This window comes from Delphinus delphis, chromosome 12, assembly GCF_949987515.2.
Source record: "Delphinus delphis chromosome 12, mDelDel1.2, whole genome shotgun sequence".
NCBI lineage: Eukaryota > Metazoa > Chordata > Mammalia > Artiodactyla > Delphinidae > Delphinus > Delphinus delphis.
Genome location: NC_082694.2, coordinates 45,034,237 through 45,297,467, shown reverse-complemented (window position 1 = coordinate 45,297,467; position 263,231 = coordinate 45,034,237). Strand labels below are relative to the sequence as shown.

The following is a 263,231-nucleotide window of genomic DNA, read 5'->3' as shown; positions in this document are numbered from 1 at the left end:
TGTATGAGAGTCTCTAGGTTCATCCATGTCTCTACAAATGACCCAATTTCTTTCCTTTTTATGGCTGAGTAATATTCCATTGTGTATATATATATATACCAAAACTTCCTTATCCATTCATCTGTCGACGGGCATTTAGGTTGCTTCCATGACCTGGCTATTGTAAATAGTGCTACAATGAATATTGGGGTGCATGTGTCTTTTTTTTTTTTTTTTTTTGCATGTGTCTTTTTGAATTATGGTTTTCTCTGGGTATATGCCCAGTAGTGGGATTACTGTGTCATATGGTACTTCTATTTTTAGTTTTTTAAGGAACCCCCATACTGTTCTCCATAGTGGCTGTATCAATTTACATTCCCACCAACAGTGCAAGAGGGTTCCCTTTTCTCCACACCTTCTCCAGCATTTGTTGTTTGTAGATTTTCTGATGATGCCCATTTTAACTGGTGTGAGGTGATACCTCATTGTAGTTTTGATTTGTATTTCTCTTATAATTAGTGATGCTGAGGAGCTTTTCATGTGCTTCTTTGCCATCTGTATGTCTTCTTTGGAGAAATGTCCATTTAGGTCTTCTGCCCATTTTTGGATTGGGTTGTTTGTTTTCTTAATATTGAGCTGCATGAGCAGTTTATATATTTTGGAGATTAATCCTTTGTCCATTGATTCATTTACAAATATTTTCTCCGATTCAGAGGGTTGTCTTATCATCTTGTTTGTAGTTGCCTTTGCTTTGCAAAAGGTTTTAAGCTTTATTAGGTCCCATTTGTTTATTTTTGTTTTTATTTCCATTACTCTAGGAGGTGGATCAAAAAAGATCTTGATGTGACTTATGTCGAAGAGTGTTCTTCCTATGTTTTCCTCTAAGGGTTTTATAGTGCCTGGTCTCACATTTAGGTCTCTAATCCATTTTGACTTTATTTTTGTGTATGGTGTTAGGGAGCATTCTAATTTCATTCTTTTTCATGTAGCTGCCCAGTTTTCCCAGCACCACTTACTGAAGAGGCTGTCTTTTCTCCATTATATATCTTTGTTTCCTTTGGCATAGATTAGTTGACCATAGGTGTGTGGTTTTATCTCTGGGCTTTCTATCCTGTTCCATTGATCTATGTTTCTGTTTTTGTGCCAGTACCATATTGTCTTGACTACTATAGCTTTATAGTATAGTCTGAAGTCAGGGAGTTGATTCCTCCAGCTCCGTTTTTTTCCCTCAAGACCGTTTTGGCTATTCGGGGTCTTTTGTGTCTCCATACAAATTTTAAGATTTTTTTGTTCTAGTTCTGTAAAAGATGCCATTGGTAATTTGATAGGGATTTCATTGAATCTCTAGATTGCTTTGGGTAGTATAGTCATTTTCACAATATTGATTATTCCAATCCAAGAACATGGTATATCTCTCCATCTCTTTGTGTCACTTGTGATTTCTTTCATCAGTGTCCTATAGTTTTCTGAGTACCGGTCTTTTACCTCTTTAGGTAGGTTTATTCCTAGGTATTTTATTCTTTTTGTTGCAAAATAGGAGTGTTTCCTTAATTTCATTTTCAGATTTTTCATCATTAGTGTATAGGAATGCAAGAGATTTCTGTGCATTAATTTTGTGTCCTGCAACTTTACCAAATTCATTGATTAGCTCTAGTAGTTTTCTGGTGGCATCTTTAGGACTCTCTGTGTATAGTATCATGTCATCTGCAAACAGTGACCTTTTTACTTCTTCTTTTCCAATTTGTATTCGTTTTATTTCTTTTTCTTCTCTGATTGCCGTGGCTAGGACTTCCAAAACTATGTTGAATAAGAGTGGCGAGAGTGGACATCCTTGTCTGTTCCTGATCTTAGAGGAAATGCTTTCAGTTTTTCACCATTGAGAATAATGTTTCCTGTGGGTTTGTCATATATGGCCTTTATTATGTTGAGGTAGATGCCCTCTATGCCTACTTTCTGGAGAGTTTTTCTCATAAATGGGTGTTGAATTTTGTCAAAAGCTTTGTCTGCATCTATTGAGATGATCATATAGTTTTTCTTCTTCAGTTTGTTAATATGGTGTATCACATTGATTGATTTGCATATATTGAAGAATCCTTGCATCTCTGGGATAAATCCCACTTGATCATGGTGTATGATCCTTTTAATGTGTTGTTGGATATTGTTTGCTAGTATTTTGTTGAGAATTTTTACATCTATGTTCATCAGTGATATTGATCTGTAATTTTCTTTTTTTGTGGTATCTCTGTTTGGTTTTGGTATCAGGGTGATGGTGGCCTCAGAGAATGAGTTTGGGAGTGTTCCTTCCTCTGCATTTTTTGGAAGATATTGAGAAGAATGTGTGTTAGCTCTTCAGAATTCACCTGTGAAGCAATCTGGTCCTGGACTTTTTTTTGTTGGAAGATTTTAAATCACAGTTTCAATTTCATTACTTGTGATTGGTCCTCTCCCTCTTTTTCTTGTTGAGTTTGGCTAATGGTTCATCAATTTTGTTTATCTTCTCAAAGAACAAGCTTTTAGTTTTATTGATCTTTGCTATTGTTTTCTTTGTTTCTATTTCATTTATTTCTGCTCTGATCTTTATGATTTCTTTCCTTCTGCTAACTTTGTGTTTTGTTTGTTTTTCTTTCTCTACTTCCTTTAGGTGTAAGGTTAGATTGTTTGAGATTTTTCTTGTTTCTTGATGTAGGTTTGTATTGCTATAAACTTCCCACTTAGAACTGCTTTTGTTGCATCCCATAGGTTTTGGATCGTCGTGTTTTCATTGTCATTTGTCTCTAGGTATTTTTTGATTTCCTCTTTGATTTCTTCAGTGATCTCTTGGTTATTTAGCAACGTATTGTTTAGCCTCCATGTGTTTCTGTTTTTTATGTTTTTGTTCCTGTAATTGATTTCTAATCTCATAGCTCTGTGGTCAGAAAAGATGCTTGGTATGATTTCAATTTTTTTAAATTTACTGAGGCTTGATTTGTGACCCAAGAAGTGATCTATCCTGGAGAATGTTCTATGTGCACTTGAGAAGAAAGTGTAATCTGCTGTTTGTTTATGGAATGTCCTATAAATATCAATTTAGTCTATCTGGTCTATTGTGTCATTTAAATCGTGTGTTTCCTTATTTATTTTCTGTTTGGATGATCTGTCAATTGGTGTAAGTGAGGTTTTAAAGTCCCCAACTATTACTGTGTTACTGTCGATTTCCTCTTTTATAGCTGTTAACAGTTGCCTTATGTATTGAGGTGCTCCTATGTTGGGTACACATATATTTACAATTGTTATATCTTCTTCTTGGATTGATCCCCTGATCATTATGTAGTGACCTTCCTTGTCTCTTGTAACATTCTTTATTTTTAAAGTCTATTTTATCTGACACGAGTATTGCTACTCCAGGTTTCTTTTGATTTCCATTTGCATGGAATATCTTTTTCCATCCCCTCACTTTCAGTCTGTATGTGTCCCTAGGTCTGATGTGGGTCTCTTGTAGACAGCATATATATGGGTCTTGTTTTTGTATCCATTCAGCGAGCCTGTGTCTTTTGGTTGGAGCATTTAATCCATTTACATTTAAGGTAGTTATCGATATGTATGTTCCTATTACCATTTTGTTAATTGTTTGGGGTTTGTTTTTGTCAGTCCTTTTCTTCCCTTGTGTTTCCCACTTAGAGAAGTTCCTTTAGCATTTGTTGTAGAGCTGGTTTGGTGGTGCTGAATCCTCTTAGTTTTTGCTTGTCTATAAAGCTTTTGATTTCTCCATCGAATCTGAATGAGATCCTTGCCGAGTAGAGTAATCTTGGTTGTAGGTTCTTCCCTTTCATCACTTTAAATTTGTCATGCCACTCCTTTCTGGCTTGTAGAGTTTCTGCTGAGAAATCAGCTGTTAACCTTATGGGAGTTCCCTTGTATGTTATTTGTTGTATTTCCCTTGCTGCTTTCAGTAATTTTTCTTTGTCTTTAATTTTTGCCAATTTGATTACTATGTGTCTCAGTGTGTTTCTCCTTGGTTTATCCTGTATGGGACTCTCTGCGCTTCCTTGACTTGGGTGACTATTTCCTTTCTCATGTTAGTGAAGTTTTCGACTATAATCTCTTCAGATATTTTCTCGGGTCCTTTCTCTCTCTCTTCTCCTTCTAGGACCTCTATAATGTGAATGTTATTGCATTTAATGTTGTCCCAGAGGTCCCTTATGCTGTCTTCATTTATTTTCATTCGTTTTTCTTTATTCTGTTCACAGCAGTGAACTCCACCATTCTGTCTTCCAGCTCACTTATCCATACTTCTGCCTCAGTTATTCTGCTATTGCTTCCTTCTAGTGTAGTTTTCATTTCAGTTATTGTATTGTTCATCTCTGTTTGTTTGTTCTTTAATTTTTCTAGGTGTTTGTTAAATATTTCTTGCATCTTCTCCATCTTTACCTCCATTCTTTTTCCGAGGTCCTGCACCATCTTCACTATTATTATTCTGAATTCTTTTTCTGGAAGGTTGCCTATCTCCACTTCATTTAGTTGTTTTTCTGGGGTTTTACCTTGTTCCTTCATCCAGTATATAGCCCTCTGCCTTTTCATCTTGTCTATCTTTCTGTGAATGTGGTTTTTGCTCCACTAGCTACAGGATTGTAGTTCTTCTTGCTTCTGCTGTCTGCCCTCTGGTGGATGAGGCTATCTAAGAGGCTTGTGCAAGTTTCCTGATGGGAGGGACTGGTGGTGGGTCTATGTACACGATTTTTTTTTTTTTTTTGCGGTATGCGAGCCCCTCACTGTTGTGGCCTCTCCCGTTGCGGAGCACAGGCTCTGGATGCGCAGGCTCGGCGGCCATGGCTCACGGGCCCAGCTGCTCCGTGGCATGTGGGATCTTCCCGGACTGGGGCACGAACCAGTGTCCCCTGCATCGGCAGGCAGACTCTCAACCACTGCGCCACCAGGGAAGCCCCAATGTGTACACGAATACACGAATTTTAAAGCTGCTGATATCTTAATTACAAGTGCATTTTAACAACCCTGCATTTTTTAACTCCCCTGCCACCATGATTACTCATTTTTGACATAATACTTTACATCTTTTTCTTTTGTGTATCCATTAACTACTTATTGTGGATAAAGTTGTATGTGGTTGTATGTGGTTTACTTACTACTTCTACTGGATATTTGCCTTTACCAGTGAGAAATAAAAAGAAGGAAGAAGTAAAACTGTGTGTTTACAGATGACATGATCTTGTATGTAGATAATCCAAAGGAATCTATAAATAACTGTTAGAGCTAATGAACAAGTTCAGCAAGTTTGTAGGATACAAATGTAATATACAGAAATCAACTATATTTCTGTACACTAGCAATGAGCAATCAAAAAGTAATTTTAGAAAAATAAATCCATTTACAATAAAATCAAAAAAGAATACTTAGGAATGGAAATAACAAAAGAAGCACAAAATTTGTACTCTGAAAACTATAAAACATTGTTGAAAAGAATTAAAGAAGACCTAAATACATGAAAAGACATCCATGTTCATAGATCAGAAGATTTAATATTGTTAAAATGGCAGTACTTTACAAATGGATCTAGAAATCCAATCCAATCCCTTTCAAAATCCCTGCTGTTTGTTAAAAATGATAATTGAAGTTGATCCTAAAGTTCATGTAGTAATGCAATGGATCAAAACAATCTTGAAAAAGGACAAAGTTGAAGCATTCACATTTTCTGGTTTCTAGACTTACTACAAAGCTACATTAATCAAGAGAGTGGGGTACTGGCAAAAGGCTAGACATATAGATCAATGGAATGAAATTGAGATTTTATAAATAAACTCTTACATTTATGGTTGATTGAATTTTAAAAATTAATTAATTAATTAATTTTGGCTGTTCCAGGTCTTAGTTGTGGCATGTGGGACGTTCTTTGTTGCATGCAGGATCTTTAGTTGTGGCATGCAGACTTCTTAGTTGTGGCATGCAAACTCTTAGTTGTCACATGTAGGGTTCTTAGTTGTGACATGCATGCAGGATCTAGTTCCCTGACCAGGGGTCGAACTCAGACCCCCTGCGTTAGGAGCGTGGAGTCTTACCCACTGGACCACCTGGGAAGTCCCTAAGGTTGGTTGAATTTTGAGAAGTCTCCCAAGATAATTCCATGGAGAAAGAATATTCTTTTTAACAAATGATGCTGGGACAATTAGATATTGACATACCTCACACCATATACACAAATTAATCCAAAATGGATCAAAGACCTAACTATCACAGCAAAAAGTATAAAACTCTTAGAATAAAATAAACAAGTGTGAAAATTTATGACATTGGAATAGGCAGTGGTTTCTTAGATATGACAACAAAAGCATAAGCAAGAAATTTTAAAGAATACATTGGATTTCATAAAAATTAAAAACATTTGTGCTTCAAAAGACTACATCAAGAAATTGTAAAGACAACTTTTGGATTGGGAGAAAAATTTTGTAAACCTTATGTCTGATAAGGAATTTGTATTTAGTATATGTAAAGAACTTTTACAACTCAAAAATAAAAAGAAAAATAACCCAAATAAAAGTGGGCAAAAGATCATAATAGACATTTGTGTAAAGTAGTTGTACAGATGGCCAATAAACACATGAAAAGCTGCTTGATGTCATTAGCTATCAAGAAAACGAAAATCAAAACCACAGTGGGATCCAATTTAACACCCACTAGGATGACTATAATCAAAATGACTGTCAATAACAATTGCTGGTGTGGATGTGGAGAAATTGGAACCCTCATACATAGCCAGTGGGAATGTAAAATGGTACAACTATATCTATATCTGTATTAGTCAGGATTTTCCAAAGAAACAGAACCAATGGAATGTGTATATCTCTCTATATTTATTATTAAGAATTGGCTCACATGATTACAGAGTCTGGAAAATCCAAAACCTACAGGGATGGGCAGAAATTGCTGTCCAAGTCTGAAGGTCTCTGCTATATAATTCCCTCTTGTTTGGAGAGGTCAGTCTTTTGTTCCACCCAGGCCTTCAACTGACTGGATGAGGCCCACCCACATTATGGAGGGTAATCTGCTTTACTCAAAGTCCATCAATTTAAATTTGAATCTCATCCAAAAAATACCCCCATAGAAACATCCAGAGTAATATTTGACCATATATTTCAGCATCATGGCTCAGTCAAGTTGACACATAAATGTTTCACAAAGGCCTATTTTTTCCCAGTTTCTCCTTGGTCCAAGAGACTGGATAACTTTAGGGAATGGCATTATTAATTTGCCTAAAAAGCACTTCTATATATAGCTTGCTGTGCACAATAAAAGTACCATGGACAGTATGAGCCTGACAGACTAATTAGGCTATTAATAGAGTTAATAATGGGGTGAAAAAAATAATTCCTAGTAACAAACTGACATAATATCTACCTCTAGAAGTTTTCTTTTTCCTAAACTTCTGACACAACTATAGGTTTTAAAATGTTATTCATGTTGACATTTCTTTTTAGTAACATTTATATTTTGTGAGTTCCTTGTAGCAGATAGTGTGAGTTTTACACTTTTAAAAGTGTTTTGATTTTAGATTTAACATTGCTTCTTCAACATTCACTAGAACCCAGAAATGAAAATGTTCCCATCTGCAAAATTATACATTTGAACACAAGTTAAAGAGAGGACTAGAAGCTAGGTCTCCTGGCGCTCAGTCCCATGCTCTATTTAAATGATCTACCTAACCAGTAGTGTACTTAAAAGATCAAAAATGACTTTCATACCTCAGAGATATCATGGGTTTGGTTCCAGACAACTGTATTAAAGTGAATATTGCAATAAAGCAAGTCACACAAATTTTTTGGTTTCCTAATGCATATAAAAGTTATGTTTACACTATATTGTAGTATATTAAGTGTGCAATAGACATGCCTAAAAAAATACATGCATTAAATAAAAAATACATTATTGCTAAAAAATGCTAACTATCATCTAAGCCTTCAGCAAGTTGTAGTAGTAACATCGAAGATTGTTGATCACAGATCACTGTAACAAATATAATAATAATGAAAAAGTTAGAAATATTGTGAGAATTACCAAAATGTGACACAAAGAAATGAAGTGAGCACATGCTGTTGGAAAAATGGTGCCAATAGATTTACTCAATTCAGGGCTGCCACCAACCTTCAATTTGCAAAAAAAATGCATTATCTGAAAAGTGCTATAAAATGAGGTATGCCTTATATTGAATATAGAAAATATTAATTAGTCAAGAAATTTAGTAGATTTTTAGGTAGAAACTCAATTGGAGGATTTAAATTAAATTAAATTTTATTTATTATTTAAAAAAATTTTACAATATTATTTTATTTCTAAATTATACAATATTTCATTAATTTTATTAAGATTGTATTGTTTTATAAACATACTTAAATTTTATTTTTTATAATTTACAACAGATCCCTAGTAGCAGCACCCCATGCTTGTCTTTTGTAAAGCAATTTCCCAATTTTTTTTTTTTTTTTTTTTTGCGATACGTGGGCCTGTCACTGTTGTGGCCTCTGCCGTTTCGGAGCAGAGCACAGGCTCTGGACGCGCAGATTCAGCGGCCACGGCTCACGGGCCCAGCCGCTCCGCGGCATGTGGGATCTTCCCAGACCGGGGCACGAACCCATGTCCCCTGCATCGGCAGGCGAACTCTCAACCACTGTGCCACCAGGGAAGCCGCAATTTCCCAATTTTTGAGTTCTTAATGTTAATTTGTACTACAGGGAACTGAAATATGTATTCAGGTATCTTTTTTCCAGGATGGTTATCATGCAATATATTTTTGACACCTTGTATTTCAGAGAATATCAATGTGAAGATTTCAAATACATTTAATTTAATTTTTCAGAGCCAGCAGGAAAAAGACCAGATTTCCTTGGAGAAGGGACTTTGAAGAACTGGTGGGCCTGGAGATGGGCAAGGAGAGAGAGAAAGAGGGTACATCAGGCATCTGGCTAGGCCTGGAGTGGAGGTGGGGCACAGACCAGGATCTCTTACAAGTGATCAAATATGGCTTCCATGAAGTGTGAGTAAGTAAGCAGAGGGTAAGTAAGATAGTGCTTAGCAGTTGCCTATACTGAGTCTTGAAATTTCTCTTAGTAATTTCGCCTTTGTGAGCATGAAGATTTAACTATTTCTGATTAACTCTAAACCTGAACCTTCATTTTCATGGTCTTCAATTTAAGTGTTATTTGGAAATAAAACAGTATTTGAAGACACACTGACTAAAAGTGAAGGGATGGAAAAAGATGTTCCATGCAAATGGAAACCAAAAGTAAGCTAGGGTAGTTATACTCATATCAGACAAAATAGACTTTATTTATTTATTTTAAAATACATTTATTTATATATTTTAAAATAAATTTATTATTTATTTATTTCAAATAAGTCTATTCATTTATTTAAATTTTATTTATTTATTTATTTTTGGCTGCATTGAGTCTTCGTTGCGGTGCATGGGCTCCTCATTGTGGTGGCTTCTCTTGTTTGTGGAGCATGGGCTCTAGGCTTGTGGGCTTCAGTAGTTGCAGCTTGTGGGCTCAGTAGTTGTGGCTCATGGGCTCTAGAGCGCAGGCTCAGTAGTTGTGGCGCATGGGCTTAGTTGCTCCGTGGCATGTGGGATCTTCCTGGACCAGGGCTCGAACCCGTGTCCCCTGCATTGGCAGGTGGATTCTTAACCACTGTGCCACCAGGGAAGCCCCTATTTATTTATTTTTAAACAAACCTATTTATTTATTTTTAAATAAATCTATTTATTTTTAAATAAGTCTATTTATCTATTTTTAAATAAATTTATTTGTTTATTTATTTTTGGCTTTATTGGGTCTTCATTGCTGTGCGTGGGCTTTCTCTAGCTGTGATGAGTGGGGAGCTACTCTTCACTGTGGTGTGCGGGCTTCTCATTGCGGTGGCTTCTCTTGTTGCGGAGCATGGGCTCTAGGCACATGGGCTTCAGTAGCTGTGGCACACGGGCTCAGTAGTTGTGGTTTACAGGCTCTAGGGAGCCCGCTTAGAAGTTGCGGTGCATGGGCTTAGTTGCTCTGTGGCATGTTGGATCTTCCAGACCAGAGCTAAAACCTGTGTCCCCTGCATTGGCAGGTGGATTCTTAACCACTGCGCCACCAGATAAGTCCCAAAATAGACTTTAAAACAAAGACTGTAATAAGAAAAAAGAGCATTACATAATCGTAAAGGGATCAATTCAATAAGAGGATGTAACATTTGTAAATATTTTTGCACCCAATATGGTAGCTCTAAATATATAAAGCAAATATTAACAAACCTAAAGGGAGAAATAGATAGCAATAGAATAATAGTAGGGAACTTTAATATCCCACTCATATCAATAGATACATCATCTAGACAGAATAGCAATAGGAAACATCAGCCTTAAACAACTCACTAGATCATATGAACTTAACAGATATGTACAGAACATTCCATCCAAAAGCAACAGAATAAACATTTTTCTCATGTGCATGGAACATTCAGGAGATCATATTTTGGCCTCAAAACAAGTCTTAACAAATTTATGTAGACTGAAATCATATGAAGCATCTTTTCTTATCACTATAATATGAAACTAGAAATCAACTACAAGAAGAAAACTAGAAAATTCACAAATATGTGGGGATTAAACAGCATGCTACTGAATAACCAATGGGTCAATAAAGAAATCAAAAGAGAAATTTAAAATTACCTTGGGACAAATGAAAATGGAAGGACAACATACCAAAGTTCATGGGATGCAGCAAAAGCAGTTCTAAGAGGGAAGTTCACAGCAATAAACACCTACATCAAGAAATAAGAAAGTTCTCTGAACAACCTAACTTTATACCCAAAGAACTAGAAAAAGAAGAACAAATGAAGTCCAAAGTTAGAGGAAGGAAGGAAATAACAAAAATCAGATCAGAAATAAATGAAATACAAGAAGTCCCCTACGTACGAACCTGCAAGGTGCAAACTTTCAAAGATGTAAACATGTGTTTGCATGTACAATCATGTAAGTTAGTTTGAGTGTCTGGTGTACATTGTCATGTGTGTTCATCCTCTACAAATGGTTGTGCTTTTGTGTACTTTACACAGTACTGTAGTACAGTATCTTTATTTCAAGCCCAGATGTCCAGAAGCAAGCGTAAATGCAGCAGTGATGTAGCTGGTACTGCTAAGAAGCGCCAAGCGATAACAATTGAAAGAAAAGTGAATATAACTGAGAGAGTGGAGCAAGGTGAAAAGATGGTAGACATCGCTTGTTCTTATAAAGTGAATCTTTCAACCATTGGCACGATTCTAAAGAACAAGGACAAAGATCATGGAACATGTGAAGTCTCCTGTGCCAATGATGTAGACAATAATATTGAAGAAGCCTGGAAAAGTGATGGAGGAGATGGAGAAATTTCTCAGGTTTTGGATCAGGATGAGGATCAGCATCAGCATCAAGACCTGCTCAGCTTAATGCTGACTCAAGAGAAAGCTAAAAGGCTTTATGAAGACTTAAATAAGAAACATGGCGAAAAATCAGAGGGCGCATCTTTTAATGCCATCCGTGGCTGGTTTCATCGGTTCCAGGCTAGAGCCAACCTTCACAACGTAAAAGTAAGTGGCGAGGCAGTGAGTACAGATACAGTAGCTGCCTGGGAATTTCGTGAAACACTTTGAGAAATTATTGATGAAGGCACGTATTTACCCGAGCAGGTTTTTACTGTGGATGAGACAGGACTGTACTGGAGGAGGATGCCAGACCAAAGTTATATCAGTAAGGAGGAGAACTTGATGCCAGCCTATAAAGCAGCAAAGGATAGGCTAACTCTGTAGTTTGGTGGCAATGCTTCCGGCGATATGAAGCTGAAGCCTCAGTTTATCATTCAGAGAACCCAAGAGCCCTTAGAAACATAGTCAAGAGCTCTTTTCCTGAAAGTAACCCCAAAGCCTGGGTTACACAGGCCATTTTCCAGGACTGTTTTTTCCACCACTTTATCCCGGAGGTAGAGAAATATTGCTTGGAGAGGGACATCCCATTCAACATTCTTTTGCTGTTCGACAGTACTCCAGGCCACCCCCATTCATGGACGACTTTCATCCCAACACCAAAATGGTGCATCTGTCACCAAAACTACATCGCTCATGCAACCTATGGACTAGGGAGTTATAGCAACTTTGAAGAAATATTATTTTTTTAACATCTTTATTGGAGTATAATTGCTTCACAATGGTGTGTTAGTTTCTGTTGTATGACAAAGTGAATCAGATATATGTGTCTAAATATCCCCATATCTCCTACCTCTTGTGTCACCCTCCCACCCTCCCTATCCCATCCCTCTAGGTGGTCACAAAGCACCGAGCTGACCTCTGTGCTATGAGGCTGCTTCCCACTAGCTATCTATTTTACATTTGATACTGTATATATGTCCATGACACTCTCTCACTTCGTCCCAACTTACCCTTCCCCCTCCCCATGTTCTTAAGTTCACTCTCTACGTCTGCATCTTTATTCCTGTCCTGCCCCTAGGTTCTTCAGAACAATTTTTTTTCTTTTTTAAGATTCCATATATATGTGTTTGCATTCGGTATTTGTTTTTCTCTTTCTGACTTACTTCACTCTGTATGACAGACTCTAGGTCCATCCACCTTACTACAAATAATTCAATTTCGTTTCATTTTATGGCTTAGTAATATTCCATTGTATATATGTGCCACGTCTTCTTTATCCATTCATCTGTCGATGGACACTTAGGTTGCTTCCATGTACTGGCTAGTGTAAATAGGACTGCAGTGAATGTTGTGGTACATGACTGTTATTGAATTATGGTTTCCTCAGGGTATATGCCCAGTAGTGGGATTGCTGGGTCGTATGGTAGTTCTAGTTTTAGTTTTTTAAGGAACCTCCATACTATTCTCCATAGTGGCTTTATCAATTTACATTCCCACCAACAGTGCAAGAGGGTTCCCTTTTCTACACACCCTCTCCAGCATTTTTTGTTTCTAGATTTTTTGATGATGGCCATTCTGACTGGTGTGAGGTGATACCTCATTGTAGTTTTCATTTGCATTTCTCTAATGATTAGTGACATTGAGCATCCTTTCATGTGTTTATTGGCAATCTGTATATCTTCTTTGGAGAAATGTCTATTTAGGTCTTCTGCCCATTTTGGGGTTGGGTTCCTTGTTTTTTCGATAGTGAGCTGCATGAGCTGCTTGTATATTTTGGAGATTAATCCTTCGTCAGTTGCTTCATTTGCAAATATTGTCTCCCATTCTGAGCATTGTCTTTTGGTCTTGTTTATGCTTTCCTTTGCTGTGCAAAAGCTTTGAAGTTTCATTAGGTCCAATTTGTTTATTTTTGCTTTTATTTCCCTTTCTCTAGGAGGTGGGTCAAAAAGGATCTTGCTGTGATTTATGTAATAGAGTGTTTTGCCTATGTTTTCCTCGAAGGGGTTTATAGTGTCTGGCCTTACATTTATGTCTTTAATCCACTTTGAGTTTTTTCTTGTGTATGGTGTTAGGGAGTGTTCTAATTTCATTCTTTTACATGTAGCTGTCCAGTTTTCCCAGCACCACTTATTGAAGAGGCTGTCTTTTCTCCATTGTATATTCTTGCCTCCTTTATCAAAGATAAGGTGACCATATGTACATGTGTTTATCTCTGGGCTTTCCGTTTTTCTTTCTCAAGATTGCTTTGGCTATTCAGGGTCTTTTGTGTTTCCATACAAATTGTGAAATTTTTTGTTCAAACTCTGTGAAAAATGCCACTGGTAGTTTGATAGGGATTGCATTGAATCTGTAGATTGCTTTGGGTAGTATAGTCATTTCCACAATGTTGATGCTTCCAATCCAAGAACATGGTATATCTCTCCATCTATTTGTATCATCTTTAATTTCTTTCATCAGTGTCTTATAGTTTTCTGCATACAGGTGTTTTGTCTCCCTAGTAGGTTAGTAGGTTTATTCCTAGGTATTTTATTCTTTTTATTGCAGTGGTAAATGGGAATGTTTCCTTAATTTCTCTTCCAGATTTTTCATCATTAGTGTATAGAAATGCAAGAGATTTCTGTGCATTAATTTTATATCCTGCAACTTTAGCACATTCATTGATTAGCTCTAGTAGTTTTCTGGAGGCATCTTTAGGATTCTCTATGTGTAGTATCATGTCATCTGAAAACAGAGACAGTTTTACTTCTTCTTTTCCAATTAGGATTCCTTTATTTCTTTTTATTCTCTGATTGTTGTGGCTAAAACTTCCAAAAATATGTTGAATAACAGTGGTGAGAGTGGGCAACGTTGTCTTTTTCCTGATTTTAGTGGAAATGGTTTCAGTTTTTCACAATTGATAATGATGTTGGCTGTGGGTTTGTCATATATGGCCTTTATTATGTTGAGGAAAGTTCCTTCTATGCCTTCTTTCTAGAGGGTTTTTATAATAAATGTGTGTTGAATTTTGTCAGAAGCTTTTTCTGCATCTATTGAGATGATCATATGTTTTTTCTCCAATTTGTTTATATTGTTTATCACATTGACTGATTTGTGTATATTGAACAATACTTTATCCTGGGATAAACGCCAGTTGATCATGGTGTATGATCCTTTTAATGTGCTGTTGGATTCTGTTTGCTAGCATTTCATTGAGGATTTTTGCATCTATGTTCATCAGTGATATTGGCCTGTAGTTTTCTTTTTTTGTGACATCTTTGTCTGCTTTTGGTATCAGGGTGATGGTGGCCTCATAAAATGAGTTTGGGCGTGTTCGTCCCTGTGCTATATTTTGGAAGAGTTTGAGAAGAATAGGTGTTAGATCTTCTCTAAATGTTTGATAGAATTCGCCTGTGAAGCCCTCTGGTCTTGGGCTTTTGTTTGTTGGGAGATTTTTAATCACAGTTTCAATTTTGGTGCTTGTGATTGGTCTGTTTATATTTTCTATTTCTTCCTGGTTCGGTCTCGGAAGGTTGTGCTTTTCTAAGAATTTGTCCATTTCTTCCAGGTTGCCCAGTTTATTGGCATATAGTTGCTTGTAGTAATCTCCCATGATCCTTTGTATTTCTGCAGTGTCAGTTGTTACTTCTCCTTTTTCGTTTCTAATTCTATTGATTTGAGTCTTCTCCCTTTTTTCTTGATGAGTCTGGCTAAAGGTTTACCAATTTTGTTTATCTTCTCAAAGAACCACCTTTTAGTTTTATTGATCTTTGCTATCGTTTCCTTCATTTCTTTTTCATTTATTTCTGATCTGAACTTTATGATTTCTTTCCTTCTGCTAACTTTGGGATTTTTTTGTTCTTCTTTCTCTAATTGCTTTAGGTGTAGGTTTAGGTTGTTTATTTGAGATTTTTCTTGTTTCTTGAGGTAGGATTGGGTTGCTATAAATTTCTCTCTTAGAACTGCTTTTGCTGCATCCTGTAGGTTTTGGGTTGTCATGTTTTCATTGTCATTTGTTTCTAGGTATTTTTTGATTTCCTCTTTGATTTCTTCAGTGATCTCTTGATTATTTAGTAGTGTATTGTTTAGCCGCCATGTGTTTGTACTTTTTACAGATTTTTTCCTGTAATTGATACCTAGTCTTATAGCATTGTGGTCAGAAAAGATACTTGATATGATTTCAATTTTCTTAGACTTACCAAGGCTTGATTTGTGACCCAAGTTATGATCTATCCTGGAGAATGTTCCATGAGCACTTAAGAAGGAAGTGTATTCTGTTGTTTTTGAATGGAATGTCCTATAAACATCAATTTAGTCCATCTTGTTTAATTTATCATTTAAAGATTGTGTTTCCTTATTTATTTTCATTTTGCCTGCTCTGTTCACTGGTGAAAGTGGGGTGTTAAAGTCCTCTACTATTGTTGTGTTACTGTCGATTTCTGCTTTCATGGCTGTTAGCATTTGCCCTATATATTGAGGTGCTCCTATGTTGGGTGCATAAGTATTTACAATTGTTATATCTTCTTCTTGAATTGATCCCTTGATCTTTATGTAGTGTCCTTCTTTGTCTCTTGTAACAGTCTTTATTTTAAAGTCTATTTTGTCTGATATGAGAATTGCTACTCCAGCTTTCTTTTGATTTCCATTTGCATGGAATATCTTTTTCCATCCCCTCACTTTCAGTCTGTATATGTCCCTAGGTCTGAAGTGGGTTTCTTGTAGACAGCATATATATGGGTCTTGTTTTTGTATCCATTCAGCCAGTCTATGTCTTTTGGTTGGATGATTAATCCATTTACATTTAAGGTAATTATCGATATGTATGTTCCTATTACCATTTTCTTAATTGTTTTGGGTTTGTTATTGTAGGTCTTTTCCTTCTCTTGTGTTTCCTGCCTTTAGCATTTGTTGTAAAGCTGGTTTGGTGGTGCCGGATTCTCTTAGCTTTTGCTTGTCTGTAAAGATTTTAATATCTCCATCAAATCTGAATGAGATCCTTGCTGGGTAGGGTAATCTTGGTTGTAGGTTTTTCCCTTTCATCAGTTTAAATTTGTTCTGCCACTCCCTTTTGCCTTGCAGAGTTTCTGCTGAGAAATCAGCTGTTAACCTTATGGTGATTCCCTTGTGTGTTATTTGTTGCTTTCCCTTGCTCCTTTTAATATTTTTTCTCTGTATTTAATTTTTGATAGTTTGATTAATATGTGTCTTGGTGTGTTTCTCCTTGGATTTGTCCTGGCTGGGACTCTCTGCACTTCCTGGAGTTGTTTGACTATTTCCTTTCCTTAGGGAAGTTTTCAACTATAATCTCTTCAAATATTTTCTCTGACCCTTTCTTTTTCTCTTCTTCTTCGGGGACCCCTATAATTCAAATGTTGGTGCATTGAATGCTCTCCCAGAGGTCTCTGAGACTGTCCTCAATTCTTCACATTCCTTTTTCTTTATTCTGCTCTGTGGTAGTTATTCCCACTATTTTATCTTCCAGGTCACTTATCCGTTCTTCTGCCTCAGTTATTCTGCTATATTCCTTCTAGAGAATTTTTAATTTCATTTATTGTGTTGTTCATCATTGTTTGTTTGCTCTTTAGTTCTTCTAGGTCCTTGTTAAATGTTTCTTGTATTTTCTCCATTCTATTTCCAAAATTTTGGATCATCTTTGCTATCATTACTCTGAATTCTTTTTCAGATAGACTGCCTATTTCCTCATCACTTGTTTAGTCTGGCGGATTTTTACCTTACTCCTTCATCTGCTGTGTATTTCTCTGTCTTCTCATTTTGCTTAAGTTACTGTGTTTGGGGTCTTAGTTTCCCAGGCTGCTGTTCATAGTTCCTGTTATTTTTGGTGTCTGCCCCCAGTGGGTAAGGTTGGTTCAGTGCATTGTGTAGTCTTCCCCCTGGAGGGAACTGGTGCCTGTGTTCTGGTGGATGATGCTGTATCTTGTCTTTCTGGTGGGCAAGACTGTGTCCTGTGGTGTGTTTTGGGGTGTCTGTGAACTTATTATGATTTTTGGCACCTCTCTGCTAATGGGTGGGGTTGTGTTCCTGTCTTGCTAGTTGTTTGGTATGAGGTGTCCAGCACTGTAGCTTGCTGGTCGTTGAGTGGAACTGGGTCTCAGCATTTAGAGGGAGATCTCTGGGAGACCTTTTGCCATTTGATATTACAGGGGCCAGGAGGTCTCTGGTGGTCCAATGTCCTGAATTCAGCTCTCCCACCCAAGAGGTTCAGGCCTGACACCCGGCCAGAATACCAAGACCCTGTTAACCACATGGCTCAGAAGAAAAGAGAGAAAAATTAAAAAGAAAGAAAAATAAATAAATAAAATAAAGTTATTAAAATAAAAAACATTATTAAAAAATTAAAAGTAATAAAAAATAAAGGAAAAGAAAGAGAGAAGAGAGCAACCAAACCAATAAACAAATCCACCTATTATAACAAGCAGTAAAAACTGTACTGGAAAACAAAACAAAACAAAGAAGTGGACAGAAAGAACCCTAGGACAGATGGTAAAAGCAAAGCTTTTGGGAAGTCTGAGGTCTTCTGCCAACTTTCAGTAAGTGTTCTGTAGGAGTTGTTCCACTTGTAGATGTATTTTTGAAATATTTTGGGGGAAGAAGGTGATCTCCACATCTTACTCCTCCACCATCTTGAAGGTCCTCCAAGAAATATTATTTACATCACACTTTTTGTCAGGCAGTAAAGGCGAGTGACAAATCAGGAACAGCCTTGTGACAATTTTGGAAGGACTGTAATATCTACAAGGCCATAAAAACATTGATTCTGCTTGGAGTGAGGTTACAGCCATCACCATGAATGGGGTTTGGAAGAAACTTTTCCTGAAGTTTGTTCACGATTTTTGTGGATTTGAGAAGGTGGATGAAGAGTCCAAAGAGGTCTTCAGCAACTTAGTGACCCTCAGCAAGAAGCTGGGACTAGGTCTGCAAGAGGATGGCTTTATTGAACTCCATGCTGTGTAACATGAGGAGCTTACTAATGAAGACCTGATGGAATTGGAGGACCAGAGAAAGGACAAAGAGAGTGAAGAAGAAGAAGAAGTAACTGAAGAACCGAAGAGAGTCACGACACAGGAAATGGCAAGGGAATTTTCTTTATTTGAGGAGGCACTGTTAGTCTTTGAGGCCCAGTACCTGAATGTGGAATGGTACACAAAGGTTGCAGCAGCCATTCAGAATGCAATCCAGTGCTACCGTGTCATCTATGATGGGAAAAAAAGAGCTACTACCCAGACATCACTGGATCATTTTTTCAAGAAGGTAAACAGAATTGAATCCAGCAAGGAACCAGAACCTGTGCCATCAACTTTAGGTGTGAGTGAAATTGCAGCTTGCCTTCCATCTCCCATTGCTGACAATCCTTCAGCTCTACCATCTCCCAAGTCCTCTCCCTCTTTTAGTCAGTAAGTCTTCTTGCCTGTTGACTCAAATGCCAACCCCTGTATGCCAGCTCCTGTACTGTACCACTGTACTTTTCAATGTACTGTACTGTAAGATTAAAAATATTTTCTTTATTTTTTTGTTTTTTATGTATTATTTGTGTGAAAAGTATGATAAACCTATTACAGTACAGTACTATATAGCCAGTTATCTTAGTTGGGTACCTAGGCTAATTTTGTTGGACTTACAAAGAAATTGGACTTACAAATGCACCTTTGGAATGAAACACGTTCATTTATAGGCGACTTACTGTAGAGACTGAAAAGACAATAGAAAAGATTAATGAAAGCAACAGCTGGTTCTTTGAAAAGATAAACAAAATTGACAAGCCTTTAGCTAGACTCATCAAGAAAAAAGAGAGAGGACTCAAATAAATAAAATCAGAAATGAAAGATGAGACATTACAACTGGTAACAAAGAAATACAAAGTATTATAAGTGACTACTATGAACAATTATACACCAACAAATTCGACAACCTAGAAGAAGTGGATAAATTTCTAGAAACATACAACCTTCCAAGACTGAATCATGAAGAAATAGAAAATCTGAATAGCTTGATTACTAGGATGATTTTGAATCAGTAATCAAAAACTTCCCAAAAAACAAAAGTCCAGGACCAGACAGCTTAACAGATGAATTCTACGAAACATTCAAAGAAGAATTAATACCAATCCTTCTCAAACTCTTCCAAAACACAGAAGATGAGGGAACTCTTCCAAACTCATTTTATGAGACCAGCATTGCCTTAATACCAAAACCAGACAAGGACACCACAAGAAAAGGAAAATACAGGCCAATATCCCTGATGAACATAGATGCGAAAATTCTCAACAAAATTTTAGCAAACCAAATTCAACAATACATTAAAAGGATCATACACCATAATCAAGTGAAATTTATTCCATGGATGCAAGGATGGTCTAGTATCCATAAATCAATTAATGTGATACACCACATTAATAAAAGGAAGGATAAAAATGATCATCAATATATTCAGAAAAAGCATTTAACAAAATTCAACATCGATGTATGATAAAAACTCTCAACAAACTGGTTATAGAGGCAACGTATAGAGGCAACACAATATAGGCCATATATGGTAAGCCCACAGATAACATCATACTCAACAGTGAAAAGCTGAAAGCTTTTCCTCTAAGATCAGGAACAAGACAAGGATGCCCACCTTGCACTTCCATTCAACATAGTGTTGGAAGTCTGAGCCACAGCACTGAGGAGGAAAAAGTTATAAAAAGCATTCAAATTGGAAGGGAAGAAGTAAAACTGTCACTATTTGCAAATGACTTGATATTATATATAAAAAACCATAAAGACTACACCAAAAACCTGTGGGAACAAATGAAGGAATTCAGTAAAGTTGCAGGATACAAAATCAGTATAAAAAATCAGTTTTGCTTCTATACATTAATAATGAACTATTAGAAAAAGGAATTAAGAAAACAATTTTATTTACAATTGCATCAAAACAGAATAAAATACCTAGGGATAAATTTAACCAGGGGTATGAAAAACCTGCACACTGAAAACTATGACATTGATGAAAGAAATAGAACCAACAATCCTAAAATTTGTATGGTACCACAAAAGATCTTGAATAACTAAAGCAATCTTGAGAAAGGAGAACAAACCTGGAGGCATGATGCTACTTTATTTCAAACTATATTACAAAGCTATAGTAATCAAAACAGATATTACTGGTATCAAAAACAGACACATAGATCAATAAAACAGAATAGAGAACCCAAAAATAAACCATGCATGTATGGTCAATTGATTTACAAAAAAGGAACTAAGAATATACAGTGGGGAAAGGACAGCCTCTTCAAGAAATGGTGTTGGGAAAACTGGACAACCACATGCAAAAGAATGAAAGTAGACTACTATATGACACCATACACAAAAATTAACTCTTACAGACTTGAACGTAAGACATAAAACTCTTAAAAGAAAACATAAGCAGTAAGTTCCTTGACATCAGTATTGGTGATGATTTTTTGGATCTGACTTCAAAAGCAAAGGCAACAAAGCAAAAATAAACAAGTGGGAGTACATCAAACTGAAAAGCTTCTACACAGCAAAGGAAATCATTAATAAAATGAAAAGGCAACCTATGGAATGAGAGAAAATATTTGCAAATCATATATCTGATAAGGGTTAATATCCAAAATATATAAAGAACTCATACAACTCAACATCAACAAAACAAAACAAAACAAAAACAATATGAGTAAAAAAATGGGCAGAGGATCTGAGCAGACATTTTTCCAAAGAAGACATACCAACAAGTATATGAAAAATGCTCACAACATCATTAATCGTCAAAGACATGCAAAGCAAAACCACAATGAGATATCACCTCATACCTGTTAGAATGGCTATCATCAAAAAGACAAGGAATAACAGGTGTTGGTGAGGATGTGGAGAAAAAGGAACACTTGCACCCTATTGGTGGGAACGTGAATTGGTGCAGCCATTATGGAAAACACTATGGAGGTTCCTCATGACCCAGCAATTTCATTTCCGGGTATTTGTCCGAAGAAAGCAAAACTACTAATTTGAAAAGATAGGTGCACTCCAGTGTTCATTGTAGCATTTACAACAGCCAAGATACAGAAGCAACCTAAGTGTCCCTTGATAGATGAATGGATAAAGAAGATGTGGTTTATATATACAATTGAATACTATTCAGATGTAAAAAAAGAATGAAATCTCGCCATTTACGACAACATGGATGAATCTAGAGGGTATTATGCTAAGTGAAATAAGTCAGACAGAAAAAGACAAATACCATATGATCTCACTTATATGCGGAATATAAAACAAACAAACAAGCTCATAGGTACAGGGAACAGATTGGTGGTTGCCTGAAGCAGGAAGTGCGGAATGGGTAAAATGGGTGAAAAGGGGGTGGTCAGAGGGTACAAACTTCCAGTTATAAAATACATGTCATGGGGATTTAATGTACAATATGATGCCTATAGTTAATAATATTGTATTGCATGTTTGAAAGTTGCTAAGAGAGTAGATGTTTAAAAGCCCTCATCAGAAGAAGAAAAACAAATTTTTAACTATGTATGGGGACAGATGTTAATTGGACTTATTGTAGTGATCATTTTGTGATATATACTAATATCATCTCATTATGTTACATACCTGAAACTAATATAATGTTATATGTTAATCAGACCTCAATCAAAACAAAACAAAACAAACCTGTATTTAATTTTATTAAGCACACACACATATATATAAATTAAGTTTTCAATAACACAACCTATCCTCACTTGCAGTTACATCTTTTTTTTGGCCGCCCAATGAGTATCTGTGCAATGAATGAATACAGAGGCTAAATGCAAAGCTAGGGATGGAGAATAAACCATTCTCAGTGCATGGAGCATGACTGATGGAAGTGGGCAAATAGTTACCAACAATTGCAAAACCAACCAATACAAGGAAGAGGGCTTCTGAGTAGAGGAAATGGCAGTTACACAGAGAAATGGCTTGTGAACTGAGTGTCAGAGTGTCCAGCAAAATGATCCTACAAGGCAAGCAGCCCTTTAAGGCACCTACAAAGTATAGAACAGGGGAATGATCGGAATAGAAAATTGGTTTATGTTCTGAGTAAACTAAGGCTCAGAAAGATTATGACTTGCCCAGGGTGTCAGGTAAATTAGCAGAGCTGGGAATAGAAACCAAGTCTTCTATCTCCTGGACTAATGTTCTTTCCATTGTACCACTTTACCTTCTTTAGAGACTAAGAGACGAAGTCATGAAATGCTAGACTCGGACTGTGTTCTATGCAAATCCCTCTTAGCCTACTGAAGTAGCAACTGTTGTGTTTTCTGTCTGATCTCTGACTTGGGGAAGTATGATCTCGACAAGAGAGCTGAGTGCTGATAGTAACACAGCAGGTCAAAGTGCATGCTTGTATCTGCTTCCTATTTATCACCTAGCTTGGAAGTAATCACTAATAACAATCCCTGGTTGAAAGTGAAAATTCAAGTATATACTTTAGGCCAATGCCTGTCATCTACTTTCTCAGTAAGAATCAATAGCTTCCTTAAATATATATATATATCCATACATAAATTTTTTTAACTTCTGTAGCTTTATTACCATCTGTACCAATCATCAGAAGCTATTCTCATACTATCTTGGATCATTTCTTCTGTTGCCATCTTGAACAGATATTTATTTATTTTAGCTATTTAAACATTTTCTACTTTAAAATTTTCATTAGTTTAAGAAATCTCAACAAGTGTTTTAAGTCATGATGTCAGAAACTGCATTTTGTGTCCCACTCCATGATGAGTATGCAGTTAGGCATGTGTTGTGTGTTTATTGAATAAGCGGAGACTTAAAAGTGGAATTTATTGAAGTTTCTAAATTCATTTTGTAGTAGTATTAGAATCAGATATCCCAAATCCAATTTTTTTAAATGAAGAGTCTGCTTCAATTAAGAGGATCCAGGAAGTATCTATTTCTTATTCATCTTTGTCATCCTGATATCTGACACTTGACACAGAATTGAGTCCATGGTATGTTCTAGGGAGATGGTTGTTGAATAAATGAATAAGCATCTTACCCTTCTCATATCTTCTCTCCACTGGACATGTATCATCTCCTCAGCATCATTTTTACCTTCACTGTGCACCAGCCAGAAGTTTTTGACAGGGGATTGACCCCGTTGCTATAATTCCATCCACCTTACTACACTGAGTTGTTCAGGTAATCCAATCCTAAGCCAATTTGATTCAGGAAGGGGCAAGTAACCAATTCAGGCTAATGAATGGGGGCCTCTGTTTCAGAAGGTTTCTCATTCTTTTGAGAGAACAGTGGAAAGTCAGCTGTCACTTTCCTTCTGAATAGAGTAGAATACAGAGGAAGCTTGGAACTCCTACAGCCATGTCATCACCATGAAGGAAGCAAGCATTAAGATGAAGCTGACATCATAGATGTCAAAGCAGAGGGATGGAATAAAAGAAAATCCTTGATGACATTGTTGAGTCTATATCAAGTGATACCCATCAAACTATCCTTGTATCTGGACCAGGCAGATCCAGGTCTAGGTTTGGAGTGGCTTGAAGCTTATACAATTTTGAGAGTTCTCTTGAAGAAAAGGAATACAAGATTACACATGCAGAATTAGGTACAAATGTGAATATTTAATTAGAATGAGAAAAGAAATCACACCAATCACAAATGTTGAAAAGCTGACAAATATCACAAATATTCCCAAATCTAAAAGAACAATATTTTTGTCTTATTACCTGTCTGACACACCTCTATGGAACTTTTTCCTCCTACTTTTTAGGATCCACTTTCTTTGATATCCTTTTCATAAGACAATGTGCTCTTCCTAAGACAATTGCATTAGAGATATTTTGTAATCTTGGGGAGAATCCAGTGTTGATCAAAATTGGTTTTGTTTTGTTTCAATAACTTAAAAGAGTTTATTTTGGTTTTATACCATATATATATTTTTGGCCATGCCCAGCTTGCGGGATCTCAGTTCCCTGACCAGGGATTGAACCTGGACCATGGCAGTGAAAGTCCAAAATCCTAACCACTAGGCCACCAGGGAACTCCCTATACCATATTTGTAATGACACACAAATTGTGCAGGTTTGTCAAATTTGGGAATCTCTCTATCACATTTCATACATGATTTATAAGATTTCAGGACATTGCAAGTTTTCTTGAGCAACGATACTCTTAAATTGTAAATCTCAAAGTGTAAAACTTAGTGCACTTTGAGTTGATCACATATAATTTCCAGTTGTCCTCAATGTCCTCTTTGTAGTGGCAGATTATGAATTTTATCTTATCCTCATTGATATCAGAATCTTGGGGGGCTTGCATATGTGTGGCTTCCCTCACTTCTGTTTATAGTACTGCTCTGGTTTGGGCCCTGTAAGCACAGGGATTCTGATCAATTCTTTCTCAAATGATTCCCATCAAAAAGAAAAAAAAAAGCCTGGCATGGCACCTTTTAAATTATATATGCTGCATCATCAAGTATATACCTGACAGGAGAGGGTTTCTGTCTTGACTAGCTATCTGCTTACGCTTTCATTCCTCTGATTGTCTGATCAACGAGGTGGTTCCCCTGTCATGAGTCAGCTCAGTTGTTCATTCATCAGTGCTGGATTGACTGGCCACTCACTGTCTGCTGACTGGTGGTTGCCTGCTATCAGCTGGGGCAACAGGGATGATTAGGACCGTGTCTGTCATCTTCCAGGAAGCTTGCTTGGGCTTCTTCATGGGGCAGTCTCATTTCCAAGAGCCATAAGAGAGAGCAAGCTCTAATGCACAAGCAGTTTTCAAGTCTGCTTTCTTCTCGGATAGGACCACAAGAGCCTCACAAACCCTTTCCAATACTTGAGCCCTGCTCTGCTGCAGCCTGAAGCTGTTCTCCCTGAGTCCTAACCCCAATCCAAAAGGTGCATTACAGTAACTAGGTGGAGGGATATGAATTTAAAGGATCTCTAATGATGGAGCCAAAGTTGCAAATATAAATCAGTTTTCAGTCAGAATACATGATTTACACACATATACTTTTTTTTTTACAAATTTATTTATTTATGGCTTCATTGGGTCTTCGTTGCTGCATGTGGGCTTCTCATTGGTGACTTCTCTTGTTGCGAAGCATGGGCTCTAGGTGTGCAGGCTTCAGTAGTTGTGGCACGTGGGCTCAGTAGTTGTGGCTCGCGGACTCTAGAGCTCGGGCTCAGTAGTTGTGGCTCACGGGCTTAGTTGCTCCGTGGCATGTGGGATCGTCCCGGACCAGGGCTCGAACCTGTGTCCCCTGCATTGGCAGGCAGATTCTTAACCACTATCCTACCAAGGAAGCCCTACACTTCTTTATTTAAACCATTTTTCAAATTGAAGTTTAGTTAATTTACAGTGTTGATTTAGTTTCAGGTGTACAGCAAAGTGATTCAGTTATACATATATATATTCTTTTTCAGATTCTTTTCCATTATAAATTACTATAATATATTGAATATATTTCCCATGCTATATAGTAGGTCCTTGTTGTTTATCTGTTTTGTACATAGTAATGTGTATGTGTTAATCTCAAACTCCTTATTTATCTACCTCCTCTCTCCCGCTATCTATCCTCTTTGGTAACCATAGTTTGTTTTCTATGTCTGTGAGTCTATTTCTGTTTTGTAAATAAGTTCATTTGTATCATTCTTTTAGATTCCACATTTAAGTGATATCGTATAATATTTGTCTTTCTCCATCTGACTTACTTCACTTAGTATGATAATCTCTAGGTCCATCCATGTTGCTGCAAATGGCATTACTTCATTCTTTTTTATGGCTGAGTAATATTCCATTATATATATATATATATATATATATATATATATATATATATATATATATATACACACACACACACACACCACATCTTCTTTATGCATTCATATGTTGATGGGCATTTAGGTTGCTTCCATCTCTTGGCTATTGTAAATAGTGCTGCTATGAACATTGGGGTGCATGTATCTTTTCAAATTAGAGTTTTCTCTGGATATACACCCAGGAGTAGGATTGCAGGATCATATGGTAACTCTATTTTTGGTTTTTAAGGAAACTTCATACTGTTCTCCATAGTGCTGAACCAATTTACATTCCCACCAACAGTTTAGGAGGGTTCCCTTTACTCCTCACCCTCTCCAGCATTTATCATTTGTAGAGGTTTTTTTTTTTTAATTAATTAAGTTATTTTTTGGCTGCATTGGGTTTTTGTTGCTGTGCATTGGCATTCCCTAGTTGCGGCAAGCAGGGGCTACTCTTCAATGCGGTGCACAGGCTTCTCATTGCGGTGGCTTCTCTTGTTGTGGAGCACAAGCTTTAGGTGCACAGGCTTCAGTAGTTGTGGCTCGTGGGCTCTAGAGCACAGGCTCAGTAGTTGTGGCACATGGGCTTAGTTGTTCCACGGCATGTGGGATTTTCCCGGACCAGGGCTCGAACCCATAATCCCTGCACTGGCAGGTGGATTCTTAACCACTGCACCATCAGGAAAGTCCTATTTGTAGAGTTTTTAATGATGGCCATTCTGACTGGTGTGAGGTGATACCTCATTGTAGTTTTGATTTACATTTCTCTAATAATTAGTGATATTGAGCATTGTTTCATGTGCTTGTTGGCCATCAGTATGTCTTATTTGGAAAAAATTCTATTTAGATCTTCTGCCCATTTTTTGATTGGGTTGTTTACTTTTTTGATATTAAGCTATATGGGCTGTTTGTATATTTTGGAAATTAATCCCTTGTTGGAAGCATTGTTGGCAAATATTTTCTCCTAGTGCGTAGGTTGTCTTTTTATTTTATTTAATTTATTTTTTTATGTTTTTGCGGTATGCGGACCTCTCACTGTTGCGGCCTCTCCCATTGCAGAGCACAGGCTCCAGATGTGCAGGCTCAGTGGCCATGGCTCACGGGCCCAGCCGCTCTGCGGCATGTGGGATCTTCCTGGACCGGGGCACGAACCCGTGTCCCCTGCACCAGCAGGCAGACTCTCCACTGCACCACCAGGGAAGCCCTGTCTTTTTATTTTGTTTATGGTTTCCTTTGCTGTACAAAAGCTTTTAAACTTAATTAGGTCCCATTTGTTTATTTTTGTTTTTATTTCCATTCCTTTAGGAGGGAGATCCAAAAAAAAAATATTGCTGCAATTTATGTCAATGAGTGTTCTGCCTATATTTTCCTCTAGGAGTTTTATAGTATCTGGTCTTACATTTAGATCTTTAATCCATTTTGAGTTTATTTTTGTGTGTGGTGTTAGAGAATATTCTAATTTCATTCTTTTACATGTAGCTGTCCAGTTTTCCCAGCACCACTTATTGAAGGAGCTGTCTTTCTTTTCTCCATTGTATATTCTTGCCTCCTTTGTTGTAGATTAATTGACCACAAGTGTGTGGGTTTATTTCTGGGCTTTCTATTCTATTCCACTGATCTATATGCCTGTTTTTGTGCCAACACCATACTATTTTGATTACGGTAGCCTTGTAGTAAAGCCTAAAGTCAGAGAATGTGATTCCTCCAGCTTTGTTCTTTCTCAAGATTGTTTTGGCAGTTATGGGTCTTTTGCATTTCCATACAAATTTTACAAATTTTTGTTCTAGTTCTATGGAAAATGCCATTGGTAATTTGATAAGGATTGCACTGAATTGGTAGATTGCCTTGGGTAGTATGGTCACTTTAACAATATTGATTCTCCCAATCCAAGAATACAATATATCTTTTCATCTGTTTGTGTTGTCTTCAGTTTCTTTCATCAATGTCTTATACGTTTTAGAGTACAGGTATTTTGCCTCCTTAGGTAGGTTTATTCCTAGATATTTTATTCTTTTTGATGCGATGGTAAATGGGATTGTTTCTTTCATTTCTCTTTCTGATCTTTCATTTTTAGTGTATATAAATGCAAGATTTCTCTGTATTAATTTTGTATACAGCAACTTTACCAAATTCACTGGTAAATTCAGTCATTTACTGAGGAGCTCTAGTAATTTTTTGGTAGCATCTTCAGGATTTTTCTATGTATAGCATCATGTCATCTTCAAACAGTGACAGTTATACTTCTTCTTTTCCAATTTGGATTACTTTTATTTCTTTTTCTTCTCTGATTGCTGTGGCTAGGACTTCCAGAACTATGTTGAATAAAAGTGGTGAGAGTGGGCATTCTTTTTTTTTTTCTTCTTATTTATTTATTTTTAATTTTTGAATTTTATTTTACATACTTTTTTATACAGAGTGGCCATTCTTGTTCCAGTTCTTAGAGGAAATACTTTCAGCTTTTCACCATTGAGTATGATGTTAGCTGTGGGTTTGTCGTATATGGCCTTTATTATGTTGAGGTATGTTCCCTATATGCCCACTTTCTGTAGAGTTTTTATCATAAATGGATGTTGAATTTTATCAAAGGCTTTTTCTGTATTTATTGAGATAATCTTATGGTTTTTATTCTTCAATTTGTTAATGTGGTGTATCACCTTGATTGATTTGCAGATATTGAAAAATCCTTGCACCCCTGGAATAAATCCCATTTGATCATGGTGTATGATCCTTTTAATGTATTGTTGGAATCAGTTTGCTAGTATCTTGTTGAGGATTTTTGTATCTATGTTCATCAGTGATATTGGGCTGTAGTTCTCTTTTTTTGTGACATCGTTTTCTGGCTTTCATATCAGGGTGATGGTGGCCTCTTAGAATGAGTTTGGAAGTGTTCCTTCCTCTGCAACTATTTGGAATAGTTTGAGAAGGATAGGTGTTAACTGTTCTCTGAATGTTTGATAGAATTCACCTGTGAAGTCATCTGGTCCTGGACTTTTGTTTGTTGGAAATTTTTAAATTACTGATTCAATTTCAGTACTGGTAATTGGTCTGTTCGTATTTTCTATTGCTTCCTGGTTCAGTCTTGGGAGATTATACCTTTTTAGGAATTTGTCCATTTCTTCTAGGTTGTCCATTTTATTGGCGTATAGTTGCTCATAGTAGTCTCTTATGATCCTTTGTATTTCTGTGGTGTCAGTTGTAACTTCTCCTTTTTTATTCCTGATTTTATTGATTTGGGCCCTCTCCCTTTTTGATGAGTCTAGCTAAAGGTTTATCAATTTTGTTTATCTTTTCAAAGAAGCAGCTGTTAGTTTCATTGATCTTTTCTATTGTTTTTTAGTCTCTATTTCATTTATTTCTGTTCTGATCTTTATGATTTATTTCCTTCTGCTAACTTTGGGTTTTGTTTGTTCTTTCTCTAGTTGCTTTAGGTGTAAGATTAGGTTGTTTATTTGAGATTTTTCTGTTTCCTGAGATAAACTCTTATCACTATGAACTTCCCTCGTTTTTATTTTTTGGCTGTGCTGCGTGGCTTGTGGGATCTCAGTTCCCTGACCAGAGATTGAACCTGGGCCCTCAGCGGTGAAAGCACAGAGTCCTAACCACTGGACTGCCAGGGAATTCCCTATAAGCTTCCCTCTTAGAACTCCTTTAGCTGTGTCCCATAGGTTTTGGATTGTCATGTTTTCATTTTCATTTGTCTCTAGGTATTTTTTAATTTCCTGTTGATTTCTTCAGTTATCCATTGGTTGTTTAGTAGCATATTGTTTCACCTTTCTAGGTGAAATGTGCACTTGATGAATAAAGCTCTGCTACTGTGAAAAATACAAGAATTGTTTATATGCCAGCATCCTTAAAAGCCTGGAGAATATATCCATTTAAGGACTATCTATCCAAGGATTAGATCAAATCTTAATATTTGGTTTAGCTCTAATTTTATAAATAATGCAGATTTGACTTCCTTCTTATGGGTTGCTGGAAGTACAAGTAACAGTCACAATCATTTAAGAGAGAAGATTAATTACTCCTAACCATTTAATTGTATTAATTCCTAGGAAAGTAATACTACAAGAGTCAGCCAAAATGGGCTTCAGCTTCCAGGGCCTTCGCCACAGAGTCAGTTGCTTGCCTTGCACTGCCCTCTTCCTGTCATCTCTGTATACCTTGAGGGGTGGTATTCAGAGAATCCCTCATTGAGAAAATTTAAATATAGACAGTATATTTGATGATACTATTAAATTTATGTCAGTTTTCTTAGATGTGATCATGCTATTGTGATTATGTAAGTGAATGTTCTTATTCTTAGATGAGGCATGGGGAATATTTAGGGGTGAAATTTTCTGATGTGTGCAACTTGCTTTCAAAAAAACATAAATGGAGGGGGGCGGGGAAGAGAGAGAGAATGGCAGGGGGCAGGGGAGACAGGCAAATGCCGGAAAAGTTAACAATGATTTGATCTCAGTGAAGAATGCATGGCTATTAATTGTACTACTCTTTGCATTTTTTGGACAGTTTGAAAAATTTCAAAATAAGTGTTGTGAAAAAAATTATAAAAAGAATATGTAGTCCCTGACCTCTGGTGACTCTAGAAGTTTCTTTGAATTACTTCTCTATATTCTTCAGAACTGGAAGACTGACACTCATAAAGGCCTTTACACCAGGCATCTAGTGATCCAGCATTAGTTAGTTCAGGCATTGTACTTCTAAAAACTGGAAAATAAAGGGGCAAGAGAGTCAGCGATAGACAGGACTCTGGGTAGCAGAGGGGGATCCTGGGAAGGCTTTCATAGGTTCACTGGTCTCACAGGTGGACGTGGGAGGTGATGTTTAAGCACAAAGAATTATCCAAAGACGTAAGCTGTTTAGGAGGTTAATATATTTCTCTTTTCTATATTTTGCTGCATCATTAATTATCACTTTGGTCTGAGAACCCAATCTGTCTTCCTGGTTTCAAAGAGCAACTTGTCACATCTAAAAGCAGGAAGTGCCATCCTAGGAGTTTCTGATAGGAGAGACAGGGAGTGTGTGTGTGTGCATGCACGTGCGCACATGTGTGCACATGCATGAACATTTGTCAGACATTTGAAACAAGTGGACACTGCTTCAAGGGAGTGGGTGAAATCACTGTTTCCTAAACTATGTTTCCATTTTTTTTAAAAAGGATTTTTTGATCAAATAAGTTTGGAAACACTGCATATTATATTATCTTTTTCAGATTCAAAGCGCATTAGTTTATTAAAGATTCTAAGAAGAATTTAGTACAAGATTTTCCAAACTCACCAGGATATCTATATAACATTATGCTACAGGCACAATTATGCAAGTAGGAGAGCAACTGAAAACAATAATACAGTAATGTTTTCTAAGAAATTCTATTCTTTTAAATAAAAATCTAGAAATAATCATCTTCTTAGAAGCAGGCTTTGTACAGACTACATTATGTAAAGTACAGAAAGGAATGGCCATTTAGAGTTCTGGGAGCCAATGCGACTCTTCAACGAAAGTGAGGCATTTAAAAATAATGATATATCTGACTTAAGAATGCACACTTGTGCACATTTCAAGACACACATATTTTAGAAGTCAAAGTATATCTCTTTTATTTTCCATTGCTAAATATTCCTAATCTTACTGGCATTGACATGTTAATTTCATTCTTTAACACTTTTCTTTCTGCTATTTTCTCCCACTCCGTTATTGCTCCCAACTTTCCCTTTTTCAATGTAAGAATTTAATCTTACTAGTAATGTCACTTTAATATGTTCATGAAATCACCTAATAATTCAGCATTTTTTTCCCACTGAATTGAACTATCAAATGTTTGTACATCCATTCATCATTGCTTATTAACCTTGAATAGAACCACGTGATGGGAAATGTCAGGAATTTTCTTGGCATTCAAACCTATTTACGCTCTGCTCTCACCTTGCTTTGCCCCCATATTTCCTGCTATTCTTCTCCATGAACCTCTTTTGCACTCAAACTGGGCTACTTGGCATTCTTAAAAATGCAGTATTTTCTCCCTTTCTGCCTTTGCTAATGCAATTTTCTCCTGTTTGGAGTGTTCTTCCTCTTCCTCTTTGCCCTTTGCCCTTTGCCCTACCTACTCTTGCATCTTAAGGATCTTTCTCAACCTCCGCCATCTCCTCTTCTGTGTTGTCCTGGACCAGCCCAGTGTGCAAGTACTTCTTCCTCTGACTCTTGTGGAATCTACCAGCCTGTATCACTCAGGAGACATTCACTTGTTAACTTTTTGTGTGTATTTGCATGATTTCACCATCTAGATTTCAATATTTTGAAGGTAGGGGTTCTATTTTAGACATCTTGGTCTCCCTAACATTGCCTTGGACATAATGAGCACTGACATAATTTGCTGATTAATTTTAAATTGATTTTTATATTTTAAAATAGGCAGGCAAATTGTACTAATGTTTCTCAAAAGGTAACACCCAGAAGAGGCTGTCTGGAATTACTGAAAATACAAGTGTTATCATATACCCTGATTAAAATTTTCAGAGTAATTCAAAGGCATATTTATTGGATGAATGAATGAAAAAAGCAAACACTGAATATTGATTTAGTACATTTGTAATAGAACTATATTGGAGGATGGGGGAAAGAATGTGTGCATCAGTGTGGGGGACACAGAAAGAAAGCAGTATCTTTATCCTCCATAGTAGTGGGAAGTTAATGTTTAATTTCTAAAATGCAAAAATGTCAACAAAATAGCAGTGTAAATATATTATTTAGGATAATGAAGGTAAATAACAGAAGAGATAAAAAAGTGCACAAAATGGTTGCCTCTGTAGACCCTTATCTTTTTCCTTTAAACCTCCCTGGGAGTACATTTCAGGCTCCTGGTTTTAAATAGATACATTTCCAATTCTGGATCTCTTAGTTTTTCTTTCTTTCTATACCTTTAGGATGTGTCCAGCTTAAAACTTAAGTGTAAACAGCTTACAAGTTAATGATTTAAAAACTGAGCTCACCTCTCTCCCTTCTGTCATCCTGACAGTCTCCTACAGCTTCTGTATCACTCCCAAGGGCATCATTTGTTGTTCCTTTCCCATCTTTCTCTAGTCATTCAACATATATTTATTGAATGCCTACCATATTTCAGCCACTGTGCTAGACCTTGGACAGTAAGTAGTAGATGAGTGAGCCCTCGTTGACTGCATGATTCTTTCTCCAGTGTTCCTTCAGTGTGCCTGTTTTGTTTCAATTTTTGCGTCTCTTCCCTAAAACAGATTCACAGCTATTGATTCATTGTTCAGGAAGAACATTTAGAATTGTGCATTCTCAGGCTATGAACATAAAATCTTGGCAGTTATCTTGAGGTCAGGCTAGGGAATATGGGTCAGTCAGCACACATCAGTTAACACTATTGGGAAACAATGCGAAGTATATGCTCAGCCACTGATGGTGGGTCAGATGCATCATGCCCTGAACAACATTTGTATATTTCATTCATTCATTTGACAATTTTTGATTATCTACTGTTTCTAAGAACTGTGAAAGTAATACAATGCATTGGGATCACAACCGAATATAGTACAAAACCATTGCAATTTAAAAAATATATTTCAGCCAGTTGTGTGTGTAAGGCAAATAAGCAAACATAATGTCATAAGAGTCTTAATAAAGGTATGGAAGAATTGCAGTGTGACCATGGGGCGAGAAGCAGCCAATCCTACCTATCAGGAAGGGTCAAAGGTGGAGTGAAGTAAATCTCCAAAGAGAAGTAGAGTCTGCCAGGAGACACGCGGGACAAGAGGTAGAATGGGCAAAGGCATGAGGCATGAAGGGAGCTTGTTACCTTTGAGCAGCTACAAGTGACGAGCAGGTGCAGAGGGGAATGGAAGAGGAGTGAGTGGAGAAGTAGGAAAGAGCCAATTTGTGAAAAACCTTTACACTGAAAGAGTTTTAAGCAGGGAAATGGCATACTTCTTAAAAGATGTGGTGTAATGTGGATGGGAGGAGTGTGGGGGAGATTGGAGAAAGGAAGAGCAATTGGGAGGTTTTTGTAATAGTCCAGGTGAGAAATGATGAGCCCCTGAATAAGGATAGCGACTGTAGGGAGGGAGAATGAGGGTGAATTTAGAAGCTATTTAGGCGGTAGAATTTACAGAACTTGGTAGATTTAGAGGGTGAAGGAGGTAGAAGACCCGGAGATGAACCTAGTTTCCAGCACAGGAGCTTGATAGATGAAGGACAAAGAACGTGTGTATGAATGAAGCAAAAAAATCAGTTTAGTTTTGAAGATGTTGAACTTGCTGTGCTGAGGAATAGTGGGTTAGAGCTGTCTTACAGGCACTTGTTAAGTATGTGAGTTGTGAAGGAGAGAAGAGGAGGGAAAGGAACCACATCCCGGCAGGATTAATGGATGCCGATCATCAGGAGAGGATGAGATCTCAGCCTTGTTGTGGGGCAGAGAAGAGTATGTTTGGTACCCAGCTTATCTATCAGAGCATCGCTTCTTTCTCACCTGCCCAATTTTGACGGTAATGGACAAGTTTGCCAACCTAACCTGAGGAGGGCTTGGTAACCACAGACTTAGACTCCTCAGGAATGGAGATTAGGGTTCCCCCACCCCCACCCCAGCTAAGCCACCTAGACCAGCAGATGTGCTAGTTGAGGGTGAAGGGAATCTGAAATTGGTAGTAGAGGAGGGAAATAGTGAGTCTCAGATGTAGATTTGAGAGCATGTGCAGAGCAAGGGCTGTAATTTGGCTCACCAATGTTCTTGTAAGGTTCTCCAAACAAAGGAACCAAACAGAAATCTGGGGGGTTAATTCCAAATAGGGTGAATCTACTGTAAGAAGTAAGTGGATCTGAGCCATGTAGGGGGTGACCTGTGGTGGATGCCGTGGTGCTCTCCTCAGATTCCCATGCCAGGACTGACGCTCATTCTCCACATGTCAGAAGTATTGGCTGCTGGCAACTTATCTCCAAGTCCTTTTTCTGGAATTGATCTCAGCTGAGGAGAAGTACCTTGTCTAATTTTATGTTCCCCAACTTGTGTCCAATGACAGGTTGATTGTCAATGGTGGGGTACAAAGGCCCAGCCCTCTTGTCTCAATTCATGACAACTATGAAGGGCTTTCCCAGCCACAGAGCTCTGGGGATGGGCTGAGGCTTCTGTTGCAATTGCACAGGAGGTCACCTCCTCCTGCAGCTCAATCCTGCTGCTTTCACTCCTCCAGGGTTGTCCCTAAAGCCCCTGCCAACAAATCTCTGTCTCAGAGTCAAGTGTCCTAACCTAAGACATTAGGGCAATTCAGATGGCTAAGTCCTCCGCTTTTATGGGAGACAGCAGAGAACACCTAAAGGTGATAAGATCGATGCATGGAGGTGTAAACGTATTATCTAGAGTTACACAAAACAACCACCAGAAGAGCTAAAAATGAAAATGATGAAAAAGTATTGTCCTTATAAAGTGACTGGGGATTGATTAGGTGGGAGACTTTCTTTTCCTCCTAAGATTTTCTGAAGTACCTGATTTAATATCATTTGCTAAGAGTACTTTGATTCAAATCTAACTTTAACATAGAAGAAGACTCTTAGAAACAACTAACTATGGAGAGGTAGTGAAGGTAACGTTTGTATTTGGAGAATGTGACCTAGAGTTCAGACGCTGTCTGATGTAGGTCACTTATTCTTTCAGATCCCTAGCTTTCTCATCTGGTAAGTGGAAATAATAATGATATTGAAATAAAAAAACACTCAAGTGGTGACCTGGATGGGAGGGAAATCCAAAAGGGAGGGGATATATGTATCCATAGGGCTGGTTCACTTTGCTGTGCAGCAGGAGCTAGCACAACATTGTAAAGCAACTATACCCCAATAAAAAATAAAAATAAATAAATAAAAACCACTCAAGGTTATTGTAAATATGAATAAAATAATGAAAGTAAAAATGTTTAGTAAAGCTATAAAGAGCCATATTATATGAAGACAATAAAATGCATGTTAGAGTTACTAGAGATGTACAAGAAAACACAAAAAAAGCAGCTAATTCTAGCTGTGGATGAAGAAGACCTCATGAAAGCTGCTCACTTGAAGTTGGCCTGAAGAATAAAGGAGAATTTTGATAGGTAGGGAAGGAGGGAGATTTTTGTTTTAATTTTTAAAGTAATCTCTTTCAATTCTTTTTATCAAAGTAATCCATGGGTATAATTAAACAACCACAATTCAGAAGGGTTTATAATCTTCACCTTTTCCAAGTCTGTTCAAATGTTAAATTTTCAATGAGACCTTTCTGACCCTGTTATTTAAAACTGCAGTGCAGCCCTGGCCCCACTCCTGGTCCTTCTTACCCTGCTTTATTCTTTCCTCATAGCACTAATTCACTTCTAACATATCAAAATTTATTTATTATGTCTATGTCTATGTTTTATTGTCTCTTTTCCCTGACTGGAATGTGAGCCCCACTAAAAAAGAAATTTTGATCTGTTCTGTTCATATCCCCAAAGTACCTAAACAGTGCCTCACATTGTAGGGACTCAACAAATATTCATTAAATAAATGAAAAATATAAAACAGTCTTGACAGCACCACTGCTCCCCAAGCCCCATGCCACAATGCAGAGGCATCTGCTGTTTTAAAAAAATAAAACAAAAACAAAACAGTCTATTTTTTAAAATTTTTCAAACATACATAAAAGAAAGTATGGTACAGTGAACCCCATGAACCCAGCTTTTACAATTATCACCCTTTGGCCAGTCTTGTTTCTCTATTCCCCCTATATTTTAAGGGTAGGATGGATAGGCACTAAAGTATTTTAAAAGCAAATCCCAAACATCACGTCATTTTACCTAGAAACACTTCACTATGCTTCTAACTGCAAAAGATATTTTAAAATCTAATGTACATGCCAGTATCATACGTAACAAAATTAACAGTTTCTTATATCATCGTTTTCTATCCAGCTGATAATCAAATTTTTCTGATTGTTTCAAAAGTGTCCTAATAGGGATCCCAAATGAAGTCTCTACATTGAAGTCGATTGTTTTGTTTCCTAAGTGTGATTTACTCTGTAACTCACGTTTTCCCCCATGCCATTGATTTATTAGAGAATCTAGGTCAGCCATCTTGTAGAATGTCCTATATTCTGGACCTGACTGATTGCTTCCTCGTGGTGTCCTTTTAACTTGTTCTCCAGAGGTAACTACTTTTAGCAGTTTCTGTTTTTAGTTCTTTTTGTGATTACCTTGATATCTCTACACGTGTTGTTTCTTTTTTTTTTTTCTTCTTTCTTTTTTTTTTGCGGTACGCGGGCCTCTCACTGTTGTGGCCTCTCCCGTTGCGGAGCACAGGCTCCGGACACGCAGGCTCAGCGGCCATGGCTCACGGGCCCAGCCGCTCCGCGGCATGTGGGATCTTCCCGGACCGGGGCACGAACCCGTGTCCCCTGCATCGGCAGGCGGACTCTCAACCACTGCGCCACCAGGGAAGCCCTCTTTCTTTCTTTCTTTCTTTCTTCCTTTCTTTCTTTTTCATTAATAAACTTTATTTCTCAGAGCAGTTTTAGGTCAACAGAAAAGGTGAGAAAGTATAGAGAGCTCCCATCCACACCTCTGCGCCCACACAGCTTCTCCTATTATTAATGTCTTACACTGGTGTGGTACCTTTGTGGTTACAATAGATTAATGAATATTGATACATTATTATTAACTAAAGTCCATAGTTTATATCAGGGTTCACTCTTTGTATTATACAGGTCTATGGGTTTTGACAAATGTATAATGTCATGTTTTCACCATTATAGCATCATACAGAATAGTTCATTGCCGTAAAAATACCTTAGTTTCTACTTATTCATCTCTTTCTCCCTCCTCCAACTATGTGTAATTTTTAAGGCTTTTCAGGTCTATAGTCAAATTACTCTACAAAATGTTTGTATTCAAACACTAGCAGTGTGTGAGAATCCCTATTTTGGCAGATTATCAATAAAATTGGGTGTTACTATTTTCAATTTTAGGGTAATTGATATCTCATTTTTTTAGGGCAAATACAAGTAAGATATCATTGTGTTAGGACTCTTGCCTACAATGACAGAGAATTAATACAAGCGGGCTTAGGCAAAATACGAGATTTATTGCCTCATTCATCAGGATGTTGGCCTCAGGGTTGACTTGATTCAGGAACTCAGTTGATGTCAGAGAATGTGCCATCCTCATTGCTCTCCTATTACACACGGGCTTTTTCTAAAGAGTGAGATGTTGTTACAGGCAGCTCTGGGCTTACATCATTTCAGTCCAGGAGGTCTGGAGGAAAGAGAAATCTTTGTTCTCTTTGATTTAATTTTACAATAATCAGAGCTTATTTGATCTCCTTGATAGAAACCCAGCTTAAGTTGATTAAAGCAAAACATGTGAATATGTTGCCTCATGTAACTGAAAAGTCTAGGAAAGAGTGCTGCTTTCAGGAACAACTAGATCCAGGGACTCAGGCAATGCCATTAGGACTTGCTGTTTATCTCTCATCCCACTCTCTTTGTTGGCTTCATTCTCAGCAAACTTTCTCTGCCTGTTGAAAAAATGGTTCAGGCTTAAATGACTCAGAAGTCTCATGACTCTCAAAGACAGTACAGGTGTCCCTTGGTATCCAAGGAGGATTAGTTCCAGGACTCCCTGCAGGTAGCAAAATTGACGATATTCAAGTCCCTTATATAAAATGGTGCAGTATCGGCATATAATCTATGTGCCTCCTCCGGTGTATTTAAATCATCTCTAGATTACTTACAATACCTATTATAATGTAAATGCTGTGTAAATAGTTGCCTGCCTGCAGGAAATTCAAGTTTTGCTTTTTGGAACATCCTGGAATTTTTTTCTCCCAAATATCTGTGATCCACAGTTGGTTGAATCCCTGGGTGTGGAACTCAGTTGCTGAGGGCCGACTGTAGGCCGACTGTAGCTCATGTTTGATGTTTGAAGCAAAGATTCTAATGAAGACTTTGGTTGGCCTAGCTTGGATATTGTGTTCATCCCTGAGCCAATCATGGTGATGGGGGACGAGATAATCCGATCAGTTAGGACTGAGTCGTGTGTCACCCAGGCACAAGAACAGAGGAAGATATTAGCTCCAACAACAAAACCACAAGGACTCACAAGGGAGGCAGAGGATTTGTAAAAGAGAAAAAGGGAGGGTGGATGATACACCAACAGAAAGAACAGATGTCTATTACACGTGTCATCAGCTCTCCCAGAACCACAGAGTTGGGATTTAGGAGAATGATGTTTCATATCAAAAAAGGGGAGAAGGAATAATGCATAGATAAAAAGTGACAGATATCCACCAAATCATAGTTTTAAATTTGTATTCACTAATAAACTTTAGTTCATATATTTGTTGGCCATTTGTACTTGTTCTTTTATGAGTTTCCTGACCGTTTTGCTGTGAAGGCAGCACTTTTATCTCACTGATTTGCAGGAGTTCCTAACATACTGATGTTAAGCCTTTCCATTTATACATGCTGTGAATATTTCCCCCAGTTCATCATTTGTTTCTTAATTCTGTTATGTACCTTTTTACACAAATAAACAATTAAAAATTGCATATGGATCCACGCAATGGTTATTGTACTTTTTATTCATCCTAATTCCAGCACTAAATAGTTCTGTGACTTACTCTGATTTAGCTTCTGTGGCCCAGTTTCCTCATCTGTAAAATGAGCACTAACTTTTCTTCCTTTACTTATAACACTGTATGACTATCAAATAGCATTAATTTATTTCAAAGTATAGATCTCAACATAGTGGATATGAAATATAAGAGAACAACCCTCTGAGTCTATGCTGGCAGAGGATATTTAATGGTATCCCATAGGAAGTACCACGAGTGGTCCATTTACAGCTTGAAGTTACTCCTCTTGCCAGATAGAGCAGAATAAACTCTCTCCCCTTTCCCTAGCCAGCCAGGGCATGCAGCAGGCAGAGGAAGTGCTTTCAGCTACAGAGAACACAGATGCCAGAGCCTGCAGGTTAGAGAGAGAGTTACAGGGCTACAGGGCTAAGCTGAACAGACCAAGGCTGGCTCCAGATGGAACAAGAAAGCAGGTAGCAAGTCTTTCCTGAGTATAACTGTGGGGACAGTCCCTATTTGTGGTAAAGACTTGGCAGTAAAAATGAACTTTGAGCAGTTCCAAACATACAGATTAAGAACTCTCTGCAAGTAGAATTAGGATTCTGATACAAGATGCATCCTCACCCAGTCTGCTGTGGGACAAGAGTAGCTTGATGCATGGATGAGGATCAGCAGAGTCTTGGAGAACAGAATCAGGACTTGATGGGAAAGAAACTATTCCTTTGATCATAATGACCAAGAGTTTTCATACATTCCTTCATGAGGAAGAACTGGAAATTGTTATCAGATTCCCCTACTATATACCTTTGGTAGTTTATCACATATCTTTATTTTTAAATTAATGTATAGTAAAATATAGATACCACAAAAGGTGAGCTTAGTCATGCATGTTCCGTAAGTTTTTTTGTCATCTTTGTATAGAACTTTTCCATATATTGTCATAGAGAGATTTCTGAAGTGGTAGATTCTGGGGCCTGAGTGACAAACCAGAGAAACAGTTTCCTGTGCAGGCCACTGTGGCTTATTTTAGTTTGAGTATGTTGCACTTTATGAAAATCACTTTGAAAAGGAGAAACATTACATAAACACCATTTATCACAATCCCTTAGATCTGTGGTTCACAACCCTGGCTAAACATAAGAACTGTCTGTGGGGTTTTTAAGAAAATGCTGAAGTCTGGCCCAACCCCACATTAATTAAATTAAAATCTCTGGAGGTGGTAGAAAACGTTCCTCAAGTGATTATAACGTGCAGCTAGATTAAAAGGGCTGATAGGGCATTGCATAAAATGTGAGCTCTTAAAGTCAGGTATTAGAGAATATTTGCATACACAGTGTAATACGCCAAACTGAGGCATAATGCAAGCATTCCCTTCCGAAATAATTCAATGATTATTTCAGTGAACAATTCAAGCATTCCCTTCCGAAACCACACAATTCTTGGTATATTATCTAGTTGTCTCTGGAAGAATGTTTTTTCTCTATTCAGATATTTTTGAACGTTATTTTTTAAAATTCAGGTATCTTGCAGGTGTTGAGATGGTCTGAATTGACAATGGGGGTGAATAGAGGGCATTTTATAAGAGGGAAAAGTCATATGGAACTTGGATATATCCAATGAGATTTTATACTTTTTTAATTTTTTCTTACTTTCCCCAGGTTTGCGTTAAATTTATAATAATGCTCGTTTGCCTCTCCCTCTCTCTGTTGTACTTAACTGGCAAAACTCCAACTCTGGGCATATTTATTTATGCCTACACCTGTACATGTGAGAGCTTAAGTTTTGATTCTCTCAGAAGCAGACATTGAAATGAGGATTTGGGTTAAAAGAGTTTATTTGGGAAGTATAGATTATACTAGTTGAGAAATGGGGAAGTAACAAAGGAGGGAACACATCCAGTAGAAGATGTACTATTAAGCCAGCTACCCCAGTAGTTTCCATGGGGAAACTCTGGGGAACAGTGCAAAACACACACCTCAGAATTGTCTTACTTTGGCCTTCATTCAGCATCTCCTGAGAATCATTATTTGAAGCACTTTGGGCCTGTTGTGAGCCCAGGCAGTAGAGGTTTTGAAAGTTCTGGAATAAATAATTCTTAAGCACAGGGTTAGAGATTCTAACTGTTAGGAGTAGGCTAAGGCATATTGAAAGTCCAAGGGATAGGATGGCATTGTTGGTGGGGGGTGGAAGGAATCACACTGCTGAGCAGATTGGCATCAACAGAAATTCATCATTTTCCAACCTCAGATAAACATTTCACATAGCTGGTAATCCCACAATATTTTTCTCATAAGCTATACTCCTACTTAAAAAAAATCAATGTCTGATAACTGCCGTATCTGGATTACTTGTGGGTCTGTTTCTATTGTCGGTTTTTCTCTTGCTTTTCTGTCTTTTGGTCCTATTTCCTGATGATGAAATAAAATTTATATTTTAAGCAGGACAAGAAAATTCAAACATAAAGTTCTCTCTGTCTGTCTGTTTGGACCTCCTTCCTCTCTCCCTAGTGTGCAATGTGTATCTGAATTATACAGTAACCAAACCTCCTCAAAGATGGGAGTTCCTGGGCTTCCCTGGTGGCGCAGTGGTTGAGAGTCCGCCTGCCGATGCAGGGGACACGGGTTCGTGCCCCGGTCCAGGAAGATCCCGCATGCCATGGAGCGGCTGGGCCCGTGCACCATGGCCGCTGAGCCTGCGCATCCGGAGCCTGTGCTCCGCAATGGGAGAGGCCACAACAGTGAGAGGCCCGCATACCGCAAAAAAAAAAAAAAAAAAAAGATGGGAGTTCCTGCTCGATCATAAAGATACATTTTTTTCCCCCTTTCTTCTGACACTAGCAATGTAACTTCTTAAAAGATTGATTATTTCCCAAGTCTGTAGGGGTCATGGTGGCTTGCTGCTCTCTTTTTTTGTGCTTACCTGGACTATATATCTTTGGTGAACTTTAAGTAAGAGGTCAGTATGTCATTTTGATGTTTGAGCCTTTGTCTCAAAAATGTGTATGACCGTGCCTTCGATTTCTAATAGCTGGAACAGTTGTCAGAGCTGAGAGTCTGTCTCCTGGGTTATAATCCTCAGTTTTGCTCAAATAAAATCTTTTTTTATTCTTAACTTGATGGTTAATCAAATTTTCACCAAGACTAGCATGCCTGGTATTATTTTTAACTCCGATTTTTAAAAATTTGTTTGTTTATTTATTTATTTACTTATTTATATAGAGTCTGGTTGATGCTATCTTCCCCTAAAAGGATTTAACTTCCGTTTTGTCAGCAGTTAGAGTGGGGCCAGATCATATTGATGCTCTTGGGGATGGAGATAACTTTAGGCTGTTACAGGCTTTGTGAGAGTTGGTCTACTTTTACTTGCCCTTATTCCTAGAGTGTCTTAAGGAGTAGCCACAGAAATCTGGAGAGTTTATCAAGGCCCGTCTTCCTTGGTGGGCCCTAAACTATAATTTTTCTCTGCTCAGTACATGAAATCACCAAAAGCTCTGCTCATCATTTTAGCAGATGATTTCTGCTTGGTTTCTTGCCTTCTCACCATTGCACAGCTTGAGACCTGGTAAATGGCCTAAGGGCAAAAGCCACATCAAATGTAGGGCTCACTTCTCAAGTGTTGTCTGCGTTTGTTTCCCTGAAGTCTAATTTTTGTTTTCCTGGATCTGTGGGACTGCTGAGAGCTCTACTTTGCCATATCTGCTACAAGCTAGCAGTGGTTTTCATGGATTTTATTTTTTCCTTGAGGAGTTAGGCAAGGTCATCAGCTTAGAGAAGGAAGGACAATAAAGGAGGTGAGAGTGTTGAGGTAACTGAAGACAATGAAATACAGGCACTTGTTTATTGCACTTCACTTTATCTCACTTTGCAAATACTGTGTTTTTACAAATTGAAGTTTTGTGGCACCCAGGTGTTGAGCAAGTCTACTGGTGCCATTTTTCCAACACCATTATTATTTTTTTCTTCCAGTTTTATTGTGATACAATTGACATGCAGCACTGTATAAGTTTAAGGTGTACAGCATAATGATTTGACTTACGACTTGCACAATGAAATGATCACCGCAGTAAGTTTAGTGAACATCCATTATCTCATGTAGATACAACATGAAAAACATAGAGGGCTTCCCTGGTGGTGCAGTGGTTAAGAATCCACCTGCCAATGCAGGGGACATGGGCTCGAGACCTGGTCTGGGAAGATCCTACATGCTGCGGAGCAACTAAACCCATGCGCCACAACTACTAAGCCTGCACTCTAGAGCCTACAAGCCACAACTACTGAAGTCTGCACTGTACAGCCTGTGAGCCACAACTATTGAGCCCATGTGACACAACTACTGAAGCCCACGTGCCTAGAGCCCGTTGCTCTGCAACAAGAGAAGCCACCGCAATGAGAAGCCTGCACACCACAACTAGAGATAGCCCTCGCGCAGCAATGAAGACCCAATGCAGCCAAAAATAAATAAATTAATTAATTAATTTAAAAAAAACATTTTTTCCTTGTGATGAGAACTCCTAGTATTTACTCTCTTAATAATTTTCATATATAATGCATAGCAGTGTTAATTATATTTATCATGTTGTACATTACATCCCTAGTACTTATCCTATAACTGGAAGTTTATACCTTTTGACTACTTGCTTCCAATTCCCCTCTCCCCACCCCCCACATCTGGTAACCACAAATCTGATCTCTTTTTCTATGAGTTTGTTTGTTTGTTTGTTTTTGAAGTATAACTGACCTACCACACTATGTTAGTTCCTGGTACACAGCATAGTGATTCAATATTTCTATACATTTCAAAATGATCACCATGGTAAGTCTAGTTACCATCTGTTACCACACAATGATATTACTTAAGTTTTGAATATATTCCCCACACTGCACATTTCATACCTGTGATTCATTTATCTTGTAACTGAAAGGTTGTACCTCATAATCTCCCTCACCTATTTTTCTCCTCCCCTGCCCCCAGCAAACCACCTGTTTGTTCTCTGTACCTGTGATTTTGTTTCTGTTTAGTTATATTTGTCTATTTGTTTTGTTTCTTAGATTCTACATATAAGTGAAATCATAAAGTATTTGCCTTTGCCTGACATTTCACTTAACATAATACTCTCTAGGTCCATCCATGTTGTTGCAAATGTCAAGATTTTGTTCTTTTTTATGGCTGAGTAATATTCCATTGCATATTTATACCAGATCTTCTTTATCCATTCATCTGTTGATGGGCACTTAGGTTGCTTCCATATCTTGGCTGTTGTAAATAGTGCTGCAATGAACACGGGAGTGCATATATCTTTTTGAATCAGTGTTTTCATTTTCTTTGAATAAATACCCAGGGGTGGAATTGCTGGATTGTATGGTAGTTCTATTTTTAATTTTTCAAGGAGTTCATTTACATTTAAAGTAATATTTGATAGGTATTTATTCCGTTCTTCTTCTTTTGCTCTCTTCCCTTGTGATTTGATGACTATCTTTAGTGTTATGTTTGGATTCTTCTCTCTTTTTTGTGTGTGTATCTATTATTTTTGGTTTGTGGTTACCACAAGGTTTATATATAGCAATCTATATACATATGTGATTATTTTAAGTTGCTGATCTCTTAAATTCAAATGTATTTTAACAACCCTGAATTTTTACTACCCCCCACCATGATTACTGTTTTTAACATCATATTTTACATTCTTTTGTTTTGTGTATCCCTTAACTCTTTATTGTGGATATAGATAATTTTACTACTTTTGTCTTTTAACCTTCCTACTAGCTTTATTAAGTGGTTAATCTACTGCCTTTGTTGTATATTTGCCTTTAAAAATGAGATTTTACCTTTTGTAATTTTCGTATTTCTAGTTGTGACCTTTTCTTTTTCACATAGAGAAATCTGTTTAACATTTCTTGTAAAGCTGGTTTTGTGGTGCTAAACTCTTTTAGCTTTTGCTTGTCTGTAAAACTTGTGATCTCTCCTTCAAATCTCAATGAAAGCCTTGCCAGGTAGCATAATCTTGGTTGTAGGTTGTTTCCCTTTCATCATTTTAAATGTTTCATGCCACTCTCTTTTGTCTTGCAGAGTTTCTGCTGGTTGATCACTTTATGGGAGTTCCTTTGGGCATAGCCTTTTGCTTTTCCCTTGCTGCTTTTAATATTCTCTCTTTATCTTTAATGTTTGCCTTCTTAATTACAATGTGTCTTGATGTGGTCCTCTTTGGGTTGATCCTGTTTAGGACTCTCTTGCTTCCTGCGCCTGGATGTCTGTTTCCTTTCTCAGGTTAGGGAAGGTTTTCAGCTATTATGTATTCAGATATGTTCTCTGCCCCTTTCTCTCTCTTTTCTCCTTTTGAGACCTCTATAATGTAAACATTAGTGTGCTTGTTGTTTGTCCCAAAGTTCTCTTAAACTGACTTTATTTTTTTCTAATTCTTTTTTCTGGTCAGCTTGAGTGATTTCCACTACTCTGTCTTCCAGTTCACTGAGAGATTCCTCTGTATCACCTAATCTACTGTTGAGTCCTTCTAGTTTTTATTATTATTATTACTATTTTTTTTTGTGGTACGCAGGCCTCTCACTGTTGTGGCCTCTCCTGTTGCGGAGCACAGGCTCCGGACGCGCAGGCTCAGCGGCCATGGCTCACAGGCCCAGCTGCTCCGCGGCATGTGGGATCTTCCCGGACCGGGGCACGAACCTGTGTCCCCTGCATCGGCAGGCGGACTCTCAACCACTGCGCCACCAGGGAAGCCCAAAGCATATATATATATATATATATATATATATATATATATATATTTATTTGTATACTCTGGGAAACCAAAAAATTTGTGTGACTCAGTTTATTGCGATATTCACCTTACTGCAGTAGTCTGGAGTCCACACTATCTCTGAGGTATGCCTGTAGTCTTCAGAGAAAGTGAGAGAAGACTTTTGCTTCAGGTTAGCTTGTATCAGACCAAACACCAGCTGAGGATAGCTACCAAAACTGGGTAAAAGCCAAACCAAACCAAATATCCAGATATTTGAAGAATTGGAAAGGAGCTAAAGCATCCAGGACTTTATGTGACAAGATCTTGGGAGAGAATGGAAATGCACTGAAGTGAGCCAAACAGTTTACGCTGATGTTTCCCACTTTGGGAAATTTTCTGACTTGTAGTATGGGGCATAGAGCCTGAGCACCCTTCCCTGGCTTCCCACTATACTCAGAACAGAGACCAGCCTCTTTACCATGGCTTACGTAGCCCGGCACATATGCTTTATTCTTGCCTGGACTGACAGCCCTATTTAATGCCACCTTCCCCCTTTTTAATAATACTTCACCACAATGGCCTTTCAATTCTTCCTACTTGGGAAGCTCAGGCATTCTCCATCGTATCCCCTCTGCCTGGATTAAATTCTCCCACTTCCTTCCTAGCTCATTCCTTATACATTTTTCAGGTATTGCTTCTTCAGAGACCTTCCATGACAATCTCTCTATGCCCTATCCCACCCTGTCTCTGAATTAGAGACCACCTTCTCCCCAGCACCAACACATAGCACACAGTAAGCACTTGAGAGATACTTATTGAATGAGTGAATGAAAGACTACTTGAATGTAGTGTGGCATAGTGGAAACAACTCTGAATTTTACCTCAGAAGGTCAGATTCTAGATGGGGTCTCTTCCTGGGTGATCTTGGGCAGTCCCTTCAATGTTCTGAGGCTATTTCCTTGCCTCTGAAATACAGATGGCACCTGGCCTACATAATTCACAGGATTACTGTAAACATCAAACTGGAGTTCGTATAATTGTAAAATGCTACTGCAAATGTGAGTTAGTATACTATTCAGGAAATCACATATATTCAATCAGCAAAATATGTTTTAAGTGCTGAATTATTGACACTTTACTACATTCATCATCATTATCAACCTTTTTAAGACAAGATTTTATAAATGGTAGTGAAAAGTAAATAATTCTATATATTTATATAACAAGATGTCTCTGAAACACGTGATTTTTAAACAAGGTTAACTTTAAAGGATGCAGTAGATGAGTATACTGTAAACCATAACACTTAGTAGGAGTTCAACCAGCATTTACTGGATGACTTTTCTTGTAACTTCTGCTTTTCCTATACTATCCATATCTGATAGTAATTCACGGTCAAGATACTTTCATACTTAAGTAATCTGTTGAGTGAAGAGCCCTAACAAAACTTAAAAGGCTTATTATTTAAGGGTTTAGCACACACCTCAAAGGATTCTAGAAATGTGACACTGAAATGAAAGAGAACTTAGGTGGCACTAACAACACTCCTGGAAGATTGGAATAGCAGTCACATCCACATGACCTGCATTGCCTTGGATAGTTGGTAGGTGGCAGCAACAGACCAGAAATTATAGTTCATTTAACCAATCAGGGCATTGGAAGGTTTTTTTTTTAAATTAATTAATACACTTATTTATTTATTTTTGGCTGCGTTGGGTCTTCATTGCTGCGCGCTGGCTTTCTCTAGTTGCGGCAAGCGTGGTCTACTCTTTGTTGCAGTGCGTGGTCTTCTCATTGCCATGGCTTCTCTTGTTGCGGAGCACAGGCTCTAGGTGCACAGGCTTCAGTAATTGTGGCTTGCAGGCTCAGCAGTTGTGGCTCACGGGCTTCAGTAGTTGTGGTTCACGGCTCTAGAGTGCAAGCTCAGTAGTTGTGGCACACGGGCTTAGTCACTCTGCGGCATGTGGGATCTTCCCGGACCAGGGCTCGAACCCCTGTCCCCTGCATTGGCAGGCAGATTCTTAACCACTGCGCCACAAGGGAAGTCCCTTGGCTTGCTTTTTCTTACAGTCTTTATGCCTTCTGTTTGTAAGCACTGAAAAAAAATATTTTTTTTTGGCTGCACATTGCAGCTTGAGGGATCTTAGTTCCCCGACCAGGGATTGAACCTGGGCCTACAGCAGTCAAAGTGCGGAGTCCTAGCCACTGGACTGCCAGGGAATTCCCAGCACTGAAAATTTTAATGCTCCTTTATTGACAAGAGGAGGATGGCATATTTGAACTTTCATTCTGCTTAAACTTTGACCTACCCCTATTGTGAAGATTTTGCTCCCAGACATTGCATTTGGTCAAGGTTCAGTTACAAAAAAAACCCACCACCACCACCAACAAAAAAAACCCTTCTGGACAGTTAAAACAGAAATAGATTTAACACTGGGTATTAAATAGCTTATGGAGTTGTTGGGAGGACTAGTGAAAGAAAGAATCTCTGGGTCAGTGGTTCTCAACCTTAGCTTTGTGTCCCAAGCATCTGGGTTGTTCTTAAGAATATAGATTCTGGGGCTTCCCTGGTGGCGCAGTGGTTGAGAGTCCACCTGCCGATGCAGGGGACGCGGGTTCGTGCCCCGGTCCGGGAGGATCCCACATGCCGCGGAGCGGCTGGGCCCATGAGCCATGGCTGCTGAGCCTGCGCGTCCGGAGCCTGTGCTCCGCAACGGGAGAGGCCACAACAGTGAGAGGCCCGCGTACCGCTAAATAAATAAAAAAGAATATAGATTCTGGAATCCACTGCAGACATATTGAATCAAAACCTCAGGGCATGTGTATGTGTAGAATTAATAAGGTCCCCTGGTGATTTTAATATGTAGCCAGTGTTGAGAACCACTTTGAGGCTGAGGTTTCAGGATCAATTTCAAGCAGAACTGGGCTACCAAGGGAGCTAATGATTCTTCTGCAATCAGGAAACCATGTACTGAATTGGGAAACTGCTGGCTTTAAAACTATGTCTTTCCTGCCACCGTCAGGAAGCTGCCATGTTCTGGAAACTGCCACATCCTGGACGCTGCTACTCCAGAACCCGGTACATGACACTAATTAGTAAAATGCACGTCCTGCACCCTGCCTCTCAGTGCCAAGAGGCCGCAGTCATAGTGACCTCAGTTAATGCCACAGAAAAACTAAGCTCCTCCATTGTGCCTGTCATGGAACCAGCAGCAGAGGGCTCCGGCCTCAGTCACGCCCTCCCTCCACATTTAGCATGGTGTTTCTGATGGTGGATCCTCTATAACAGAAGGAATCCTAATTGCAAGGATGTAGCTTTAAACTTTCCAGCTCTACAGAATAGGAAAGCAAGCTAGAAGGAGATTGGAATGGATGTTGTATACCCATTCTGTGATCTAGCAAAGGCATCATGAAGTAGATGAGTTGTTTTAAATACTGGAGAAGCCTTGATGTCACACAAGCCCAGATCTAAGGGTAAATGTAATTCATACCTTTCAGGGAATAAGTGTGTGCGTGTGCATGTGCGTGTGCGTGTGCATGTGCGTGTGCATGTGTGTAGGTATGTACACTAAGGAGGAATCGGAAGGGATGTCTTCCCCTGACAGGCTCCTTGCTTCCATAGGAAAAGCAGACCTGAGACTGGCTCAACTCTGTAAGTCTGTGCTTGGGAGGGGTTAGGAGGGGAAGGGCATACGTTGCCTAATTTTTTGAGTTAGTGTCTGTTCCTTTCTCCTCTTCTCTATGTTGGAGCTATAGCACAGAGCCTGGGCACATTCTGTTTAAAACTTGGCTTTGCTATTTGTTGCCTTTGTGATGTGTCCAAGCAGCAGTATCTCTCATTTTGTCCCCTCTTTAGCTAATCTTAACTTTATCCTTCCCTCATCAAGACCTCTAGATGCATATTTCATGTTTTCTAAAGCACACAGTGCTAAGCATAATATTTTCCCATAGTTTCCTCGCTTCTGGATGTATTGTCATTCATTTTATATATTTTCTTCTTTTGGAAATGAACTATGTTTCCATAACACATTCTTTTCATTAATTGAGGTATAATTATATTTAATTATTTATTTGTGCTTCTTTATCCAGTTAAGATTTGCTTTAATGCTTTGAAAATCAACTGTTTAATCCTCTCTTAATGTGAGCATGACTTACAAGTTCACTAAAAATTTAAATCATGTCCCACATACTGAAATAGTTTAAAAATATTTTAAAATTAATAATGCTGTTCATGCACTACAGTGAGAAATTATTTTGAAATGTTATTATGTGAATATATAACAGGATATTAAAATGGACTTTTGAAAAGCAAACTTTTTATTTTAGGACAGTTTTAAATTTATGAAAGAATTATGAGGGACTTCCCTCGTGGTCCAGTGGGTAAGACTCCACATGCCCAATGCAGGGGGCCCAGGTTCAATCCCTGGTGGGGGAACTAGATCCCACATGCGTGCCGCAACTAAGAGCCTGCATGCTGCAACAAAAGATCTTACATGCTGCAACTAAAACATGCCGCAACTATTATGAAGCTAGTACAGAGAGTTTCTGTATATCCTACACTCAGTTTCCCCTATTATTAATGTCTTACATTAGTATGGTACATCATTTGTCACAGTTAATGAACGAACACTGAAACCTTACTATTAACTAAAGTTCATACTTTATTCAGATTTCATCAGTTTTTACCTAGTCCTTTTTCTGTTCCAGAATCCCATCCAGAATACACATTACATTTGGTCATCATGTCTCCTTTGGCTCCTCTTGGTTGTTTCTCAGGACATCCTTGTTTTTCTTGACCTTAATAGTTTTGAGTATTATTGGTCACATATTTTGCTGAATGAAATGGACCCTTTCATTTTAAATTTTATTTTAAAACTTTACATAAAAATTTCAAACATACACAAAATTAGAGAATAGTATAATGAATCCCCATGTACCCCTGATGCAGCTTCAATAACTATCTCCAATTTACTAAGCTTGTTCTATCTACACTGTCATACTCCCAACCCTGAGGGTTTTAAAGCAAGTCCCAAATATAACTTCATAGCATATAACTTCATAGCATAGCACACATATATTTCAGTACATACCTCTAACAGGTAAGGCCATTTTAAAAAATACACCCCCAATGAATAATCACACAACAAATTTAAAGATAATTCTGTAATATTTAATAGTCAACCTGTGGTCAAATTTCCCCAGTGGTCTCACAAATGTCTTGAACTTATAAATTCAAATCAGGATCCAAATGAGGTTTATATTGAATTCTGTTGATTTGAAAAATGGGACTTCTGTCTCAGTTTTAGCTGAGACCTGAGACTCAAAACAAATCAATAGTTATACCCACATTACAATCTGGGACGCTAAACTAGCTATGTTGTCCAAAACGGGTGTTTAAAACTGGTTTTAAAATCCTGAGCCCAACACCCTCCTCAGGCTCAAGAGGATTTCTTTGCGGAAAGTTGAGGGGAGCTGTGGCTTTTCCCTCTTTGCCCCTCTCCCACCATGGGAGAGAGAAACAGGGTGTTTTCCCTTCACTGCATGCCTAGTGAGAGGGTCTTTAAAAGAACCACTTTGGGAGCTTGGCTTTTACTCCTTGAAGCTAGAAGGGACTGGTATTTGACCCAGACCCGCGGCAAGTAAAAAGGACAGGCTGTGGCTGGAGATACCTGAATAAAGTCTACCAAGTGGAGCAGAAAGACGTGGCTGAATTCAGAGCAAACTGTGACTTCTATCAGTGGTAGGGCAGAAATATGAGTACCAACAATTAGATGTGATGGGAAGGAGGGATCTGGTCTTGTGGTCATTTTAAAAGAAATCCCTCCCATGCAGCCTTCTACCTGGGGGCTAGTCTCTCAGAGGAAACAGGTTTTTAATTTCAACCAGCAGTAACACAAAGCCAAAGTTATTGCTCAGGTTTCAAAATTAAAACTTTTCACCTAATTTAATCATGTATGTGAAGAGCTTGCTTACATCTGTTTGCATCAAAAGCCAAATAATCATATACTTATACAGTGTTGGTAATTACATGTTTAAATTGGTACAGCCCTTGGAAAAATGATTTGGTAATGTGTATCAGAAACAATACACACTTGTACCCTTTGATTTGGTATTCTAAATTCTACCCTAAATGATTTTTAAATATGGGAAAGAAGCTATATGAAGGAATATTTCCTTCACAATATTTTTTATGGTAGTGAAAAATTAGAGGCGACCTGAGTATGTAACAACAGGGACTTATTAGTAGGTAAACTTATGGTTATACCTACTTAATAGAGTATCATGAAATTACTAAAATATTCATTACAAAAAACTATAACATGGAAAAAGAAAGAATAAAAGTTGAATTTATACAATGATATTAACTACTTAAAACATATATATAAGAGAATACACAAAAAAGATAAAAGTTGTGTTAGGGTTATGGATTCTTCTATTTTTAAAAATTTCTCTAATTATGCACAAATGTTTTTGTTTAAAATTAGCTGAAGCATTAGCAACAACTGCTTAAAATTTTTAGTCTTAGAATCACATATATTGGCAATTCATGCTGAAATGGTACATAAAAATTTGTTTGCTAATTTCAGCTGTTGGCAGACACAGTCAATTTTTTAGCTAAGCAAATGTCAACTGTTGCCATTGCGCTTCTAAAATTACAATAAAGCTACATAATAACTGGCAGGAGTACTCTTGGGTAAATGTGGAGAAAAATCAAAGATTGATTAAAAAAAGGAAAATGTCAACCTTCCCAGTCAGTGACAAGATCTTTGATAGGCAGGGACAGGACCCAGTTTGAGATCTTACTTCTTGGAAGGCACAGTACTAGTGGGGAAGACAGTAAATAATTAGGATGAAATCTGGTAAGCACTTGCACAGGCAACTGAACAGGATATGGGAAGATCTGGGAACTGGAATAGGTATTCCAAATAAAGTAGATCCAAGAGCAAAGATTTTTTTAAAGTCAGGGTGTGTTCAGAGAGCTGAATAACTCAAAGTGTCTTGACAATAGGTTACCTATAACCTATAGGATGGGTAGAAGCAGGTAATAAGAGGTTAGTGGAGGCTGAAGACCCTCAGTTTTATTTGGAATGCAGTGTAGAGACTTTGAAGTCACTGAAAAGAATGACATAAGATCTATGTTGATTCTAGGGTCTGCATGCAGTGAACTGGAAGGGAGATGAGAGGAAGATGTAAGTTGTGAGGATTCTGCAATAAACCAGGATCTTCATTACATAAAATTACCGGATTAGCGCTTCCAGAATATATTTTACTGTAAATGATTTAACCACATTCCAAGCAAGTTTTAGATGATTTTTGGTGCTAATAGAATTGGCACATAATATTGAATCAGATTGCAGAGGATTATTTTAATTATATGGCCAGATGCAGAGAAATATGTAAAGATCTCGAAGCCAACAAATATGTTGAGAAAGGCAAATTCTCACAAGTAAAAGGATTTCGATTTCTAGAAGGCAGCAGGTTATCAATAGCTGTATACAGATTCTCTGGAGTTGTGGGTTGCTTTAACACTTCATAACAGCTCACCAGGAAGTAGTATTTTCTAAAGTATAAACTGCTTTAACCTTCTAGGCAATTGGGGGCATTGCTGAACAATGATCAAGATCATAAAAAAGCTATACGAGTTCACAGCAGACAAGATTTTTTGTTTCCATTAAAGTTCCTTGTTCCAGAATATATCACAATCCATTTAGAATATGGATTCAGGCCTAAAGCTTTTCTGACTCAATAGAAAAGAGGATGCAGATGTCACCTTAAGAACGGCTCAAAATCGCCTGACAGATTTGGCAGTTACCTAAACGTTTAATAAAAATTTACTCACTAACCAAATACTCTCAGTCACCGAGCTAGCAGGTCTTTCATTTCAAAAGAATCATTTTGGGGGTACCAAACTATTGACATCTGGGCCAAGCCTCCGCTTTTATTTAAATACAAACACTGGCAAAGAAGCGCAGCGGTTCGTTAAATCGCAGGGACTCGTAGCTGGCATCCCTCCCGGGAAGCGAGTCTGGTTCCACCACGGGGAAGGGGCAGGGAAAGGAGACCTCGGGCGCCAGGGACCTAGCGGGCTCTTTCTTCCAGGCGTCCCGGGCTGCCCTCACTACCAGTCCCCGCCGTCTCATTTGCCGCCTTCCGACGCGTGACCCCGGCGCGCTCGCGTCCCCGGCCGGTGACAGGCGCGAGGTGCGCCGAGCGGTCCCATGTGCGCCCTCCCTCTCGCGGCCGCTGCAGTCACCGCGCCCCGAATCCAGCTCCAGCTCCTCTGCCGAGGCCTCGCCGCCGCCATGTCTACCGCCAGGCCACTCAAATCCGTGGACTACGAAGTGTTCGGGAGAGTGCAGGGTAGGGGACCCCCTTACAGTGGGAGATCAAAGAGGTGTTGGGGAGGAAGAGTAGAAAGCTTCGGCAAGCACACCCCACCTTAAGGACGCCCTGCCCTGTAGCGGCTAGGACTTCCGCTCGGCCATGACACAGCAGCCATGGGTGGGAAGGAGGCGAAGGGCGCATGCGCAGAAGAGCTGGGGTGGGCGGGATGGGGGCGAGGGAGGAGAGCGGAGCCGGGGAAAGACTGGGAGAAGGAGGAACAGCCGGGCGCGGGGAGTGGGCCACTTAAGGGGGTCCGCGGAGTGCAGACTGAGAGGACAAAATGAAGTGGGGGAAGGAAAGAAGAGAGGGTCTTTGAACTAGTGGTCCCCGTTACTCACCACTGAACTACAGCGCTTGAGTTTAGGATGGACACCTAAGATGGTGTTTGAGGGTTCTCTTTGTAGGAGATTATACTTTTTTTTTTCCTGTATAGCTCCTGAAAGAATTATTAAGTTGTTATCTAATTTTTGTCTCATTATAAGTTTAAATCGTTGTAGAGGATGTCATGTCTGGCTTATTGTAACTATCGTTATTTCTAACTTAAAATGTTAAATCACTGAAATTTATCCAGTGGAATATAAATATGGTAGTGATTTACTATTTGCCATCATTCATTCAAAGCAAAGCTTTTTAACAGTGGGAAATTTTGCATCATACCTTTTCCTCTTTGAATTTGATTTCCGTTCCATTTTCCCCACAGAATTTTATCCTATTGTTATGCTTGAGCAGTTTCTAATTGGTCACCTACCAGACTTCTCTGCAATATGTATGTGCATATGTATGTGTATATATATACACACATACATATATTTTCTTAATTTCCTTTGACCATAAAGCTCTATTTATTTTTTTTTCTTTTGGCTTGAGTTACTATTGTGACTATTATTAGAATACACTTGATGAAAATAATATAAATACATTTAAAAGTGTGATAAACATTATTAAAATTTAAAAGGTAAATTTGTTTTGGAAATTTATTTCTTACAGGGAAAGCTGGAGGTTTCATGGAACATTGATTAAAGGGTTGAGTTATCTTTGTATTTTGGTATTCTAGAGGTTTTTACACTTTGGGGCAGTGTACCAGGATAAGAAAAAGGATGGGTGAGTGTATGCCTTTTGTAAAGAAATAGCTCTTTCTTTCAAAGGGTAACTGTGGGAAGGGAGGTAGGAAAGGAGAATCATGGCGTATTACAGGTGTCTCCTCAGACAAGTCAGTTTTAGGGGAAAAAAAAATATGGAAGTTCTAGATACAGAAATTGATTACTTAAAATTATTCATGCTTTGTACCCTTTAGAATGTCTTCGGTACACCCAGGGGTATGGTATTCTAGATTGAAAACTACCCCCAAAAGTCATTGAAACATGTATATAAAAATGAAAATGGTGGCAAAGATCATTTGACAAACTATTTGGTCTACTGGACAGAGACGGGAGTAGTTAAGGAGCGTGTGTGTGCACATGTGTGATGTTTACTGAGGGTGTACCATGTGCTGAGCATCCTACTATTATTTACTTAATCTTCATCACAATTTTGTAAGATATATGTCTTAGTACTGTTTTAACAATGATAAAATAGGTAGAGTGTCAGTAACTTGGACAAGCCGTTAGTCGACAAATGGGATTTGATCCTGCATCTCTCTAACTCTAAAACCTGCACTTTCCCATTAGATGAGGTTTTCTGATAACACATAATGTATTTCTATTAATTTTAGCTATGTAATTGCCATTAGATGAGGTTTTCTGATAACACATAATGTATTTCTATTAATTTTAGCTATGTAATTGCACTTTGTCCATATGGTGGTCACATGGTGTATGAAGATCAATTTGGGGCAACAGTATACATAATAGGAAAGAGAAATGTACGCTATATAAACAGTGGGGTTTAAAAATCAGCTTTAGGGGAATAACTGTTGTTTACAGTATGTTAAATGGAAGAGAGTACATGCATACTATTGATTTATCAAGGCCTAGTATGTGGGACAAATTCACAATCACATATTTGCACACATATACATCAACATTTGCTGAGAATCTAGGATGTGCCAAACTCTGTACTCATTTAATCGTCAACCCTATGACCTCAACCATTTTCCTCATTTAACAAATGGAGAATTTAAGGCATAGTGAAGTAACTTTCCCGTTACAGAGTGAGTTAAGTGGTGGCGCTGGGATTTGAACCTTGACAGTTTTATACCAGGGCCCATGCTCTTAATCAGTATATCCTACTGATCCTCCTCTCAATACCTTTTCCACCTTTATTTTGCCTTCCTCCGAACCTATGAACCGAACACATACATACACTGATGCAGGGCATTTGGACCTGGCCATCTATACACCATTCCAGATGATTCTGAGGATGTTTTTATGGTCTTTTAGGCTCCAAGGAAGTTTGACCTTGTCAGTAGGCAGTCAGCACATTCAAAACTGCAGCCTCTGACTCTCCCTCTGTTGCTTGCTGGCACTATCACCGTTGCTGTATATCAGTCTGCGTCTCTCTGTGTCTCACAGAACTGCTCACAATTTTTTAGTGGATTACCTAAGAAATAAATACAAACCACTAGCTTTTTGTCTGAGTCATAATGATAGTGTAGAAATAATTAACAATAAATGATAAAAAATTTTAATTTTATTTTAATAATGTAAAATGGAGAATGATTAAAGGGATCTTTAAAAGTGTGGAATAATAAAATCTTAGTGAATACTCACTTGTTAGAAATAACGGCTATGAAGGTAAATTTACAATGGAGGAAGCTATAATTAGGAACATTGAATATGGACAAGATATAGATTGATAAATAAAATTGTCATTAAAATATTTAAATGAAAAATATTCTTAATGAAAATTGCTTCAATGATATAAAAATTAATTTGGAAAATGATTTAACTGTCTTGTTCTGATGGAAAATTGATCAGTGAATTGAATTAGCTTGACGGAGCTTATGACAGAAAATATTTTCTAACCAAAAAACGGGGTATGCTGTTATATTTGTATTTAGAATGTTTGAATTTAAATCATCCTTGGTGCCATAATGGTAGTCAAAATGTTCTAGGGGTCAGATATACTCTGCCTTGTTCTCCAATACACACACCCTAATTTGCAAACAGATTGCATTTCAAGAACTAGTTTATAAATTGGTTGTTTGGAATTCAGGAAAATACATTTATAGAAATAATATTACAAATAGTGGATTTATTTCTCAGACCCTTCTGCAAAGTCCACTCATAGAGCTATAGGCTTGTTGACAGAAATAATCAATAAACAATCTATAATTGGAATAGAAAAGAGTTTTATTTCAGCCAAACTGAGGACTGTAGCTGGGGAGACAGTCTCTCAGGTAATTCTGAGGAACTGCTCTGGAGAAGCATGGTTTCCAGCACAGTTTTATATCTTCTCAGAACAAAGAACATCTAACAAATCAGCGATTCATTCCTTCAAGGTTTCAAAAAAACAGATCAGCATGTACACAGGGAGCCAGTATGTCCTTGGCACCTGGGAAGAGAGTCCTATCATCAAAGAAGTACCAGCATTGGCATCCCAGAAAGGGAGGCATTTAATCTTTATTTTTAACACGGACATTCTTTACTTCTGATTAAGGTGCCCTTTTCTTTAACAGTTAAAGCAGATGTACAGTGTTTGATAAGCCACAAACAGGCTGTTTTAGTTAGCATAAAAGTCAAGTTAATTCCTGGATAAGCCAGAATGACTTTCCCATCCCTCAATATGTGAACATTTCTTCCATCAGGCTGCTGCTGCTCTCCATTGCTGCTTCCTTCCCTCTATTTTTTTTAATAATTTTTTTGTTTGTTTTAGTACAGTTTTAGAATTATAGAAAAGTTAGAAAGATACTATAGAGAGTTCCTGTATACTCCACATCCGGTTTCCCCTACTGTAAACATCTTACATTAGTATGGTACATTTGTCACAACTGGTGAGCCAATATTGATACATTATTTTTAACTAAAGTCCATACTTTATTCAGATTTCCTTAGTTTTTACCTAAAGTCCTCTTCTGTTCAGGATTCGTCTAGGCTATCATATTACATTGAGTCATCTTGTCCCCTTAGACTCCTTTACACTGTGATAGTTTCTCAAACTTGCCTTGTTTTCCATGACCTTGGCTGTTTGGAGGAGTACTTTGATGCTAGGTACCTTGTAGAATGCTCCCATACTGGTATTGGTCTGGTATTTTTGTTGTAAGACTGAGGTTGTGGGTTATCAGGAAGAAGACCACAGAGGTACAGTGCCATTCCCACCAGCATATCAAGGGTACATGACTTATCACTGTTGAGGTTAACCTTGATCACCTGGCTGAGATAGTGTTTGTCCACTGTTAAGTTACTCTTTTTTTCCCCTCCCTTTCCATCCTCTACTTTATCTCCATATTCTCAAGAAGCTCCATGTTTTTTTTTCCCACCAACTTCTGTTACATTACGGGCTTTGGGATGAGGGATAGGGGAGTAGGGGACTGACCTCCTGGGTTTTTAGAGCATTTGTAACTATGGCATGGCTTATAATGTTCCTATAAATGTTTAATTACAATTACATCAAGAATAATCTGAAATTTTGAAAGAGAAATTGATTAAGCTGTGTATAGATGCTCTACCACCTCTCAGGTAAATACTGACAACACTTGTAGAAATGGACTGTGGCAATCTGTTGGTTTACCTGTGCGTTAGAAATTTAACAGTTTGTTTTTGATGGGATTGACTCAGATTTAGAATGGGAGTAACTTATTAGACTACAGAAATAAATAGCGATTTTCTTTAAGATTGCTTAAAATGAAAATTAGGATAATTACTAAATAGCTTTGTCAGACACCACATAATTTAGGTGTATACATTTTTCCTTACATAGACAGGTAAGTGGAAAGTTATGTATTAGAGGTTGAAAATTTTAGTACATTAAAGTCAAGAAATACGATTAACTCTAATTCCCTTTCTCATCTTTCTTCCTATAGCATTTCATTTGTAGTTCTGTTCTACTTCTTGTTTTTACTTCTCCAAATCCATCCTCCCTTTTTAAAAAAAATATTTATTTATTTATTTGGTTATACCGGGTCTCAGTTGTGGCACGTGGGATCTTTAGTTGTGGCATGTGGGATCTTTAGTTGTGGCATGTGGGATCTAGTTCCCTGGCCAGAGATCGAACCTGGGCCCCCTGCATTGGAAGCATGCAGTCTTGCCCACTGGACCACCAGGGAAGTCCCTCTCCTTTCAAATATAGTTATTTGTGTACACCTATCTGTGTCTCTCACTAGACAATAAGGACAGTATTGGGTGGGCCAAAAATGCCTTCGGTTTTTTAAGTAAAAATAAAAGACACATTTTTAAAATTTTTCACCAAGAACTTTATTGAACAAAGTATTCACCCTTTTGTTCCACTACCTTCTGCCATTTTTCAGGCAACTTCATGATTCCATCTTCCTAAAACTTTTTATCTTTTTGAGCAAAGAACTATTCCAGGTACCTTTTACAGTCTTCCAGGGAATTGAAATTTTTTCCATTAAGAGAATTTTATAAAGACTGAAATAAAGGGAAATCTGAAAGTGCAATGTCTGGTGAATACGGTGGATGAATCAGAACTTCCCAGCCAAGCTGTAAAGTTTTTGCTTGGTCGTCAAAGAAACATGCGGTCTTGCATTATCCTGATGGAAGATTATGCGTTTTCTGTTATAATTCTGGACACTTTTCGTCAGGTGCCACTTTCAGTTGGTCTAATTGGGAGCAGTACTTGTTGGAATTAATCGTTTCGTTTTCCAGAAGGAGCTCATGTTAGAGGACTCCCTTCCAATCCCACCATATACACAACATCACCTTCTTTGGATGAAGACCGGCCTTTGGTGTGGTTGGTGGTGGTTCATTTCGCTTGCCCCACGATCTCTTCCATTCCACATTGTTGTACAGTATCCACTTTTCATCGCCTGTCACAATTTGTTTTAAAAATGGAATGTTTTCATTACATTTAAGTAGAGAATCGCATGTGATTCTCAAGAAGGTTTTGAGGTTTGCCAGGTTTGCCTGCCATGTCAAGAAGGTTTTTTTCGCTTAACTTATGTGGAACCCAAACATCAAAGCGAATCACATAACCAAGCTGGGGCAAATGATTTTCAGTGCTTGATTTGGATATTTTGAGTGTGTCGGCTATCTCCCGCGTGGTATAACATTGATTGTTCTCAATTATTGTTTCAATTTGATCGCTATCAACTTCAACTGGTCTACAGGACTGTGGAGCATCGTCCTGCAAGAAATCTCCAGCACGAAACTTCGCAAACCACTTTTGACACGTTCGATCTGTCACAGCACCTTCTCCACACACCACACAAATCTTTTTCGGCATTTCAGTTGCGTTTTTACCTTTCTTGAAATAATAAAGCATAATATGCTAAAAATGTTGCTTTTTTTCTTTCATCTCCAATATTAAAATGGGTACACAAAAATTCACGAATTTTGATGTCTTTTTTTAAATGCTCACTGATATGACAAATGTCACATACAATCTAACAAAATTGTTTTGAATGAAGTTAAAGACAGCTAAGTGCTACTAGAGCCATCTTATGCAAAAAACTGAACTAACCTTTTGGCCCACCCAATATTTTAAAGGTTAAGCTAGCTTGTTTTTATATCCCCTACAGGCTGTGCTTCTGGTGGGAACTTCCAAAGTATCTCAAATTAAATTCAAGTGTTTGGGATAGTTGGCTTAGAGAAGAAACAGTAGTATATTTGCTGTTTCGACTATTTGAAAGATGCCATGGTGTGTGGCTCCAGGGGACAGATCCTGGATGGATGTTGGAAGGTTAAAGTGAGGCAGAATTTTATTCCATAGAAGGAAGGACTTTCTAACAATTAACGATGTTTAAAGTCATTAAGGGCTGCTTTGTAAGGTAGTGATTTGATGACATCCTGCATTCAAAATTGACACATGCAGTTTGATCCCAGGATGAAGGATTACAGGTTAATATGAAAATTTGATTTTACATGAAAGGATCCTGATGTTTAGAATTCATCATATGGTTTCTTTAAACATCAATACTTCTTTGTAGATTTAAAGTATGATTTGCTTTGCAAATATTCACCTCAGAGTTTCTCCCTGACACATCTTTTCACAAAGCAAGGTCCAGTTGCAGCTGACTGAGCCTTGATTGAGTGGCATATTTTGTTTGAGTCTCATAACTGAAGCGGCTGATGTCTGTCCCAGTTTCCAGAGCAGTGTGTCTGTAAAAAAAACTGCATGTGTCATATCAGCTTCCCTTCTCTTTAGCAAGCAGGGTGAAAGCAGTGTAGAGAGGCCACGGAAGCCCATGGAAGCAACTTCTCCAGTACAGGCCCTGTCCTGAGAGTGCTCAGTTCCAGTCAGTGCTACTCAACTGCAGAAAATCTGTGTTCACATTCACTTTGTTTGCTATATGGACCTCCCTCTGTTGCACAGAATGCTTCAGACTAGGGATGGGGACTCTCAGAAAGACTGAGAAAATTCCAGAGCTTTGAACAGTTAATTCCTGCATGGTTCACTGCGTCACAAAGTTAATGGGCTGGAGGTCCTGACAACTCTTGATACACATTCCTTCTAAGGCTTTAAAATATGGGTTGTGGTTGAGGGACCCAGTAAACAACACCCGTCTTCATTATGTGAGTTATTGACAAGTAAGACAATGAGTAAAGCAGAGTTTGGGGGATGTGTCTCAATCTTCGTAATAATCTGTACTGCAGAATTAAACACACCAACCCAGGCACCAGCAGGGCTCCCTCAACAGAACAGAAGGGATGATTCCTTTGAATAACTAGTTCCCAGAAGGAAGAAGAGGAAGCACCTGGACTGTGTATGTTTCTCCTCCCAAACTTAACCATTAGATAAGTCACTGCATGTCCCCAAGGAGTTAGGAACAGGTAGAGAGTGGCCAGGAGTGACACACTAGTGGATATTTCTCCCCGTTAAAGGAACTATCACATGGGCAAAGAAACTTTCTCTCCCAGAAATAAACAGTGACATCTAGAGGGAGCTCAACTATTTAGTTCTGGTTGTAGTACTTCAAGATGATCTGCAGAGCAGAGTTTTTTGGTGTGGAATGATAGGAGAAGTCAGGGATGTTGTATGGAGAGCAAATTGGGGAATGACTGTCCTTGTTCTACAGACAGAGAGAGGAAGGATGACGTCACAGTCCTGTTTCCTTTTTTGTGTGTGTGACATAAAAAAAATTGAGATCTAATTCACATAGTATTAAATTCACTCTTGTAACGTATTCAAACATACTAAATATAGTGTTTTTTACTGTATTCACAATGTTTTGCAGCTATCATCACTAATTTAGAATATTTCCATCACCCCAAAAAGAATCCCTGCCCCACAGTTCCCTTTATCAGTCATTCCCCATCCCCTACTTCCCCCATCCCTCAGGGATGTCGCTGCCAAGGTCTCTGTGATTTCCTTGGACTTTCCTTCATGGTTTCAAGATGGCTGCTATCGCTCCAATCATTACATTCACCCTACAGTCAGGAAGAGAGAGGGAACAAGGAGGAAACCCCTGGCTGAGACAGCCCCTGTCAAAGAGCTTTCTTGAAAGCTTCAACCAGTGATTTGGCTGAACCACTTGACATGGACCACCCCTTATAAGGAAGATCGATAAATATAGAAGAGCATGTTGCTGCCTCAAGTAAAATCAGAATTCTGTTAGAAAAGCAGAAGGGGAAAACGGATTTTGTGTAGGCAACTAACAGTGTCTGTCGCAGATATTCATATGTTAAATACATTTAACAGCATAGTAATTACATTTGGTAGTCTTTCCCAAGTAGTGATGCAAAAGGACATACTACAGAAAGACTTTGATCTCCCTGGTCTCAGTCTCAAGATATTTGGTTTATAGCCAAGACAACCTAAATTTCTGTTAAGTACATATTGAATCTTTCACATATGATTTATCTCAGTCTTATTTTTTTTTCCATTTATCACTGCTTAAAGCAATGGGCAACACTTGTATTATCTACCCAATTTGTCGAGCAGTATGAACTTAGCCTAAAATTAAGTCTCTTAAACTTAAAGGACAATCCTTTAGTTATACTGTTTTAAGATCTGTTTAATAAATGTGTGTGTGCCCTTACCATTCATAGTTACAAATACAGCCGCCATGTCCTGCTCTAGTCTTCTATCCCAAGTCCTCTAAGTTCTGTAAGACAACCAGTTTAACCATTTCTTTTTTCAGTTCTTATGGTTGTTAAGCCATTATTTATAAACAACATGCTCATATTAATATTTCCTGACTTGTCAACCTAGGCATTATGTAGTGACTTCTTGCTACCCTTTTTAGTATATGGTATATTATATATAAACACACACACACATACACACATCAAACTATATATTATCATTTAGATAAAGCAGTAAAGTTCTGCTAGAATCAACACAGAAGTCTTATGATTCTTTCCAGCTTTGAGTGCAGTAAATTTATCATCATCACTTTGAAATTAAACTTAAACTCTAATCAGTATGGTTGCATGTATATTTACAATGTTAATAATGAATTACTGCAGGACAGTAAAACAGTTCACTTAAATACTTATCAGCTGGTTTTTCCTTCACTCATTTATTCAACAACTATGTGCCAAGCTCTGGTCTAGGTGCTGGGGACACAGTGTTGAACAAGACAGAAAAAAAAAACACAAATAAATACCTAGTAATATCATATGGTAATCGGTTATGCATATCCAGGAAACATATAAGGATGCAGTGCTGTTTTAGATAAATTGGTCAGGGACTATTTCTCTATGGAGATGACATTGGTGCAGAGACATGAATGATGAGAAGGAGCCAGCAATGAGAAGATCAGGGGGAAGAGCAGTTCAGACAGAGGGAATAGTAAATGCAAAGGCCATGAGGCAGGAATATGCTTGGCATGTTGAGGGACACAAAGGAGAAAAATTTGGCTGGAATGGAATGAGCAGACAGGAGTCCTAAGAGATGAGACAGAGCATTAGAAAGGGGCCTGGAGGCTGTGGTAACCAGAACGTATTTTATTTTGAGTGTGATAGGGAGCCACCAGAGGGTTTTAAGCTGGGAAAGGAAGTGATTTGATTTTACTTAAGGAAAGAAAACCACCTTGGCTGCTTTATGGAGACTAGACTGTAGGAGGGCAGAACTAGACATAGGGAGACTAGTGAAGGGGGCCATTGCTGTGGATTAGTTGAGAGATTATGATAACTTGGACTAGGGTGTAAAAACATTTTTACCCATTTTTCTAGAAACAGTTGAAATAGAATTAAACTATTTTTTAGCAAGTCTTGAAAATGAAGTTTGGGGCTAGAAATTGGTAAAATGAGTGCAATGACATGGTTTTGAATATTTAACTATGCGTGGTATCCAAATAGGTCATGATCCTGATTTGGGGACTTTGCACATGCTCTTCCATCTTTAATGTTATTCCATTCTCATCATACTAATTTTTGCTCATCACTGAAGTATCAATGTCCCGTTTTCAATAAGCCTGCCCTAAAACTACCCAAGACTGGGTGGGTCATTTGTTTGTCCTGTGAACTCCCACTTGCATCCTGGTTTATACATCTTTCAACTCATAATTGTTCTATGTTTTATTTATTTTTAAAGTTCTATTTATTATTCTTTTTTCTTTTTTCCCCAGTTTTATTGAGATATAATTGCCATACAGTACTATATAAGTTGAAGGTGTACAGCATGATTTGACTTACATCATGAAATGATTATCACAATAAGTTTAGTGACTATCCATCATCTCATATAGATACAAAATAAAAGAAAAAGGAATAAATATTTTTCCTTGTGATGAGAACTCTTATGAGTTACTCTCTTCACAACTTTCATATGTAACATAAGCATAAGTTAATTTTATTTATCATGTTGCACATCACATCCCTAGTACTTATTGATCTTATAACTGGAAGTTTGTACCTGTTGTCTTCTACATTTTAATTGCCATTTTACTTGTCTATCTTCCTCACTATACTGTAAGCTCCTAGATGGCAGGACTGTCTTATTTACTCATCTCATTCTCTGCAGAATTAGACAATGAATATTTGTTAAGTGAATAATCAGAATGTCTAAAAGTGTGCTTATTTTTTAAAAAAATATTTATTTATATATTTGGTTGCACCAGGCCTTAGTTGCAGCATGTGGGCTCCTTAGTTGTGGCATGCGAACTCTTAGTTGCTGCATGCATGTGGGACCTAGTTCACTGACCAGGGATTGAACCCAGGCCCCCTGCATAGGGAGTGCAGAGTCTTATCCACTGCACCACCAGGGAAGTCCCTAGTGTGCTTATTAAATATATGAATTGTGAGGCTTCCCTGTTGGCACAGTGGTTGAGAGTCCGCCTGCCGATGCAGGGCACACGGGTTCGTGCCCCGGTCCGGGAAGATAGCACATGCCGTGGAGCGGCTGGGCCCGTGAGCCATGGCCGCTGAGCCTGCGCGGCCGGAGCCTGTGCTCCGCATCGGGAGAGGCCACAGCAGTGAGAGGCCCGCCTACCGCAAAAAAATATCTATATATATATATATCTATATATATCTATATATATATAGATATATATGAGTTGCCTGATTCTTAGATTATGTCTGTGTGAAAAGAACATTTCATTAGCAGACTGGAGTAGGTAATTTCCTTAACCCTGCAATGTATTGGATAACTCTTTTAAAAATTCCTCAAATCCTGTCACCTTAAGCAAATGGCCTTTTTGTCATCAGTAAATAGATGGTGGAAGGGCTGCTGGGAATTCATAAATGTTGAAAGGATGTTGCTCTTCACCGGGGTTGGAGTGGGGTGGAGTATGGTGGAGTGGGCAGCTTGTTGTTAACCGCCCTTTCTGGCAGCTCCGGTGTTTCTGGCAGTAAGTAGTAAGGGTGGAGGGAGCAACCTAAGTGACAGGCTGCCTGCTCTGCTCCAGCACCAAATCCAGTTAGAGTGCAGGACAGGGTTTTTTGTCTTTTCATTGTCCATGGTTTCTTTCAAGTAGCGCTGTTGACTTGTAAAATAGCTGAGGCAATATTGACATGCAAGTACATGATTTATTACCAACACGAATTTGAACAGCATGAATGAGAAATGCATCAGACCTGCAGTACCCTACAAGATTGGAGTTTTCCCCTTTGCGATGCAATTCTTCACCTGAAATATAAATCCTTTTCAAACCTTTCCCAGACCTTCCTTTAAGGTGGAGCCAACCATTGATTCTAAACTTTAGCGGGCATAAAAATCACCTGGAGAGCGTGTTAAAATTGGATTCCAAGATGCAACCTGCAGAGTTTCTGATTCTTTAGTGCTGGGGAGGAGCTTGACAATTTGATTTTCTAAAAACCTCTCAGGTGATGCTGGTGCCTCTGGTTCATGGACCGGTCTGAATAGGAAAGAGCTGGACTATATGTTTCCAATTTCTGTTTACTTCAGTTGCATGTGCTTTCTTTTCTTAATGCTAACATCATTTGGGGCTGTTCACTGTTGAGAAACTCAGAGGGGAATATGCACAATAGGCCTGGACCCAAACTTTCAACTCTGCTTAGTCAGTGTCTTCTGGGATCCCCTCACTCCAGGAAAAAATGACTGCACACTTCTCCACAGTTCTGCCTGTTTTGTCTCTTCTACATGGTCTGGTTAACCTGAAGTTTCTCTTGAATTTTCTGCCCATTCCTTTTATATCTACTGACTCATGTCTTTCCCTCCATCTATATAACAGATTACCTTTCTGGTTCTTCTTCAGATCAATACTCCTCACTCATCCTTCCCTCACATTTATAGGTATCTTTTTTTTTTTTTTCTGGTGCGCGGGCCTCTCACTGTTGTGGCCTCTCCTGTTGCAGAGCACAGGCTCCGGACGCGCAGGCTCAGTGGCCATGGCTCACGGGCCCAGCCGCTCTGCGGCATGTGGGATCTTCCCGGACCGGGACACGAACCCATGTCCCCTGCATTGGCAGGCGGACTCTCAACCACTGCGCCACCAGGGAAGCCCTATAGGTATCTTTTAAAATATTTTTTATAGCCCCATAAGAATTTCACTTGTGATACTATCCTGTCTTTTTTGCTCCACTACTCTTTTTTTCTTCGTATTCATTTGGTACCACAATACACTACCCTCAGGAAACAAATGATACTCCTTGTTATTACAAATCTGCTTACAAAACTACATAAAATTACCCAAGTCACGGATCTTGTCTTCTGTATCCTCTTAATCAGACTCAATTGCTGTTTGGAGAAGCAATATCTTTTGACCTCTCTGAGATTGATTTGATCTATCCCCTGTGATTTGCCTATTTTTTTTCTAATTTTTAAAAATTGAGGTATAATTTACATTCGGTAATATTCACCCTTTTTAGTATACAGTTCAATGAGTTTTGATAAATGCATACAGTCATGTAACCACCACCACTACCAGCACAACTGAGACATAAAACAGTCCAATCACCCCAAAAATTTCCCTCATGCTCCTTTTCAGCGCCCCACTCCTTCCCACTCCCGCCCTTGGCAATCACAGATCAGTTTTCTGTCCCTGTAGTTTTGCCTTTTCCAGAAAGTGGAATTAAAATAGTAATGTTTTATTACATTTAAACTTGAATTTAGTACTTGTATTTAAAGAAGACATTCTATTTATTTATTTAATTTATTTATTTTTGGCTGCGTTTGGTCTTCGTTGCTGCACATGGGCTTTCTCTAGTTGCGGCGAGCAGGGGCTACTCTTCGTTGCAGTGTGCGGGCTTCTCATTGCCATGGCTTTTCTTGTTGCAGAGCACGGGCTGTAGGCACATGGGCTTCAGTAGTTGTGGCACGCGGGCTTCAGTAGTTGTGGCTCACGGGCTCTAGAGTGCAGGCTCAGTAGTTGTGGTGTACGGGCTTAGTTGCTCCGTGGCAAGTGGGATCTTTCCAGATCAGGGCTTGAACCCGTGTCCCCTGCATTGGCAGGTGGACTTTTAACCACTGTGCCACCAGGGAAGCCCCTAAAGAAGACATTCTAAAAGCTGAGGGTGGGTAAGTTTTATGCCAGCACACTCAACTGTTCTTGTAGTAATTATTTTGTTTTATTTAGCATTTTAAAATAGAAGGAATATGCAGTTTGGCGTTTCATTATACTTTGGTTTCAGAATATTATTCTTTTTCTTCAAAAATAACCTTCCTTTTTCTCTTTTTGTTTTAAAAGAAAAGAATTTTTAAAAAACACTTTCTGAATGCATTCAGATATTAAAGGTTTTGTTCATTTCATTTACTTACTATTTAATAAACTAGATGAAAGCTAAGTCAGGAAATATATACTTTTTTTAAAGGTAGACAACCTGACATTTCTTTTCATCTTTCTCTTATACAGGTGTTTGCTTCAGGATGGTAAGTCACCAATCTGTTTATTATTTTTTGCCATCTCCCTCCCACCCCCACTGTTATTTAGTCACAGAGACAGAGCAGTTATCTACTTAGTGCTAATCTATTGCTAATTTCCTGTCCTTGACAGTGAATGAAGAAATATTTGTATTTCTTTCAAGTTACTGGTTGAGATTTTTATTAAGGATGTCTTTTAAAAGTAGTCTATTAAAAACATTACAACCTTCCTGGTTTTCCGTTAATATTTCTATGAATTTCGAAAGTACCTCTCTTGGGGTGATCCAATTAAACATTTTGATTAGGTATATTTAATACACAGTATGGGGTCTTCCACTTGTTCTGGATGGAAGAATCTCTCCAGTCAACGGTACATATCTTGAATTGCAAAATGAGAAAAGCCCATTGTTGCACAAGGAAGTGGTTCCTAGGTTTTTAAAGTTAAAACCCCTTGCTGCCTTTTAGATATTTATTTTAAAATATTTATTTTAAAATACTTTTAAAATATCAATTTTTAAAATATAGTACTCCTTTCTTAAAGTTAAACGTGGCATGTATTCTCACCTACTGTTTGAGCTGGGAATCACTAGCTAGGTCTCTGTTCCTAACCTCTAAGGGTTCTAACAGGTTCCCACAAGTCAAGTCTCTGCCTTTTGAGATAGTCGCATCCCCTGGAGTTCAGATTGTCTCCTTTTTCGCTGCTATCTGTGAAGGTGTGACATTTTCAGAACCCAGCCCTTCCAGCAATCCTAGCTATAATCATCTTGGTTTGCACTGCTTCATTTAGTTGGGGACGTGGAGTGTAGAGCTCTTGGTCACCCTGGGCTCCAAACAGGAGAAGAGCATGTTTCTAAAAAATGCTGGTATTCTGGCTCCACAAGAATTTTAGTGTGATGTAGTTAAAGTAATACAAAATAAAAATGTTTCTAGGTTTGCATGTGCTGGTAGCATAATTGAATTTGGAATCAGGAAAAGGAATTTTAAAAAACTATTACGAATAATAGGAGAAATAAATTTACTCATAGGCAATTATAACAATTGCGTGGCAAGTCCAGAGTCAACAGAGAACACTGGAATCTTTTAATCCAATTCTTTATGTTGATCATAACTGGATATTTTTGCTCAGTGATTAAGAATCTTGGAGTGATCATCATTTGAAACCCAGATTGACAGTGTAATTTAGCATTAGCCAGTTGTGAGGGCAATGCAACTGAGCTTTATGGATTCCAAAACACATCATGGAAATTCTTTTCTGAAATAATTCCCACCATCAGTTTATTTTCTCATAACGTGCTTGTCTTTACTGAATGTGGAATTTAGCACACACACAAAAAATACCATTTAAACGAAAGTTTTTGTAAATATAGGTATTACTATGGGTCAACTACACAATCTTTGGCATAGACTATATTTTAAAGTAATCAGCTTTTTTGTGACCATACCTTTTTGAATGTTAGAATCAAGTATGTTGTAAATTCAGACCTTTGATGTTGGACTTCGTCTCTCTTGTTTTCTCCTGAAACCAGTACACCGAAGATGAGGCAAGGAAAATAGGGGTGGTTGGCTGGGTGAAGAATACCAGCAAAGGCACTGTGACAGGCCAAGTGCAAGGCCCCGAAGATAAAGTCAATTCCATGTAAGTAATAAGACTAATAACACACTCATGCAACTTATGAACTTATTTCAATGTTTGGTTGTACAATAAGAATAGAATTGATGGACCAAATTTAGTTTGTAGATTATCACTAAACCAACATGCTTTTAGGCAGACCAGCAAAGAAATTTTCAGAGTTGAGAGTGGAATTTCTACGTCTAGGAATGGATTTCCCGCTTGGGCAGGCCCTCAGAAAGAGCAGTAGCATCACTCTCCAATCTGTATGAAATGGGTTCTGTTCAGTCTCCTCTAATATGAGGGAAACATCCAGGGTCAAGTGTTTCTCATCAGAAGTGGTTGTGACAGAAGCATAGTGCTTTAGGATGGTTCTTGAAGTTCTTAAAGAGCCTGCAAGGCAAAAAGTTGCCATTTCCTTTGTATTGTTTAAGTATCTTATTTATCTAATTGTAATTTTATTTTTACTGTCAATGAAAGTGTGTTTGATGAGCTGTATAGTTACCATGATATGAGTCCTTGCAGTGCAAAGGAGATCAGATTCAGTTGTAGGGAAAAAAGTGCCTTGTGTACACAGTGTCATTTTCAAAGACATTATCTTTTCAGCTTCCTAATTGCCACTGCTCTCTGTAGTCTTATTTTTTAAATAAAAATTGCCCCTATTTATCGAGCATTTGCAACATGTTAGGTAATGTGCTAAACACTTTACATGGATTGTCTCATTTAATCTTCACAACATGTCTTACGAGGTAGCTACTCATTAATACCCAATTTACTTTATTATTTGCAATTTATCTTTGTTTTCTTTACTTAATGTTTTCAGATTTCAAGAGCAATACTTTTTTACTTGTTGTAATAAGTGAAGTAATAAAACATAGAGAGGTATAAAAGCAAAGTTAGTAATCGGCCCCTCCTTTCTACTTCCTTCCCCTTTATGTAACCTGAGCCAGTGGCTTTGTGAATCCTATCCAAAGCTTTCTTTTTCACTTAAAAATACTTAATTGTACGTTTAAAATTAGGGTTTTGCATGCTTTTACTGAAATAGAATACTTCGTGCATATTTTTCTGTAACTAGTATTTTTTACTTTATGGCTGTTCAACAATCAAGAAATATATAAGTACCAATTCCTTATTTTTTCTAATTTCTTTATGTATAGGTACATATTTGCATTTGTGCATAAACCATACCGCAACCTGAAGAGTGGGGTCCAAAATTCAATTTCATAAAATGTGGGGTAACAGTTAATGGAAAAATTATCTTTTTCAGTAGAATGGTCACAAAATGCACAAATGAGAGGACTGTGAGCAACATTATACAGAACTAATAGTTCAGTGGATGAGAAAATGCCAGATGACTATGATATAGTTTGAGATTGGGGACCACATGGAGGATGGACGCTCATGCCAATCATGTTATACCCTAATCCATGTTGTAGCAAGTTTTTGATTAATTTCCTTAACATAATCATATCATAAATTCTGCCCATTTTTCCTTTCCAACCCCTGCACACCCTTCTTCCCTGCCATGCTGCCAGTCATCTGTGTTAGCAACCTGTGTGTGTTTCCTTCCATGTTTGTCTCCATGTTTGCCTTTACACAACACACACACACACACACACACGCTTGGGTGTACATATATTTGGGGGTTTTGTTCAATGTTTGCTTTTTAAAAATGGGATTGTGGTGTATGCACCTCTCTGCATCTCACTTTTATTTTATTTTATTTTTTTTAAATATAAATTTATTTATTTATTTATTTTTGGCTGTGTTGGGTCTTCGTTGCTGCGAGCAGGCTTTCGCTAGACCACTTTCACTGTGGCAGGCGGGGGCTACTGTTTGTTGCGGTGCGTGGTCTTCTCATTGCTGTGGCTTCTCTTGCTGTGGAGCACGGGTTCTAGGCATGTGTGCTCTGTAGTTGTGGCTCGTGGGCTTAGGTGCTCTGCAACATGTGGGATCTTCCAGACCAGGGCTCGAACCCGTGTCCCCTGCATTGGCAGACGGATTCTTAACCACTGCACCACCAGGGAAGTCCCTGCATTTCATTTTATCATTCAAAAATACATCCAGGAAAATCCCTCCAAGTCAAATGGTGTAACACTAATTCATTCTTTCTAATGGCTGCTTAATATTCTACAGTATAGATGTACCATTATTTATTACCTTATTGCTGGGAACTCATTTTGTTACTTTTTATTTTTTTCCACAATAAGAGCAATGATGCAATAAACATTTTATTGGTGATTTTATTTTTATGAGATAGATTTCTAGGAGTGTGATTTTGTTGGTTGAAGTGTCTTGCATACTTTTAATTTAAAAATATTTGCCTGACTGCTTTTCAGAACAGCTGTAAACAATTACATTTTTTTCTATTCATCCTGTTGGCAGTTGGTACTGTTGCACTCTCATTTTTCTTTTATCTGATTTGGTGTAGAGTGAGATATTATTTTTTTTTACTGTAGTTTGCATTTCTCTAATTGATAGTTAGTTGGAGCATCTTCATGCTATGTGGATTTGTTCTCATGGATTCCCTTTTCACATCCTTTACCAATTTTCTCACTGGATTGCTTGCCTCTTGCCAATTTTTAACAGCACTTTGTATACTGGTGATGACTACTAACTCATTATCTGTTATCTCTTTTCCAAGTATTCCCCAAATCTATCATTTGCCTATTAGTTTTGTTTATGGTAGCTTTTACAACATAAATTGTTTTTCATTTTTATAAACTTAGATATGGCTATCTTTTCTTTCTGGTTAAAAAACAGATTGTGTGTTGTTTCCTAGCTTTCCTTCTAACTTTTTGATGCTTTATTTATTACATTAGGCATCTACTCCATCTGGAATTTGTTTCTTATTTATAATATGAGATTGGAGACTATTTCCTACCAGATGGATAGGGAGTTGTGCCAGCACCATTTATTAAATAGTCACTCTTTCCCCATTGAATTGAGATATGTTTTTGTCAGTATATTAAAATCTCATATAAACTGGATTTTATTTCTGGCTTTTCTGTTCTGGTCCACTGATTGATATATCTATTCCTATACTAATACTCCATATTGATTTAACTACAGTGGCTTTATAGTATATTTTCTTTCATTATTCTTTTTCATTCACTTTTTTGCTTTCTTGGGCATTTATTTTCTCTCTAAACTTTAAGATAATTTTATCTATTTAATTGGAATAATATATTTTTTTAACTTCCCTAATTGTCTTACAAATATGTTTTTTTAAAAAAGAAAACTTTCTTTTTTAAAACAGTTTTAGAGTTACAGAAGAATTGTGACAATAGTACAGAGGGTTTCCGTATACTCCTCACCCTTTCCCCATTAACATTTTACATTAGTATGATACATATGTTACAATTAATGAACCAGTATTGATGTACTGGGTATTAAGTAAAGTCCATAGTTTGTTCAGATTTCCTCAGCTTTTACCTAATGTCTCTTTTCTCTTTTAGGAGCCCATATTTTAGTTGCTTTTTAATTGCACATTTTTATGACATAAGAGAATTGTTATTAAATCTTTCCATCTAAGAATATGGATATCTTTTCATTTGTTCAGATTTTAAAAATTATCCTTCAATGTGATTTTCTGGTTATCACCATCTAAGTTTTGTGCTTTTCTTGCAGAGTTTATTCCTAAGTATTTGCCTTAGTCAGTTTGGCTTCAGTAACAAAGCACCGTATAGACTGGGTGGTTTATAAACAACAGAAATTCTCAGAGTTATGGAGGATGGAAGTGCAAGATCAGGGTGCAAGCATGGTCAGGTTCTGGTGAGGGCCCTCTTCTGGGTTGCAGACTGTTGACTTCTCATTGTATTCTCCTATGGCACAAAGAGAGCTAGTTAGCTCTCTGGCCTGTTCTTATAAGGACACTAATCTCATTCATGAGAGTTCTATCCTCATGACCTAATTACCTCTCAAACACTCCACCTCCAAATACCATCACATTGGAGATGAAGTATCAAGCTATAAATTTGGGGAGGACCCAAACATTCATTCCGTAACAATATTTTATTGCTTTTTTTCACAATTATGTATGGAATATTTTTCCATTTTTGTTTCCGGGTATTTATGCTAGAATAAGGAAAGCCTAATGATGTTTGTATATTTATCTTATAGAGTTACCTTATCAAATATTCTCATTAATTGTACTAGATTTGATTGTTGTTTTTTTTGTAAACTATAGTCTATTAGATTTCCTAAGTATACAATTCTGTAGTTAGCCAAAATAGTGTCTCTTTTATCCAGTGTTTATTTCATTTGCTAGACCTCCTCACAGCAATGTTGAATAGTAATAGCCATAGCAAACATTCCTGTCTGGTTTCTGATTTTATTTGAAATGGCTTTATTTTTTCACCATGATGATGAAGAATGATGTTTGCTGTTGATTTTTGGTAAATAAACTTCATTACATTGAATTTCACTCTTGAATTCCTTGAATTAAGCTCTAGTTGGTCACAGTGTGTTATTCTCTTGAGTCATTGCTGAATACTGCTTCCCAATGTTTTATTTAGAAATTTTGCATCTGTACTTATACGTGAGATTATGGTTTCCTTTTTTTGGGGGGGGAGGGTTGTTACTGTATCAGGTTTTGGTGTTAAAAGTTCTGCTGGTTCATGAAATGTATTAGGAAGTTTCCCTTTTCATTCATTCTGGAATAATTTAAATAATACTGGGATTACTGTTCTTAGGTTAGCTGAAATAAGTTATGAAATCACTTGGTCTTGGTGCTTTCTTAATGATAGGCCTTTAATCGCCTTTCCAATCTGGTCTATTGTAATTGGTGTATTTGGGTTTGCCACTTGTTCCCAGATTCATTTATATTTTGCTAGGAAATTATCCAATTCTTTTTTGAAATTATCTACTTGTCCTAGGGTTTCAAATTTGTGGTTATAGATTTTATAGTTTTTAAAATCTCTTCTGTATCTGTGTTTATATCTCCTTTGAAAATTCCTAATCTTATATAGTTTTATTCTCTCCTCATTTTTCCTTAATCAGTCTCGGAAGAAATTTATCTATTTTATTGGTATATCTTAAAAGGCAGCTTTTGGATTTATTGATCATTTCTACTTTTTTGGTTTTCCATTCCTTAATTTCAACTTTTATCTTTATTAATTCCCTCTTTTTTATTTCTTTGCTGCTTGGTCTCTAAGTCTTCAACATGAGTGATAGTTGCCTTTAATTTTAGCCTTTTTACATTAAAGATGGTAATTTGGCATTTACCCTAAACACATCTTTTGAGTTCTTCCATAGGTTTTGGTAAAAAGTCTTCTTTTCATTGCTTTCTGGAGAGTTTGTATTTTCATGTTTTATTTCCTCTTTGAGCAAATATCCAATGGTATTCTGTGTATGTGTTTTTTAAGCTTCCAGTGGTTATGTTTTTTTAGTCACCTTTTATTACTTATTTCTATTTCTATTTAATGATGATCAGAGAATGGGGCCTAGAAGATCTCTACTTTGAAAAAATTGTTAAACCTTTCTGATGATGTGATTTATTTTGGCTAGATCAATTAGGATGGGTGATCCAATTAGGATGCTTTAGGTTGCAAGAAATAGAATATCTGTTAAAAGTAGCTTAATGAAGCGGCTGATTTTTCTCACTTTCCAAAAAACTGGGGCAGGTAGTTCCAGGGTTGGTCCAGTTGCTCCATTATATTAGGGTTCTGGGGTCAGTTTCTCTGGGACCCTCCTGACCTATCTGTTCTGCTTGCCTGCAAGTCCTTCACACCCTCACAGGGTCAATTCAAAGCAGGAAGAATGTGAGACTTTTTCCCTTCTCTTCTAAGAGAGGAAATTCTTAAAAGACCCTGGCAGATTGCTCTACAGGTTCCATTGGACAGAGCAAGGTCACAAGCCTATGCCCTGGCTTCAAGTGATATTAGGGAAGTATCTGGCATTTTTAGCTTTCCTTCTAACAAGTGGGATTTGGCATCAAGAAGGAAGAGAGAGAGAGGAATGGATGTTAGGGAGACACCCAATGATGTTTGCTGTAAAAGAGACCTGAAAGGAACATATGTTCTCTTTCTGAGGCATATGAGATTTCATCTCTCTCTCTCTCTCTCTCTCTCTCTCTCTATCTATCTATCTATCTACCTATCTGTCTTTGAATGTGTTGATTATGTTATTCCATTCCAGTATTTTTTGACAACTAAATCCATTTAATTATGAAAGAGGTGTATTTTGTTTTTGTTTTTTGGGTTTTTTTTGGCCATGCCGCACCACACCCAGCTTGTGGGATTTTAGTTCCCCGACCAGGGACTGAACCCAGACCCTCGGCAGGGAAAGCGTGGAGTCCAAACCACTGGACCGCCAGGGAATTCCCATGAAAGAGGTGTATTGAAGTCTTTCTGTATAACTGTATTTTCATCGTTATCATTGCAGTTTAATTTTTCTTTACATTTCTTGCTATTGTGTTGTTTGATACTACAGATATGACTTGTGTCATCTTCATAAACAGTGTCTTTTTTCATTACATAGTGTTTGTCTTTATACATTTTAATGCTTTTAAATCTAATTTATACCTTGCTACTCCCTCTTTCTTTTAAATTTACATTTCATTGGTATTTCTATGTTTACCTTTATATTTTTATCCACTCTTGATCATTTTAAGGGTGCTTTTAATAAACAACATAGAGCTATGTTTTGTTGTTTAACACATTTTGAAAGTTCTTCTCTTTTAATGTCAGAGTTCACTCTTTTCAAATTTAGTATAATAATTGGTTTGTACACAAACTTGGTTTCTTCATATTTAGTATAATAGTAGTTTGTAACAATTTTATTCTTCTATGTTACTTTACTATTATTACTTTTAGTTTTAATCATCAATACACTTTTTTTATAGTGAACTACAACACATATATAGAAAAATGCATAAGATATTAATGTGCAGGTTGATGAATTAGTATAAAGCAAAGATCTTTCTCCTGCAGTATCACCTTGGATCAAATGTCCATGGATCATATGCATGGGTCTGTTTTTCTGGATTCTCTGTTCTGTTTCATTGGTCTGTTTGTCTATCCTTGCACCACTACCATGCCATGTTAATTATTTTAGCTTTATCATAAGTCCTGGCATCCGGTAGACAAGTTATTCTAACTCTTTGTCAAGGTTGTGTTGGCCATTCCAGTACCTTCCATTACCAAGTAGATTTTAGATCAAGTTGTCAAGTTCCACGAAACAACCTGTTGACTTTTGACTGGGATTGCACTGAATGTAAAGATAAATTTAGGGAGAATTTATGTTATAAATGTGATAAATCTCTCATTTATTTTGTTCTTCTTGAACTCTCTCAATAGTATATTATAATTTTCTGCATAAAAGTCTTGCATATTTCCTCCCGAGGTATTTGATAGTTTTGATGCTATTATAAATGCTATCTTCTTAAGCATTTTTCCTGTTTATTGCTAATATATAGAAAATCAATTGAGTTTTGTGTATTGCCTTATTTCCAGTGACTTTGCTAGACTGACTTGTTGATTCTAATAATTTACATGAAGAATCTTTTGAATTTATTGTTTTGAATATTATCTGAGGATAATGAGAGTTTTATTTTTTCCTTTCCTATTCTTTCACCTTTTATTTCTTTTCCTTGCTTCACTACACTGATTAGGACTTTAAGTATTTAAATATTGTGCAGAGGTAGTAGTAATAATTGGCATCCATGTCTTGTTACTGATCTCAAACTTTCAACATTTTACTTTTAAATAGTATACTTGGTAAAAGTTTTTTTGTAGGTACTATTTATCAGATTATTAAAATTTCCTTCTACTTTTAAAATCACAAATGGATACTGCATCCTAACAAATACTTTTTCTATATCAATTAATATGATGATATGATTTTTCTCCTTTATTCTGTTATTGGGACAAATTATATTGATTGATATTCTAATATAATCAGTACTATATTCCTGAAATAAACTCAAATTAGTCATGACTGATTTTCCTTTTTATATATTGCTGGATATTGTTTGCTCACATTTCGTTTAAGATTCTCACATGTATGTTCACATGAGAGATGGGTCTGTAATTTTCCTTTCTTATAATGTCAAAGTTAAGTTATGTTTGTCTAGAATTTTTATAATATTGATATTATTCTGTAAATAGTAGAATTCATCACCAATTAATTCTGGGCCTGGAGTTTTCTTTGTCCCAATGTTTTAAATTACAGATTGAATTCCTTTAACACTTATAAGACTTTTCATATTTCCTTTTCCTTTTGTCAATTTTGGTAAGTTGTATTTAAAAAAAATTGTCCATATTTTCTAAATTTCCAATCTATCGGCATAAAATCTTATTATCTTTTTAATATTGCAGTATGAATTGTGCTGTTGACCTTTAATTTCTGACATTAGTTGTCTGGGCTTTTTTGTTTGTTTTTTTTCTCCCTAGGCCTTTATCAGTCAATATTCTTAGTCTTTCAAAGAATCAACCTCTGCCTTTGTTGATCCTTTCTATATATGATGTTTCCTGTTTCATTAATTTTGTTGTTATAATTTTGCTGCAATTATTTTCTTCCTTCAATTTTCTTAGTTAGTTTGTTGCTCTTTTTTCTAACTTTTTGAGATGGATGCTTAGTGAATTGATTTTTTAGCCTTTCTTTTTAAAATATATAGCATTTTTAAAGCCATTTTAAAAGCCAATTTGCTTTCTAAGCACTGTTTTATCTGTATCTCATAAGTTTTTATATACAGTTTAAAAAATTTTTTCAAGATATATTCTAATTTTCAGTGTAATTTTCTGTTTGACCTATCAATTATGTAGAAATATATTTATTAGTTTCTAAATATATCTAGCTTTCCTAGGTATCTTTTTGTTATTGATTTCTACCTAATTACCTTATAATCAGAGAACATCCTGTATATAATTTCAATCCTTTGAAGTTTGTTGAGACTGTTTTTATGGCCCAGTATATGATCATTTTTATAAAACTTCTCTATGCCTTACAAAGAATGTATATTCTGTAATCATTGGATATAGAGTTCTGTATGTTCATTAAATCAAATTTGCCATATCATATTATGTAAAACCCATACTGGGTTTGTTTTTGACTGCTTGTCCAGTTATGATTGTGGACTTGCTTCTTTTATTCTGGTAGATTTGTCAATTTTTTTCTATATATCTTTTGAGTCCATGTTATTTTTTTTTTTTTATTTTAAAATTTTTTTTGTGGTACGCGGGCCTCTCACCATTGTGGCCTCTCCCGTTGTGGAGCACAGGCTCCGGACACGCAGGCTCAGTGGCCATGGCTCATGGGCCCAGCCACTCTGCGGCATGTGGGATCTTCCCGGACCGGGGCACGAACCCGCGTCCCCTGCATCGGCAGGTGGACTCTCAACCACTGCGCCACCAGGGAAGCCCTTGAGTCCATGTTATTTGATGCATGCAAATTTAGACCTGTTGTAGTCTCCTGGTGACTTAAGCCTTCTATCATTGTAAAGTGTTTCTCTCTATCTTTAATAATGCTTTTTGTCTTAAAGTTACTTTATCTGATATTAATAGAGTTATACAAGCTTAATTCATGAATGTGTTTGAATAATTTCCCGTTGTTTCATTTTCAATGTTTCTTTCTCATTATGTTTTATATGTGTCCATTTTAAACAGCATATAGTTGGTTTTTTTTCTTTATGTAGTCATATAACCTTTGTTTTCAAATTAGACTGTTTAGTTCATTTAAGCTTAATGGAATTACTGGTATATTTAGAATTAAATTTATATCTTACTGTGTTCTTTCCACTTGTTTTATCAGTTCTATGTTTCCTCTTTCTAGCCTTCATTCGGATTGAATATTTTTTATTATTCTTTTTTTCTCTATTAGTTTAAAAGTTGTATATTCTTTTATTCTCTTACTAATGCTTTTCCTGGAGATACAACATACAACCATAACATATCAAAATTTGATATTAATTTAGGCCTTTATTCTTTTTTCCAACAATGCAAGATCTATAGCACCTTTTAAGGCCATTTATCTCCCTATTTACTTAGATGCTATAGTGGTGTATTTTAATGATCTATTTTAAAGTTCATAAGACATTATTTTTAAAAGTCAGTATTTGGCGGGTTTCCTATAGATTTGCCATTTTTGTTGCTCTTTTCCCTCCTAAATTCTCTGGGCTTCTGTGTAGGAATATTTCCATTCTGCCAAAAGAATGTTCTTTAGTATTTTCTTTAATTTGGGCCTGCTGGTGATGTGTTACCTGAGAACTGTGTTTCAGTTTTTGTCTCTGTGTGTTTTTATTTTACCTTCATTCTTGAAAAATATCTTTGTTGTGAGTAGAATTCTAACATGCCACTTATTTTTTTCAGTTCCTTATGGATACCATGAGAGTGTCTGGCATCCATTGCTTTGTTTGAAGCTGGCTGTTGGTTTTACTCTTTGCTTCTTTAAAGTAACTTAGCTGCATTTAAGACAGCAACGATAGTAAAATTGCCAGTTTATGATTTGCAATAATAAATATAACATTAAGCCTGTCAGGTTTAGGTGATTTTCTCCAGTAATATTTAGTTCTCTGGGTACAGATGCAGAGAAGGCAGGAGGTAGGGTTCATTCCAGAGCTGGTTGTTGCCAGCTACAAAAAGCAGAAGTGATAGAGCAGGGGCTTACGGATATTTACAAGGGTGTGAATAGAATGATGAATCCCGGAATCTAGTTTGGACAAGAAGAGAAATGAACTGGGAGGTAATTGACGGGCAGTGAGAAATGATTGCCTTATTCAGTTTTGGATCTAAGCATATGGAACAGCTGTCAGTACTGTTTTCTTGCACAATGCAATCCTAGAATCAGTGGAATCAGTATAAAGGAAGGGATGAAATGGGGGATGTGAAACATCCCTGATGTTGCTTAACCCACTGTGACTGATGATCCAGGGTAGATGGGCTCTTTCAAAAACTGACTTTTTCTGTGTCCAGTGGTTCTATAACTTAATCGGAGCATTGCTAAGTGGAAATTCCTCCAGGCGTTTGAAAGATTACTGAAATTTTGCCCATTTCTATGTTGTCATGATTTTCTTTCTTTCTTTCTTTCTTTTTTTTTTACTGCTTTTTACTATGGGATAGTCAAACATATACAGGACAATGAACCAACCCCACGTGTCTATTACCCAGTTTCAAAAACAATATCTGACAATCTTGTTTCACATATTCCTCCAACTTTTCTTTTGTTTTTGTTATTGTTAGACTTCTTGACGCAGATTTCCTGCATCATATTATTCACTGGTAGGTTACCTTGAAAGGTACGAAACAGCCAATGTTGGACAAAATTTTGAGCTATAAAACAGTAATTTCATATTGTTCAATCTAATACTTTACTATTTTTCTCTAAAAGAAACTCTATATACTTATCAATCTATTTTTCTAACCCCCACAGAAGATCTACCTCCAAATGTCAAAGTGCATCTCATAACCTATCAGTTATACTTTTCCCTGGAAGCTTGTCTTCCTCCCAGTCTGGGTCTAGACCTGATGAACAGCATTCATTCTGGTGTTTAGCCTCTTGCCCCTTTCCTGGAGCAGGTTTCTGTTTCCTCAATTACATGTTTTCATTCCCTTGATTTAGTCCCTTATTTTGTTGACACAATTCTCTGTAAGCTTCCCCCAAAAAGGTGCCTGAGAGACAAAAAGTTTCTATCCTTCATCTGCCTGCCTTCATCTGTCCTCATACTTGATTGTTGGAGCTGTAAAATTTTATGCCGAAAATTATCTTCCACTCAGGACTTTGAAGGCATAATTCCATGACTTGCTTTGCTGTTGAGAGATTTGATGTCATTCTCATACAAAGGTTTGGGAGCTATACCTGTTTGTTCCTCTCAGAAAGCTTTTTAGATGTTCAGTTTCTCCCTCTTTTTCTGCATTTTCAAAATCATCTGCCTTCATGCATGTTTTAATTTCACTTTAGATGTTGGGGTCTTGGAGGAGGAGAATTAATGTCTTCCTTTGACAATTTCTTTCTCTCTCTCTTCTTGGCTCTCCTCTTTTGAAATTTCTATGTCACCCTGATTGTCTAATTTTCAACTTTTCTCACCTAGTCCTCAAACTTTATTTTCTGGGAAATTGCCTCAACTTCATCTTCCAACCTTCCTTTAATTTTGTTTGTTTCTGCTGCAATATTTTGATTATTTCTACTTCATAGCACCTTGTTCTTATTCATTTTTTTCCCATATTTCTCTGAGGATAATGTGTTTTTCTTTTTGCTGTTTTCTTCTGCTTTTTGTGTTGTTTTTGTTTCCTCTAAGTTTTTTTTTTTCCTTTCACCCCTCCTTGCCTTTTCTTTTTTTCTGTTTGCTTTGCTTCTCTCTTTCATACCCAGGCTTTCCCTACAATCATATTTTCAGTGACTTACTCATAAATATGAACAGACAGCCAAGAATAAACAGCAATAAACAGACTTTTAAGGAAATTTTCCAACATGTAATAGTAAACTTGTTGGCTTGAGGAATGGTGGTGACTGATGGAGAGCTGGCTTTTTGTTGGGGAAGCTCCAAATGCTAAATCTGTAGGTCTTGTCTTCTGCAGTCCTTGGTGCCTCCAAATCCTGAGTCTACTGTGGGTTCCATGAGGTGAGCTGACTTGCATCTCATTGTTTTTGCTTCTGCAAGTACTTGGGTTGTAGCATCCTTTGTTTTTCTGTGTAGTTACTCCTCCATCTGCTTTCCTTCTAATTTGTTGAAATCTCTTGTTCATATTATAGTTTTGTATCCAGTAGGAATGTTTTCAGCTGCAGGTTAGTAGAAAACCATACTGAAAATGAATATGACAAATAGGAGTTCATTTTTCTCAGTAACAAGAAGTCTGGAGGTAGATGGTTACTGGCCTTGGTTAAGTAGCTCAGTGATATGAGTGCCAATGTCTCTGTGATTCTCTTGGCCTTTCCCTGATGGCCAAAATAATGAAAAGTGCAGCTGCACATAATATCCACTATTAAGTCAGGAAGAAGGCAGGAAAGGGTAAGGATTGTGTTGCATTTCCTGAACTTCCCAAAACAGATATCTCCTTATGTTTCACTGGCTCCTATAGAGTCATGTAGTTGCTCCTTGCTGCAAAGAAAACTGAGATATCAGTTTGACATATTGATGCCCTGAACAAAATTGGTGTTCTCTTGGCCAGGAAGAAGGGCAGGGGAATGGGTACTAGGTAGTTAATGAATGATGTCTGTTATATATTTCATATTCTGATGCTATCATTTGAATGGGGTTTCAGGTAAAAGGAAATGAACCTGCCATGTTTAATGGCACTGTAAAGATTAAGTGAGAAAATCCATGTGAAGCACTCAGCACAGTGTGTGGAACATAATGAATAATCAATAAACATTCCCTATCATGAGATGACCTAGGGTGTTCCATCTTTGCACATGTTGTTTTAGTGGCAGTTAGACTGTCCAGGTGAATGTGCCACTAGGCTCTTAGATATATGGGGCATCCCTGCAGTGAAACCGGGCTAGAGAAACAAATTTGGTTGTCATCAGTATGTGGATAGTGTTTGAAATCACATACATGGATGAGATTACCCAGGGAGAGCTTTTGTGATGACAAGCAAGCAGGAAGCAGACACCATGAGATTGTAAGTCAAACTCAACAAACATTATGAATTGGGATGTCATTACAAATAAAAATATTTATACTTTAAAGAATGAATTTATTCCTCTAGTATCTACTATGTACAATATACTGTTTAAGGTACTGAATTATCAAAAAAATTAAACTACGCTAAGTTACAGAAATGGGTTGTAAAGTCAGACCAAATGTGGTGCATTTATAGCTCTATAGATATGGACTTTTTTCTTCTAGTTATTAAAAACATTTTTTTTAGGATTCTATGACAATAAGTCATGGAAATTAGAGCTAAATTTCTTTAAAAACATGGATGTGGTTTCTTCCCAAGTTACTGAAATGTGGAATACAACAAGGAACATCATTTAGAGGTTGCCTGGCTATGACTGTAGCAGCCATGCTCTGTTCTTGCTAACAAGCCAGCAGCATCAAAGGACACACTGCAGATGTGTGTATGTTTTCTTCCCCTTTTGTGCTTCATTTTCTCTGAAAAAATAACTGATGGTTTTCTTTTGTAATTTGCAGTATATGATTCCAATTGTAGAGGTAAGTTCTGCCAACATTTTTTGATGTGTAGGAACCATTTTGAATTTATTGTTTTATTAAGCCTACTTTTATTTTCAAAATGAAACAAAAATATTTTCTATTTCTTGGTAATCATTTTAAATTAATGTATAGAGTTATGACACTGGGAATAAACCATTGGCTATATCTACACACAATATATTTTTCTTAAAGACTAAATGGTAATTTTGTCAAAACAAAACCCCCAGAAAACTAAAAACATTTGTATTTGGAGACAGTGAGCCAAATTCTAAAATTAAAATTCCATCTTGATTACTACATATTTTGAAAACCATATGTCATGTATCTGTACTCTGCACTTCAAAGGATAGTTATTGGACTGGAGTATGTATACAACAGGATGATCAGTTGGTCGCATAGTCTGGAAAACTATGTCATAACAGGAGGAATGCTTGAAGGCGTGGGGGATATTTAGACTGGAGAGAGTACTACTTGAGGGAATCATGATTGTTTACTTCAAGTATTTGAAGGGCTGATACATGTCAAAGGATAAATGTTCTCTTGTTTCAGAAGGCAATATTTTGTTTATAGCAATGGGTGAATTTGCTTATTTCAGTGCCCCCGACAAAGAATTTTCCTGTAAAGGTGTCTAATGTATCTAAAGGAATTTTATAAATAACTGGGAGGGGTCTATATCAGCGGTTGGCATACTGTGGCTTTCTGGCCAGACCTGGCCTACTTCCTGTTTTGTAAATAAAGGTTTATTGGAGCACAGTCATGCCCATTTGTTCCTGTTTTGTCTGCTGTTGCTTTTGAGCTACAATGGCAGAGTATTTGCAACAGAGACTGGATGGGCACAAAATCTAAACTGTTTACTGTCTGGCCTTTTACAGAAAAAATTTTCAGACTTCTGGTGTAGATAACAGTCAAAGGTGTTATAGACTATCTGACTCATTGGATAGTAAGTTAGTATAGGTGACCTCATAGATCCTGTCCATAAGATTCTATGGCTCTATACAGAGACAATATATATTTACTTAAAATGTGTTCATGGTCTGAGTCAGAAGTAGAATAGATGTATTCACCAACATAGTTGTATTTATCTCTTCCAAAGATAGCATTTGTATGAAATGTGAAATTTTAACAGCATTTTGCTTTACCTATGAAATGCCATTGTTTTAAATTTCCAGCTGTTACAGTAGTGGATTGGAATGAAGTAATGGATTTCATGAATAATTAGGTAGTGTCTTATTCAAAGTTATTTAATATTTGTAAAAATAAGTTTTCTCTGACAGACCATTAGTGGCATGAATTTCTGTTACCAGACTTGTTAGTTTTTCCTAACTTTTTCATCTGAGAATCTCAAAGCACTTTGCTAATATTTTTATACCTTATTCATTGAAGTCCTTCATACACAAATAGTGTTATTAAGAAAGTTCCGTTAGATGTTCTATTTGTGTGTATGTATGTGTGTGTGTGTGCATGTATGTTTTCCACTGGATGTTTTATGGAAATAGAGAAGACTTGGACAGTTTTCAGGAGAACAAAAATTCATTGAGGAGATGTAATTTTGGAAAAAAGTTTAGTATAACCTATTTGACGTAAATTACTCTAATGGAAAACTAGAAACTGAAAAATATCTATAGTAGAGTCGGAGATCTAATATCAGGTTTTAGACCTCAAATTCTAAGTCATTCAAAGTGAGAGAGTGGCATGGTCATATATACACTACCAAATGTAAAATAGATAGCTAGTGGGAAGCAGCTGCATAGCACAGGGAGATCAGCTAGGTGCTTTGTGACCACCTAGAGGGGTGGGATAGGGAGGGGGGGAGGGAGGGAGACACAAGAGGGAAGAGATATGGGAACATATGTATATGTATAACTGATTCACTTTGTTATAAAGCAGAAACTAACACACCATTGTAAAGCAATTATACTCCAATAAAAAAAAAATTCTAAGTCATTTATTTTCTTTTGGAATATAACATCTTTATTAAAAGTACTTAAATGCATGACTTTTGCTTTAAAGTTTACATTTTAAATATTTTAATTTAGTTAATCCTATTTAATAAAGTAAATGCATAATGCAACACATTTTTAAAAAAACTAATGGACTTTATTTTTTAGAGTGGTTTTAGATTTACAGAAAAATTGCGCAGAAAGTACAGAGTTCCCATATATCTGTCCCCAGCTCATTTCCTCTATTATTAATATCTTGCATGAGTGTGATACATTTGCTGCAGTTGATGAGCCAATATTGATCACTATTATTAACTAAAGCCCATAGTTTACATAGTTTACATTAGGGTTCATACTTCCACTGTCCCCCAAATCCCTTGTGCTCCATCTATTCATCCCTCCCTCCCTCTCCCATAACCCCTGGCAACTACTAATGTTTTTATTGTCTCCATAGTTTTGCCTTTTTCAGGATGTCATATAGCTGGAATCATACAGTATATAGCCTTTTCAGATAGGCTTCCTTCATTTAGAAATACGCCTTCAAGATTCCTCCATGTCTGTCCATGACTTCATAGTTTATTTCTTTTCTGTGTGTGTGTGCGTGTGCGTGTGTGTGTGATTTTGGAATTTATTTCAAAAACAGATTTTGGTTAGATGATAATTGTATAGTTTTAGTTTAAAAAGTTACAGGAACTTTTTTTAACATTTTTTTTTAAAGACTTTGCTATTTTTAGAACAATTTTAGGTTTATAATAAAATTGAGAGGAAGGCATAGAAATTTTCCTGCCTCCACACATGCATTGCCTCCCCCATTATCAACATCACTCACCAGAGTGGTATATATATATATATTTTTTTTACCAAGGGTGAACCTACATTGACACATCACAATTGTCCAAAGTCCATAGTGTACCTTGGGGCTCACTCTTGGTGTTGTACATTCTCTGGGTTTTGCTCATTTCTTTTAATTGCTGAGTAATAGTCCATTGTATAGTTATATTGCAGTTGGTTTATCCATTAACCTGTTGAAGAAGGTGCTTCCAAGTTTTATTTTTATTTATTTTAAAGTTAATCTACAATTTTAAAATGTGAACATAAAATATTTTTGAAAATATATCTCATATTTCCAAAATGAAACTCATTTCAGTCACCTCACTACAAAATAAATGTGGTAATTTTTTTTTTAGTTTGCAAAAGGTTTACATGGGTGTTCCAAAAATTCAAATGATACAGAATTGTATGGAGTAAGAGAGGTAACCCCTGCCTTTCCTCCTAATACCGCAGTCCTCCACATCTTTTTCCCTATGTGTATAAAAACGTGTATATATGTTAAAAAATTCATATAGCATAATATGGTATCTTTCATTGTAAAAAAAAACCCAACTATATATACCCATATAATTACATTTATCTCTATCATTTATAAAGATGGGATGATGCTGCACATATTGTTCTGAAACTTAAAAAAATTCCACAGTACTATGTATTGTCAATATATTTTCATGGCAGTAAATGTTCTTTTAAATCACTGCAGAGTATTCCATTGTATAGATAAATCATAATTTATTTAATCACTCATCTATTATTGGCCATTCAGGTCATTGCAGCTTTTTGCTATTATGAATCTCGTTACATGAGCATTCTTGTACATATGAATATGTATATATTTTTCATTTATTCCACACTTATTTATTTGGAACCTATTCTGTGTGCCAGGCACAGTCCAGTGCTGGGATTCAGCAGTGAGCCAGAGATGATGTTCAATTTCTTGTGTGGGGCTTCCCACAAAAAACACTAAATAAACTGGATATTTTCAGATAGTGGTAAATGCCATGAAGGGAGTGGTGGTTTTTTTACTTTAGATGGACTGGTCAGGGAAGAGCTTTCCAGGGAGGTGACATCTGAGCTGAGGGCTGCTTGGTGAAAAAGAGGCTGCCAGTGCCCTGAATCTGGGTGGAGGGAACAGCATGCAGGATGGAGAGCAGGCAATAAGAGTGCGTGTGTGCAGGGAACCTAAAAACAACTAACTGAAATCAGTCCACTTTTTATTACCATCATGTGCCACAATTCAGACCAATAAAATACTGCTCCCTGCTGCCGCCTCCACCATGACTCTGACATTAAGTGTTTGCTTTGCCCAGTATTTTTGAAGTGTTGATTCCTGGACATGAGTTAAAGGCTATGTGCATTTTAAATTTAAACTTGGTGATTCACTTTTAATTATAAAATCTATGAAGTATTTTTCAAATAAATGCTGAGTAAAATAAGGACTCATGGATGAAGTTTTGTTCTCCTTTGTAATTTGTAAGCAAGCAATTGGACTGATTTAGATAATTTAAGTGAATCAAGTCAATTATAAAAAAATTAAGAAATGGGGCTTCCCTGTTGGCGCAGTTGTTGAGAGTCCGCCTGCCGATGCAGGGGACACGGGTTCATGCCCCGGTCCGGGGGGATCCCACGTGCTGCGGAGCGGTTGGGCCTGTGAGCCATGGCCGCTGGGCCTGCGTGTCCAGAGCCTGTGCTCCGCAACGGGAGAGGCCTGCGTACCGCAAAAAAAAAAAAAAAAAAAAAAAAAAAAAAAATTAAGAAATGGAAATTAAATAACCCACAACCTGCTGCTTAAAATCAAATATGGATAATATTTCAATGCATAATAGAACTATTTCTGCCTCTCTTTTTTGCTGGGGTGATAACATCAAGCTCCTTGTGATTTTAAAAAATACTTAAAAATCAGGAAATTGTAGAGCTGACAGGCTCATCAAAGGTCACCTAATATTTTAACCCCCATAAGGCTCTAATGGAGCAAGCATCTCATCCAATCATGTAAAGCAGCATACTGAGTGGGTGGCGGGACTCAATTGCAGAACTGGGCCTCAAAAACAGTCATGAATTAGCCCCCTTATTGGATTAAATAGTTATAATAACCTATCATGATAATTTTTTCATTCGGTGAATATTTATTAGGTGTCTTTCCACATCCCTTCGCTAGATGCTGGGGGTACAAAGATGATTAAAGGTATTGTGAAAAGTCCAAACAGTCTAAGTGAGGGAAAAGGAAACAGGTGAATTCAGCATAGGATGGGAGGAACAAGGGTGGAGGCTGGGAATGGAGAGCTGGGCTGCACAGTGGAAGGTGCTCCCTCCTGCTTTGGGGAGCAGGCCAGGCCTTGCCTCTCTTTCTGGGCTCTTCTGCTGCTCTCCCTCTCATGGGCCTTTCAGTCCCCTCGCCACACCGTGCACTTCCTCTCTGAGGACTCTTGCGGAAGCTCTCCCCTCTGCCTGCTTTATCTGCAGTCCTCTCCCAACTCACCTGTTATCCCCTCTCACCATATGCTCTGCTTCTTCAAGTCACTTAGCACAGCTGTGTTGAAGAATTACTTGCTTATTATCTCCCACCTCCCTCCCCAGAGATTGCTATCAGCTGTAAGCAAGGGTATAAAGCGAGTGGCTCAAACGAGGGGGGGGGGGTTTGTTCTTCTCAGATGTAAAGGAGCCTGGAGGTCAGTGGATGTTGCGCTTGGCCAGCTGATCCTCAACGTCAGGACCTGGGTCTGTGGGATTTACTTGTTCTTTCCTTCGTGGCTGTAAAAGGACTGCTCCAACTTCCAACATTGCGACTACACTCAGAGCTGGAGGAAGGAATGGCTCTGGGTCTGTTCCCTTTTATCTGGGAAGCAAACTTTCCCACAAGCCTGCAGCACACTTCCATGTATATGCCATTGGCCATCTCTAGCTGAATCAGCATTCCCAGCCACTGGTAAGGAAGGTGAGTGTTTTGTGTTCTTTTATGAGATGGTCAGCCACCTAACTGAGGTAACCTCACTGAAGCTCAGGAAAAAAAAGCTTACTATGCTCACAGGTCCTAGAGACAGAAGGCATGGCATGCCATGCCGGGTCAAGGGGACAACACCAGGGGAGTCAGGATGGAGTGAGGGGAAGGGTTAGGCCAGAGCCTTTGTTGGGGTGTCTGTGGGGAAGGTAAGGCAAGGCAGGGCAGTGAACAGTTTAGGATTGGCTAGTAGGAATTATTCTGGAGGGCTTTGGACTATAGGGGTGGTCCCCAGTTGCCTAGAATCTGGCCCTGGGAAATTTAAAGGAGAGGACAGTTGCCTCCTGGGATGCAGGGCCCCATGAAGGAGGTAGGGCTCTGGATTGGTTAGTTTGCATATTAAAGGCAGGCTCAGGGCTGAGCTCTTTGCTGTCTCTAAGAATTGACAAGTGCCCAGGAAGGGCAGTCTCTCTCCAGCTAGAAAGGCTTTTTAAGATGTCAAACCCTCATAATATATAGAAAATAAAAATATGTATTATACAGTGAGGAGGGTAATGGTGGTGGGTTCACTGCTCAACAATGCCTACCACACATCTCAAGACTCCTGAAGGGAAGGGGTTGTCCTGTTTGTCCTTGAATTGCCCAATTGAGGCTGGGAAGGAGGCTTGGGGTCAAACTGTGAAAAGCCTTGCGTGTCATGTTAGTTGGTCTTGTCTTCTGTCAGTGTTGGGGAGTCACTGAAAAGTTTTAGGCCAGTAGTAGCACAGGATTTTGGGGGTTAGGATATTAACTTGGTAGCGTGGGCTAAGAACTAGAGGAAGAGAGCTTGGAATCAGGGAGACTAATTAAAAATGCCATACTGTGATTTGATAAAGTAGAGGGAAAATAATACAAGGAATTCAGAAAATCTAATTTTGAGGTCACCATCTAGAACAGTGATTCTCAAAGTATGACTCTGGACCAGTAGCATCAGCATTACTGGCAACTTGTTGGAAATGCAAATTCTTGGGCCCTTACGGAATCAGAAGCCCTGGGGGTGAGTCCAGCAATCTGTGTTTTAACAAGACTTCCAGGTGACTCTGAAGTACCTAAAGCTTAAGAACCACTAACTAGAATAATAGGCTTGGGGGTGGAAGAGAGCTAGGTGAGTCACTGATCCAAAGAAACCTATCTGCATATTAGAATCACCTGGGGAGCTTTTTCATGGCAACTAGGTTGGGCCCCCTAGTAGAACAACTAAATCGCAATCTCTGGGGTTGGGACCCAGGCATCAATTGCTTTCTATTGCTCCCAGATGTTTCCAATGTGCAATCAGGGCTGAGAACAACTGATCTTATTTAACCCTCATTGATGAGACAGCTCAGAGCTGGAAGGTGAGTTGCTCAAGTTCATACAGCAAGTTCAGGTAAGAATCCATTTTTTAAGCTTCTCCTTGATGCTTTAGACACTATCCCAACTTTTAAATAATTTGCTTTAAGACAATGGCTTCTAGATCATCCACAGTAACAAATATTACTGCCAAACTTTTAGAAGAAACATAGGTTACAGCATTATTAAGAACTCAGTTCTTTAGTTAACAATATTTCACACTTCAGAAAGTTATCCTTTTTATAAAGATTTCATAAAAATAGATATTTTCACCATAAGCAAAAAAGAGTATAGATAAGATATGGGTAAATAGTGCTCTGTTATTTGTATTTGTGTGTGTTAAGTAATAACACTTTCTTCCAACTCTAGGTGGAGCTCTTTGGTTTATACATACATATATTGTTTTATTTATAATTTTGAGAGTCTTAGTTTTAAAAAAGGAGGTATTTGAGATATTTTTAATTTAAAAGTTTATAAGACATTCGCAACATTGCTCTGCTTTCCTTTTCTTCTTGTTTTAGAGTCATAGATCTAAAAACTCATTTTTATTTCACTGCTTGACCAAAGAATCCAAATCCAGGCCTCAGAGAGTCATTTTCAAAACCATCTTAAATCTGTATTGTTTTCCCATAGTCGTTAACGAATGGAGTATGTTTCCTAGAGCTTTTGTTTTTTATAAGTCTCAGTGTTGAAATAGAATTTCTATAAGATGGGCTTCCTTTTCTGAATAATGTCAGTAAGAAAAAATCTGGGGGATAACATAGCTGTTGCTATAGTAATTTCTTCAACTATATTTACCCCATTGTGTACAAAGGAATGTTAACAGCTACCTTCCTGTAACATAAATGAAACATTTTGCTGCCACTTCTTTTGCTCTTTCCTCTTTGCTATCTCAGTATTCTCCCTTCTACTGGGAGTGCACTTGAAGCAAAGTTCCTAGAATATGCCTCATGTTAGTTTTAGGTGATGTGAGCCAGTGGTTGTGGTTCCCGGACCAGCAGCATCACCATTGGCATCACCTGGAAGTTGGTTAGAAATGCAGATTCTGGGGTCCCACCCCAGGCCTACTGAGTGAGAAACCTTGGGGGTGGGGTCCCGCAAGTGTCGAACCACTGGTATATGCTATTTTGAAAGGAGAGAAATCCTATAGTCACTGGCGCCTACATAAAAAAAAAACAAACCAAAAAACTCCTGTGCCATAATCTGTGCCCATTTTGGGGTTGCTCAAGGCTCTTAAAATCACCTAGGGACTTTGTTAAAAGGCAGAATTCTCATTCAGTAAGTTTGAGGTGGAGCCTGATACTCTGCATTTCTAACCCAAGCTCCCAAGTGATGTAGGTTTTGCTTATCCATGGAGCACATCTGGAGTATGGAGGATATTGACCAGACACATAGCACGTGTTAAGACCATACTCATGCCCACATATCAAAGTTACCTATGATTTCTGAGTATATATTTTTGGTTTAGTATATCTAAGGTCAATGAGTTTTTCCTTTTTAATCACGGTGGAAAGAGACAATTTCTGGAATATAGTGCTCATTTGTCTATAAAGTGACTCACCCTTATTAAGTGCTACAAGAGGGTTTGTTTGCCAGGTACTGTCTCTGAGGCCCTCTACTGTGTCAGAAGCAGGCACACTTGAGGAGTGCGTTAGTTTTTAATTGAGAAACTTATTCATGGCATGATGAAGCTAGAAAGAAAGTCCTGAAGTTAGGTGATGTTTTCAGACAAAAAGAAGTGGTTCACAAATGTTTGGAATCATTCATTTATGTTTTTTTTTTATTGACGTGCAGTTGAATTACAATGTTGTATTACTGCTGTACAGCAAAGTAACTCAGTTATACATATATATATATACATTCTTTTTCATAGCCTTTTCCATTATGGTTTATCACAAGATATTGAATATAGTTTCCTGTGCTGTACAGTACGACCTCGTTTTTTATCCATTCTGCATATACCAGTTTGCATCTGCTAATCCCAACCTCCCAATCTAACCCCTCTCACACCCCTCACCCCCTCGGCAACCATCATTCTCTTCTCTGTCCCTGTGGAATCATTGAGTGCTCCATATTTATTTAGCACCTGCCATGTGAAGCATTGTGCTAGGCACTTTGGGAAATTTAAAAAAAAGTCCTTAACACTGAGATTCTAATCTACTCAAGGAAACAAAACCTATGCCTGTGGAAGTTAATTACCAGTATAGAGAGCATGCTGTCCAATGGTAAAGAAGTGTGGTAGAACCTCAGGAGACCAAAAGATAGTTATTGGCTGAGGAGGTTAAAACTATGGAGTCTGATTTGGACTTTGGGGTGGGTAGAATTTAGATATTCAGAGCAGAGTGAAGGAGAGGACTCCATAAAAGACAGGGTGGTAGGGCCAGGATGCAACTTCCAGAAGTGAACCACATGGGAATACAGGAATAGTTCAGACTACATGGAGTTTAGACTTTCTTTCTGGGAGAGATTTTAAAAGTGAGCTGGAGCCAGATTATTTAGGATTTAACTGCCAGGTTTATGAGTTTAGACTTAACCCCTTGTGCAGCAAGGAGACATTGAAGACTTTGAGGTGTGTGTGTGTGTGTGTGTGAGAGAGAGAGAGAGAGAGAGAGAGAGAGAGAGAGAGAGAATGACCCAATCATAACGATGATTTAGAAAGAGTCATTAGTGGAATGTGCCGGGTTAATTGAGATGACAGACTGGAGGCAGAAATCCTTGTTGGAAGGCCATTGGCTTGGGTGCCCTTGGCAGTATGCATGAGAGAACAATGCAGAAAATAAGAGATTTGGCAAAGGGGCAATATAAACTGAAAATATCAATGGATTAAAGAGAAGTTAAGATGATTTGCTCAATATAAATGGAAACTAGGGGCTTTGCGACTATGTTTATTCTTTTGAAGTGCCCCTTGGGACAAACAGCCTTACTTTCCAACTAACAATCTTGGAGACACCGTATAGAAAAATTGGGTTAAATGGTTTTGCCTTTTTAATGGTTTGAAATTTATATACTTCACTCACATCTTTTTGGTTTTTTATCTCCCTATATGGTCCTCTGCGTTATTTTCTGCAATCAACAATATGTTTTGAATACCGCTAGTCATCACAAATTCCAAAGCTGGAATAGCATTGTTAGAAGTACTATCAAAATAATCATCCTAAAACTTGAGATCTAGAAGGGACCTGAGAAGTTATCTAGAATCATACACATGTACAAACTCTATCTCTCACATACTCTTACACTTCAGAGACAACAAAAGTTTTCTAGGACTTGAGGCAGAAGGAAACTACACTTAAAGGCAATGCCAAGTATCACCATGCCCTGTACATGATAAGACGGTTTGGAGCTGTGTCACATGATCACCAGTGCCTCAGGCAAGAGAGGAGGGTTGGTACCAGGAGAGCACTCTGAACAAAAGCGTTTCCCTCCTACTCTGCCCCATGGGAAAGCTGATGCACCTTGGACGCTGGATGAAGAAATCTTCTGGCAGGATATCCGGGTGGCTCTTTATCGACACTTACTGGCCATTTTGCAAAAGATTATAGCTCCCCAAATCCTTGGAACACATGTAAGAGCACTGAGTCTGAACTACCCAGCCTAAATTGTTATAGAAAACACAGTGTCTTAATATGCCAAAACACACTCACATGACCCTCTCTCCTGAGATGTTTGCCGCTTTACATTCCAGTTTAGACAGTCATCTGGCAAAAGTGCAGCCTGGTCCATTGGTCCAGTGATGCCTCATTGTTGATGCTCTTATCTGGGGACAGCCTCAATTATTGACATCATGCTGTTTGGTTGGCCAGGCAAAGAGACCCAAGGTATGTATATTCCATGTGGCCATGGTGTTGCCTTAGAGCATCCAAAGGACTGTAAGTCTTCAATACGTCAGTTGATGCATAGATTATTGCCTGTAGCCTGTAGGAAAGAATTCATTTATTCCATGAACATTGTGAAGTATCTGCTATATGTCAGGTAGAGTGCTGAGAACCGTGTACACAGAGATGAGTAATACAGTCTCTGCCTTCCATAACAATGGAAACTTAAATCAAGATTCTACAACAATTTGGCTTTTGTAGTCCCACCTCCCATACCACTCCCTCTCCTACCCTATTTGCACATTTACCACCCCAGTGCCCATGGTAATAGTGCCTATGGCAATATCTTCTGACAAAGCTGACAGATGCAGCTCATAAGCAGGGAGAGCAGCAGCCCCTCTTAAAAAAAAAACAAAAACTTTTGTTTTCTTAATGCTTCCAACATTTCCATTTGCTCTAGCTGTCACAAAAGCTAGATGGTAATCCTTACGTCCCTTCTTCATTACTACATCTATTGACCTGTGACCTTCTGCTTCCAGCTCTTGTTGAACACTGGATATATTTTTATGTATCACCACTCATTTCTTTACCAGTTCTTGTTACATTTTTGGATCTTGATTCAGCTATCTAACACACTCATTGTTTCTCCCAGATCATCAACTGAGAAATATTATAAATATCCTTTCTATATAATTGTCCAAATAATTATGACAATGTCGAACAGGGCAGGGCTCAGTAGCATGAGTTAGAAACTTCCCACCGCTTTCACATATATAGACATATTTGCACAGATAAAATGTCCGAAAGAATTAAATCATTATATTATAAAATTTTTCAAATGCATAGAAAAGTAAGGGAAGAGCACAGTGAACATCTACATCTAGATCTTACACTTGTAATATTTTTCCATATTTCTGTCACAAAAATAGACTGATTTCTTCTTCCCTAATTGGGACAAACCAGCTGTAAAAGACATTTGAGGTACTGATAGGGGACATTCGAATATGGCTTACGTATTAAAGAATATTAAGGAATTAGTGCTAAATTTGTTAGGTATGACAGTAACATCATGGTTATGTAGGAAAATGTCTTTATTTTTCAAAGCTGTGCTCTGAAATACTCGGGTGAAAAGTCACGATGTCCGTAATCTTATTTATAGTACTTAAGACTGGCATGAAAATCCAATGGGAAGAGAGTTGGGTAGGAGATATATAAAGAGTCAGAATAATGGCTTAATGGTCGTTGTCAGTCTATACCGATGAAATTGTTTTGAGTCTAGAATATTTTGATAAGTTCTAAATAAGAAACCAACTTAAAAAAATTACCATATAATGTGCAAAAAAGAAATCCTCATCCTGTTCCTGGGCCCCATGCCATCCCAGAACCTCACTCCATCCCATTTCTCCACTGCTGGTGTTATTGTGATTTATAATAAAAATTGTTTCTATATTTTGGTGTAGATTGCTCAAAACTGTTCTGTCAAAATGTTCACTTTGCCCCTTGGCTCCATCAGAACACGCCCCAGACAAAACCACTGTGTCAAATCTCCTACATCAGAATGTCCGTTAAAGGAAAAAAGCAAGACAGATGGTGATTTGGGGACCATAAAAAGTAATTGTATATTATCAAGGGAAGAGTTATTAATATAATTTTAGACACATTACTAGGATAATATTTAGACAGGTATAGAAGTCAACTATTGTTATATATTGGCTGAGTTATTTAAAAATATGTATATGGTAATCATTGAATTAAAGTAAGAGAAACTCAAGTTAATAAAGAGGAAGAGCTATGAAAATGAATATAAAGTATCTCTTGGCAAAGTATAAAATGGATAAGACACTACTAATGTAGAGGATGATTATTATAGGTAATACGTTAACTCTAGTCTGGGTGTGTCTATTAGAAATAAACTTTTATGTATTGCCATTTTGTGGATTAGCTAAGGATGATAAAGGCAAACTTTGTATTGCATACCAGAACCATAAATGCCATATAAAATGGTCAGCCAAGGTGACCAACATTGGTAAGATAAGCCAAAAGCTCTGTTTTTGGCAGCAGTTTCCATTCCTTTAAATTTGATTTGTAAAACTTGATTTTGCTGCTGAAGAGCCAAATAGGAATGTTACAGAATTTTTTTTTAACCTAAACTATTTTAGATGGTATTCTTTCTAAAGTATATTACACTCATCCCTTACTTTTTCTCCTTCTAATTGGAAGCTATTTAACAAAAGTTAACCTTCTCCTGATGATGATTTCTGTCTATACTTTCAGCAGTGAATCTCCCAGGGCCAGTTTACATGTGTAGCGCCATTTGTGCCAACACTAAAGGGCCACTGTGTCCTTGTGTCCCTGAATGTCATTCTTCTCTACTTTGTTTGGTGGGTCTGCCTGGTTTTTATCTGCTTCTGTGACTTTGGGGCCTGCCCATGAGAGCCTTCCACTTGCCAGCCCCAAAACCCCTACTTTAATGTCTAATCTATGGGCTTTACTGACATACATACACATATACTCCCCTTTCTTTGGCCCTCACATTAGAATACTCACTAAACTGTAGGAATTTAAGACCAGTAGGAATTTAAGACCAGCTATTATCTATCAGCTATACCCATGTTACCCTAGACATCTTGGACAAACAGCTCACAGAAAAGGTCCACAAAAATTATTAGGTTTTTTTCCCTAAATAAAAATATTGTCTTCTGTTTTTATGTTAATTTTGTTTTTTAAACAAAATAATATCTGCACATGCTTAAAAAGTCTAATAGTGCTAATATATATATATATATATATACACACACATATATATATATATTTTTTTTTGCGGTACGCGGACCTCTCACTGTTGTGGCCTCTCCCGTTGCGGAGCACAGGCTCTGGACACATGGCTCACGGGCCTAGCCGCTCTGCGGCATGTGGGATCTTCCCGGACCGGGGCACGAACCTGTGTCCCCTGCATCAGCAGGCGGACTCTCAACCACTGCACCACCAGGGAAGCCCGCTAAAATAGATTTTTTTAAAAAAAGGCAGGCACCCCTTTCCAACCCACCTCATCTCATTCCTCAATCACTGTTTTAGTGATTTCTTTGGGCATTCCTCCCAATTTCAAAATAATATACTCAAACTGGTATGTCTTAAACCATTAATTTTAGCTATTATCTATCGACTTTCTATTATGATAGGTGAAGTCATAACTCTTATAGTACTTATACCACATATTCCTTCCCTCATTTCCCCAGTATGGTTACATCTGACTTTTAGTTAAATGAATCAGCAGTCGGTTTTTATATTCTTAGCACTTTGTGTTCACCACTAAGCGAGGCAGTGTATTCCCCAAGAACATGACACTTACCAAGCTGCCCTTGCAGGTGCCTGTGACTTGCCTCCCCCTTCTCAGATTCTCTTAAAGCTTGGAAGTTGGGTGCAGCTGTTCATCTTCCTCCTCAGAAGACCCTGGCTCTAATCGTTCATTTCTCCTTTTAGAATTTGGTGATAATAATACTTGGTTGTCAACTCTGGGTACTAGGAAAACTTTTATTCCCAAATCCCTTTAAACTTTATTAAAACATTTTGTCGGAATAGACACAATCTCTTAGATGGTTGGAAGCATGTTCATATCTCTGGCTAGACTGTGAAGAGTCTTGAGAGCAGGGATTGTGAATGTGGCTTCACAAAAAGGAGGGAGGTTGAGAAAGAAAGGTTAGAATTTGGACAGGCAAAAAGAAGGAGAATATGCTTTATACTCTTGGTCTCCTGACCTATATATCTGAAGCCCTGGAGCTTCTGGAATGGAATGTAGTTAGGGAGTCAAAGGTGGGAGGAGGGTTCTCAGGGCTAACCTTTAACTGCCCCTCTTCTATAGCTTAATCATGGGGGGAGTGTTGGGAGCATGACAGGCTGAGCATATGATTTTTGAGGCTCCTGAATTGATCGTAGATTCCCAGTTTCCTGATGGTCTTCTTTCATGTCTGCTCTGTCTAGCCCCAAATATGGACATTTTCCTTTCATACAACTACTTAGGACTTTATATATGAGCTCAATTTTCAATCACATGCTCCTTCCTCGTACTGAAGATACTGAGTGGAATACAATGATGTTACAGAAGAATGACTTTACTGTTGTCTCTCTACTAAGTTTTAATTCCTAGTGACTGAAATTACTTTTATTTATTAAGTAAATTTAGGTGCCAGGAAATTATTATTTGCACAATTTCAGCAGACTATGGTGGCATTTATGGTTGTATAAGGCTTACAATGTGTTGTTGGTTGCAAAATGCGCTATCAACCTGTTTGAGAGCAACCCTGGCAATTTCTTTGTTCATGAAGGTCAATTTTCACTAATGAAAGAATCACAAACACAATTAACTGGGGAATTTAATTTTATTTCATATAAGAGAGGTTTTTTTACCCCTTAAATTAAGTAGGTCTAAGCTTCTTTGGAAGTTGTACTTGTCAGTTCTAGTTTTGGTTTCTTAGGAAATAAGTTAAAAACAGCTTTTTAAACCTTACTACATTTCTTTCTCCCCTTTTGAGAGGCTTGGTTTTCTTTAAAAAGGTACTGACTTCTTTGCTTGTACTAACAGGATTATCGATTTTAAACATTCATATTCCCGCCAACCATAGTCATTAAATATATATATAAATGCTCACAAAGGGAGAGCAGAAAAGTCAGGTGCTTTATGTAAAGCTTTTGAAGTTGCTCAGAGTGATCACGTGTTATTATTTGTGAACACATTTGTAACAACTGAAGTGACGGCCTGGGTTGAATTTCCTTCATGTCCCCGGATCATCGACCACACAACAGTGTGTATAACCCATGACAGTGAATGAGTGTGGAGACAAAGCTAGCTTCCCCACCCGGAGAAGGAGCAGTGTGAGAATGCGAGGAGGGGAGGGGGGGCGGGAATTGAACCGCGGTGATCTCTCAGCTCCTATGTCTCTAGTTTGTAGCTCATGGACCTGGCATGTTGCAAGGTTTATGTGTTACTTTGATTTCCACTCACTTACTCATATCTGTTTTGTTTTTTTTTTTTTTTTTTTGCGGTACGTGGGCCTCTCACTGTTGTGGCCTCTCCCATTGCGGAGCACAGGCTCCGGACGCGCAGGCTCAGCGGCCATGGCTCACGGGCCCAGCCGCTCCGTGGCATGTGGGATCTTCCCGGACCGGGGCACGAACCTGTGTCCCCTGCATCGGCAGGAGGACTCTCAACCACTGCGCCACCAGGGAAGCCCCTACTCATATCTTTTTTCAGATGCTTCAGAGATGAAAAGTGGGAGGAGAGATGGGAATTTTGCAGATAATTTGCTACCTCTTCTGGAGGTGTGAACTGAGGGAAATGGTAGAATCTCTGAGCCTGTCTGCCCTTTTGACACGGTCTTTTACATTGACCAAGTGGTTATGAACGACTCTTCAACTGCTGTCCCCACATTCCAGGGAGATTCTTATTGTCACTGACAATCTTTAGAAACAAGGGGAGCACATGAACTCTTGTATCACTCTTCCCTTGTTGTCCATACACCTGTCCCACTGGCCATCTTTTCACTTCCCTAATACTTAAAGCTTGAGGAGTCTCCGTCTTCACGTGGCTGTCTTCTTGTCATTCCGTTCCCCACTCAAATATCACTTCCTCAGAGAGGACCTTGTTGGACTCCATCTCAGTAGACCTGGTGTCAGTCCCTATCACATCATCCTTATTTTCCATAGCACTCACTGCCGTTGGGTATTTCTGTGTGTGTTTGTTCTCTGTCTCTCTCCAGAAACTAAGCTCATATGAGAACTGAGCCTATATCCTGACTTGCTCAGTGGTATATCCCATCAAGAGGAGAGGTTCAGCAAACTTCTTTTCTATAAAGGAGCAGATAGCAAATAGTTTAGGCTTCATGGGCCTAATAGTCTCATTCACAATTATTCAATTCTATCATCATAGTATAAACGCAGCCATAGATGATGCGTAAACTAATGAATGAAGCTGTGTTCCAATAAAGCTTTATTCATGGGGGCTTCCCTGGTGGGGCAGTGGTTGGGAGTCCGTCTGCCGATGAGGGGGACGCGGGTTTGTGCCCCGGTCTGGGAGGATCCCACATGCTGCGGAGCGGCTGGGCCCGTGGGCCACGGCCGCAGGGCCTGCGCGTCCGGAGCCTGTACTCCACAGCGGGAGAGGCCACAGCAGTGAGAGGCCCGCGTACCGCAAAAAAAAACAAAAAACAAAACTTTATTCATGGATGCTGAAATCTGAATTTCACATAACTTTTCCATGTCATGAACATTATTCCTTTTTCCTGACAGTTTTAATACATCAAAAACTGTGCTTAGCTGTGGGCTGTACAAAAACAGATGGCTGGCCAGATTTGGGCTGTAGCTCGTGGACTCCTGATGAGGAACACTGATTAGCCAGCAGTTACTACCAGCTGGTAATGAATTAACTAATAGAGTGAAAGAGAGGAATTATTATATGAAGAAATCAATATATTTACTCCTAAAAATAGAATGTGACAATATTCTTGAATCAGTAGATTGTTCCGAAAGGATAAGAATAATATCCTCTTTTGATGTCCCCTGTATTTGGCCTGGCTAGCGGAGTGCATGTTGCAAAATGAGCCTAAGCCAGTTTAGACATGCGTGACTCGTAGGTTCTTTTTGGTGAATAATAATAGCTATCAAGGAAGTGGTGTGTTTAGCTACTCTGTCACAGACTTGCTATCAGGTAATAATAAAAGCAGGTTTCAAGCAAAATTCAGGGACACAAAAGGCAATTATTAACCAAACATTTATTAGCAAGTGGCCCAAAGCAGTTCATTCAAACTTTCTGAAAACTCAGAGGAATCCTGCTGCTCTGTGGGATTCTTTTAAGTGCTTACACTGTATCTTGTATGCAAAACTCACTGAAGAAAGGCATGCCATCATGCAGTCAGAACTCCTCTGAAACCAGTAGCTAACTATGGGACCGATTAAAGAATCAAACCCCTAATGTTGTCTCTAATAGTACATGTTATGATTTGCTGGATTCTTATGTTTGTACAAGGATTGAAGGGTGTTTCTAAGTCATTCAAGCCGATCCACATATGTTGAATACTTTTAATTTCACCAGTGATAATATATATTTTGAACATAGGTTGACTAATAACTCACTAATTCACCAATAAAATCCCATTAATAAAATACCCTAATAGTTAGCAGAGTGTCATTTATTGATCTGAATGGTAGAAAGATTTGTAGAAGCTGCCCCTGGAATGTTGCCTGTTTTATGTAATGCCGGCTGTTCACTCTGCATTGTGATTCTTTATAGCAAGTTACCTGACCAACCCCAGCATTAAAAGTTAAACTAACCGGCTTGTACTTAACATCACACTAATAACACTGAAGTTATTAACAGACAATGTGTAACAGTAGCCTCTGACTTAAGCCCTTAATCCATGCTGTGGAATGTGTAGCCAAGGGCACCAACCTTCTCTCATATGTATCTGCAACACAGTGGGAATTATAAGAATTACAAGGGAAGAGAAAGTTTTGTTCTAAATCTTCTAGGAGTGTACAGATTACCAAAGAGCCAACACCTCTTACTTCCTTTTCTTTTTTTTTTTTTTACTGTAAATTTACTGATTATCAAATTAATATATTGTGATAGATTGCCAGTTGTCTCCTAATATATTTTAGAACATTTGGAACAACATAAAAGTATTAAAAAACCCAAAAAACAAAGCAGGAAAATAACTCAACCATCAGCCGTTAGTAACTGCTACCTTAGTGGACATTCCCTCCTGCCCCGCCCTCCCCACCCCAGCACACACACTCGCTTGGGGATGATGCACTCAGTCACTGAGTGCTGGCAGTGTAGCTGCTAATGGCTCTGCCTGATCTCGGATGACCTTGGCCTGCAGCGGCTTGAAGCAGGATTTCGGTTCCTCGGCCAGAGATTGAAGTGAGGCTGTGGCAGTGAGAGCACTGAATCCTAGCCACTAGACCACCAGGGACCAGTGGCCAGTGACAAGGCCCTGGCCCATCAGCTTTGTAGAAATAAATTTCCACAAGGAGAAAGTAGTGAAACCAGTAAAGTGTTTATTAGGAGGAAAAAGAGTACGTGTAAATAAACTCACACGGGCTGGCTCAGAGAGAGAGTCATGCCCTCATCGTAGTTTGAATCACTTATATGGGGCATTTCTTCTGAGTTTCCTTTGGGCAGTCATCTTGCTTTGCCTGGTTCTGAGTCCGTATTTGGTTTATCTCAGGGTCCTCCCATGTGTGTGCATGCATCTCTTAGCCAAGATGGATTCCAGTGAAGAGGCCTATGGGTAGGTTGACATGACTCCCTTTTTACCTCCAAGGAGCCTCTCTGCACGTGTATAGTTGGGAAGGTCTTGACCTCGAGAATGAGAAATATGTGGTCTCTTATCTGGGAAGGACTCATCTCCTCTTTATCTTGGAGTATCTGTCCAGAGGGGACAAACTCCAGATGCTCAGCCTAGGGCCCATCTGTCTCCTGCCTCATACCCAGGCATTGCCCTTGGCCTCATGGGGCAGCCTGCATTCAATAACTGGTTGTTCAGGGACTACCAAAGCCCTTCTTACTTCAATTCGGACAACTCTGAAGGGCCATCCCAGTTTCAGAGCTCCTTGTAGGAATGGCCAAGGCCTCTGTTATAACCGCATTAAAGTTTAACCTCTTCCTCTGCCCAACCTGCTTCTCTTCCACTCACAGCCACCGTTTCCAGGAGCACTCCACAACAGACTTCCCACATGCAAATCTTAGTCTGTTTTTTTTTAATGAATTCTTTAGTATTGTACACAATTCATATTTTCACGTTCATTTATACATTAACATGTTCAAAAGCTATTTTTTTTAAAACCTTTGTTGGAGCATCGTTGCTTTACATTGTTGTGTTAGTTTCTACTGTATAACAAAGTGAATCAGCTATACATATACATGTATCCCCATAGCCCCTCCTGCTTGCGTCTCCCTCTCACCCTCCCTATCCCACCCCTCTAGGTGGTCACAAAGCACCGAGCTGATCTCCCTGTGCTATGTGGCTGCTTCCCGCTAGCTATCTATTTTACATTTGGTAGTGTATATATGTCCATGCCACTCTCTCACTTCTTCCTAGCTTACCCTTCCCCCTCCCTGTGTCCTCAAGTCCATCTCTATGTCTGCGTCTCTATTCCTCTTCTGCCCCATGTTCTTCAGAAGCTTTTTTTTAGATTCTATATATATGTGTTAGCATACGGTATTTGTTATTCTCTTTCTGACTTCACTCTGAATGACAGACTCTAGGTCCATCCACCTCACTACAAATAACTCAGTTTCGTTTCTTTTTATGGCTGAGTAATATTCCATTGTATATATGTGCCACATCTTCTTTATCCGTTCATCTGTTGATAGACACTTAGGTTGCTTCCATGTCCTGACTATTGTAAATAGTGCTGCAGTGAACATTGTGGTACATGACTCTTTTTGAATTATGGTTTTCTCAGGGTATATGCCCAGTAGTGGGATTGCTGGGTCATATGGTAGTTCTATTTTTAGTATTTTAAGGAAACTCCATACTGTTCTCCATAGTGGCTGTATCACTTTACATTCCCACCAACGGTGCAAGAAGGTTCCCTTTTCTCCACACCCTCTCCAGCATTTATTGTTTGTACATTTTTGATGATGGCCATTCTTACTGGTGTGAGGTGATACATCGTTGTAGTTTTGATTTGCATTTCTCTAATAATTAGTGATGTTGAGCATCCTTTCATGTGTTTGTTGGCAATCTGTATCTCTTCTTTGGAGAAATGTCTATTTAGCTCTTCCACCCATTTTTTGATTGGGTTGTTTGTTTTTTGATATTGAACTTCATAAGCTGTTTGTGTATTTTGGAGATTAATCCCTTGTCAGTTGCTTCATTTGCAACTATTTTCTCCCATTCTGAGGGTTCTCTTTTCGTTTTGTTTATGGTTTCCTTTGCTGTGCAAAGGCTTTTAAGTTTAATTAGGTCCCATTTGTTTATTTTTGTTTTTATTTTCATTTCTCTAGGTGGTGGATCGAAAAAGATCTTGCTGTGATTTATGTCAGAGTGTTCTGCCTATGTTTTCCTCTAAGAGTTTTATGGTGTCTGGCCTTACATTTAGGTCTTTTATCCATTTTGAGTTTATTTTTGTGTGTGGTGTTAGGGAGTTTTAATTTCATTCTTTTACATGTAGTTGTCCAGTCTTTCCAGCACCACTTCTTGAAGAGACTGTCTTTTCTGCATTGTATATTCTTGCCGCCTTTGTCATAGATTAGGTGGCCATATGTGCATGGATTTACCTCTGGGCTTTCTATCCTGTTCCATTGATATTTCTGTTTTTGTGCCAGTACCATACTGTTTTGATTACTGTTACTTTGTAGTATAGTCTGAAGTCAGGGAGCCTGATTCCTCCAGCTCCATTCTTCTTTCTCAAGATTGCTTTTGCTATTGGGGGTCTTTTGTGTTGCCACACAAAGTGTAAAATTTTTTGTTCTAATTCTGTGAAAAATGCCCTTGGTAATTTGATAGTGATTGCATTGAATCTGTAGATTGCTTTGGGTAGTATAGTCATTTTCACAATATTGATTCTTCCAATGCAAGAACATGGTATATCTCTCCATCTGTTTGTATCATCTTTGATTTTTTTTTTAATTGGGGTATAGTTGTTTTCCAATGTTGTGTTAGCTTCTACTGTACAGCAAAGTGAAGTAAAGTTCCCTGTGCTGTATAGCAGGTTCTCATTAGTTATATCATCTTTGATTTCTTTCATCAGTATTGTATAGTTTTCTGAGTACAGGTCTTTTGCCTTCTTAGGTAGGTTTATTCCTAGGTATTTTATTCTTTTTGATGTGACAGTAAATGGGATTGTTTCCTTAATCTCTCTTTCTGATCTTTCATTGCTAGTGTATAGGAAGAGAGAAGTGTTTTTCAACCATCAACTTGGCAAAGATTAAAAAATACCATCACAACGTTGTGACTATTCTAAATGCCACTGAATTCTTCACTTTAAAATGGTTGACTTTATGTTATGTGAAATTCAACTAAACTTTGAAAGGGCGAAAAAAAGAATGATAATATCTAGTGTGGGAAGTATATGGGGAAATAGCCAGTCTCAGCCACTACAGTTTGTATTAAGAATTGGTATAAAAATTTCTGGAAGACAAACTAGCAGTATGTAGCAAAAAACCTTGAAAGTGTTTGTACCCTTTCTTTTCACTCTGTAATGCCACTTATAGGAATATATATCTAGGAAATAATTAGATGTGCTTAGATTTATGTACAAGCAAGTCATTTTTAATGGTGAAAATTACAATTAATTATAGTGTTCAGTCACAGAGAATTGGTTAAATTATTATATACATATAATGAAATGTTCATTCATTAAAAATCATATAACCAAGTAATATTTTTGAGATGCTACACTATGGAAGGAGGACGAAGGAACTGTTTAAATTTCAAATTATTTTTTAATCCATGGGGAAACATCTTAAAAGTCAGTCTTTGTTTCTGAATTCCAAAACCTCCTCTTTGTTTCTGGAGGAAAATGCGGCAGTCTGAGTGTATAGTTTTATTATAAGCCAAAATATAGGAGGGCTCTTGATCTGATGTACGCGTTCTTCCTGTCCCAAGGAAGGAAGGAAGCCTTTTAGGTCAGTCTGGGTACAAACAGCAGCAGGAGTTCAGACTGGAAAGTGTCTGTATTGCCCTCTTGTTAAAAATGTCAAAGAAGACGTGGGGTTTCTGAAAGCATAGGAGTGGTACTTGACTTCCCTGACCCAGTCCACACGGCTTCGGGGCACAGAGCGGTGTTGCTGGAGGGAGATGTCTGGGTGCATGGCTGGAGATGTGCCTTGCGGGGGCCTACAGCCTGTGCACACAGTGCTGGATGGTGGCTGTCTACAAAAAAGCTGAGGGAATAAGTAACAGAAAGAGACCTGAGGAGGGATGAGGAAGCTGTAGACCAGAAACAAAAAACAAGGTCCAAGGACTGGCATGTGCCCACCTAGTCCTGAAAGCAGCTGCTCTATAACAGGCAGTACTGCCTGGTGCCTGGTGAGCCAGAGGGTCAAGGGGCATCTCAGTGGAGGCTGGTGAGGACCCAGAGGGTCACACCTGGAGAAGAGACTTTCCACCCCTATCACCAGGATAGGACAAGCTCTCCCTTGCACTCAGATGCCATGTTGGGGGAAAAAGGAATGGAAAGGGTGCTTTTTGGAAGGGAAAAACACAGTCCTGATAGTCTGAACCTTAAAATGATAGCAATTACCTAAAACACTTAAAAATATTTTGAAAATATTTAAATGCCTCTTTTCAAAATGTTACTTACTTTAAAAAGTAACATTTCCCCCCCACCCTTTCTAGGGATGGGAGCTGTAAAGCAAGATGTGGTCTGGTACAGAAACTCAATAAAGTTATATATTTTTTCCATATCAGTTTGTATATTTTGATCTCATTGAAACCATAGTTTAAAAATGTTTAAGGAAACTAGAAGGTGCTCATTATATTTAAAAAGCAAGCAGTGAGATATAATGGGATTCTAATTTTCTAGAAAATAATATTTTCTATTATATACATAAACATTTAAACACATCAAAAAGCCTGGAAAGATGTACAGTTAAATATTAATAGTATTTCTGGATATAGAATTATTTTATGTGGTAATTTTCATATTTATAAGATGAACATATATTTCTTCTTAGAAAGAAATTATTTTTAAAAAACAAAGTGTAGAGCCTTGTTCACAAGTGTGGTCCATGGACAGCAGTGTCTGTATCACCTGGGATCATGTAAGAAATGCAGATTTTGGGGCCCCACTCTGACCTCCTGAATCAGCATCTTCATTTTAACCTGCTCCTTAGCCAGTATTTCCTATACAAGCAACACCGGCTCCTTTATTACAGTTACTTGCTCAGGTCACAACCTTGGTCATCCATGACTCCTCTGTTTCTTTGTCTTCCCATCACTAAATTCTCTTCTACTTTCAAAATATATCCAGAATCATCCCCCCACCATTTATCTTCTGGGACCATTGCAGAGCCGTCAGACTTGGCTTCTGCTTTTATCTGTGTCCCCAATAGTCTATCCTCTGCACAGCAGCCAAAGGGATCCTTTTGAGACACAAATTGGGTCTTGATTCTCCTCTGCTCAGAATAGTTCAGTGACTGCCCATCTCACTCAGAATAAAACCCAAAGTCCTTACCGTGTGTTTCAAGGCCCATGTAAGCTGGCCCCCTTCTCCACGGTACCATCATCTCTCTGATCTGATCTTCTGTTCCTGTCTCCCTTGCTCCACCCACTGCAGCCACAGTGGGCCCTCCTTGCTGTTTCTTGAGTATCCCAAGCACAGGCACTACCACTTAGGGTCTTTGCCCCTGTTGTTACCTGAGAGGCAGTAGAGCATAATGGTGGTGGTTAAGAGCAGGACTTTGGAGCCAAGCCCAATTCACCTCTGCTGTTTACTAGCTGTGTGACTTACACAAGTTACCTTAACTCTCTGAGCCTCAGTTTCCTCATCTGTAAAATGGGGATCATAATAGTATCTACACGCAGTTGTTAAGAGAATTAAATGAGTTTACCTGTAAAGCAGTTAGAATACTGACTGGCACAGGAGAAAGTGCTTCATGACTATTAACCATTATTATTCCCGCAGGTATGCAAATGACTCACTCCCTCATTTTATTAACATCTCTGCTCAAATGTGCCCTAGTTGAAGACTTCTCTGAATACCCTCCCTCCCCGCCATATCTCTCTGTCGGAATCTACTTCATTTTTCTTAGCACTAATCAATGTCTGAACATGTTTGTTAATTTGTTTGGTATTGATCTCTACCCACTAGAATGTGGGTTTCAATGAGAGCTGGCTATTGTTCTGGTTAATAGTGTCTGGCATGTGCAATTAAAGATATAAGACCTTAAATCTGTCAAATCTTGTTTGTATTTGAATCGAAGATTCCCAAATTTAAATCCAAGAACTAATCCTTGGAGAAATGAGACAAATTAGGATATACACTCACAGAATAAATAAATATGGCCTCCCTATAAATCAGTATAGGGAGGCCAGCTATTCTTGCTTGGGAAAGAACATTTTTTCTTAATCTGAAAGCATGTTTTTCCTCTTAGAGTGTCAAAATATTCTTTCTTTAATTAAATGCTTTAGATGCTAGATTATAGTTTAAAAATTTCCCTATTATTCCTATTTTTATGCTCTATTTTAAAATACTCCAATTATCCCTGTTTTAAATTTTAAAAAATTTGAACTATAAAAAGTTGTCAAACTTATGGTGCTTTTCAAAATTTTAAAAATATTGCCACTCTGTGAAATCCAAAAATCTGAGAATGGCTCAAAATAAAAATGTAGATAACATATCCAATTTTATTGATACAGAGTTCTAACTCCAGCAAAAACCTGGGAAGTTGTTTTATTAATCAAAAAACCTTGGTGCCATTTTATCCATTGTATTTTGCTGTTATTTAAAAAAAGAGGATTGGAATATTTTTTAAATGAAAGAAGAAATCTGGGTGTCAATTACTATGCCTTATTGTGAATAAAAGTATTAGGGATATGACTTAGGCATGAAACAAAAAATCTTCGCCATAAGCTACACTTGGCTTCAGGTTAAAAGACTTGGTTTTAGTTATTTTAAGAGCTATTGAGGTCTTTGCTGTCCTTAAAAGAAGGAAAAGTGTCTACATTCTCTGTTTATCAAATAATGCACACTTAAGCTTGACTATAACATAGAAGATAATAGCAGTATAGAAATAATAGGTACCATTTGCTGAATGCTTATGTATCCATTATAACATTAATATATTTATTATCTCATTTAATTCCAAGACTAGTTTTATAAAATGGTGATTATTAAACTTTAACTGTTGAGGAAACGGAAGTTTAGGGACAGTGAAGGAAATTGTTGAGACAGACATCATTTATAGATGGTAGGGCTGGGATGAGCTCCCAGGGCGGACTCTACCATGGGTCTGAATCATGTACATAATTCCTGAACTGGCACACACTTATCCCACACTGATAAGTGCTCAAAGAAAAAATGAAACTTTGTTTTCTCTTTGCTTTCTTTCAGGTGTGTTCTTGTTTTGCTTAAAAGGTCAAATTTTCATTTAATAATAATTATGTGGATTTAAACTAATGATAAAAATCAACCTTATATTTTTTAGCCTACAATATTGTCTGGAATGTAGCCTGGAATGATTGACAACTATTATCACACAAATACCACATTCTAGTGGAATAATGGCAGCAATTTGTGTGTTTTGTAATTAGGATATTATTGTCTTTGTATTTGCAAGTGATAAGCAATAATATATTAGAAAGTAGTTGACATTATGAATTGGGAGAAAATAGAAACATTCCCATTTTTGATTAAAGTTTGCTTTAAAATTATACAGTAAAATAATTCATTCATTTGGTTTTATTGGTACTTTGTTCAAAAAGATTTAAAAACCAGAGTTTTAAATAGGCATGATGTATGAATCCTCAAGACTGAAATCCTTCACCCCATCAGCATTTTCCTTGGGGAATGCTGTAAAATGGTGAAAAGACTTCCTGGACCCAATTCCAAAATGTATGTATGGAGGCTTCCCCACACCAACAAGCAATTCTCTGATGCCAGCAGAGTGTCTGAGAATTCAGCTCAATTCTGACACTATCTACTGGGATAGAATCAGGTTCCACAGGTAAAGGGCTCAGTCCCACAAGATCACCCTCCATTCCAGAGGCCAGTTGCAAGCCCAGGTTAGTACCTGTGCTTCTAACTGACTGGCTACAAACTGGAGGTTCCATTGATCTCCTCCAACTCAGTATGCCAATTGCAAGTCCAGGTTGTTACCAGTACTTCTGACCGACTAGCTATGAAACAGAGGTTCCCATGACCCCCTCCTCAGGTTTGATTTACTTTCCAGAAGGGCTCTCAGAACTCAGGAAAATCTGTTTACTCAATACATTACTGATTTATTATAAAAGGATATTAAAGGATACAAATCAATAGCCAGATGAAGAGATACACAGGGTGGGGGTCTCAAACAATGGCGATTCTGTCCTCATGGAGCTTGGGGCTGGGCATGGATGCACATGGAAGTGTTCTGGTTCCCCCACGTGGAAGCACTCTGAAAAAGGGCCAGAAAACTGTCCTTTTGAGTTTTTATGGAGGATTCATTATATAATCATGATTGGCTAAACTGTTAGGCAATGGTGATCAATTCAACCTCAAGCCCCTTTCCCCTCCTTGGATATCAGGGGATAGGACTGAAAGTTCCAACCCTCAAATCACGTGGTTAAGTCTCCTAGCAACCAGCTCCCACCCTGGGGGTGGGATCCAAAAGTTACCTTCATTAACATAAACCCAATTGTGATGGATGCTCCCATTGCTCTTATAGATCAGAAAATTCCTGGGGTTTTGGGAGTTGTGAGCCAGAAACTATGTATGAACACCAAATATATCTGAGAAATATGTTTTGGTCATCTGAATGACCAAATATATATATTTCTTATAAATCACAATATTGCAAATGGGTTTTAGTCAATTCTACAAGAAGGCATCAACAATTAGAAATGAAAAAAATTAACAGCACATTTTTATTGAGTTAAAGCTTTTGTTCAACCTAGCTTTTTATCCATGAGGCATGCTATTCAAATCTAAAAGCATTGATTGATATTTTCTTTTATCAGGAAGTTCATATAATATTATATGAGCACATAGTAAGTACAAATCATATTTGTAGAGTAGTAAGTACCATCAATATTAAAGAAACATTAAAGATTTAGTTTCTCAGCATTTAACTTAGTTTTTTCTTTCTATATCTTATCTATTTACAAGTTCTAACATTTTTTTCCTTCTTTTCTGTTGCTTTGTAACATTAAAATCAATTTCTAAGTGTAATTTTTGATATCCCTAGGTAGATATGAAAACTATTGAGGAATGAATTATCTTCTTCTTTTATACACCTTTACACCCAATTAAAGTGCTACCCATGCAGTGGATGGTCATTCAACTATGATGTTACTTAAAGTATAAATATTCAGTTGGTATCACTAGTGAAAACTCTAGGAGCCATTTTAGGATGTTTTGCTTTCTGGTAATGAATATTCAAGTGGAAGCAGGAAAAGTGAACCACATGCATTTGCCTGTTTTGGGGACCTCACCAAACTAAATCAGACTAGAGACCTCAGAACTCAGTGGCTAAACTATATCACTCTCTTCTTTTTATTTAAGTTTTCAGTGGCAGGTTTTTATCTTCACAAACAATGTGTGCATCGTCCTACAAGTTGGCATTTCTCTTCTGTTAGCCTTATTGGTTCCTCTGGGAATGTTGCTATTGTCAGGGGTGGAGTGTTAGGTTCTATAGTGCTTCTAACATATATCTTCTTGACATTTAGTCATCTTTCATGACTGGGGTTCACAGATTTAATTTCTTGAGTAAGTGTTAGGAATAAGTTTAGCCGTATGCTACATAAAACCCAAGTAATGGGCTTCCCTGGTGGTGCAGTGGTTGAGAGTCCACCTGCCGATGCAGGGGACACGGGTTCACGCCCGGTCCAGGAAGATCCCACATGCCATGGAGCGGCTAGGCCTGTGAGCCATGGCCATTGAGCCTGCACATCCGGAGCCTGTACTCTGCAACGGGAGAGGTCACAACAGTGAGAGGCCCGTGTACCGCAAAAAAAAAAACAAAAAAAAAAAAGAAGAAGAAGAAAAAAACACCCAAGTAATATTGGCTGAAAGAAATATTGCCTGTTTTTCTCTTATGTAAGAGAAGTCCTGAGAATGCAGTTAAGGCTCACATGGCAGTTCTCTAGTCACAAGGATCCAGACTCCATCTTCCACGTCTCCTCATAGTTGCACGGTGGCATCCACAGCTCCAGCTTTAGCATCCACAGTCCAGGCAGCAAGACGGAAGAAAGAAAAAAGGCAAAAGGGTGTGCTTCCCGGCTGGGTCAACTGCCTTAAAAGCGATTTCTTAGGAGCCCCATTCAGTGACTTGTGCCTCATTAGCCACAGGACAGATGGTAAATAAATTCTTTTAGCTGGGCATACTGCTGTGTCAATTAAAACTTGGGTTCTTTTACTACAGAAAAAGGGCTGAATGTGTATTATATGGGCATCTAGAAACTTCTGCCACACCTTGATATTTAACCCATTTTATTTTTAAGATTTGTCCTTTTTCTCCAACTGAGCCATGTTTCATATGGTTGTGTTTTTATGGTCAACATAAACAGACATTTTGTCAATTGTGTCTTGACATAACCTTTTGAAATAATCACGTCAGAAGAAGAAACTTATTTTTTAAAAAGCTTTGATTAATAACATTAAATAAACATTAAGCTCCTATCGTAATCAGGATATTGTACTAGACAAGCTTTCTCAACCATGGCACTATTGCATTTGGACAAGATAATTCTTTATTGTGGGGAGCTGTCCCTTGCTGTAGGAGGTTCAGCAGCATCCCTGTAGCCACTGCCAGTTGTGACAACCAAAGTTGTCTCCACACATTGCCACATGTCACCCGGGAGACAGTCAACCCCACTGAGAACCACTTTGCTGGAGGATAACCCCACATTTAATTGAATTGCCTGTTCGGTTTCCTGTAAAAGTATATCCCTGAGATTAAGTGTTACTTTAAGTGCCACTCACTCTCAGTGTTATGAACACAGTATTTGTTGAATTTTTATTGTGTGCCAGACACTGTGATGAGAACTTTACATATGTTACCTGATTTAATCCTTATAACAGCACTGCATTAGGAGAAAGTACTAATGATATTAGGTAGTATTATTGCCCTCATGTTAGAGATGGGAAAATGAGGCTTAAAGGTTATTTTAGCTGAATTCCCCTGAGAGCAGAGTCTGTGACCCAGGCTTGAGGGCCATTTATCTGGGACGTGATGGCAGGAAGCAGAGTGATGCAGAAGGGGGAGTGAAACAGGGAAGGAAGAAAAGTCAGTGAAGGGTTGATGCTGAGCCGGGATCTGTTACCACAGGGCCACGGGCACTATACCTCTGAGGACCCTCTGAAGAGCCATGAAGAATGCATCTCTGAATAATATCCCTCTCCTCACTCCATAGGTTGGGAAGAAGCTGGGAAACTTCTCCACTGACTCTCCCATTGGTTTTCCCCAGGGGGATTGAACCCCCTTCCCTTAACTGATAAAAGTGGTGAACAATGTTCACAAAGACCCAGCCACTTTTCCCATGGGGAGGATTAGTTTTCTATCCCTATGCAACAAATTACTACAAAAATTAATGTCTTAAAACAGCACCCATTTATTAATTCAGTGTTGTGGTCATATGTCTGACATGGTGTTGGGCTGCACCCTGCAGGCCTGTAAGTCCCGTACTTGCCCAGCCTTAAGACTGAAGTAAAAGCCTGGAATCAGTGACAGAGACATCAATAGTTTAATGGGTGGGGGAGCTGACATGCCTGAAGCAAGGTCCTGGAGCACTGTGAGCTACAGATGGTGGGCAGGACATGGGTCAGCAGGTGGAGGGAGGAGGTTACCAGTTATAGGGGGAATTGACATCATCAGGTTGGCTCATCAGTTACCAGGGAAACCAGAGGACCACACTCCCCAACACCCCTTTGATAAGCTATCATAGGTGAGATGTTCTCATCTAAAGATTAGAACGATCACTAGCTGGGGTTGGGGGTAAGTATGTAGGCACTTACTGATTAGGCTCTATGATTAAGAAGGAAGGTCAGTCATGTGAGTAGGGTGTAGGTGGAGTAGGGACTGGTTGAGCAGGGGATGTACAGAGAGCAAGAGAACAGCCATCTTGGGTGGCCTGATCATACACATGGCATTGCTGGGTTCTCTGCTCAGGGTAAGACTAAGCTGAAAACAAGGTGTTGACTGGACTGAGTTCTCATCAGAAGGCACTGGGGAAAAACCCACCTCCAAGCAGTTTCAAGTTGTTGGCAGAATTCAGTTTCCTGTGGTTGTAGGACTGGGGTTTCCACTTACTTGCTGGCTGTTTTCTGGGGGTAACTCTTTACTCCTAGGAGCCATGTGGTCCCCTCCATCTTTTTTTTTTTTTTTTTTTTTTTTGCGGTATGCGGGCTTCTCATTGTTGTGGCCTCTTCCATTGCAGAGCACAGGCTCCAGACGCGCAGGCTTAGCGGCCATGGCTCACGGGCCCAACCGCTCCACGGCATGTGGGGTCTTCCCAGACCGGGGCACGAACCCACGTCCCCTGCATTGGCAGGCGGACTCTCAACCACTGCGCCACCAGGGAAGCCCAGTCCCCTCCATCTTTAAGCCAGCAACCATGCATTGAATCCATTTTGTGCTTCAAATCTCTGACTTCCTCTTCTGCCATTTACAGAGAACAATTCAATGGTTTTTAGTATATTCACAAGATTGTACAACCATTATCTAATTCCAGAATATTTTCTTCACCCCATAAAGAAACCTTATATCCATTAGCAGTCACTCCCCCTTCCCTTGTACCCTCAACTCCTAGCAACCACTAACCTGCTTTCTGTCTCTATGGAATTGACTGTTCATATAAATGTTATCTTATAATATGTGGTCCTTTGGGACTGGCTTCTTTCACTTAGCATGTTTTCCAAGATTTATCCATGTTGTGGCATGTATCATTAACACTTCATTCTTTTTTATGGCTGAATAATATTCCATCCTATAAATATACCACATCTTGTTTATCCATTCATCACTGCTTGGACATTTAGATCACTTCTACTTTTTGGCTATATGAATAATAATGATTCATATTCACAGTTTTGTGTGGACATGTTTTTAGTTCTCTTGGGTATACTCCTAGGATTAGAATTGCTGTGTCCTTTGGTAACTCTATGTTGAACTTTTTGAGGAGTAGCAAGACTATTTCCCAAAGTGACCGCACCATTTTACAAAGCAGTGTATGAGATTTTTTTCTCCACATCCTCACCAATGCTTGTTATTGTATTTTTTTATTATATCAATAGCATCCTAGTGGGTATGTAGTGATATCTCATTGTGGTTTTGATTTGCATTTCCCTGATAGCTAATGATGTTGCACATTTTTCATGTGTTTATTAGCCATTTATATATACGCTTAGGAGAAATTTCTGTCCAAATCCTTTGACTATTTTTAAAATATTTGGGTTATTTGTCTATTTAATTGCTGAGTTGTTAGAGTTCTTTTTACATTCCACATACTAAACCCCTATCAGATATAGAATTTGCAAATATTTTCTCCCTTTCTATGGATTCCTTTCATTTTCTTGATGGTGTCTTTGTTGCACAGCAGTCTTTTAATTTGATGATGTTCATGTTTCTTTTGCTGCTCATGTGCTTGTTGTCATACATAAGAAATCTTGCTTAATCCAAAGTCATGAAAATTTACACCTATTTTTCCCTGAGTTTATATGTTAAGTTCTTATATTTAGGTCTTTAATTCATTGTGAGTTAATTTTTACATATGGTGTAAGGTTAGGGGTCCAACTTCATCCTTTTGCACTTAGATATCAGTTTGTCCCAGCACCATTTGTTAAAGAGACTATTCTTTCCTCATTAAATAATCTTGATACCTATGTAGAAAATCAAACCATAGATACATAGGCATATTTATGAACTTTCAATTCTATTCCATTGATCCATATATTTGTTCGTATGCCAGTACCACACAGTCTTGATTACTGGTTATAGTAAGTTTTGAAATCGGAAACTGTGAGTCTTCCAACTTTAGTCTTCTTTTTCAAGATATATTTGGCTATTTGTAGTTCCTTGCAATTCTGTATGAGTTTTAGGACCAGCTTGTCCATTTCTGCAAAAAAGAAAGTTGGAATTTTAATAGGGATTTCACTGAAACTGTATATCAATTTGAGAGTATTGACATCTTAACAATATTGTCTTGGAATTCATAAACATGGGATTTCTTTTCATTGATTTAGTTAGGTCTTCTTTAATTTCTTTCAACAATGTTTTGTAGTTTTGCACTTCTTTTGTTAAATTTATTCCGAAGTATTTTATTCCTTTTGATTCTGTTGTTAATAGAATTGTCTTCTTAATTTTGTTTTCAGATTCTTTCATTGCCAAGTATATAGAAATACAGTTGATTTTTGGATTTGATCTTACATCCTGCAACCTTGCTGAACCCATTTATTTGTTCTGATAGTTTTTTAGTGGATTTCTTATTGTCTATATACAGGATCATGTCATCTGCAAACAGAGATAGTTGTACTTCTTCCTTTCCAATCTGGGTGCCTTTTATTTCTATTTCGTGCATAATTGCCCTGGCTAGACCCTCCAGTACAAGGTTGAATAGAAGTAGTGAGGGCAGACATCTTGTCTTGTTCCTGATCTTAGGGGGAAGTCTTTCACCATTAAGTATAATGTTGGCTGTGGGTTTCTTGTAAATGTCTTTCATAAGGTTGAGAAAGTTCCTTTTTATTCCTAGTTTGTTGAGTGGTTTTTAGTCATGAAAGGGTGCAATATTTTGTCAAATGTTTTCTTTGCATCTGTTGAACTGGTCAGATGGTTGGCTTTTCCTTCTTTCTATTAATATGTATTAATTTTTTTATATGTTGAACATAGAGTATTCTTCCAATACTTTTTTCTTCATAAAAGGGTAAAAGAATGATTTGTTTTACAAGTCATTATAAGTCTGAAAATTTTCATTTCAGTTATGGATGATATCTTGCCTGGACATAAGGTTCTTGGAATACAGTTCTGTTTTCTTTAAAGTCTGTATACATCTTTCAGGTTCCGATGTGGTATAAGAAAGATTCAGTGGCAGTCTGTTTATTTTACCTTTGTAAGTACTCTTTTCTTGCTCTCTATGACTTGATTTTTACTCTCAAAGTTCAAAAACTTCATCATAATTTGTCAATTGTGTGTTCCCCCCTCCCCCCCACCCACCCATTATAACTGCCTGGCATTTGGTGAACTCCTTCAATCTGAAAATTCAATAATTTCTTCAGCACAGAAATTTTCCTATGTGATCATTGCTTCTTTTCTCTTTTTCTGAATGTCCTAGTATTTGCATATTAGACTTTCTGGATCTGTCTTACATGCCTCATATTTTTACCAATAATTTACATTTGTTTGTAATTTTTGCTTTATGATATGATAGTTCCTTTATTTCATTTTCCAGTTTTGGAAATTGGTTTGGTTTCCATTTTTTTAATTTAATTCCATTAAAAAAAATTTTTAATTTGGTTTCCATTTTTTTTCCCTCTTCTGGAATTTTAACCCCAGGTTTCATGTTTCTTTTAGCTCCTCCTCACCAAAATTTTTGTGGTTATTCTCTATGTGTAACATTCTCTGAAACATTCTTATTACCTTGTTATTGTTTCTTCCATTTACTTAGCATTTGTAGAAGGTGACTGTTCTGTCCATTCAGGTTTTCCTAGTTTGAACTGCTGCATAGTCCGTTAGATGTCTATGAAGTTTCTTTGCTTTCTTAGGTCAGGGGAGTGTGTTCTCCCAAACACCTGTAGAGGTGGTAGTGGGTGAAGTCTGTCGGGCCATAGTGGATATTGCCAATAACCTGCAGGAGCTGAGCTCAAAAACTGTGAGACAGCATCTGGGTGTAGAGAGGCTATTTTAGTCAAAGGCAAGATGAAGAACCAGAGGAAACTAGTCAGCGTTGAAGAGGTAACACCCAGTGAGAAGAAGACAGGCCATGTGAGGATCAGAAACCTGTTCTTGACAGGGAGGCCTGCTGTTTTTTATTGTCCTTGGTTTCTCACAAAACCTTTGTGTATCCTCTTATGATACCAGTTATGTATCTCCTTTTCCTACCCACTCCTACCATACACCCACGCTCCCCCCCTTTCTTGAGGTGGCTTGTGTTGATTTCTCTTCCCAGACCAGGCAGCAGTCACACCACTGTGGCTGTGAGATGCTTTCGTCTTCACACAGGGCTCGGGAGATGGTGGAGATCCATCTCTTCAACATTCTTTCTGTAGTGACTTAGACTTATCTCACCAGCTATCTCCTTTAGTAATCTCTTCCAAACAATTCCATTCCTTTCCTAAATCCCTTTTCTGAAATTCTCCTTCAGTTCCTGAAGTTTAACTCTCTTCTTAGAGCCTTTTATCTGTACAGATTTACTAAAGTATCTCACGTAATTGGGTCAGGGATACTCCTCTGCAGCTAATTTTGCATCTTTCACGTGATACAGTCTTTTCTTTAGGGTTAAATATGTATCAGTAATTATGAGTAATGTGCTAATCAAACAGAAATTCCCTTTTCGAGTATATTTTCTAGATATTTATGGTTATATTCTCTTTTACTAATTCATGTATTTACTGTTCTAATTTACTTCTTTATACTTGCCAGATTTTTGTTAAGTTCCCTCTCCTTGAAGGTATTTGGCTTTTAAGTTTGGGACCTTGGGCTCAAGATGTCATTGTAACTTATTTGCTTGCAAATATTTTTCTTAAATATTTATGATGGATAACATTGTGAATTAGAGGCACATGTCATGAACTGCAATTTAGATCTGTTATTTATTGTCATTGCTGGCTATGCTTAGAGAATGACTTTGAATTCTTTTCCTATTCACTGAAAAAGTTTTTTTTTTCAAGTCTTGTGATGTTTCTAAAATGTTTATATCCCAAACATGTTATTATATGTTTTCATTTAATTAGGTTGTCTGTCACTTTCCTAAAGGTATAATTAGTAAATTCTATCTCTATTGTTTTTGATTCAAAACTAATCTACTAAAAGGCACTTTGAAAACAGGATAATTTATCCTCCGTGCTTTGACAGACCTAAGACTTGTAGTTTTCACAAATGACATCCTTTATTTATATCAGGTGCCTATTAGTGTTATATAAATTCTCCATGATATTGGTGTCTCTTTGTTTCCTGAAACAGGTGTACCAATCCATTGAGTCCTTTTTGTGATCTTTTCCATAATTATAGAGTACGTGAAATTCAGTTACTCCAAAATATAATTTGGAAATGCAAACTAAATGTTCCCCGGTAGGGGGTGCAATCTGTTTTAAACTCTTAATATGTGTAATAAAAGCTATAAACCATAGGGGGAACATTCGTAGGCTTTCTCCACGTTAACTCAGGTTATTTGAAAACCTTGTATATTTTATGATAGCCAATGTTTTCCTCAAGTTATAAAATTTGCATAATGTTAGGATAAATGCAGTAAACTTACTCTTATGGTTTTGGGCATTCTTTGGGCAGCGTTCTTCAGAGAAGCAGAATCAATAGTATGTGTATATAGTATATTAATATATATATATGCACACAATACACATACACACACCATATATTGATATCCATATGTATATATGGATATGGAAAGAGAGAAAGAGTTTTATTATTGTGGGAGCTGGCAAATCTGAAATGTGTAGGGCAGGCTGGCTGACTGGAAATATCTAAGTTACAGGCTGGAGACAGAATTCCTTCTCTCGGAAACTTTAGTCTTTTCTTTTAAGGCCTTTAACTAATCAGATGAGGCTCACCCACATTATGGAGGATAATCTGCTTTACTTAAAGTCAACTGATTATAAATGTTAATCAAATCTAAAAAATAACTTCACAGCAACATTTAATCTAGTGTTTAACCAAACAACTGAGCACCGTAGTCTAGCCATGTTGACACATAAAATTAATCATCACTGACATCTTGCATACATTTTTGTCAGTGCAGGTATGAATCACGATTAAAGATAATGGTAGCTAGATTTTCTGGGGTAGCTTGGAGTCAATATTTAGTACAACTCTGCAGTAATAAAGATGCAAATGTACACTTTAGTACTCCAGAGTTGAGTGGGTGGAACATAAACCATAAACTGTCCTTTTTTTTAATTTAATTTTTATTTTATATTAGAGTATAGTTGATTTACAATATTGTATTAGTTTCAGGTGTACAGCAAAGTGATTCAGTTATGCACATATATATATGCATTCTTTTTTAGATTTTTTTCCCATATAGGTTATTACATAATATTGAATAGAGTTCCCTGTGCTATGTAGTAGGTCCTTGTTGATTATAAACCATCCTTCTTATCAGTTTGGACTTTTTCCATAATATTTTTTTTGGTAATCTATAATGGTATTGCTCCAGTTTTCCCTCTGAAACTTAACTTTCAAGTTCTTTGCGTACATTCAATATTGGGCATTTTTGAACACATAATTAGAATAGTGGCCAAAGTGTGGATTAGAGGGAGAAGGTTAATGAACTTGCTATCCTGTGGAATTTCTGAAATCCTAAAATTGTTACCACACAGAATGTTGCAGGACCTCACACATACCCATAAAATGTATCTTCTGGGCTACGTTCCTCATTTGGTTTGTGTAAGCTTCCAGCACAGGGAGATGTCAAGCTTACTTTTTCTTTGACCTTGCATAATTCAGTTGGAGGTCTTCTAGTTGCATTCACCCTCTAGTTTTTTTTTGACTCTAAGTTTTTGTCTACTGTAGTTCAATTCACATAAAAAATATTTTTAGTTATTTTTTCCCCTGCAGTCCTAAAGTGGTTTCTCCCTCTGTCCATCTGTCTCCTTCCTCTCTTCTCTCTTTTTCTCTTTCAGTTCTGATCCTGATGTTAATAATATACTGGCCTTAATCTTGGACTTCTTATTTTCAACTTATGTGACAGTCTTCATCTATATTGTTTTTCCTAAGGTTACTACAAGGTACTTTTAAAATCCTATAATGTTGAATGAAAGTGTAGTGTGTGTGTGTGTGTGTGTGTGTGTGTGTGTCTTTTTAATTGTTGGAGTTTAATCTCTAGATGACTTTCCATTAGTTTGGCATCATGTGACCCCCCCAGGGTTGGGCAGGAGATTAGTTTTTGTCCAGAATAGCAGGATACAACAGAAATGATTTTCTTAGCTCCAAAGCCTTCTTTGCTGCAGAAGCACAAATTGAAATAGTGGCTTAGTGATTGACTTAACTCATTAGATAGCCTGCTGATAAGAATTTATGTTTAGACTTCAGAGGGAAAGGAGAGGTTTTGTTTTGGTTTTTTTTTTGTTTTTTGTTTTTTTCAGGGCTTGCTATAGGTCCCAGTTACAGAGAACAGTAAAAAGAAAAAATGTGACTTTCATATAGTATTGAGCAATATTCCGTGTCATAAATCAAATTTTATAGAATTAGTCATTTGTCAGATTGTGTCCTTACACCCTATTGTGTGACTGTGTATGTGATTAGCTTTTACTTTGATTTCTCCATTATTAAAGAAAAATATTGAGGAAATTACAAAAACAAGTTTTGGGTTTTATTTATTAATTTTTTTGGCAAGCTCAGCTTTTTTAAGCTGTTTATTTTTGCAGATGTATTTCATAAGTTCTTAAGAATGAAGCTAGGAATGTTTGTTGGCTTCCAGGTTAGTACCACCCAGAAATTTTTAAAAAATCTGTTTTCTTAAAATATATTTTTTGTGGGGGACATAGGGGATCTTTTCATTTTTATGAACTAGTAGATTTGAGAAAATATATTTAAATGATGCATTTTAAATACTACTTTTGAATATACTGCTTATTTTCATTCCATATTGGCTTTTTGACTTCTTTGGGGTATTCATTATTTCATAGTTAATGATTTTTATGGAAAGGAGGTGAAAGTTACTCATGTTTTTATTTTCTCTGGAATATTTGAATGTACTGTTCGTGTCATTTTAGAATTGTTTCTTATCATCCAGAGAGCCTCCTACAGAGGTCAGTCTCCAAGGTTATTGATAATTGCTAGTAGATTGTGACTATTTGATCCATCAACAACTATACACTTCTTGTAGAGTATTTCTTATACAGTTAAAATAACTATATCAAGACATTGTTCTGAAGCACTTTGTTTGAACCAGACTGGAGTAAGCAGAGTTGAGAAAATGACCTTCATTTGGCAAACGTTTATTAAGCCTCCCAGTTGTGACAGGCTTTGACGCCATCCTGTCTCTACAGAAACTGACAGTTTAGACAAAAATGAAAGCAATTATATTCAGTATAGTGACTGTTATAGTATAGAGACTTTTCCTGAGGGTGTCCATTTCTGGCCATCTCCAGATGGCCTGCCACTTTGAGCTTTGAAGTTGGGGAACAAAGCAGAAGCAACAATGCAGAGCAGCTTACTTTGAAATAAAAAAAGTAAAATCTAAGCTGCTGTAGAGAAACATGGTGCTATGCTCTCTTTCTCTTAAATCCTAGATAAAATTAATATACATTATGAAGCAGAGTTCCTCAAGTTGAGAGATGTATCCCACCCTCTTGAAGAAAAATAAAATAAAATAAAATCCCTGTGAACTTCCAGTACTGACTGAAATTGTTATTATAATATTACTTAAATTACTCGTTTTACTAATTACTTATGTTAATTAGTATTCACAAACATAAAACTACATATTTTATGCTTATAACTTATTCTAAATAAAACCAAGACAAATGTACAAATTAAATAAGACTACAAAATCATTATAATTCAAATGAACATTACAATTCAATTTAAATCAACATGGATTTAATGGGATGGGTGACACTGATTTGCTGAAATAGCATTGATTTGGAGAATTATAGCAGAAAGATGTCACTCCAAGTCTAGTGTTGTGGTTCATCTGTTTTCTGTGTTTGGATTTTGATAATACTTACTCAGCCAATGCCTGTTTACATAAGTATGTTATTCAAACAATATTAATAACTTTACATCTCTGATTGGAACTTGGGCAAATCAAACCTCAGTGAATAGTCTTGAAACAGCACATTAAAGACATATCACTTGGCAACTCTGTAAAGCTTTATTACTGATACTTGGAGAAAAAGTTAGCCTAATTGATGTCTTCATTAAATAGGTATCCAGTGCAACTATTGCTAGGATCAGGGACAGAAAAACTCTTTTTGGAAAATTTAGACCATACTTATTTCCAATAAATTGATATGAGATGGCACAGTCAAAGATGATATTGGGCTCTCCCACCACTTTGTTTATATAGAGCCTTCCAGTCAGCTATCCCTAATGTTAATCAATGAACTCAGTTGCACATACAAACTACTGCATAAAAATCTTACAGCAATACACAGTTGCACGGGGTCATCCAAAAGATGCATACTATCTTTAAATTTCTTTTTAAAAGATGGTCGTCACCTAGAGGGGTGGGATAGGGAGGGTGGGAGGGAGGGAGATGCAAGAGGGAGGACATATGGGGATATATGTATATATATAGCTGATTCACTTTGTTATAAATCAGAAACTAACACACCATTGCAGAGCAATTATACTCCAATAAAGATGTTAAAAAAAAAGATGGTCGTAAAAATTAAAACAAATTTTTTTTAAAACATCGCCAAGAATTTGAAGACCTTTAATAATATATTCATAGATGTGAGCTTGAGAAATACTGCTATAGAGTACTCAGCAGTTCCTGATGGTGAAAAAAAAGACTTTCACATCCTGATTTCTATCTGTTTAAGTAAGTTGGTAAATAGTTTCTCTATTCTAGATCCATATTAAAGTATAGTATTACAATGATATTTAAATCTGATGTCCAGGACCTGACGTGAAATACAAAGAATTTAGGTATGTCCTAGGTTTTGAGACAAACCTAACTACTGTTAGCCCTTGTTCTGTGGAGGCTATGAGCATCCTGATCTACTTCGCTGGGGTGAAAGACTATGAAGAACAGCTTTGATGTCTTCTATAACCAGACCTGGCTATGGGCAGTTTTGTTATTTCTATGTTTGAGTGTAGAATTTTTATTTTACTTTGAGGACCATGATGTTCAATTTTCAGGTATTACTGGTTATATTTAATTCCTAAATATTATAATTGATTTACTTACTAAAGAATAAATTTAACTCTAGTCTCACCAGCTTTTTTCCCTACCCTTTCTGGGTTTCAGATATCTAAATGACATCTACCATTTCTCTGTGTATTGTATTACAGTGCTCTCTTTCTTCTCAACTTTAAAACTCATTATTTCCATCTCTACTTGATCAGAAAGGTAGGATAATCAGAGCTTGAAAATTTACTCAGAGCAAACCTGTATCTCTCATGATGCCAGGAATTCTGCTTTATTCCTTTTTTTTCTCTCATTTATTTTTAGCTAATTTATATCTGGCAGGATTTTAATCAGGGGCATAACGTGTTTACATTTGATAAGGGGATGATTGTAAGCTCCACCTACTGCCTGCTTTAGCGCTTGGCACATAGTAGGTACTCATTGTAGGTGAATGAAGGAATAAACAAAGGAAATGAATGAATTTGGTGTAGTGGTAGGGGTGATGGTGTGGCTGTATTAGATTTTTAGCAGGGCACATTTTAGATTGTTTTTCCATTTGAAGCTGGAGGCTTTGTCTTAACTGATTTTCATACTGCCTGAGCTTTTACTTATTTTTGGAGATGCAGGAACCTTTTGGAAAATTTGTTAATTTCTCTGGCTAATGACACTTAGGGTGAGCATGATCTTTGGATAACCATAGTGGATGGATTGCCTTTCACATTACAGGAAACAGTTGCCATAGATTACATATCAAACTGCACATAGAATTTCTACTTTGTTTCGCTTTTTAATTTTAGTTTGAGTTCATCTGTCATCCTGGAGCCTTAGATGTTATCTCCTTTTCCCTGAACTGCTGACTGAATGCATTTCTCTGTGCTTTACTGGGGCTGGAATAACCCAGTTATGATCATGCTAATAGTGGCCTGTCATGTAGGCCTTTACTCTCTACTTCCCTACTCCCAGAATCAAAATAGGAGTGAAAACACAAAAAGAGTACAAAGAAAATGGCTTTATTTCTGACACTGCACACACAGCTTATTTTATATGACCTTGGTGATAAGTATGAAAATGAGGACCGCAACTGCATTCTTCATTAGTCAATTCACCAATTGGGTTAGCAGATTTCCTTTTAAAAAGTAGTTGTGGGGCTTCCCTGGTGGCGCAGTGATTGAGAGTCCGCCTGCCGATGCAGGGGGCACGGGTTCGTGCCCGGGTCTGGGAGGAATCCACGTGCCGCAGAGCGGCTGGGCCCGTGAGCCATGGCCGCTGGGCCTGTGCGTCCGGAGCCTGTGCGTCCGGAGCCTGTGCTCCGCGGCAGGAGAGGCCGCGGCGGGGAGAGGCCCGCGTAGCGCAAAAAAAAAAAAAAAAAAAGTAGTTGTGTAGTTTGTAGCTGCACAGTAGCCAGATGCATTTGATAAATCAAGTTCATTTTGTTTTGACTAAAAGACTAAATATATTCCTGTACAAAAATATTAAAAAACTTTATGTACAGAAGAAAATTTGTCACCTATAATCCTACCACCTAGAAATAACCACATTTTAATAGAAGTTACCTTTTTTTTTTTGATGTGGACCATTTTTAAAGTCTTTCTTGAATTTGTTACAATATTGCTTCTGTTTTGTTTTTTTGGCTGTGAGGCATGTGGGATGTTAGCTCCCTGGTCAGGGATCGAACCCACACCCCCTGCATTAGAAGGTAAAGTCTCAACCACTGGATGGCCAGGGAAGTCTCAAAGCTACCTTTTTTTTTTTTTAATGTCTTGGCTATTTTCACCACAAGAATTTTAAAATATATCCTTTTTTTAAAACTTTTTCTAAACGTAAATTTATTTATTATAGATTTACTTTTAGAAAAATTAGAAGATACAGATCAAATAAAAAGAATACCCATTATAATACCATCTAGAGATAACTGCTATTAAGATTTTGTTATATATTCTTCCAGACTTTCAATTACATAATAAAATATGTAAATTTATGACTAGGTACATAATTTTTTATAAAAAGGAAGCACACCATACATACTTAGGTATAATTTTTTTTGCAAATATCTTTCCATGTCAGTAAATATATATATCCCCATGATCATTACTTTTGGCTATATGACATGCCATTTTTTTGATGTATAAAATAAATATATTTAGCAAAGTTCATGATGATTAAAAATTAGGCCATTAAAAAATTCCTTGATAATTGTTTATGGCAGAGTTTGTGCCATACATAATTCTTACATCTTTATGAATCCAATCTGTCAGTCTCATTATGGTTTCTGCTTTTGGGATCATGCTTAGGAATTCCTTACCAATACAAATATTTTAAAATTATTCAGCTCTGTGTTCTTCTAGTACTTTGGTGTTTTCTATTTTAAAACTAAAAACTTCAACCAATATAAAATTTATCTTACATATTACGGGACAGGAATCTACTTTATTTTTTTTCTAAAATGCTTAAATAATCTATCCCTCTGCTAATTTAAACAATGGATCTGTTCCTAGGCTTTAAAGTTTTGTTTCATTGATCAATTTCCATTTCTGTGCAAGATCCATACTATTTTAATTATTTTTTTAAATCCTATTTTTTTTTCCACACACACACACACACACACACACACACACACACACTGTATTTTATTTTTACAAGAGAGAAATAAACTGACACCAAGCATTGTAAATGGATGACCATAACAAAAGCAACAATGACTGCAATTACCAAACACAAAACACACTCATACTATGTCATAATATTGACATTCAGTCCAGTAATCCTCCACTGTAACAGCTCCTTTACTTTGCAGTGAAAATTGATTTGTATATTTTTTGCCTCTGAGTCCTTGTGGGATGTTTTTTTTAATTCAAACAGAAAGTCACAAAAATTATAATCATCCTCATCAGTTCACTCAGTCCCATGTAATTAATTATTTTTTTCATCTTGATCTTTTGTTAGCATTTTATGAGTTCATCAGTTTTCCATTAGCGTTCTGAAAATGCTATTCATTCAGTTCAGCAGTATAGTCAGTTACCAGAAACCTGTACTTGTCAGAGTCTTTTCCATGAATTCCTTGAAGATGAAACCCTTTTATAGGAACATTTTTGCAAAAGCATCAGAGTACACCCAGAACTGTCTGTAAATGACAAAAGACTTAAAAATGACCACAGTTAAAGATTTGATGAAAGTTCATAATAATGCAATTGACAAGGAAATTTAGTTATTTCTGAGATATACATTTTTAAGTAATAACTAGAATTATGACTTATAACATTATACCAGAACATATAAGATTTTTAGAAATTTCATGTAATGTCAGAAACATTTATATTAACATATTTCCATACAAATAACCCAAAGAAAGTTTAGTATTAGTTGTTTTTATTGTTTGTTTGTTTGTTTATACTGCAGGTTCTTGTTAGTCATCAATTTTACACACATCAGTGTATACATGTCAATCCCAATTGCCCAATTCAGCACACCACCATCCCCACCCCACAGCAGTTTTCCCCCTTGGTGTCCATACGTTTGTTCTCTACATCTGTGTCTCAACTTCTGCCCTGCAAACCAGTTCATCTGTACCATTTTTCTAGGTTCCACATACATGTGTTAATATACGATATTTGTTTTTCTCTTTCTGACTTACTTCACTCTGTATGACAGTCTCTAGATCCATCCATGTCTCAACAAATGACTCAATTTCGTTCCTTTTTATGGCTGAGTAATATTCCATTGTATATATGTACCACATCTTCTTTATCCGTTTGTCTGTCAATGGGCATTTAGGTTGCTTCCATGACCTGGCTATTGTAAATAGTGCTGCAATGAACTTTGGGGTGCATGTGTCTTTTTGAATTATGGTTTTCTCTGGGTATATGCCCAGTAGTGGGATTACTGGGTCATATGGTAATTCTATTTTTAGTATTTTAAGGACCCTCCATACTGTTCTCCATAGTGGCTGTATCACTTTATGTTCCCACCAACAGTGCAAGAGGGTTCCCTTTTCTCCACACCCTCTCCAGCATTTGTTGCTTGTAGATTTTCTGATGGTATCCATTCTAACTGGTGTGAGGTGATACCTCATTGTCGTTTTGATTGGCATTTCTCTAATAATGAGTGATGTTGAGCAACTTTTCATGTGCTTCTTGGCCATCTGTATGTCTTTTTTGGAGAAATGTCTATTTAGGTCTTCTGCCCATTTTTTGATTGGGTTGTTTGTTTTCTTAATATTGAGCTGCATGAGCTGTTTATATATTTTGGAGATTAATCCTTTGTCCGTGGATTCGTTTGCAAATATTTTCTCCCATTCTGAGGGTTGTCTTTTCGTCTTGCTTATGGTTTCCTTTGCTGTGCAAAAGCTTTGAAGTTTCATTAGGTCCCATTTGTTAATTTTTGTTTTTATTTCCATTACTCTAGGAGGTGGATCAAAAAAGATCTTGCTGTGATTTATGTCAAAGAGTGTTCCTCCCATGTTTTCCTTGAAGAGTTTTACTGGTCTTACATTAAGGCTTCTAATCGACTTTGAGTTTATTTTTGCATATGGTATTAGGGAGTGTTCTAATTTCATTCTTTTACATGTAGCTGTCCAGTTTTCCCAGCCCCACTTATTGAAGAGACTGTCTTTTCTCCATTGTACATCCTTGCCCCCTTTGTCATAGGTTAGTTGACCATAGGTGTGTGGGTTTATCTCTGGGCTTTCTGTCTTGTTCCATAGATCTATGTTTCTGTTTTTGTGCCAGTACCATATTTTCTTGATGACTGTAGCTTTGTAGTATAGTCTGAAGTCAGGGAGTCTGATTCCTCCATCTCCGTATTTTTCCCTCAAGACTGCTTTGGCTATTCGGGGTCTTTTGTGTCTCCATACAAATTTTAAGAATTTGTTCTAGTTCTGTAAAAAATGCATTGGTAATTTGATAGGGATTGCCCTGAATCTGTAGATTGCTTTGGGTAGTATAGTCATTTTCACAGTATTGATTCTTCCAATCCAAGAACATGGTATATCTCTCCATCTGTTTGTGTTACCTTTGATTTCTTTCATCAGTGTCTGATAGTTTTCTGCATACAGGTCTTTTCTCTCCCTAGGTAGGTTTATTCCTAGGTATTTTATTCTTTTTGTTGCAATGGTAAATGGGAGTGTATCCATAATTTCTCTTTCAGATTTTTCATCATTAGTGTATAGGAATGCAAGAGATTTCTGTGCATTAATTTTGTATCCTGCAACTTTACCAAATTCATTGATTAGCTCTAGTAGTTTTCTGGTGGCATTTTTAGGATTCTCTATATATAGTATCAAGGCATCTGCAAACAGTGACAGTTTTACTTCTTTTCCAATTTGTATTTCTTTTCCTTCTCTGATTGCTGTGACTATGACTTCCAAAACTATGTTGAATAATAGTGGTGAGAGTGGACATCCTTGTCTCATTCCTGATCTTAGAGGAAATGCTTTCAGTTTTTCACCATTGAGAATGATGTTTGCTGTGGATTTGTCATATTTGGCCTATTATGTTGAGGTAGGTTCCCTCTATGCCCACTTTCTGGAGAGTTTTTATCATAAATGGGTGTTGAATTTTGTCAAAAGCTTTTTTTGCATCTGTTGAGATGATCATATGGTTTTTCTTCTTCAATTTGTTAATATGATGTATCACATTGAATGATTTGCATATATTGAAGAATCCTTGCATCCCTGGGATAAATCCCACTTGATCATGGTGTATGATCCTTTTAATGTGTTGTTGCATTCTGTTTGCTAGTATTTTGTTGAGGATTTTTGCATCTATATTCATCAATGATATTGGTCTGTAATTTTCTTTTTTTGTAGTATCTTTGTCTGGTTTTAGTATCAGGGTGATGGTGGCATCATGGAATGAGTTTGGGAGTGTTCCTTCCTCTGCACATTTTTGGAAGAGTTTAAAAAGGATGGGTGTTAGCTCTTCTCTAAATATTTGATAGAATACACCTGTGAAGCCATCTGGTCCTGGACTTCTGTTTGTTGGAAGATTTTTAATCACAGTTTCAATTTCATTACTTGTGATTGGTCTGTTCATATTTTCTATTTCTTCCTGGTTCAGTCTTGGAAGGTTACACCTTTCTAAGAATCTGTCCATTTCTTCCAGGTTGTCCATTTCATTGGCATAGAGATGCTTGTAGTAGTCTCTTAGGATGCTTTGTATTTCTGTGGTGTCTGTTGTAACTTCTCCTTTTTCATTTCTAATTTTATTTGAGTCCTCTCCCTCTTGATGATTCTGGCTAATGGTTTATCAATTTTGTTTATCTTCTCAAAGAAACAGCTTTCAGTTTTATTGATATTTGCTATTGTTTTCTTTGTTTCTATTTCATTTATTTCTGCTCTGATCTTTATGATTTCTTTCCTTCTGCTAACTTTGGGTTTTGTTTGTTCTTCTTTCTCTAGTCCCTTTAGGTGTAAGGTTAGATTGTTTATTTGAGATTTTTCTTGTTCCTTGAGGTAGGCTCATATAGCTATAAACTTCCCTCTTAGAATTGCTTTTGCTGCATCCCATAGGTTTTGGATCGTCGTGTTTGCATTGTCATTTGTGTCTAGGTATTTTTTGAATTCCTCTTTGATTTCTTCAGTGATCTCTTGGTTATTTAGTAATGTATTGTTTAGCCTCCATGTGTTTGTGTTTTTTACGTTTTTTTCCCTGTAATTCACGTCTAATCTTGTAGCGTTGTGGTCGGAAAAGATGCTTGATATGATTTCAATTTTCTTAAATTTACTGAGGCTTGATTTGTGACCCAAGATGTGATCTATCCTGGAGAATGTTCCATGTGGACTTGAGAAGAAAGTGTAATCTGCTCTTTTTGGATGGAATGTCCTATAAATATCAATTAAATCTATCTGGTCTATTGTGTAATTTAAAGCTTCTGTTTCCTTAATTATTTTCATTTTGGATGATCTGTCCATTCATGTAAGTGAGGTGTTAAAGTCCCCAACTATTATTGTGTTACTGTCGATTTCCTCTTTTTTAGCCGTTAGCAATTGCCTTATGCATTGAGGTTCTCCTATGTTGGGTGCATATATATTTATAATTGTTATATCTTCTTCTTGGATTGATCCCTTGTTCATTATGCAGTGTCCTTCCTTGTCTCTTGTAACATTCTTTATTTTAAAGTTTATTTTATCTGATATGAGTATAGCTACTCCAGCTTTCTTTTGATTTCCATTTGCATGGAATATCTTTTTCCATGCCCTCACTTTCAGTCTGTATGTGTCCCTAGGTCTGAAGTGGGTCTCTTGTAGACAGCATATATATGGGTCTTGTTTTTGTATCCATTCAGCAAGTCTGTGTCTTTTGGTTGGAGCATTTAATCCATTCACGTTTAAGGTAATTATTGATATGAATGTTCCTCTGACCATTTTTTTAATTGTTTTGGGTTTGTTTTTGTAGGTCCTTTTCTTCTCTTGTGTTTCCCACTTAGAGAAGTTCCTTTAGCATTTGTTGTAGAGCTGGTTTGGTGGTGCTGAATTCTCTTAGCTTTTGCTTGTCTGTAAAGCTTTTAATTTCTCCATCTAATCTGAATGAGATCCTTGCCAGGTAGAGTAATCTTGGTTGTAGTTTCTTCCCTTTCATTACTTTAAGTATATCATGCTACTCCCTTCTGGCTTGTAGAGTTTCTGCTGAGAAATCAGCTGTTAACCTTATGGGAGTTCCCTTGTATGTTATTTGTCATTTTCCCCTTGCTGTTTTCAATAATTTTTCCTTGTCTTTAATTTTTGCCAATTTGATTACTATATGTCTCAGCATGTTTCTCCTTGGGTTTATCCTGTATGGGACTCTCTGTGCTTCCTGGACTTGGGTGGCTATTTCCTTTCCCATGTTAGGAAATTTTTCGACTTTCTCTCTCTCTTCTCCTTCTGGGGCCCCTATAATGGGAATGTTGTTGCATTTAATGTTGTCCCAGAGGTCTCTTAGGCTGTCTTCATTTCTTTTCATTCTTTTTTCTTTAGTCTGTTCCACAGCAGTGAATTCCACCATTCTGTCTTCCAGGTCACTTATTCGTTCTTCTGCCTCAGTTATTCTGGTATTGATTCCTTCTAGTGCATTTTTCATTTCAGTTATTGTATTGTTCATCTCTGTTTGTTTGTTATTTAATTATTCTAAGTCTTTGTTAAACATTTCTTGCATCTTCTCGATCTTTGCCTCCATTCCTTTTCCGAGGTCCTGGATCATCTTATCATTATTCTGAATTCTATTTCTGGAAGGTTGCCTATCTCCACTTCATTTAGTTGTTTTTCTGGGGTTTTATCTTGTTCCTTCATCCAGTATATAGCCCTCTGCCTTTTCATCTTGTCTATCTTTCTATGAATGTGGGTTTTATTCCACAGGCTGAAGGATTATATTTCTTCTTGCTTCTGCTGTCTGCCCTCTGGTCTATTTTAATTTTTGAGTGTCTTTAGTATGTGTCAGTTGATGTCTGCTTGAGCAAAACCTCTTAAAGTTTTTTGGCTAGTGTAACAGCTGGTCATCTTCCAGATAAATATGAGAATAATCTGTCAAGTTGCAAACATTTTTTGCAACTTGAATTTTTTATTAAAATTATGTTAAATGTAAAGATTAATTTGGGGAGATTGACATATTTATAATATCTTCTCATCAAATAATATATAGTATGTTGTCTGTAGTTAACAGTACTGTATTTTATAATTGAACATTGCTGAGAGAGTAATCTTAAATGTTCTTACCACACACACAAAATGGTAACAATATGAGGTGATGGATGTGTTAACTAACTTTATTGTGGTAATCATTGCACAATATATACATACACCAAATCATCATGTTGTATACCTTAAACTTACACAATGTTGTATGTCAATTATTTCTCAATAAATCTGGCAAAACATAAAATATATCTATTTATCTTATTATTTTTACTTCCTAATTATATTTTTAATTTTATTCATATAGCTTTAGCACATTTTTGTTAAGATGATTTCAAAATACTTTATCCTTTGTTGCAATTGTGAGTAAGAGCTTTTTCTCTTATTTTCTGAATATTGCTAGTGCAGATATATACGAATTGATTACATTTGTTTTAGCTTATTTTTAAAATTATTTATTCTACTAGATTTTTATTTTATTTTCCTGGGTTTTCCATTATTTAGATCTTATTTTCCTTTCTTGAACCATTGCATAGGTTCAAACCTACTCTAGAAAAGTGTTGAAAATTTTGATGATAGCAGTGCTTTCTTGACTTTTTCCTGACTTCAAAGGAAGGCTCCAGGTTATCAGTATCCAATAGAACTTTCTGTAACTCTGTGATAATTCTCCAATTGATCAATACATGTGGCCACTGAGCACTTAAAATGTTGCTAATGATATTGAAAAACTGTATTTTAATTTAATACAATTTTAATTAATTTAAATATAAACAGCCAGCAGGCTTTAGTAGGGCCAATAGAGGCTACTGTACTGGACAGCACAACTCTAGGTTTTCATTGTTAATTATGTTGAGTGTTTATTTCAGATGGGTTTTTAACTTGTTAAAGCCAGCTTAGAGTAAAGATGATGGGGTAAAAGTGAGATTATCATGTATAATAGATAATTGCCAAACACAAGCCTTTAGCAGATGTGAAAGAGAGTAGAGGATTGAATGATAGGTGGAGTGAGATGAGGGTTGAAGCAAAGCTTGTTTTCCATACGTTGATTTTGTTATTAACATAAGTGTGGTCCCAAATCCAACCCTTTACTACCCTCCAAAATATGTACTTTCTTCTATTTTCATTATTTCTATTAATATTGTCACCACGATCTTAGCCCAAAACCTTGTTATAACTTTTTTGATTTTTCTCTCTTCCTTGTGCCCTAAAACTCAAATATTCCTTCACCCCACCTCCATTTCCACGAGCCTACATCTTACCCATTCTTCAAGGTTTTCACAAGTGTACCTTCTGTATGAAATAACCCTTTCTTGATCTCATAAATTAAAAGTAGTTTTGGGCTTCTCTGGTGGTACCGTGGTTAAGAATACACCTGCCAATGCAGGGGACACAGGTTCGAGACCTGGTCCGGGAAGATCCCACGTGCCATGGAGCAACTAAGCCCATGCGCCACAACTACTGAGCCTGCGCTCCACAACTACTGAAGCCTGCACACCTAGAGCCTATGCTCCACAAGAGGAGCCACTGCAATGGGAAGACTGCACGCCGCAACTAAGAGTTGCCCCCACTCGCCACAACTAGAGAAAGCTCACACGCAGCAACGAAGAGCCAGTGCAGCCAAAAATAAATATAAATAAATAAATTTATTTTAAAAAAAGTCATTTTGTCTTCCTTGAAACTAGGATTTAATTTGTGCTTCCTTTTTATAGTGCTTAGTCCTGCACATTTCCTTATAGCTTTTAATGAACATATCTATGTCTATTGTATTGATATATTTTACAATTGATATTGTAAATATTATAGTACATATCCATTGTAAGCTCTTTGAGGAAATAATCCTTGACTGATTTACCTTTCTGTCCTGAAGGGTCCCTCTGCTGCTATGTTGCATAGCTATACATGCAGTCAGTAAATATTTATTAAATGAGTCACATCCAACTTGTATTAATCGTATGTTTTGTATGTCTTTTCTTCAATTGATAACTTTTGTAGAGCAAGGCTCATATGTATTTATTTTTGTAGTCTGCATACTAGCACAATGCTAAGCTTTGAATAATTGATAATTATTTAAAATCTTATTTATAAAAATAGTGTTAAGACATATCACTTAGAATTGCTGTTTGGCTGTATGTAATGGAAATCCAATTAGAGTAGCTTAACCAAACAGTTATTTTTCTCAAATAATAAGAAAGCTAGAGGTAGACAGTCTAGGACTGGTACAGTGGTGTCATGATATCATCAATGCCCCAGATTTTTTCTGTCCTTACATTATAGCTCTTGTCTTTGTGGTCATAGTAAGGCTCTTCCACCTCCAAGCATCATATTCATGTTTCTGTCCCTTTCTATCAGGAAAACAGTAACTTTTCTGGAGGTTTCTACAAATAGACTTCTGCTCATTTTAGTCAGAATGTGGGTCACATGGGCATTTTTCCACCTGCCAGGGGATTTTGGAAGGTGAGTATTTTTAAATAGGTACATTGCCATACAAGCAAAATTTGTATTCTTTTCATAAGGAAGAAAAGGAGAATGTATCTTGGATGGGTATGTATCTTGGATATGGAATTTACACGTAAAACCATTATAATCTACAAAGGGGTGATTAGATACATGTGACAGGTTCAACAATTCGAGACAATTATATGATAAATTACATATACACAGACAATAAATGCTTTCAAAGGTTAGAGGTAGAAGAGCTCCCTGGAAAATGGAGTTGACTAGGAAATCTTCAATGTAAGAGGTGGGAGTAGAACAGAGCCTTAAAAGATGGGTCAAATATTATACAGAGGTACTGGATGCCTATTTTGCAAGTGAGGAGTTACATGTTTAAAGTGTGTTTTTGAATTACTAAACCAGCTTAGCAATAATGCACTCATATCATAGGGCAATCGAAAATAAGTTGGGACAACGTAATGGAGGATTATGTATGCCACCAAGAAGAGTTTGGATTTGAGATTTGTTCAGATCAACAGATCTATTGGAGATTTCTTTTTTTTTTTTTACATCTTTATTGGGGTATAATTGTTTTACAGTGGTGTGTTAGTTTCTGCTTTATAACAAAGTGAATCAGTTATACATATACATATGTTCCCATATCTCTTCCCTCTTGCGTCTCCCTCCCTCCCACCCTCCCTATCCCACCCCTCCAGGCGGTCACAAAGCACCGAGCCGATATCCCTGTGCCATGCGGCTGCTTCCCACTAGCTATCTACCTTACGTTTGGTAGTGTATATGTGTCCATGCCTCTCTCTCGCTTTGTCACAGCTCACCCTTCCGGAGATTTCTGAAAAGAGGAATAATAAGGGAAAGTAGAATAGAAATGGTAACATGTTAGAGTTTAAAAGACTAATTCACAGATTAGTTCATTAAAATTAATATCAAATGCTGTACCTCCTATCCAGTAGTTAAGATAGTTCATAGCATTTTTCACCAAAGCAGCTGGTCCTAAGGGGTCTCCAATACCTAAAATGGATATTTAATACTATTTCACTTGAAGCCCCGAATGTAGAACAGTGGCACTCTAGAATTCAAATTTTCTATTCAACTTATTTTTTTTTATATTGCCAAGTAGTTCTTTGTTTCTGTTATCACCACAGGGATTAGAAATATTATGTCAGAATATTTTATCATATTAATACCCAAGTGTAATCTTTCTTAATTAAATCATTTCTCTAAACTTGCACTGAATAATTAATAAAATGATGATTGAAAACAGATTGGTGCTCCTTTGACTAAGTGTACTTTTTGTTGTCTGTTTTCTCAACCAAGAATTTTAAGTCTGTTGAAAATGCTTAAACTTCAAAGCACTTACGTTGAGCCAATGTTTTATTTTCCTTTTAAAATCAATCTTAATACATTTTGCAAAGTTTTTTTTTAAGATAATTGAGGTGTGTTAGAGCTTTCCCCAGATATACTTACAGATTTTTTAAATGACAGATATTTATTCTAAGAAATGACAGGTATTTATTTAACTGTAAATCTCACTAAATAGTATGGATTTCTTACCTTCTACTTTAATAATGATATCAATTACATTTGATGGTTTGACATAGCAGTTTGAGTAAATAGACTGATTTAATTGAAACGTGTAAAACATGCTTGAAATTATTTCCTATATAATTTTAAATGAACATCTGAAGCCTGAATTACCTCATTTATTTTGTAATTGGAATACCAGAAATTTCCACCTTCATTAGTGCTTCATCTGTCTCCTCATTAATTACCATAAGATCTTTACTTTTAGAGTCCCATTAATATGAATTTAACTCCATGTAGAAATACAGATATAATGCAATTACACCCAACTAGTTAAAATTTCAGCGTTCATTGTTGGGTACTTTTTGACTATTGTTCAGCTCCCATAATTATATATGACTAAATTATCAGCTCCCTGCTTTATTAGTTGAAAAATAATAGCATGTAACACCAATCGAGAGATTCTCGTGGTTAGTGGCCATTGCAAATTTTAAGTAAAATGCCTGATATGAAGCACTTTCTTTTTTACAAACCTGGTTGGTACTTCAAATAATCACAAAATGGAATGACCATAGAAGCCAAGGCTAACATTTGTTGAGGGCCTGGCCACACATGTGCTTGGCACTCATGTCACATATTCTTTCACAGCAAACCTGTCAGTCAGTAAACACATATATATTGAGCACTTGTTATATGCCAGATATTGCAAGATGTATTGTCCTATTTTTGTTGAATGAAGAAACAGGCTCAGAAAAGTTAAGTGACTAGATCTAATCTCACAGCTAGGAAAGGGCAGAGCTAGGATTTGACTCGAGGTCTGATTTCAGAGATCATACGATTATCATCATTGGGTTCTTCATGTTTGGAAGAGTGGAAATATGAGAAAAGATAGAATTTACAAACTGATTTCCCTAATATGTGTTGGTGTGCGATTCCTAATAATCATTTGCTGTATGACCCAGATATCACCTGGAATTGTCTCAGCATTTAGATATCTGTGTATAATTAGCTTAGACCCCGGTGGTTTTATAGCCTTTGGAAGCCTGAAGCTCTCCCCACAATTTCTAATTCCCAGGTCTTACACTCTTATGGTCCCCCTCCTGTGTTTGTCTGGTGGCCACCTCGATTTGCCATGTCAGTTGACATTTGCATGTCAATCTGGGTGTAAAGCTCCATCCTTTCACGTTTTTATAGCACATGCCTTCACCAAGCATTTTATGAGTATTGGGAAGGATCCCCTTACAAACCAAAAAGTCGTCCACCATCCCTTCCCTCTCAGCCTTGCCCCTTAATTGCAATGCCTTGCCTCTCTACCCAAATTCTTCTCCTTCTGTTTTGCAAAATAAGTTTACGTTTCCTTTGAAGCCAGGATATTCCAGGTCCCTGACAGCTTTGGGAGTCACATCTCTACCCCCAAGTTGGAGTGTCAGTGTGTGCCTTCCTTGTTTCTATCTCATTAAAAGCAAAAATCGTGAGATTCTCTTGGAAAACAGCAAAATTTGGAATTAGTCTCATCAGTCTGACAGCCCTCATTTAGCTCAGTTTTAATTTGAATTTCATGGAATTTTCAACATCAACAATTTTGTTCAACTAACCTTAAATGGTGAGAACTGAAAACATCTAATACAAGAAAGAGCTACTCTTCTTAGATTAGAAATAAAATACTTTACATAACTAAGAAAAAACCTATCTTTAGATTTTTACTTACTTCCTACCTCTTTCCAAAAATGTGATTTACAAAAATTACAGAATATATTTGGATGTAAGCTTTTTCTGTACTTTTTTACAGACCACTTTTTCTATTAGCTATTCAGAGTGAATTTCAGGAGTTTGAGAGCTTGGTTTGTTTATGAGCCCAGAATATAGAGGCTGGTATAAATTTAAATAGACTGAAGCACTTGGTTCTACAACACTGTGTTAGAAGTTGTTGAAGAACTGCTTTCTACTTCCGGATAAGCCCAGACTGTTTTCTCGTCTTACAGACGAGAAATTTGCCACTAAAATTTTAATTCCTGTCAGAATTATTTTATATGGAAGAAAGCTGAAAACACGTTGACCAAAAGAACTTTAATTCTCACTCATTTCTAATATAATTTTAATTGGTTCATCTTTAATTTAGGAAGCAATTTCTCTAGTAATTTGGCAAACATTAATTCCTTTAAGTCAAACCTTACTGAAGAAACTGCCTTAATGGTTTTTTGAAGAGCTCATGTTTTTTCATATTCCATGATTATACTGGCACTGTTTTTAATTTAACAAACATCATTTTCTTTATTAAACAAGGTATTGCTTTAGGATGTGTTTCTAACATGTAAGCAGTAATAACGGAGAGTAAGTGAAAGACGGGACAGATCCTGAATGTGAGGTGCCTTTGGAAGTGGGATGTCTCAAGAATATTGGTGTTAAGACCAGACTAACAGTGACAAAATCTTAATACTAAGATTGCAAAAAGAGCATTTTATCATTGTGTGACCTTGACCAAATTCTCTAACCTTCCTAAACTTTTCATTCCTTACGTGTTAAGTGGGGAGTATGTCTGCCTTACCTACCTCTGCCTTACCTACCTTACCTACCTCTTTTTGTTGTAAGCATTAAATGAAAACACTGGATGTGAAAGTACTTTGTATTGTGCAGAACCTACAGACATTAGGGATTATGTTTTGATTTTATTTTATTTTTTTATACAGCAGGTTCTTATTAATTATCTATTTTATACATATTAGTGTATATATGTCAATCCCAATCTCCCAGTTCATCCCACCACCACCACCACCACCACCACCCCACTTTCCCCGCTTGGTGTCCATACGTTTCTTTTCTACATCTCTGTCTCTATTTCTGCCCTGCAAACCAGATCATCTGTGCCATTTTTCTAGGTTCCACATATATGTGTTAATATACAGTATTTGTTTTTCTCTTTCGGACTTACTTCAATCTGTATGACAGTCTCTAGATCCATCCACGTCTCTACAAATGACTCAATTTCGTTCCTTTTTATGGCTGAGTAATATTCCATTGTATATATGGAATACATACCACAACTTCTTTATCCATTCATCTGTCGATGGGCATTTAGGTTGCTTCCATGTCCTGGCTATTGTAAATAGTGCTGCAGTGAACATTAGGGTGCATGTGTCTTTTTGAATTATGGTTTCCTATGGGTATATGCCCAGTAGTGGGATTGCTGGGTCATATGGTAATTCTATTTCTAGTTTTTTAAGGAACCTCCGTACTGTTCTCCATAGTGGCTGTATCAATTGACATTCCCACCAACAGTGCAAGAAAGTTCCCTTTTCTTGACACCCTCTCCAGCATTTGTTGTTTGTAGATTTTCTGATGATGCCCATTCTAACCGGTATGGATACCTCATTGTAGTTTGGATTTGCATTTCTCTGATAATTAGTGATGATGAGCAGCTTTTCATATGCCTCTTGGCCATCTGTATGTCTTCTTTGGAGAAATGTCTGTTTAGGTCTTCTGCCCATTTTTTGATTGGGTTGTTTGTTTTTTTAATATTGAGCTGCATGAGCTGTTTATATATTTTGGAGATTAATCCTTTGTCCATTGATTCATTTGCAAATATTTTCTCCCATTCTGAGGGTTCTCTTTTCACCTTGTTTATGGTTTCCTTTGCTGTGCAAAAGCTTTGAAGTTTCATTAGGTCCCATTTGTTTATTTTTGTTTTTATTTCCATTACTCTAGGAGGTGGGTCAAAAAAGATCTTGCTGTGATTTATGTCAAAGAGTGTTCTTCCTATGTTTTCCTCTAAGAGTTTTATAGTGTCTGGTCTTAATTTAGGTCTTTAATTCATTTTGAGTTTATTTTTGTGTATTGTATTAGGGAGTGTTCTAACTTCATTCTTTTACATGTACCTGTCCAGTTTTCCCAGCATCACTTATTGAAGAGACTGTCTTTTCTCCATTGTATATCCTTCCTTCCTTTGTCATACATTAGTTGACCGTAGGTGCGTGGGTTTATCTCTGGGTTTTCTATCCTGTTCTGCTGACCTATATTTCTGTTTTTGTGTCAGTACCATATTGTCTTGATTACTGTAGCTTTGTAGTACAGTCTGAAGTCAGGGAGTCTGATTCCTCCAGCTCCGTTTCTTCCCTCAGTAATTTCCACCTATTTGGGGTCTTGTGTGTCTCCATACAAATTTTAAGATTTTTTGTTCTAGTTCTGTAAAAACTGCCATTGGTAATTTGATAGGGATTGCATTAAATCTATAGATTGGTTTGCGTAGTATAGTCATTTTCACAATATTGATTCTCCCAATCCAAGAACATGATATATCTCTCCATCTGTTTGTGTCACCTTTGATTTCTTTCATCACTGTCTTATAGTTTCCTGAGTACACGTCTTTTAACTCCTTAGTAGGTTTATTCCTAAGTATTTTATTCTTTTCATTGCAATGGTGAATGGGATTGTTTCCTTAATTTCTCTTTCTGATCTTTCATTGTTAGTGTATAGGAATGCAAGATATTTCTGTGCATTAATTTTGTATCCTGCAACTTTACTGAATTCATTGATTAGCTCTAGAAGTTTTCTGGTAGCATCTTTAGGATTATCTAGTTATAGCATCATGTCATCTGCAAACAGTGACAATTTTACTTCTTTTCCAATTTGTATTCCTTTTAGTTCTTTTTCTTCTCTGATTTCCATGGCTAGGACTTCCAAAACTATGTTGAATAATAGTGGCGAGAGTGGACATCCTTGTCTCGTTCCTGATCTTAGAGGAAACGCTTTCAGCTTTTCACCATTGAGAATGATGTTTGCTGTGGGTTTGTCATATATGGCCTTTATTATGTGAGGTAGGTTCCCTCTATGCCCACTTTCTGGAGAGTTTTTTATCATAAATGGGTGTTGAATTTTGTCAAAAGCTTTTTCTGCATCTATTGAGATGATCATATGGTTTTTCTTCTTCAATTTGTTAATATGGTGTATCACATTGATTGATTTGCATATATTGAAGAATCCTTGCATCTCTGGGATAAATCCCACTTGATCATGGTGTATGATCCTTTTAATGTGTTGTTGGATTTTGTTTGCTAGTATTTTGTTGAGGATTTTTGCATCTATATTCATCAATGATATTGGTCTGTAATTTTCTTTTTTTGTAGTATCTTTGTCTGGTTTTGGTACCAGAGTGATGGTGGCATTACAGAATGAGTTTGGGAGCATTCCTTCCTCTGCAATTTTTGGAAGAGTTTGAGAAGGATGGGTGTTAGCTATTCTCTAAATGTTTGATAGAATTCACCTTTGAAGCCATCTGGTCCTGGACTTCTGTTTGTTGGAAGATTTTAATCACAGTTTCAATTTCATTACTTGTGATTGGTCTGTTCAAATTTTCCATTTCTTCCTGGTTCAGTTTTGGAAGGTTATACCTTTCTAAGAATTTGTCCATTTCTTCCAGGTTGTCCATTTTACTGGCACAGAGTTGCTTGTAGTAGTCTCTTATTATGATCAGTGGTGCCTGTTATGACTTCTCCTTTTTCATTCCTAATTTTATTGATTTGAGTCCTCTTCCTCTTTTTCTTGATGAGTCTGGCTAAAGGTTTATCAATTTTGTTAATCTTCTCAAAGAACCAGTTTTCAGTTTTATTGATCTTTGCTATTGTTTTCTTTGTTTCTATTTCATTTATTTCTGCTATGATTTTTATGATGTCTTTCCTTCTACTAACTTTGAGTTTTGTTTGTTCTTCTTTCTCTAGTTCCTTTTGGTGTAAGGTTAGGTTGTTTATTTGAGATTTTTCTTGTTTCTTGAGATAGGATTGTAGTACTATAAACTTCCCTCTTAGAACTGCTTTTGCTGCATCCCATAGGTTTTGGATCATCGTGTTTGCATTGTCATTTGTCTCTAGGTATTTTTTGAATTCCTCTTTGATTTCTTCAGTGATCTCTTGTTTATTTAGTAACGTTTTGTTTAGCCTCCATGTGTTTGTGTTTTTTACATTTTTTTCCCTGTAATTGATTCCTAATCTTATAGCGTTGTGGTTAGAAAAGGTGCTTGATATGATTTCAGTTTTCTTAAATTTACTGAGGCTTGATTTGTGACCCAATATGTGATTTATCCTGGAGAATGTTCCGTGTGCACTTGAGAAGAAAGTGGAATCTGCTGTTTGGGGATGGAATGTCCTGTAAACATCAGTTAAATCTACCTGGTCTATTGTGTCATTTAAAGCTTCTGTTTCCTTATTTATTTTCATTTTGGATGATCTGTCCATTCATGTAAGTGAGGTGTTAAAGTCCCCCACTATTACTGTGTTACTTTTGATTTCCTCTTTTAGAGCTGTTAGCAGTTGCCTTATGTATTGAGGTGTTCCTTTTTTTTTTTTTTTTTTTTAGCAATACGCGGGCCTCTCACTGTTGTAGCATTTCCCGTTGTGGAGCACAGGCTCCAGACGCACAGGCTCAGCGGCCATGGCTCACGGGCCCAGCCACTCCGTGGCATGTGGGATCTTCCCGGACTGGGGCATGAACCCGTGTCCATCGCATCGGCAGGTGGATTCTTAACCAGTGCACCAGCAGGGAAGCCCTTGGATTGATCCTTTGACCATTATGTATTGTCCTTCCTTGTGTCTTGTAACATTCTTTATTTTAAAGTCTATTTTATCTGATCTGAGTATTGCTACTCCAGCTTTCTTTTGATTTCCATTTGCATGGAATATCTTTTTCCATCCCCTCATTTTCAGTCTGTATGTGTCCCTAGGTCTGAAGTGGGTCTCTTGTAGACAGCATATGTATGGGTCTTGTTTTTGTATCCATTCAGCGAGCCTGTGTCTTTTGGTTGGAGCATTTAATCCATTCATGTTTGAGGTAATTATCAATATGTATGTTCCTATTACCATTTTCTTAATTTTCTTGGGTTTGTTTTTGTAGGTCCTTTTCTTCTCTTGTGTTTCCCACTTAGAGAAGTTCTGTTAGCATTTGTTGTAGTGCTGGTTTGGTGGTGCTGTATTCTCTTAGCTTTTGCTTGTGTGTAAAGCTTTTGATTTCTCCATCGAATCTGAATGAGATCCTTGCCGGGTAGAGCAATCTCAGTTGTAGGTTCTTCCCTTTCATCACTTTATATATATCATGTCACTGCCTTCTGGGTTTTAGAGTTTCTGCTGAGAGAAACTTATGGGAGTTCCCTTGTATGTTATTTGTCATTTTTCCCTTATTGCTTTTAATAATTTTTCTTTGTCTTTAATTTTTGTCAGCTTGATTACTATGTGTCTTGGCATGTTCTCCTGGGGTTTATCTTGCCTGGAACTCTCTGTGCTTCCTGGATTTAGGTGGCTATTTCTTTTCACATGTTTGAGAAATTTTTGACTATAATCTCTTCAAATATTTTCTTGGGCCCTTTCTGTCTCTCTCCTCCTTCTGGGACCCCTATAATGCGAATGTTGGTGTATTTAACGTTGTCCCAGAGCTCTCTGAGGCTATCTTCATTTCTTTTCATTGTTTTCTCTTTATTCTGTTCTGCAGCAGTGAATTCCACCATACTGTCTTCCAGGTCACTTATCCATTCTTCTGCCTCCATTAATCTGCTATTGATTCCTTCTAGTGTATTTTTCATTTCAGTTATTGTATTGTTCATCTCTCTTTGTTCTTTGATTCTTCTAGGTCTTTGTTAAACATGTTACATCTTCTTCATCTTTGCCTCCATTCTTTTCCCAAGATCCTGGATCATCTTCACTATCATTATCCTGAATTCCTTTTCTGGAAGGTTATGTATCTCCACTTCATTTAATTGTTTCTCTGGGGTTTTATCTTCTTCCTTCATCTGGTACATAGTCGTCTGCCTTTTCATTTTGTCTATATTTCTGTGAATGTGGTTTTCCTTCCACAGGCTGCAGGATTGTAGTTCTTCTTGCTTCTGCTGTCTGCCCTCTGCTGGTTGAGGCTATCTAAGAGGCTTGTTGCAAGCTTCCTGATGGGAGGGACTGGTGGTGGGTAGAGCTGGATGTTGCTCTGGTGGGCAGTGCCCAGTAAGACTTTAGTCCACTTGTCTGCTGATGGGTAGGGCTGAGTTCCCTTCCTGTTCGTTGTTTGGCCTGAGGTGTCCCAGCACTGGAGGCTACAGGCTCTTTGGTGGGGCTGTGGCAGACTCTGGGAGGGCTCATGCCAATGAGAACTTCCCAGAACTTCTGCTTCCAGTGTCCTTGTCCCAGCAGTGAGCCACTGCTGTCCCCCACCTCTGCAGGAGACCCTCCAACACTAGCAGGTAGGTCTGGTTCAGTCTCCTGTGGGGTCATTGCTCCTTCCCCCTAGGTCCTGATGCACACACTACTTTGTGTGTGCCCTCCACGAGTGGAGTCTCTGTTTCCCCCAGTGCTGTCAAAGTCCTGCAATCAAATCCCACTTCAAAGTCTGATTCTCTAGGAATTCCTCCTCCTGTTGCTGGAACCCCAGGTTGGGAAGCCTGACGTGGGACCCAGAACCTTTACTCCAGTCGGTGGACCTCTGTGGTATAATTGTTCTCCAGTTTGTGAGTCACCCACCCAGCAGTTATGGGATTTGATTTTATTGTGTTTGTACCCCTCCTACCATCTCACTGTGGCTTCTCCTTTGTCTTTGGATGTGGGGTATCTTTTTTGGTGAGTTTCAGTGTCTTCCTGTCAATGATCATTCAGCAGTTAGTTGTGATTCTGGCGCTCTCACAAGAGGGAGTAAGCACAGGTCCTTCTACTCTGCCATCTTGAACCAATCTCCCATTAGTGATTATGTTTGTGGGGCAAAAGAGTTGGCAGGTGGAAGAGGAGAAATAGGGTTGCTATTATATTTTTTCTCCAGTATGTCTGGAAATGGATAGTCATCAAATCCTAAATGGTTGAAAGATTGCCAGGGAAGGGACTACCAGCCAGGGGGGAAGCAATGACAGGGCTTGTTAACTGGTCCTCATGAAAGCCAATTCCAATCATTTCAGGTAATATTTGAGTACCTACAGTGTACCATGTTAGTTATTAGGGATACACACTATGACAAGATAAAGTCCTTGCCTTCCAAAAATTTCCAGTCCAGCTGTGGACAGCACAGCTGTGCATCTCTAGCTGAACCGGAAGAAGGGCTGGGCAGAGTGTGATTGGAACAGAAAAGGAGCTGGTTGTTGTGACTGGGTCTTGCATGTTTTTTCCATCATTTGATAGGATGATTTGAAAATAATTTATATTTTTAACTCTTTAAATCACAAAGAAAGAAAAATACTAAGGGTGTTTTAAACGGTTACAAACAAAATCCTGTAATAACACTTTTTTTCTTTTAATAGATGAGGAGTGATAGGACTAGCTGCTTCTTTACAGTTTTGTCACATTTCAGATTTCTTGAATGCTCCTTTTAGGCTTCAGGGACATTATTGTCACCATGAGGTACAGCTGTTTTGCTTGTTTGTATTCTTCTTAAGGGACACTAAGTCTTTCGGCATCATTTTTATTTCATCTTTTGTATTCAAAAGTTTAATTGCTAGTGATCTTCATCTTTGACAGTGTCCACAGGAAATAAGTGGATATTACATTATTCATACTAATGAGGCTCCAATGACAAAGATTCCTCCCAATTAGCGGTAATTATTTTTGGTTCCGGAATTCCTTAAGGATTTTTTCTCCTACTTATTTCATTCTTAGACAAGTAATAAAATAGAACATTTTCTGAGTATAGAACAATGGGGGGATGGGGCATTCCAGAAGATGCCAAGTAATACAAGGAAGCTAACCTAGGATTAAAAACTCACTGCAGAAAATCCAGAGGCTGAGAGGGTGATGGGGGAGGGGAGGGGGAATTTGATGTTGAATTAAATTCTCTACTGTATCTAATTAATGTTTTATTTCAGTAGAGTTGTCACTTTGGTGAGTACTTTAACTTAAATATTTAGAGAAAATTGGAAAGTTTGTGAGAAAATGAAGTCTTGTATAAACACAGTGATCTTAATTGTTTACATTTACTGCAGAAATCCCTGAGTCACATCAGTGTGACCCAAGTACTCACCATCACCATTAATTCACAGGGTATCCTGGATGCTTTGGGAGATGGTAGCCACGTTCAGTATTCAAGACCAAAAATATTTAAATACCCAAGTCAGTAAAAACCGATTATCCTGGATAAGTCTGGAGCCGTCATTTAAAGATGTTCAGTGCCTGGAGTTTTTATATGCATTGGTGAGGCCTCAGTTTCCTCTAACAGATAATCTGCTGTTATTACTGGATGTAGGCAGTAATAAAGGGCAGAGTCAGGAAGGACAAAGAGTTTACAGTACAGAATTTTCAATAACGTGTTGATGTCAGGAAAAGAGTAGAGCCATTTCTGATAAGAAGGAAGTGTTAATTTTAAATAGCTGTGAATGTACTTTCTGTGATCTTCTCCTGAAAAGTAACAGCAGGGTAATTCATAGGCCGCAGGTCACAAGATGAGCTTGAGTAATCGATCCCTCAGTGAAACCAAAGAGAGGAGAAGTAAATACTGGAGGAGGTGACAGAGTTCAGCCCGGGAATGGAACACAGAGTCTTTTATGATTCCATGTTCTTGCCCCAGGTTGACATTTGGCAGTGGCCACTTCCCTCCTCTAAGCCCTTGCCACTCCCTTACAGTGAATCAACACTTATCAGTAACTATGAATGCACAGGATAAAAATTACTCCTAAATTAGTTTCAGAAATGACATAGAAATTTTTTTTATATTGGCTAAAACTGTATACATTTTTTTAGATTGGCTAAAACTATATGTGTGTATATATATATATAGCATATATATGTATCTATCCTTTTTCTTTCTTTTTCCTTTTTTTAAAAAATAAATTATTTATTTATTTTGCGCTGGGTCTTAGTTGTGGCACATGGGATCTTCCTTTCAACATGTGGGATCTTTAGTTGCGGCATGTGGGAGCTTTTTTTAGTTGCGGCATGCGGACTTCTTAGTTGGGGCATGTGGACTCTTAGTTGCAGCACATATGAGGGATCTAGTTCCCCAACCAGGGATCGAACCCAGGCCCCCTGCATTGGGAGAGTGGAGTCTTACTCACTGAACCACCAGGGAAATCCCTCTATTCTTTTTCAAATTCTTTTCCCATTTAGGTTATTAAAGAATATTGAGCAACATCCCCTGTGCTATACAGTAGGTCCGTGTTGGTTATCAGTTTTAAATATAGCAGTGTGTACATGCCAATCTCAAACTCCCAATCTATCCCTCCCCCTTCCCTTTCCCCTAGGTAACCATAAATTCGTTATTAGCGATAACGAATAAGCGATATTGTATGATACTTGTCTTTCTATGTCTGACTTACTTCACTTAGTATGATACTCTACAGGTCCATCCATGTTGCTGCAAATGGCATTATTTCATTCTTTTTAATGGCTGAGTAATATTCAATTGTATATATGTACCACATCTTCTTATCCATTCATCTGTCGATGGACATTGACATGTCTTGACTATTGTAAACAGTGCTGCAATGAGCATTGGGGTGCATGTATCCTTTCGAACCATGTTTTTCTCTGGATATATGCCTAGGAGGGGAATTGCTGAATCATATGGTAGCTCTATTTTTAGTTTCTAAAAGAGCCTCCATACTGTTCTCTATAGTGGCTGTACCAATTTACATTCCCACCAACAGTGTAAGAGGGTTCCCTTTTCTCCACACCCTTTCCAGCATTTATTGTTTGTAGATGTTTCGATGATGGCCATTCTGACTGGTGTGAGGTGATGTCTCATTGTAGTTTGGGTTTGCATTTCTCTAATAATTAGAGATGTTGAGCATCTTTTCATGTGCCTCTTGGCCATCTGTATATCTTTTTTGGAGAAATGTCTGTTTAGGTTTTCTGCCCTTTTTTTTTTTTTTTTTGGCCACACTGTGTGGCTTGTGGGATCCTAGTTCCCCGACCAGGGATCGAACCAAGGCCCATGGCAGTGAAAGCACTGAGTCCTAACCACTGGACTGCCAGGGAATTCCCAGTCTTCTGCCCATTTGTTGATTGGGTTGTTTGTTCTTTTTTATATTGAGCCACATGGGCTGCTTGTAAATCTTGGAGACTAATCCCTTGTTGGTTGCATCATTTGCAAATATTTTCTCCCATTCTGTGGGTTGTCTTTTCATTTTGTTTATGGTTTCCTTTGCTGTACAAAAGCTTTTGAGTTTAATTAGGTCCCATTTGTTTATTTTTGCTTTTATTCCCATTATTCTAGGAGATGGCTGGGAAAAGATATTGCTGTGATTTATGTCAAAGAGTGTTCTGCCTATGTTTTCCTCTAAGAGTTTTATAGTATCAGTTCTTACACTTAGGTCTTTAATCCATTTTGAGTTTATTTTTGTGTATGGTGTTAAAGAATGTTCTAGTTTCATTTTTTTTTACATGTAGCTGTCCAGTTTTCCCAGCACCACTTACTGAAGAGACTGTCTTTCCTCTATTGTACAGTCTTGCCTCCTTTGTTGTAGATTAATTGACCATTGGTGCGAGGGTTTATTTCTGGGCTTTCTATCCTGTTCCATTGATATATGTTTCTGTTTTTGTGCCAGTATCATACTCTTTTGATGACTGTAGCTTCGTAATATAGTCTGAAGTCAGGAAGCCTGATTTCTCCAACCAGGTTGTTCTTTCTGAAGATTACTTTGGTTATTTGGGGTCTTTTGTGTCTCCATACAAATTTTAAGACTTTTTGTTCTAGTTCTGTGAAAAAAGGCCATTGGTAATTTGATAAGGATTGCATTGAATCTGTAGATTGCCTTGGGTAGTATAGTCATTTTGACAATATTGATTCTTCCAATCCAAGAACATGGTATATCTTTTCATCTGTTTTTGTTATGTTCAGTTTCTTTCATCAGTGTCTTATAGTTTTTGGATTACAGGTCTTTTGTCTCGTTACATAGGTTTATTCCTAGGTATTTTATTCTTTTTGATGTGATGGTAGATGGGGTTGTTTCTTTAATTTCTCTTTGTGATCTTTCATTGTTAGTGTATAGAAATGCAAGAGATTTCTGTGTATTAATTTTGTATGCTGCAACTTTACCAAATTCATTGATGAGCTCTAGTAGTTTTCTGGTAGCATCTTTAGGATTTTCTATGAATAGTATCATGTTGTCTGCAAACAGTGACAGTTTTATGTCTTTTCCAATTTGGATTCCTTTTCTTTTTCTTCTCTGATTGCCATGGCTAGGACTTCCGAAACTATGTTGAATAAAAGTGGCGAGAGTGGACATCCTTGTGCTGTTCCTGATTTTAGAGGAAATGCTTTTAATTTTTCACTGTTGAGAATGATATTAGCTGTAGGTTTGTCATATATAGCCTTTATTATGTTCCCTCTATGCCCACTGACATTGAGAATTATACAGCATTCCTACTACCCCAGCTAACTCTTAGGAGTACACTCATTTTGATCCTTAAAGAAATGTGATACAATTTTTCTACACTGATTGAGAATTTTTATCAATACATTTTGCTGGAATAATGATAAGCTGCCTGAGTCTGTGAAATTGGGTAAGAGCTTGTTATTTTGGTGAAGGCATATGTATTTTGAAGATCTGTCTTCAAGCCACTAGGTACAAATATTGAATGTGGTTTGAATTTGGAAGTTGAGTGCTTCATGGTTTCAGATTGGACCACTATTGTTAGGATACATTCACTTTTAAATCCAGTCTTAATACCTGTGTGTGTTTAGAGTATCTTTTTTCAAAGAATAAGTAACAATCCTCCCCCAGACCCCCACCCCGGGGAAGTTTACCTAAGTGCTAGGTGTTTAGGGACTGGGGATTTTGTTTGATTCTTCTTTAGGAGTTTGGAGTAAATCCTTTTTTCTATCTTTCATTTCTTTTATTTGACTTAAATAAATAGAATATGCACAGTAATTCTGGCTCCCCTGCTTCTGAAGCTGTCACACATGTAACATTCTTTGTGATAAAGCCTTAAAATATCATGAATAAATAGTGATATTTTAAAACTTTATTAACCTAAGGTGTTGTTATGTGTATGAATAGTGGTACCAACATTGCATAGAATAAGAACAGAATCATGTAAATGGATGTTATATCATTTAAGCTTTATTCTTATTCACACTTTATAAAAATTCCAAAAATATTTGGGACTATGAAATGAGATGCAAAGTTACACACATGACTATTTTCAGATTTCACCTCTGAGCTCACAGCTTAGAAATTCCAGGATTGAGGATCTCAGTGGCCTTGTAGGAATGGAACAGGCTGGTACTCAAAGCTGCCACCATTTTGGTCTGATTTTGCAAAACTTCCAAATCATCTGCTCAGAAAGCTTAGCTGCTTAGCTGAAACCCCAGCTGCTCTTCAAGATAAGCCATGATGACAGAGTGGCTATACAAGTAGCATCTCATAGATAGAGAAGCATGGACAAGCTCAGGCTGGTTGAACAATAGCTCCTTCCTCTTTGGAAAGAAAGGAAGATAGATGGAAATAATGAATTTCAGTGCCTTATTACTTTCTTTTGGGAAAGTGATCACATTTACTATAAATTAGGAAGGAGGAATTTACATAAAGTATGGAACAGGTCAGAAATGAGTAGACATATGGGATCAGGCAGTTCTCCAGCATTAAGCAAGGACTAAAGATAGTAATACAGACTATAATTCTGTAAATGGGTAGATAAAAACCATAATAATAACAGCAACAGCTAACATTTAAGGAGTGTTCAATACTTATTAGACACAGTAGTATGTATTGTCTATAGGTTATTTGTGTGCAAGGCAGGTGCTATCTTTATCCCTGATTTGGAGATGAAGAAATCAAGGTACACAGAAATTAAGAATCTTACTCAAGGTCATTTGTAGCTCTGCTAGCTTTTAGACCCAGGGTACCTGATTGCAGAAACCATACTCTTAAACAGTATGCCATACTGCCTCCCATGAATTTGATAGTAGATTCATAGTCCATCCATTGGTGGTGTTAATGGGGGAGGGGATGGCGCGGATTGGTGGAATATGGCCCTAACAGAGGCAGAGTTCTAGATCAGCAGTTCCCAACCTTTTTGACATCAGGGATTAGTTTCATGGAAGACAGTTTTTCCGCGGACAGGGGAAGCTTGGCTCGCTCGCCTGCTGCTCACCTCCTGCTGTGTGGCCCGATTCCTAACAGGCTGGGGACCAGTCCTGGTCCATGGCCCAGGGGTTGGGGACCCCTGTTCTAGATTGTTCAGGAAGTGCTACAAATACCTTAAATATCAAGGTAATCCTAAAAAAAAAAAAAAAAAAAAAAAAAAAAAAGGTCCATTCCAACAGACATTGGGTATTGTGGGAGTCTCCCTTTAAGTATTAGGGACCCAAAACAAGGAGATTGAGACTTCACAGTGAGAAACCCAGCCATGGGAAACTGGGATACAAAGCAAGGAACTCAGTCATGGTAGACTGGAGTAAAAATAAGAGGAACAGTAATTCAGGGCAGAGGCAGGAAGATCTTGACAGAGGATTTCTTCTGTTATCTCCCCTGCTGAGGGTGGAGTTGGTCCCAGAGTCAGATGCATAGCTGTGAGTCTGGTTAATTTAATATATTCAGCTCAGAGGGAAAGAGAAGCAGGGGCATGGAGCCAGGTAGGCCACTACAAATTAACCCAACTGGGTTAGAGTTCCAGGCAAGAGGCTAATTTTACTAACATTACTTCTCCACCACGGCAGCCCCTGCTTCTATGGGAGATGGTGGGAAGTTGTGTGGCAGTGACATTTAAATACCCAAGGACTGTGGAACAGGGAGATGAATTTTCATGCCATAATTACAAAATTCAATAGAATCTTTTCACATATATCTTACGGTCTAATCTAAGTCGTTATTCTCTTATTTATTATTTTTTAAGAACCATAGTATGTTAGGTAATATGTTGACGGTAGAGTTTGCTAAGCCATTTGGGAGATTATTAGAAAGAATAATTAGATATGAAATTGTTATTTAATTATTCATATCACTAGTTTATGCTGTTTTATAATAAGTTTTGGAGAATGTATATGATTTGGGGAGCTCTTGATTTGTATCCTTAAAGGATAGAGTGAACATTCAAGATAGTAGTACTTTGGAAAATCATTTATTTAAATAGTTTCCATTTGCTAGTCTTGTCCTCTATTCCACAGAAGAAAAAAGTAAAAAGCAAGTAGTGTTTATCCAACTCCCTCCATATTTTATCTCATAACAGCCCTAAAAACTATACAACTATCTGTTCTTTCTAAAGCTTATGATTTCCTATATCTAGTTGTAAATGCTGTTAAAAATTGCCCCCAAAATGTGTTTAAGAGCCCAGTTTAGTTTTATTTGTGCTAGGAAGCTGTTTTCCAGATGACTGGCATGATAGAGGGCTGTTTCTATCCAAAAATATTTCTCTTGCTTAATCCGTGTATTTGTCACGTTCTGTCCAGTAAATAGCTTTGTTATAAAATGGGTCTGAGATGTATAAAAGAAAAAATGCATCCAGGAAATGCAGTTACCTTCTGTTATGTAAATTCTCTAAATTGATACAGTTCATATGCATTTTTGAGTCTCATCTCGCATTAGAGAGTTGGCCTGAGATGGAGAATGAGCATTGGTTTGAGTTGAGACCTGTGGTAAATGCAAGCATCACCTGTTTAAGGAGCCGCCAAGTCAGTTCACCTCTGAGTTTGTTTCCTGCTGTGTCAGTTGGCAATAATACCTATCTTGCAGGGTCCTTATGAAAAAACAAATGTATATAAAGTTGCAAATGTAGACTTTCAGTAAAAGCTAACTGTTACCACTCATTGGCACCTGAACTATTCACTCGAGAGTATCCACTCAAGGCTATCTACTCAAAAGAGTTATATAATTTCAAATTATAAGAAAATGCTTTTGATATAAAAGGTAGTTTCCTGTCTCCCTGGGCACTCCACACAGCCTGCTGCACCATTAGCTGTTGCTATCTGCAGTTAATGATGACAGTTTGGTATGCATCCGGTACTACGCTGAGTGATTTACATATATTATTTCATTTAACCATAACAGCAATCCTTTCAGGAGATTTTTGGTCTCTGACTTTCTGCCATGACTTTGACCTATGTGTGTTTTCTTTTAGAACATGTATTCTTTTGACTTTTATCTGCCTTAGTCTATGCACGCTTTGCATTGATGACTTTATGCAACCAAACTATATTGGTTAGGAGGCTTTGGGATGCAAATAGAGAATCACAACTGATCTGGCTCAAAACAAATAAAGGGAATTTTTTTCGCACACACAACTGAACTATTCTTCACTGGGCTCTATTTCTTTGTGATTCTTTTCACTCTGTCTTCCGTCATGGCTTCCCGCATTGTATTAGAAATGGCCGAAGCAGTTCCTGACATGACATCTTTATGCTACATTTTCCATGGGACTGGAGAGCTTCCATTCTCCCAGACAAAACTCTTGACTTCCTTTGACTGGATCAGTTTCGACCTTGTGTTGCATTTGACATAATCACTGGGACAGGGGGTGTTGGAGTGCATTGACTGGCTTATCCTTGCCCTTCCTTCAGTTAATCACTGGACAAGTGGAATAATGTTAATCTGCTTAGTTCAAGCCTAGACCTGAGGTTGTGGTCAGTGTCACCCAAATCACAGAGGGGCATGATGAAGCAGGGGGTGAAGTGGTACTGGGAAGATAGATGTCTTTATCTTGTTTCTAATCTCACATGGAAAGCTTTCAACATTTTACCTTGAGTTATGATATTTTGCTATAGGTGCTTTTGATTAATAAAGATATTCTTTATCAGTTCAAGGAAATTACCAACACAGTTAGCTAAGACTTATTTTTTAAAATCATGAATAAAAGTTGACTTTTATTAAATGTTTTTTCTAAATCTGTTCATGTGGATTCTTTATTCTGTTAATGTGATAGATTACACTGATCAATTTTTAAAACAGCTTTAATGGGGTATAATAACATAAACTGCATGTATTTGTAGTATGTAGTTTGATCATTTTTCACATATATATATATACTTGTGAGACCATCACTGAAATCAAAATAATGAACATTTTTGTCACTCCCCTCCAAAACTTTCCTCAGGCCATTCTGTAACCCCTCTCTGTAGTCCCCTTCCTCTCATGCACCCCTCCACACAGGCCCCCAGGCAACTACTGATCTATCTTCTGTCACTGTAGATTAGTTGCATTACTGATTGAATTTTGAATGTTAAACTAACTTTCCATTTCTGAAGTAAACCAAATGTAATCATTATGTATTAGCTCTTTTTCTTACATATTTCTGTGTTTCTTTACCTAAAATTTTGCTTAGGATTTTTGCATCTATGTTTATAAATGTGATTGGACTGTAATTTTTTCTTTCTACTAACACCCTCATCAAACTGTGGTATCAAAGTGAAGGTGGTTTCATAAAATGAACTGGCGGTTGTTTTTCATTCTCTTTTCTATTCTCTGGGAGAATCTGTGTAAGATAGATATTATTTTTTCCTTAAGTATTTGGTTTGAATCAACCAGAGAAACCAACCAGACCTACAGTTTTCATTGTGGGAATGTTTTTAATTAACAATTTGATTTTAAAACAGAGAACTGCTTACATTTTGTTTCTTATGCTGTCAGTTTTTGTAAGATGCATGTTTTCTTGACCTTTTTATTGAAATATACACACAGTAATGTATATAATATTAAGCATAAAGCTCGATGAACTTTTTACAAATGCACAATTTATTGATGTAAAGTTGTTCATAATAGTCTCATCATTTAATATCTGTAGGCTCTGTAATGATATCCCCTCCTTTATTCCTGATACTGATTATTTAAGCTTACCTTCTGTATTTCCTCATTTTTCTCCATCGGGGGTTTATAAACTTACTTGTCATTTCAAAGAACCAAGTTGTATCTTTGTTGATCTTCTCTATTGTATGTTTGTCTTCTATTTTATTTAATGCTGTTTTTAATCTTTTTATTTCTGTCCTCTTATTTCTTTAGATATAAGCTGTTCTTTTAATAAATTTTTATAATTTTTAAGCTCATTGCCTTTCACCTTTCTTCTTCTCTAATATATGTATTTGGGGACACAAATTTTCATCTTAAAGTGGGTTTAATGTGACTCATAAATTTTCATGAACATTCACTTCAAAATATGTTTTATTATCCTTGTGATTTCTTCTTTGACCCATGGGTTATTAAGAGGTGTATTTCTTAATTTACAAGCATTATAGATTTTTCTAAGAATATTTTTGTCATTGATTTCTAGTCTTGATTCCTAAGTGGTCAAAGAATTTACTTTGTATGAATTTGATTTGTTGGAATTTGTGACAATTTGCTTTCGCGTATCGTTGATTTTTATAATGATCCATGTATATTGATTTATTTATTTTAATTTTTATTTTACTTTTGACTGTGTTGGGTCTTTGTTGCTGCACGTGGGCTTTCTCTAGTTCTGGCGAGCGGTGGGCTACTCTTTGTTGCGGAGCGCAGTCTTCTCATTGCGGTGGCTTCTCTTTTGTTGTGGAGCACGGGCTCTAGGTGCACAGGCTTCAGTAGTTGTGGCACATGAGCTCAGTAGTTGTGGCTCACGGGCTCTAGAGCACAGGCTCAGTAGTTGTGGCGCATGGGCTTAGTTGCTCTGTGGCATGTGGGATCTTCCCAGACCAGGGCTTGAACCCGTGCCCCTTGCATTGGCAGGCAGATTCTTAACCACTGTGCCACCAGCGAAGCCCAATCCATGTATATTTAAAGGCAATGTGTATTCTGCAGTTTGGGGGTACAGTGTAGTATGTGTGACTATTAGGTCATGTATACAAATTGTGTACCCTTATAAATTATTTTGTCTGATGTACATGACAAAGATATGTTAAAATCTCTCTGATTTTATTTTTTAATCCTCTATTTTGTTTTGTCAATATTTGTTTAATATATAATTTTGGGCTATGTTATTAGGTACATAAAATGTAGAATTATTATCTTTTACTGAAGAACTTAAACGTTTATCATTTTGAAGCATACCTATTTCTAATAATGGATTTTGCCTTAAAGTCTCCTATGCTTGATACAAATATGGTTTATATGCTATGGTTTATGCATTTTCTTTTTATATATAAAATCCCCAAATATATTATCATATACTTAAAATCCCCTAATATATTATTATACTATTGTTATATTCAGTTTATCAAAATTAAATCAAAATTCATTTAGATTTATCCACATTTGTCCTTTTTATCGTTCTTTATTCCTTCCTGCATCTTTGAGCTCCCATCTGGGAGCTGAATACAGCCTTTAGTATTTTCTTTAAAGTAGGTGGTTGGTGAAACACTCTCTACATCCCCCCCACCCCACTACAACATGAAAAATGTCTTTTGTTCACTTCATTATTGAAGGGTAGCTTGTAGGGAATTCTAGATTTACAGTTATATTCTTTCAGCACTTTGAAGCTACCATTTCATTTTCTTCTGGCTTCCCTCAATTCTTTTGAGAGATAAGCTATTAGTCTAATATTTGCTCCTTTGAAGTTAATCTTTTTTTTCTTTCAGTTTTCTTTTAATATTCTCTCTTTAACTTTAATTTTCAACATTTTTACTATGATGTGCCACAGTGTGCTTTTCTTTTTATTTATCTTGCTTTAGGTTCGGAGAACTACTTGAATCTATGACTTTCGTCAATTTGGGGAGAGTCTCAGCCATTGTCTTCTCAAGTACTGCTTCTTTCTCATTCCCTCTTCCCTCCCTTCTGGAGACTCTCTCACTAACTTTCTGGTCAGACTTGAATGGATCCCTGGCAACCTATTTGACCCCATCCCCTGCCATACTCTATCTTGTTCACTTACTTGTTTCTAACTACCTTGCTCTTTTTCTAATAAGCCAGCATACTGCTGCCTCAAGACTTTTGAAGATACTGCTTCCTTAGCCTGGAACACTTTTCCAGACATGTCCAAGACTCATTCCCTTACATGATTCAGGTCTCTGCTCAAATGTGGTCTTATCAGAGAGGATTTCCCTGACCACATTTTCAAAATTATTACCCAGACTCCTCCTCTTCTACTCACACTGTGCTCTAATCCTTTACCTAGTTTATGTTTCTTCATAACACTTATTAAATATGACACATTATATATTTAATATGTATTTGCTTATTCTCTGTCTCCTTTCATTAGAATATAAACTCCAAGAGAGAGGAGACTTCTTTGCTCACAGCTATATCCCAATCCCTGGAATTAGTATCTGGAGCAGAGTTAGGTGCTCAATAAATATCTATGGGATGAATGAATGACTAATAGATGATGGATATAGGAAGATAGAGTTCTCTATAGAAAGTGAAGAAAGCAGACAAGGAGAAATAAGCTAAGCAAGGATTTTAATTTTTATAATCTATATTTCGTTCTTTTGCATGTAAAGATAGTATCTTTGATCACATTTCTTTCCATGATTCTTACCTAAAAGAGTAAAATGAAATACTAATATGTTCAAAAGCATTTCTTTCATTAGTTTAAATTAACTGGCATCTCATCATTTAGTTTAGACATGTACTCCATAAATTTTTAAAGGCTTTTAATTAAAAAAATATTAAACCTACTGCATTAGTTAGCTTGGACTGCCATAACAAAATACCATAGACCAGGTGGCTTAAACAACAGAGAATTATTTTCTCACAGTTCTGGAAGCTAGAAATCCAAGATCTGGGTGCCAGCATGGTCAGGTTCTGGTGAGGACTGTCCTCCTGGCTTACAGCTGGCTCTCTTCTTACAGTGTTCTCATATGGCAGAGAGAGCGAGCTCTGGTGTCTCTTCCTCCTCTTGTAAGGGCACTAATCCCATCATTAGGGACCCAGCTCATGACCTCATCTCAATCTAATGATCTCCCAGAGGCCCCATCTCCAAATACTATCACATTGGAGTTAGGGCTTCAACATACAAATTTTGGGAGTATACAATTCAGTTCATAGCACTTACCAAATAATATGCATTATTTTCCAGTGAATTAATGAATAGGTATATTTAAGACACTTCCAGTGTTTTTCATAGTGTGAAATTATTATGATTGCACATAAAAACTTATTCAATTACTTTTGCAAAATATTGTGAATGCTTATAAGTTCAAAGGCTAAATTGGCCAGCACCTGGGTAATGCCTGGTCTATTTCATTTGTGGTTTGTAGGGATATCTATTTATTACGTAGCTATTTAGGGACTCACATGAATACATCATTTTTTTATGGGCAAAAAAACCTAACTCTGATTTTCTACATGTCTTTTGTACATTTATTTCCCTAAGTAAATCATAAATCCACCTCTAAAGCCTAGACCTACACACAGTATGCAGGCATTATAGCTACTCAGAAAGAACCTGTCGTGTAGGTCAAAGCTCCTTGGCTGGATAACTGACTCCTCTGATAGTAATGATTTTGCCTCACCGGCACCTACAGTATTTTTCTAGCTTGCCTGAGGTCAGCATGTCTTCCCGATGTTCATGGATTATGCTGCTTTTCCAAGAATGTCTCAAAGGAATCCTGCCTGAAAGAAAAGATGCCATACTCTCACATTTCACTGCCTATAAAGAGAGCGAAAATGGCCTCTGTCTTGTGCTTTTAGTCAGCTTCAACACAGAAATGGAACTGATAGTCATCAACCCAGAGTCTCCCCCACCGCCCATGTATTTTCTAGTCTAGAATGAAGCTAATGAGGTAAATAAAATGAAGCTTCCTAGAAAAGTGAAGGAGGAGAGCATCCACCACCTCACTGCTCCTCCCATTCCTCACCCCTGAAATAGGATTGTTAGTATCCGCTATGATCTAGAGGAGTATTTGGGGCTGTGCCATCTGTCCTCATTAGAAGCACTGAGCTCATAATGACTAAGAAGCTCCAGGGGGTTGTCTAAGCCACCAAGGTTAGAAAGGGGCACAGCATTATCACAGCTGAGCTAAAATTTAATATGATTCTTACTTTACCACCTATGGCTACCTAAGAAGGTGAGATGGCCGACAAATAGAGGACCTTAGTCATGGCTCACCAAAAAGCTGTCTTCATGATGGAATAGGGAAGAAGAAACTGGTAAATATTTCTAAATGTCATAGTTTACATACGAATTTAGTTTTAGAATTCTTCTCTTGTGGGAACTATGTACTTTAAAAATAATCCCTAAATTTAAAGTATTTATATCAAAAATTGTACATATACTCACCAATTACAAATTGGGAGTGTTCCCTAGAAGGAAGAGTAACCCCAGTGGTCCAGGGGCTGAGAATTCTGTCATTAGAGGTGGGGATTTCTTCTCAGAATGAAGTTAATGTGGTGTTCCTACCTGTGTGACCCCGTGGATGGTTGAAGGGGTCTGGGGTTATTCTTTATTTTTTTTTTCATTTTTTAAAAAATAAATTTATTTACTTATTTATTTATTTATTTTTGGCTGTGTTGGGTCTTTGTTGCTGTGCGTGGGCTTTCTCTAGTTGTGGCGAGTGGGGGCTACTCTTCTTTGAGGTGCACGGTCTTCTCATTGTGGTGGCTTCTCTTGTTGCAGAGCATGGGCTCTAGGTGCACGGGCTTCGGTAGTTGTGGCTCGCGGGCTCAGTAGTTGTGGCACATGGGCTCAGTAGTTGTAGCTTGTGGGCTCTAGAGTGCAGGCCCAGTAGTTGTGGCGCACAGGCTTAGTTGCTCCGTGACATGTGGGATCTTCCCGGACCAGGGCTCGAACCCGTGTCCCCTGCATTGGCAGGCAGATTCTTAAGCACTGCGCCACCAGGGAAGCCCTTAAAATCTCATTATTGATTAAGTTAGATCTTTACAGATTAATACAGTTGAGTATCTTTCCATATGTTTATTAACCATCTGTATCTCTTCTATGAATTTCCCGTTATGTACTTTGTCCTTGTTGTGGTATTTTACGTTTTTGTTCTTGATTCATAGGAGTTTTCATTTATTTTGGATAATAATTTTATCTATTACATATGTGGCAAATATTTCTCCCCAGTCTGTTGCTTGACTTTAATTTATTCATTAGTATTATTACTTTAAGTTGCAGAAATTTAACATTTTTACGTAGTTATATCTGCTAGTGGGTGGAGTAACTGTGGGGAGTTAAAAGTTGGTGTGCATGTGAATACAGTCTTTTTGGACAATTCCATGGTTAGGTAAGATGTTGGTCTGGGGTTACTCTAATGAAGGTGGGTAGGATTGAGCATCTCCACAGAAGTGTTGGGGGAAGGGAATATCACCATATCTCAGTAGTGTATTTTTAGAAACTAAATTTTAGATGAGGAATGAAGTCACAACCCTTGAACTAAGAAGAGAGTGAAAAACTAGGTATCAGTTGATTAATTTATGGTGGAAAACACACCTCATTCAGGAATCAGTCTACATGTGTACCGAAACATGACAAGCAGAGAATCATAAAAGAAAATTGCCTTTTCCCAGAAAAGTCAAACTTGAAAACTTTTGTGGCCTAGAGAACTCACTCGCCTGTTCCAAAAAAGATATTTCTTTTTCTGACTAATAACTTGAAAAAGTTGTCTCTCATCAGAGCTCCTGTAGCACACCTAAAGACATCAATACCTTTCTCATTCTCTAACTTTTAGTTTTCCCATTTTTATTGGTCCTCAGAAGTTTGTCGTTGCAGCATCCCCTGCCTCATCAATACCATAACAAGTGAAAATTCCCAAGACTGAGGCTTATATTACAAAGCGTGCAATTTAGACAAGCAACTCTGAGATGAGCAGCCCTCCCGCACATGGAGTGAGGAACACAATGATGTAGGAGTGAGAAACCCTGAGGGCTAGACCTAGGGCTTTTATTACCAAGCAGCCTGTGTTTTTCCAGCTTCGGTGGCTTAGGCTGCAAAATAAGATCCCTTTTACTTTTGCCGTGGAACCCAGATCTAGCACTTTATTTTATTTTAGTAATTCTGGAAAGAAAGCATTTAGGCCGAAGGGATGCATTTCTGTTCTCACTGAGGTAAAGAGGTTTTGTACCTTTTTATTTTTCTTGGTAAAATCTTCCCTTTTAATCTGGTAGCCTTTATTTTTGTTCTCTTCTCTTCTTCCTTTGGCTAGCTGGAGAGCAAGTGCCATAGACATGGCCCAAAGCATATATTCTTTTCACCCTTGGAGCAAGGAGTACCAGAGTGGAGCACCCTATCCCCTCTGGGCAAATGCCTGCGAGTAAAAACATTTTTAATTCAATCAGTTCAGTTATTATAAGCTGAATTAATCTGTAATTGTGGCATATCATGGGAAACTATTTATGACATAGGCCAGCTGACCCTTATCCAAGTTTCCATGGAAATAACAAGTATGTTCTTGGACTGTTCTGAAATTTCCAGCTGCTTTAAATGTCATATTGAAGCTAAGAAAGAAACCTTCTATTAATAAAATGTATTTGAAATGTGTTCTCAGGTGCTCAAGAGGTAGGCCTAACTTGAAAATATTGACTGAAAAGATTCAAGGTGCAATAACCATGGGCTTTCCCTCAAACTTCTTTAATTGAAACCTCTGATATTATTGTGTTGTTTCTATCTGAAGTCAAATGGGGGAAGAGATTGCAAAAAAGTTTTGTGGTTTTGTATTTTTTCCTCTATGAGATAGAGACTTACCTATGTCAGGAGAAGAAGAAGTATTCATAGTTTTCTCTTGAATGATCAAATAAAGTTTTTGTTCAAGAGATAAACCATATTCCATAATACCAGATTTATTAATCAAATGTATTGCTGTTAAGAGTGTGAAAATGTTTCAGATGAAATGATAGTATATGGGAGAAATTACCTATGTGTTTATAACAGGCCTAACAAAAGTGCAGACACCATGACTACACTGCATGCTTGGTGAAGGTAACGGCAGGTTTGCCGTATTCATAATATTTGAGTTAATCTGTGCAAATCCATGCACACCACTACAGAAATGACTTTCACAGTGAGGTCACTGCTGTCTGCAGCAATTACAGCAGAGCATCAAACAGGATGGAAACCACCAGGTTTGGCAAACAGGATATGCTTACAGAATTTAGTAATCCTGAGGTGACCCAGCCCATCACTGATGTCCCTGAGACAGCTGCAGGCTTGTCTACTCATTTTGCCTCAGTGGTCGTGTGGTTATTGATTTCCTCCATTAAAATGGAAAATAGGATTGTATTTGACATATACTTGGTGCTTTAGGTAAAGTATACAGTCATCTCTCAGTACTCGAATGGGATTGGCTCCAGGACCACCCCCCTCCCCCATGGATACCAAACTCCGAGGATGCTCAAGACACATATAAAATGGTGTAGTGTTTGCACATAATCTATGAGCGTCCTCCTGTATACTTTAGATCATCTCTACATTACTTATAATTCCTATTACAATGTAAATGCTATGTAAATAGTTGCTGGCATGTGGCAAATTCAAGTTTTGCTTTTTGGAACTTCCTGGAATTAAAAATATATATATTTTTTCAATCCGTGATTGGCTGAATCTTTGGATGTCGAACTCATGGATACGGACGGCCAACTGTATAATCCAAAGTTAGCTTCCTTCTTTGGTAAATCCCTGAATCAGTGATTTGCAGCTCTTTAGTATACATCCTTTCTCACCATTCTAAAATTTGCTTGTTATGAATTTATGTATTTCCAGTTTGTGATTTTTCTTTTGACTTTCTTATGGATTTTAGTTTTACCATGTAGATTAAAAACTTTTTTCAAGTAGTTGTATTTATCAATATTTTCCTTTATGCCTCCAGATTTTAAATAATAGAAAGACCTCCCCACTCCAAGTTAATAAAGAAGTTCTCCTTTGTGTTCTTATAGTATTTTTACGATTTTGTATTTTTAAAATTTAAATCTTTGCTCCTGTGGAATTTACTGGTGTACAGCATGAGGCATGAATCCAACTTAATTTTATTAAAAATGTCTCTCCAGTTGTCTAGACAATTTTTTGAGTTGTCCATCTTTTCCTCACTTTCAGATGCCATGTTTACACACCAAATCCTGTATGCATTGGGGTCTATTTCTAGACTTCCTGTTCCATCCTATTGATTCATTTGTTTATTCTTGTGTCAGTACTACACTTTTAATTATTGTAGCTTTATATTATAATAAGTGTTAGAAATAGCCCCCTTCATTTGTATTTATTTTTGGAGGCTTCGTTGACATTCTTTTTTTTTTTTTTTTTTTTTTTTTTTTTTGCGGTACGCGGGCCTCTCACTGTTGTGGCCTCTCCCTTTGCGGAGCACAGGCTCCAACGCGCAGGCTCAGCAGCCATGGCTCACGGGCCCAGCCGCTCTGCGGCATGTGGGATCTTCCCAGACCGGGGCACGAACCCGTGTCCCCTGCATCGGCAGGAGGACTCCCAACCACTGCACCACCGGGGAAGCTGACATTTTTTTTTAATGTATTTTGGAATTTGCTTGTCTCTCCGCCACCCCTTCCTCAAGTTTTGGCCTTGTTATTGTAATTACATTTCTAAGTTGGCTTAGGAAGAACAACTTTATGAGATTGAGACTTCCTAAGAACTTGGCATGCTGTTCACTTTGTCTCCTTCAGGAATGCTTTAAAATTGTGTTCATAAATCTTACACATTTCTAAAGTTCTTTTTCTTAGATATTTCATCTTTCATTATTGCTACTGTAAATGGAGTCTTTCCCCATTTCACTTTAAACTCACTATGTTTGTTCATCTGAAATGTATTGATATCTATATAGTAATTCTGTATCATGCTACCTTACTAAATTTTCTTGTTTACAGTACTTTTTCAGTTGAATATCTCAGGTTTTCCATAATGATTACAAATTGTGATAGTTTTTATTTCCTTCTCTGAATTTCTGTACTTCTAGTTTTTTTCTCTTATTAACTATATTGTCTAACATCCAGTACTGTTAAGTAATAGTGGTGACAAGTGAACATCCTTCTTTGTTCCTGACTTTAATGGGGATACCTCTACTGTTTCCCCAGTAAGCTTGATGGTCACTTTAGGACCAGGGTGTATTTTATCAAGCTAAGAAGGTGTCCATCTATTTCTTAAGTTTAAACATATTTCTAAATAATAAAGCCCCAGGCGTGTGTATCTGCAGCCTCCCTAGCACGATAAGATCAAAGCTCTAAAAGGAAACTTAAGACTTTCTAGTCCACCTTACTCCCATCATGAGTAATAAACTCCAGTCACAGTAATAAATTCCAATTACTTCCCCCCAGAAGTCCCAAAATTACATTGGAAAACAAGCTGGAGCTAAAAATCATTGTATCTTAGGTCTCACACCAGTGTTCTTCTGGGTACACAAAATTAACACTGAAAACTTATGATTATTTTTCTCTTCCATTGTGCATTTTCCTTGAGATTTTCCCATTTTATCCCTTTCTTTTCATCACATTGTTGGGACTTCACATGTGCGGCTTGGCTCCACATTCTTCCCCACTGCCGAGGAGCCAAGTTTATGAAGGATTTTTAGACAGTGACATAATCCCTTCCCCACCCCGAAGACCTCTGCTATTTGGTCTTCTTGGACAAAACGCATTGTCTTCCAAATACTGCTGGTCACTCCTGAAATTAAAGCCGAAAGCTTGCTGGGGCCGCTTGAACACCTGAAAATACGCTTTGGCTGTGACAGTGCCTTTAGCAAAGGGATGTGAACCAACAGTAGACGTGTCATAAATGCCACTGTGTCTTATATTCATTTGTGAGTGGTATTCAGATATCAAAAGAAATTAGGTCCTAATATGTTTACAGTCTTCAAAGGAAGAAAACAATTATATTATTAGTACTGTACTTCTGATTTTGATGTGTCATAACTTTAATAAACATAGAAATTAGTAAAACATTTTATATGCTAAGAAAATTTGTATACAAATGGGAAAAAGCCATTTGGCAAATTATTTTCTACTGTAAAACAAGATAGTATTTCTCTCCATGTATAGTTACTAGAGTCTGGAGTCAGACCTGGGTTTGAGTCCTGGCTTTACCACTGTCTGGCTGACTGACTGAACACAAGTAACATAATCTCAACTGAGTCCTGTTTTCCTAATCTGCAAATGGAGTCAGGAATACCTTGCAGAGTTGTATAAGAAGAGAAAAATGCACATGAAGTGCTTAGCACAGTGGTACCATGATGTAAGCCCTGAATAAATGAGAGCTCTTATTAGTATAGCCTATTGTTAAGAGCCATAATACAGCCTGTTGTGTTTCTTTAAATTACATGAAGTTAGAGGTCAAGGAACAAATATCACAATTTTTACTCAATTTGGATCTATAATTGCAAAACAGCTCAGTTATCGACATAGCCTCCTTTCTGAGACTTAGAACTAAGGTACTTGTAAGGATTTGACTGAAGTCTGCCCTGGCTCTTCTTTCTTGGGAATTATTTGGGCAGGCATGGCAATTAACACTTACCTACAACCTCAAGCCTAAAAATATGTTATTACCTTTTTTAAATTAGGTTTTCAGTAGCCAATTATTTTTTGACCGTTTTCCACCAATAAGTGGAATAAACCACTACAAAAGACTAATGAGATTCATACTCCACACATTTCGAGCTATAAAGGACTCAGGCATCTTCTACTTACACGTTCATTAAGTAATTTTGAAGTGCCTAATTTGTACTAGATATAAAATATATATCCTTAAAGATATATAGATGAAAAAATAGATTCCATACTGTGAAGAAGCTTACAGTCTAGTATGGTGTCTAGAGAGGAACTTAAAAGCCACCTTTTATAATATATGCCTTCCTTAATATTCCTAACTTCGGGGTGGGGGGGCAGAATAGTCCTCTTTTATGGTCCCATAGCACTCTATGCTTGCACTTATTTTAACATTTCTTACACTGTACATTGGCTCCCAAGCAAGACTGTAGGCTACTTGAAGACAGGGACTGTGTCTTACTCATCACAGAAGAAAAAGATACCTAAACATGATCTTAAATAACTTAAAATTGAGAGACAAAGGCCTATCTACACTACTAACACATATAAAGAACTAACTTAAATATAAACTTGTATGAAATAAAATACTATGGGAAGTAGGAGGTTTTAGAGGTTATTTAGAGGAGATGGCATTTGAATTGAATTTAGAAGGAATAGTAGGATTTCCAAAGATAAGGAGGCAGGGAAGAGAATCCAAGATGAGGGAAAGTCATGAGCAAGACAGTGCATGGGCTGCTTGAGGAATAGCAAGGACTCCAATGTGAGTAGATGCTGGCAAGAATGTTAGGGAGGGACTTGGCTGTAGCTGACCTTGAATGCAACAGTAGGGTGTTAGGACCTTCTTTTGCAGGCAGTGGTGTGTTGACAAGGATATTTGTACAAAAGGGATTAGATCACTTTGTCAGTAGTGTGAATGATGGGAAGAGAAAGATCAGATTCAGGAAGGGAAGCCTAGAGATTTTTAGTAATGTAGATAAGAGATGTTGACGTAAAAATAGATATGGAAAGGAAGAGAGCAATTCTGGAAACATTGTGCAAAAGGACATGTCAAACCCTGATCTTAGAGTAAGAGTTGGAGATTCCAATTTGAGTCATTTTCTCAAAGGTGATGGCAGAAGCTCTGGAAGTGGCTAAGGTCACCCAGGAAGAGCAGAGATAAAGTAAGCCGGGGGAGGCCACAGAACCTTGGGGAAAGCTTATATTTAAGGGGTAAGTAAATCTTCAGATTTAGAAGAAATGATGCTTCAAACTTGTTACTAAAAAGATGAGGAAAACTGTGTCTTTAGAATTAATCGGTTTGCCTAGTTTACAGCAGAGCCCTTTAGAACCCAGGTGCCCCAACTTATAACTCAGTGCACTATTAGTTTGCTCTAGACTCTAGTTTAATGCTAAATTTAAAAATCCCACCTACCACCTTTCCCATCCTCATCTATTTTGGTAAGACAGACTAAACTTGAATTTTAGACTCCTTTACATAAATCAAAGTATCCTGCATCTCTCATGCTTCTAGCTACCAATAGCAAAGAGAAAATTTTGCCATTGGAAAATTCAGGGCAAGCCATCCATATGGATGCCATTTAAAATTATAATGTGTGATGTGATTGATAGTAAGAATCGTAAAAAGCCTAATTAAGTCTACCTTATGTTTCAAAGGCAATAAGTTAATCTTACATATCAGTACATGTTTTTATATCCTTTATGTTAAAAAAAAAACCTGCTGCCATTTTCAACACTGAATTATCCTTATTGTCCCCAAATACCTTGTTATATACATAAATGGAAAGGTTTTGCTCAAATAAGCCAAACCAAATGATTTCTTTAGTTTTACAGAAGATTTTGTTGCTATTAATACTGCAGTCTTCTATGGCATGTGCCAAAGGTGTAGTGTGAAATTCTGTTTTTCACTCAGTGAAATATTTATACCTCAAAGAGGGAGGGCTCAAAAGAAAGGATATGAAACTTTGATGCAGACCTTCTTAAGAAGCAAGAATGTGATGGGGTCATCTCAGAAATAGCATCATCCTTGCTGAACAACAGAACTAAATAATATTTGGCTTTTATCATTTATTTAGCTGGAAGAGCTAAGCTTTGAAAATGAACCATCACAAACCATAATTAAATAAACTGTTTACAACTCAACTCTGATAAAAGTCAGTTGATAAAAAGAGCAGGAACAATATAAATACTAAAGCTTGATGGCCCATACCTAGATAAAAATTCCCCGCCCCCCAGGAAATGGATTTTAACCATTTGTGGTACAGTAAATGATCCTATTAGAATACTAGTATATGGACCTACAGCCTACCCCCGAAAAACCTGAAACATACTTTTAAATTGGCCAGTCATTTCCTAGCATTGAAGTTCCAGAAAGATGGTGGGTTTTGTTGTTGTCTTTGTTGTTTTATTTTTCTTTGCTTACTTTGGGTTTCTTTTTAATTTTTGTTTTTCTTAAGCAAGCATATTTTATTAAATATACATATAGAAAAATATGTTTCACAAATGTACAACTCAATGAAGTGTCGCAAATTGAATACACCCATGTATGTAGCACCCAGATCAAGACGGACATCCCCAGCCCTTCAGAATCCACCATCATCCTCCCTTCCAGCCAGTAGGTACCGCCCCCACCCCACAACTGTTGGCAGACAATTATCATGGGTCTCTGATACTTCTGCACATCTTGTGAGCAGAGATACCACCTGCCTTTGTTCAGAGTACCCTTTCAAGTTTACTTGGATAGCCTTGCAAGACAAGAGAGAGTGTTTTTCTCCAGAGAAAAGGGCAGTTTTGCTTAAGTCTTGAAAAAATAGAGATTGTGTCTCTTATTATTGTCTTTTATTATACTGTTTAGTATGTTAAAGATGTCTCCCTTCAAAGCAAAGGGTAGGCTTGTTTACTTCCCATTATAAAACTGAGGTTGCCTAAACTCAGGGTTCCTCTCCTGTAATGCAACCCAGAGTGTGTGCAGGTGTCACCTGGCTTTCTTCATGTTGCATAATTAGGAAGCAGGGCTCAAGAAGTTGCTGCAATACTGACACTGGCTATTGAGTTGTAAGGTTCTTCGTCTCTTGACTCAGCAGCTGTTAACTAGGCAGGGAACATAATAGTTTGTAAGCAGGGCAAAATCTCAGACGCTTCACTGTTCTTGGTAGTAATCACTATTCCAACTTCTACCACCATAGATTAGTTTTACCTGTGCTTAAAATTCATATATAAATGGAATTACACAGCATGTACTCTTGTGACTGGCTTCCTTCATCCAACCTCATGTTTGTGAGATTCATTCACAATTGCACGTAGGCATAGTTTTTTATTTCTCATAGTATTCCGTTGTGTATTTCAAAACTTACTTTGTCTACTGTTGATAGATGCTGGTGCAGTTCCTGCTCTTAGAATTGGGCTGTTATAAACACTTTTATGCATGTCTTTGTGAATATATGCAGTGCATGTATTTCTGTTGGGTATATTCCCAGAACTGGATCAGAGGGTGTGCATAGATACTGCCAAACAATTTTCTAAAGTATCTGTACTAAGCTACTCTTCCACTAGAAGTGTATGAGCATTCTTGTTTCTCTGTGTATTTCTCCACCCTTGTTATTTTTCATCCTTTTAGTTTAGTTTTGTTTACGTGCGTTTATTTTACCAAGGTGCACATAAGGAAAGATAAATATGCCAATGGTACACTTCCAATTTTACAGAGCAATCTCACAAGTATTTTTGCCATTTAGGAAAAGAGATACATCAATTATTAAGTTGTTACCAGGGTGAATTGTCAAGACAATCAGAGCCACAATTTTTTTGTAGGTTATTTTTCCATAAAGACAACAGTTTCCAAAGTCCTCAGAGTCTGATAAGACCAAGTTATTCAAATTATACTTCTAAAGATACAGTTTTAACAGAAACGAGTTGAAAACTGTGTGAATATTCACAAAAGTCTCCATATTGTACCAGAAAGAAATTAACATTCTCCCAAATGTTCCCAACTGAAAGCAAAAGAAAATCTATACAACCACATCTTCCCAGTAAACAGAAACAGAGAAAGTAATAAGGTTTTACTAAATACTAGTGAAATTAAGGGCATGGTATTAATTTTCTACATAAAACACACGAAGTTGCATTGTTTGTATTTCTTTAAAAAAAATCATCTTTCGGCAACATAGCACTTCAACCACCTTCAATTCTCCCATCCCAATCCTGAGAAGAGTACTTCTCCTCCTATCACCTCTAACAAGAGAAGGTATCCCTTCCTTGTAGGCTCTGTCAATCCTGTGTTTATTCTAGGCCCATATTTCCCCTGGCTCATTTCTGCCTCTGGCCGTCTGTTCAGTTTTCCTTCTCAGGGCGGGCATCCATCACAATCTCTTTAGTTCTTCCATCCATTCATTCCATGTATGTCTTTCTTTAAACCAACTAGGCATTGCTATAGATGGGTGAGGGCTGGGAAGAAGGCAGAGAGGGACTGAGAGCTCTGGTAGTCTCCTTGACAGGACCATCTCTCTGCCTCTGGAAATGATAAACAGCCAAGTTAAACTGAAAAGCCTGCTTCTGCAGATGCTTCTGAGCTACCACTTTTTAAAAAGAGATAGAAGTGATATGAGAAATAGAAGAGAAACTGTACACCTACCCTGGCACTGCTGGCACTTCTTCATATTCGGGACGAGGAAGGGAGACAAAAGTACCTTTTTTTTTTTTTTTTTTTGCTGTACGCGGGCCTCTCACTGTTGTGGCCTCTCCCGTTGCGGAGCACAGCCTCCAGACGCGCAGGCTCAGCGGCCATGGCTCACGGGACCAGCCGCTCCGCGGCATGTGGGATCTTCCCGGACCGGGGGCACGAACCCGTGTCCCCTGCATCGGCAGACGGACTCTCAACCACTGCGCCACCCGGGAAGCCCCAAAAGTACCTAACTTTTGTATGGCTTCACTGGTTGAGGCTGAGAAAGCCTGGTACTTAGCAAGGACACCATCATTATCCTTGCCATGCAAATAGGGTCTAACTCGTCACCTCAGCCACTTGCCTGACAGTCAGTAGGGTTCCTGAGTGATGATGAGGAATTGAGGTCTTTTAGGGGAGAAATAGAAAGGTCTTTTATATGATGGCAGGAAGCCTGGGTCTACCACCAGTTCTGAAGATCCTTGTTGACCAAAAACCAGAAAGTGGAGCTGACAATGGTCTAGAAAATGTTCATCCAGCAGGTGGCAGCCTAAGGGGGTGGGTGTAGCCAGTAGCAGGCAGCATTAGGTGATCAGAGAAGCAGGAAGAGCAACGGAGTTGCATAAACCAGAGACCAAGCAGCCCCCTTCTTCTCTCTCTTGATTTTATTAATGCCCAGCAATTGTCCACAGGCCACGTGCAGAGCAGAATGAGTAAAACAGGCTCTTAAAAACAGCTGGAGGGCTTCCCTGGTAGCGCAGTGGTTGAGAGTCCACCTGCCGATGCAGGGGACACGGGTTCATGCCCCGGTCCGGGAAGATCCCACATGCCGTGGAGCGGCTGGGCCCGTGAGCCATGGCCACTGGGCCTGCGCATCCGGAGCCTGTGCTCCACAACGGGAGAGGCCACAACAGTGAGGGGCCCGCGTACCGCAAAAAAAAAAAAAAAAAAAAAAAAAAAAAGCTGGAAATCCAGATGGTAGTAACTAGACCAGAAGCCTTGGGAGCAAACAGGGTCCAAGCAGTGCAGACAAAGGCAGTGCCATCTGTAGCATCATTTATTTGGCTTAGAAGAGTGTGAACTACCACCATGCAGCATGTGATATTAATGCACAACAGCATGCCACGGGGACGTGGTGCAGCATAGCCACGAAGGTCTCAATCTGGAAAGCTGAGAGAGCTGAATGTCCAGTGGAGGGAAGGTGCAGAAAGGTGAGCACAAAATCAGTCAGAGGCATACCCTTGCTGTTGCTAAGGCCTAGGTCTGGCAGGACGTGGTAGGGGACCTGTGTGGGAGTATTTCCAAGAGCAAAGGTTAACCAGATTGGAACCCAACGGGCCTGGGTATCTCCACTGGCTCCCTTGTCTGGAGAAGTCTAGCCCTATGGGCTCCTTCATCCCATAAGTAGTACTGCAGTGGATTTGGCCAGAGGTCCTCTTTGATAATCTCAGCAATCCTGTCAGACTCTGGAAGGCTGTGGTCTGAAAACCAGGCAAAGAAGCTGCACATGAGGTCTTGGTTCCTAGGAAGAAAGGCCTGGGGTTCATGGCCCGGGTGCCATATGATCGGAGTGGAAAGAAACACCACGTGCCCCGAGGATCTGACCTCGTATTCCTTCACAATCCAGTTATTTCTTCGAAAGAAGAATTATGGGTTTCTTCGAAAGAAGAACTTGAACTTGCACCCCATCCTAGGATGTCTGAGTTCCTTCACCTTATAATTCGCTACGTACCTGAACATCTCTGCACCTCTGCCTCTAATCAGGGCAGATAGCTGTGGGTGGTTCCGAACGGTAGTGACTCAGAAGCCCAGGATGTACCTCCACTGTAGGTAGTGTTGACACATGCGCCCAAAATTGCGCCCGAACTGGAGGAAGGCCCGGTCAGCCTGAGGGTGTGCAGTTCCAGCTGGATGGCTTCCAGGGGATTCAGGTGGAGACCCTCACTCTGGGCCGGGGCCTTGCCTCATCCTTCACCTCATTTACCCCTCTGTGCTTCTCCACCACTTCCATTTCCTCAGCCACTAGCTTTTCCTCCACTTCAACCCTCTCCTCCTCGTCCACTGCTTCTGAGAAGATGGTGCCCCTTTCAGTCCTCGCTTCCGCGGCCTTTGCCCCAGTCATCATCAGCTCAGACTCCGACCGCTCTGTGCCACAGGTTTCTAGGGCCTTCTCCCCACCAGTTTCACGCTGAAAGCCATTTTTCAGGCTGCTGTCTGCTGCCGCAGAGGCAGAGGCTGCTTTCACACCCTCCCCGGGTGGCACGACCTCCTCCCGCCCTGCTTCGGTCGCGACCCCCAGCGGCTGGGATCTGGGGAGTAGGCCCGCAGCCCGTGGGGCCCTGGGGGTGCGCCCCCCTCCACCGGAAGCTGGGGCGGTGGGAGTGCTTTGATCTCCAAGCTGCCCTCACTCGTCTCCACCATCACCTGCATCATCTTGCTTTCTTCTAGAAGCTTCTGGCACTGCTGTGGGTCCAGGTCGCCCAGGACATGGTCGGGAGTAGTGAGGTTGCGGGTTTGGGGGAGAGGGATCCCCTGGGCCCCATTAGGGTCGCTTATGTTGGTAGCAGCCTGACCAGCTGTTTGTTGGCATCTGTTTTCCTAATCAAAGACTTACTCATGCAAACCAGCCTATTGCGCAGCCCACCCTTCAATTTCCCGATACTCACCTCTCAGTCTCTAGGCACCTGCTCTCGGTCTCATAGAGTCTATTCTTGTGGCTTCTGCCATCCTTTTTATTCGGATTATTCTGGTGTATGTGTGATGGTGTTACACGGTGGTTTTAATTTGCATTTACCCAGTGTCCAAGAAATTGGGAAGCTTTTCATGTGGTTTTGATTTTGCCATTTGGATATTCTCTTTTTGTGAAGTATCCGAGTCTTCTCCCCATTGCGTGTTCTATATTTTTCATGTTGATTTGTAGGAATGCATTATACGTGCTAGACACGAGTCCTTTTTCAGATCTGTGTATTGCAAATATCCTCTCCCTCCGTGAGTTGCTTTTTCACTATCTTAATGATGCCTTTTAGTGAACAAAAGTTTTGAATCTTCATATATTCCAATTTATCATTTTCCCCTTTAGATTAGTGCTTTTTGTGTCCTGTTTAAGAAATCTTGCCTTTCTAACATCGTTCACATTTATATCTGCAATCCATTTGGAGTTGCTTTTTGTGAATGGTGTGAGGGGAGTCAAGATTCATTTTTCCTCCCATATGATTATCTGATTGACCAAGCAGTATTTATTGAAGAGACCATCCTTTCCCCATGCATAGGTTTTTAGATGTTTCCATTAAAAGTGACGTATGTCACTGGCCGGAGCTAGTCAGATGGCCTTGCCTAGCTTCAAGGGGTCAGGGAAATATAATCCTCCCCTGAGATTGGAAGGTGAAGGAAACTGGAAATATTGGTGAGCACTGTGTCGCTTACTCATCACAGACTGTAACTTGAGTAGTGTGTACAAGACCAGTAGAGTTAAGCCAAAGAAAGTAGAGAAGAGGTAATGATGAATAGAAGAGGAGAAATTAATGAAAGACAATAGAGAGTATCAAGCAAAGATTAATAATAAAAGGAGAGAGAATAAACAATATTTGGAAGGAAAAATACAGTCACAGTAGTGATTTAAGGAAATATAAGAGAACATGTTGGACAGACTTGTGCCAGTACATTTTCTTTTCTTTTTTTAAAAAATTTTTATTGGAGTATAGTTGATTTACAATGTTGTGTTAGTTTCAGGTGTACAGCAAAGTGAATCAGTTATATATATATATATATATATCCACTTTTTAGATTATTTTGCCATATAGGCCATTACAGAGTATTGAGTACAGTTCCCTGTGCTATACAGCAGGTTCTTATTAGTTATCTACTATTTTATATATAGTAGTGTGTATATTTCAGTCCCAATGCTGGTACATTTTCAAACTTGAATGAAATATATGAATTCATGGAAATGTATAACTCATCAACACTGAAATGCAGTGAAAGGCCTAAATAGACATAGAAATAATAAATAGAATCAAGAATTTAAAAAGAATCTTTCTACAAAGTTAGCATGAGGCTAAATGATTTTGAGACAGATACTACCTAACCTTCAAGGAACATATAATCTATTTCTTTTCTTTATTAAACATTCAACAAATATTTACTGTGTGCCTGTAGCATGCCTACTACTGTTCTAGGCCCTTAGGATACATTGTTAAACAGAACAAAGATCTCTTCCCTCTTGGAGTTTCTAGCAGAGGAGAAAGACAATAAATAATAATGATAAAAAGTAAACGAAACATATTAGAAAGTGATAAGTGCTATGGATAAAACAATAGGTAGAGGTGAGTAAGGGGATTGAGAGTCCTGGGGGTAGGGAGTGGGGAGCAGATTGTAGTTTTAAATAGGGTAAGCAGAGGAAACTTCATTGAAAAGATAAAATTTTGGCAAAGATTCAAATAAGATGAGGGATTTAGCTAAGTGGATATTCTGAAGAAGAGCATTCTAGGAAGAGAGAAGAGCTAAGCAGAGGCCCTAGGACAGGAGCATGCTTAGGGTGTTCAAGGAATAAAAAGGAGATCAGTGTGACTGGAACAAGGTGAGTGAGAGAGGCCAATATCTTACATGATATTGTAAGAAGTTTGGCTTTTATTCGTAGTGAAATGGGAAACCACTACAGGATTTTGAACAGAGGACTCAAAATGTGATTCATGTTTTGCATGGATCACTCTGGCTCCTGGGTGAAGAACAGACTGTGTGGGGCCAGTGGTAGATGTAGGGAGATCTTTTAGGAGTCTATCAAAGTAATACAGGTGAAAGATGATATTTCTTAGACTAGGTGGTAGCAGTGGAGGTGGATAGTGGTTACAGTATGATGGTAGAGCCAGCATGATTTCATGGTGAATTGGATGCAGGGTATAAGAGAAGGAAAGAAGTCAAGGATGACTCTGTGGATTTTGACCTGAGCAGCTGATAGGATGGAGTTGCCAGAAGCAGAGATAGGGAAGGTTATGAGAGAGCAGATCTTTGCAGGAAAAATCAGAAGTTTGCTTTTGGACATGTTAAGTTTGAGATGACTGTTGGGACAACAGAGTTGAGATACCTAGTGGGTATTAGGAGTTTGGAGCACAGGAGAGGTCTGGGATGGGGATACATATTTGGAAATAATCAGCATACATGATATTTAAAGCTGTAGTTAGAGCTTGCTGAAATCACCAAGGATGTGAGCAGCTAGATCAAGCCCTGAGGCCTCCAAAATTACAAGGTCAGGGAGAAGAGGAAGAACCAGTAAGAGACTAAGGAGAGACCAGCGAAGTAGGAGGGAATCTGAAAATGTGCAGTACGCTGAAAGCCAAATGTATAAAGGAAAGTGTTCAACTGTGTGACGTGGTGCTGATAGGCCAGGTAAAACGAGAGTTGACCAATGGATTTTACAACAAAAGTGATGGAGGTCAGAATAGGTTTTAAAGGGAATGGGAAGAAGGAAATTGGAGACAGTGAATATTGATAATTCTGTTGAGGAATTTGCCAAAAAGGGAAATAAGTGGAGTCATCACTTGACAAGACCACTTTTAGAGGAGTGGTAGGGTGACAGCTTGACTGTAATGGGTTTAAGAGAAAATCCATAAGGGAGAAATTGAAAATAGCAAGTATATACGACTCTTGCCATTTTGCTCCAAAGAAATGGGATGGTGGCTGGTGGGGAGAGTGGGTCAAAGAAAACATCTTTAAAATGGGAGAAAAAGAAGTATATGTGCATGTTGTTGCGAATGATTCAGCAGGGGGCAAAAATTAATAATGTAGGAGAGAGAAAGGAGAATCATTGGAGGGATGTCCTTGAATAGGTGAAAGCAGATGGAATCTAGTGCCTATGTAGGGGGGAAGGAGTCAGCCTTTAATAGGAGCATGACAAGTTCACCTATGGGAACCAGAAGGCAAAGTATGAGGGTGTAGTTGCTGGTTGGTGGGTAGAAGTGATGATGGAGTCTATGAAATTCTCTTCTCTTTGCTTCAGTGTTCTCGGTAAAGGAGAAAGCAAGATTCAACTCAAGTGAGAAAGAGAGAGAGAATGAGGCAGTGGGAGTCTGGGGAGAGAGGGGTAGGAAATAGTTTTCTAGAGAATCAAAGAGTGACTGGATTACGACATATGGTATGATTGTCATACAGCATTAAGATCATGAATTTGAAGTGAGGCACATCGGCATGGTTGTGAATTTCTCTTCAGCCACATTCATTTACAGGTGCAGCATGAGTAAGCAGAGTTGGATTTAGTCAGAGCTGAAGCAAGAAGGGCAAGAGAATGATTATAATCTTGATCTTAGAATCCAAGCTAGAGGAGTAAAGGACGTATAGGGATGGGGGACAGTGAAAAGGTGGCCTGATCAATGGATTGGAAGACCTAGGGAATTGAAGGGTCCCTGGGTTTAAGTACCAGAGTGAGCTAGAAGGATGAGAGATAGTGGTCTGAGAGTGGACTGCAGGGAATTGGTTAGAACCCTACTCCTCCATCCAACTTGGGCTCCAATGAGGCATATTGAGGACGAGGTCATTGCAGGGGAGGAGGTTAGTGTACCAGGAGGCCTGGGTGGGAAGGATCACCTGTGTGTATATTGAAATCACTGAAAGATAAGATGAGAAAGAAGTGAGAATAAGCCAGGAGCTAAAATCCTTGAGAAATGAGGGAGAAATGACATGAGAATAGCAAGAATGCAGGGTATTAGGTGATTTAAACTGATGCTAGGAGATTTAAAGCTGGGTCTGTATTCTAGGGCCAAAGTTAATTATATAACACCACCTCCTTTGGCTAAATTAGTTAGTCAAAAGGCAGACAAGTTTAGAATTTGATATTACTTAATGTCACAGAGCCTGTATTTTATTATTTTTTTCTTTCTCAAAGTGTGCAGAAGAAAGTCACACATATGTTAGCTGATCAAAAACAAGGAATGTATATGTTTTTGAAAATTGGAAAGTGAGTAGTAGATAACACTTTTTGAGTTCAGTGCGAAATGTTATTCTCTTTTGGGGTCTTTCATTCTGCTTGTGCCCTAGAGTATGGACTAGAAACTACTGAGAAGAACAAAATACGATTTTAACTTTGGGCTTGAAACATTCTGGCTATAAAAGTGTTTTAAGGGGAGTAAGGAGAGCTAATACAAAATCTCAGAAATATCTAGTCAACCAGAGGCAGAAAGAGGGAAGGGGGAGGGAGAGAAAGAGAAAGAAGAAGGAAAGAAAAGAAGAAATATAAGTAAAGAAAGAAGATGGCTTTGGGGGAAGAGTACAGTTTAGCCACAAATCTGCACATCACAGAATTGTGAACGTTTAAATTCTCTGGGAAACAGAAACAGCATGATGTTTTAAAAGCTAAACTTAATATAAGATGAATGAAGAGAGCCTGTGAATTGTATAGTTTTATTTTTCTTTGACTCCTCAAATATCATTCAGTTCTTACTTGTTTTGAAAGGAATCTCTCATTCTTGGCCTAAATTCTTTAAACAAGTGTGTTTGTTTGGTGACTTAGCATACAGAAATATTGTTCTTTGGGCTAGGCCACCCAGTTTAGAAAGCTGAGGGCCTCTGTACTTAAGACTCAAAAGAATGTTGGTAGACAAGAGAAGGAGATGTACACTTTGTTAATTTCCTCTGTTTCCCGTAGACCATTAAGCTGTGTTTGCAAAGGAAATGGTAAAAAAGAAGCTTTGAGTGATTAACCAAGCAGCTTTATAGCTGCAGTCATCTCTATTGCCTCTTAGAAATAGCATATAAATATAGAAGTAGGGAGAAAATATTTGAGTTACCAGGGTGTGGGTAATGAGTTACTCTGGGAAAGTTAATAATTATGATTTAATCATTTTCTACCACTACAGCACTCATAGAGAGCAAATATACATTATTGTGCCTAATAAAACTGTTAAGAGGCTGAGGTCTGTGTAGGGTGGGGGGTAGCGCCAGGTGACAGGGGTGACCAAATCAGCCAGGGATACACAGAGCCATCACAAAAATTCAAAATATAGGTCAAAACACTAAGTAAAATGTTCGTAATATCTAAATGTTAAACATACGTAATCATTCTACCCTAATTGAGATAAAATTAATTTTTAAAAATAATGAAATTGATACTGTAGCAAATGAATAAAATTCAGTTAATCATGAAAAATCGAAATAATATTATTGGATCTTTTAAAAAATAGTGTGATCTTAAAAAACAAAGTTCATTGATGGTGTCATCATTGCCATATGAGCATAGTTTGGGGTCAGAAATTTCCAGCAGCTTTAAAAACTCAGGCTCTACATTAGTAGCAGAATGGTGAACAGAGTTTTGCTCTAATTCTTAGTATTTTCTTCTTAGCTGTCATTTTAAAATAATTTCTCTTTTCGATCTTTTTTCTTTAGAAACAGGAATATTTTTATGTTTTAGCACGTTACACCCTCACTGCACCCTATGAACTAGCAGGTAGGAAAACTGAGGCACAGAAATAATAAGTAATTTGCTCATGGACACATAGAAAATCGCAAAGTCAAGAAATGAACCCAGATAATCAGACTCCGAAGCTCTTCCTGTTAAACACTGCAGGGTACACTCTGAGCCTTTCTCAGCCTCAATTCTCTCGTCTATAAAATATGGTCTATAATTCTTATTTCTCATGGTGGTTGCAACAATTAAATAAGATGTGGAGCTTGGGCAGGGGAGATGTTCTTTATCTGCTTCTGTATTGCTGTCTTTATCTGTTTCTGTATTGTTTGATTTGTTATAATGAGCATGAATTATTCATGTATTTTTAATCAAGAAAAAAAATGTTAAGGCCTATAAGAGTGTCTGGCACAGAGAGGCACCCAATAAAGTCATTATTATGTCTGAGAGCAAAGTCAGAGTTTCCATTTGAATCAACAGGGATTTGTCATCTCTGGAAGCTTGGGTGCAAAGGGAAGAAATAAGATAGGGGAACAGCTAGAAGAGAATCCAGGGTAGAGGTTTTTACTTGCCAGTGAGAGGGGCTTGTTCATCTTAAAGTGAGGGTGGGAACCATTGGGAGGGAGAGCGCACTGGTTTAGGCAAGTGGGAATTAACCAATGGAGCAAAATTCCAAGGAATTTGGGGTTGGGGGAGTCCTAGAACTTTGGATGAATTAACTTATTTTGCAGAAGATTAACAGTGACTTGTTAGTCAATAAAGCCCATTTTCTAAGGTAACAAAAAATATCTATCATTTTGGAAAATGAGAAAGGAATTAAAAGAACTCTGGTTTTCTTTACTTATCTGCCTGGTTCTGGGGGATATGAGAATAGGTTTTCTGAAGAGGAGCCATCAGTTTATTTTTCCATTTGTGGATTACAATGGTAAAACGATTGTTGGCAAAAGAACATCTTTTCAAGCGGCTTCCCTTGGTGTAGGTCAGAGGGGCAACAAGAGGAGTTATTTCTGCAGCTGGAAAAAAGGTTCAGAGCTGTCTTCCTGGAGACAGCTCCCATTTCAGAGTCTAAAATAGATTTGAATTACTGTGCTATTGGGGAATCGGGGCCTATTCATTCTAAGCACATCTGTTGGTAACTGTTGAAATTCAAATAAATTCAAATAAAGTCCAAGTAATGCTCGTTTTACACTTATCGATTTCAAGGAGTGTTAAAAAACACATATACAGAAAACCTACACTCCAGTCACTGACACTGCCTAAGACACAACATGGAAAGCCTTGATTTTCTGCCAACCATAATTCCTTTGAACCTGAGCCACCACATTTTAATTCCTTTAAAATGCTCCTTCCTCCCTACCTGAACTTTTCAACTGAGATTCATTTTCATTTCAAAAGTTTAAATATGAACTATATCAAACAGTTCTGTAGTTTGATTTTGATCATTCCACAGCCTTCAGTAGTGAAGTGAGGAGGTTAGACTATTAAACTCATAAAGCCAGGATTGAATAAATGCATTTTTCTCTTTGTCTCCTCTCCAGTTTTAGTAAATAAAAAATTTCAGTTAGGTGCTGTGATTAAGGAAACTTGGTATATCTATTTATTTATATATGGCTCCAGTCCATAAAGGATTCAAGGCATCTTTAAGCAGGCAAACACAGGACAGAAGAATAAGGGAAATTCCTTTTTTTCAATTAAGCCATGACTCTCTTATAAGGAAATCTGATCTATCAAATGTATAGAAAGAAATAGAACCATTTTAAGGTTGTGAGTTTAAATTTTTTTCTTAATAGTTAAAATTTTGAATAGCGTTTCAAGTACCATATTTATGTCATTACCTTGGAGTTTACAGTGTTACAAGTAGATACCACACCAAGTACATTACATGAATTATCTCCTTTAGTTTAAACCTCATAATTACCCTATGAAGTAGTGTTATTTCCATCTTATAGATAAAAGTATCCAAGGCCTACAAATAAATAATTTGCCCAAAGTCACATAACGAGTCAGGATTCAAATCCATGTCTGTTATTCTGAGTTATTAACTCCTAATCTAAATTATGCCTTATACATGGGAGGCGGTGAAAGAGAAGATCAAAGACCATAAAAGTAAATAGAAATATATTAGAAATTACAGAAAAGAAATTTACATGTAAAAGGAGACATTTGTCTAAATCCAGGCAAACTTTTACAGAAAGTACTATGGTAAAAATAAAGCATCAGGAAGGAAGAAGACAAACATGGTACCAACAGCCCAGAACAGGGCTCCACAGACAAAGGTGTGGCAAAATCACACACTCAGTTCTCAAGGTGTGTGCTTGCCTTCTCTAGTGCCTTTGGGAAATGTGAGTGCTCTCTGTAAGGTTCTGGAGGGTGAAAGATCCTTACTCTAGGAAACTTCATAACTTACCAGCTGACACTAATATTTCTGGTTTCTTCTAACTCTTTGCTTTCATCTGTATGTTGAAAAATACAATCAATATTAGAGTCTGTTGTTTAATAACTAGTATTGTTCAACTGCTAGTATAGCGGTTTCCTGCTTCCTTCCCAATCTTATTTACAGAAAAAATATCATCCATGATTCCACTATTCTTTGTCAATAGTGATTTTCATTTTTGCCTTTTTTTGATGTGCATAAGTAGAATTATTATTTGGCTCCCTTCCACCATTAAATAACATTTTTTCAGTTTTCATAATTATAATTCTGAGGGCTATATAATAGTCTACTGAATTGATATAGTATAATTATATTGGGCATTTTTTTGTTTGTTTCCAGTATTTTGCTATTATAAATATCCTTCCAAGAACTGATTAATGTATATAATTTAATTGTATTTCTTCATAAGTGAATTGTATGTTTATATCCTTTGACCATTTATCTCTTGAGGTTTTAAAATTTGTGAAAATTTGAGTTAGTTCTTTACGTAGTATATATACACTACTTTTCTACGATGATCAATACAAAGGTTTCCCAATTATGTTTCCCTTCTTTTAATTTTGTTAGTTGTTTATGTTACAACCATTTTTTTACTTGATGTTTTTGAGCTATTTATTTTTTCCTTTGTGATTTTCATTACTGCCCTGAGCTTTACAAAGATACTATGCCTCTAAAGATTTCATTAATATTTGATTTTTTTTTCTCATAGCTTTGCTAAGAATTAAAGCAAATATTTACTCTTTAATCCACTAGAGGCTTATTCTGGTAATGTGGTATAAGAGCTGATCTAAATCACTTTTTGTTTTGTTTTGTGTTTGTTCACCAGTTACCCTGGCAATTATTAGAGTTTAATTAGGCAATTATTAAATAGAATTAGGCAGTTATTAAATAAATATTATTTTCCTTAATTTTATGATAGTTATATAATATATTACATTTATTTCTATATGTCCCACACTTCTGTATTTTCATCATTTAATTAATATACTTTGTTTTAGGGTTTCCTGGGAACTAGATCAGCATCATAACTTGTGGTTTCTTTGTTAGTGTAGAATTTTAATATTTAACAAATAGTAAATTTACTTGGTGAAATTCATTTTCCTATATGATAACTGTATATATCTCAATTTGTTCATCTTGTTTTATATATTCTAATACACCTTTATAGTTTTATTTACATATAGCTCATAAGTCTTTATAATTTTCTTTATAACTGTCATGGACAATTCTGTTAAGTTTATCCATCCCCTCTTTTTTTTTTTTGAATGGAATTTCTTTCCTTTGTATTACGTTATTGAGCTGGTGGTTACCAGGATAAAGAAAGCCCCTAATTATGGTAAATTCATTATAAACCCGGTCACTTTGATAAACTCATGGGCTAATAAATTTAAACAGATTTCTTAGGATTTTTATACATGCAATGCTTTCTGCAAATAATCACAGTTTTCCCTCTCCCTTTAGTGTATCATTCTATTGGCACAAAGCAAATACCCACTAAATGGCAGTTGCCCTTTGTGTATTAAAAAGAATATTAGGTGAGTCAGGAAAATTGAATCCTACCGTCAGCTCCTCAACTAAGAAAGCCATCTATAAAGCACCTTCTGTGGGTCAGGCACCATGCTAGGCACTTTACATAGTCCATCTTGCCTAAGGCTTAGAGTAAGCCTACAGAGTATATATACTATTAAATATCATAGGTAAGGGAACTGATAGGTAAGTTTAGCAGGTATAGAAGCCAAGGCTGGCCCATGCTAGGCCCCCAATAGCAATAAAAAATGGAACACGGAAGTGTCTAACTGTGGCAGTCTGTGCGTGAAAGGCCATGGGCCGATGGCTCTGGAGTCCTTGACCTGGCAGGTTTCTTCATTCCCTGGGGACAGCACTGACCACTGAACTTTGGCCAAGGGTCTGAGGAACTAGGGAGGCATGGAGAAGCTGCATCAGCTCACTTTCATCCTTATCTTGTACATACGCTTCACAATTCCTGCTTCCGGGTCACGCAGTAAACGTGAGTGAAAGCAGTCCTGAAGGAAGTCTGTGTTCCCCTTCTCACCAGCCTTTCAACCCAGATCAGCCTTTTGAGGTCTGGCTTAGCTCAGTGGGTTAAGTAATTTGTCCAAGATTACCAGTGAGTGATGGGTAAGTGGCTTGCTCCACAGCCAGTGGTCTTGTAGTGTGGTTTGGGCAGGTCATTTCACCTCTCTGCTATAATTCCCTCATCTGTATGATGAAATAGTCAGATAAATAATCCAGTTCTGACAGGCAGACTGTTGGTGAATACACCTTACACACTTCTTCAAGACTGCAAATTCCTCACAGACTATACTTTCCACGTTCTTGAATCACTCATATTACTTTGCACATAACAAATGCTCAATGAATATTTGTTGATGCAGAATGAACGAATGAGTTGATCAATCAATTGAAGAAAACAGTCTTAATGTTTTTCTTTTCTTTTTTAAAAAAAAATATTTATTTATTTAATTTGGCTGCACTGGAACTTAGTTGCGGCATGCGGAACCTAGTACCCCCGACCAGGGATTGAACCCAGGCCCCCTGCCTTGGGAGCATGGAGTCTTACCCACTGGACCACCAGGGAAGTCCCTCTTGATGCTTTTCTCACAAGAGATTTTCAATGCTAGAACACAGGATCCTGCAGGGGCCCCTAAAATCTCATTTCACATTTCAATTGTGGAATCTTCTATAAAGATAGCATTTGTCATGAGCCTTTTTATAAGAAGATGCTTAGCAGGGGTCAGCTTGTTTTCATCTGAAAAGAATAAAGAATTGAGGTTAGGAAAGCAGGAAGCCTAGAAAGGAGCCAGGTTTGGAGCTGTGGTAGGTAGACTTTCCTCTAACAAAGCTGTTTCGGCTGTTTTTATCTTTGTGCTGCTGTTCTAGCAACACTATGACAAAACTGTGACTATTCAAACTTAATAAAACTAGAGCCTGTCCAAAATCAATTCTGAGTAAATGATGAACTGTGGGGAGCATACCTTAACACCTCTGTTTGGGCATGCTGTAGAAAACTACCAAATCTTATGTCCTGTCTATAATTTAAACACACAATGTTTTAAATGCACCCTTAGAAGATCTAATACAATTACTTGCATATTATTTAATAGTGTGTTCTCTTTTTATGCCAAAAAAATCCAAAGGAAGCTATGCAGCCCTCAGGAGGCATAGAATCTGTGGATTTTGTAATTTCTGATTTTGAACTTAAAATCTCATTGAAGTCACTAGTTAATATTTCTAAATCTTTATATCTGAAAACTTCTGAGCATATATCCCAACAACCTTCCTGCCCCCTCCGCCATCCCCAGCCAAAGGGGGGAGGGAGGGAAGACCCGTACTGCCAATAGTTACAAAGGTTATTTCTGGAATAAAAACAAGGATTTGCAGCATGCACGAGTGTCTGGTTTTGTCTCTTGAGCTTTACAAAGACCAGCATCATATTGAGACTATAAAATTATTGTTCTCTGAAACTAAAAGAAAAATCTAGGAAAATTAAGCATTTTTGTTGAAAATTACTGAAATGTCAAATTTTTTAAACTAAGTTGTTATATAAAAGGAAGCATACGGAGGAAAAGCTATAAGGAGTCAAACTGTTTTTTATGAGCCACAGTATTTGCAGGAAAAGAAAACATGACAGAGACCACACCAGTTTCTCTAACATGGATACAAAGGAGAATCACGTCATCAAAGCAGCAGGTTTGTGCTGCCACAGTAAAGATTATCGGTGGCGCTTTCCATATCCTTTAACTAAACCAAAATACCTGCATTCAGTTGCAACCTGAGAAACAGGCAATAAAGTCACAAATGTCTTTACTTTTAAAAAATATTTTTACCACTTTGTAATAGTGTTTAGTTTTATTGTCCCAGAACAGGAAAAGGAAAACATCATGTTGATTAAATTTTGGCAATAACTTACTCATTATGGGCATAATTTTTACATCGTCAATGTTATTTCAGTTTGCAAGAAGAGGTACAGGGCTCGGTTACAGAAAATATCATGGCAACCTGAACTGAGATGGTCCTGAATTCTCTAGACTGTTTCAGGTTTCCTAATATTAAAGTTCTGTGCAAGGTAAGGTATGAAAGAAGAAAAAAAAACCTCATCTAAACAAGCTTGCTCTTAATAAATACACTAATAAAGTTTATTTTGACCTTGAGTTAAAATGATCCAGCTCTACTGGATGACTCTGATGGGGCTGCTCTTTTGTATTTATTCAAGTTAAATTTCAGATAAGCCCTTGAATTGTGTGAGCTCAACTATATTCTCTAAAAGAGAGCCAGACTAATGTGAACCTGAATCCAAGTGTACTTTTCCAGTAACATCTGACTAGTTGGATCTCATCTGTCGTGTTATCTCACTATGTCACACTGCCAACCACAGGAAACTGAGGACTAGCTCTCACTAGGAGAAACTGATAGCTCTCAGAGTGTGGAGCAGCTTTGTAGGTATTTAACAATCCTCCTCCTAAGGAATACCAAGCCCTGAGAAATGATTAAGCAGATTTATAGAATCTAACATATTAAGCGAAATCCATTTAGGAGAATTTGGAATGTCAGCATGTGCTGTCTTATGATGAACATCCAAGCCCTGCCTGGTTTGCCTAATAGAGTATTTATAAGGAAAAAGTAAGTTCCAGTTTAATGTGATTTCTTATTAGTTAATATTTAGTCAAACAATAAAATGCAACATTAAGCATATCCCTAACTATATTTAGTATAGTAGTTTACACAGCAATTGCTATGGGTTCTATATTTATGTATCATACATCTTTTTCTGGAAAAAAATTGAAGCTGGCTTAAATAGCTTACATGTTTGCCCTTTCTATCGTTAGGAGAAATTCCTTTAAAGAAATTATAAATGCCCTAGGTATACTCTTTTTAATATTTACTCCCTCTAATCATCCTCTGTGTGCACCTTGATTATTCATTCAGGAATACAGCTAGGTTCTCATCTTTTCAGAAAAAAATCCACATCCTTAGCAAGCTGTACAAGACCCTTCACCATCTAGCCATGGCCCTGGTAATCCATTTTCATCTGTAAGAATCTCCCACTCACAATGTCTGGTGTCTCCATGTTGTTAGTTCGGATATTTCAGCCACTATTTTCCTTTGTTAATAACACCTCATAAATATGTTAGTCTAACAGTTTTCAATATTATAAAACTTATTTACACACGGGGGAAAATCACTTCTTGCATTACCACATTGGAGTTACTAAACCATTGAAAAGACTTATACCATTGGTAAAATATTACGTAGTATTTAACTCTGGATGTCATTACCTCCCCACAAGAGAAATTGCCAATAAAATTTCAACATTCATTGTAATGACTTTGACTTCGATCACAAAAGCCAAGTTTTATATTTCGACCTGTGTTCAGATTTTTCTTTCCCATAGGGAAGAGAAAAAAAAGAAGAAATGTTTTATTCCCTTAGGCATCTTTCAAACTCGTTCATAATCTTTTATTAATTTAAAATTGATACATATTTATTGGAGAATTTTGAAAATAATTTGAAAATAAGCAAAGAAAAAAACGAAAGAAAGGAAACTACCCATATTTCAGGAGACACCCACTATTACCACTTTTTATGTCTTTCAAATATTTTTCTGTCAGTATATTTTTTTTTTACAAAACTGAGGTCATACTATATACTGCAAAACTATACTGTTTTGCAACTTGCTTTTAAAAAACTTAATACCATATATGTTTTAAATTTTTATTTATTTTTTGGCTGCGTTGGGTCTTTGTTGCTGCACACGGGCTTTCTCTAGTTGTGGCGAGCAGGGGCTACTCTTCGTTGTGGTGCGCGGGTTTCTCATTGCGGTGGCTTCTCTTGTTGCGGAGCACGGGCTCTAGGCGCGCAGGCTTTGGTAGTTGTGGCACATGGGCTCAGTAGTTGTGGCGGCTCACGGGCTTAGTTGCTCCATGGCATGTGGGATCTTCCCGGAACAGGGCTCAAACCCGTGTCCCCTGCATTGGCAGGCGGATTCTTAACCACTGTGCCACCAGAGCAGTCCCTAGAAAACTTAATACCATATTAAAAATTTCTTTATTGGTAAAAATTCATCTTCATAATTTTAACAGCTATCATTCCTTTATCTGGAAATACAGTAACTTATTTAACCAGTTCCCAATTATTGGACATTTAAATTGCCTGAACTATTTTCCTGTTACATACAATACAATGTACATCCTTGAGGCAAAATCTTTAGGTACATCCTCAATGATACTTTAGGATAAGTTTTTAGGAGTAGAATCACTGTCTCATTTTTAAAAATAATTTTTATTGTAGTATAGTTGATTTACAATGTTGTGTTAGTTTCTGCTCTACAGCAAAGTGAATAAGTTATACATATACATATATCTACTCTTTTTAAGATTCTTGTCCCATATAGGTTATTACAGAGAATTGAGTAGAGTTCCCTGTTCTATACAGTAGGTCCTTATTAGTTATCTATTTTATATATAGTAGTGTATATATATCAATCCCAGTCTCCCAGTTTATCCCCCCTTTCCCCCCCATAACCATAAGTCTGTTTTCTACATCTGTGACTCTATTTCTGTTTTGTAAATAAGTTCATTTGTAGCATAATTTTTTAGATTCCACATGTAAGCGATGTCATATGGTATTTGTCTTTCTCTGTCTGACTTCACTCAGTATGACAATCTCTAGGTCCATCCGTGTGCTGCAAATGGCATTATTTCATTCTTTTTTATGGTTGAGTAATATTCCATTGTATATATGTACCACATCTTCTTTATCCATTTCTCTGCTGATTGACATTTAGGTTGCTTCCATGTCTTGGCTATTGTACGTAGTGCTGCAATGAACATTGCAGTGCATGTATCTTTTCGAATTATGGTTTTCTCCGGATATATGCCCAGGAGTGGTATTGCTGGGTCATATAGTATTTCTATATTTATTTTTATTTTTATTATTATTATTTTTTTTTGGCGGTACGCGGGCCTCTCAGTGTTGTGGCCTCTCCCATTGCGGACACACAGGCTCAGCGGCCATGGCTCACACGCCCAGCCGCTCCATGGCATGTGGGATCCTCCCGGGCACAAACCCGCGTCCCCCGCATCGGCAGGCGGACTCTCAACCACTGCGCCACCAGGGAAGCCCTATATTTAGTTTTTTAAGGAACCTCCATACTATTCTCCATAATGGTTGTACCAGTTTACATTTCCACCAACATTGTAGGAGTGTTCCCTTTTCTCCACATCTTCTCCAGCATTTATTGTTTATAGATTTTTTGATGATGGCCAATCTGACCAGTGTGAGGCTGAATCACATTTTATTTATCTAATTAGGCAATGCATGATAGATGTACAAAAATTCAAAAGGAACAATAGGATATTCAGTGAAAAATAAGCCTTCCTCCTTGCCTTTCCTCCAGATATTCTTCTCCCTCCTGGAAGGCAGCTACTTTTAGTAGTTTTCATTTATTTTTGCAGAAATATTTCACGCATTTATATGCTTTTACATATAAATCCTTCAGTGTACATATTAAGAAATTGGTAAAATGGTTTCAGTAGTGAAATTTGCTTTATAATTTTATATGCTAGATAATCATAGGCACAAAACTTTCTACAATAAAGCAACATTGAGTTATTTCAGTTCTGTATTATCCCTTAATTTAGATTATACTTTTATATAATAATATGTCATTTATCAACTACCGTTAGTATTTTTATCTTCATGGTACACTTTTAAAACTTTTTATTATAGAAGGTTTCAAACACACCTGAAAGTAGAATAATACAATGAAGCCCCAAGTATCCAACTAGTATGCACATTTTAAGTCTTTTAATAAACACTGCCAAGTTTTTCTCTATAAAAGTTTTTTACCGATTTATGCTCCTATCTACATATGAGATTTATATTATCTTCATTTTTGTACTGTTGAATTTTATAGCTGCTGCATCCAATGTTATAGGTATATGTTTTTAAGTAAGAGTAACTCGGTGGCAGGGATGGAAAGTGATAGGAAAAATAAGGCATAGTAACTTTTGTTGCAATAGGACAATAGCTTTAATCTAGCACAGTAATGCCAGTCGACTTAGTGTCGCTTCCTGGTTCAGTGTGTTTGGAAGAATGATGAGAACAGATGCAGGATCTGTGGGAAAAGTGCTAGGATTGATTAACAATGTCTACTACAGGGAAAGCGGGGAGGACTGTTGGCACTCGAGTCATATAGTTTGCTGATTCTGCTTTAGCTTATGAGCATAGCAGCATGCTTTTGTATCATTCTTTTGCTTAGTAGCCATAAAACCCAATTTGGCTTATTAAAAGGTGATGAGACATTTCTGTGTACCTACAGATTCCCCAATGCCTGCTGTCATATTGACAGGTTTTCTTAAAAATAAGTTGCTCTTTTTTTTTTTTGGCTGCGTTGGGTCCTTGTTGCTGCACATGGGCTTTCTCTAGTTGTGGCGAGCAGGGGCTACTCTTCGTTGTGGTGCACGGGTCTCTCATTGCAGTGGCTTCTCTTGTTGTGGAGCATGGGCTCTAGGCGCACGGGCTTCAGTAGTTGTGGCGCGTGGGCTTCAGTAGTTGTGGCGCATAGGCTCAGTAGTTGTGGCTCACGAGTTGCTCCGTGGCATGTGGGATCTTCCCGGACCAGAGATCGAACCCTGCATTGGCAGGCGGATTCTCAACCACTGCACCACCAGGGAAGCCCCATACGTTGCTCTTTTGAAATGAACTCAGTGATGTTGGAACACACGTAAAGAGCATGCTGCTGCACCATCATTAGGGGAGCAAGTGCAGGGGTTGTATTGTTAGAAGCAGGAAAGGATGACATTTGTCCAGTCACACAGCTTTACCTGGCTCCAAGCAGGAGCATGGATTTGTTGAAGTCTGTGGTGTGGTTTGTGGTCATGGAACAGAGAAGCTAACTGACCCACAGTGAATCAAACCCCAAATCTTATCATTTTAAATTCCATGTTCCCATTTACTGAGCTAACCAGCCACAACAATAGTAAACTAAAAACCAACATAAAGTATATCAAGTATTTGAGAACTGCTTTTTCATAAACCAATGGACTGGTAAATCTGGAAGGCATCTTGGAGATCATTTAGATCAGGCTTTGGCAAACTACATCTCAAGGGCCAAATACAGCCCACTGCCTGTTTTCGTAATTAGAGTTGTATTGTAGTATAGCCAGGTCCGTCGGTTTACATATTGTCTGTGGCTGCTTTTGCACTACAACAGCAGAGCTGAATAGTTGTGACAGACTATACTGACCACAAAGCCTGAAATATTTATTATCTGGCCCTTTATAGAAAAAAATTGGCAACCTCTTATTTAAACCAAACTTTTCATTTTAGAGATGTGGAGATTGGGAATCAAGTAGGTAACTTGAGAAAACAGCTGGCAGAATTCCCCAAATCCCCAACATCAGGATCCAGAGCTATCATCTCTTAAGATTTTGGTAAGATAGAGAGCATTTTTACATCTTCTGGAAGCCCTACTCTACCTTCTTAGGCAGGGCGTCACTCCCTTCTCCACTGCCTTTCAGGCTTACGCAATGAAGACAATGAGAACGCCCTCCTCTACTCATACAACACCTCACACATTCCTTAATCATTGCATTTATCGTGCGGAATTGTAATCATTTGCTTTTACCACTAAATTCTGAGTTCGTCGGAGGCAGGGACCATGCCATATCTGTCTTTGTAGCCCAGGTTACAGAATAGATATCTAATAACTATGTGCTCAGTGGCTGGCATTTGCCACTTCATCTTCTGTGGCTATTTTAAGGTAAAGTTCAACTATTGTGAAGATAAAATGCAAACATTGTGATTTATAATTTTCTATTCCTGACCAACACCCCCCACTGAGATCCATCAATAGGAGATGTCCAGGGCCAAATACTATGGATAGAAGGCAAAAGTCTCAAATATTTTCATTGTATTTGCTAAGAAATGGCCTCAGAGCCAGTCTTGACCTATATTCCTGGCAAACGGACAAGAGGCTGATGTAGATCAAGGGCAATGAGGATGCAAAAGAGATGAAAGATATTTAGAATCAATGGGACATTATGGTTGATTGACTGTGCACGGATGTTGAGTGTCAGAGACTCTAGATTCTGTCAAATTTCAGAATGCAGGAGGAAGGGCACATTGGACGAGGGAGGTGTGAGTGGGAAGGGGGTATAGGGTGTGGGTGGAGGTAGATACGGTACAATCAAGTGGGGAGATTCAGTGGACAGTGGATTATATGAATCTGGAACTTTCATGCTAAGTCTAGGTTTAGATGAAATCATTCAAAGAGTAGATAGAGATTAAGAGAGGAGATTAGGAGCAGAAACCCAGAGATCACCAAAGTAAGGACTGAACACAGTAAGAGGAACTCCCACTGAGAAGGAACCCCTGGAGACGTAGGAGGAAGACAAAAGGTGGTGTCCTAGAAGCCTAGGTGGAGAGGAGAAATGCCAAGTAAAACTATTTTGAGGGGAAAAAAATATATGATGCTTTGGATTTAGTGATTTGGAGGTGTCTGATAACCTTTTGTCTATCCGATCAATCCTTTCACACACTGGCAACTGGAAATATTTTGGAAGGAAAGGAAAACTTTTCTTATATGTCAGTCACTAAAAGTATAAAGCTGGTAGGAAAGATGATTTGCTTTTACACAAATTTGTTCAACAACTACCTTTTCCAGAATATGTGTATCAAATGAGGATTTATACTTCCATTATCTCAGGCTTTTAATAAGTTCTAATAAAAACCCATTTGTGCTGTTCAGATTATACTCTCTCCCAATGGATGATTTGTCATCATCTGATATTTTATGCTGATTTGAGTACTTTTATATGATGGGCCTAAAATAAAACAAAACCTTCTCAATACATAAAATCATGTCCAAATGGCAGTTGTCTTGAGCTAGAATATCTAAACTCTTTTTTAAAAGGTTAAAAAGCAATGCTTATTTAGTGTATGGTAACAGTCAGTAAGTATTTATTGAATGAATGTGTAAATAAATAAATGGTATATTCTCCTATAATTTTTCAACTATATATTGTGGTGATTTTAAAACAAGTCCACAAATTCTTTGACACTCCTCTCACTAAAAGCGGGGTCTAATTCCCATCCCCCTGAATAGGGACCAATTTTAGTGACTGGCTTTTAACAGATAGAATGCAGTGGACCTGACCCTGAGAGTCTTCCAAGACTAGGTTAGAATAGACAGTCCTCTTCCGCCTGGCTGGCTCGTTCTCTTGGACCCTGTGACTTTGGGCCCTTGAGCTGACAGACGTGTAAGAAGTCTAGCTACCCTGAAGCCACCATGCTGGAAAGAGCACATAGGCATGGAGAGAGTTGTCTGAGGAGCCTCAGCTGTTCGCAACCCCAGGTGACTGAGTTTTCCCAGGATCACCTGCCACACCTCTGAGTGACTGAGCCGTCCAGTTATTCCATTCCTCAGCCTTCGAGCCACCCTCTGCAGCATGCATGGCAGGGATGAGTTCTCCCCGCTAAGCTCTGTCCACATTGTAGACTTGTAAGCAGGATAAATATTGTTTAAGTCTCTAGGTTTGAGGGTAGCAACCACAGTAATGGGAACATTCCCTAATTAGAGCATCGGCTATATGTTGCCGTGAGATTCTTATTGCTTGATCGCCATGGAGAACATTATGATCCTTTAACACATTCCCATTCTGGCTAATTCTCTCTGTGGCGAGGGGGCATTCTTGCAGTCACCTACTACTCCAGTAGCCACTTGGTAGAACAGCCTTCACTTCCTTTACCTTTCCTAAATCTAAGGGAAAATATCAGAAATGTTGCCTTCTAACATTGAAACACGTAAAATCACCTCTTTCAAAGCAAACTGCCTTAAGATGGGGTTTGTGTACATGATATAAGTGATAGGTTTTTCCTTGTCTCTGCCCTAAAAACAAGGACGTACTGGAATATGTTTCAGTATAATCGGAGAGTATCCTCAGGACAGGAACAAAGTAACTGTAAAGAAAACCACAGCCTCATTAACCTGTGTGAGGCAGTGATATGGTAAGTGAAAAATGGTGGGTGGTGTAGAGTTTTTTAAAGGTGATCGATACCACCATTTCAGTGTTTTCTAGGGAAGAAGGTTTTATCATTATATATTTTCTAGGCCACAGTATGCCTAAACTGGAGAAAGAACAATCTATCGTAATTCTGTCTCATTAGCGTGCTTCCCCAGTTGGAAAATTCTTGTACAGATGGATGATATATTTGACAAATAGAGCACCCAATATAAATGAATACATGGTATTGTATTTTTCTAAATTGATCCCCTATGAATTTGGTTACTATGCATTTGTTCCCCTGAACTTGATCACTTCAGAGAAAGCTTTTAATATCAATTTCCTAGACCACTGAAGACCATTGGCATCTCCACCAATGTAATGATGCCTCATAGGACTCTATAGGAAGCTGCTAGCTAGTTTCTTTCTTTCTTTGATGTAAGTTTAGCTATAGCAGGAAATGGTGTGTGATCAGAAGAGGCTCCCAAACATAAGTCCTCATCTGGATGACTGCCAGATCACATAGTACTTTCTAGACCCAGTGTCAGGGAGTCTGGTTTCTTCCACAGCAGGACCCATCTTCTGGCTTTAGCTTCATGGTTATAACTTCTGAGACCTCAGGCCTCTAATTCTATTCAAATGTAAACATACCACTCTGGTGAGTTTAGATTTACATGCCTAGTTTGAATGGCCTCATCTGCAAGTCATTTGGAAAACTAAATATAACAGTCGTTTACTATATAAGTAGCTTTCAATTCAAAAGAGGGCGATGTAATTAATTAAACTGCATTCTGATTCTAGTACTACACATTCTTTAATCATTTTATTAATCGCTTCAGAGAAATCAAGCAATTTTAAAATGCAATATTAAAATTATGTAGAATTTTACCTTAGAAGAGGGGGAATCATTACATCTGTCAACTTCTTCCATTAAATCCTTTTCTTTCTTCTCCCTTTTAGCCTCTAATCCTTCCCTCTTTCACTTTGTCACCTCCCACTAGACAGGTAACTTGGATATACAGATGATGTCCTTTTATTTGTCTAAGATTAATCCAGCTGTTAATAAATTTGATTTTTTTATGAAAAATACAACAGTTTTAAGTCATCCTACGAGGATATACAATTTAAATTTGTTATCAGGGTGACACCGCTTATGAGCTGAAATGGCCTTCTTACCTCTTATCATGAACCTCCCTATGAACTGAGTCACATGCTTACATTTAAAGATAAAACACCCTCCTAGGGGAAAACAAGAATGGAAAAATAATTTTTTTTTTTAACCCTGGGAAGTTCAAAAAGATAAGCCATTTCCCTGAGACATCTCCATAAAGAAGAGTTTCACTATTTGATTTTCTGTTAGATATTTAAAGGTATTCGGAAAGCCCCCATCTTCAGGGTTAACATGTAAGTGCAGTAAGCTCTGTCACAGACGATCCCTTTAAAACGCGGCCCAACAGTCTTCCATTAACATTTAATTTTTCTGATTTTCCACCTATCAAATCTCCTGCTTGATCAGTGCTGCTTAGCTGCCACTGAGGCAGCTAAGAGGCAGGGTCATTAGCTGCCTCTCCATTCTACCTTTGAACTATTCTTTCGATTCAGTTCCGCACAAATTATTTCAAAGTGACTGTCAGGGAGAGCTTTGTGAGTTCGTCTTTAAAGTCAGTGCAGGCACCTCTCGGCTAGGCTTCCACGAGGCTGGCGGGCCTGGGAGAGCCGAGGCCCCAGCTCCTCCAGCAGCCGCAGCAAAGCGCTGCCCGCGGCGCTCCATCAGCACCATGCTCGCTGGAGGCTGCAGCCGGGTGGGTGCCTGCAGCGCCCACCCCGCGCTCAGCGGAGCATCCAGCCCGAAGCTGCCCTTGCCTGGCGGTGGCGGCTGAGAGTTCTCTGTCCGGTTGTTCAAGGTCCGGGTCAGGACGGCGGCCACGGAGACGGCTGCCCTGTAGATACACGTTTTTGTGACCTCAGAACGATGCGTGTCTCTCTAATGGAACAGGTATCTAGCAAAGTCGGTTGTAAAACAAAACTCTATAAATAAATCTCCATATCCCTGTCCAATAATTTCCTTTATAAAAATCAAGGACACAGCATCAAGGAGAAAAAGAAAAAAGCAAAACACAATCCTCACAGCTTTACATGTTTAAACCTCACTTTGTTCCCAACATGACTTAAAGTGATTTGTAAGGCTATGTAAAACTGTAACAAGAGAGTGTACATTTACAAGTGGAAAAGGATAAAAAACAAGGGTGGAGACATAAAATAGAGCCAGGAACTAGGCTTTAAAAAATGTCTGAAATAATGGCCTCTGCTCTGGGCGGGTCACAGTTTGGCTCTAAATTATCTAGTAGCCCTTTGTCAGCTAATGGCATCACCCCAACAATTCAATTTGCTTATGAGCATTTTGGGGGAGGTGGGGAGAGAGGTCAGGGTGAGGGGTGAAAATACAGGCGAGTCTGGCCAACTCCCTTCTCATCTGGCTCCATGTAGGAGTAGATTTTAACATATCAGGAACAGAAAACATCCTAGACCGTGTGTCCTTAAAGCAATCCTCCTCGACTATTGTTCTTCTGAGGCAAGGCGCTTGTAAATACTGGAAGGCACTGAATTCAGAGCAGAGGTAGGCTTGGCCTGCCAAAAACAACCTTCAAGTTGTGTAAAGCTGCTGTGTCTCTCCTCTCCTCCACAGTCAGACAGCTCAAGAGATTGATCTGTTCTTGCTGTCTTCATTTCTTCACTTCCCCCTCACTCCTAAAACCATTCTAATCCGGATTCTACCCCCACCACATCACTGAATCTGATCTTGCAAAGGTCTCCAAAGTGTTCTTCAGTTCATCTTTTATTTGGGTCTCAGGAGCATCTGGAAGTTGACGTCTCTCTCCTTCTTAAAAATATTCTTTGTACTTAGTTTTCCTAATGTTGCAGGAAGGGGAATCCCTTTCAGGGTCCAAGAGTGGGCCCTTGTCTAATACCGGGAAATGAATTGTCTGAGGAGACACACGTGCTGACAAAGCAAGAGACTTTATTGGCAAGGGGCACCTGGGCAGAGAGCAGCAGCGTAAGGGAACCCAGGAGAACTGCTCTGCCACGTGGCTCACAGTCTCAAGTTTTATGGTAATGGGGTTAGTTTCCCAGTTGCCTCTGGCTGATCATCTTGCTTGGCCCATAATTGGTCTGACTCAGGGTCCTTCCTGGTGGCATGCGCATCTCTCAGACAAGATGGGTTCCAGCGAGAAGGATTCTGGGTGGTTGGTAGGATATATTATTGGCTGACGTCTCCTCCCTCCTTTTGGCCCCTCCCAGATTCTCCCAGTTAGTTTTTGGTGACAGCACCACATTCCTTATCAGGACCTCCTGTTGTGAGACAACTCATGCAAGTGGTTATCATCGTGCCTGGCCAAGGCGGACCGTTTCCATCAACAGTTCCCTAACACTAACACCACACTTCGTGGTTATTTCCCTCTTCTCTGGTCATTCCTTCTACCTCTCCTCCATTTGCTTCTCTTTTCCACTGACCCTTCAATGTTGGTGTTCCTTGGGTTTCTGTTCTAGTACTGAAAAGAACTCCAGATCTGAGAGAGTTCACGAAAGTATTGCTGTCATACAGAACAGCGAAAATAATACTTCTCATCTTTTGTATCCCATAGTGTAGAGTTTCATGAAGTTCTTGTTAACCAAATAGCAGTGGTAGACGTGGTATGTTGCCTTGCTCAACCTCTGTTCCAAATGCCTTCTGGTGCCTTTCCTTTACTGCAGACTCTGGAGAGCTAGGAGCTACGTTTCTCAGACTCCCTTGCAGCTAGAGTTTCAAATGTGATTTTGGTTTCATCAGTCAGAAGTCCTCGTGTGAAATTTGAATTTGGAACTGAACTGGGTGGGGAGAGAAGCAGCAGGATCTGAGTCAACTGTTTAGCAGGTGAGGATCTAGCAAACATTACAAGGCTCTGGAGCCAACAATTCTGGTAGGGGCTTAATGACTCCTGGACTGCAGTTGGGGTAGTGTGTTCATAAATGCAGTGATTTTGGTGGCAGCCTCCTGACTTCTAGCAGCTCCCTTAACGGGCCTATCAGGAAAAAAAAAATTGTCCAAGGTTTGGAAATGGAGATTAGGGGCTGTCTTTCAGGGAAGTGCTGGGTATTGTCTAGTGGAGCTTTATAGAATTTTCAGATGCTACACAAATGTGCACTTGATTGATTTTCTGTTGACCAGGTTATTTTACAACTCTGTAAGGTAGAAAGTTACTTGTAACAAACTACAGAAATGCAAACACTTCTTGTCCATAGAAAAGCAAATTAGTTTTTCTCTGATAGATATACAATGAGCTTTTGCCCTGAAAAAAAGATAATCCCAAACATTACTTTTTCATTGCCCTAGGAGTACACTAATATAGGAGCCACTAGCCACATGTGGCCGTTGAGCACTTTAATGTGGCATGCTTGAATTGAGATGTGTTGTAAGTATAAGATACACACAGATTTCAAAGACTCAATATAAAAGTGTGTAAAATAGCATGTTCATTTTATTTATTGTTTATATAGATTATATCTTAATATTTTGGATATATTGGACTAAATAAAATATTTGTTAAAATTAATTTACATATTTTTTACTTTTAATGTGGGTCCTAGAAAATGTTTAATTATACATGAGGCTCACATTACAAGGCTGTTGGACAGTGCTGCCTTATAGAATTTTAACCAGTTTTGCATCTATTAGCAAGTTGAGTTCAGCATTCCTGATTGTATGCATGAATATATACGTGTAATATATATACGTGTAATATAAATTCTCCTTTGAACCAGATGTAACATCTTCTATGTTCCCTCATTAATTAATGTGTTGAATAGAAATCTTTGACACATGTCATATTGTATTTGCATGAGAATCACAGTTTTAACATTTTATACTTTAGCAGTCAATTCTACAGAGTTGCTCCAACAGGCCCATCCAAATCTGTTCTTCCAGCCCTTCCAGTGATTTTGTAAGGACCTACTTCGCTATATTAAATTCCACTGTAAAATAGCTAAGGTGGTTTTCATTACCTGCTACTGTACCCTGTCTGATACAATAGCTAAAAATTATTGAGTGCTTACTATTCTCTAGATATTGTGTAAAATGCTTTACACAGATTCTCTTGTTTAATCTTCATAACAACTCTCTGGGGTAGGCTATATACTCTCCCTTTTTTTACAAATGAGGCACTGAGAGTTTAAGAAAGTTGCCCAAGATGACCAGTTAAGAAGTGGTAACTGGATTCACATCCAAGCAGAATGACCCGAAAGTCCACTCCATTACCACTGTGCTGCCAGCATTTATTTTCTTTCTACAAAATGAAACAGAAGAGCGTATCTGTCACTTTGTTGACCTGGAAACTGTGGTGTGGCAGAGAAGCTAGAGGTTTCAATCATGCCTTCACTTCTTCTGCCTTCTCTGCATCCAGGCCCTTGATTCAGATTGGCTGGTTCTCAGAATCTCAGACATAGCTCATGCCTGGATAGTTCTTCCAGACTCTTCCCCTAGATGAGGAGGTTGAGTGACATGCTATTTCCCACTGCAGCTGAGAAGCAGCTCCACCAAGAACAAGAGGTTTTACTAGTGTAATTGCATTCAAGTGTGTGACTTGGAGGCTCACAGAGCTTGCTAAGCAGGCTGTCCATCATCTTTGGCAAAGGTAGAGAACAATTACGCTATAATAACTGCTTTTAAGGGCCTGCTGGGTGTCAGACATCACATTAGGCAATTTATATACCTTCTCTTTAATCCTTTCAATAACTCAGTGAAGTGAGTAATATCCTGTTTTAAAGATGAGGAATCTGGTCTCAGCTTAATTATGGATATCCTAGGATTCCCTTTATAATCACTGAACTCTTCACTAATCGTGGGCTACATATCTAACAGAAACTTTAGACATTATATCAAAATACGTTCAGGGGCTTCCCTGGTGGTGCAGTGGTTGAGAGTCCACCTGCCAATGCAGGGGACACGGGTTCGTGCCCCAGTCTGGGAAGATCCCACATGCCGCGGAGTGGCTGGGCCCATGAGCCATGGCCGCTGAGCCTGTGCGTCCGGAGCCTGTGCTCTGCAACGGGAGAGGCCACAACAGTGAGAGGCCCGCGTACCGCAAAAAAAAAAAAAAAAAGTTCAAATGCTTTTATTGATAATGAAGAAGTATATGATATTATTTGTCCACATGTAACTAAATAAGGAAACTTGCTAAAGAAAGAATAGCAAAAATATTATATACTATTCTTTCATTATTAATGCTAATTTGAAAGCTTGAAATGAGCAGACAACTCAATATTTTCCAACATGCATCACGTTAGCTTTTAATTCATTAGCTGTCTTTTCCTACTGTTTGCTTTCTTGCTGTGGTCTACATTTTATACTGGTGCTACAGAGCTATGTGAAAGGATTATGCTGCCCCACTTTAGTCCCAGGAAATAGAACTGCTATGAATTATTAATAGTATTGGCTTTCTAATGCTTTAATTTCACCTCTTTGTTTCAGAGAAGGATATTAGTTAAATGGGATTTTTTTTTTTTTTTTTTTTTTACCACTCCAGGAGCTTACTACATTTTGTAGGAAATGCTGACTTGAGTTATAGAAAATATGGTCTTATGTTGATTTCCACCTCTACCTGTGATGGATCCTCCAACCATTCCACTCCTCTGTATCCTTGCTTAGTGATAGGTTAATAGGGACGTTTTCAAACTGTGCTCTTCAGAGCCCTTGGGATTCCCCAGTGGTTCTCGAGGTGCAGCTGGCAGAGAGAAAGGCCTGGGGGGAAGGTTCTGCACCCCCAGGCCCCAACCATTCCCTTGTTCAGAGAAGCACTTCACTCCTGCTATAAGCAGTAAGCTTTTGTGCAAGATTATTTTGGAAGAAAGGATTCTTTTCTTTAAAAAGGAGCTTAAAAATCCTGAATTAATACAGCAAATACAATAAATAGGTGTCTGTACATCTTTGGGATACTAAGAAAAATGTCTAAGGATTTTTATTGGATAATCACAACATGTATGAGCACATACAACCAATTGTGCGCTGAATTTGACCAAGGTGGCGGCAAATCAGGTGACTGGGTTTGCAGGATGGACTTGGCCCTCTTGTGGTGTTGAGATAGTCACCCTGAACTGAGTGGAGTCGGTTACTATGTTTATTTATGTAGTGAGTAAACTCACAATCACAAGAAATGCAGTAAAATCTGGGGGCTGGCAAAAATATTGATACATGGACAGATTCCCATGAACCACAGGCTTATCTTCAGCTTATTAGGTTGATCCATAGGCTTCTAACTTTCTTTAAGAGACTGAATATTGTCATTATTTGAGTTATTTCATAGGGGACTTCCATCAGCAAAATATTTACTCATTTTCTGTAATAAGAGCAACTATTTCTTTACCTTTCAAAGAGTGGGGGGAAAAAAGCAGGAGGGTTTTGTTTTGTGTGAGGTAAAAATCGAAGAGTTAACAGGTCATGCTCAGGGTTCCTTTCTGTGTGTGGACTGTGTAGTCCCTATACAGTCTATGCCCCTTCCTCTCATGCATGGAAGCTACAGACCTGAGGAGGGCAGGCAGGTGACAAAGACTCCATTCATTCAGTAAATATGTATTGAGTGCCAATTATCACTGGGCATCATGCTAGATGTTGGGGATACAACAGTGTGTAAGACTCTGACCCTGCCTTCTTAGAATTTACATTCTAATGTGGAGGAGGCACGTAGTGAATACATAATCATATAAACATAGCAATTACAGAATGTGGCAATTCCCATGATATACGCAATAGCATGGGAGTAGGGCCCTTTTTAGATAGGGGCAGTCAAAGTAAGGTCTCTGAGAGGGCAAAAACCTCAGTGCATTTTAGAAGGCCACAGCTGGCCTCTGCTGGCTGCCAAGGCCATAAATGTGTGGCACTTACTGTACTTGACAGCTAAATGTGTGCCATCAGCACCCATGAATTAGAGACAATGCTGTGGAAACCCTGAGGGGACCAATAGTTGGTGATTCTCTGAACAGGAACAGAGAAACACAGCACAGTTAATTTATTAAATGAAGAGATTTTTCCTCGGTCACTTAACATTTATCAGCACTGTGTTTTATTCGTTTTTCTTTAATGCAAAGATGGCCTGAAGAATACTTAAAAGTAATATGTACAAGATCATTGTCCTTTGCCATTCCATAAAAAATTGTTTTCACAACTGTGAAAACATGTAAGGAATGTATCCATAATGGAATTCCTGTTTCTGTTATTTCTTTATAATTGTTAACGGCAACATGATTTTGGTAAGAGAATTAAACTTTACAAAAATTAGTTTTATTTTCAAAATTTCTACATAAGGCATTTATATTAGAGGGAAGGGAGGACATGGTTATCAAGTAACATAACTTCTGTCAATAGAATTTTCCAGTTTACATTCTCATTCTTTCATTTTTATTCATTGAACTTTCTTATTGTTTTTTAAAGCCTACCAGTGGATCATGTTGCTTAAATAAAAATACCTGAAAGATATATGCACACAAAGCAGACTCAGATTTACAGCAGAAATAATGGACTTGAGTCTTGTTTGAGAAAATATAATTCACCCATCCATCCAGCCATCCATTCAATATTTATTGAGTCTATGAAACTGATAGGTAAAATATGCTGGAGTTAAGAGCGTGTATTAGTGTATTATGATCGTGTTGGGTGCACACAGTTCATGATTCAATCTTTCTCTGCATAGTTACTGTAGCAATTCTCTGAAAGGCATGTAAGTAGCCAAAATGTGGTTAGAGAAGCTAAAATAAAGAGCAATTTGAAATTATCCACTGTGTTAAAAATTGACTAACAGAATGAATTCTGGAAAAATACATGGGGTGGTTTACCTAGGCAACCACAAAGAAAAGAAAAGAGAAACTATTATATCACCAAGGAAGTTCAGTAAGCCATCTGATTACAATATGAGAAATCACTAGTTTCTCTGTATACCAGTTTAAAAACATGATGATTAAAAAGCATCTTGTTCAAAACAGCAAGAAAAATAGAACATATCTAAGTATAAACTTACCAAGAAATATACAGGACCTGAATTTAAGCAAACAAAATTTTAATGAGGAACATAAACACTTGAACAAAAGTAGACAAAATTGTTACTTTTTTTAATACAGTTTTCTTGAAGTTTAATAATTTTTCGAAGTAATTCAAGAAGATCAGACAAGAGAATGTATTTCTTTTTTCAAAAAAGACATAGTTTGGTTTAAATCACTGTACTTGGTTTCTAAGTGGGTTTTTAAAAATAATTTACATAGATTTCTTTTTTGTCTTGCTTTATGAGAAATACTGATCAGCATATTGCTTCTTTGAAAAGGGAGGTCAAATCACCCAATTCTTTGTGAGAAATAAATTAAAATTATTTAATTATTGACTTCACTTTATTCATAATCAATACTCTATTCATAAATACTCTTTTTTTTTTTGCGGTACGCGGGCCTCTCACTGTTGTGGCCTCTCCCGTTGTGGAGCACAGGCTCCGGACGCGCAGGCTCAGTAGTTGTGGCACACGGGCCCAGCCCCTCCACGGCATGTGGGATCTTCCCAGACCGGGGCACGAACCCGTGTCCCCTGCATCGGCAGGCAGACTCTCAACCACTGCGCCACCAGGGAAGCCCCATAAATACTTTTTATTCATAAATATTCATGAAAAAGTAAAAGCAATATTGAATAATTTAAATACATATAACAAATTATTTTAAAATTTTTATTTTATATTGGAGTAGAGTTGATTAACAATGTTGTGTTAGTTTCAAGTGTACAGCAAAGTGATACAGTTGTACATATACATGTATCTATTCTTTTTCAAATTTTTTTCCCATTTAGGTTATTACAGAAGACTGAGCAGAGTTTCCTATGCTATACAGTAGGTCCTTGTTAGTCATCTATTTTAAATATAGCAGTGTGTATATGTCAATCCCAACCTCCCAGTTTATCCCTCCTCTGCGCCCCCCCCCAGCCACCTTTTCCCTTTGGTAACCGTAAGTTTGTTTTCTAAGTCTGTGAGTCTGTTTTGTAGGTAAGTTCATTTGTATCTTTTTTTTTTTTAGATTCCACATATAAGTGATATCATATGATATTTATCTTTCTCTGTCTCAGTTACTTCACTTAGTATGATAATCTCCAGGTCCAACCATGTTACTGCAAATGCATTATTTCATTCTTTTAATGGCTGAGTAATATTCTGTTGTATATATGTACCACCTCTTCTTTATCCGTTCATCTGCTGATGGACATTTAGGTTACTTCTATGTCTTGGCTATCATAGACAGCGCTGCAATGAACATTGGAGTGCATGTATCCTTTCAAACCATGTTTCTCTCTGGATATATGCCCAGGAGGGGGATTGCTGGATCATATAGTAGCTCTATTTTTAGTTTTTTAAGGAACGTCCATACTGTTCTCCATAGTGGATGTACCGATTTACATTCCCACCAACAGTGAACCTCACTTTTCCCCACAACTTCTCCAGCATTTATTGTTTGTAGACTCTTTGATGATGTCCATTCTCACCAATGTGAGGTGATATCTCATTATACTTTTGATTTTCATTTCTCTAATAATTAGCGATGTTGAGCATCTTTTCATGTGCCTTTTGTTCATCTGTATGTCTTCTTTGGAGAAATGTCTATTCAGAGCTTCTGCCTATTTTTTGATTGGGTTGTTTGTTTTTTTGATATTGAGCTGCATGAACTGTTTGCAGGTTTTGGAGATTAATGCCTTGTCAGTCGCATCATTTTCAAATATTTTCTCCCATTCTGAGGGTTGTCTTTTCATTTTGTTTATGGTTTCCTTTGCTGTGCAAAAGCTTTTGAGTTTAATTAGGTCAGGGTGATGAGGGCCTCAGAATAAGTGGGAGTGTTCCTTCCTCTGCAATTTTTTGGAATAGTCTGAAAAGGATAAACTTTTCTTTGAATGTTTGATAGAATTCACCTGTGAAGCCATCTAGTCCTGGACTTTTGTTTGTTGGGAGTTTTTAAATCATGGTTTCAATTTCAGTACTTGTGATGGGTCTGTTCATATTTTCTATTTCTTCCTAGTTCAGTCTTGGGACATCGTACCTTTCTAAGAATTTGTCCATTTCTTCTAGGTTGTCCATTTTATTGGCATATAGTTGCTTGTAGTAGTTTCTTATGATCCTTTGTATTTCTGTGGTGTCCACTGTAACTTCTCCTTTTTCATTTCTAATTTTATTGATTTGAGTCCTCTTTTTTCTTGATGAGTCAGGCTAAAGTTTTATCAATTTTGTTTATCTTTTCAAAGAACTAGATTTTAGTTTCATTGATCTTTTCTATTTTTTTCTTTGTCTCTATTTCATTTATTTCTGCTCTGATCTTTATGATTCCTTTCCTTTTACTAACTTTGGGTTTTGTTTGTTCTTCTTTCTCTAGTTGCTTTAGATGTAAGGTTAGATTGAGGAAAGAACCTCATTTTAGATGCCTATGTATGCACTCCAGTATCTAGAATATACCTTGCATACAGTGCTACTTAAATACTTATTGAATTGAATTAATGGGTACTATTGGATTATGTGGTTCTTTTACACATTAACGGGGAGTGGGAAAAAATATATATCTCATTCCAATCACATCCTCACTAATTAGATAAAAATTTGTGTAAAAATTTGTGACTAGTTATTTTTTGGCTAGGAGAACTCTTATGTCTGCCATTTCCAGACCTGAGCCACCCCATTGCAAGGGCAGCACATGAAGAGTGAGGTCTTAGGGCTTGCCAAGTGACAGATGACCAGAATACTCCTAGGTGAGTAGGCACGTCAGGCAAGACAGTTCCTAGCAACACGGATGACATATGTGGAGCCATGGCACAGAGTGGCCCTCCCCCTACACATACACACACACACAGTGTAAACAGAGCTGACTCACCTAACAGCATGACCATTCTGCTCCTACTAGTGGTGTAAATTCCTCCTTGGCCATAGGTCTAGCCAGTGAAGAAGTTCTTGGTGGTGTTGAAGATCAACTACAGGTAGATAGTCAAGCTCTCAACTAGTTAAATACACAGAGCTCAGGTGGATTAGTCATTGCAGCTTTGATGTCCACTAGTCCAAGTCCTGGACTCAGTGGTTCAAGTTCCTCTCTTATTCTCACTGGAGCCCATTCAAATATGGGTTTCACTCCACCAACACTGTTCTTGTCAAGGTCATCAGTGACCCCTGTGTTACTAAACACAATGGTCAATTCTCAGTCCTCACCTTACTTGACCTGCTGGCAATGTTGCCCCAGTTGATCTCTCACTGTTCCCAGAGGGCTTCATTTGACTCTCAGGACACAATGCTCTCCCAGTTTTTCTCCTACCTCACTGGATGCTTTCTTTTCCTCTGCTGGTTCTTCTTCTACTTCCTGAGCTCTTAACATTGGGATGCCCTACAGTGCAGTCTGTGGACCTCTTTCCTTTTCTATCTACATTCACTTTCTTGGTGATCCCACCAATTCTTATGGCTTTCAATGCTATCTACAGACAAATTCCAAATTTCATCTCTCCAGATTCATAGATCCAGCTGCCTACTCAACATCTCATTTAGATGTTTAACAGACATTTCAAATTTAACATTCCATAACTGAACTTCTGATCTTTCCCCCAAATCTGCTCTTCTCACAGTCTCTCCATTTCAGTAAATGACAATTCCATCCTGTAGTTTTTCAAACCAATTGTAGTTTTTCAAACCAATAACCCCGGTATCATCCTTCAGTCTCCTCTTTTTCTCACACCCACATCCAATCTGTCAGCAAATCCATTGACTATACCTTCACAGTATATCCAGAATCTGATCACTGTCACCACCACCACTGCTCCTACCCTGGGCAAGTTACTTAACTCTTCTGTGTCTCTTTCCTCATCAGTAACTTAGGAGGACTAATGGACTATAGCTTACAGGGTTAATGTGTGGATTAAAGGAAATAGTGTATGTAAAGAATTTAGCACAGTGCTGAGCAAACAGGTAGTGCTTCATAAATGTTAGCTTTTATTTCTACTGGCCTTTCTTTTCTAGAAGGTTTCAGGAAGATTTGACTGGTAATGTTGAAGCCATCAGCCGTTTTCATAATAACTGAACTTCATTCTTCAACACATGCAATTTTGATTTTTAAGATTTCAACTAAATGAGTTGAAGAAAAGAAAATGTTGCTGTGCTGATGGCTTAGCTTATGAAAAAGAAAAAAATAAAAGCTCACCTTACCCAGAAAAATTGTCACAAATAAGAATCAAAAAGGGGGTTAAAACAAACTACTATTTGTAAAATAAATAAGATACAAGGATGTAATGTACAGCACAGGGAACATAGACAATATTTTATAATAACTTTAAGTGGAGTGTAATCTATAAAAATATTGAATCACTATGTTGTACACCTGAAACTAATATAATATTGTAAATCCACTATATGCCAATAATAGAGTTAAATAACACAAGGGCAATCTTGAATCATTGTCATTCTTCTCCAGCCTGATTAAGAGTAATTTTCAGCTAGTCAGACAACTTTAGCTTAGAAAATATTCTTAATTCAACGTTATGTGAGATTGTTACATATGATACTGCACAGCTGTACACAGCACTAGCTTCACAACCTCAAAGACTTTTGGGAATATGAGGAAACTTGTAGACTGTTTCTACAACTGGGATAACAGCCATCATTTGTATAAAACTGCCTCCTATTATTATTAACCTGTAGTCCCACTTAATCTGAAACGCCAACTAATTATTAGTAGGTAGAAAGATTCTGGAAAATCCTTAACAATATCTGAGGTGTTAGCAATATTACAGTAATCTTGGAATTTATATGAAGCATCTCATTAAGTACCAAATGTATAAATTATCACTTATTAGTGATATCACTAATGTGTCTAAATTAGACACATGATATCACTAATAAGAAAAAACACTATATAAGCAGAAAAAGTTTCAGAACATTTACTGTCTCTTTAATGCACTTTGCTAATATATATGGTAAGAAATGGTTTTTGAATAGATAAGAAAAATATTCATCTAATTTTATTTTAATGTTTAAATAAAGAATAAATGTGATTTTTCCCATATTCTTTCATTCTTTCTCTCTCTCTCATTCTGCACATACATATATATAATCTACCATGTGCTGGGTAAGGAGAAAAACTCATGGTGCATTGTTTTTCTTCTTTATAAAAATATTTTTATCCTTTTGCATACAAGAGCTAGGTAGTAATGGCATCGGATGTTTTAAGAGGAGGGAAATAACCCCAATATGAAATCATCCGGAGTTGACTGTGCTTAATTTGTCACTAGCTTGTCTTTGTCCACATTTAATTATATGTTAAACTCTGTGGTATTCTGATATAAAATTTTCACGTTGTACAAATCATGTATATATTTCACATCATATGCAGAAGTTACTTAGTAAATGTAAACTCCCATTATTACTCATCGTGGGATCATTTTAGCTAGTCTATATATACTGAAATGCTAATTTTTATTTATTTGTGTATTTTTTGTAGGAAGTCCTGGCTGAGCAATGTTGGAAGTCCTAGTTCTCGCATCGATCGCACGACCTTTTCCAATGAAAAAACCATCTCTAAACTTGAATACTCTAATTTTACTATTCGATACTAATAGGAGAAAAATTAAAATTGTAACGCTCATACTGCACAAAAGACACTATGTATTCTTAAGTCTATATACTACAATGATAGTAGCAGAGTAGGGTAAAAAAAGGAACTTTCTGTTCTGAAAGCTACAACATTATATGTTACTAAAAATGTCTGGCACTGAAATAGTTTTGCTCAAATATGTTTTTAACAAGCCAAAACTTAGCGTTCTAAAATTTAAAATGTCATTACAAAATATTTAATATTTAATATTTTACTGTATTTAAACTTGTCTCTTGGAATCTTTAATTCTAATATTATGGCATACATGTTATTTGGCTGGACATAAAATAAAGTTAACCATGTAAAAATTATTTTTAGGTATTGTTGTCTGAATTGCATTCTAAAATCTCTGAATAATAATTTGTTATTAAAGTTGAATAATTTGTTTAATAACAACAACAACAAAATAACCAGTAGTTAGAGATAAATGTATATGATGATCAGCATAGCCCTAAAATCAATAGTTTCAAAAACTCTGGTTAAATGAGAACATGACTCAGTACTTTGGTTGGAGGTACTTAATGCTTTCTAGGAACTATATTGTTTTGTACAGTGAACAGATGAGTGAAGAACCCACACTGGTAGTGTAGCAAGCTGCAAGGTTTATATCCACAAACACCCACAATGGATGGCCTATGAACCAGAAAAGGAACTGAGAGTCTAAATAAATCATACTATCCCCCAAACTTGGCCTATCATCCGGGGATTTTCACATACAGTTGATAATTAAGCAACATAGTATTTTAAGGGGAAGGTTTATTTCTATACTACAGAATTATACTCTGGAAAATGGGAGACCTTTAACTCAAAATACTGGGGAATTTCAAATTTGTAGGTATATACTTACATATTCCTTCAATGATTTACAAGTTTTTATAACAATGGAATCCATTAAAACAAAGGTTTACATGGAATTTTATACATAAAGCAAGTGGAAAAGGACTAGAATGATTGAAATCGGGGTCCGTGGAGCCCTGCACACTTGGTCTCAGTTTTCCCTCCCACATCTTGTCCTCAGCAATTGTCCAATAATTTCAAATGCCTTGGGAATACAGGCTAGAAACCACCATTCTGTATCTATGGAACAAATCTCTATTGCTACACTCCATGGCATACAGAAAGAATTCAGGCCTCTCTTCTCTACCTGCTGCAAGATTAGAAGTAAGGAGATGAAGCATGGGCTGACTTTTGTTCACTTGAATGGTTAATTCGATGATAATATTGATATCAAATGTATATAAGCAGACAATACAACTTTAGGGAATGACATTTTTTTTTAACTTTCCAAATACACTTAAAGGAGTAAAGAACTTTCCTACTTTTTTAATACCATCACCACGTAAAGGAGACTCAACTGTGTTATTCGTTTGGGTTTTCCTCTCCCTTTATTTCCCCACTCCTGATTCAAGGAAGGTCGACAAGTCTTTAGCTCCTTTATCTCAAGGAGGGTTTTGGTGCCAGATTCCCTGAAGACGACTTTCCTTCCAAGGTTTCATTTTAAAGGGAGCATTATGCTGTGAGTTGAGGAGAAAGACAAACACTGTGCCTTTAGCAGGTAAAAGAGAAGCAGAAGTGGCAAGAGCCAAGGGGACAACGAGATTATCCAAGACTTTGGAAAGGGACCAAAGGCAATGTATTTACCAAGAGATGGAGACCTGTGCCTTTCTCCCCAGTAGCACCTCTGGGGGATGGCCAAATCTGAGAAGGAAACAGCTGTGGTCCACCCAGAGAAGCTAGATCCCAAGCCCAGGGGCTTCCAGTCCTAGCAAGATTCCTATCCCCAAAAGTGCTGCAAAGCATCCTGACCGCAAGGGACCATGGTGGCTTGGATGGTAGTCATGGTAACTGGTATGGACAAGAGACTAGAGAAGTCTTTCCTGAATATTCTCTCTACATTAGGCCCTTTACATGATCCTTTTGAGAGAGGGTACAAAGCACCAGGGATGAAAGATTTAACTTCTCACCTCCCAGACAGGATGGGACTTGAAGCAGGCTCAATTTGACTTATGGAAAATAAATAATTTCTTGCACAGTCAAGTTGAAAATAAAATCTATATCTCTACACATAGGAAGGCCAAATGATTTTAGAAAAATATGGTCTCAGAAGTGACACCAATATGTCACTTTATTACCCTGATTTCCTCTGGTAGTTCCCTTCCCCAATCTCTTTATAAGAAAATCACACTTTACTGGCACAATCTTCTAACTGCACAAAGTGAATCACATTAGTCAAGGTTGCTTAATGATTAATACATAACCAAGTTCTATTACGGGATGAAAAATATTGTAAATAATGATTAAAAATGGGTGTTCATAAATGGATAGAAAGCAAGAGAAAAAAAGGTAAAGCAATTTCAAAAATGTGTTGAGACCAGATAGCACATCTGAACAGTAAACTTAACGTGTCATATTTCATATTGAACTTACACAGGGACTTTTAAATTTACATATTTTAGATAATAACAAACTCTGACAGGTTTAATTTTGCCAGAATTAGGCATTTTAAAAACCAACTAAGCAAAAGATGGGTCTCTACTTCAATGACTGTCAGCCAGGAGTCTCAACACCCCACATGCCCACAACCTCCTCAAGAAACAACACATCAGAATTAGGGGTATATGATTTGTTAAAGCATGTAACTATTTTTCATATTTATAAAAATATGCCTATCTTTTAAAGCACTTGGCTGGAGGGAAGATGCAAAAGACAGACTCTTCAGCAGTCTGGGTGCATAGAAGCAACAGGGGTGTAGTAGAAACAGGAGATTTTTCTATTAAGAAGACTGTGGGCTTCTAAGCTTGAGAAGAAGCAATTCAACTTTCATGTGAGGCTGGGAATCTCTAGGTACAGGGGAATTCCCTGCAGCCTGAAGAAGGCTTGTGCTTCAAAAGTAGGTGCTTATGTTAACAAAGAGCACAGAAGCACTGAAGGGGGAACTAAGAGGTGCAGGGTGGATATGGCCACAACACCCACTAGTTTGACTTTTCTGGAAGTTGGTCACCATTTTCACAATGAAATATTTTCAACTTTGTCTATCGAAGGAATCTTTCAGAAGCACCTGTCTCTAAACTCATAGAGACAACAGAAAAAGCAATCCAATTCCAAAATTTAGCTTGTATTTGGAAATATATAGTCCACAAATATTTTTCATATAGTACTTCTCCCTGGCCTCCATTAATACAGATATCAAAGAATGTTCGCTACTTGTTAAAAGGACGAGATCTTCATGTCTGGAACTAATTTTGGGAACTGAATATAGGCAGTGTGGTATGGTAGAGGATATTCTGCTCTAGGAATCAGAACACCTGCATTCTGGGCCCAGCCCACCCATTAATTAGCTGTGTGCCTAGGTGCCCTCAATGGCAAAGTCAAGAATTAGGACTTCTCCCAGGATTCCAGTAAGACAGAGACCTCCCAGGAAGTGGTACCAGGAGAACTACAGAAAGGCAATGAGGAAGCTGGGCAGCCAACAGTCCCAGTCAGACCAGTCCTACTCTCATCTCTTTCCTATATTAGGGTTCTCCATAAGACGTATTTTGAGAAGAATTCTGCCTCAAACAAAAAACTGAAAAGAAACAAAAACAACAAAGACACCGAATTTAGCATCCGGGGTCTTTTCTAAATTTTTATAAATGCTAAACTCGAATGCATTGCCCATTCTCTTGATTACTTTTGTCAAGCCAGTGTGGTAGGTATACTTTACCTGTAGCCATTTCCATTTTTGTGACAACTGAGCATTGAAAATAAATTTTTCTTTTTCATAGTGGCCTCCATAAGGGTCCATGATAACTAAAATATTTCTGAAAGTGATTTTCTGTTGTCTTTTGTTTCTATTTTGATGTTACCAAAATTTTAAAAATATGCAAGAGAAAATACAAATATATAATTAGTGGCTTAATTAAAAAGTGTTTTATAAGCATATCTTGAAGATTTTAACTTAACATTTAGAATTATGTGTAAAAGGTAATTTTCCTCTTCTTAACAGGTTCAAGTGGTTTTGAATAAAACCAAAGTCTGATGAAAATTTAAAATTTTAGAATTAAAAAGTCTAGTTACTGTGTGATCTCATTAGCAGATTTTTCTGTAGAAAGTGGGTTCTTCCCTCTTCTAGAGAGCAAGATTTATGCTTCTCCTCCACTGAAAGGACAGTATACCTTCTTGGTTGGATGTCTAAGATACTTCTTTCATCCTTAAACTACATTTTTCTTTCATTAGTTTTATTTTCCATGTTGCCACAGTGAACTGTTCAAGAATCAGTGAATACAAGTTTCCAATGTGGTATCTTTTTTTTTCTTCTAGTTTTTTACAAATACTAGAAGAGACATAGAGAAAGAGAAGATGCAGGAAATTCGTTGTATTGGAAATGTGGTGTCTGTTTCAAAGCAGTTCTAAAGATCAAGGATCATAGTCAGTCATTTGACCATTTGCAAGTATCAAAGCAGAATTTCCACTGAATTCAGTGCATATTAATCTGGATTAAGAACATGCCTGCAATATTTCACCAGGAAATTGGCATAAAGTGGGTAGATGGTATGTACCATTATTTCTGAGCTGCTGTATCTACAACAATTAGAAAAAGCTGAGACAGAAATCCTTCTCCTCAGGTATTATTTTCCAGGGTAGGAAAAGAAGAATCAACCCTTCTCTCCCTTCTCTGAACCTAACTACTATTCTTTCTCCACTGATTGGGATAATAAAACTAAATCACAGCACACAGGGGAGAGAAGGAACAGGTAGTAGCCAATTGGGTAGTCCCCTTACTTAAAGCAAGGAAGCCAAGGCAAGGTAGCTCTGTAAGTGTTCCTTTTATAATTATTCATACTGTATACCTTATTTTATATATCCTATATCTATGGTGTATTTCATAATTTTTTTAAAAATGTAAGGTTCCTGAAAATCTCATAACAACAGCAAAATACTGGATTAGGGCAGATCAACCATTCTAATATTCTAAGGTTTTAGACCTGAGAGGGATAAACTGTCTGTTGGCAAATGCCAGTGTATAACCAAACTCGCCTCATTAAAAGATGAATAAATGGGGGAAAAAAAATCATCTTGAAATTCAAAACAGCACTACAGCCAAGGTAAATGGAATAATACCCCTTAGAATCAGAGGAAGTACCTATCTCTAAAAGTTATTTATTATAGGAAAAAATAAAATTTCAGGAAACATCTGCATATGTTTGTTCTCAATAGTGTATAATGAAGGTTGATCTTTGAAAGAAGAGCAGGGAGCCACTGGGGAGAATTTGTTCAGATTAAAATAAAATATATGGATTAAGGAAAATTAGTTGAAATATAAAATTCCATTCTGGAATTAGTAACTGGTAAATCTCAACAGTGATACAGAGCTGTGATTGTCAAACCCAGCTGATTATCAGAATTACCTCGGGAGCATTTTAAATAGACTTATTTATTACTAGGCTCCACCCCATACCTAATGAATCAGGATCTTCCAAGGGTTTTGTCCCTGAATCTGCAAGTTTAAAAATGTCAGGTGATTTTGACAGTCTGGCAGTTTCAGGAAACACTGGTAAAGAGAATAATCTAAAAAGTTCATCAGGAAAAAGAGATGAAAATGTGAAAAAGCAAATTATTAATTTAGAAGAAAGAGCACTTATCTAACCCATCAATAAATTAATGATAGAAATTCATCGGGAAAAAGCAGAATAATTGAAAGAGAAGGAAAAATCAGTTATGATAGAAGAAAACTTTCTTAACGTATATAACTATAACCTATACAGTATAAAGTTATACAGTTAGGAACAACTTAGGTTTTAAGCAAAAATTACTGAAAATCAGCCCATACATAAAGCATGGCTAAAAAATTAATTATTAAGATAAACAAAAAACCTCTAGCATTCACTTTAACAAGGACCTAATTGCTGCCCAGTAACTGTTCTGTTTCTCTAACCCATTCACTCTCCCACCCTCCTAGACAACCATTTCACACCTACTCCTCACTCAGCCTTGGCTGTGATTTCTATTTCCAGCAGAAGAGAACTTCCCCCAAGCTTCTACCATTGCATTTACCTACCTACCCACATTTGTGCCCAAGTACTTCCTCTACCTTCCTGCCTGTTACCATAGGCAAATTGTCTGGACACCTGGATGCCATAGCCGCAAGGATGCTGCTCCTACCATTCTCACTTCCGCACCATCAATTTTTGTTTTCTATTGAATTAGTCTCTCCTACCCGTCTATACACATGCTGTTATTTGTTCCTCTCTTGACTCTTCCAACTACGGCCACATACCTCTTCCATTTATGGATAAACTCCTGGAAAATAGTTGTCTACACTTGCTGGAATCCAATCCCTCCACTCTCAAATCTGTTTCCATCATGCTTTTGCTCCCCCACCTGTTAACACTCCGCATATTACCCCTAATGATTTCAGTTCAGCGTTTCTAACTCCACTGGGCAGTTCTCTGTCCTCCTCTTTACTTTAACCCATCAGTACTTGTTTTCACTTGGCTTCCTGGACATCACACTTTCTTGATTTTCCTTTTACCTCATTATTCACACCTTTTCAGTCTTCTTTTGTGTGATTCCTCCTCATTTCTACAATCTCAAATTTGGAGGATCTGAGAGCTCAGGCCCTGGACATCTTCTCTTCTTAATCTGTACTCATCCCTCTGGTAATATTATCCAGTCTCATAAATTTAAATATTATGTACATGTTGACAACTCCAAAATTTACATCTCCCATCCAGGCTTATTCTCTCAACTCCAGGTTCATCTAACCCACAGCCTAGTCCATTTCCAATTGGACTTCTATTAGACATCTCGAATTTTAATGTCCCAAAATGAGTTCCTAATTTGCTCCTCTCACAGACTTACTTCACCTCAGCTGATGGCTCCTCCTACAAACTCTACACCTTTGTAGATGGTGGCAACACCTCATTTTGAGATACTTAAGGCCAAAACTCAGGGCTAAAAAAATTCATCATTGGCTTTTCTGTTATTCATTCCCCTGTTGTCTCTGTCTTCAAACGTCCATAATCTGCTTAAAAATAATCCAGTAGGAAGAAGGGAGGGCCAGAAAGTGGATGGAGGTATAGATAAGACATGATTAAACATGAGTTGACAGCCACTATGTGGCTCACAGAGGTTCCATAAACCATTCCCTCTCTTTTTGTTTGTTTATATTTTCCACAGTAAAAAGTTTAAAAATATATGCTCAAATCTGAGCATCTCTCACTAACTCTAAGGCAACACCCTTGATCTCAGTCATCATATAACAGCCTCCTAATTGAACTCCTTGCTTCTGCCTTTTCCCTTCTTCAGTCTATACTCAACACAGCATTGAGGGATACTGTTAAAAAGGAAATCAGATCATGTCACTCCTCAGCTCGAAACCCTCTGATAGAAATCTTACTCTCAGTAAAAGCCCAGATCATTCCTGGGCCCTAAACAATGTGGCCTCCCCTTGTTTTGTTGACCTTACCTCCTGCTGCTCTCCCTCGCTCCCCGGGCTCCAGCTACAAGGAACTCCTTGCTGTTCCTTGAATGCCCCAGGCACCCTCTGTGCCCAGCCCTTTCCACTTACTATCTTCTCTGACTTGAATGCTCTTCTCCCAGACATCCACAGATATCACTTGCTTTTTCTCTTTGGGTAAATGTCACTTTATCAATGAGTCCTTCCCTGGCCACACTATTTAAATTGTCAAACACTCACTCCCCAAACTCCCTATTTACTTCTCTCCTTTACTTTCTCTATGGTGGTTATTACCATCTAACTAATATTCCATATTTTCTTTCATCCCAATGTAAGCTACATTAGGGCAGGAATTTGTGGAAGTTTGTACCCTGCTGTATCTGTAGCATCTACAATAATGCATGGCCATAGTAAGTGCCCAATAGTATTTGTTGAGTTAAATACAGGAAAAGAAATATTCCTCCAAGGGCTTAAACTATTGTAAGATGACAGAGTTAAGACTGCATATTCATGATAATATATAAAAAAAACAGGTTAAATTCCTCTATAACAATTCCTCACATAAGCCAAGCACAGACACATAGAATAGACATATAGAATAAGGTGACAAAAACTTCCATTATTATCCACAATATAGTGATGGATTTAATCTCCCCTTGTAAACAACCAGAACACTGGACAAAATACATGGAACAACTGTTTTCAGGCAGTGTACAACAGGCAGTGCAGGACCGTGATCCCTGAGAAAAGGGGAGCAAATGAAGTGAGTCCTGAAATTGCCACAATTTTCCACCTAAAGGTGATTTCCAGACTGCAAGAGCAGGAAGGGAAAATCCAAACAGGACCTGGACGCCTTGCTAAAGAGCAGAGACAGAGGATGGAGGCTAGGTTACATATGGCTAGTGGCTACCATATTGGAGAGCACAACCCTAGATTGATGGGGGAAAATGGAAATAAATCCACTGAAATTGGACAGTGGTTATCTCCAGCTGGTAAGATTTTGCTTTATTTATATCTATGTTTACCAAATTTTTCTAGAATAAGTATGTATCCCTTTTATAATATGAGGGGGAAAAAAACTATTTAAAAGTGTATACATTAAATTCCTAATACCTAATTTGGACTGATAAGTGGTGATTTCACCAGAAAATTTTTAGAATTAAACTATAATAGTATAAAAATTGAATTAGCACTTAATCCTTAAAAGCAGTGTCTTTCTCTGGATAGAAATTCCTCTGCCAACAGAGTTTAGCAATGGAAATCTCATTTTACTTTAAGGAAATCAGTTTTAAGTTTTCATGTTAAAGTGAAATCGGTAGTGTCTTTACAACAACAATATTTTGTCTGCACAGTGATGGATCTCGATAGGATTATTTGTAAGAAATACAAGAAAAGACATTCTATCTCAGAGACAAAATGGAATTCTCTGACAATATAAAAATCTGTTAAATGTTGAAACTTTCAGTCATTTGTCTAATTGTATATCATAACTAAAAGGGAAAGAATTTGCACTTCAGTTGCATAAAATTTAACAAATATTTTAATAATTATAGAAAATAAAATTAATTTAATGGGCCTAAACGGAGATGAATAAAATTAATATTAGATTTAATATTAGATATTTTTAGAAAGTTAAGGAAAAATACTGTAAATTCTTCCAATCTGTCTATGACGTCCTTACATTCCTTCCTTCATACCAATTTGCTTCAATTTAGCAACAATAAAACCTCTTAATTGGCCCCATTAGTGCCTACAATATGCAGTCTGAATAATACATTTGAGACATCAGCATTCTGGTGTTTAGGCTGTAGCTTAACTCTGATTTTTAAAAGAATGCCAATGTCCCATTCATTTTATTGTTTCGTTCACTGTTTGAAAAGAGAGTGGGAAAAAACCCATTAGCTCTTCTGAAATGTCAGCAAACGTGGGTAACTCTAAATGTTTAGAGCTGTCAATCCGTGGCACATCACATGTCTTTAATTCAGCAGCCTGTGTATACGTGGGCATCGTTGCCAGCCATGAGTTCAAACTCTTTACTAATACAAGTTTAAATTCTACCTAGCATATCCTTCACTACTAAAAGTTCGGCTGCATTAAAAAACTAACCATTTTTAAGACAAAGCTTGGGTGTATTAAGCAGTATTCACATGAGTAAATTTGAAAATATCACCGAGGTGTGAAAGAGATCATTTTAATGTAAATATTTTCCCAAACCATAACGTGCATTGTTTTTGAAGTGCTGGTTGTCCCTGAGTAGCTCACAATTTCAATAGAAAACAAGACATTCACAAACACACACCTAGAGTAAAATTCCAAGGTAATAAACAAATGATGTCATGGTACTATAGTCTGTGTGGTGGAAGTCCTGGAATTAAGGTCTGATATTGTGTGCTTCCTTGATATCTGACGACATCGGGAGGGTCTCAAATGGCCTATAACTACAAGTTCTCTTTGCCAGCCTGCTCCCAGGGAAAGGGTCCTGTAGCCAAACAACCCTCTTTACAAGAGGCCAGATGCACTTCCTGCTGATCCCGGGGTACCAAGTTTCAGTTCCCTGCCAGCCTGCAAAATTATTCAAACAAGCCAATCACATCCCCCGGTGGGAACCAGGGTGACCTCATCCTCTTGACCCTCCAAACCAGCCTCCCACAGCCCGTGGCTGTCCACTCTGTTCTGGAGTGCAGCTCCCATGTGGCTCTGTGTGGCGTGGCATCCTGTCCCCTCGGCTGTGAGCACACATGCCTGATAAACTGCTGCTAGTATCATCTGTCCTGTCCAGTGTCAGGTGTCATGGGTTCAGCCACCCACGTAACCCCAGGGCACGAACCTCTCCTTCATGAGCAAGGTGAATAGGAGGTGATTGGAACAGGCTGTGAACCTTAGTACTGTAAAAGATCTGGTTTTAGAAAATAGATCCTTACAATGGCTGTCTAAAAAGGTTTTGTGAAGTAGGTAATTCTGGATGGAGAATGGTGTTGAGAACTTGGTTGTGCCTGTGGCTTTGGTCTCATTTCTGGAATTCTCTGCTGAAGGAAGAGGTAGACAAGAAACAACAGCCAAATAACAAAGTACTGATTTCATTAACTGGACAAGGACCCAGTTAAACAAAGGAGTAAAAGTGGCTTACAAGTAAAAGCTGGATTACAGAAACTCATTTAGAGTCGGCAGCCAAAGTGAGCCCTCTTTCTTCCTATGCCCCTTCCCTTGAATTCTATACCCTCTCCTAATAGCTGCACGGTTATGGATGATTGGTCCATCAGCTCCATCCAGTTGCAGGTAGAAGAGAGAGGGTTGAGTTGCCCAGGCCAGCTGAGACAGACCCTGTCTGGTTTGTCCAACTCCTGGAGATAGGAAGTACAAGAGAGGGCAAGGGTGTGCACCACCCCTGAGCACTGACCTTTATTCAGTGATCCCGCCCTCTAGTAAAATGGTCCCAGTCAAGGTCCTGTTCTGACAGTCTGTGGAGCAAATCTGTTCTCCAGGGCAATGAAAGTGGGTAGAGAGAAGGGTGCCAGAAATGGAGCAACAGTTTCCTTCTAACCTATAAATAAAGGTGAAAATAAATTCCTTACCCCCAAAAGAAGGGAAAGCAGTCCAGAGAAGTATAACTATATCCACAAACAGAGCAAAGTAGAAATTAGGATGGCTTGTGGTAAAAGAATACACTGTTTGGACCAGAGGATCAAAATTGAGGAGCTGTGAGACACCTGGGGCCAGTGCTAAGACGAAGATTCATGCCTCCTGAGAGTGTGAAGTCCAAAGGAAAAGACAGCTGAAATAACACCCAAGGAAAAATATGCAGTCTGATTAAAACAATAAAACCTTTCTTGCCTAAACACAAAGGTCTCTGGAATAAAATGAAAACGCTAATTCGAAAAAATACATGCACCCCAATGTTCATAGCATCATTATTTACAACAGCCAAAATATGGAAGCAACCTAAGTGTCCATCAACAGATGAATGGATAAAGAAGATGCTACACACACTCACACACACACTCACACACAATACTCAGTCATAAAAAAGAATGAAATTTTGCCGTTTGCAACAACATGGATCTACTTGGAGGGTATTATGCTTAGTGAAATAAGTCAGACAGAGAAAGGCAAATACTCAAATACTGTATGATATCACTTATATGTGGAATCTGAAAAATAAAACAAAGATAGAACGAGACGCATAGATATAGAGAACAAACTAGTGGTTACCAGTGGGGAGAGGGAAGTGGGGAGGGGAAAGAGAGGGGTAAGGGATTAAGAGGTACAAACTACTATGTATAAAATAAGCTACAAGGATGTATTATATAACACAGGGAATATAGCCAATATTTTATAATAACCATAAATGGAGTATAACCTTTAAAAATTGTGAATCACTATGTTGTACACCTAAAACTTATATAATATTGTACATCAATGTACCTCAAAAAAAAATGAAGGTCTTAAGATACTCCAAGAGTTCAATTTCTGGTACCCATAACTCTCAGTGAAAAATTCCAGAAGCTGGGAGAAACCAGTGGGCTGGCAGAGAAAGAGCAGGCACTGTATAAAACATACTGGATTTTTTTGCCATTTATTCTGGAGCATTTACTTAGAACGTGCCAGATGACAAGCACTGTGCCTGGGGCTGGGTGTACAGAGAGGAAGAAGATGAGACAATTTCAACTTTGAAGACATTTATATCCTGAGGGTAATGTTGACAGAGAACCAGTGTCTGAGCACCGAGCATGTGGCAGGCAGTGTATTATGGACCATCTTATTTTAGCCTATGAGGAAGGCAGGTATGGTCATTATTACCACTTTACTGTGAGGAAATTAAGCTTCAGAAAGACAAACTTGCTCAAAGTCATGTTGCTAACAGGTGGTCCAACCCCAGGGCACAGTTTGTGACCACTGTGCTATATTCCTTGAAATACTGAATGAAAAGCAAAGAGAATATTAAAAATAGGAAGTAGAATTTCAGGCCTATCTATATTCAGTTCAGAAAAAAAGACTGTAATGGATCTAAGTAAAAAAGTATAAAAAATTCTTAGAGAAGGTTAAAATAAAGTGTTTAAAAAGAAAAAATCACAAGTCTCATATTACTATATATGAGTAGGAAGTGATAGAAAGAAAACAATAAGTTTGGGATATAACCCCATGAAGCACACCCAAGATAAAATTATATGGTTTCTATATATTTTATTTTATGTAACCTCAACCATTCACTAGGGAAATAACATACTTAGAATCATTATATTTTCCCATGAGCAAGACTTTCTCTTCTCATCCAATCTAATTAGCCCATATTCCAGTTAAAACAAAAGTCTAAAGGTAATTATTTGGTCCTATCTTCTATACTATTCTGGCCTGTCTTTAGAGAGAGAAGTATGAGTTTGGAGCAGATTATCTTGCGAATGAGCTTCTCAGCCGAATATTCTCACACAGATAAAATATGGCTTAAACTGAAGATTATCAACAAACAAGCAGAACCTAAAATATAAACAAAAAGCAAAAGCAAATGCAAGTTTGCAGGAGAGGCTGTTGCCAAAGTACATGCTGAGACAAACTGTACTTAACACACAGGGAGTTGCCTTGTCCTGTGAAACTAACCCCAAGAGAGTGAGGTTAGGACACTGCTATGGCCCAACTGATGCATTTAATAAAGGGCAGTTTAACAAAGCTCTTTTGTGTATAACTGCTCCTTTAACCTTGTTGCTGCAGGTAGGGTAGATGTTAGTAGCTAAGCGTACAGCCAAAGGCACAGAGGCTCAGAAAGGTCACACTGGACCAATCTGTTTCCAACAAGGAAGCCCAGGCCCTTGTTCATTGTGGTAACTCATTACCTTCAACAATGGCTCAAAGTCTTCCCTGCAGTCCTCACAGGGTTGACTAGCCATTATCCAAATAAAATAAGGACTGTGATATTTCCCATATCTATTCTCTACCTGGCAAAAAATTGGCAGAAATGCCAGGTTTCTTTCTAATGTTGCCTATGTTCTCTTAAACTATAGGGAAATCCTATAAGATTTCTTTTCCTGAATCTTACAACCCATTATTAAAGCCTCAGAGGTTGGCAGAGGAAGGAAGGACAGAAGGAAGGAAGGAAGGAAGGAAGGAAGGAAGATGAAGGAAAGAAAAAGAAAGAAAGGAAGGAAGGAAGGGAGGAAGATGGAAGGAAGGAAGGGAGGAAGATGGAAGGAAGGAAGGAAGGAAGATGAAAGAAAGAAAGAAAAAAGAAAGAAAGGAAGGAAGGAAGACAAAAGAAAGAAAGAAAGAGAGGGAGGGAGGGAGGGAGGAAGGGATGAAGAAAAGAAAGGCTTAAATCAGGTAAATAGGTAAATAGTTTGCTTCCAGGCTTACTATAAGAGGATAAAAAACATGGCTAAATTTCCAAACTCTTGCAAATCTTATAAATACCAAAATAATTAAACATAGCTTGAAGCACATAATACCATTATAATTACATACAGGGAAAAGGATATTTTAGAATAACAGTTTAAGAGTGACGACTTGTGAAATGTTCATTCGCCATACCATTTTGAAAGGAATGATAGAGGTCTAGGAGGTATCTGAGGTAAACTAAAGCTTATTAATTAAAAGTGTTGTACTTTTCTATTTAAAACCTCAACTGTGATTTCTTTTGAGGTATATTCTGTCTTCATTTTTCTTTAAATGGAAGCTATAAGTTAGCTCCTAACTCTTCACTTTTGTTACAGAAGGAAAGAAATTTTTAATTTATTGTAGCTCTATATGGTAGACAAACCATCCATAACAAAATGATTACTACTGTTTAGCAGTTCATGGTCTGAAATTGTGGCGCCCTGTAAAGTCATGACTTTACATGAGGTGGTGGTGATTTGTGATTGTGTGCTTTTCCTTGGATTGTTACTGTTCGTTTTACCAACCATGGCACCTAAACATCAGCTCTAACTGCTGCACATCTGTCAGAATGCATTGTGTATGGTGACACTTTACAAATAGATAGTGCAAGCTTTCACTTTTCACACCCCCCTCCCCCCATCACTGAATGGTTATCATGGTCTCCTCCCCTAGCACACCTTCCTGTCTAGAAGGCTTCCACTCCTATCACACTGGCCAATATTACTCTTTCTAGTTATTTTTACCCACTCTCATAATACCATAGTGACATAAGGAAGACCTTAGAGTTTTATGTTCAATTTTTATTGCCATGGTTTAAAGCAAGAGGTAGAGAAACTAGATGTAGAGGCAATGAGGTATAAAAAAGGAGAGACTGATCTAAACCCCAATCCTAGCTATATCACTTTCTAGCTGGGTGACTTCCACAAGGGGTAAAGATGGGGAAGAGTGGTGGGAAATGATACCTATTGAGTACCCACTTTGTGCCAGGTGCTTTATGCATATCTTATTTAACATAACAACTCTACAAGAGAAGTTCTTATCTCTACTCTTTTGGGGTCTTTTCTTATTCATTTATTTTTTAAAGATTAACAAGAGACATATTCAAAATCTAAAGCTCAAAGAATTTAAATAACTTGTCCAGAGTCACAGAACTTTAATCACAGAGCTAGGACTTAAACTCAGGTCTCCTAACTCTGAAGTTCAATAAATATTAGTTCTTTTTCCCAAGGGAAAAAACAGAGACTAGCAATTTGTATCAAAGAGATCAAAGGTAGATTTTTACAAGCAAAAGTTGAAGAATCTAAGTTGCTTAGCTTAATAAGTAGTTTTAAACATTAGAAATCAACTATACTTCGATTTAAAAAATTCTTTTTAATTTAAAGGTAGTTTTAATTACCATTTTTAAAATGTGGAGCTTCTCTAAGGAATTTGTTGGACAATGATTGACTGTGTCCATAAAAAACACTTAAAAATGAAAAGTAATATATGTTTTGTAGGATATAAAGAAGAATTCTTCTGGGACAATCTTGTTCATAAGGCATATTGTTTGCAAGGTACTTTTCTAGGTGCTGAGAATCTCAAATGAATAAACTAAAATTCATGGTCCAGTGAGGACAGGCCAGAACATACAGGTGCTCAGTACATATTGGATTGCTCAATAATTAGATAAGATGTGGTAACAACCTTCCAGGAAGATGATTACATCTCTGGAAGTCTTCAAATAAAACAAGGGAAATAGCCTAGAAAAGAAGCTAGAAGACATAAAAAACCATCAAAAGTAGAGAGCTTAGACTAGTGTCCTTACTTTTTGATAATGATAACACCCCAGACATGTTTCATTTTGCATTCTTCCTTCCTCAAGACGTTATATGTCCATAGCTATTCACAAATCTTTACTACAGGATCACTCCACTTACACCACCACTATAGAGACCTCCCTGATGGTCCAGTGGTTAAGAATCCACCTTGCAATGCAGGGGACGCCGGTTCAATCCATGGTCAGGGAAATAAGATCCCACATGCCGCAGGGCAACTAAGCCAGCGTGCCACAACTACAGAGCCCACGCACCACAACTAGAGAGAGAAGACCACACGCCACAAAAAGAGAGAAGCCCGCACACCACAACGAAGGGAGGAGCCCGCGTGCCACAATGAAAGATCCTGCGTGCTGCAAAGATCCTACAATGAAAGACCCAATGCAGCCAAAAAATAAATAAATAAATATTTAAAAACAAAAAACCTCTATAGTACCAAAATGGCCCTCTACTGTTTTAGCCACCCAAGACCAGCTTTTCATTCATCCTTTGGTTATACAGCCTCTATGTACATGACCATAGTTGGATTGTTTCAAAATGAACCTTGAATCATGCAATTATAGAGGTGGTTAGAAGGCTCCAAATTCATAAAATACAGTCTTCTTCCTTCAATCAGGTGAATTTCCTAACTAATGATTTCTAACAATGATTTTGGAGTAACCCAGTCTGTAACTGTTTAAATTTCAAGGAATTTCATAAAATTTTTAAGATTTTAATTTATACATCTCTATGAATATGAACATACCCATGTATACATCCAGGATCACTTATATCAGAGTACTCTGTATGATTTATACTAGAGATTTTTACTTTTTAAGAGATCATGTCATACTTGTTTTGTAATCCCTCTCTTAAAAGTTAGATATAAAGTAATCCTTCTCTCTTAAAAGTGAGACATAAATCAATTAGCTTTGAACTTAGACCAGAGGAAAATTCAGAGTCCCTTTCATATCTGTAATTCATTTGAACCTATCCATCCTCAAAGATGAACAAACTTAACACTAATAATTCTCATTCCCATTGCCCTCAAATTAATGTATATTTTGGCTTAATAAAATTCTTAGAGTCTAAGGTGATAAAATAAAGACAATGTAATGCATGTACTTGATGAACTTTCTATCCTACTAATTATATGAATAGGAAGAATACTAAGGCCAACTTTTAATGGGTGCTTACTATGTGCTAGGATAAGTTCTCTGCATGCATTTTGTCATTTAATCCCTACAACACATGTATATGAGACAAAGAAAAAAAAACTATCTTTAAAACAATAAATAAGATTAGAGAGAGCTTTGCTCTTTTGCCATATTCTAGAGAGTCTCACCTGTATCCCATCACTGAAGAAAGAACTGAGAAGAAGCTGGATCTTCCTGAGCCTCAGCTTTCCTAGCAGGTTATACAACTGTACCTTCATTATTTTTGGCATTTTCCTATGGTTCAAAAAAAAGTGTTGACAATTTTCTGCATCTATAACATTTTGGATGAGCAATTTCCATCTTATTGTGTTTCCTCACATATGGTGTTCTAGCTCAAATAGCTCTGGTATTTTTAACTTGCCCAATATTAGTACACCACTTTGACTTCTTCGCTGACAAGTATCCAAATTACCTAACACAAATGAGAAAATTTCATGTATTATTTAGGCCTGTGTGTTCATTGAGTTTTCAGACAAAAATTTTCCAGTAGAATCACTGTATTTTACAGCTGAAAGGGATCATAAAGATGATCTAATCTGACTACCTCTCTTTACAAGTGAGATTTACAGCAGAGAGGTTTAAGTGTCTCTGCTAGGTCAGGTTAGCTAGTTAGTAGTAGAAAAAACTAACAGCAGTCCAGTGCTTTTTCTACATAAAAAAGTCAATAGTTATTTTAAAAGGTCCATATCATTTTGCAGTGCCCTACAGGGGATGTTCCAATAATAAATGATGGGCACATTTTTGTAATACTGTATTATTATCAGTACTGAAATGCAAAACTTGTGACTATCAGTTATATAATGCTCTTAAGTATCATTGCTGTTCAAAATTTTTTCCTGTATTCTAACTAGATTGTGACTTCCTTCTGGTAGACACAATTTCTTTTTAAAAAGTGTTTCTTGGGCTTCCCTGGTGGCGCAGTGGTTGAGAATCTGCCTGCTAATGCAGGGGACACGGGTTCGAGCCCTGATCTGGGAAGGTCCCACATGCCGTGGAGCCAGTAGGCCCGTGAGCCACACTACTGAGTCTGCGCGTCTGGAGCCTGTGCTCCGCAACAAGAGCGGCCGCGACAGTGAGAGGCCGCGCACCGCGATGAAGAGTGACCCCCGCTCGCCGCAACTAGAGAAAGCCCTCGCACAGAAACGAAGACCCAACACAGCCAAAAATAAAATAAATAAATAAAATTAAAAGTGTGTCTTATATCCCTTAATAAACCTACACATACACTGGTTAACAGCTGGAAAGAGATTGAAATATATGTTAGACTAATACTATATGACTCAGAATCAAACAACTGTCATCCTGTTTGAATGCAGGTGAATATGTTTTTTTGAGAGGGAGAAACTTGAGAAAATTTCTCATTTTTTCCTACCAAGCAGTTGGGATTGTCCCTGAGGGTGAGGGGTTATAGGAGCTTTGAAGAGGTTGGTGAAGGTTGGAATAGAAATTAGAAGGAATGATGAGAGAGTTGACTGAGCCTTAAGATATCTGGTAGCATATGCAGATAAAATTGCTCAAAAAAAATAATAGCTAATAATAACCAAGGACTTACTACATGTTTGGCAGTCCTCTCTCTACCTGTGTTACATCATCTACACCTTGCACAACCTTAGGTATAATTCCCCCATTTTGTGGATGAAGAAACTGAGGCTCAAAGAAATTAGAACATTTGCCCTGCTGAACCAGCTACTTAGTGGTGGACTCAGGATTCAAACACTGACTGCCCCGGAGGCCTATGCTCCTAATCACAGTTTGATAGGATAAAACCAGATAAGTAGGAGGCATTTAAGACACTGCAGAGCAAATGCCTGGCTCCCGCGAAGGAGCTCATTAATGTTAATGCCCTGCCTTTGGTTTCAACTCACTCTCCCGATATTTATTTACCCAGCCACTCCTTACTCCCAAGAACACATACACATAACCACATATTCACACACTCTCCAGGCTTTTTACCAACAAGGTCCACCCTCAGGTGTCTAGGTTTGATACCTAGTTATCAAACTTCTATTCATATACTCTTCTTCCTCATGGGACTTAAGCTCACTTATGTACAATGAATCCTAGGACTAACCTCTGCTCTCCCACATTTTTCCAGGTAAATGTAAACACATGTTAAGACTGACTCTAGGTTACAAAACATATGCACGTGCATAGCCTGATACATGAGAGAATTCAATTCAAGAAGGAACTTTCTTTTCCCATTATCCAGGGAGATGCATGAGTTACCATAACAGATGCCAAAGACATTTGGCTCTGCCAGTGGAAATTGGGAAGCAATGGTGAAATGAGGTAAGAAATTCCAGGGCCAGAAGGTGGACGCAAGTCCTCATCTGCTTTTCCCAGGAGCTTGCTCTTTTTGGAGAAGTGCTCCACGTACAAGCTCCAACCTGCTGCCACAGCCTTCAGTCCCCTCTACCCAACTCTGAACCCCGCTCGGGCTGGAGCAGATGCACACACCGCAGGGAGCCTCATTTGTAGGAGATGAGCGTTCCCTTGTTTTATTTTAAGGCTTGCTCCCAGGCTGGGGAAAGAGGATGTGTCAGAAATCGTGGAGAACAGCGACAGCCAACCTTTCTCATGCAAAGACTAAGCAGCCCAGGAGCAGCAAATGATGACTTGCACAGTATTTAATGGTTCACGGGAAAACAAGTTTCTCTCCTGCCTGCCCGCCCTTCTGGAGCCAGCTCCGGCAGACGTGGGCTAAGCCGGGGCGGCGCCCTGCGGGGCTCTGGAGGGCTGGCGAGGCAGCGATGTGAGCAGCTCAGCCCCCAGCACCAGAGCCAAGGCCGCGGAGGAGGCTCTGGAATCGCCCCTTGCTGATCCCGAAGGATCCAGTGGGCCCTGATAAATACCCCGCCCGGCCGGATACGGGAAGCACAAGTTCAAACGCAGGGTGTAGAGCCTTGGGCGGGTCCGGCAAATAGACCCTGTCTGCCACCCACGCCCCGCCAGCCGCGCGCGCTCGCTGTGGACCCGACCGGGTTACTGCGCCTGCGCGCTCCGGATCCTGCCCCCCCCCCCCCAAAGACGCTTTCCGAGGCCTAGTGCCCAGTCCGCTGTCGCTTAGCAACGCACAAGTCACTGCCGCGGTTCTCCGCGCGCCCCTTTCTTGTCAGGGCTTACTCCCCTGGTCTTCTCGTGAGGCTCCTCATTGCCTCGTGGCAGGCCGTAGGAGCCCATGGAGGGAAAGGAGGAAAGGCAGCAGTAAGTGCTGGGGTTTGTTTTTCTATTTCCCCTTCCGAAAAATGTTTTCCTACTTGGAGGGTTAAGTGAGATCCGAAGGGTGAGTCTTCGGGCCATCAGGGCTTTTCCTCTGCCAATCCCCTTCCTACCTCTCATTTCGAGTATTGAGCGCAATAATACTTTTTAAAACGCACTGTTTACTGGGCATCTACTACGTATCAGGCACTTTACATGCACAGCTTGGCCTAAAACTCTTGACGTCATCTTGAATCATCCACTACTTCTCACACCCCACATGTAATTTATTAGCAAATTCTGTAGGCTTTACCTTTAAAATATATCCAGAATCCACCACGATTCATCACTTCCACCGTCATTACCACCCTGGCCCAAGGACCAGCGTCTCTTACCTGTATACTGCAGAAGTCTTCGCTGCTCCCCTCGCCCCTCTGCAGCCTCCTCAATGCAGTCTTCTGAGTGGTCATTTTACAACATAAAGTTAGATCACGTTCTCCCTTGGCCATTGCAGAGCAAAAGCTAAGGCTCCTACAGCGGCCAGTGGGGCCTACACAATGTGCGCCTTTGCCTTACTCGGCCCTGTCTGCTCCTTGCCTCCCTCTCCTCCAGCACTGAGGCCTCCCTGAGCCATCTGCAGTGGTTTTCAAAGTGTGGTCCTCAGAACAGCATCAGCATCACCTGGGCGCTTATTTGAACTGCAGTTCTCACGGGCTCCCCTCCACAGACATACCAAATCAGAAATTCTAGAAGAAGCGCATGATAATTGAGTTTTAACAAGCCCTCCAGGTGACTCTGATGTACCCTATTGAGAACTATTAAATCAAGCAGCTTGTTACAGCTTGTTATGGTGTGGAGCCAGGGGTATGTGCTTCCAAACCTGTATTTTTGTCACTAAAACAGTGGTTCTCAAATTTTAACATACATGAGAATCACCTAGAGAGCTGGTTAAAAGTTTCCTGGGAACCTACCCCAGAGATTATTTAGTAGGTTGGGAATGGGACCTGTGAATATGTATTTCTGACAAGCTGACAACTGATGCCAGGGCTGCTACTCCTGGAACTACGCTTGGAGAAGCACCGTCCTGAGGTCAGGTGCTTCTGCTTCCAAGCTTCGGCATTCACACGTCCCTCTGCTGGAATGTGCTTCCTTAGATATCCACTTAGCTCTCTCCCCTCTTTCCTGTCTTTTTTCAGTTGCCACCTTCATAACTCAGCCTCCACCTTATCTAAAAATGCCACCTACCTCCCATATACATGCACTTCTTTCCCCTATGCCCTGCTTTAATTTTGTCCTTAGTACTTAACACCATCTAACAAACTATATATTTTACTTTTTATTTCTCAACTGCCTTACCCCACTGGAATGTAAGGCTCTGTTTCTTTTGTTACTCCTCTATCCTCAGTGCCTCAAACAGCACTGGACACATAGCTCAATAAATATTTATTGAAAGAATGAATTATTTAATGTTATTCTCACATGTCTCACAACAGGTATTATTGTCCTTATCATGCAAAGGATTGGAAACCAAGGCTCAGATAGTAAATGGCAGAGCTGGGATTCCAACCCAGGTCTGACTTATTTCAGAGCCCATTAGTATTTTTAACTGTGCTTTCCTTCTAGTAAGAGATTACTACAGAACCCTACATTTCACATTTATGAGTCAATCTGTAGCCACTCACACCACAAATCCTTCATCACATGAATGCATCAGTATGTGAACAAATAGCTACGGTCCTTTCCTTAAGGCCTGATTCTAGTACAAATTTATTGTTGGGTTACAACTATGAGAAGCAGATGGAAAAAAACTGATGCCAGAAGTCTACAGTGATAAATCAATTAAGGCCTTTAAATAAATTCATCTCTGGAAAGATAACAGAAAAACCTTCAAAGTAATTTACACTTTACCAGTAATCATTTTTTCCAAATCCTTTGCAGAGAGCAACTTCTGCTGGGATGCAGAGAACTGGAATACAAGGGTACTGAATGCCGTGTGTGTTTTGGATGAGGCTTGGGTGTGTACAGCTAACGCAAAGCCAGAGTGAAAAACTAGTCCAGCAGATTCACCAGGAATGTGTAAACAGTATAATGCCAATCTGTTTACCTGCAAAAATCAGGACAATTGTCCGGATGTTGGGTACATAATGATGAATGAAACCCGATTGTCACTTTAATGGAACTTACTGGCTTGTACAGGATTATTTGTAGTGCTGACTAGAACACAAAAACAAAAAGTAGGTACATAAATGATAAATTGTAGAATGAAAGAAATGAACAAAGTACTAAAATAGAGAATACATGGAGTGGGGAGGGGGCAATCTAGGAAAAGTTTCTGAGGAGATGACTTCAGCTGAGACCTAAATGGTAATGAACCAGCTGTTCAGGGAGCTGGGGAAGAGCAGATGCCCTGAGGGGAGAGGAGACTGGTGTGTTCCAGGAACTGCCAGTAGGCAGGCTGGCTGGAGAAGGGAAGGGAGAGAGGCTTGAGTGGTTGAAGAGATTAGCTGGAGCAGGGCCACACAGGGCCTCAGAACTGCGATAAGGAGGAAGTGTTTTATCGTAAATGCAGTGGAAAGCCACTGGAGGCTTTTAATTGAAAAAAATGACATGGGGTAGAAGAGATGGACCTGCTTTAGTCTGAAGTGAGGTAGGGCCATGGACAAGGCTAAACAGAACTAATCACTTTCTCTATAAATTTCGAATCTTATTCACTCACCTTCCATGGGTCAGGGCTTTGATTTTTTAAATTTCTATGTAAAAAGAATCTAAATTCAAATATTTTGTTCTTACCTTCCTTTACTTTTCAAGTACGTAAAATTTTAAAATACTCCTGTTACTCCTTATTTAAAAGGAGAAAAAATTTATAAACTATTCCTTTTAAAATATTTTTTAACATTTAAAAATTTCAATAATTTTTATTTTTCTTCCAGGGTAGTTATTAGAAGCAAAAAATGATGAAATTGAATTAGCTATTCTGATGTCTGCACAGTGGTCTTTTCCTGAAAAGATAAATAATAATGCTCTTTTGGTAGCTTTTATAAGTTTGCCAGGGGAGCCTTTAAAATTAGTTATCCTTGTCCAGATAGCTAAATATACTAGGTAACTAACTCTTTTTTTGCGGTACGCGGGCCTCTCACCGCCGTGGCCTCTCCCGTTGCGGAGCACAGGCTCCGGACGCGCAGGCTCAGCGGCCATGGCTCACGGGCCCAGCCGCTCCGCGGCATGTGGGATCCTCCCGGACCGCACGAACCCGTGTGCCCTGCATTGTCAGGCGGACTCCCAACCACTGCGCCACCAGGGAAGCCCCTAGGTAACTAACTCTTAAAGAAGATGAGTTAAGATTAGCATGTAACTTAGGCACATGAATAAATACTGTAAACATAATTTGTAAGAATGATCAAATCACTACTCTTTCTTAACTCCAAGCAAATGAATCTGTACACTACATTGGTATATGGTAATAAATAATCACTATTAACACAAATCTCTTTATCTTTTATATAATTTCGAATGACAGGATACCCTCCCAAATTTTAATTGCACCAGCCCCTAATAGTTATTAATAAAGCCTAAATTGTCTTGACACTTGAAATATATTTAAATCTAATTTTATGTAATTATGACTCAGCACTGAAATGCTCATTGGATAAATGATATACTATTTAATTCTGTTTTTCAGACAGCATGAAATAGAAGATGCTGGTATACTGTATGTAACTGAAAAAAAAGAAGAAACGAAACATGAAAAAAAGCTTGGAAAAAGTATTCAACATTCAAAACCATGTGTTGGGAGAGGACATGTATATTATGCTAAATTCATTAACACAAATGTAAGAACATACAATGAACCAGTTCCCTACATAGATCCCAAAAACAAGCCAGATGATCAGGTTGGATTCATGTTCATTATTTACAAATATAGATTTAGATTCAGAAGTGTTTTGCAGGCTAATTTTGTCACAGACTACTTAAAGGATGTGACAGATCTCAGACTAATATTTTTTATAATCCAATAGTTAAAAGCAGTAAGCTGGAACTATCCTCACTGATAATTTTGCATACAAACTATATATATATATAGGGAAGGAATCCAAATAATTGTTTTTCTAGATCGGGTCAGATTATAGTCACTCAGCGGTGCTTGTGGGTAGGAGGGGTTATTGAAGAAATCTCTAATATTGTATTTGTGACAAATAATATAAAAATTTCCCATGATACTCAGTAATTCAGATACTTTCTATAAAATAGCTACCATTTATTGAAACTGTATGAAGTGCTAGGAATGAGCTAAGTGTTTTGTATAAGTTATATCCTTTAATCTGCACAACTTCTAGGAAGTATTATTGGAAATAGTTTAGATGATAACATGCTCTAATATAGTAAATTAACATACCTGAGATTACATAGTAAGCAAATGTCACAGTCATGTTTCTGATCTAGGACTGTTGGTTTAGACAAATCACACTTTTATTCACTATCATATTAAATATATTCCATTCTTTTTTTTAGAATCAGGTTCGTTGAGGTATAATTTATTGTATTAATTTCCTGTGTTGCTGTTACAAATTACCACAAACTTGAACACTGGCTTAAAGCAACACAAATTTATTCTCAACAGTTCTGAAGCTCTAAAGTACATAATCAATCTCATTGTCTATTGGGAGAGCTGGTTCCTCCGGGAGGCTCTAAAGAAGAATCCATTTCCTTGCCTTTTCCGCCTTCTAGAGGTTGCCTGCCTTGGCTCATGGCCCCTTCTTCAAAGCCAGCAACATACTGTCTTCAAATCTATGACCGACTTCCCTGCCTCCTTCTTCTAAGGACCCTTGTATTATATTGGGGTCCTCAGAAGAAGAGAATCTGGGATAATCTCTCCTTAGCAAGATCCTTAATCACAGCTGCAAAGTCCCTTTTGCCATGTAAGGTTAGATGTAGTTGTGATTTAACTCAACATTTAAATGGAGATTGCTTTTCATGAGCTCTCTTTACACTGATAACATCAACTGTTCTTGTCATGAAACAGCACACCATGGCCCTGTGTGTGAATATGAGAGCTTTTGGGGGCAGAAATTCCTGTAGTCAAATATGCTTTAATATCATGTAGTAAACCCTTACAAGGGCAGTTTTAAGGCTCTTTTGTTTTATAAACAAATAATTATTGAGCATTTAAAAGATATTGATAGAACATGCCTCTAGGGGAAATAAATGTGGTACAGAAATCCAGGTTAGTGAAGTCCTCATAATTCTTGCAAAAGTTAATGAATGACTCTCCTGAGCTCTAGTTCAAGGCCAAGTTTAAACCAAACTCTTAACCCATCCTGAACCCCATAAGGAAAAGAAGCTGGTTTGAGAAGAGAAATATGAAACATAAAGAAATTTAAAAATAAATCTAATTTTCTCTTGTTCCTACTTTGTAGGTGTCTTGAAAAAAATAAATGTACAGAAGTGTTAGTAGCTTGCTCTATCAACAAGACTGGGTGATAGCAGCAGTAGAATCTTTGTTTATTAGTGCTCAAAGCTCCATGAGTCAAAGACCTTAAACAGGTGGTGAAAGTGAGTTTGAAATGAAGTAAGAGGATAGGTAAGAGAGGTTCACAGTGGCTGAACAAGGAGGGCTGAACAAGGAGGTACAAAGACCAAAGATGCATCACAGAGCTAAGTGTTCACATTGGGCGTGGAGTGAAGGGAATGGACATACTTAAACAAAACTAAACCTACCCCCGCCAACAACAACAACAAACCCTTAAATGTACTCATTTGCAAGTACCCAAGGAGTAATAAAGAATGCTCATTTCACATATTTGTAAACTTTGTTCTTTTATTTAAGATGACAGTTTTCTTTTTAAAGGTTAGCTTGGTTTAAAAAAATTAACTGGCTTATAGTAATACTGGCTTTAAAATAAAAGTAAAGAAAATAAAGTTGCCTAAATATTTCAATTGACATATATCTGTTGTCTTATGTATTTTGCTAAGATAATATCTTTAGAATACCAGGTTGGTCAGTTTTATTTATTTACAAGATTTTTAAGTGAAATAATCAATTATACAGTTCTACATAGGGACATAAAATTGGTGGTGCTAAAAGAAGTAAAAAGGAGCTTTAGCTCAGTTATTTCCAATGAAAACTAATTTGGTTGTCTTTTTAAATATTAGTAAATATTGATATTTCAAAAAAGATTACACTGGGTCAGTATTTTCCAAAACGTATTTTTTTGGAGCACTAGTCCTTGCCAATGTGCTCAATAAAATAAAGTTCCGAAGTCACATATGTTTTGGAAAACCTGTATTTTTATACACCCTTCTCAGAGCTTCACAATTCACATTAGTAGATAAAGGTTCCTCAGAAATCCTGTGGTAAACTTGTTTAACTCAGTATTTGTCAAATTTCTTTAACTATGGAAACCTATTTTATATAACACCTATTAATATGCTGCAGAACCAGTGTTCCACAGAACACAGTGCAGGAATAACTGTTATTGTGAATTGTTATTATGAATTGCTTAAAAAGAGGTATTTTTCAGCGTTCTTTCTGGTCCACAACAAAACACAGAGGAACATAGATACAGTGTAACTCTAGTGTTTGCTATAACACAGCAAATTTTTTAAAGCCACTGAGCTCCATTAAAAAAATATGATACTCTATGTGTAAGGTGTTGTCAAAAGTCCAGATTTCCCTAGGAATCCATAAAGTGTAATTTGATGTCCACAGATCACCACACCGCCACAAGCAGCAGCAGCCATCTTGGCCAGGGCGCCATAGAGCTTGGCACACCACCTCTTATATTCTCTTAACTGGTCCCTCCAGGATACCCCACTTACTTTTTACTACATTTCCCCTAGGATTCTCCCTTAGTTTCCCAAAGAATGGAAGTAAGTAATGTTTACTGGTGCATTTCTGAAGGCAAAGGGCTGACAGAAGTGTAACGTAGAGAGTGCCTCACGGTGGTTTCCGAATGTGACTAAGGGGCCCACAGCACAATGGCTCTTAGGCCTTCCAGCAGCCGGGGTTATAGGGAGCCTTGTCATCAGGAATCACCAGGCACCTCCCTACCATGGAGCCCCAGTGATGGTCATCCTGCAGCAGGAAAAGAGACAGGCTTTGGCCTGGAAGGGAGGACTTCATCCTCTCTCTGGGTGCAAAGTTTTGGGAACAACTCTTTCTGTAGGCAGAACCCCCTCTACAAATCTTCAAGATGTGGTCTGACCCCCAAAACCTAGGCAAAGCAATAACATAGAGGACCTTTCCCGGTTTGGTTTATTTAATCATAAATAATTCCACATGCACCTCTCAATCCAATGTAAGTGATGGTACACAGAGCAGTACATTTTTATTCTTAGTCTTTCTCTTCAGTGTGCGGTGAAGGAAAAAAATAAGCCTCTGCCTTTACCTTTTGTCTTATAATCTCTCTGAGCAAATGCTTGGACCAAAAAGGCATGCACATGTGCCTGGGTGCATACACACTCTCTTCCAGGAAGGAACCAGACTTTTCAGGCATAGGGCAGACTATCCAGAAATAGAAAAGATAAACACAACAGTTTTTGAACTGTAGCATTTCATTCTCCTGAAGTGAAGATTCGTCCAATTGACAACACTAATCAGAACACTCACCGACTATAAGGGTCTTGAAGTCATCAATCACACTTCAGAAAAAACTGCTCATTATTTCCTTTATACGTATTTGTGAAACCAAAGAGACCATTTTGGTAAAATTCTAAATTCCAGTCTTCTTGAAAGGTGAATTATCTCTGCTTTAAGGTAGCTTTTGCACTACACTCTTGTTTAAGAAAAAAATTGAAGTCTGCCAGACATCGTGGTTCACTTACTCCAGAGTCACTTCTCCAGTAACTTGGATGTTAGCAAAATAAGTTTCAGATCAACAAAAGAAGATATAAAGAGTACGCCTTAAAACCTTGTCATAGAGGATTTCTCAGGATATTTACTTAGAGCCTCTTTATTTTTATTTTTGAAATAATTTAAATAAATTTGTGTTTATCTGGCTTTGCCTTCCACAGCAGATTTCCTATAGCAATGTAGCACAGAAATCAGAGGCATGCACAGACAAATGACGGACTGAATTGAGGAGGCTCTGCTACCTGTTAGTGATATACCTTGGGGAAGTTACTTTATCTCCCAGCAGTTTTCTCATCTGTACAGTGGGTGTACCCACTTCATAAAATTGTGATGAGAATAAGTGAGAAAAGGCCTAGACCTTGGAGCATAATAAGCACCGTGGTAATCACAGAGTAGGGAAGAGCTGCAAGAAGCAGGCACTCTGACAACAGTAAGACGTGACTATTTTGAGCCAGAGAGTGAGAAGACACCATCTGTGTAGTGATATGTTCTAGAATTCCTAGGATCTACATCAAGTAGATGTAATTCACCTTTAAGTCCATTCTGAAAAATGAGGCATTGGCTGATCTTTCCTACTCTCCAAAATTCCCCACTTCCTACATTTCTTTGATTTCTGCAAACATTCATTTTTACCCCTGGTTACAGGTTGTCATTGGCCTGGAAACTGGCCCTCATTTCCAGTTGCAAAGTGAGTTCTGACTCTGTCTTCATCTGTGCAGGGCTTAGTGCTCTCTTTGGTTCATGTCCATCCCATCTTTTTCAGTTTGAAGATAACTTCCCTTAATGAAGCACCTAAAGTTGAATAGCTCTGATTTTCAGCTCTAAGCAGGGTACTCTTCTCCAAATTCTAAGCCTTTCCTTGATTTCTTGCTGCAACAGAATTTTTTCCCACTGAACACCCTATTTTTGCTGCTTGGTATATTTCATGAATCTCTTCTAAGCTTCTTGACAGTCTCCTGACAAGCTGACTCCATTAAAGTGTTTCTCCTTTGAATCTGATTTTGTGCACCGCTTGTACACACACCTGTCTCCTTGAAAACTAAGCTCATTTGAAAGCTAATTGCCTATGTAGCCACACAAGCTTCTTCAGATGCCTCCTTCTTTTTATATCAATGTAGCTTCAATTGTATTTTCAGAATTTAACTTATTAGAATCTCATATTTATCCACCTTGAATCATATTTTAAAGTCTCTGACAATGCAATCACAGTTGATCTTTTAAAAGGCTGATCTCTTCACTTAAAGCCCCAGGTAGGTGTTGGAACATACCCAAGGTTACTTTCATTATCTAATATCCAAGGACTCTGAGGTGTCAAGTTCCTTTTTCCCAAGGTTCTCTTCTACCTTATCAACCAGATTAAAAAAAATCTTTTTAGTCAGTACTAAGTTGAGTAACAATTCACCTCACTGCTTTCTGAACTTCTAAGAGATCAAATGTGCTAATGAAGAGTCTTCATTTCCTGCATACTTAGTTCAGGTTTTATTATCAGAAATTCAGTAACACTGGAGATATTTCTGCTTAGAACAAAGTTTCTCAAACTGAATCATTAGTGAGTTATAAATCAACGTGGACTGCAACCAGCATTATGAGATGAAATAGAAAAGTAATATAATAGAAAAATAGCCAAGTGCACTGCGTATAGTAAGAATAAGTATTGTTTTGCGAAACCTCTAGTTTTATGTATATGTATGTAGTGGGTACTCTTGCATGACATAAAATATTTCATATTTTCTTTATGAAAATATATTTAGTCCTAGATTTCAGAACTCTATTTTAGTACTAGAAAATCCAATAACTTGTTGAATCAAATTACTGAGCATCAAACACATGAAAATGAAAATGTCCTACAGTATCCAATTTTGTGTTTCCATTTTTTTTTTCCATGAAGGGTGACTGGTGGTCACATGGTAAAGGACTGGAAAATCCCTTCCAACCACCTTATGACACTAAGAGCACCCAGAGGAGTGACTTTAAAAAACCAACATGTCCATTTGTTTCTCCAGTCAAATACAGCAAGTTGCAAAAGCCTTCTTATGGAATAGGTAAGGTTAGCAGTTCTCCACTGTCTCAGGTTACTGCTATCAAATTAAGATGTACTATACGTGCTTGCACCTCCTGGGAAAATTAGTCCTCTACAGGAGTTGAAAATATACATGCAGCAAGTGCAGCCCTTGACAAGTTTGTTCCTTATCCCTTCCTAGTGGATAACTTAGCTCCAAATATGTTTAATACAACATAATAAAAATTGTAATGTTCATTGATAACACCAGCTTCCAAGTCAGAAATTTAGTAGCATTCTGCTCATTATTGCCAGCAAACTTTAAAAATTGTAACTGTTAGGCAACACTATAGAGCAGTATTTTTCAAAGTGTGCATGGAGGGGCACTGGTTTTTGTTGTTTGTTTTTGAATTTTATTTTATTTATTTTTTTATACAGCAGGTTATTATTAGTTATCTATTTTATACATATTAGTGTATACATGTCAATCCCAATCTCCCAGTTCATCCCACCACCACCACCACCACCCCAATTTCCCCGCTTGGTGTCCATATGTTTGTTCTCTACATCTGTGTCTCTATTTCTGCCCTACAAACCAGTTCATCTGTGCCATTTTTCTACGTTCCACATATATGTGTTAATATACAGTATTTGTTTTTCTCTTTCTGACTTATTTCGCTCTGTATGACAGTCTCTAGATCCATCCACGTCTCTACATATGACCCAATTTCGTTCCCTTTTATGGCTGAGTAATATTTCATTGTATATATCTACCACATCTTCTTTATCCACTCGTCTGTCGATGGGCATTTAGGTTGCTTCCATGACCTGGCTATTGTAAACAGTGCTGCAATGAACATTGGGGTACATGTGTCTTTTTGAATTATGGTTTTCTCTGGGTGTATGCCCAGTAGTGGGATTGCTGGGTCATATGGTAATTCAATTTTAGTTTTTTAAGGAACCTCTATACTGTTCTCCATAGTGGCTGTATCAATTTACATTCCCACCAACAGTGCAAGAGGGTTCCCTTTTCTCCACACCCTCTCCAGCATTTGTTGTTTGTAGATTTTCTGATGAGGGGCACTAGTTTTTATGATGTTTATAGCTACTGCTCAAAAAAAACGGGAAGTCAAGTAAGTTTTGGAAAAACTGAATTTATAAAGTTAAACAGTTTTGTGGTTTGTTTTTTTTTTTACTACAGAATTCTTAAAACCCTTATTCTAAGCATAAGCATAATGAATTTCCAAGAAGAGGGATAAAGAATGCTATGTTTTCCCAATATTGACAACTTTACCTTTTTTCAGATCATCTCACATGACTGGTATCCCACAAAACATAATTTAGGAAATACTGTTCTATACAGTATTCATACATTTTGAGATCTAAAATTTGTTTTACCTGACAATGTCATTATAATAATCTAGGTCTTTCACATTTATTCAAGTTGTATCTGTTTCTTAACCCAGTACTACTCATCTCTACCGCAGGAGTAGAATTTTTAGCAAGTCTTAAAGAAGTGCAGGATCAAGTCCAAACAAAAATGGATTTATTGAATACCCGCTCTGTTCTCACCCCATACAAAAGTTCATGAGATAAACATCAAATTTTCTGAACACGACAGTAGGCAGCGAAGGATTACTTTTAGACGTCAACAGTCCCTCAGTTTTAGCCTTCTGGCCTCTGTGATTGGCCAGTCTAGTTAAGGATACAAAGGGAAGCTAGATTGAAGGTCAGGATATTAGAAAATGGTCATATTTAACATGATTTCTACCTCAAGGGTGGTAGTTAATAGGGAGGGCCAACTATTAGATAGTCTATAACAATGGTGTCTCTTTTAGAAAGGTAATAAAGTTTCCAATTCTGATTCAAGATGGTAGACTGAGCACAAACATCTAAATCCCCTGCCTCCCAAGACCCTATTGAATGACAGCAAAGCAGTCAAACCATAAAGGACCCATAAAGGTGAAAAGAATGGAAGGAAGAGCTTTCTGGATTTTGAGAAGGAATGGAAGACTGTTGACGGATAAAAAAGAGCAAAGAAGCAATAGCCTAGAATATACAGAAGGAGATGCAGTGAAGAGCCATTCTGCCTGAAAAAAACACAAAAGTATCTGAAGGCTCAGTCAGCAGACAAAGCATAACAGAAACGGGGGAGGGGAGAATCAGAGGGTTATTTGAAAGTCTGTTTCTTAAATAACTGCTCCAGTCATGAGCACTCTACCCTCTCCCAACATTAAGAATGCTAGAGCCCATTGTCTCAGCTAGATGTCAACTACCACACTAGTTACTTTAGTATTTCAAACTGGTCTCCTATCCTATTCTTAATTTATGAATGGACAACCAAAGATTAGAATTATGCCAAATTATATTTTTTTTAGGTCTGGAGGATAAAATCAAGGAAATATCACAGAACATAAAATAACAACAACACACAAAACCTTAGAAAATATGAGAGTATAAAAGCAAAATGGAGAATCAGTCTTGGAGGTCCAACTTTTCTGGAGCTCCAGAAAAGAGTAAAAACGAAGGTGAGATAATTATATCCACACATAACATCTATTAAGCATATACTATTTGCCAGGTACTTTATGGAACTTTCTAAATGTTTACTCATTCAATTCCCACACCAACCCTATGGCATATAATAGTATAGTAATACTATTAATACTCTCATTTTTCAGATGAGAAAGCAAGCACAGAGTTTAAATAATTTGCCCAAGGCTACACAGCAAATAATTGGTGTTTGAACTTAGTCTGACTCTAGTACCTGTAAAAATAGCCAGTACACTACACAGCCTCTAGAAAAATAATAGGAAGATAGTTTCCCAACATAAAGAAGAGCCATTGAAAGGGTCTACTGAGTGTATGAAGGGAAAAAGATACACAACTATACATCACTATGAAATTGCAAAACAATAATTATAAAGAGAAGATTCCAGAAGTTTCCATTAAAAGAAAACTAAGTCACCACCTAAGGAATAAGTATATGGAATCAAGCAACACGGATGGAAGAGCACAGTGGAGTTAATGTCTTCAAAGGTCTCAGGGGAAATCATTTTTAACCTAGAAAAGAGGATTTATTTGACGTGTACACTAGAACCTTTTTCTTCCCCAAGTGGCACTGGGCATTGGACCCACTGAGAAAGAAATATAGTCCTAGCACAACATTTGGCTCTTAAGTGAACAAAATTCACGTAATTGTATTGTAAGTGCTACTTAGTAGTTAACTTTTAGCGTTATTCTATAGACACAATATGGAAAATTTAAATATGGTTACAGATCAGAATTATGTTATCAGCTTTAAGAAGAAAAATAAATATACAGTTGACAGAAGATGGGAAGTAGAAGAGGAGAAGGGTGCTAATATCACTATTTAACATATGAGTCCTCAAGAGAGACTACCCAAAATAGATGAAACACGGAATAGAAGATTAAGGCTGAAGTCAAAGGAGTTAATACAAGTACCAATTTCTCTCTCCAGCCCTGGCTTCTTTCCTGAGCTTCAAGCCTGATATCCAACCAACTACTTAACATCTCTTCTTGGATAACTAATCTCCTTTTCAAGCTTAACATGGCTAGAATAGAACATTTCATTTCGCCCATCCAAACCTATCCCCCCATCTCAATTAATGTCATTTCTATTCCCCCAGATGCTCAAGTTTTGATACCTAGAAGTCATTCTAAAACTCCCTACCCTCTACAGCCAATCCATCTTGACACATCTATCTCCAAATTCTATCCCAAATTATCTTACGAATGTAGTGAAGCCACTACTGCCCTGCTTCCTTTCTTCCTCCTCCATAATGTTTTCCACACCATCGTCAGACAGATCTTTTAAAAACATGAAGGACATCACTCTTCCCCTTTGGAGGCTTTAGCTACTTCTCACTGTTTGTAGAGTAAATTTCAAATTCTTTGCCATGGCCTACATGGTCCTATTTGACCTGCCAAATCTACCTAAGCCTCCTATTGCTCCTGATAGCTTGGCATGGGGATTTAGAGAAGGGGCACATAACTCAGACCAAGGAGGTAGAGAATACTTTCTGAAAGTCATGCTTGTTTCAGAACCAATTTATGCCTGTGTACTTGTTACTGTATTTCTATAACTTAATTACATATTATAAATTAAAATCTGAGTAAGAAAAAAAGCAGTTGTTTCTATAAAACATTCAAAGTTGAATACTTTGCAAAGACTTGCTAAAAGGTTAATCACTAACTTTAAAAATGCTAATTAAGCATGGGTAAAATAACTATAAAAGAAGAGCTAGAGGGAATTTTTTAAATCTTGAAACACGCTGTACTCATTTTCCTTCAAATGCATCCTTAAGTTTCCATTCTGTGTTAAAGAAACGGAAAATGAAAAGGACACATTAGGCGTGGGGTTTGTGCAAGAAATATAAAGTGGAATTCCAACCAACAGGTACTTCCTCAAAGAAAATGCCTTTGCACGCCAATAAAATTTTGGTGAATGAACTGGTTAAAGGAAAATAAGTATGGTTTACATAATTTTCTATGATTCTTTGCCTTAACTGACTTTTTTGTTAACTAACCAGTCAGGTCTCAGTACTTTCTCATAAGGAGCAGTTGTTTCTTCTCTAGTTCAAATAAGGGATGTGGTGGAAGATGAGACAGAGAGATAGGCTTTGTTCTAGGATGATCAGGCAGGGCCCGGTCATTTCATAAGGGAACAACCATAATCAGTGTCTGTAGGTCTGTCAATTTTCCCTTAGAGGAATCCTCCAAGCCTCTGCCTGGAGTGGAGGACAGAAAATCTGGGAGTCTCTCAAACAATCTTCAGTTTACAGCTTCGACTTGTACCACTTCCCATGCTCCCTGCCTCAGAAGCGTCTGATGCCTCCAATTCCCGAGCCTCACTGGAAGGCTGTGGCATGAATTGGCTTGATTTTCACCCCCCCTCCTCCGCAAGCCCTTAGCTTCCAGTTTACTGGACTCTACTCAACTCAATTGCCACTTATCCATCTGCTTTCCAGCTTCCAAATTTGTTAATATCTCTGCTCGCATTTAGTTCTCTTTTTTCCTTAAGGCTTTAAGCCCTTTTAATTTCTTTACTATCATTGTACTATCTTCTTCCTCTCTCTCTCTGTGTCTGTTCTTTTACTGGTATTTCTCATTGCCAAAATCATTATTATATTCCAGGTCCTACCACTATGCTCAGACTCAACAAATATTTATTGATTAGTTTAATGATAATTACATATTATTCAACAGATTAAAGTCATAATGTAATTTTAACTAATATACACACCACAATATAAACCTGCAATTTATTTATATTTTAGATGGTGTTTGGGTACTAGATGAGAATGATATTTAAAAGAAAATATTTTATGTAACATTTAAACTATAACTAGTATATAAACTAGTCTGTATATGCCAGATTTTTAATGTATATATATATGTGTGTGTATACATATATGCATATAGACAGAAAATGTGTATATAAACATGCATTAATAGCAAAAGTCATCTCATAGTCATTCTGTTCCATCAGCCCACTTAATTACGCCTGGTTTTTGGCATTTCAGCAATGTCATCTTGTACTGATAATGAAAGTGCCCTTTATGTCTTGTACCACCACACAATTTCCTGGCTGCCATCCATGGTCAGTTCAACAAACGGCTATGCTCCATCATATCTGAGTCCCTGTAAGAATGAGTGTTCACTTTGGGTTTTATATAATAAAACTTTATAAATTGGAAAAGCTGATCTAATTGGTAAGGGAGGTGTTTCATACTTAAATAAAACTTTGGCTGTTTATCAATTACTTGATATTTTAACATTCTTTAAAATTGTGAATTCAGATACGGTGCTAAAAATATTTTTCTAAAATAGGTTTTAGTTTGTGTTGCTTCTTTTGCATCAAGGTATAACATAACAATGATTTCTTGCTACAGTTGTATTCAAGTTTCTCTTTTTCACTGTATTGTGAAAATCTGTACTGTTATTTTTACATTAATAATCCGTTTATGTAAGATGAAAATAAATACTACTTAGAAGAATGGGGTTTCTAATAGAAAAATAATACTGATAAATGTTTTTTAAGTAGATACAAATGCAAAGTTAAGAAAATTTCTCAAAACAAAAGCTGCTAAATCCGCATCAATATGAGGAACAAGTTGTGTGTTTGAATAAATGCTGGCTTTGTTGATAAAATATAGATGGCTAGACACCAACTTGTTTGGTGTATCCTTGTTTGGAAAATTCCTATTTTAATTAGAAGTTTCCAAGAAACAGAGAGTGAATTTCAAACATTCTTCATAGACTTTGGCTTACTTTTTGTAAGCCTCATCTAACAAGGCTTCTTTTAAGTAATTATTTTGGGTCCGATTTGAATTCTTGAGTAACCACTAAGAACTTGAATATCTTCTTTGATGTTTTCCCACTTAGATGATCTTCACTATTGTGGGCTTCTTTAAAAATCACATATATTTGCATAAATGAACATGGTAGTTATGTTTACTTTTAATAGGTATAATGTCTGGGTAAGGAACTTCTTTCTATAATAGTTTAGATTACCTTTCTTGCCCCTTTATTGGTCCCCATGAAGATATTTTTTTAAGTTATTATTTTCAAGATTCTGGGAGGTTCTAGATCACTATATAAAAGATGATTCATTTTAATTGATTTAATTGACTTCCTTCTTAAGTCTTTCTGTTTGTTATCTGCATAAGAAGTCAGTCCAACATTTAGTTGCTTAAAACAACAATCATTTTATTTGCTCATGATTCTGTAGTCTGGGCTGAGCTCAGGTGGGCAGTTCTTTGGCCATTCTTGCTGGTGAGCACTTGAGCGACCGAATTTAGTTGGTAGGTCGTCTGGGAACTGAACTCGGCTGGGACACTGGAATGATTGGGCCTGACCTTCTCCATTTGGTCTCTGCGTGTGGTTTCTCCAGCAGGGTAGATGGAACTGGCATAGTATTGCTTCTGCCACATCCTATTGGTTGAAGCTAATCACAAGGCCAGTGCACATTCACAAGGGGACTGTACAAGGATGCAAATACTGGGAGGCCTGATTCTCTGGGGTCACCAATGTAACACCTTACTTCAATGTCTTTAAGTAGTCCTTTCCATGAGAGTTTAGGAATGGCCAACTCTTCATTTTTCTTTGTCTGAAAAGGTCTTTAAATTGCCCTCACTAATAGATGAAAGTATAGCTGGGTACAGAATTCTATATTCATAGTTACTTAGCTTTTACACTAGGAAGGTATTATTCCATTGTCATCTGGATTCTATTGTTATGTCAGGTCTGAAAGCAGTCCAGTTGTTAATCCTTTGAAGGTAACTTGTTTCAGTAGAAGATTTTTTATGTTCTATGGGGGTCTTTGCATACAGAAAGAGATACTTATTTATGGTTAAATTAATATTCTAGTTTTAACATTATAAATTTAAAAATATTTCTTTAAGCCCTTAATTTTTAAATATTGTATAATATTAGAATAGTAAGTTTCACTTGTTCTTTGGTGTTTAACTCAGCTTGAACAAATGAAATACTCCTTAACAATGACTTATTTACAAACATAGTCAATTAAATTCCATTAATATTTTAAACTGCATTTGGTGATTTAATTATATTCTGTTTTCCTCTTAACACTTTAAATACCTAACAAGGAAAATGTAGAACTTTGACCATCAAAACCTTCCCAAACAATTAAAAAATTCTTATAATAAGAGCTAATGAGACCCTAATACATTAAAAAAAAATTTTTTTAATAAAATAAAATTTTAAAAAAAACCTTCCCCAATTAAAAAATTCTTGTAAATCTAATAAATTAAACCTATAAATATAGTAAATACATATATGTCAAACATTTTAATACTCTTTATAAACTTAATCATATTTCCCTAAAACTGTCAACACTAGAAAACTATCAGATCAAATTTTCTTCTGACATATTACATAACAAATTATAGATTTAAATGTATTTGCTTTATCATCTCTACATTTAATCCCAAACCTTCCCAAAATTAAAAGACTTACTGAATATTTATTTTAGAAGAAATGTGTTGGTTGGTAGAATACTGGTTTTGAATATTAGTAAGGTATTAAAGTATTTGTTTTGAAAAAAAGTTACCCTGTGACCAATCTTTGTTACCCTATATGAAAAATATGCAATATACTATTTGTATTAAATCTAGTTTATGGCGAGGCATTTTTGTTATCATTACAGAGGGCTTTTAATGATGATAGAGATTTTGCTCTATGCATTTCTCTCACTAAGACAAAGTGAGAGAATTTAATTCATCATACTTTTAAGTTTTCCTTATAGTAGCTGGATATGACCTGTGTTGTCCAAGGACAGGTTCCTGTGTGGGAAATTGCTGGCATTGGATTCTACGCAGGTAGGAGGCATAAAAGTTTCTAGTTTGGGTCAGCTGATTGTTTGCCCCAACTATTATTGCCATTAATGGCAGCTGCCCTGTTAAAAAATTGCCCTTGATTGTTTTTGACAAATGCCTTTAGGGGAAAGGCTATTTACACTAAGAGAGGCTGAGTCATTGTCTATAAAGACAAGCCCTAGGAATGGAGTTTCCAAAGAACTGCCAGCCAGGTTAAATAACAATTCTTTGAGTTCAGGTTTGTGGGAAGTTCCAAAGCCAGTGGTTCTTTTCAGTGGCTGCTAAGCTTCTTGCTGATTTTCACCATAAATTCAGGGCTGTTAGTTTCCAAGGCTTATGACAAGGTGGGGACAGGGGCATGAAAACTGGGCCAAAGGCCTGCTTTTATTACAGAGATTAAGCCATTTTTCTTGAATAAATGCTTCTCAGATTGTTGCAAGCCTTTGGTTAATTTCCAAAGTTCTGAAAAAGTTGATTTTGATTATTTTTGCCAATGTTCTCATTGCTTTTATGGAGAAGCAGTTTTTTTGGAGGTTTTTACTCTGCCATTCCCACTGATGTCCTATCCCTTTTAGTTTTCATGCTACAAATATTTTTTCCCAACCTATCATCTCTGTTAACTTTGCTCATGGTGTACAGAAATAAATTTTGATGTAATCAAGTTTATTAAGTTTTCACCTATGGTTTGTGCATTGGGTGTTTATGATGAGTTTTCCTACCCTTAGGTCACAAAAATATTCTCCTACATTTTCTTCTCTTGGTTTTATCATTTTACCTTCCATAATTATGTATTTAACTCTATAGCTCAGCTTTATGTGCAGTATTAAATAGGGAACCTATTCCATTTTTCTCCATGCAGTGAACAAGTTTTCTGGATACCATCTACTAAACAATCTACACTTCTGTCATTAACTTGGGAGACCTCCTTAATTGTATGTTAGGGTTCCCTATATGAATAAGTCTGTCTCTGAACTCTGTTACATTCCTTAGGTTAATTTTCAGTCCTTGGATCATTACTAAAATGTTTTAATGATATAGATTTTTAGCTTGTCTTAATATCTGATAGGGAAATTCCTCATTCTTTGCTCTTCCTTTTCACAGTTAAGCTCTCTATTTATGGACCTTTATTTTTCCATTTCAATTTTGGAATTTATGACATTTCTCAAAATATCCAGCTAGAACTTTGATTGGGTTGTGTTGACATTATAGATTAATTTAGGAAAAACTGTCACCTTTACAGTAACATACTATCCCATCCTATCTAAGGGAATGGAAAGTCTATTCAGCTCAATTTTTGTCTTTGAGTTAAAAAATTTTCTCTATAGAGATCTTGTGAGGTCTTACTTTCTAGAAACTTTATACTGTATAGTTTTATTCCTACAGGGACTGTATCTTATTTTTCCTTTTGTTTTCTAGTAGGTTATTTTTATTATAGCAAAATGCTTTTGATTTTTGTACACTTATCTGCTTGCCTTGCTATACCCTTATTCTCATTTTTTTTTTTTTTTTTTTTTTTTTTTTTTGTGGTACGCGGGCCTCTCACCCTGTGGCCTCTCCCGCTGCAGAGCAACAGGCTCCGGACGCGCAGTCTCAGCGGCCATGGCCCACGGGCACAGCCACCCCCGCGGCACGTGGGATCCTCCCGGACTGGGGCACGAACCCGCGTCCCCTGCATCAGCAGGCGGACTCCCAACCACTGCGCCACCAGGGAAGCCCTATTCTCATTATTGATTCTAGTGGTTTTTCTATTCAGGTAATTATATTACCTACAAATAATGACAGCTTTTTCTCTTCCTTTGCAATCATTATACTACTTTTTTCATTTTTTATAATATTCACCAGAATCTCCATTAATATGTTAAACAGTAGAATTTTAGTTCTGAGTTATTATAGGTGTAATACTTATTTTTCTGCTCTTTAGTCATTGTCTTTTTAAGGAGGCAAAACGTTTTGTTATTTTCTTCCATATACCTTAGGCACCCTCCTTGATTTATTTCTATTCTTATTTCAGTTCTTCCTCTAGAAATTTTTTGAAGTGGTCTGTTTATGGGGAAATATTCTGAGGCCTTCTTTGCCTCCCAATATTTTTAAATTTTGGCTTCATGGTTAAATGACAGTTTGGTTGGATATTAAAATATTAAAATTCCAGGCTTAAAGGTTTTTTCCCTTTAATATTTAAAAAATATTAATAAGTTATTATGTGTCCGATGTTGTCAAATTTGATATAAATCTGCTTCTTACTCCTTTGTAAGTAATCTACCTCTCCTCTTTGAAACATTTAGAATTTTTTCTTTGTCTCAGATGACCTTAAATTTCTCTATAAAGTGTCTTACATGTGAGTCATTTCTTATCTACCACACAGGACTGGGAGGAGAGTGAGTCAAGTGAGAGGTCTAGGGTGCAAACTGTAAGGAGGCACTCACTCCCAGGATCGTGCAAGTGCCTCCTTACATTTTGCATCGCATGAACTTCACCTGCCTCATCTTACTCCTGGCCCTGCTACCTGTTTGGTAATCTGTGAGCCCTTTCAATCTGAGGTCTTTGGGCTTTCTTTAATTCTTATGTATTTATCATCTTTATTTCTTTAAACATTTCCTTTTCTCTGTTTCTTCTTCTAGGTTTCCTGGATTCTAGTGTTGGTATTTCTATGTCTCTTAGCTTTTCTATCTTTATCAATGTCTCTTAGCTTTTCTATCTTTATTTCTTTCTCCTTTCCAGATTCCTTCTGGGAAAGCTTCTCAGTCTGATTTTCTAGTTCATAACTCTTATTTTTATCTCACCATTTCTACTTCAACTATTATATTTTTATTTCTAATATTTTACATGATTCTTTTTTATGACCTCTTATTCTTGCTTTATATTAAGAATACCTCCTGTACCTTTGAGTATATTTGTTATGCTTATTTTATTCTTGGTACATAGGTTCTAATAATTTTGCTTCACATAGTGTACGTTTTAAATCTTATTGTCTTTCTTTAACAGTGTCTCTCTAGTTTATCTTAGGTCATATTCCCCAAGGGGAATTATCAGCCCTGTGTGGGCAAAGGCTAAAGACCAGGGTCTGGCTTGTGTACCTCTCAATGAATTTAAGGAAAGAAGATGAAGGTCAGGCTGGAGAGGGTCAGGCCTGACAAAACCAGTTTTGACCATCTCCATTTGTTGTCCCTATTTGAGACCAATCCTCTACTCAGGGCTCCACTCCTTTCCCCTTTAAACTCCTAAAAAGAGGCATCACAGAGAGAAGGCAATCTCTTGATGTTTTTAATCCACCAGCACTGACAATTGCTCTGGGAGTGCTGGAGAAGGAAATGCCCAAGGGGCTGCATGCATCCATTTTCATCAGCTCCTTACCCTGGAGGGATTTCTGTGCTGCTCCAAACACATGGCTAGACAGTTGCTGCCAGTTTCTGCCACCCTGAGGCAAACAGTGATCTTCCCAAAGCAATGTGGGAGAAAGTCAAGAGCAGATTTTAAAAGCTCTCCCAACCTATTCTCTACTGTCTACATCTGATCTCCCTACCCTCCAGCCCAAGCTGCCACCAACCCTTCATAGCAGTTTACTAAACCCTTTGGTTTTCTCCCAGCATTTTGATAGTTCATCACATTCATGCTTCTCCTCTTCCATGGTTTCCCTTTTGTCAGGATGCAAAAGAGCTTGCCCCTTGCCTAACTTAGAAGTCCCTTTCTAATTTGACCTAGCATTCTAGAGACTTTATAAACACTGTCTTTAATCCTCACAGCTCTGAAAGCAAATTATTATTATTTCCATTTTAGGGAGAAGAAATTGAATCTCATTGAAGTTAAGTGATTTGTCCAAAGTGACACAACTAGGAAATGCAGTAGAGCTGGAATTTGAAAGCACGTCTATCTTATCCCAAAGCCCGTCTATCTTATCCCAAAGCCCATGCTTTGGATACTCCATTAACCCCACCTGATTAATGCCTAAATTTAGACCTGCCTCATTTTATTCAGAGTTATCAGACTATGTTCCTGGAAACACTAACACTCTGTGAGCCAGACCATGGCGTTCACCCCAAAACTGATAGTCGTTTCTGATTTGGTGGAAAAATATAACTTATGGTTAGAATTTCTCAACGTAATAGTTGTCCACAAATTTATGTTAAATCTTTGGCACCTGCTCTCTTTTGTGTGCTAGCAAATCCTAAAAGAAAGGTAATGATTAAGTAGAAAATGAGTTTTGAGTATCTGATCTCAATTAGAAATCAAGGAAATGTTATCAATTAGCATTTTTCCCTGCTAGCTAGAAAAGACTGCCATCTCACATTATGTAATGTATAAATATTGGAATAATCATTCTAGCTAGTAAAATTAGTTTATATCAATGTCTGAATATTGAATTAAATTCATGAATGCTTAATAAATGTGAATTTACTAACATATTTTTCCTCTTATATATTCTCCCTAATTTTAAAGTCATGGTTTTTCCAATTTAAATTTTATTTTTTAATAGTTAATACAGGCATACAGTACAAAATTCAAATGGTACAATAGGGAAAAGAGTGAAAGTGAATCCACTCTTCTCCACCTCTGTCCTCCAGCCAGCTAATTCTCTCCCCCTGCAACAACCACTGTTATCAGTTTCTTGTTATCACTCCATAGATATGGTAGGTGTACATATTATCTTATGTACATATTTTTCTATAAAAGGGAGAAATTTTTAATTTTTTCCTTGACAGAATTTTATGTCACTAAACTGGGTGTTACTCTGACTCCTTACATAACGTAGTGTGCTAAAAGCAAAACTAAAGTGAGTTTTTAAAATTTTTAAAAATTTTAAACATAGAGAAACCAATATAATGAACCCCTATATAGCTATTACACAGATTGGAGGATTATTTAAAAGCGATTTTTAAAGAATTTAATACTCTCACAAATTTTCAGAGCCTTTGTCAATGGGAAATGAAAAGAATTGTGTGTTCAAGTGCAGTAGCCCTGGAATCTTCCAGTTCATTTGTCAGTGCTAGCAGGGAGCACCTTACGCATAAATTTCTCAAAGCCTTTCAGTAGTAAAAATAAGTTGACAAATAAATTGTACTTATGCTTTTCCTAACACTTTGGTTGGCATATGTGCAAGAAGCAGATCTAACAGTTGACTTTTAAAAGCCATTATTACATTATTATTAGTTTTTAAAATTACTAGCAATTCCACCTGTGGGGCTAATTTGGTTGTTTTGATTTGGTTCTTTTCATGGAGAAAGAATGATGAATCTATTATTGTATTATTTAGATGTGTTTAGGTAACCTTTCATACTTAAAAGAATTTCGTTTCGTTAACATTTTTGATAAAGCAAAAATATTATAAATACTGATTACATTTCCATATACAAATCTTTTATCCTGACTTCACAAAATCTCTTTTCTCCCCTTAGTTCCACTTGCCTCTCCTGATGCATCAGCAGAACTCCAAAAGAATTTTATAGAACGCATCTCTTTTTCACATCAATATGATGCCAGGAAAACACCCAGTGAGCCTATCCGGGGAAAGGTAAGTCAGTATTTAGAATCAATTACTTAATACTTTATGATGGGATAGATTTATGGTAGAACTCTAAGCCTTTCAAGTCATAATCATATTTCTCAAAGTTGATTTAAACAAACTAACATGGTTATTAGGAGGATAAAATCTTAATCACATGTCATAGTCAAAACTAAAGAATTATGTCATAATTTTGGATCAGTCTTTGGAATTTGGTTCAAATTATTAAAATCATTCACTTAAGATAATATCAAAGCAACCTGCTAAAGTTTTTGATATGCTTATGTATGTGTGTGGCAGGGGGATGCATATAAGTTTTATAAATTGAACAGTAATGTAATAGTCAATTGCTGGATTTTTTCCCAACTACAGATGTTTGTTTTCATATTTCACCATAGCTAATAATAATAACATTTCACAACAACTATTAGTTGTTGGAAGTAATAGACGTTTATGATGCAATCATAAATCCTTAGGTCTATGAACTGCAGTTTCTATCGTATCCATAGCAACCTGCAGAGCAAGAAATGAAATTGGATATGAATAGTCTCATACAATTCAAATGACAGAAAAATTGAGAATGGGAGATAATGAGATGCCGCTCCTTTGACTTTCTGTTTTTCCCTTCCTGTTCATTTTCTGGTGCACCCTTGTTCATAATTGGTTTAAATGGTTCACCAATAATTATTATGCTTCCGTCTTCAGTTTCGAACTAAGGTGACAGCCAATGAAGAGGCAGAGAAATAAATGCCTGCTTCAATCAGGACTTGAGCTAATACATGAACTCAGGTCACAGCTGCATCTTCCAGCAACTTGTGTGCCCTGGTTAATGTCAACTTTGTTTTCCTTTCCAGCGACATGGAGTTTTTGTGCAGACAGAGATAAAACCAGGGAGTAGGCCAACAGTTCCTAAGAGAACAGAGGTATTACTGAATGCTCCAGGGTCATGCTCATCAGAACAGTCCAAAAAAACAGAGAAAGGAAACTCAGCGGAAAGCAAAATGATCTCACCCGGTCTCTGCCGACAAAATTCCCAGGAGTTGTTAGAGACTAAAACTCACTTATCAGAAACAGACGTCAGAGAGGCAGCCAACACATGTCCCAGAAGTCTTGAGAGAAGGGAGAAGACTACAGACGTCTTTCAAATAACTGCAGTAAAAGCTCTTCTCATCAGGCATGATTCTTTAAGTCCACCAGTAAAAAGTCAGGATAAACCAGGATAAACTACCTTCTTCAAATAAAAACATAGTCCTTAGAATGTAGACGATTTCAGAATCATCATACAGGCCCTCACATTTGCTTTTTCTGTTATCAATAACCTCAAAAATGACAACTTACGTAAATGGGAAAATGAAAAAAGGTAATAAAATACACCAAAAATTTAAGTGTGGTCTCCAATGAGTGATGGATATGAGACATATTTCTATGTTAGATTGTTTCTAGCCATGGCTCTAGAATCAAACTGGGGCTGGAATTTGGGCTTCACCACATAGAGGCTGTGTGACTTTGGGTAAATTACTTAACCTCTCTAGAGTTCAGTTTCCTCATCTGTAAAATTAGGATAATAGTAACTTCATAAGGATATTGAGCATGAGATCATACACATTGATCAGTGATCAATGTAATCACATTATCACTATTACTATAATTAAAATTTCAATTTAAGGTTAACATTCTCCTATAACCTTGAATTCTCCTCCTTATTCTAAAACTTTGAACACTTCTATATACAATTAAGAGTGTAAAAACTAAAAACCTTTCTCCCAGTACAAGATACACACACACACACACATTTTTTTTTTTTTTTTTCTGTACGCGGGCCTCTCACTGCTGTGGCCTCTCCCACCGCAGAGCACAGGCTCCGGACGCGCAGGCTCAGCAGCCACGGCTCATGGGCCCAGCTGCCCCGCGGCATGTGGGATCTTCCCGGACCGGGGCACGAACCTGTGTCCCCTGCATCGGCAGGTGGACTCTCAACCACTGCGCCACCAGGGAAGCCACACACACACACTTTTAATTGAAAGGCATGAGTACACAGAATATCAAAATATTTCCTAAACTGATTTCTATTTTATTTAAATTATTTCTAGCACTAACTCAACCTTTGCTTTTTGGCAGAGTTTGGTATGGGTAATTCTACCAGTTATTCTATTTGGTACATTTTGGTGTGCCAAAAATGTATCTACTATAAGCTGTGTTATGTTGCACACAAGTGGAAGTAGGTGAAGTATTCCTCTGCTGCCCCAAAGAGTATTTACATGCCCAACGAATTTCCATGGGAACATATCCATTGTACACTATTATCTATAGTACTGGTAAGACTACAGGTGTATCTTTATTCCTCCACTAAAGACATTTTAATAGACTGCAAACAAATAAATGCCATTATTAAATATTTGTGTATTGGGAACTTCTGGTTCTTACAACATGGCAGATTAAGGCGAACAGTGAACCCCTTTCATTACAAACACCTTGAAATGCTGAATAAAATGAAACAATAAATAAACATGCAGCCCAGCTCACAAAACAGGGAAACCCTCATGTTTCAAAATAAAGAACTTGCTTATTTTATGTATCAATATATATCTTGAAGATCTTTTCTTGTCAACACATGTAGACTACCTCATTATTTTAACAGCAGCATAGTCTTCCATCGTATAGATACACTATATAACTGGAGTAATAACACAAGCTTTGATGTGAGTGGGGGAAGGGAATGGAGGTTGCTAGCAGATCTGGAGAGAGGTCTTACAGGCTAGGGACTTGAAAAAATATTTTTTAAAAAGTGTACACTATTTTAAAAAAAAGACTATGAACTTGAATTTTAATTCACATTGGAACAGAGATGGAAATTTATGGCCTCCAAAATAGAGAGATGGCATTGAAACCTGCATAAAGCTAGAACTTTGGAATAGCTGCTATCTTGGTACAAGGCATACTGGAAGAACTCCACTCACTTAACTGTTAGCAAGAAAGTTTGCCTCTGCCTAGAGCTATAGATAATGAATAAATCTTTGCGAGAAAGTAAAACCTCAAGCTTGCACCACATTCCAATTTGAAACATGAGTTTACATGCAGGTCATCTCATATGACAGAAAATTAACATAAAAAATAATCCTGCTGGGGATACCACTGAGGTGCCTGACAAAAGCAAATGCAACACACACCCCCACCCCCAGAAAGATATTTCCACAATCCACAGAAGAAACAGTCCCTGATAAAGGCAAGGTTACAAACAAAAACTACAAATCACACAAAGAAGAAAATCAGATTGAGCAAGAGTACAACAGTACAACAAAGAGAATGATTAAAACTTCACAACTGGAGAGAAAAGAATTAAAATACTTTCAGTTTGAAGATTCTTATCTTTCTTCCATTCTGGAAAATTTTATCCTGTAGCTTTTTCTGTTATTTCCATCCCCTCCATTCTCTCTCTTTCCTTCTGGGACAGCTACTAACAGAATGAACACTTGGATCTATCATCTAGGTCTTTTAACTTTTCTCTCATTATCCTTCTCATCGTACTTTACCACTAAGTAATGCAAGAATCCCTTGGCACTAACTTTCTACTAACTAATTTGCTTTTCAGCCATGTCCATTGTTATGCTAGGTCATCTATTAAAATTTTAAATTTTTGACTGTATTTTTAATTTCCAAGATCTATACATGCTTCCTTAATACATAAGACTCTTCCTATATTATGGATACAAAAGCTGCTCTTATCTCTCTTAGAATATTGTACTTATGCTTAAAGTCTTTTGTTCACTTTCTTAATTTTTGTTTGTATTGTACTTTTTCTCAAATGTTTGGTGACTCTTTTTTCTTTCTTTTTTTTTTTTTTTTTTTTTTGCGGCATGCGGGCCTCTCACTGTTGTGGCCTCTCCCGTTGCGGAGCACAGGCTCCGGATGCCCAGGCTCAGCGGCCATGGCTCACGGGCTCAGCTGCTCCACGGCTTGTGGGATCTTCCCGGACCGGGGCACGAACCCATGTCCCCTGCATCGGCAGGTGGACTCTCAACCACTGCGCCACCAGGGAAGCCCGTGGTGACTCTTAATTGTACAGTCTTACGCATGATATTTCCAAATCCCTATCAGTATAAGCTGTTTCTGTCTACTATAGCCTGACTTTGGAACAGGGCTGGGATATGCAGTCAGATAGTACCTGAGCATGATTTGTTTGATGGGCTCTTTGATCCCCCTGGGGGTTAGTAGCTACTTAGGCATCACCTGCTTTTCTAGCTACAGTGTATGATTCAGTTCATACCACAGCTGCCCATTTCTTAGCACACAGAAGAGGGGATAACTAATTTGCTTTCCACATGCAGTTCCCTAATTTTCCAAATTGATAAATGTACCAGGGCCCTTTCCACTTCTTAATATTCACTGACTCTAAGCTTGTAATTCTATCGGACTTAACTCCCCAGCAGTTACCTCCACATGGGTTGGGCTTTTGTTTCATTTATTTTTGTTTTCCAAACATTTGTTCTTGGTGATATCTTTCAGAATTTATTTAAAAAGTATGTCTTCTGATAGGAAGTTGCTCTGTTTTCCAATGCTATTAAACTGTATTTTATTATCTATATCTATTTACCTGTATTTTTATGAGATTTAATACAGAGTAAATGGTAGAGGTGTATGATCAGTCTGCCATCTCGAGTCAATCTTTCATTTTCTTTTAAGTAAATTATTTGCAAACTTAGTACTATAACCATTAGTAAATCACAGATACTCTGCAATAGACATTATAGTTGACTGATAATCATGGAGAATTGATACAATCCTTCTGTCTTAGAGAATATGTTTTAGTGAGACAAGGAGGGTTTGGAGCCAGTTAGTGGAGTACTACCATAGGCTAGGTTGGTAGTTCTCAACATTTTCAAACATGAGGACATCTTCTCTGCATTAAATAAAGAGTTTATGTTTCCTCACAGAATATTAATTGAACTTTCAGTATCCATTGTTTGAGAAAACACATAATAACAAAATGAAATGATGACTTCCAGGTTCGAGTCTCTGTTTTTTAACTGCTAAGAGTGTATCTCTCCACGATGAATTCCATAGTCTATTAAGGTTATAACTGCCTGTCAGTACAAATGCTGCTCTTAAATTTCACAAGAAAATTTGAATGTTTCCAAGTAGTTCCCTTATTAGGTATTTTCATAGAATGATAGCATTTACCAGGATACAGTGTTTTTGTTTTTTTCAGTTTACCAAACCAAACCAAAAATCCCATAATACTTCATATAGCATTTGAAAACTATCTTAATGAAATGTGTTAATGGTTTTCAACCCTTGACGTTGCTATTAATAATACTATAAATTTGTATGATGTGTTTTAAGTTTTAAAGCATTTTCAAACTTAGACCTAGAGATTATCATACCAAGTAAAGGAAGCCAGCCAAAGACAAATATCATACGATATCACTTACATGTGGACTCTAAAAAAAAAAAGCTACAAATGACCTTATTTACAAAACAGAAATAGACTTGCAGACATAGAAAACAAACTTATGGTTACCAAAGGGGAAAAGGTGGGTGAGGGATAAATTAGGAGTTTGGGATTAACATATACACACTACTATAAAATAAATAACCAAGAAGGACCTACTGTATAGCACAGAGAACTAGCCTCAATATTTTGTAATAAACTATAAGGGAAAATAATCTGAAAAAATATATATATATATATCTGAATCACTTTGCTGTACACCAGAAACTGACACAACATTGCAAATCAACTATACTTCAATAAAAAAATAAAGCATTTTCAAATCCATTGTCTCATTTGGTCCTTACAATAATCATATGAAGCAGGGCAAATAATAATATGCCAATTTTATGGCTAATCATAAGCTCAGAGAACTTAAGCAATTTCCTCAAGTTTGCAATTAGCAGGCAACAAAGCCAGGACCTGAACCAACTGAACAACTCAATGCTCTATCCATTAATTTCTAAATGTCAACCCACACGGCAATGCTGGCCCATTACAAATGAATAAACAAGGTTAGTATACTGAAGCAAATAATTTCAATACTTTTACTGAGAGATTTTTATTCTTCTGCTTTGGGGGATTTAAAATTCTTTTTGCCAGACTTTTTATCTTTTTATCACTATGACAGACTAACTTGATGTGGAAAGCACTCATCACTCCTTACACAGATAAATGCTCAATAAAATATAATAAAAACATTTGAAATTTGCAACTAAACTAAGAAATTAAAATCCTCAAATACCAGAAATGAAGAGAACACTAAAAAGTGGTGAGCAAGAGGTGAGGCTAAACAGGCAACTGGAGAAGTAGAATCAGAAGTTGACTTAGGGGCTGGGATGTTAATACCTAAGCTGAAAGGGGAGTTGAGGTTCCAAGTGCAATGGCTTTGGAGCTGAGCATAGAGGTAGGATCCCAGAAGAGCTTTGCTGAAATGAAAAGGACTCTAGAATATCTGCTCCCATTAGCCTTAGAATTAGGGGAGAATGCAGACTGATTACCACCACATGACATACCTCCCAAACTGAGCTGTCCACAAGAGTGGGGGCCAAATGTGCTTTCATGAATAGTGCAGGAAACCCAAGCTGAGGTAGCAACAGAAAAGCTGGCTTGAACCAGGGAAACCTGAAGACTGCTGTTAAAGACAAATACAAAACTGTTCCATAATAACCCTCTGCAATCCTGGACACATGAGACACCATGGAAAGAAATACCCAAGATGAGATAAAAATACACACACACACATATATACACCTACATACATATATATTTGTGTGTATATGTATATATAGAAATATCTCTTCTGTGGGTTAGTAGAATTCATCCCCCAAGAATTACAGACAGTAGAGCAAAGAGACTATGAAGTAAGTATGCTTAAATGGTTTGAGACATAAAAGAATGAAAAAAACAGAAAAGCATAAAAAAATAACAGGCATATTTCAGGGAAAAAGTTATAGAAATTCTAAAGATAAAAAATATATCAGTTTTTGCAGCAGTGTGGATGGACCTAGAGAATATTATGCTTAGTGAAATAAGTCAAACACTTTATAATATCACTTATATGTGGAATTTTAAAAAATACTGCAAATGAATGTATACAGCAAAACAGAAACAGACTCGCAGATACCAAAAACAAGTAGTTGTTACCAGAGGAGAGGGAAGGGGGAGGGGCAAATTAGGGGTATGGGACTAAGAGATACAAACTACTACGTACAAAATAAATTAAAAACAAGGATACATTGCATAGCACAGGAAACTATAGCCATTATCTTATAATAACTTTTAATGGAATATAATCTGTAAAAATACTGAATCACTATGCTGTATACCTGAAATTAATAATATGGTAAATCAACTATACTTCAATAAAAATGTATAATTTTTAAAAAGCTTAACTCAGTAGACTAAACATAGCTTAAAGGAACATCAGTAAATTGGAAGATAGAGCTGAAGAAGTCTCACAGAATATAACACAAAAAGATAAAAATATATTAAAAAGAAAGAGGCAAAGAGAATAGAATGTTACTAAGAGTTCCAGAAGGACATAATAGAGGGAATACTAGAGAAATTTGCAACCAAAATAATGGCTATGATAGAGACTACTACTTGTTTCCAGTAACCAATCTCCCTCTCTGCCTTATTCATAGAATCACCCATTTTTAGCTGGGAATTTAGCTGCCCAGACAAAAGACAATATTTCCTGGCTTCCCTTGTATCTGGATTGACAATATGACTATGTTCTGAGATGTAACTGAAACAGCAGAAACAACTTCCGGAAATGTACTTAGAGGGAGGAGGTAGGCCCTTCTCTGTACTTTTTCCTTCCTAGTAACTGGAATGCAGATGTTATGGTCTAAGTTCGAGTAGAGATTCTCCTTGCTGAGAATGGTGGAACAATAAAATAGAAGGGCCCTGAGTCCCTGACATCATCAAACACCATTTGGAAGGCCTAGTTTATATGAAAAAGAAACTTCTGTCTTATGTAAATCACTCTGATTTAGAGTTTTTCTTTTTTTTGTTTGTTTGTTTTTATCACTTGCAGCAGAATCTTATCCTAATTTACACAATAATTGATAACTTTGTAGGATTGAAGAAAGATGTGAGTCTTCAATTTGAAGGAGCAAAAAATTTTGAGCTAGAAAAATGAAGTTAAATTCACACATGAACACGTAATAGTGAAACCACAAAATATCAAGTGTAAAGAGAAAAAGCTTTAAAGCAAGTAGAGAAAAGAGATTCTTGCCTATAAAGGAAAGCAATCCACAACTATAGATGTAAGAAGATAGTGGAGTAATATCTTGAAAATACTGAAGGAATAATGGTCAACATAGAATCCCATGCTTAACTAAACTGTAATTCAAGAATGAGGACAAAACATGGACATTTTTGACATATACAGATTAATAATAATAGCAAGTGCTATATAATACAATTTTACAAGGCACTGTACTAAGTGCTTTATATATTTTTACTCAGTAATCCCCACAGCAACACTTTGAGGTATTATTAATATTACCTTATTAGAGATGATGAAACTAATATACAGGGAGGTTAAGTAACTTGCCCAAGGTCATACAGCTTAGTCAGTGGCCAAATGGGGATTCAAGCACAGGCATTCTGCCCCAGATTCCATGGTTTTAATCACTTACAGTAATGCAGTTTGTTCCTCACAGACCTTCAGTGAAATTGCTACTAAAAGACATATTGAACCTGGACAGAAAAAATAGGATGTCAGCAGAAAAATAAGACAAATCAGTAAATCATACTGATTAACTCATATATTAACTACAAAAATATTCTTTTGTAAAATAATTCTGATGCTAGATTCTGTGGGATTTTTTTTCTTTGTAGTGTCTTTACTTGGCAAAAGAAAATATTTGACAACTCTATGTTAGTTCTCCCAAAAAAAACTTTGGGAATTTTCCTAGTCTGTGAAATCACAAAGTCTGGAAACTATTGGCTTAATCTATTGTGCAACAAAGGTTTGTTTCCTTAAAAAGCGAATTATCCAAGTTAATTACTAATGTGTTATATAACAAATATATTTATTGGTAAGAGGATATTTTGCTGAGTATTTGAATTCATGGTGTAAGGAAGACAGGCTACATGTAACCATTAGAGAGAATCACTGTTCTCTTAGAGACACAGCTCAGCAAAGGGCATGCTATAAATCAAAATGTAAAATGGGGGGAAAAAAGCCCTTTCCACCACAGAAATTCATTGCTAACTTAGTAAGATTTATGGAGAGAATGCTTTTGGTTGATATATTATCTCAAGATGATCTACAATATTTCAGCCAGGAAGGCAGAGCCCAGTGCTGTTATATGCCCAACAAAGTCAGAGATGGATAACCACACTAAACATCTCTGAAAGAGTGAATTTTGTGAGGAAGAGAGAAAACATGTTACTTTTTACTTGCTTGTAATGATTGACTTCTTTATTATAAAACTTTCTTCGAATGACTCTGTAAACTATCTTTTTTAATTCTGTAGATTAAGAATGCCTAATATTTTACTCTTCAGTAACCTTGTAAGTCACACAATTTCCTCATTCTTTAGTCAACTTTGCACTAGAAGGAGATGTCCCCCAAATGATCCCAAGAGTTCTTAGCTCTTTGTTTCACAATCATAAACAAGTGTGTTGAAGAGACGTATGACCTAATGGAGTTTTTATGGCTAGAATCTTAATTGTAGCCCTAACAGAAGTTGAGTTTCCAGATTAAGTTCTTCTGTAAAAACAATTTCATTATGTAGGTTGTTTTTGTTTCCTTTGTTTTTGTTTCTTTATAGTAGCAGCTGCTTATGTATTTCATTGTGGTGGGAGCTGGGTATAGTGAGAAGGTATTTTTTTTTTTTTTTAATATTTTTGTTTATTTGGCTGCATCAGGTCTTAGTTGCAGCATGCGGGATCTTCATTTAGGCATGTGGGATCTTTCGTTGCAGCGTGTGGGGCTTCTCTCTAGTTGTGGCATGCAGGCTCTAGAGCACACGGGCTTAGCTGCCCTGCAGCATGCAGGATCTTAGTTCCCCAACCAGGGATTGAACC

The 263,231-nt window shown here is 37.7% G+C and overlaps 4 protein-coding genes across 5 annotated transcripts; 3 read left to right on the top strand and 1 right to left on the bottom strand.

Moving 5' to 3' along the window:
* Positions 1-11,091: 11,091 nt before the first annotated feature.
* Positions 11,092-11,631, top strand: LOC138414227 (putative CENPB DNA-binding domain-containing protein 1). The gene has a single exon (XM_069541253.1). It carries the CDS (start codon positions 11,092-11,094, stop codon positions 11,629-11,631), a length of 540 nt encoding a protein of 179 aa, XP_069397354.1.
* Positions 11,632-53,773: 42,142 nt separating this feature from the next.
* On the top strand, positions 53,774-209,785 carry ACYP2 (acylphosphatase 2). Of its 2 annotated transcripts, XM_060026615.1 has the most exons (5): positions 53,774-54,875; positions 69,211-69,227; positions 70,745-70,854; positions 204,671-204,710; positions 209,332-209,785. In XM_060026615.1, the coding sequence occupies exons 1-5, from the start codon at positions 54,734-54,736 to the stop codon at positions 209,362-209,364; spliced, it is 342 nt and encodes a 113-aa protein (XP_059882598.1). In that variant the 5' UTR covers positions 53,774-54,733; the 3' UTR covers positions 209,365-209,785. The 2 variants fall into 2 exon arrangements, with proteins under 2 accessions (XP_059882598.1, XP_059882596.1); XM_060026613.1 differs by lacking the exon at positions 204,671-204,710 and having other exon boundaries at positions 54,426-54,875.
* On the bottom strand, positions 173,283-198,445 carry TSPYL6 (TSPY like 6). The gene is given in 6 exon segments (XM_060027522.1): positions 173,283-173,860; positions 173,863-173,916; positions 173,919-174,335; positions 194,600-194,702; positions 196,493-196,801; positions 198,299-198,445. Coding segments are annotated over 6 exon segments (1,608 nt in total).
* A 19,688-nt stretch (positions 209,786-229,473) lies between the features above and the next one.
* Positions 229,474-254,539, top strand: CIMIP6 (ciliary microtubule inner protein 6). Its single transcript, XM_060027578.1, has 5 exons — positions 229,474-229,499; positions 233,173-233,383; positions 239,231-239,384; positions 253,092-253,207; positions 254,053-254,539. The coding sequence occupies exons 1-5, from the start codon at positions 229,474-229,476 to the stop codon at positions 254,419-254,421; spliced, it is 876 nt and encodes a 291-aa protein (XP_059883561.1). The 3' UTR covers positions 254,422-254,539.
* Positions 254,540-263,231: the final 8,692 nt, after the last annotated feature.

Bases quoted from the DNA above. Each gene is read 5' to 3' on its own strand.
- LOC138414227 (XM_069541253.1), top strand. From the start codon at position 11,092: ATGTCCAGAAGCAAGCGTAAATGCAGCAGTGATGTAGCTGGTACTGCT.
- ACYP2 (XM_060026613.1), top strand. From the start codon at position 54,734: ATGTGCGCCCTCCCTCTCGCGGCCGCTGCAGTCACCGCGCCCCGAATC. The intron at 70,855-209,331 runs GTAAGTAATAAG...TATTTTTTGTAG, and splicing joins GAAGATAAAGTCAATTCCAT to GAAGTCCTGGCTGAGCAATG.
- CIMIP6 (XM_060027578.1), top strand. From the start codon at position 229,474: ATGGAGGGAAAGGAGGAAAGGCAGCA. The intron at 233,384-239,230 runs GTTGGATTCATG...TTTTCCATGAAG, and splicing joins AAAACAAGCCAGATGATCAG to GGTGACTGGTGGTCACATGG. The intron at 253,208-254,052 runs GTAAGTCAGTAT...TTTCCTTTCCAG, and splicing joins GTGAGCCTATCCGGGGAAAG to CGACATGGAGTTTTTGTGCA.